The following is a 288,358-nucleotide window of genomic DNA, read 5'->3' on the forward strand; positions in this document are numbered from 1 at the left end:
ACATCCCATTGGGTGTGCAATTCTGATACCATTAGATTTTTGAGTCTGAGAAATAAACCCTTTATTTGAGAGTCCATAGTTTCCATCATAGTGAATACACCCTCCGTATTTAAATTACGTGATGCCCTATCGTCAAATACATCCATTTTTTTATATGAATAAATGGCTACAGGGAGAAATGAACAACTGTAAATTATAACAGTGGTATTCTAAACAATGAAACAAAGGAAATTATTATAAAAAAATATCTGCTACAATAATAACTTTGACTAGTACACCAAAAATGAATAAACAAAATGATTGTGCAGGTAGAAACACAGCCAGTTATCAGCACTATTTTATTCCAATAAACGTGTTTACAGTTTTACACTATGTGGGTGTTTTCCATTTATCCCCCATGGTCATCATGATGGAGTGATCCTCATTACTAGCTATGAAACTACCCTTATTATCATAAGAAGGGAGAAGGATTGGGTTTTCTCTCTTGGGCTTGCATACAACGCGTTTGACTCTTATGCAGCGTACACACGGTCGGACTTTTCGACCGGACTGGTCCGGTGTACTCAGGGGTCTCACTTGTGCAGGGCAGTCAAGTATAAAGGAGATGACTATATAAAGAAAAAAGCAGCACTACAGATTCTATATGCATTATTCTCCAACAATGACAAGTGTGAAAAAGTGCAATATCATCAAATAATATAAAGTGCAAAAGTGCAATATAAAAAATCAAATGGTATGGAATACAAACAACGAATTCATAAAACATATAAAGGGCAAAGAAACTATATATACCGGTATATTCATCCACTAAAGGTGCACAAATACAAGATAAAGTGCATATATAAATTTATGGGTCAATAAATATTCATATTTCCACGTATCAATCAACAAAATAAATATATATAGTCCATCAGTGAGCCAAAATTCCCATCACAGAATATCCACAGTGTGTGGTCCTCCAAATATCAAAATTGGTACAAGGAAAGGAAGACTCCACCACGACTAGTAGTAGTTACTTAGCTCCTCTTACCAGAACAGTTGGGCCATAGATTATAATGGCCAAAAACGCATGAGGTGTAACTTACAAGCTTGGCTTCCACTGGAGGGAAATGATCGCCACTCGACAGTCAATGGTGGTATGATACCAGGGAACAAAAAACACATATCTCCATCATGAAGTCCTTTTAAAAGTAGTACCTTTTATTATAAAAATGTTGGAGCTCCGACTAACAAGCTTTCCCATACAGCAGGATTAGAGCAGCAGGCTGATAGTTAACATAGAACAAACGCCAGCACCGATCGGTAAGTGGTGCGTGTGGACTCTGTAGATGGCCACGCCCTACACGTTTCGCCAGCAGTGACATCTTTGGAGGATGGGCCCTACCAAATATAATAAAAATAAAGGAGAGGACCAACTTGCGGTTCTCTCTGCATTAAAAATTGCTTATTTGGGACCCTGAATTTTGGAGGTTCAGAGTGATACAGGCAGTCCCCGGGTTACAAACACGATAGGGCCTGTAGGTTTGTTCTTAAGTTGAATCTGTTTGTAAGTCGGAACAGGTAAATTTTTTAAGTGTAGCTCCAGCCAAAAAAGCTATTTTTAAGTTTTGTAGATGGCATAGGGAAGGATTATCACCCCTGTAACATTTGTTTTGCTGCCTGTGCCCCTATTCAGAAGATTTCACCTCACTTTCTGTGCCAATGACAATTGGATTTTGAAAAATTTGGGTTGTTGTGGAAACATGGACTGGTGATAAAGCATCAGTGGAGAAACCTTTTTCCCATATTAACTCTTACAGGAGAGAATTTCCCTTCCTAGGGGTAGATTTCATCTCACTTCCTGTTGTCTCCCTCCGTTTGTAAGTAGGAGTCGTTTGTAAGTCGGATGTTTGTAAGTAGGGGACTGCCTGTATTTGGGAGGGAAAGAACCTCCACCCTTGATTATGGGGACTGCGATCCTGAGGGGGTTAAGCGGCCTCCAGGAAGCAGTACTTAAGACAGGAAGCCACTAGTACTGGGTGTGGAGTAGTAGTAGTTTGGGAAAGGAGACCTGTCTGAGTGCAGCACGTGTGCTGGAAGCTGCAAAAAAACTGAGGCTGGATTTTGCTAACTTTTGGTAAACCCCTTACATGAACTTTGCATGTCTTATATTTTATATGCTTAAGACAAGCAGACTTTGGTGTTGTGTTGACGTAGTCAAGTCAGTTTCCTTTGCTGCTGGAAGCTCTGTTTTTAATTGCTTGAAAGTTTAAAAAAAAAGTAAGTGCTTTGGGGGTGCTAAGAGACAAGGTGCTTTGGGGGTGGGGGCAGAGCCTTCTTTTTTTTAGATTCAGCTGTCAGCGGGGAACCCAACTGATGACTCCTCGGTTGTTAAGGACACGGCGGCTAGATGCTCCTTAACATCCATGATGTTTACTGGTTGTTAAGGAGCGGGTGGTTGCCCGCATGCCTAACAACCGGTACACATTTCACAAATACTGCATTCCTGGACCACTACTAAATTTCCGCATGCATTTAATTATTTATTTCCTTCTGTGAATGGATTTTAACGCCTGTTCATGTGTTTTCAGCGTTTTGCGGTAAATATCGCACAAATGGTCTAGTGAATTGACAGTTTCCGGATCACATGAGATATTTAGAAAAATGTTTCCTGACACCTAAATATCTCATGCGAGATCATTCTGTGAATGGAGCCAAGTATGTCTTATAGTTTTATGCAAATTTATGTATATATATTTTTTTAAAGGAATACACAACTGAATTAAATGTTTTTTTTTTTTATTGTATATTTTTAGTAAACACCTGGATTTCAGCCCTAATGTGGGCAAGCTCATTATTAAAGAGACCCTGTCGCCAACTTAACAAAGCACAGATAAAAAGCACAAAAATGCTTGTTCCCAGCAGCAGTCTCAAAACTTTTGGTTGTCTACAAAAGGGGGGCTTTATATGTAAATTACATACATAAAATGTATTAAATACATATATAATCTTATGAAACTATTGCAACTCCCTTCTTATTGGCCTGTCTTTACACAGGCTATTGCCTCTTCAGTCTGTCGTGACTGCTGCTGCGAGATTCATCTGCCACCCGTCTCTGCCTGTCTCTCCACTGACTTCTGCTTACCCGTCAAAGAAAATTCAAAACATTAACAACATACAAAACCATTCACAACTCTGCTCCAAGCTGTATCACCAACCTAGTCTAAAAATATCACCAAACTGTTCTCGCCGCTCCTTCCAGGACCCCCTACTCTTTAGCCCCCTCATCATCTCCTCCCATGCTCACCACCAGGATTCTTCAGAGCCTCTCCCATCCTCTGGAACTCCTTACCCCAATCTGTCCAGCTATCTCTTTCTCTGTCCACCTTTAGGCGATCCCTGAAAATTCATCTCTTCAAAGAAGTCTGCCCAGGTTATACCAACTTTACCTTCTCCATCAACTCACAACTATTACCTTTAATATCATTTGCCCCTCCCTTCCAGATTGTAATCTCTCAAAAGCAGGATCCTTCTAACCCTCTTGTTATGAATTGTATTGTATTGAACTTATTCTCTCTGGAGAGGAGACGCTTGAGAGGGGATATGATAGCGATCCACAAATATCTTACTGGTGACCTTAGCATAGGGAAATACCTTTTTAGTGAAAGGGAGTTTAAAAAGACACGTGGCCATTCATTGAAATTAGCAGAGAAGCGGTTTAACCATAATCACCGTAGGGGGTTCTTTACTGTTAGAGCAGTAAGGATGTGAAATTCTCTTCCACAAGCAGTGGCATCAGCAGGAAGCATTGATAGTTTCAAAAAACTAAAAAAATTAGATGGGCATCTTATGCCCCATACAGACGGTCCGACTTTCCGACGTAAAATGTGCGATCGGAGCTTTTTGTCGGAAATTCAGACCGTGTGTAGGCTCCATCGTACAGTTTCCATCAGAATTTCCGAAATTTTGAGATCTGGTTCTCAAATTTTCCGACATCAAAATCCGTTGTCAGAAATTCAGATCGTGTGTACACAATTCCGATGCACAAAGTTCCACGCATGCTCGGAATCAAGCAGAAGAGTCGCACTGACTGTTGAACTTCATTTTTCTCAGCTCGTCCTTTGTGTTGTATGTCACTGCGTTCTTGACGTTTGCAATTTCCGACCAACTTTATGTATATGCAAGGCAAGTTTGAGCCAACATCCGTCGGAAAAAATCCATGGATTTCGTTGTCAGAATGTCCGATCAATGTCCGATCGTGTGTACGGGGCATTAATGGTCACAACATACAGGGATATACGTTTTACTATTGAAATAAACACATTCACACACACCCACACAGGTTGAACTGTGGATGGACTGGTGTCTTTTTCCAGCCTTACCAACTAAGTAACTATGTATTGCAACTGTACTGTCTTCTCTTTATTTTGTAAAGCTCTGCGCAAACTGCTGGCGTTATATAAGTCTATTATAATAGTTTGTTGAATTTAATGTTCTGGCAACAGGGTTTCTTCAATCATTCAGAATTCAGTTTTCATTGATCTGGCTCTATCAAACTGAAATCTGGTTGGCTGATACAGGTTACTCTCCTTTGCACATTACCATTTCTCTCGGAGCTGCTTTATTTAAAAAAGACCACTACTGTACTATTTGTGCACCAAACAAACAGTGAGCTTTAAATACCAAATAAAAGACAACATAATATTTTTCAAATATTTCTCGCAAATGATAACGATGATTCTGTTGTGCCAAAGGCTTGATGGCCAACGCTGTCTCTCACTGCGAATATATTTCCATAGCACAGGAATCTGAATGAATCTGAGAAATACACGTTCATGCAATGCATTTTAACATCAGTGTTCATGTGTTTATACAGACCCCCTACTCGGAAATCCTGGTTCCAATCTGTCTGCTTCGCTCATCTCCTAAGAGGGGTTAACAGTGAAAAGACTCATCCCCATTCTGTGCCAATCACCTGAGTGTGAGAGATACAGAGAGAGAGAGAGGAAGAGGGAGAGCCGGCGAGCAAAAACATCTCTCCAGCAAGCTGGCCTCATCTCCCAGCTGTGGGCACAGAATCTGACGGAGCGAAACGGAGACGGGGAAAGCCCCGAGCAACAGGATGAAGCGGTACCAAGAACATCATCTGCAGCAGGTAGGTAACAGGCTTCTTGTGACTACAGACATAAACCTAGAAGGACTCTGTATTCCTCTAATTCCATTCACTGCTCTGTCTACCCAACACTGTTTCTTTACGATTCTCAATAGCATACAGCAGGCAAGGTACCTGTTATACACAGGAATGCAAATCTTTAGCATAGGAAATAATGGAATGGCTTTATTGTGAATGAAACGACAATCTGGAGAAAGCAGAGCGAGTATTGTAATTGGATTATTTGGGAAGTTGATCTAGAGGCAGACATTACGGTGGAGAAAAAAAGAAATGAAACGCAAATGTTGTTCTTTGATATAGTGGGAGCAAGTCCTATTTATCTGTGCTTTGTGGGTTTTTTTTTGCTAGAGCGGAGATACAAGTGGGTCTTGATGTGTGTAGAAAAAAAAAAAAAAATGATTTTCTCAGTGTAGGGGACTTCTTATGGATTAACCCCTTCCATGCATGGCACATGAAAGAGTATAATGTCTATAGAGTCGGGGATTTTTGGCCTTTTCACTATATATATATATATATATATATATATATATATATATATACACATATTTTCTTTTTTTCATATAGGTATACCCTACCTATGCATATATAGTTACATAGTAAGTGAGGTTGAAAAAGACACAAGTCCATCAAGTCCAACCTATGTGTAAAACTATCTATCCATCTATCTATCTATCTATCTATCTATCTATCTATCTATCTATCTATCTATCTATCTATCTATCTATCTATCTATCTATCTATCTATCAATGAGTGAACAATGAAAATACCTAACTGGCTATGTCAGAAGCATTATTAAAGCAGACTTCACACCTATGTGTTGTGGTAACGCAGGCACGTTTAAACATGTACCACAATGCACATAATCAGGGCGTTATTCATTCTGAATGGCACCCTAACACACAAAAGCAACACATCTCTAATGCATCTGAGTTGTAGTGTACCACAACTGCTTGTAATGCATTACCTTACGTTATGGCGGGCTGCGTCAGAAAAACAAATTTTATGTGTGTTGTGGTGCATTGACAGGCCATTCAAACAACTAGGATGCAATGCGCGTTAATGTGTGGCATTATGACACCACAATAGAATGGTTAGGTGGGAAGGGGGCCTAAGGCAATTGGCTTAATTTACTCACATCCGGCAACCAGCACTGTCATTTATAGAGATAAGAATATTCTGAACAGTACAGTATAAATCTAAATAGTACAGGGCACCAACAACCCCCCCTTCCCGACATGTGTGCCCTATTTTGCTTCGCAAAATTCCCCTCCTGAAAACATTTCGACCGTCTGACAATTTTAAACACATCTGATCGATTTTTAAGATATTTGAAGGTGGAGGTTATCTGGAAAGCTATAGCTACAACAATTTTTGTAGCACAATCACACCACTGCGAGCAGCAATTATTTGCTACATAAGTGGAATAATGGGCTTCCTATGGTGTAAGTTACACAAGTGGCATGTAGCCAATGGTAGTGATTAATCGTGCACATTATGGGCATTGTGCAATCATGTGTGCTTAATTGCTACTCCGTGCTATTTGTGTAGTTTCCATCATAGGAAGCCATTTTTTCCATCACTGCCAATTCTAACCTCTCCCAAACGACAAAACTTTTTAAAATGGGAGGGAGGATGGAGACTTTTCTCTAAACAATCTGCAGACTGAGGCATATGTTATCCAAGGCAGAACAACATCATTCTCAGTCCCCTTCCTACATACCTAAACTATTCGAACTCAGCAACCTGCATAATTGGGCTTTCACCCAGACTCACATTCACCTTACACTGAATACAACTATGTCCCCAAATGAACGTAAGCCTTGTACACGTGGGCCGAATGTCGGCCAGTTCAATAGAAACCGGCCAGCATTCGGCCTGTGTGCACGGCAGCTGGTTCGACAGAAGCCGGTCGTTCGGCTGGCTTCTGTCGAAGGCTCATGAACAACAGAGATCTGCCTCCCGAAAACTGGCTGCAGTTTTCTTACGGGGGGCTGTCCCCCTGTCAGAACACAATGGCTCAGCAAGGGAGATCACTGTACTAACATTGGATTTTTTTAGTACAGCGACTCCAACCAAAAATGATGCCTTCTGTGTTGAGAACAAGGCTACTACAGCATTGGGAGCTGCTGGTCTAGCGTTATTGTCCTTCTATAGCAGGGGTATCCAGACTTTCTAAACAAAGGGCCAGTTTATTGCCCTTCAGACTTGAGGGGGGGGGGGGCAGACTGTGGCCAGCAGGCGTGGAAATTTTCCTGCTATCAATGGGAGTAAACATCACCACATTTGGTATTAGGGGAGGAATAATGTGCCATCCTTGGTATCATTCAGAGAAATAGTGCCCCATTGTTGGTGCCAGTGGGAGAAATGGTGCCCCATTGTTGATGTCAGTTGGCAGAATGGTGTCTCATGTCAGTGGAGGGAATAATGCCCCAAGGGCCAGATACAGGCAAGCAATGGGCTGCATTTAGCCCCTGGGCCACAGTTTGGAGACCATTATACTACAGGGTATCCAAGAGACACTGTATAACCTAGCAAGATCAAAAGGTAATTGAAGCTAAATGGGAAAACAAAGATTTAAACCCCTAGGCCCTGAAGCAGAAGCCTAGGGCCCAGGGGATGTCCAGGTGACCTAGTTATTATTATTGTTATTATTATTATACAGGATTTATATAGCGCCAACACTTTATGCAGCGCTTTGTTACAGTCTTTGATCTCCTGCAGTAAACCCAGATGGTAATGCAATAGGGGAAATTTACTAAAACTGGTGCACACAGAATCTGGTGCAGCTGTGCACAGTAACCAGTCAGCTCTAACTTCAGCTTGTCCAATTAAGCTTTGACAATAAAACCTAGAAGCTTATTGGTTACTATGGACAGCTGAACCAGATTAAGTGTGTAACAGTTTTAGTAAATTCCCCCAATGGGTCAAAGCTCTACACCTGCCTTTCACTTCACAAAGGATGACATACTTGTAGACAGTTGGGGGGAGATTTACTAAAAGTGTGCAAAATCTGGTGCAGTTGTGCATAGAAACCAGTCAGCTTCTATGTTTTACTGGCAAAGTTTAATTGAACAAGCCAAAGTTAGAAGTCGATTGGTTACTATGCACAGCTGCACCAGCTTCTGAGTGCTCCAGTTTTAGTAAATCTCTACCTCGGTGTCTATTGAGCCCATTCCAGTAGAGACAAATCAAATGATGGCTACTCTACTTACTGCACACTGTGAGTTCACTGTATGCAATGAAATCAGGCTACAGGAGAGAAACCTATGTACACTGTGTCAGACTGAAACAAGGCTGGAGTTTTACTGTAGTGTATAAGGCTACACATTGCTATACTTTTCTTAGCTAGGTTAGGACCAGTAAAAGAAGAAAATGTTCAGTTTAAAATAGCAGAGGGTTGATTTGTATTTCAAACGTTGTGTGCCTACAGATGCCAATGATGAAAAACCACCCCTGCATATACAGCCACCTTTATAAGAGCACAAAATCTGCACTATCCCAATAAAAGAACCTGCTATGACATTTTACGCTGGTACAGTTGACCTTATCATAACTGGCATATAAATAATGAAACAATTCCTGCAGGCCAGCCATACAAGGGTAAGGTTTACTATGAAAGCAACATGATTAGGGGTTCACATGCAACCAATAACGAAAATAACAATGGGCTGAAGGACATAATATATTCCTGTGAGTGATACATCCTTCAGCTCATTGTTTTCATATCACTATAAATGAAACAAAATGTATTGAGCTATCAACAAGCAAAATGTATGATCTTTTTGTTTATCAGTCACGTTTGAAAGTATATCCTGATATCATTCCTCCAATAAATCTTTGACAGTTCTACTTTTCTCCTAACCTCTTCACTGAATGAAGGAAAGTATGATCTAAATGCTTGTATGACCTCCTTTGTAGGTCTACAGTATGGGCATCTTCAGAGAGGTAGGTATAGAAGTTAAAAGGAGAAACAAGTGCATTGACCTGTATGGTAGCCATGTGTTTGACCTCCTTCTAAAACACATCACCTGCTTCAAGCTGCTTTTGAAGTGTCACTGACTTGTATGGGGAGAGAAGGAGCTTAGATATAAACATAAGCCCTTGTACACAGGTCCTTCAACTAAGCTGTGTTATGTGCCTCCTCACCTTTTATCTTTGCATCCAAAACCCCTCCTGGCCCTTAGCTCCTCCGTCAGAGCTGCCAAACAAATTTAAGAACATCTGCAACCAGCAGCTCCATTAATACCTTGAAATGACACAAAGTTGTGTTACTGGCAAATTATTTTCATCATATGGTTTTTTTATTTATTTTTTTTTGTCAGTAAAGATTGTTTTCATGATTCGGATGATTGTTCCTATAGCTCCCTGCCCTAGTCAGGGTAAATTGAGTTTTTGGTTCTGCTGTAATCAGTGGAACAATCTATCTTCTAGGTCTGGCCAGATTTTCCTAAGCTTGGTAGTTGATTGTTCCTGTCTGAGTTATGAACAGGGCTTTTTTTCAGCAGGAACTATTGGGAACTCAGTTCCACCACCTCTGGCTCAGGTTTTCTGCTCCCTGCTCACCACTATCACTTGGTAACACTGAAGTCCAGCTTCTGCGTTTACAAGTGATAGCTTATCTCCCAGTAGCTCCCACAGGTCAGATCTCCTGCGCAGATCCCACTGAGTGCCGGACAGGCACAAGGAAGATACAGAATGGGTGCCCAGGGTTCAGTGCAGTCATGGGCAGGAGAGGGTGCGTGGTAGGCTACACCCTCTGTGGTCTCCATTTTTCCCCTGGTGACCAGTTGTTGATGCTCCTACTGCATGATCTCCCTTGCAAGTGACTGTAGTATAGTATAGTATACTGGGAGGTACTACAGCCGGATAGGTGCTTCAGCTTAATATTGCAACAAAGGTAAGAAATATGACAGATGGTGGAGCTTTTAAGGAGGGGGGAGAAGATGAGGGCAGTGGAGGGAGGGGTTGTATGCACTATTTGATGCCATTTGGCAGGTATGTGTGTGTGGCGGGCATGGTTGAGTTCCTGCACCTATTCTCTGAGAAAAAAAGCCCTGGTTATGAATATGTATTGGACATCAGCCAATCCCTGGGAAGGGGCACCCAGAAGGTGCTGGGGATATGAAAAATGTTTAACAGGGCTGCTTTGAGTGTTATTATCCTGGGACTATTGCCCCTTGAAAGGCAGCCAATGTATATTACTGAGAAGGATGCTATTGGACCTCAGCATGTGCTGGGCTCAGGGCCTGGAAGAGATTCGACTAAAGCAGGGTTCTCCAAACTTTATAAACAAAGGACCAGTTTACTGTCCCTCGAACTTTAGGGGGGCTGTGTGGCAGGCGCAGCACTATGAAGTGCCTTATGCGCTGTGGCATTAGAAGAATTTTATTTCTGACCTTTTAGTCCAAATAAGACTATCTCTTACTCTATAATTCCTCTAGCGCCATTCTATGGAAGCAGTAGGTTTAAAGAGCACACCATACTTCTATGATATCTTCTTTATTAACTTCAGCTTTTCTTCATATATAACACTGACAATTTAGCAGCAGGTAGTGCATGTACAAACATGTGTTGTATAAAGTATAACAAAATGGCGAATCAACTGTTCAATCTTGTCATTTTACATAAAATGGTAGATGTATTTCTTTCTTCAGTATCTGTACTTTCACTTTAAAGTTCCTTAGACACTTTATGATCTCTCTGAGAGGTATATCTGAGGCTTAAGAAATAGTTTTACTTGTTTGATATTGCAATTTGCAGTTTGCACACTTGTTTGCTTGTTTGAACGTTTGCTATAATGTTTGAACGTTTGTTTGAAAATTTGTTTGCTTGGTTTGTTTGGTTTGGTGGAACTACAAGTGAACACATAACTAGTTCAATATACAGGCATACCCCACTTTTAAGTACACATTTGGGTTTATTTACTAAAGCTGGAAAGTGCAAAATCGGGTCACTTCTGCATAGAAACCAATGAGCTTTCAGGTTTTATTACCAAAGCATAATTGAACAAGCTGGGGTTAGAAGCTCATTGGTTTCTATGAAGAAGTGACCCTGATTTTGCACTTTCCAGCTTTAGTAAATAAACCCCATTGTGTACTTAAAAGTGGGGTATGCCTGTACAGTTCTAATCACATTATTTAACAATAGTAACATATATGACTGTATTAAATACCTATTTTGGCCACTTGCTTCCATAAAACTGAACTCTGGCTGGATCTGCAATCTGTTCAGGTCCACTCTCTCTGATATAATGAGATCTAGCAATGTGCTGGGTAATTTCCAGACAAAATAATAGGTGTAAGGCTGGCAGTGATTGGCCAAAACTCTTGCTCAGTGTGAGATTGGCTGTGATTGGCCAAATCTCCTGAGAGTCACAAAGGCTTAATTCTATGCTTTCTGGTTTGCTTCTGTGAACACAATATACAACTGTTTATATGACATCCATATATAAAGTCACAGTAAATGTGCTTTTTATCTCTCACATGTGAGCATATAAACTATATTAAGGTTATTAGCAGGTCTAGCTGTATATGCATGTAAGTCACATTAGCAACCTAGGACAGGTCTTAGCTGGCCAGCTACAGGCCGGACTGTGGCCAGTGGGAGAACAAAATGTCCTGGCATCAGTGGGAGCAAACAATGCCCCATCATTGGTATTAGGAGGAGTAATAGTGTCCCATTGTTGGTATCAGTGGGAGATATAGTGTCCCATCATTGGTGTCCATGGGAGGAATAGTGACCCATCATTGGTGTCAGTGGGAGTAATAGTGCCCCATCATTGGTGTCACTGTGAAGAATAGTGACCCATTGTTGGAGTCAGTGGGAGGAATTGTGTCCCAACATTGGGGTCAGTGAAAGGAATATTGCTCCATCATTGGTGTCAGTGGGAGGAATAGTACCCCCTCATTGGTGTCAGTGGGAAGAATAGTACCCCGCTGTCGGGGCAGGAACTATGGCTCACTGTTGCTGACAGTGGGGGGAATATTGCCCCAAGGGCCAGATAAAAGTAAGCAAAGGGCTGCATCCAGCCCCTGAGACGCAGTTTGGAGACCACTGGACTAAAGGATATTTGCTGGAGAATATCACATGTGAATGGCCCTTTTTCTTCCTCATTGGAAAGGGCTGAATGGAGTCTGGGTAGCAGACAGCTGTCCTTGGACTTTCTGAGTAAGACTTTGATTATGGATGCCATGTTTGCATGTGCTTGGGGATGTAAGTGCCAGATGTTGCTGCAAGGACTATGACTTCTCTTATAGAGTTCCAGATTAGCTGCCCATTCCCTCTTATCTCCAGCAAAGACTGTTACAAGAGAATTTTGTCTAAAGATTGTCCTCCTGCAAATTTCTGGAATAAAAGTTTGGAATATCCTGCACTCTATCCCTTTCTCCTGTTTGCTACAATAAATCTACAAAAAAAAGACATCCCCTAGACCAGTGATGGCACACCTTGTCACCCCAGATGTTTTGGAACTACATTTCCCATGATGCTCATGCACTCTGCAGTGTAGGTGAGCATCATGGGAAATGTAGTTCCAAAACATCTGCGGTGCCACTGTCCTAGACTGAGCTTGTGTTGTTGGTGCACTGCACATGGAACTGTGTCTGGGTCTAACAGCCTCTGAACTTGCAAAGGAGACCTGGAGTAATCTACAGCGACCCCTACATTCCTTTCAAAAAAGTTTCAGTGGCCTGTCTTTATACCAATGCAGGACATGCACTGTATGCAACAATTTGTAACAGAGAATTGACTTATGATCGATTTAGGCTGATCTTTTGGACATAAATAAACACAGGTGATCAATGTTGAATTGATCCCCATGTTGTCTATTAAAACGGATCAGTTTGGGAAAAGTATGATCTCTTTTGCAATTTTTGGTTTTAAGATTGATTCATCATTATTCAAAACAAATATTTTAAGCTAATAATCAGTTGAAGGATAGTTGAAAATTAAGTGCCAGTTTGTTTGTTCTGAAATTTCATAAAAATTCAGGTAACCAGTAGCTGCATTTAGCATACATATTTTAACCAAATCAATTAAGTTTTACCCTTTTATATAAACTCAACTATGTTTATCAGAACCAAGTTACATGATTTTTACTGCTAAAAAAGTTATAATCAAATTTAGAATAAATTATTTTAACCAATTCAATTAATTTGTTGAAGTAGTTGTTCTCTGATTAGATCTGCATGTGCATGGTCACCATTTGATGAAAATCTCCTTTAGATTTACTAACAGCTGTGGTGTATGAGAGTAGGACCCTGTCATAGTCCAAACTAGGGACAAGGTTAGTTTCTTCTTAGTTCCCAACTACAGGTCCCCACTTCCTGTCCAGTTGGGAGATAGGTATGAAGGACAGATGGAGTTCAAGAAATCGGAGTGTGAAGCGAAGATGTAGAGCGTAAGGCCGGCCATAGATGGTTCAAATCTTGGCCGGATCAGCAGGAACTGGCCGAGATTCAAACCATGTATAGGCAGGCTGAGTGTACCAAGTTGATTGTACCTAACTTGATCGATCAACCAGCCTGCCAGATTAAACGAACATGTGTAACTATAAAATTCACACATGAATAATCCATAGGGTTATATCTTACAAATGGGGGCCCGAAGAGCCTGAAAACCAAAAATTTTATAGACTACTATGTGGCCAGTTGCATGTAAATTTAAAGTTCCAACAAGAAGCAAATGTAACCTTGTTATTCTGATGGTGTGCATGGTGGCCTTTACCTGTGGAAAAAGTGTAAACACTGGCTCAGGCAGGGAACAAGTGGTGGCCAGGAGAAGGAGAGCCTGACCTCTGTCTGGAACACATGCCATAAAAACCTGTTCCGTTTTTGCATTCGAGCAGGGTGGGTGGACCTGATGGAACCACAGAATTAGGGTCCAGGCCAGGTCTGATGGACCTGGCCTGGAACCACAGAATTGGGGCCACCAGCAATTTTGTTTTATAGTATTTGTGCAGTCCCCTTGCCACAGGCCTTTCAGCCGTGAAGATAGAGCAATAGATCAGGAAAACGTTTCCCAACTCCAACTCAGGCTGTTGGATATTTACTAGCATTTCCTAATTGCAATGTGATAACGTCATCCAGCTCTGCTTGACGTGTTTTGTCGTCAAGACTTTGTCAAAGGGCTTGGGTTACATTATAGAAAGAATCAGTATCGTATAATTCTCAAGAGTATGTCTTTTATGATTTTAATTTTTTTATTGTGGTGTGATGGTGATTATTTGTATATTAATTTATTGAGAATATATTAGATTTTCAACACTAGTGAGTGCTGCACTTTATTTATGTTTGTTTATTTTATGCACATATAGGGCTCTGTTTTAACAGACATTGTTCAGACAGATTAGTACATGTGCAGCCTCTTTTAGATTTTGGTGATGCTGCTCATACTTCTCACACCAAACTGTTCATGATTTGTGTACACACTCCAATCTTTCCTATGTTGATTAAAATGCTGACCTCTTGCTACATGAGATACCTTTCTATCTGTGCTGTGTAACATCAGAATTGTGAGTTAGGAGGGGAATCATAGTGTTCTGGCCAGTTAAAGCTTCCAGATAGGAGATCATCTGGTCCATGTTTCTTGGAGAGAAATGTGAGTTTGCTTTCTATGAGACACATACTATGTTGCTTCTGGATGTCAGCTGTGCTCTGTGTTGTACATCAGACTGTGGGGTTATAATTGTCACTAAAATATAAGCTACAAGTGGTGGAAATGAGGTTGCTAAGCAGAGCAGCTGGGCTTAATTTCTGTAAAGTGTGAGAAGTGTCACAGCTCAACATTGTCTTCCAGCAGAGCTGCTATTCCCTTGAGTCAGTATGGGATGTGCAGTACTACAGTGTGCTACAACCTGCAGGAGGGTGGGGGGGATCAACCAGCTTCATTTCTGTGGCCTGATCTGGTTTTGTTTCCTGGTATAAGATGGTGATCGGTGGGCTTCATGGTGTACTTTTACCACTGTTGGGAGAGATAGAGCTCTGCCAAGACCACTTTACCTGTAGCCACTGTGCCAAACAATATGGGGGAGCTGATGGTGGAGATTTGGGGTTCTATTGAAACCCTTTACAAGGTGAGGTTTGGATGTGTCCTCCTCAGGTCCACTTAAAGGAGAAGTCCAGCCTGAGCTTTTTAGGCTGGGCTCCTCCTCTGGGAGTGTAATTCGTTTTGCACTCCTGTGACCCATTTTCAGCGGAGAATGGTCTGAAGTCCGCTCTCTGTTGACGTCACCAGTCCCAAGTCTGGATCCGCCAGCTGCCTTGATAGATGGCAGTCTCAGTGTCCCTCCACAGCTCAGCGCTCCAAAGAGCGCGGGGGGGCAGAGCAGGAGAGCTGCTGACTGACAGTCAGCAGCTCTCCTCTCAGGGATCTGTGAAAACCGAGCCATCCATGATGCAAATCTCGTGTTCCCAAAGGTGCTCTATTGGATTACGATCTGTTCACTGTGGAGGCCATTGGAGTACAGTGAACTCATTGTCATGTTCAAGAAACCAGTTTGAATTGATTTGAGCTTTGTGACATGGTGCATTATCCTGCTGGAAGTAGCCATCAGACGATGGGTACACTGAAGTCATAAGGGGATAGACATGGTCAGCAACAATACTCAGGTAGGCCGTGGCATTTAAACAATGCTCCATTGGTGCTAAGGGGCCCAAAGTGTTCCAAGAAAATATCCCCCACACCATTACACCACCACCTTTAGCCTGAACTGTAGATGCAAGGCAGGATGGATCCATGCTTTCATGATGTTTATGACAAATCCTGACCCTACCATCTGAGAACCCAAAAACTGCAGATTCTGTGGGTGGGTCTGTTGTCTGGAGCTCGGTGGGTGGAGTCGTGATGTCAGTAGACTCCCCGCCCACCTCTACCTAGCCCTTGTCAATATGCATTTTCTCCTGTGTATTTCTTACACTGAACTTTTGCAATGATCTCTAACATCCAGTGAAAAGACAGGAAAGTAACCACATGACTTCAGCATGCCAAATCATGCTGAGGTGTGGAACAGTCAATCTTTGCAGAGCTGCTGAAGAAAGGAGTGGGGGTGGGAATTAAAAAATAATGCATGTCTTAGGCTAGTGCATGAGATATGTAAATCACCTGTCACTCACAGCAAGGGAGAGGATTTGACAAAGTTTTTCTCTGTTTGTCAAGTTTTATCTCACTGAACAATAAAAGAGGATTGCTCAGAGCTGGATTAACTCTTTGTGGCAAGACTGGGCTCAAATGATAGGAAATCTTATACTCTAGATTATGACATAAAAAAAAAAAAAAAAAAATTTGGGGTTTACATCCAATTTAAATCCCCTTTCTTCCCTATTTTGATGCTTGGTTTGAACTTCAAATCATCTTCATGTCTAAGGCTGGGTTCACACTGGTGCGACACGACAGCCGTCCTACTTTGGATCCGACTTTGCCCTGCGACATGAAGCCGGCATGTGTCCGACTTTCAATGAACGGGGATCCGACTTGGATCCCCGCCAATGCCGGCACTGTGTTTGGTATGAATCTTTAGGGGGGAACTCCGCGCCAAATTTTAAATAAAAAACCGGCATGGGTTCCCCCTCCAGAGGCATACCAGGCCCTTGGGTCTGGTATGGACCTTGAGGGGAACCCCCTACGCCGAAAAAACGGCGTGGGGGGTCGCCCCCAATCCATACCAGACCCTTATCCGAGCACGCAGCCCGGCCGGACAGGAATGGGGGTGGGGACGAGCGAGCGCCCCCCCCCCTCCTGAACCGTACCAGGCCGCATGCCCTCAACATGGGGGGTGGTGCCTTGGGGGAGGGGGGCGCGCTGCGGCCCCCCCACCCCAAAGCACCTTGTCCCCATGTCGATGAGGACAAGGGCCTCTTCCCGACAACCCTGGCCGTTGGTTGTCGGGGTCTGCGGGCGGGGGGCTTATCGGAATCCGGGAGCCCCCTTTAATAAGGGAGCCCCCAGATCCCGGCCCCCCACCCTATGTGAATGAGTATGGGGTACAGCGTACCCCTACCCATTCACCTAGGAAAAAAGTGTCAATTTAAAAAAAAACACTACACAGATTTTTAAAGCATTTTATTAGACAGCTCCGGGGGTCTTCTTCCGACTTCGGGGGTCTCTCCGGTTCTTCTCCACGCTCTCCGGATCTTCTGCCGGGCTCCTCCGCTCTCTTCTGCTCTTTTGCCGCTCTTTTGCTAAAGCGGAGGAGCCTGGTCTTCAATCTTCTGCCTTCTGCCCTCTTCTCCTGATGTTGACACGACGCTCTCCCCGGCTAGAATGCTCTCTGTGCGCTCTGCTCTGACTTATATAGGCGGTGACCCCGCCCCCTTATGCCGTCACAGTCCCTGGGCATGCTGGGACTGTGACGTTTAGGGGGCGTGGTCATCACCCGATGACCACGCCCCCTTATGCCGTCACAGTCCCAGCATGCCCAGGGACTGTGACGGCATAAGGGGGCGGGGTCACCGCCTATATAAGTCAGAGCAGAGCGCACAGAGAGCATTCTAGCCGGGGAGAGCGTCGTGTCAACATCAGGAGAAGAGGGCAGAAGGCAGAAGATTGAAGACCAGGCTCCTCCGCTTTAGCAAAAGAGCGGCAAAAGAGCAGAAGAGAGCGGAGGAGCCCGGCAGAAGATCCGGAGAGCGTGGAGAAGAACCGGAGAGACCCCCGAAGTCGGAAGAAGACCCCCGGAGCTGTCTAATAAAATGCTTTAAAAATCTGTGTAGTGTTTTTTTTTAAATTGACACTTTTTTCCTAGGTGAATGGGTAGGGGTACGCTGTACCCCATACTCATTCACATAGGGTGGGGGGCCGGGATCTGGGGGCTCCCTTATTAAAGGGGGCTCCCGGATTCCGATAAGCCCCCCGCCCGCAGACCCCGACAACCAACGGCCAGGGTTGTCGGGAAGAGGCCCTTGTCCTCATCAACATGGGGACAAGGTGCTTTGGGGTGGGGGGGCCGCAGCGCGCCCCCTCCCCCAAAGCACCAACCCCCCATGTTGAGGGCATGCGGCCTGGTACGGTTCAGGAGGGGGGGGGCGCTCGCTCGTCCCCACCCCCATTCCTGTCCGGCCGGGCTGCTTGCTCGGATAAGGGTCTGGTATGGATTGGGGGGGACCCCCACGCCGCTTTTATCGGCGTAGGGGGTTCCCCTCAAGATCCATACCAGACCCAAAGGCCTGGTATGCCCTTGGAGGGGGAACCCATGCCGGTTTTTTATTTAAAATTTGGCGCGGAGTTCCCCCTCAAGAACATCTGAGCACAAGTCGCGTGCCAAAGTCGGATCATGCAAGACGGCAATCCGACTTTGATCCGACTTCAATGATAGTCAATAGGCTGAAGTAGGATCAAAGTCGGACCAAAGTAGTACAGGGAGCATTTCTAAAGTCGGAACGACTTGTGTCGGACCAGTTAGGACGGCTCCCATAGGGAAACATTAAATTTCACACGTCATGCGACATGAGCTCCCAATGTCGGAGCGTTTGTCGGACCAGTGTGAACCCAGCCTAAATGCCTAAATGCACTGAGTTGCTGCCATGTGAATGGCTGATTAGCAATTTGTGTTACCAAGAAATTGAACAGATGTACCTAATAAAGTGGACGATGAGTGTAGATAATAACTTGCAAAACCCTTCTCCCACAATTTGCATTGCCTTTCTTATGTTTGCACACATCAGCTGCTACACAGCCAAAAAGATGCTGCCTGCAATCACACCTGCCCAACCTCCCTATTGTCACATTTGTAATGCCCATTCTCCTCATATATCTGTAGCAGCATCCTGTCTCCTCCTCACTGTCCTCAGCACAATGACAACCACCACCAGACCTATCATGTCCCCAACTGACCCAATGACAGTAATCCACACCGATCTAGACATGCAGTGACCCCCCACTCAGGACTGACAGTCACTTGCAAACCTCAAGTTTTATATCACAGTATTCATACAACATGTATCATTTTAATGAACTGATTCACAGGACCACACTTCATTTTGTTTTAGATAGCGTGTAACAAATATTCTATCATGTAAAGTATGAGTTTAATATCAAATAAAGGAAACACAGTTGAAAACTTGAAGTGCTACGGGTGTTCTATTAATAAATAGGCCATCATCTCCTTATAAAAATAGCACAGTTTTGTATAAATATCACAGATTTCGTTCCATTCCTTAATAACTCCTTTGCCTAAAAGGACACACTTTTGCTAGTCAGGTAAAATTGTAATCATTATCTACACCAGGTAAGCTTTCAAATCATCCTGACAGTTGGAATGCCTGTACTTCCTAATATGTACTAATATGGAAATAAAAGCAAGGAGCACAGGGTGATTAACATAAGTCATACCTGCACCTTTTATTGTTTGCAGGATGTTTATACTCATGGACTTTAAATTGGTAGTCACAAGTAGACCCTAGATGAAAAAGAGAGCACTCAATTGCATAAAAATCCGAATTTATTTTAACGTCGTATAATAAAACATATTGCAACACATATTGAAATACATTACAAAATTGTGTGGTGTTGTCCCACCTAGGTGAGACCTATATGAACACTTGAGAAACCCTGTAGGTATGCCCATAGATATGATAGACTCTAAAGCCGGTATGTGCAGAAGGCCTTACATATCGCGGGGCCCCACAGGAAATCAATGCACCGAGGGATCACTACGCGTTTTGCATATAGCTTCCTCGGGAGGTCCTATTGATCCTAAGAAACACAATATGTATTACAGTATGTCAATACACGTGTCCTTGGTTCTTTTTCTTTGCTAATATTTTGAATGTGGTGCCACATTCTAAGTCATGTCTCAACCACTTTTCAGGATGTTTATACTCAGTAAAGAGGGTACAACTCTTCCTGGGCCCATATGGTTTGGAGGGTCCATGGAGGCTTGCTATCCATCAAATTTTCTTTCTGACTGTCCAGTCACTTGCATGTGTTTCAAATCTTTATCGATGCATATACTCTTTAAAGTGGAATCTAACTCACCTAAACAAACTCACCTTATTTTGTCCCTTCCCCCTCCCACTTTCACAAATGCAAAAAGTATTCTATTTTTCACTGTTTTGCTTATTTCTGTGCTGCAAAGCAGCACTTCCTGCCAGGCCAGGCCCCGCTGCCTTCAAGGATTGCTACGTCACAGCTATCCCAGGAGGCAGTGTGTTACTAAGCTGCAAGAATCTGCGCATGCACAAAATTGCCACAGGCCACTACAGTGCCCATCCACTACAAGCTGGTGGCATTTGGGCGCATACATGGTAATCCGTCACATGTGTGCTTTCCAAACACTAATCTTTAAAAAAAAAAAAAAAAAAAATATATATATATATATATATATATATATATATATATATGTATATATATTTCCCATAAATGAAATTTTCCTGCCAGCTTGATTGGACCTCCCAAAATAAATACTTGAGACTTAGGGGTCTGGTATGTTATTTCAGGGGACTTTTGGGGAGTCCCCATGCCATTTTTTACAAAAACAAAGAAGCTAGCAGGGAAATGTAAATTACTGACCAATGTTTTTTTTCCTTTTCTTTCTATGATGTCATCTTTGCGATTGCACATACTACAGCAAGAATGACAAAAAATAAATAAAATAGTGGCAACCTCCTGAAAATTCATGCCAGAACCCTTGCCCATAGAGTCTTTCTTTTCAAATATTTTATTGGTAATTTCACATACAACTGCTACATTAAGTTCAATACATAGTATCGTAAGAACATATGACAGTGTACATAAAAGTAATGTAGAAGAACATGAGCATACAGAAAACTGGATAATATAACAGCAGGAGTATTCCTAGTCTAGCAACATGCTGAATCAGTATGATTAGATATACGAAAGACTAAAGGGAGCTACGTTCCCAGTTTTACTACAATAAAGTGATGACCATTCCCCAAGAACAGTGGCGGGGAGGCCACCAGAACCATTGCATGTAACAGAGTACATTACCAATATTTAAATTTAGAGGGTAGGGTGGGGTAGAAGAGTGAAAAGAGGAAAAGTAGTAGTAAGGAGGGAAGCTAGGGGAAGAAGATGTGGGTAGGAGAAAGAGAGTGGGGGGAAGTATGGGCCAGCCCACGCGGGTACAGGAACTATTCCAGAGGCTCCAGGTGATGTTAAGTCTCACCTAAAGTAACACCAGGCTTTCGTCAATATCTGCTGGTAAAAAATGTTCAACCCAGGGTTGCCAGGTTCTAGTATGTTGAGGGACTTTATCTAGGATTCTTGCTTCAATTTTGCTATGTATCATTGCTTGGGTAATCCTATTCTTCATTTCAACTATGTTAAGAGTAGGTGATTTCCAAGCCTTAGCGATCGTCTGTTTGGCTGCGGTAAATAAGTGTAGGAGGAGACAGAGTTGTGTTTTAGTGTAATCTTGTGGAAAAAGGTTAAGGAGGGCCACTGTAGGGCTGGGAGGTAAGGTAATTTGGTGGAGGGTGGATGCCATCTGGAATACCGTTGCCCAAAAGCACTGTACCAGGGGGCATGTCCACCAAATATGTAGATGCGTGCCCCTTTCTCCACACCCCCTAAAGCAGCTTGGAGAGGACTCAGGTAGAATTTTAGCGATTCTAGCTGGAACAAGATACCAGCGCATTAACACTTTATAATTTGCTTCTGAAGCCACAACATTTTGGGATGAGTTTTTTGTGTTAGACCATATGGTCGTCCAGTCATCCAGTTCAAGGGTGACATTGAGGTCGCTTAACCAGCGCTGTGCATAGGTGGGGAGATCTGGGGGCGGCAATGTAAGGTGGGAGTATAGGCGGGTAATGATACCTGGGGCGTGCGGGTCCGAGTCGCACATATGCTCAAACTCAGTCAGAGTGTCTAGTCCAGAGTTAGATTTTATAATTGTTTGCACAAAGTGTTTAATTTGAAGGTAGCGGAAACATTCTCTGTGAGGGAGTTGTGCTTGTTCCTGGATATTTAAGAATGTTTTTACAGAGTCTCCGCTAACTAAATCGCATATGCGAGTCAGACCCGCCCGGACCCAGGCATGGAATAAGGTTGGCTCTGTACAAGCTGGGTAGAATTGGGGGTGGCCTAGATAAGATAGAAGTGGGGAGTGTGGAGAAATTAGTTTAAAGGGGGTTTTCAATCTGTCCCATAATTTAAGCGTGTGTAGAGTTAGTGGATTAGTTATGGGTCTACGTGCTGATGTAGGGAGCCATAGTAAATTAGCTACATTAATGGGATGTAGGTCTATGGCCTCAAGGGCAAACCAAAGTGGTGTCTCTGTTTTAGCGTGGTATAATATTGATTGGGCTAGGCGGGCTGCATGGTAATAGTGTGAAAAGTTGGGAATGCCCAGGCCACCACAGAGCTTGTTGCGAAGGAGAACCGGTTTCGCCACTCTGGGTCTAATAGGACCCCAAATGTATTTGAAAACTTTGTTTTGTATAATCCTATGATAGTAGGGTGGAACTGTAATAGGGAGCACTCTGTACAAGTACAAAAGTTTTGGCAATAGAGACATTTTTACAGCTGCGATGCGTCCTAACCAGGAGACGCATAGTGGCAGCCAGGAATTAAGTAGTGAAGATAATTGAGAGAGCATTGGGAGATAATTAGATTGGAACAGGTTGGATGGGTCTTTAGTTAATTTGATCCCTAAATATGGAATAGATGAGGAGGACCAGTGGAAGGGAAAATTTCTACGTAATGTTTCAAGATCAGCTTGTGGCAGAGACACATCAAGGGCCCTGGATTTTGATTGGTTGACTTCAAGCCCGGATATGCGGGAGAATTTATCTAAGGTGTTCATAAGGTTTGGTAACGTAGTATGGGGTGACGTAATGAACATTAGTGCATCATCAGCAAAGAGGCACAATTTATGGGAAACTGATGCTACTTCCAAGCCTCGAATATCAGGGTTAGATCTAATCAGGGCTGCTAGAGGTTCGATAGTGAGTGCGAAAAGCAGGGGAGATAAGGGGCAGCCCTGTCTAGTCCCCCGTGCGATTGGGAAGGGATCTGACCTAAATCCGGAATAGTGCACATATGCTTGTGGGTGGTTGTAGAGGGCGTTGATCCAACCTAAAAAATTTGGGCCAAAGCCCCAACGCTGGAGGATATAAAATAGGTAGGGCCAGGAGACTGTGTCAAAAGCTTTCCGTATATCTAGGGAGAGGAGATGCATAGGGATCTTACGGGAGCGGGCCAGGTGTTGTAGAAAAATTACACGTCTGATGTTGTCACTCGCTTGTCGTTTGGGTATAAAGCCAACCTGGTCTTTGTGTATTAAACCTCCAATGATGGGATTGAGGCGTAGGGCAAGGATTTTGGCTAAGATTTTGATATCAACATTGAGAAGTGAAATTGGCCTATAGTTGGACCATAGTGTACTGTCAGTATTTGGTTTGGGGATCATTGAGATTAGGGCTGTCAATGTGTCTCTGCCAAAAGAGTGTTGTTTTAGTACAGTGTTAAAAGTATTGGTGAGAAGGGGAGATAGTTCTGCAGCAAATTTTTTATAATAGAGACTGGGAAGGCCATCCGGGCCCGGGCGCTTATGAGGTTTGAGGGTTTTGATGGCTGCTAAAACTTCATCTGTCGTGATCGTACTCTCCATAAGCTCGCGACTGGCTTCAGATAGGGTTGGGATAGATAAATTATGAAACAGCTTCTCCGCTTGACGCAATGGAAACTCTGTTTTAGAATCATAGAGATTTGCTAGCTGTTTACGGAACTCCGAGAGAACCTTAACAGGATTGCTAGTGATTGTGTCTTTAGCCAGTCTGAGTCTAATAGGAATACGAGTACGGTCTGGTCTGCGTAGACGTAAAGCCAGGTAGGTATCCGGTTTGTTCGCTTTAGTGTAGATCGTGTGGCTAGTCCTACGGATAGCCTTATCAGCCGTCTCAGCCAGAAGTAAATCTAGCTCTATTTTAATTTTTTCTAACGTTAATTTGTGCGTTTCGGTAGGGTTGGATTGGAATAAAAGGAAACTATCGTGGTAATCTGATTCAAGTTGACGTAATTTGTGTTTCTTGTCTCTATTAAGGTGCGACGCTACTGAGATGCATGTGCCTCGTATCACGGGTTTATGTGCTTCCCAGAGCAGGATGGGGGAGATGTCAGGGGTGGCGTTGTGTGTAAGATAGTCCTTAAGGGCTACCTGGATATCCAGACAGTATGATGGGTTGGTCAATAGAGATTCATTCATACACCATGATCTGTTGGTTGCTTGTGGAATTAAGGATGACAGACTGTGGTGTTAACAGCACAATGATCTGTCCATGTAATTGGTTGGATGTGTGAGTGGAGGAGGAGTGGGGCAGATGCTATGGAAATGAATATATGGTCAATCCTAGAAAAAGATTTATGTGGGTGTGAGTAAAATGTGTAATTTTTCTTAGCGGGGTTGAATTCTCTCCAAGTGTCCAAGAGGGAGGCCATCTGTATTAGTTTATGGAATTGTGTAGAAGGTGTGTAATGTTCTGGGGCATAGGGTGATTTATCTATGTGTGGCTGCAGTACTGAGTTAGAGTCACCGCATAGAAACAAGGTTCCCCTGCAATGTGTTTTCACGACTTGTAATAAATGTGAAAAAAAGGGGTTTGGGTTTGTGTTGGGGGCGTAATAGGAGACGAAGGTTGTGGTTACATCTTGCAATAGTCCCACGAGAATGAGATAGCGACCTTCAGGATCTTTTATCTCAGACAGGGGGGTAAATGGCATGGTGTGGTGGAAAGCTACCAAGACTCCTCTATGTTTTGTGCTTGCTGAAGCAGTAAATACTTGTGGGTATCTAGAGCTAAAGAAGCTCGGGGTTTGGCGTGTGGAAAAATGGGTTTCCTGGAGGGCTACGACTTTAGTCTTTAAGGATGCGAAGGTTAGAAATGCTTTTACTCGCTTATGTGGTGAGTTTAGTCCCTTAACGTTTAGCGTAAGAATTTCAAGTGGGGCCATTATAGGGTGTTTGTGAAGCCAATGACAAAGAATACAGGGCCCGCGCGAGCTGACCAGCACAAAGAAGGTTAGAGAGTACAAGTGTAGAATCAAAGGGGGGGAGGAAAGAAGGGAGGGAGAGGGAGAGCATAGGGTGTCGGGCGATGTACTGAGTGCTCCCCCTAATAGGGGGGCAGCAAGTCAGCAGTGCCCGACCAATGTGTGCACCGGCTCTGCAACCGAAAGTCCGGTCAAAGAGCGAGTGCACCGTAGAGAGGGTGAGCATTGACTGCTCCCCGCCGCAAATGGGGATAGTAAGAACAATTTAAAGTTAAGTAAGGTGGATAACAAACAATAAAAACAAAAAGAGGAAAAAAAAATGCAAGTCATTTCCTATTGCCCCCAGGTAATGTAGATAACAGTAAAATATCAAAATAAAAGTGGAGGATGGGAAATGTAAGAACGAAAGGTACAATTCACTTCAGTAGCTGATAGGTACATGTGTACGTTCTCGGTGAATGTCGTTCCCATGAGGGGTCAATATCTTGGGATTACAGGAAAGGATAGGGGGGGAAAGAAGGGGAGGGGAAAAGGGGGGGAGGGGAGGGATGTGGATGGGAGGAGAGGGGGGGAAGGGAAGAAAGGGGGGAAAGAGGGGTAGGGGGGAAAAAAGGGGGGGGGGGCATGGGATACTTACTAAGAAGGTGTACCTGATAATTGTGGTTTTTTAACCAAAGTGCAAAAGCTGTATAACCGTTTCATTGTCAATACTTGAATTCGAAACTGGCAAAGTAGCGGGGTTCACCTGGCTCACCATCAGTAGGCCAGGCCAAGCACACGCTAGGTATGTACATTACGCAAGTGTGTATTTGAGAACGGCTTGACAATAATATCAAATAAAAAACTTTTAAAACATTAAGAGAAAGTAGAACAAAACAACTGAACCTGAGGAGGCCTTAAGTGGCCTATGAGCCCTGAAGAGGAAATATTTTCTGAGTGTAGAGTGTCCATATTCGGTAGAGGTCTTCCGACAGGTCTCGGTCGCAAGGAGGGTCTCTTGAAATGAGGTGAAGTCAATCACTGCAAGTGCAACCGAGTACCTGTGTGCTCAAAAAAGAGGGGTAGATAAGAGAAAAAAGTTAGTTCCTTTGTCTTCAGCGTGGGGCTCGGGATTTCGGGCTGAGATAGGAGTGTTCGGATGATCTGGCTGGGGTTCCTTTCCGGATGGATGGCGGCCCTGGGTTATTCCGTCTAGGGGTCGTGGTGTATGGTTGAGAAGCGGATCTGGCTGGTGTGCGAGGAAGGGACGTATCGAAATGGTTGGTCTGGGGAGACAGGTGAAGTGATTCCAGCAGTCTTTGGAGCGATTCTGGGGTGGTGCAGGTATGTTGCTGTCCTTGATAGGAGAATTGTAATGCGAATGGGAACCGCCACGTGTACTTAAGTTGGTGTTGTATAAGTACCTGCAGTTGAGGCTTCATAGCACGACGTTTAGCAATCGTGAGGGGTGCTAAGTCAGAGAACAATTGGTACGTGTGACTTTGAAATTGAAGGGTGTTGTTGTTACGGGCGGCTGCCAGGAGCTGTTCTTTCGTGCGGAAGAAATGCAGCTTGATAATAATGTCCCTTGGTGGTCCGTCTGTCTGGCGCTTGGTGAGAGCTCTGTGGATTCTGTCGAACTCAAGGCGCTCGATAGGTATGGAGGGCTCCAGCTCTTGGAATAGTGCTGTAGTGAAAGATTGCAAGTCATCAATTGTTTCTGGAATGCCTCTGAGGCGTAAGTTTGATCTGCGGGAGCGGTTTTCCGCATCCTCGAGGCGGGATAAAAGCATGGAGTTCTCCTCTCTGAGGGCAATTTGCTCTTGTGCCTGCTCTTGTAGGGTTAATTCCATGTCGTCGACCCTTGTTTGAAGGTCTGCTGTGCGTTGCCCTATCTCGCGTATCTCGCGTATCTCGCGTGTCAGGCTATTGGTAATCTGATCTGATGTTACTTTAAGGGCCTTGTGAAGCATAGTCTCCATAAGTTTCATAAAGGCAGTTTGTGACATACCTGTAGTTGGAACGGATGGGGAACCGCCGAGGCTCTCCTGTATGTCAGTCTCATCTTCACTGTCTGGCATGTCTGGCGTTTCGCTTCTCGGCCTTTTGGCTAAGATCAAGTGTAGTATCTGTTCTTATCAGTTTCCAGGAGGTGGCGCTTGCTTCCGTCCCTGATCTATGGCGAAATAGAGATGGGATTGCGGTTGCTATGCAAAACCTGCTGGAGTGAAGGTGACCTGGAGCGGTTTGTAGCCGAAAGGGAAGCCTTCTGATGGGGATGGAGAACCACGGGGTCTGAACCAGAGGGTCGGGACCCTGGCCTTCTGGCCTGGATTGGGGCGGATCTAGCTCCAGACAGTTATTTGGGAGAGAACGCTTACTCCTGCCTTGCAAGGGGGGGAGGGAGTGGCAAGTACTTCCCGAATGTAATTAGGAGGAGTGATGGGAGCGACGGCAGAGCCTGATGGTAAAGGGCTCTTTCCGGCTTCCTGATCTCCATATCCTTCCTGTCTGTGGTGGGGTCTGCTGTGGTCTGGGCTGGGTGGTCAGGGCTTTTTCGAAAAGCCAGTGGTGAATGTGCCCCTGAAGTGGCAGTTCAGGGGTGCCGTATAGTCACGGTGTGAAAGCACTTGATTTTATGGCACCATGGTCACTTCACCACAACACACGTTTTTCGCACCTGCCTCTTGGGCCGGGCCTTTTGGCCAGGACCAGGGGAAATTTTTATGCCTGGCCGGAGGGCCGGCCATTGTATAGCACAATGGCCACTTTCACTCTCCCATCTCACTATCTTCCCCACTCTTTCTTTTACCCCTGTTTGTCACCTTTTCGTCTTTTTTTGGTTGTCTTTGTATACACGTTTTGTCACTGTGTGGCGAGTAGGGTGTGGGTCCTCGGGCCTACTCTGAAAGTCTTGGGAGGGGGTGGACATAGGCCTTTTGGCTTGGTTCGCTCTCTCCTTTGAGGGGTCTCTCTTCGGGAGAGCCCCACTGTACTTGGGTTGGTCTGCTTCGGCAGTCCTTCCAGTTGTGGGGGTCCGCCTGGTTTCGGCCGGATGGACCCTTTGTCTGAGTACCTCAGTCCCTGTCTGGAGCCTAACGCCCCGGGGGATCAGGGTAAGGTCCTTCCCTAGTGGAGGACTCTGTACACCCGTTGCACGTTTTTTGTGTTTCACTCTCTATGTGTGGGCACTTTTTTTTTGGCACCGGGTGGAAGTTTTTGAGGTGTGTTTTGCACGCCACTGGCTTTTCGATAGAGTCTGGCATGTCTGGCGTGTGACGTCCATCATAGGAGCCGGTCCAGGAGGCAGGACTTGGTGTACTGGTCCCCATGCACTGGTAAGGCTGCACTAATGGACATTGGTGAGGCTGCACTGATAGGCACTGATCAGGCTGCACTAATGGGCACTGGTGACTCTGCATTAATGGGCACTGATCAGGCTACACTGATGGGCACTGATGAGGCTGAGCTGATGGGCTCTGGTGAGGCTGCATTAATGGGCATTGATGAGGCTGAGCTGATAGGCACTGGTGAAGCTGCATTGATGGGCACTGGTGAGGCTGCATTGATGGGCACTGATCAGGCTGCATTGATTGACACTGGTGAGGCTGCATTGATAGGCACTGATCAGGCTGCACTGATGGGCACTGGTGAGGCTGCATTGATGGGCACTGATGAGGCTGAGCTGATGGGAACTAATGAAGCTGCATTGATGGGCACTGGTGAGTCTGCATTGATAGGCACTAAACAGGCTGCAATAATGGGCACTGGTGAGGCTGCATTGATGGGCACTGATGAGGCTGCACTGATGGGCACTAATGAGTCTACGCTGATAGGCACTGATGAGGCTACACTGATGGGCACTGATGAGGCTGCGCTGATGGGCACTGATGAGGCTGCGCTGATGGGCACCGATGAGGCTGTGCTGATGGGCACTGGTGAGTATAATACACTCTTCAAATGTGCTTTAAAATGCATGGTTTTCCCTTTTATGAACAAGAAAACAATGATGGTATGCTGTTGGGCTGGTATAATAATGGGGCTGGTATGAAATTATTTCCAGGGCTGCTTTTTATTCCCAGACCGGCCCTGGTCCCTCTATAAATTGCTGATCACCACCATTATCAGTATAGCATTATAGCTGCATAAATTTCAGTATATATAGACCAAAGTTTGTATAAGCTATAACTTTCACACAAACCAATTAATATACACTTAGGCCTCATGTACACTGCAGCTGGTAAATGGACGTTTAGGAGCAGTTGGGCATTTTTTCAGCAGCCCCTGAACTCTCCTCAATGTTATCTTATGGGTACATGTACACTCAGGTGTATATAGTAGTTTAGAAGCAATCGAGGTTAAAAGCATTTTTCTGAAAGCAAAAAATTGCGTTCAGTTTAGTGACATTTGAAACTGCAAATGTTTGTAATAGCGTGCAAATGCGTCTAAACGCTGCAACTCGCGTTTATAAACGTTTTCTTTTATAGGCGTTTTCAATGGGGAAAAAGTCTTTCCAGAGCCCTTGTTGTTGGCTGCAAGGAGAGAGATAGAGATAGAGATTGCATGCATTGTGGGCATTTGGGATGGTCTACTGAGGTTATCTGTGAAAAACGCTTCTAAACGCAAACACTAGTAAACGCCGCAAAATGCACATAAATGCGGCATGTAAAAGTGGCAAAATGGACATTTTAACTGTCGGTTATTAGCTGTTAAGTTCCAGCGTTCAGAAGAGGTTTTCTAACATCCTGTGTTCATGAAGCCTTACTATTTTTTTTTTTACCAAAGACATGTAGCAGAATACATTTTGGTCTAAATTTATGAATAAGTGTTATTTTTGTTTATTGGATATGTTTTATTACAGAAAGTAGAAAATATTGTTTCTTTTTTTTTCTCAAAAATTTCAGTAAAAAATAAAAAGACCTTTTAGGGTCTAGTATGGATTTTATGGGGGTACCCAATGCAAAAATAGAACAATAACCCCTTGTGGCTTTGTGCAGATGCTATTACTAGACAACATGATTCCATAAAGGAGCCACTGTTCAAGTGAAAGGAGCAGGGTGGGTGAAAGGGGTCCTGATTACAGGACCACAGTCAACCTCAGCACCAATTTCTTTCCATGCAAAAACATTGTCTAAATACCAAAGTTTTGTAGGCCTTTTCTTGTGTAATTTGAAATAGCAACTTGAAAAAAGGTAAATATACAGCAAACAGTTTGTTTTTGCTTTTTCCTGATCTTTTTGGTGTGTTAAATTGCTGATCACGTGTGGGAACGTGATCAGTGGGACGGGTGGGAAACATCTTTGTTTGCATAACAAAGTAATTTCACACCTTTTTTTTTTTTTTTAACAAACAGTAGTCAAGTGACTAGCAGGTCAGTCAAGAACAGTATTTTCTCCTACCCCATTGACTCCAATTCATTTCATCCATATTACCATATTGTATCTGTGACATTTTGGCAAACCAAAAACTGTCAATTTTGCTTTTTTCTACTGTGGTCTTACTTTCCATACAAGGGAATAGAGAACACTGAATACCAATCTTCAAAGCATTGAACTTATGGGCAGAGAATATAGGGTGTTGGGTAGAGCAGATAGTAAAGATCTTGGAAGGAGCAGGGCTCTAGGAATAGATGTTCTATATTGAAAGTGCTGGGGGGAGAGAAGAAGGTGCAATAAAAATTAGCTCTTTAAAAGTACACTTATTACTTAACCAGTTGAGTACTAGCTTGAATACTTTACCCGTTCAGCTTTCAGTGATGTGATAGTTTGGCAAATACTTGTTCATGCAACACTGCACCCAAATGAGTTTTATACCATTTATACCCTTTTTCGAGGTACAGCTCTGTTTGGTGTGGTTTTACTGCTTTAAGACCAACCGCAGTACTGTCACTGTGGCTGGGCGGCACAGGCAGGCTGGATTACGTATATGTTCTGGGTTAGGGGCAGACAGCTCACCATTCCCATGACTGCTGTGTCCACCAGATCCTGGTACTCTGTGTGAAAAAAATTACATAACTTTCATTTGTTGCATGACCGCCCAATTGCCAGTTAAAGTAGCACAGTGGTGAATAGCAAAAACTGACCTGGTCATGAAGGGGGTAAAACCTTCAGGAGGTCAAGTGGTTAATAACACTTTTAACTTCTAATAACACAGCCCCGTAAGGATTTACCCCCTTCCTGACCAGAGCACTTTTTGCGATACGGCACTGCGTCGATTTAACTGACAACTGCACGTACGTTGCACCCAAACAAAATTGACTTCCTTTTTTTCCCACAAATAGAGCTTTCTTTTGGTGGTATTTGATCACTTCTGCGGTTTTTATTTTTTGTGCTATATTAAATATCCCAAAAAAGTATATAAAAAAACAAATTTCTTCCTCAGTTTAGGCCGATATGTATTCTTCTACATATTTTTGGTAAAAAAAAAGTGCAATAAGCGTAAATTGATTGGTTTGCGTAAAAGTTATAGTGTCTACAAAATAGGGGATAGATTTATGACATTTTTATTAATAATTTTTTTATTAGTAATGGCAGCGATCTGCAATTTTTATCGTGAAAGCGACATTGCGGCGGACACATCGGACACTTTTGACACTATCTTGGGACCAGTGGCATTTATACAGCGATCCGTGCTATAAAAATGCGCTGATTACTATGTAAATGACACTGCCAGAGAAGGGGTTAAAAACTAGGAGGCGATCAAGGGGTTAACTGTGTTCCCTCACTGTGTTCTGACTGTAGGGGGGATGGGCTCACTAGAACATGACAGAGATGACTGCTCCCGATCACTGGGAGCAGTAGATCCCTGTCATGTTGCTAGGCAGAACAGGAAATTGCCTTGTTTACATAGGCATCTCCCCGTTCTGCCTCTCCCTGTCACGATCGCGGGACACCGGCGGACATCGAGTCCGCGGGACCCGCGGGCATGCTCACCCGTGATTTAAAGGGGACGTACAGGTACGCCCATTTGCACAGCCGTGCCATTGAGCCGACGTACATCATTGTGCGCTGGTCGGCAAGTGGTTAAAATGTGTTTTACTCTATAAAAGGTGGCCAGTGGCACTTTAAGACCCTTCATTTTCAATCTGCTGATCCTTCTTCCTGCTGTATTTACAACTGTTCAGTCCATTCACAACGGGGTAGAAGCACTTTCTCCATTTTGAATAGGCTGAATGTTTGTAAATATGTCTAGTGTTTACAATTGTAATGCCCATGTGAATGAGCCCCAATACCTCATTCACACAGACAGCTTTATTTATTAACGCAATACAGTTTTATCATTTATATTTAGTTGGAATTGTGTAAGTTATGTTGTGTTTGTGTCTGCTAATAATGGTTTTAGTGTTTTTTTAGCAAAAATATAATTTTGGGTGTCCTGCCATGATTTCTAATGGCAGCCCTGAATGCAGTACATGCAGAGCGCACAGCTTATCAGCTAGTAAAATCAAAAGGTATTTTTTGCATTTCTCAGGTATACCAAAACTCTTTCAATGGTATGTTTAACAGACCAAAATGTAGCAAATAAAAGACATTCATTGTTATGCCCCATACACACGGTCGGATTTTCCGACGGAAAATGTGTGATAGGACCTTGTTGTCGGAAATTCCGACCGTGTGTAGGCTCCATCACACATTTTCCATCTGATTTTCCGACACACAATGTTTGAGAGCAGGATATAAAATTTTCCGACAACAAAATCCGTTGTCGGAAATTCCGATCGTGTGTACACAAATCCGACAGACAAAGTGCCACGCCTGCTCAGAATAAATAAAGAGATGAAAGCTATTGGCCACTGCCCCGTTTATAGTCCCGACGTACGTGTTTTACGTCACCGCGTTTAGAATGATGGGATTTTCCGACAACTTTGTGTGACCGTGTGTATGCAAGACAAGTTTGAGCCAACATCCGTCGGAAAAAATCCTAGGATTTTGTTGTCGGAATGTCCGAGCAAAGTCCGACCGTGTGTACAGGGCATTAGGGTTTATATACCCATTTAAACAGATTGAAAATGTTTGCAATTGAGTAAGGCCTGGACGACAATAGCAAAATGTTCTTTCAACACTACCACCCTCGAGGCCGCTTATAAAGTGCTCCTGCAGTGGTACTAGGTCCCGGCTAGGCTTGCTCATGCTTAGCCTGGCAGCAGTGACAGATGTTTTCAGAATTGTGGGGATGTCCTACATATATGGTGGTCTTGCCCACATTTGATTGACTTCTGGTCCAGGGTCTCTGGCCTATTGCAGACGTTATTTCATGTGGCAGTCCGAAAGGATAACTGGTTGGTTCTCTTACATTGCCCTATACCGGGCCTCTTCGCACCCCAAGAGAAATTGGCCTCATACCTTTTAATTTCTGCCAAGCAAACCATTGTCCACGTCTGGAAGACTCCATTGGTTGCTTTCCAGGGGGCAAAAACTAGAATGACCGCTCTGATGGTTAATGAGCAGATGTCCAGTATATTGAAGGATCTGCATGCAAAATGTTTGAAAATCTGGGAACCGTGCACAAGTTACTCCATCCCGTCCCTGCCCCCGACTATCTCTGGTCAACTTTAAACCTTGTTTGTACAAGTCCTGCGTCTGTGCTACTCACCCTTTCTTGGGGCAGCTCTCCTCTTCTCTCTTCTTTCTTGCTCTTTTCTTCTCTTTCTGTTTCTTACCTTTTCCCTTCATACCCGATATGAAGGCTATTCATGTAGATTGCTGTCCTCCAGATAACAGAGTAATATAGCCTGTGATATCTGCCTAATTCTTAACCTGGTCCTCTATGGTCCTGGTAACAGTTTTTGGGTAATGTTACTTGTTAACGTGTTCATACTCTGTTCCTTTACGTGCCTGTCCAATGTCGCCCGCTGCGTGGGCAAACCATGGCTTGTTGTGATTCTTGAAACTTCAATAAAAATATTGAAACAGAAAATGTTTGCAATTTTTCCTTAATTTTTTTCTATCCTATTACCTTCTGCCTCTTTATTACCTCTCTTGAAGCATAACACAAGAGGCTTTATTCCTAATTAAGCTTTACATTCCCGTGAGCATATAAGATGGACATGATGACGTCTACGTTAGACGGAATTTGCTCTGAACACCATCGTTTATATTCCATTGCAGTTCTGAAGAGTCGCAGAGCGTATCTTTGTCTCTGAACCTCAGCTATCTAAAGTTAAATATTTATTACTTTCTATTTTTCTTAATAACCCAAGGCAGCACATTTGTGTATTGTTTTCGATGACCTGAAATTTGCAGGAAATAATGGCATCATTGCTCTCAGTTACCACAGCAACCACCAAGTGATTTTCAATAGTAAACGGAGGATAATATACAACAACAGTTTGTAAGCCTTGTCTTGTTTATGTCAAGACGGATAATCCATAGTACTGATAAAGGCTTGAGTAAATAACTATATTTGCAAATTGTTGCAAAGAGGTTTCACAAATGTAAAGCTGTCTTCTTACAATTGTAGATCAGCCTGCTGAAGATCTCTCCTGTTTAACCACTTCAGCTCTGGGCGATTTTACCCCCTTCATGGCCAGGGCATTTTTTGCTATTTAGCATTGCGCCACTTTAACTGGTAAGTGCATGGTCATGCAGCCCTGTACTCAAATTACATTTATATCATTTTTTTAATACAAATAGAGCTTTCTTTTGTGTTATTTGATCACTACTGCATTTTTTATCTTTTATTATATAAATGAAAAACAACCAAAAATTTTGAAAAAAGAAAATATATATATATATATATATTTATTGTTACGTTCTATAAAACATATACAAAAAAAATCTAGTTTCTTCATAAATTTAGGCTAAAATGTATTCTCCCAAAATTCTAGGTAAAAAAAAAAAATCCCAATAGGTGTATATGGATTGCTTTGTGTGAAAGTTATAGCATCTAAAATGTATGGTATATATACTGTATATATACACTGGAATATATATATATATATATATATTTATATATTATACTAGTAATGGCAGTGGTCAGTGATTTATAGTGAGACTGTGATAGTGCAGCAGGCAAACTGACACTAACTGACACTGGGCAGGAACTGACTAACTGACTAACTGACACTGACATCATACTAATACGGTGATCAGTGATAATACTATACACTGTCACTGTACTAATGACACTTGCTGGGAATGGGTTAACATCTCAGGGTAATCAAGGGGGTTAAGTGTGTGCCTAACAAGTGTTAATGTGTGTATTATGTGCTGCACAAAAAATCTTTATTCATCTCCCCTCATTGGCCAGGACCTGCTGACAAAATCTAATCACAGCGATGTGATTGATGGGGGGGGGGGCTGTGTGTGCACTCGTCCTGTACTGGGAAGAGGCCAGCGTCGTGCAGGTACGTCACTGTGCCTGTAGGAGCCACCTGTCCGCAGTACAATGTGGGTGGGCGGTCCTAAATAGGTTATCTGTGGGCAACCCTGTCTGACACAAATTTAGCTGTCACAGTAAAGTTTGCCATATTTGGCTCAAATTTTGACTGATTCCTGTTGAATTTGAAGCTGTGGGGGGCCCTGCAAGCACCAACTGACTCGACAGAAGTCAATTTAAAAATTGACTGAGCCGAGTGGAAAATTATCGGCCAAAGAGACTGCATCCCGTTATATGTTGTAAATGTTTGTCTGTACTATTGTATTCAGACAGCCACAGGTCTGGCAGTGGAGATTCCTCCATCCAAGCTGTTAGCATATATGGGGAATAGACTGGAAAATCGAGCCATGCGTTGCTACCTTAGAGCCCCATTCACACTTGAGCTAAGTGAATTTAGTCATTTAGTAATATTAAAGGAGAAGTCCAGCCTGAGCTCGTTTGGCTGGGCTTCTCCTACGGGTCACAAGAGTGCAATTAATTTTGCACTCCTGTGACATATTTCCAGCAGAAAGCGGGCTGAAGTCCGCTCTCTGCTGACGTCACAGAAATCAGTCCAGGCACCGCGTGATCCCGACTCTGGAAGTCTGGATCCGCCAGGTGCCTGGACTGATAGCCGTCTCAGCCCCTCAGCGAGCTGCTGACACAGCCGCTCCCCGCCCTTCCACAGCTCAGCGCTCCAAAGAGCGTGGAGGAGAGATGCTGATTGACAGGCAGCAGCTCTCTACTCAGAGCAAAACCTTGTCCCCTACTTGAAGCTTCAGGTCTCCTCTTCTCTTTCTGTCAAAAAATCTTTTATTGTCCCGAGCTTTGGAAATGATGTCTTGCAATACTTTGTTATTTGACTGAAGGGCATTTATTCTTTCTTGGACTGCAGGGACCGGGGAATCAGGCAAGATGTCGGGTATGAAGACTGGGAAGTACCCATAATTCGCAAAAAACGGGGCTTATCCCGTAGCCGAATGAACCGCATTATTGTATGCAAATTTAGCCAGGGGGAACAGTGATGCCCAGTCATCTTGGGCAAAGGATGAGAAGCACCGAAGAGTCCAGAGTCTGATGTGTTCACTCTGTTTGCCCATTCGTCTGCGGGTGATAGGCTGACGAGAAACAAGTTTCGATCCTTAGCATCCTGCAAAGATCTTTCCAGAACCTAGACATGAACTGTACTCCCTGATCGGAAGTGATGCTGCTGGGTACCCCATGAAGCCTAACCACTTCCTTGATGAAGTTATGGGTGGTTTCTGTTGCTGAGGGGGTTCCTAACATAGGAATGAAATGGGCTATCTTCGTTAATCTGTCCACGATCACGAAGATGATAGTGAACCTTTCAGATGGAGGGAGTTCAACAATAAAATCCATATTGATCATTTCCCAGGGTCTCTTGGGAATAGGCAGAGGTCTTAACAGACCCCAAGATTTGGTCTTGTTTTTTTTTTGTTTCGGATGCAGACTACACAAGTACTAACATAATCCTTGCACTCAGACCTTAAACCTGGCCACCAAAAGGAACGTTGCACTAGTTCTACTGTCTTAGTTATCCCAAAATGTCCCGCCAAGGGATGATCATGACACAGGCTAAGGATCTTGGGGTGCAGACTTGGGGGTACAAACACCTTTTGGTTGTGCAGAAATAACCCCTCTTGTTCCTGGAGGCAGACACCTGTTGGCAGAACATCCCTTGTGGATGCTTGTTTAAGCTGAGATATAAGATCTACTTGTAGTAGCAAGAAACTTTGGTCCGGCAGGATTGTGTCTGCTGGGTGGTGTTCCTCTCCTCCCTCTGGATACATGCAAGATAGCGCATCAGGCTTGACATTCTTGGTATCCGGTCTCTAGGTGATATGGAAGGAGAAGTGGGAGAAGAATAGTGCCCACCTGGCTTAACAAGGTCTTAGTCGTTTGGCTGTCCTGAGATACTCGAGATTCTTGTTGTCGGTAAAGATCAAAATGGGGTGAGCTGCTCCCTCCAGCAAGTAATGCCATTCCTCCAGGGCTGTCTTTATGGCCAGTAACTCCCGATTTCCCACGTCGTAATTCCTTTCTGCAGGGCTGAGTTTCCTAGAGAAGAAAGCAATGGGATGTAACAGGGACTTCGTTCCTTGGTGCTGTGACAGGATGGAACCCACGGCATTCTCCGAAGCATCCACCTCAAGGACTTATAGCTATGCAGGGTCTGGGTGTTGCAGGATAGGTGCTGTAGTAAACAGAGTCTTTACCTGATCGAATGCTGCTTGTGCTGCAGGTGTCCACTGGAAATGGGCATTCTGTTTTGTCAGCTGGGTAACAGGAGAAATGATAGCAGAAAAGTTCTTAATAAACTTGCGGTAAAAGTTGGCAAATCCTATAAACCTCTGTGTGCTCTTTCTGTCTGTAGGAATGGGCCATTCGAGGATAGATTTGACCTTCTGGGGATCCATGGAAATACCTGAAGTGGAAATGATAAGACCCAGAATTGAATCGTCTTTTTCAAATTCACACTTCTCGGCCTTTGCGTATAGTCCATGATCTCTTAATCGTCCGAGAACCTTTCTGATGTGTCCATGGTATGTTGTGATGGAGGTAGAGAAGATGAGGATATCGTCTAGATATACAATCAGGAAAAGATCAAGAAAGTCCCTGAAAATATCATTGATGAAATGCTGAAATGTTGCTGGAGCATTGCACAACTCAAAAGGCATAACGAGGTATTCATAATGTCGGAATCTGCTCCTCCTCCCCCTCCCCCTCCTATCCCTTCCTGGGCAGAACTGCTGATTCAGCTACAAAGCAGCTCCAGCCCAGAATGTGATTGTCACCTGCCCAGTGCTGACACCCCGGGGGCCACTGCTGCAGGATGACCGCCATAGTGGTGCAGCTGCAGAAGAAGATGAGTCCTCGGATCAGATCCCAGAAGTTCTTCGAGACGTTCCTGCGAGTTCTGATAACGCTGAGCGCGGGAATGGCCATCGCCCTCTCCTCCATCTCCATCTGCGATGGGAATTGGCTCTCGGCCCCCGGGCGGCACCTCTTCGGGGTGTGGGACACCTGCAGACCCAACCAGGATCCACCGTGCTCCGAGGAGGCGCTCAGCCTAAGCAACGTGATGGTGGTGGTGCGCACCTCCGTGTGCCTGGCGGTGGTCCTGGCCATCTTCGGAATGGAGCTGATGATGGTGTCCCAGCTGTGTGATGATGGCCATTGCCGCAAGAGGTGGGCTGTAGGTTGTGCCATGCTGCTGGCCACGTTCCTCCTGTCTACCGTGGGGACCATGACCTACGTCTTCCTGCTGAGGGACGTCGCCATCTACGCAACCTTCACACTGACCTTCTGGGCCCAGTTCCTGGCCGTCTTCCTCTTCTTCCTCAACGCCATCAGTGGACTTTACCTGAATCGCTTGACAGCATGACTTCTGTACGGGATAGAGGCGCCTCCTCCTCTGGGGCCCAGCAAAGCTCTGCAGATAAGAGGTGACTCCTCCTCCTCCTCCTCCTCTGGGGCCCAGCCCCAGCAGAACTGATAATTATTATAAGTGACTCCTCCTCTGAGGCCCAGCGGAGCTCTGCAGATGAGAGGTGACTCCTCCTCCTCTGGGGCCCAGCAAAGCTCTGCAGATAAGAGGTGACTCCTCCTCCTCCTCTGGGGCCCAGCCCCAGCAGAACTGATAATTATTATAAGTGACTCCTCCTCTGAGGCCCAGCGGAGCTCTGCAGATGAGAGGTGACTCCTCCTCCTCTGGGGCCCAGCGGAGCTCTCCAGACAAGAGGTGACTCCTCCTCCGGGGCCCAGCCCCAGCAGAACTGATAATTATAATACGTGACTCCTTCTCTGAGGCCCAGCGGAGCTCTGCAGATGAGAGGTGACTCCTCCTCCTCTGCGGCCCAGCGGAGCTCTGCAGATGAGAGGTGACTCCTCCTCCTCTGGGGCCCAGCGGAGCTCTCCAGACAAGCGGTGACTCCTCCTCCTCTGGGGCCCAGCCCCAGCAGAACTGATAATTATAATAAGTGACTCCTTCTCTGAGGCCCAGAGGAACTCTGCAGATAAAGGATAACCACTTCTGGGGCCCCTACAACCCCTGGGGGGAGGGACAGCACATTCTTCCTATGCACTGAGGAGCAGACGGAATGAACACGATGCACAATGGAGACTGAAATGTGATTTATGTCCCCTTAGTGGACGCCCGTTCTGCTCCACCCACACCACTCCTCCCAATCCACTCTGCTCCGCCCCCACCACTCCTTCCCATCCACTCTGCTCCGCCCACACCACTCCTCCCAATCCACTGTGCTCCGCCCACACCACTCCTCCCAATCCACTCTGCTCCGCCCACACCACTCCTACCAATCCACTCTGCTCCGCCCACACCACTCCTCCCAATCCACTGTGCTCCGCCCACACCACTCCTCCCAATCCACTCTGCTCCGCCCACACCACTCCTACCAATCCACTCTGCTCCGCCCACACCACTCCTACCAATCCACTGCTCCGCCCACACCACTCCTCCCCATCCACTCTGCTCCGCCCACACCACTCCTCCCCATCCACTCTGCTCCGCCCACGAGGCTCTGCGCCCAGCAAAGGACGGACATCTCTGGACTGGAAGTGGTTCCTTATTTATCCCCGATGTTGTTCCGTTCTAACACTCCCAGGAATACGCCGTGCCTGGCTCTATGACTGCACTTTTCTGGGACCGCACAGATTTCTGGTTGGTGGATCTCCAGCTGGAAACCCTTTTGAGAAACTGAAGGACAAAGTCGCTAACTTTGGATTGCTATGTGTGATGTCCTGAGAGGGATATGAGGACGGCTCTCACTGACCTCCTGAAAATGCTGGCTGCCTGGCTGTCATGATGATCCTCTGGATTCAGTATTGTCCCTGACCCAGAACTAATGTGCACTTTTCACTTTCTAATTTGAGGGCTGATTACAGCGACCCATTAAGTATGGAGGCCACCGACAGCCAGGCAAAGAGCATTTTCAGAGGATGACTAATAAAACTCGAATTCCTCTCAGTTCAGTTGAATTGAAATAAATCTCATTAAATTCAGAAAAAAAAAAAAAAAAAAAACATAATGTCGGAATCTAGTGTGGAAGGCCGTCTTCCATTCATCCCCTTCGCGGATCCCCACTAGATTATAGGTGCCTCATAAGTCAAGCTTTGTAAATATAGTAGAGGTTTTGAAGCGTTGAAATAGTTCCGGGACCAGGGGTAAAGGATATCTGTTTTTGATGGTAATTTTATTTAATTCCCGGTAATCAACACAGGAACGCAGGGTATGATCCTTTTTTTCTACAAAGAAGATTCTAGCACCCGCGGGGGGCGTGGAAGGTCCGATGAAGCCCTCCTCCAGGTTTTCATCAATGTACTGACGTAATGTTTTGAGTTCCACTTCAGAAAGAGGGAAAATGCGCCCGAAAGGTATTTCAGTTCCTGTTCAATTGGGCAGTCATACGGGCTGTGAGGTGGCAGGATGTCTGCTTTCTGTTTGTCGAAGACCTCCAGGAATTCATGATACGCTGCAGGGATGAGCTGTGACACAGGAGAATTAGTATGTACTCCCAGGATGGGAGCAGGTCCCATAGGAATGGAGTGAAGGCAGGATTGCTGGCAGTAGGTGGATGGAAAAGTCATTTCCCCTGATGTCCAGTTTATCCGTGGATTGTGGGCTTGTAACCAGGGGATTCCCAAGATAATGGGAAACAGAGGAGATGGAATAATGTCCAGATGTATCCCAGTGACCAATATTGGATACAGCCATCAGCGGGCAAGTCTCATGCCCAGACCTGAGAGGGGATCCTTCGGCCAGATCGATGGCTAACTAGTGTGTCTTTACTTGCAAAGGGATTTGGTGATTTAGGGCAAAGTCTTTATCCATGAAGCAGCTCCAGAGTCAATTATAGCTGGTACCTGGATGTTCCTTCCGGGAACTGAAGTGACAGGAACAAGGTGACATGAGCAGATCCCTTTCCCGCAGAATAGTTGGCCAGGTACGTAGAGGGAATGGTCTTGGTCCTTGTGGGCCTTACAGGGCAGTTTTGAAGATAATGACCCGCTACCCCACAATATAGACACAAGTTATTTTGGCATCTTCGTAGCTTTTCTTCACGAGTAAGTGAAGAACGCAAAAGTCCTAGTTGCAGAGGCTTTGCCTGAAGATTTGTGGGCTTAGTGGTTCCGCCAGCTCTCTCTGTTCTCCTTTCCCTGAATCTACGATCAAGTTGAATGGCAAGGCAAATAAGGCTATGGAGGGAACTGGGGACCCCCACTCGAGCAAGTTAGTCTTTGAACCCTTCAGACAGGCCAAGGTGGAATTGATGCCATAGGGCTGTGTCGTTCCAACCTGTATCAGTGGCTCACAGACAGAATTCAGCAACATAGTCCTCAGCGGGTCGGTGACCTTGCCGTAGTGTATGGAGAGTAGACTCTGCAGTAGCTGAATGTTGGTTGTCATCGCTGAGCCATCGCCTCAAAGAATGAAGAGAGAGAGTCCAAGATTGCACTGTTCTGTTTCATGAGCTGATGGGCCCAAGACTGTGATTCCCCGAGAAGCAAGGATATGGCAAAACCCACCTTGGTGGTTTCAAGTGAGAAAGTTCTTGGTTGCAGGGCAAAGTAAAGTTCACAAGAGTTCTTAAATGCCCAGGACTTGTGCCGGTTGCTTGAAAATCGCTCTGGTGCAGGAACTCAGGGTTCCAGTGGTAGCATAGATCCTGTGGATTTGGGAGCAGTCTGTTCAGATGTGAAATGGCCAGGTGCAGTAGCAGGTGCTGAAGTTGCTGAGGTGAGGGCCGTGGATTGGATGCGATTCTCCAGCTGGTGGTAGCTTTCTTGCAAGGTACGGATTGCCTGGGTAAGAGAGGCAAGTTGCTGACATAGTGTCTTCAGAGGCAAAGCCCCTCTCTCGATCTCCGACATCTGGCTTAGTGGTACTGTCATGTTCCTGGTGGAGATCGAGCTGTAGAGAGGGCTTCTCTTTCACCTCCTGTCCAATGCCCCTGATAGAGATGACAGGGGGTGAAGGACACAGAGTGGCACGAGGGCCGGTTTAGCAGGTGACACCAGCTGAGGCTTGACAGGAACCCGATGTCCGTAGATCACTGCACAGGTACTGGAAACTGGAGCAGGTACAGTAACGTGAGGCTGAAACGGAGACAGGATACAGGCCAGGTTCGGTACACAGTCGGGCAGCGAGGTACAGGAGCATGAGACAGGAGCGGAGTCAAACACAAGCCAAGGTCACAGGTAGGCAGGCGGAAGTTCAAAGGCAGGTACAGGGGAAGCCGGATCAAACACAGGTAACTTGAACAGATCATGGCACAGGTAAACAGGAACAAGCTGAAAGACCACTCAGCAATATGTGTGTGTCATTGCTTGGTTTAAATAGGCTGACTGGCGCCAGTGCATGCACGTGTGTGCGCACACGACTGCTCGCACCCGCATGCGCTCACGCATGCGCCAATACATGCCTCTTCTTGTGCATACACTGGCATGCCCCCTCCTGCGCGCCAATGCGCGCTTGTCCACCGGGCTTCTCTTACACATGGTTGGTGAATAAAAGAGGCACATCTAAGTATGCAGGCATGTTTTATCCTGAGCTAGATTAACACCAAACCCGGACCTAGATAAACTATTATATATAAGCAAAACAACACAAATATTTTCACCTCAAGAAAATCTTCTAAATTACTACTTCTCTGAGGAATTAAAAACCTCTGTATTACAGTACTCTGTAATTACCCTAATTAGCTGTAAATGATTCACGGACCACATCAGCATTGATAAAAGGGCCGGTCCTATCTTTAGATGTCCAGAGCACCCCAAACCCCAATTACATCAGATGTCCAGAGCCCCCCCACCATCAGAACTCAAGAGTCCCCTCACCCTCCCTTACATCATAGTGCACCACCCTTACTATGTGCTGCTGCCGGGAAGAAGCTGAGGGTGGAGCTGGTAAGCAGAAAGTGCAGGGTGCAGGGTCTGGATAAGAATTTCCAAGACTCCTGTGCATATAAGGCGGAAGTGATGACAGCTTGGGGGCGGACTGCCGGAACATTTCCTCCAGCCCTGTGAGCACCTCCAGCGGCTGAGGTTTGCTATCATTGGGGGGACAGGGACACTGCAGATATGGATTTGACTAGATATTCACTTTGTGAGTTGTTATAACATTTTAATCAACTGCCTATTGCTGTACTACATGGTGCTCCACTTTCTTTACTGGGATCACACATATAGGAGCAGTGCATTCTTGTTCAAATCATATGCGGCTCTTTACAGTGCGATTTGCTCCCATTCATTTTGTGTGGACGCAAATCGCGCTGCAAAGTATCAGCTTCGGCATCGGAAGCATTTTCATGAGTACCAGTACTTGTGAAAATACTCGGTATTTGCACATTCCTATTTAGAACATTTACTGTAAACTTCCCGCAGGTACATAAATTAATGTGACAGTCACACAATCTCTCACAGGTGGCTTTATACACAGTCCTAGTACATTCTAGCTCAGACTGCCCAGTTCATACCTCTTAGATCAGAAAAATCCTTTCAGCAAAGTCCATGAATCATCTTTGGTACCCCAACTGTATACCCCATAAGGTGGGAGAAGCCCCCCTCAAAAGTAGAGCTACATGTGGCTGCAGTTCTCCTTGTACTTTCCTATCCAAGACCTAAGGACCCATCTACGTTACCTCCCCTTGTATTTATGGCCCACCACAAGGGGGCAGAGCCATAAACAACCGAGAGTTGGCAACCTTAACCCCTTCCTAACTTCCGGGCAGTCTAATAACACCAGAACTCGCTAATTACATTCTTTATTAGAAAAACAAGTGCACGTTAACAACATGAGGTAGTGACCACCCCAAACGTAGGCACTTCTTCATCTTCTGTATTCAATTTTATACCCCAACAGGTTGTAAGTTCTTCCACCTTCTGTATCCTCTCATACCCTAATAGACAATTTTCCAGCTTCTACTTTCTGCATTATAATTTAACAGATTGTAAGCTCTGCTATCTTCATTATCATAGTTGCCAATATTGTGAAAACATTTTTAGGGACACTTTTTTGGCTGTAGGCGGAGTCTTGTTATAATTAGGGGGCGGGGCATGCATTTGTGGACGTGTCACAGGGGAAAAGGAAAAATGCGGCGCACGAAACGAGTTGTCAAGAAAAATGGGCGTGGTTTAGGCGAAATAGTGGGCATGTCTTAAATGGGCGTGGCTCAAAGGGGGTGTGGTTAGAGTCTGAGATGAATAAGGGATGGAGAAGGAAAGGGGGGGAGAGGGATGGAGGGACAGCAGCCCCAGATTCTACACAAAAATGGAAATATGTGTATTCTAGAAAGTTTAACAATCAGCAGATAAAGATACTCCAAACACCTGGTGTTAGCACTTCAATCATCCCGGCACCATGGTTGTTATGGTGTCAGGATGATTGAAGTGCATTATTTCTATTATTACAATGTAATATCAAATGAAATCATTCAACTCACCATAATGCTGAATCAGTGGGATCCCTGAGCGTGTCACCTGCCACGTCGCCTGCCACCAGCAGAGTCCTTCCTTGCATCAGGTGCCCCAGCAGAGTCCGTCCTTGCATCAGGTGCCCCCAGCAGAGCCCCCCCTTATATCAGATATCTCCAGCTGTGCCCCCCTTACATCAGATGTCCCCAGCGGAGCCCCCCTTACATCAGATGTCCCCAGCAGAGCCCCCCTTACATCAGGTGTCCCCAGCGGAGCCCCCCCTCACATCAGGAGTCCCCAGCGGACCCCCCCTCACATCAGGAGTCCCCAGAGGACCCCCCTTACATCAGGAGCCCCCAGCGGAGCCCCCCTCACACGAGGAGTCCCTAGTGGACCCCCCTCACATCAGGAGTCCTCAGTGGAGCCCCCTCCTCACATCAGGAGTCCCCAGTGGAGCCCCCTCCTCACATCAGGAGTCCCCAGCGGAACCCCCCCTCACATCAGGAGTCCACAGCGGAGCCCCCCTCAAATCAGGAGTCCCCAGCGGAGCCCCCCCTCACACCAGGAGTCCCCAGCGGACCCCCCTTACATCAGGAGTCCCCAGCGGACCCCGCTCACATCAGGAGTCCCCAGCAGACCCCCCTCACACCAAGAGTCCCCAGCAGAGCCCCCCTCACATCAGGAGTCCCCAGCGGAGCCCCCCTCACATCAGGAGTCCCCAGCGGACCCCCCTTTAAATCAGGGGTCCCCAGCGGAGCCCCCCTCACACCAGGAGTCCCCAGCGGAGCCCCGCCCACACAAGGAGTCCCCAGCGGAGCCCCCCTCACATCAGGAGTCCCCAGCGGACCCCCCTTTACATCAGGAGTCCCCAGCGGACCCCCCCTTTACATCAGGAGTCCCCAGCGGGACCCCCCTTTACATCAGGAGTCCCCAGCGGAGCCCCCCTCACATCAGGAGTCCCCAGCGGAGCTCCCCTTCACATCAGGAGTCCCCAGCGGAGCCCCCCTCACATCAGGAGTCCCCAGCGGAGCCCTTCTCACACCAGGAGTCCCCAGCGGACCCCCCCTTACATCAGGAGTCCCCAGCGGACCCCGCTCACATCAGGAGTCCCCAGCGGACCCCGCTCACATCAGGAGTCCCCAGCAGAGCCCCGCTCACATCAGGAGTCCCCAGCGGACCCCCTCACATGAGGAGTCCCCAGTGGACCCCCCTTACATCAGGAGTCCCCAGCGGACCCCCCTTTACATCAGGAGTCCCCAGCGGAGCCCCCCTCACATCAGGAGTCCCCAGCGGAGCCCCCTTCACATCAGGAGTCCCCAGCGGAGCCCCCCTCACATCAGGAGTCCCCAGCGGAGCCCCCCCCTCACACCAGGAGTCCCCAGTGGACCCCCCTTACATCAGGAGTCCCCAGCGGACCCCCCCTCACATCAGGAGTCCCCAGCGGACCCCCCTCACTTTAGGAGTCCCCAGCGGAGCCCCCCCTCACATCAGGAGTCCCCAGCAGACCCCCCTTTACATCAGGAGTCCCCAGCGGAGCCCCTTCACATCAGGAGTCCCCAGCGGACCCCCCTTACATCAGGAGTCCCCAGTGGACCCCCCTCACATTAGGAGTCCCCAGCGGAGCCCCCTCTCACATCAGGAGTCCCCAGCGGAGCCCCCCCTCACATCAGGAGTCCCCAGCAGACCCCCCCTCACATCAGGAGTCCCCAGAGGACCCCCCTTACATCAGGAGTCCCCAGCGGAGCCCTCCCCTCACACCAGGAGTCCCTAGTGGAGCCCCCCTCACATCAGGAGTCCCCAGCGGAGCCCCCTTCACATCAGGAGTCCCCAGCGGACCCCCCTCACATCAGGAGTCCCCAGCGGAGCCCCCCTCACACCAGGAGTCCCCAGTGGACCCCCCTTACATCAGGAGTCCCCAGCGGACCCCCCCTCACATCAGGAGTCCCCAGCGGACCCCCCTCACATCAGGAGTCCCCAGTGGAGCACCCCTCACATCAGGAGTCCCCGGCGGACCCCCCCTCACATCAGGAGTCCCCAGCGGAGCCCCCCTCACATCAGGAGTCCCCAGCGGACCCCCCTTTACATCAGGAGTCCCCAGCGGACCCCCCCTCACATCAGGAGTCCCCAGCGGAGCCCCTCTCACATCAGGAGTCCCCAGCGGACCCCCCTCACATCAGGAGTCCCCAGCGGAGCCCCCCTCACACCAGGAGTCCCCAGCAGAGCCCCCCCTCACATCAGGAGTCCCCAGCGGAGCCCCCTCACATCAGGAGTCCCCAGCGGAGCCCCCTCCTCACATCAGGAGTCCCCAGCGGAGACCCCTCACATCAGGAGTCCCCAGCGGAGCCCCCTCACATCAGAAGTTCTCAGTGGAGCCCCCCTCACACCAAGAGTCCCCAGCAGACCCCCTTACATCAGGAGTCCCCAGCGGACCCCCCTTACATCAGGAGTCCCCAGTGGACCCCCCTCACATTAGGAGTCCCCAGCGGAGCCCCCTCTCACATCAGGAGTCCCCAGCGGAGCCCCCCCTCATATCAGGAGTCCCCAGCGGACCCTCCCTCACATCAGGAGTCCCCAGAGGACCCCCCTTACATCAGGAGTCCCCAGCGGAGCCCTCCCCTCACACCAGGAGTCCCTAGTGGACCCCCCTCACATCAGGAGTCCTCAGTGGACCCCCCTCACATCAGGAGTCCCCAGCGGACCCCCCTCACATCAGGAGTCCCCAGCGGACCCTCTCTTACATCAGGAGTCCCCAGCAGACCCCCTTACATCAGGAGTCCCCAGTGGAGCCCCCCTCACATCAGGAGTCCCCAGCGGACCCCCTCACATGAGGAGTCCCCAGTGGACCCCCCCTTACATCAGGAGTCCCCAGCGGAGCCTGGTCTAACAGAACCCAGCTCCATCTCTCCCTGTACCTCATCCAAAAGACACCCGGGATCTCTCTGTGCAGCTGACACACGGGGCAGAGGGGCGGAGGGGCGGCGGTGACGGCGGCGGCAGATGATTACATCCTTGTGTTTAGTGGAGAGCGGGGAGGGGCCGCCAATCCCTGCAGCCAATAGGCACACTGAAGAGAGAAGCCGATTGGCTGCCCCTCTCCTCTGCACTGAACACAAGGGGAAATACACTCGTACACTCGTGGTGGCGGCGGCGGCCATGTTTGTGTAGCTGCTGACGTTTTTTAGCAAAAACATTCCCGATTTTCTCGGGACAAACTCAAAACCCCAGGAAAATTATCGGGACAAGCTTAAATCGGGACGAGGGTCCCAAATTAGGAATTGTCCTGAGAAAATCAGGACTGTTGGCAACTATGCATTATAACCCCTGATACCTACATAGATTTTGAGGTCTTCTACCTTCCATATTCTGTTATAGCCTAATAGATTGTAAGCTTTTCCATCTTCTGTATCCTCCTCACAGAAGAGCCCGCTAAGCACTGGGACCTGGGCAAAGAAGTGACAGGGTGCTTATAAATCTACCCAATCAGTTCTACAAGTAGACCCCTGGACACCTACTGGGCCCGAATCTTACATGTTGCATTGCTTTCAAATAATCATGCTTCTTGTAAAGAGGGATATTCTCTGTGACAATTACAGGGAAATGGGAAATTACAGTTTCTATAAATATAACTTTAACAAAGGAAACACCATGGTTTAGTCATCTCCTATTGTGTACATATGTGTTGCTGGCTTGTTAGCAATTAATTAAAGCTTTAATATTTTTAGCAGATGAATAACAGAATAAAATGAGTTAAAATTAGAACGCATACTTAATAAGGAATAGATTTCAGGTTTATTTTCCCATTTACTGAAGAGGTTTTTGACTTAAAGCAGATCTCCCATTCCTTTTTAAAAAATAAAAAAATGCAAATACTGTAGCTGCTTAATGATAAGACACCTATCTATCAGTGGCTTTAGCGATGTACTCCCCTGGATCGGTTGTTCGCCAGGCTTCAAGTCTCCAGTGCAGCCCTGTTGAGTGTAGCATGAAAAAAGAGTATAGCCTCAGATAGGTCAATAAATATAAAAATCAAAAATCAATGCCATCATCCCGATTGGATAAACGTGAAAGGACAAGAAGGTGGAGGCGTGGAAGCAGCTGCTGTTACTTGCCTACCCACGCGGACACACCATGAATTGAAAGTTGGGACTATCTCGGCATTTGTTAATGACACAAAAGTAAAGAGAGGGATATGTAAAAAATATATAAACTTTAATAATTACAAACATTGCAAATCATTGTTACAAAATTGTGCATATATGAATCATACTAAAATCAGTTACATACACCACATTGGACATAAACATTGACGGAAAAACCGTAAAGTTTCTTGTACAGAGGGGTATGTAGAATTGTTTCCTCAACCGGTTTCGCGGTTAGAACCGCTTCTTCAGGAGGGATAAGTCTAAAATTAATCATTTTGAGTTTAAATAAGGTTAAAGATTACACGGCAGAAGGGGATAATGGGCACAATACAAAAATAATAACAAAGTAGAAAACTGGCTCACCAACTTATTCAGTGGAAAAAATGGAGTAGGGGAGTGCTCACCCGGGTGAAATGATTGGAAAAGGAAAAACAGAGGCGTGATAGAGAATGAGAAATGGAATGAGAGAAAAGAAAAGGGGGGGAGGGGGAAGTAGGGAAAGAGGAGGGGAGGGAAAGATCACAGGAGGGAAGGGGGGGAAAGGGAAGGGAGAAGGAAAGAAAAGGGAGGAGGGAAAGGGAAGGATAGGAAAGAGGAGGGAGGGAGGGAGAAAAGGGGAGGGCAGGGGAGGAAAGGCAGGAGGGAAGGGAAAAGGGGGGAGGAAAGACCAGAGATGGAAGGGGGGGAGAGAGGACAAAAGGAAATTGAAGATGGAGGGGAGGGGGGGAGAAAGGGGTGACAGAAGGGAGAGAGAGGGAGAAAAAGTAGAAAGAAAAGAAAATAGGGGGGAAGAGGAGGGAATGTAGCAGATTAACCCAAATCGTCCAGTGATGAATATGTGATAATATGAAAACAAACAAAGCTGTAAGCACTCACTACATAATAGGCCAGTCAATAAAAATGCAAGGGCTGTCTGTATCAAGGTGTCACATAAAATTGGTGAACCATTAAGGGTGATCCCCAAGAGTGGAGATATAATGTTTACCCAGGATATGATGTTCAGCCAAAAGATGCCAGTTGTTAGTTAGAATGTTACGAAGTACATTGTGGTGTGCTGAATATGTAGTGATGAACCTAACAGGATCATGTGAAGAGGGAGAACGGGAAATTGACAACAATCGGTAGACATATTGGTTTATACCATAGATTTGACAATTCTGTTATTCAATTTGTAATCCTTGAGGTGGTGCAGCCCAACCCCAGGGGAGGTGACTGGGGCCGTACGGTCCTTCAGAGGGAATGATTATGAATAGAACGGCTTAATGCCACGCATCCCCCCGGCCTCAATGAAACGATATCTTACAAACCATTTTTGTGACATCGCAGTCCATCTTTCCCCCCTTCCCCTTTCCCCTTCCCCCCCTTCTTCCCCCCCCCTCCCTACCCCCCCTCTCTTCCTCCCCCCCTCTCTTCCTCCCCATTCTATTTCCCCCTAGTCCCCCCTTCCTTCCCTCCCCTCCCATTCCTTCCCCCTTCCCCTCCACTCCCCCCTTTCTCCCCCCCCCCCCACCCCCCCCTTTTCCCCTTCCTTTCCAACTGGGTTCTGTATCATGTTTATGTATCATCCATAGACTGTTTCTTCTTTATGTATGATCCTGTGTGTTTATGAGGACAGGTGACAGTTCTGGGGTCATGACTCCCAGAAATGTATATACCATTATTATGTAGTTATTGTGTTATGCTTATTTTTAAGTTCAGTTTACCATTCTGTATATTGTTGCTGTTCAGAAAACTTGCTCCTTTTTACCTCAGTGGTTCTGGAATCTGTGGTATCCCCTGTTCTCTCTCCCCCGGTGGACATGTGTTTACCCTGGCAGGTTTCACCTGCTTGCACTGCACAGTCTTGGATCACTTCGATCCTTTTGACGGCAGCGCGCACTTGCGCAGTATCACGGTTCCGTGCACCTGCGCAGTGCGGGTAAACAGACCTGGTTACGTCAGACGCCGCTCACGGCGGCGTGTTCTGACGTCCGGGTTGGGGAGCTCACTTAACGGCCCCACTCGTGACCTCTGAGTGAGCCTGTTTGGACAGCCTTTGGCACCCCTCTCTCTGCATCTCCTACTTCTCTCTCTTTTCTCAGCCCCTTTATTCCCATCAACTACCGACCTTGTGAGAACTGATCCCTTATCTTCTGTATATTATAGACCTGTTTGCCATTGGGGGTTTAATTACTGCTTATGGTCCTGCTTCATTGCACTTCCAAACCTGATTACTAAGCCTCTCCGTTCTTGGGGATCACCCTTAATGGTTCACTAATTTTATGTGACATCTTGATACAGACAGCCCTTGCATTTTTATTGACTGGCCTATTATGTGGTGAGTGCTTACAGCTTTGTTTGTTTTTATATTATCACATCTTTATCACTGGACGATTTGGGTTAATCTGCTACATTCCCTCCTCTTCCCCCCTATTTTCTTTTCTTTCTCTCCCTCTCTCTCCCTTCTGTCACCCCTTGCTCCCCCCCCCTCCCCCCCATCTTCAATTTCCTTTGTCCTCCCCCCCCTTCCATCTCTGGTCTTTCCTCCCCCCTTTCCCCTTCCCTCCTGCCTTTCCTCCCCTGCCCTCCCCTTTTCCCCCTCCCTCCCTCCTCTTTCCTATCCTTCCCTTTCCTTTCCTTCTCCCTTCTCTTTCCCCCCCTTCCCTCCTGTGATCTTTCCCTCCCCTTCTCTTTCCCTACTTCCCCCTCCCCCCTTCCCCCCTCTTCTCTTCTCTCATTCCATTTCTCATTCTCTATCACGCCTCTGTTTTTCCTTTTCCAATCATTTCACCCGGGTGAGCACTCCCCTACTCCTTTTGTTTATTTGTACTTACATTTTGGTTATTACCTATTTAATCAGAACCTGTCCACAATTCCCCGTGTCCGCCGTGGGGGGATTTGTATGGGGTCCCATTTTTTCCACTGAATACGTTGGTGAGCCAGTTTTCTACTTTGTTATTATTTTTGTATTGTGCTCATTATCTCCTTCTGCTGTGTAATCTTTAACCTTATTTAAACTCAAAATTATTAATTTTAGACATCTATCCCGAAGAAGCAGTTCTAACCACGAAACCAGTTGAGGAAACAATTCTACATACCCCTCTGTACAAGAAACTTTACGTTTTTTCCGTCAATGTTTATGTCCAATGTGGTGTATGTAACTGATTTTAGTATGTTTCATATATGCACTATTTTGTAACAATGATTTGCAATGTTTGTAATTATTAAAGTTTATATATTTTTTACATATCCCTCTCTTTACTTTTGTGTCATTAACAAATGCCGAGATAGTCCCAATTTTCAATTCACGGGGTGTCCGCGTGGGTAGGCAAGTAACAGCAGCTGCTTCCACGCCTCCACCTTCTTGTCCTTTCCTGTTAAGTGTAGGAAACTGGCTGTGACTTCTTACAGCTTTGCAGCCAGTTCCCCGCTGCGCATACGCAAGCCTTGCTGCCCTGTGTGAATGGTCCTGCAGCCTCCTGGGATCTGTGATGTGTACCAGAAGGTAGCACACCAGCTGAACAAAAAAAAAAAAAAAATGGGGACGTTTATTTACTAAAGGCAAATATACTGCACACTGCAAGTAGTTGCTTAACCACTTGACCACTGGGCACTTAAACCCCCTTAATAACCAGACCAATTTTCAGCTTTTGGTGCTCTCACATTTTGAATGACAATTTCTCAGTCATGCAACACTGTACCCATATGAAATTTATGTCCTTTTTTTCACACAAATAGAGCTTTCTTTTGGTGGTATTTAATCACCGCTGGGTTCTTTATTTTTTGCGCTATAAAAGAAAAAAGACCGAAAAATCTGTAAAAAAAATACATTTTTCTTCATTTCTGTTATAAAATTTTGCAAATTAGTAATTTTTCTTCATATATTTTGGCCAAAATTTATACCGCTACATATCTTTGGTAAAAATAACCCAAATCGGTGGATATTATTTGGTCTGTGTGAAAGTTATAGCGTCCAAAAGCTATGGTGCGAATATCTGAAAATTGATCACACCTGAAGTACTGACGGCCTATCTAATTTCTTGAGACCCTAACATGCCAAAAAAGTACAAATACCCCCCAAATGACCCCTTTTTGGAAATAAGACATTCCAAGGTATTTAGAAAGATGCATGGTGAGTTTTTTGAAGTTGTCATTTTTTCCCACAATTCTTTGCAAAATCAAGTTTTTTTTTTTACTTTTTTTTTTTTTCACAAAATTGTCTAATTAGCAGGTTATTTCTCACACACCGCATATGCATACCACAAATTACACCCCTCTCGCCTCCCGTAAGAAAGATCAAGCAGTGGAACAGCCGCTATGATCATTCTTATGGTGTAGGGAATCGCTGGCTGAAAAAGCTGATATCTGAATGATGCCTGTAGCTGCAGGCATCATTCAGATATCCCCGCACAAAATCAAGGACGTATGACAGCCGGCGGGCGGGAAGTGGTTAAAATGCTTTTTTTTTTTTAACACAAAGTTGTCCATTTATACAATATTTCTAACCCATAGCATGTACATACCAAAAATGACACCCCAAAATAGATTCTCCTACTCCTTCTGAGTACGGCGATACCACATGTGTGAGACTTCCACAGCCTGGCCACATACAGAGGCCGAGTATGGCTCAGCATGGCAGGGTATGGCTGGGTATGGCGGGGTATTGCAGAGTATGGCGGGGTATTGCAGAGTATGGCGTGGTATTGCAGAGTATGGGGGGTATTGCAGAGTATGGCAGGGTATTGCAGGGTATCGACGAGTATGACTGGGTATGGCAGGGTATCACCGAGTATTGCAGAGTATTGCGGGGTATGGCAGAGTATTGCGGGGTATTGCAGAGTACTGCGGGGTATTGCAGAGTAGTGCGGGGTATTGCAGAGTAGTGCGGGGTATTGCGGGGTATTGCAGAGTATTGCGGGGTATTGCAGTGCACTGCGGGGTATTGCGGGGTATTGCAGAGTACTGCGGGGTATTGCAGAGTACTGCGGAGTATTGCAGAGTATTTGGGGGTATTGCAGAGTACTGCGGGGTATTGCAGAGTACTGCGGAGTATTGCAGAGTATTTGGGGGGTATTGCAGAGTACTGCGGGGTATTGCAGAGTACTGCGGGGTATTGGGTATTGCAGAGTACTGCGGGGTATTGCAGTGTACTGCGGGGTATTGCACGGTATTGCGGGGTATTGCAGAGTACTGCGGGGTTTTGCAGAGTACTGCGGGGTATTGCAGAGTACTGCGGGGTATTGCCGAGTATTGCGGGGTATTGCAGAGTATTGCGGGGGTATTGCAGAGTATTGTGGGGCATTGCAGAGTGGTGCAGGGCATTGCGGAGTGGTGCAGGGCATTGCAGAGCATTAGGGATGGCTGAGCATGGATGGATGGATGGCTGGATGTCACTGTGCAGCGCTGTGGGCACTACACATCCAGCCCACAGCGCTGCAGCCATCCATCCATCCCCCTCTCCGCTCACAGTGTACCGATCGGTACACAGGAGGGTAGAAGAGAAACCGGCGTCATCAGATGACACCGGTTTGCTTACATGTGATCGCTCCGTCATTTGACGGAGCGATCACATGGTAAACGGCCGCGATCATCGGCCATTTACCGGGATCCGTGATGCGGACCCGGCGGTCACGGATGTGTTCGGGTGCGCGCCCCAGGGGGGCGCGCGATAGGGGAATTCTGGGAGGACGTCATAGTATGTCCTCCCAGAGTTAAGCAACCGCCCTGCAGCCGTCATTCGGCTATGGGCCGGTTGTTAAGTGGTTAAGATGTGGAAGCTCTGAAATAAGGGGAAGCTCTGCTGATTTCTATCGTCCAGTCATGCGCAAGCAAAAATGCTGTTCTTTTATTTTCCTTGCATGTGAATGGGTAATCTTTCCAAAGTGAAGCTTTACCTTATTTACTAAGCTCTGGAGCAAGTGCACTTGCAGTCAGTGCTGGGACAAGGTCACCTTGAGCCCAGGGTGAACATGCCACATTGCGCCCTCCCCCATGATGTATGAGCATTATGTGTCAGCGAAAATCCAATTCCCCCCCCCAAAAAAACTCACTCCCTAAGCATAAATTCCCCCTCCTCCCGGTACAAATCTGCCCCCCCCCCCCAAAAAAACCCCTCCTAGCACAAATCCTCTACCTCTCATATTTCCCCTCCAAGCACAAATCCTCTCCCCCCCTCTCCAAATTCCCCTCTTTCAGCACAAATTCCCCTCCCCCAATTCTACGTCCTAGCCCACACATTTCTCCTCCTAGCACAAATACCCCCCCAATCACCCCTACTAGCACAAATCCCCCCATCCCAAAAAAATGTTTTCCCCTGTACCATATTATTTTTATATCACAAACCTCCAAATCCCCCCTCCTAGCACAAATCCTCTTCTCCATCCCCCCTCCCAACACAAATCCCCCCAAATCACCACTCCTAGTACCCCTCCCCAAATTTGCCCTCCTAGAACAGTTCTTACCTCGTGCTGCCCCCCAAATTTCCCTTCTCAACACAAATCCCCTCCCAATCTCATTGTGGTGCCCCCTCCCCATCTCACATGATACCACAGTGCCCAGGGCAGCTGCCCCACCTGCCCACCATTGAAAGATGGGGGATGGGGCATTAAAAATTTCCCCATCCAAACACCTATGGGAGAGTGGCAGAAGAGGGACGTAGTAACTGTCAAAAAAAGTTTAAATGTAAATACTTACCCATGATTGGTTGGAAGAGTGGCAGTTGAAAAAAAACATTCCTCTTGCACGAGCAGGCACCTATAAAAGAAAATAGGATGCGTCATTTGCTGGCAGTTGGCGAGGATATCCAGAAGAAAGCTCATCCCACCCAACCACCCCCCTGTCGTGGGTCTTTTTATGAGGTTTGTCCCTTTCTCTGAAAGGGGATTGTTAAGTTTATGTGAAATGGTTAGCTTGAGCTTAACTAGCTGAGCTATTTGGTTACGGATAACATTTTATCTTTATTTTTATGTTATGAGTGTTATTTGATTATTGATTTATCTGAGGTAATATAATTAATTCATTATTTAATACCTATAATAAAGGGCCACTGCCTATTCAATCCACAGGGTTTTTTTGGTCATGTGTGATTATTTATTATTGATAATAAGTTCTGCCTACAATCCCATTGTCCCCGCCATGCTTGCAGTGCACAGTAGTATATTTGCCTTTAGTAAATCAACCCCTGTGTGTCTATATCCAACTTTAGCTCCAGATTGCATGGAATTTCTGTGACACAGACCTTTCATTGACTGCAATGCTTTTTTTCCTGTAGCTGCTATAAAATCGTTAGTATGGCCTGAGCCTTAATGGCACCCCAACGTACATATTATTTTATTATTATTATTATTATACAGTATTTATATAGCGCCAACAGTTTACGTAGCGCTTTACAACTTGAGGGTAGACAGTACAAATACAATACAATTTGATACAGTAGAAATCAGAGGGCCCTGCTCCTTAGAGCTTACAATCTAAGAGGGAAGGTCAAGAGATACAAGAGGTAATAACTATGGGTGATATGCTGATTGAGAAGATAAATGTAGAGTTGTTAAGTGGGGGCCAGATAGGCTTCTCTGAAGAGATGAGTTTTCAGGGATCGTCTGAAAGTGGATAAAGTAGGAGAAAATCTGACGGATTGGGGTAGAGCATTCCAGAGGATGGGGGAGGCTCTGGAGAAGTCCTGAAGGCGAGCATGGGATGAGGTGACAAGGGAGTTTGAGAGCAGGAGGTCTTGGGAGGAGCGAAGAGAACGATTAGGTTGGTATTTTGTGACTAGGTTAGAGATGTAGCTGGGGGCCAGGTTGTGGATGGCTTTGTAAGTTATAGTTAGTATCTTGAATTTAATTCGGTGACTGAGTGGCAGCCAATGGAGGGATTGGCAGAGGGGTGTGGCAGACGCTGAGCGGTTTGTGTGGTGGATGAGCCTGGCAGCAGCGTTCATGACGGACTGAAGTGGGGATAGCCTATTTAGAGGTAAACCAATGAGGAGGGAGTTGCAGTAGTCGAGGCGGGAGATGACCAGGGAGTGGATTAGAAGCTTTGTGGTGTCATTGGTTAGGAAGGGGCGTATCTTGGAGATGTTGTGAAGATTGAGGCGGCAAGTTTTGGATAGTGATAGAATGTGGGGTCGAAAGGTTAGTTTGGAGTCCAGGATTACACCTAGGACCTTGGATTGGGGAGATGAGTTGATAGTTGAGCCGTTGATCTTGACAGGGAAAACAGGGGAAGTGGCACCTGAGGGAGGAAATATCATGAGCTCGGTTTTGGATAGGTTGAGTTTGAGAAAGTGATGTGACATCCAGGCTGATATGTCTGCTAGTAAGTTGGCAATGCGTGAGGAGACAGATGGAGAGAGTTGGGGAGTGGAGAGATAGATTTGGGTGTCATCAGCGTAGAGATGATATTTAAAGCCGTGGGAGACAATCAACTGACCCAAGGAGGTAGTGTAGATTGAGAAAAGGAGAGGTCCAAGAACAGAACCTTGGGGGACCCCAACGGAAAAAGGAAGAGGAGAGGAGGAAGTAGAGTTGTAGGTGACACTGAAGGAGCGGTGGGATAGGTAGGATGAGAACCAGCGAAGAGTACAGTCACGGAGACAAAGGAGTGGAGTTTTTTGAGGAGGAGGGGGTGGTCCGCTGTGTAAAGGCAGCAGAGCGATCCAGGAGAAGTAGTACAGAATAGTGTCCATTGGCTTTAGCCATTAGCATAGGCGTGCGCACAGGGTGTGCCAGGTGTGCCTGGGCACACCCTAATCACCCTGTTTGGTGCAGATTCTCCCTGTTTAAACCCCTGATATGAATAAAAATAAAATAATAATACTAATAAAACCTACTGACACCATCCACTGCCTTACTGACACCAATCTCTGCCTTACTGGCACCCGCCACTGCTCTACTGACACCCTCAGTATGTATACACATGCACACATATATGTATTTGCGCTTTGAGGTGCACACCCTAATGCAATAGGCTGTGCACACCTATGGCCATTAGTAGGTCATTTGAGAGTTTAAGGAGAGCAGTTTCCATGGAGTGTTGAGGGCGAAAACCGGACTGAAGGGGATCAAGAAGTTTATTCATGGTCAGATGGTCGCTTAGTCGGTTGTAGACCAGTCTTTCAAGAAGTTTGGAGGAGAAGGAGAGTAAGGAGATGGGACGTAAGTTGTTGAGATTGGTGGGATCCAGTGAGGGCTTTTTTAGTATGGGGGTGACTAGCGCATGTTTTAGAGAGTTTGGGAAGATGCCACAAGAGAGGGAGAGGTTGAAAATGTGAGTTAGAGAGCGTAGAATCGAGTCAGAGGGTAATGCAGTAAAGATGTGAATGCGCTGTGCCTTGTGATGTAAATAGGGCGCGGGTGCCTTATTTCATGAGTTGTTGGCCCATTCAAAGAAAATCAACTGTCTTAATGCAAAAAAAAAACAGTTCTTGCAGGGCCACTCATGTTTCATAAATCATCAGGTTCAGCTGGAGTCAGCCGCAATTCAGACTGTCTATGGCTAGGCTTAGGGGGAGTTGACAAGGCCGCATGGAGAAAGGAAATGTAACCCCTTTATGCCAGCATGAGCTGGCGCTTTAAATGGGCCATTGGGTTGACCGCTAGGTGTAGATCCCCATGCTGACATCATTGGGAGCTAATAGACAGCTAGGTCATAGTTCTGGGTGCGCCAGTGATGTGCACCCCCATATGTGGCAGCTGTGTGTTAAGGCCCACCTGCCCAGCTCCTGCAAAATATGGATATTGCTGTGGTAAAGGATTAATGTAGAATACTGAAAGGATAAATATATAGATCAAAAATCAAGTAGATGGATAGATAGGTAATTATGACCCTGGGCGTAGGCAGGGTATCTGAGCACACTGTGTGGAAGCAGAAAATATACGGTACATTCTGTATAAATATACACTCACACATAAACACGTGTTAAATCAGCTGTTGGAGTATGTCTATGTTTCCTTGGAAACAGAGGCGAGGACTGCACACTTGTAGCACAACCTGCTGTTAAAAGGGCAGCCCAGCAATCTGTGACAGGAAATCAGCAGAGGAAATTTTCCATTTTCTGTAGTGGCACACAAATGACACCAGCCAGCAAGCAGAATGACAGAAATTACCCTGCACAATGTTATTTTACCTCAGAAAAAGTAGAAGCTCCAAGCCAGTGAAGCAAAAATCTTCCTGTTGGTTTGTTATTAAAAACCTGATTAAACCGATATATACCGGTATATAGAAACAAAGCGTGTATGAGGAAACGTTTGTGACATTATGGGGGTTATTCACTAAATGCAAATCCACTTTGCACTGCAAGTACAAACTACAAGTGCAAAGTGCATTTGAAATTGCACTGAAAGTGCACTTGGAAGTGCAGTCACTGTAGATCCGAGGGGGACATGCAAGGAAAATAAAAAACAGCATTTTAGCTTGCACATGATTGGATAATAAAATCAGCAGAGCTTCCCCTCATTTCAGATCTACCCCTCAGATTTACAGTGACTGCACTTCCAAGTGCACTTTCAGTGCAATTTCAAGTGCACTTTGTACTTGTTGTTTGCACTTGTAGTGCAAAGTGGATTTACCTTTTGTAAATAACCCCCAATGTGTGCGTTCTATTGTAGTGAGAAGGAAGGTGCATGCAGCTTTATAGTAAATGAACCATGGACAGCCCCCGGCACTCAAGCCTGCTAGTCAGTGGAGGTTTAAACAGAGATGTAGCTTTGAATAATAAACCCTGTGTGAGTATACATATAACATATAACCCAGTACGTAGTATACATATAACGCATGCACAGTAGGGACCCGGGCGTGAAGCCGTAACGCTTCACTACCAGGCTCCCTTGCTGGTAATGGCATCGGCAGCACCTGACAGCTGATGGAAACATCAGCTGCGGTGCCAACATCGCTGGACTCCAGGACAGGTAAGTGTCCTATTATTAAAAGTCAGCAGCTGAACTATGTGCAGATGCTGGCTTTTAATTTTTGCAGGGGTGGGTGGACCTCTTCTTTAAGTTGCATATATATGAATGGTTATCTTTGGAAAACATGGTGTATGACTTGTCATGAGACTTTGATGTCCAGAGTTGAATGACAAGTCACGCAAGTGTGAATGGGGTGTCACCATTAAATCGGGATTCCACTCGCAAATTTTCTTTTTTTTTTTACAAACACTGTAGCTGCTGACTTTTAATAAAGGACACTTACCTGTCCAGGGAGCCCGTGATGTCGCCACACAAAAGGATATGCCGGATGGATCGGAAGTACAGTCTGTACTTCATTAAAAGGTGCTATAGAATAAAAAAAAAAATAATAATAATAATATCCAAAAACGAGGGGGTAGAGAGGTGGTCTTTCGTTTAAGACAATCTCTCAAGAGGGCTTACTGCAGACTACTAATAAAAGTGGAGGCAATGCACATAAAAGTAGTAGGTGTGCTTTTTAATAATGGACATTGTGCTTGTCCTCTCTGCTCTCGGGATCATGCTACCCTTACTTCCTGTGCTTTAACTGAACCTGATCTACTCTAAAAATGTTTAAAGTAACAGTGCTTATAGTGTATCTAAACTCCAAAACAAACATTTAATATGTTGCAGCTTACCGATCCCTTAAATACAGTGGCTGCATTGGTTTTCTTTTTGTTCCTGTTTAAACCATATTGCACTGCTTAAACCTTTTTGTTTCCAAGCAGATTGAATTTTTTTTTTTCTGTTTTAAAAGGTTTTTAGCTGGAGTTGGGCTTTAACTTGTGTGTCTCTTAAAGTCCTTTTAAAACGACATGTCTATCTGAGACATCTCTGCCCCAAAGGGTAACAACGCTGCTGAGGGATTTCCCTGCAGAACGAACAGCATTGTCACCCTGTTACAGAAAGTGTAAGAATAACTTCTACTGTCAGGAAAAAGTAAGAAAGTATGTCTTTGCAGATGACACCAAGCTATTCAGTGGAATAACGACCTTACAAGATATCTCCAACTTACAAGCCAATCTCAATGCACTATTTTTAATTGGGCAACTAAGTGGCAAATGAGGTTTAATGTTGATCAATGTAAAGGTATGCACTTGGGGGCTCAGAATATGCATGCATCATACATACTAGGGGGAGTATAACTGGGAGAATCCATAGTGGAAAAGGATCTGGGGGTTTTGGTAGATCATAAGCTTAATAATCACATGAAATTCCAAGCTGCAGTTTACAAAGCGAGCAAAGTCCTTTCTTGTATTAGGAGAGGTATGGACTCCGGAGAGAGAGATATCATTTTGCCCCTGTACAAATCATTAGTAAGACCTCATTTGGAATATGCAGTTCAGTTTTGGGCACCAGTTCTCAAAAAGGATATCGGGGAACTGGAGAAAGTGCAGAGAAGGGCAACCAAACTGATAAGAGGCATGGGGGAGCTGAGCTATGAGGAAATATTAGAGGAACTGAATTTATTTTCTCTTGAGCAGATGAGATTAAGGGGAGATATGATCAACATGTACAAATACATAAGTGGTCCATATAGTGAACTTGGTGTTGAGTTATTCACTTTAAGGTCATCACAGAGGACAAGGGGGCACTCTTTACATCTAGCGGAAAAAAGATTTCATCTCCAAATACAGAAAGGTTTCTTCACAGTAAGAGCTGTGAAAATGTGGAATAGACTCCCACCAGAGGTGGTTCTGGCCAGTTCAGTAGATTTCTTTAAAAAAGGCCTGGTTTCTTTCCTAAATGTACATAATATAACTGGGTACTGACATTTATAGGTAAAGTTGATCCAGGGAATATCTGATTGCCTCTTGGGGGATCAGGAAGGAAATTTTCCCCCTGCTGTAGTAAATTGGATCATCCTTAGCTGGGGTTTTTCGCTTTCCTCTGGATCAACTGTGGGTGAAGGATTGTGTATATGGGATTGTATTATTATTTTTTGTATTTTTTATTTATTGGTTGAACTAGATGGACTAACTATGTAACTATGTAGCAGGTGCTTATAGCGTGGCAGTGGGTCAGAGAGAACAGGCCACACAACTTCTTTAGGTGTTATTTTATATTCAGCAGCTATAACAATTCTGTTTTCTTCTCTGGAATTCCCCTGTGAACAATAAGGCTTGGATATTGTCAATCACCAATGAAGAACAAGAATGCAGGGTTTACAGCGCCTTGAAAAAGTATTCATACCCCCTTAAAATTTTCCACATTTTGTCATGTTACAATCAAAAAAGTAAATGTATTTTATTGGGATTTTATGTGATAGACCAACAAAAAGTGGCACATAATTCTGAAGTGGAAGGAAAATGATAAATGGTTTTCCAAATTGTTTACAAATAAATATGTAAAAAGTGTGGCGTGCATTTGTATTCAGCCCCCCTGAGTAAATACTTTGTAGAAACCTTTTGCTGCAATTACAGCTGCGAGTCTTTTTGGGGATGTCTCTACCAGCTTTGCATATCTAGAGAGTGACATTTTTGCCCATTCTTCTTTGCAAAATAGCTCAAGCTCTGTCAGATTGGATGGGGAGCATCTGTGAACAGCAATTTTCAATTGTATTTAGGTCTGGACTTTGACTGGGCCATGCTAACACATGAATGTGCTTTGATCTAAACCAGGGGTTTCCAAACTTTGGCCCTCCAGTTGTTCAGGATTTACCATCTTGCCTAGTCGTGTCTGTGAATGTCAGAGTTTTACAATGCCTCATGGGATGTGTAGTTCCGCAACAGCTGGAGGGCCGTAGTTTGGAGATCGCTGATCTAAACCATTCCTTTGTAGCTCTGACTGTAAGTTTAGGGTCGTTGTCCTGCTGGAAGGTGAACCTCCACCCCACTCTCAAGTCTTTTGCAGACTCTAACAGGTTTTCTTCTAAGATTGCCCTGTATTTGGCTCCATCCATATTCCCATCAACTCTGAACAGCTTCCCTGTCCCTGCTGAAGAAAAGCATCCACACAACATGATGCTGCCATCACCGTGTTTCACAGTGTGTTCAGGGTGATGTGCAGTGTTAGTTTTCTGCCACACATAGCGTTTTGCTCATCTGACCAGAGCACCTTCTTCCATATGTTTGCTGTGTCCCCCACGTGGCTTCTCACAAACTGCAAACAATACTTCTTATGGCTTTCTTTCAACAATGGCTTTCTTCTTGCCAGATTTGTGGCGTGCACGACAGGGGCGTGCAGTGAGGTCAGTGGCTGGTGAGGCACTGGCTAGTATCAGAGCCAGATACACACAGGTTACACATACCTCCCAACTTTCTCAAATGGGAACGAGGGACACCTTTTAGCAAATGTATGTAGGAATAGGACACACCCCCTGCCATGCCCCCCTTAAAGGTGAATTATACAAAAAAAAAATTATTGAATAAACCGACAAGTGATTTTTTACCACTGCTGTTCCTTTATATTGGCTATTGGAATTTACATATGCAGCAATTTAGAAATTGGAAGAAAGGTTTAGCACTGGGAAACATTTTTTGATAGATAAGTAGTGCATTTTATATAAAACTATGCAGATCAGACCAAAATGAGGGACAAATGAGGAGGAAAGAAGGACTTTTTTCCGAATGAGGGACAGTCCCTCAAAATCAGGGTCAGTTGGGAAATATGAGGTTACATACGCCGTGATCGTTAGAGCGAGAGCAATAATTCTAGCACTAGACCTCCTCTATAACTCTAAACATGTAACCTGTAAAAATTTGTACAGCGTAGAGATTTTTTAGTACTGAAGTTTGGCGCCATTCCACAAGTGTGCGCAATTTTAAAGCGTGACATATTAGGTATCTATTTACTCAGCATAACATCATCTTTCACATTATACATAAAAATCGGGCTAAGTTTTTCCTTTAAAAAAAAAAAAAAAAAAACGCGTTGGAAAAATTGCTTTGCAAATACTGTGTGACATAAAACCACCATTTTATTCTCTATGGTTTTTGCAAAAAAAAAAAAAAAAAATATATATATATATATATATATATATATATATATATATATATATAAAAAATGTTTGGAGGTTCTGAGTAATTTTCTAGCAAAAAAATGATGATTTTTACATGTAGGAGAGAAGTGTCAGAATTGGCCTGGGTGGCAAGGGGTTAATTACCATAAGTAAGTAATATACAAATAATTATTATATATTGTTTTTAAAGTAATTTAATTTATTTTGAAAAACTGTACTCAAGCAGGTGGCTTAACAGACAAATTACTGATGTTTGAAGTTATAACTTCCAACCAGTAATTTCACAGTAAATAGATAAGTAATAAATTATTATGCTATAACATATAGCATATAAATATATGATTTAGCTTGATTAAAACAATACCTTTTCAGCAGTAGATTCTCATTCTCCCTCTTAACTGTGAGAAAAACATGGGATTATGGGTAAATCTTATACCCATAAACCCATGTGTTTTCCTTCTGGTTAGGAGGGCTGGGTTGGAAGGGAGCATGTATCTTTTAGACACATGCCCCCTTCTATGACACTGCCTCCCCTGACTGCATGTCCCTGGTGTACGACTAATAGTTGTCCTGTGGACAGATTCTCCTACCTGAGCTGTGGATCTCTGCAGCTCCTCCAGAATTACCATGGACCTCTTGGCTGTTTCTCTGATTAATGCTCTCTTTGCCCGGCCTGTCAGTTTAGGTGGACGGTCATGTCTTGGTAGGTTTTCAGTTGTGCCATACTCTTTCCATTTCCGGATGATGGATTGAAAAGTGCTCCGTGAGATGTTCAAAGTTTGGGATATTTTTTTTTAACCTAACCCTGCTTTAAACTTCTCCACAACTTTATCCCTGACCTGTCTGTTGTGTTCCTTGGCCTTCATGATGCTGTTTGTTCACTAAGGTTCTCTAACAAACCTCTGAGGGCTTCACAGAACAGTTGTATTTATACTGAGATTAAATTATACACAGGTGGTCTATTTACTAATTAGGTGACTTCTTAAGGCAATTGGTTCCACTAGATTTTTGTTAGGGGTATCAAAGTAAAGGGGGCTGAATACAAATACACACCACACTTTTCAGATATTTATTTGTAAAACATTTTGAAAACCATTTATCATTTTTCTTCTACTTCACAATTATGTGCCACTTTGTGTTGGTCTAGCACATAAAATCCCAATAAAATACATTTAAGTTTTTGGCTGTAACATGACAAAATGTGGAACATTTCAAGGGTTATAAATAATTTTTCAGGGCACTGTATATACAGATTGTACAAGGCTTGGACCAGCTGCTATGTAGTGTACTGTCACCATTCCAGAATACTTGTTCTTGTGGTTTGAGGCTCCTTTTTGTTCTATTTTCTCTCTGGAAAAGCTCATAAGGACTTGCAATCTCCTTCCTAATCAAGAACCTATCCCTAGCTAAAAAACCTACCTCTCCCTGAAAAAACAGAAAAAAATTCCCATGCAGTGGAGCTGTGCTCACACTGCATGGGTTAAGTGCTTGTTTTGCCTAGGGGCACGCACTGAAAGGCTATACTTATCCGATCCGTTGATCCTCAAGAAAACAACGCTCCCCCACATTCAGCAGTGGACTGTTTCTGCCATCCTCACGTCCAGAGCCGGTCTATGGGCCTGATGACGTCAGGAACGGTCCATAGACAAGAACACTAGCATGCGGCATGGCAGGAGAGGCAGGGATCGGTCTTGCACTTGGAGTATTGGTGGATTTTATAAGTTAATCTCTGCTCTCCTCACCCCTAGAGAAAAATGAGCAGTTAACCCGTACAATATGGGTGCAGCCTCACTACGTGGGAACATTTTCTTCCCACAGAGTTCTTCTTTAAAATAAAATAAAATATCAATACCCATGGGACTTTTGGGAGGTACTCCAGCACATCGAATGAGGTATACAAATAATCAACTTTATTGAATATATAAAACCACATATAAAAGGAGATTATATGCTTACTTTGAACCAGGTACTGATTTACAAAATCAAATATATATTTAAATGGATTCTTCATACACATGTCAGTCATGAAGCTTGCAAATAACAGATAGATAAATTGCATCACAATCTCGACATGTTTCGTGAACCATAATTCACCCAGGAGTCGTTGTTACTGACAAGATCTCTATGGATTAAATGCAACAAAATGAGATATACAGTACAAGGTCTGAACATAGTAAATAAACATTCCCTTGGACTCCATACAGTGTGAACTTACAAATTAGCTTGGTTAAAAAACAATTTAATAAGACCCTTATTATTATTATTATACAGGATTTATATAACACCAACAGTTTACGCAACGCTTTACAGTGTAGAGGGGGATTGCAGATTCTGGATGGCAGCCACCTTGAGATGTCTGTCCCCGGGGCTCTGGAAACAGGGAGAAAAAGAGCCTATCGGCGTCACGAGGTCATGGGGAACAAGCATGGTTCAACCCAAAAAGTGAGCAGATACCATATATCCTATAACAACTGATAAAAACGTGCATGGTACCCCTTAAAATGAATTACAATATAAGAATAACCAAGGGCACCACAAATGTGTGAACCAAATATCTAAGTGGGACCCAAGAAATAATGGAAAGTAAATGAAGAGTGCAGAGCTAAATATATAAAGAAAGTAATGGTGAGGATGAATTTACAATCAGATCATGTTATACTAGATTGCCCTCCATAGAAAAGTTCATAAGGACCTGCAATGTCCCTCCTTATCAGGAACCTATTTCTAGCTAAAAACTATCTCTGAACTTCAAACATTGTGGGGGCCCCCAGTGATAAGGGAAGGGGCTATAAATAGGCTCTCTGCATCAAAGATGGTCACCCAAATCTCAAGAGAATTCTGTATTCAATGGAATTCTCCCAAGATAGCACCAGGAGCCCATACAGAAAATGCATTAGTATAATGCCAGGCTACCTTACCACCAGTAGTAGGCAGAGGTCATGTGACTGCTTTGTTTACCCCGTAAGACAACCAGGAACTGGATTTTCTCCAAGCCATGTTAACCGGAGAAGTGCTCCTCAGGTTAAAACCCCTACTGCTGTCTCATGCCTACAATTCGGTTAACATCACTGTGCTATGTGGTACAGTCTGACTGTCCCACACTGCCTCCCCTTCCTCTTTCAGTTCATTCACACTAGTGTGTTGCGGTAATGCATGGTAAAATGCATGCTACCACACGTAGTGGCAATGCAGCATGAGAGCATTGCCATTGATTTTAACCACTTACATGATTTACTGCTACAGGGTGGCTCTTCTGTGCAGGAACACGTAAGTACTTGTATACTATATATAAGTAATTCTGCACTTCCACCTACAGGTGGCGTGTGCACACTGGCGGCAGGCTGCATCTACTGTGATTATTCACAGCAGTATAGCCGCGGTGCCCCATTGATTTCAATGGTCAGGAGCGATGAAGGAGCGGTATACACACCGATCCAAAGATGCTGCTAGCAGAACTTTTTTTACCGTTCTGCTAGCGCACCCCTCCAGTGTGAAAGCCCTCGGGGCTTTCACACTGGAGACAAAGCAGTGGCACTTTCAGGTTGGTTTGCAGGCGCTATTTTTAGCGCCATCGCCCTAGATGTGTAACCCCTTCCCAGCCAGTGTGATTAGTACAGCTGATCGCTGCCATTACTAGTATAAAAAAAAATCAAAATTCCTGTATATATTCCATAGTTTTTAGACGCTATAACTTTTTTTAAAGGGGAAAATAAAAAATATTGTTTTCTTTTCAAAATTGTCAGTGTTTTTTTGTTTATAGCGCAAAAAAACAAAAAAACAAAAAAAAAAAAAACACAGTGGTGATCAAATACCACCAAAAGAAAACTCTATTCGTCGGGAAAAAAAGACATCAATTTAATTTATGTACATCATTGCATGACCACAAAATTGTCAGTTAAGGTAACGCAGTGCCATATCACAAAAAATGGCCTGGTCATGAAGAGGGGCAAATCTTCCAGAGGTCAAGTGGGCATCCCAAGAACCAACAGGATGCACATGTGCTGTATGGATCCTAGAAGATTATTATCATAGGTATTTATATAGCAACAACATTTTAAGCAGCGCTTTTCACATAGAGTATCCATTCACATCAGTCCTTGCTCTTAAGGAGCCTGCAATCTAAGGTCCCTATCTCACATTCATACACATACTAGGGTCGGTTTAGACAGGAGCCATTTAACCTACCAGCATGTCTTTGTAGTGTTGGAGGAAACCGGAGTACTCAGAGGAAAACCTACACAAGCACAGGGAGAACATGTAAACTCCAGGCAGGGATTTAAACTGACAACTAGTGCTGCTAGAATTGCTAACCACTTAAGGCCCGTACACACAATAGAAAATCGGAAGTAAAATTTCGTTCGACGACAGCCGATTCCAGTTTTTCATCAGACAAAAGCTGGATGTGCAGATTTTCGTTTTAATCAGTAGGGTTTCCTACAAAAAAAATCATAAGAGCAAGACTATGCATGCTCAGAAAAAATACATACAAAACTAGTCAACACATTACGTCACTTCTGACATTGTATTCTGTCGTACAAGGATTTTCGTATGGTGAGCAGGGATGAGCCGAACACCCCCCGGTTCGGTTCGCACCAGAACCTGCGAACGGACCAAAAATTTGCACGAACGTTAGAACCCCATTGACGTCTGTGGGATTTGAACGTTCAAAATCAAAAGTGCTCATTTTAAAGGCTAATTTGCATGGTTTGTCCTAAAAAGGGTTTGGGGACCTGGGTCCTTCCCCAGGGGACATGTATCAATGCAAAAAAAAGTTTTAAAAACGGCCGTTTTTTCGGGAGCAGTGATTTTAATGATGCTTAACGTAAAAAAAAAAAAAAAAAAAAGTGAAATATTCCTTTATCCACCTCAATACTGGGCACTTTCACCCCCTTCCTTCCCAGACAAATTTTCAACTTTCAGTGCTCTCTCACTTTGAATGACAATAATTCAGTCATGCTACACTGTACCCAAATTAATTTTTTATCATTTTGTTCACACAAATAGAGCTTTCTTTTGGTGATATTTATTCACCACTTCATTTTTTATTTTTTGTGATATAAGCGAAAAAAGAGCGAATATTTTGAAAAAAAAACTAAATTTTCTACTTTCTCTTTTAAAAGAAACCAAAAAAATTAAATTTTGTCGAAAATTTAGGCAAAAATGTATTCTACCACATGTCTTTGGTAAAAAAAATCCTAATAATTGTATGATCATTGGTTTGTGTGAAAGTTATAGAGTCTACAAGCCATGCTACGCATTATTGAAAATGTATCAATCCTAATGCACTGATGGCCTAATGCACTGATCTCATTTCTTGAGGCCCTAAAATGTCAGGACAGTGCAATAACCCCCCCAAATGACCCCTTTTTGGAAAGAAGACAGTCTGAGGTATTTAGTAAGAGGCATAGTGAATTTTTTGAAGTTGAAATTTTTTCCCCACAATGCTTTGGAAAATTAAGAAATATATATATATTTTTTTTCTTCACTAAATTGTCATATTTACAAGTTATTTCTCACACACGGTGCAGGCATAATTGCAATTACATCCCAAAATACATTCTGCTATTCGTCCTGAGTATGGCGATACCCCATGTGTGAGACTTTTCCACACCCTGGCCACATACAGAGGCCCAACATCCATATAGCACCATCAGGCGTTCTAAAGGCATAAGTTACACATTTCATTTCCTGAGTACCTATCACATTTTTGAAGGCCCTGGAGCACCAGGACAATGGAATTACCCACAAAATGACCCCATTTTGGAAAGAAAACAACCCAATGTATATTCTATGAGGCATAATGAGTCTTTTGAACATGTCATTTCTTTCCACAAGTTTTTGGAAAATGTGGAAAGAAAATGAAAACCTATTTTTTTCTCACAAAGTTGTCAATTTAGAAGATCTTTCTAACACATAGCATGCAGATAGCCAAAATGACACCCCAAAATACACTCTGCTACTCGTCCTGAGTATGGCGATACCCCATGTGTGAGACTTTTCCACAGCCTGGCCATATACAGAGGCCCAACATCCATATAGCACCATCAGGCGTTCTAAAGGCATAAATTACACATTTCATTTCCTGAGTACCTATCACATTTTTGAAGGCCCTGGAGCACCAGGACAATGGAATTACCCACAAAATGACCCCATTTTGGAAAGAAAACAACCCAATGTATATTCTATGAGGCATAATGAGTCTTTTGAACATGTCATTTCTTTCCACAAGTTTTTGGAAAATGTGGAAAGAAAATGAAAACCTATTTTTTTCTCACAAAGTTGTCAATTTAGAAGATCTTTCTAACACATAGCATGGACATAGCCAAAATGACACCCCAAAATACATTCTGATATCCATCCTGAGTATGGCAATACCCCATGTGTGAGACTTTTCCACAGCCTGGCCACATACAGAGGCCCAACATCCATATAGCACCATCAGTCGTTCTAAAGGCATAAATTACACATTTCATTTCCTGAGTACCTATCACATTTTTGAAGGCCCTGGAGCACCAGGACAATGGAATTAGCCTGGCCACATACAGAGGCCCAACATGCAAGTAGCACCTCCAGGCTTCTAACACATAGCATGTACACACCAAGAATTACACCCCAAAATACATTCTGCTGAGCAAAAGGTAAAAAAAAAAAAGCTCACCTGTGGTTTTAGCAGGCAGGAATACCATTCCAGAGCAGCCAAAGCATTTGTCCAGACAGCCAAAGGAAATGTCCAGGAATTGTCCAGGCAGCAGACAGATATGGAAAAGTATGAACATGGTTCAGTACAGTCCAAGGTTTAGCAGGCAGTTCAGGTAACAGGCATAGGCATGGCCAGTCCAGGTGGCAGGCAAAGGCATGGCAAGGTCATGTGGCAGGCAAAGGCATGGCAAGGTCATGTGGCAGGCAAAGGCACGGCCTGTTCAGGTGGCAGACAGAGGCATGACCAGTTCAGGTGGCAGCAGGCAGCACTTTGTACATTGGGCCTTGGTCAGGTAAGACCTGAGGACAGGGGTAGAGGCTTCTTCCCACCCAAATCTCTATGAAGCCTCAGAGTCTCCAGACCCTAATCCGAGAAAACTAAAAACCCGGAGAAAAATGTTTTCTCCACTCGGAAAACCTTTTGTGGAGCCCCTCACATATGTGAGACCCCTGTGCTGTACAGTGGCAGGGCAAATGATCAGTTCAGGAGGCAGGCAAAAAGCATGGTCAATTAACAGTCCGGGTCAATTCACGTTGAAGGCAGAAAGATGTTTGGCAGAGGCATAGTCGTTAACAGTCCGGGTCAATTCACGTTGAAGGCAGAAACATGTTTGGCAGAGGCATAGTCGTTAACAGTCCGGGTCATTCACAGAAATGGCAGATAGTGGAAAAAAATCATCTTCACTTTACTAATAGTGTAGTGAAGTATGATAGCTCCGATAGCACGTTCCAATACAGAGGCCTGGCTGGGAGGGACATTGGGGACAGTAGTATCGGGTGTCACGGCAAATTCCTCTACTTGCACACACACAACATTTTTTGGGGGTTTGCGACCTGTTTGGGTAAGAGGGAGGATTTTGGGAAAGTGCCTTTCATGGAGTCTGGCTAATGAATCGGAGCAAATTAGTTGAGGGGCTTGGCCTTGGGGATAGAGAAGGGCTGTGACAACGTCTTCTTGGAATTTTAGATAGGTTAGGGAACTTTGGGTGCACTTAGAAAAAATTATATATGAATTAAATAGGGCAAGTTGCATCAAATAAATGGCGACTTTCTTGTACCAAAATAGTAATCTCCTGGTGGCCAAGTAGGGCTGCATCATCTGGTCGTTCATATCCACCCCCCCCCCCCATGTATAGGTTGTACTCATGCACACATTTTGGCTTCTGTATGGGGCCTCTTCTTCTCTGAAGTTCCACCAAGGTGTCATTATGTATTGTGGAAAGGATGTAGACATCTCTTTTTTTATCTCTCCACTTCACCGCTAGTACCTCTTCAGTCCGCATACTGGCCATTTCACTCTGCTTCAATTTCTTGGCGACCAATCTTTGTGGGAAGCCTTTGCGGTTGGTCCGTGCTGTCCCACAGGCCACAGTGTTCTTTAGGTACAAATGGCAGAAAAGTGGGAGACTAGTGTTTAAATTGTCTACATATAGGTGGTAACCTTTCCCAAGTAATGGTTGGATCAGCTTCCAGACAATTTTGCCACTTGTTCCCATGTAGGTAGGGCATCCAGGGGGGTTTAGCTGTCTGTCTTTTCCCTCATAAATTATAAAGTCATATGTGTAACCCGTGGCCCTGTCACACGCCTTATAAAATTTTACCCCACGTCTGGCTCTTTTACTGGGGAGGTATTGTTTTATTCCGAGTCTGCCGGTGAAGTGTACTAGGGATTCATCTACACATATATTTCTATCAGGGGTAAACATCTCCTTGAAGCTGTCGCAAAAAAAATTGATTGGGGGCCGAATTTTGAATAATTTATCGTAACTGGGATGATTTCGAGGGAGCATTGGGCTTTGTTATTGAAGTGTAAAAATCTCATGATCATCTCATAACGGGTTCTGGGCATCAATGGCGAATAGACCGGCATGTGGTGGATAGGTTGGGTAGGCCAGTTAGGCCAGTAGGAATGGAGTTTATTTTTTTTTTGTCAGCCCCATGTTGAGGGCTGAAATTCTTCCACGGTGAGGGGTTTCCAAACAAAAGGATGGGCATATGAAGAACTTGGATTGTTGGCTATATGTTGGCTGGCATATAGATTACATTGCTCCACAATGTAGGTTAGGAGATCACTGGTAAAAAATAAATGAAAATAATAAAGTGGGGTTACATTTTCTGTCTGCATCTGAGGGCCTGGCTGGGCTGTAAAAAGGGGTATTACAGGTTCTACTGACGTATCGGGCAGCCATGTTGGATAGAGTAGAACATCTGGGAGGCTAGTATGGGCACTGCCTCGTTGATCGGATCCGTTGCTAGCATCTGGCCTATCTTCTTGGAAGGTTGCAGAACTGCTGGTGGATGCCTGCCTATCTCGGAGTGCTGCGCTGCTGGTGGATGCCTGCTGGTGGATGCCCTAGAGTGCTGCGCTACTGGTGGATGCCTGCATATCATCCTGGAGTGTTGCGCTGCTGGTGGATGCCTGCTGGTGGATGCCCTGGAGTGCTGCGCTGCTGGTGAATGTCTCCTCCTGCTCATTTCTCCTGATTCTCCTTGTTAGGATTCTATCTTCCTCTGTTTCCAACTCGGATCCACTGCTTTCCACTGGCTCATAGTCGCTATCCGAGTCTAACGGAGAGAATTTCCCGCTACTCTCGTGGACATACTCTGGAGTATTTGGAGAGCCTCCTCTGCGCTGTAAGATCTTTTCGTCATGTTGGTGGGCAGATGTGTCAGATGGTGGGCGGCAGATGTGTCAGATGGCGGGCGGCAGATGTGCCAGATGGTGGGTGGCTAGATGTGCCTGATGTTGGCGGGCAGATGTGCCTGATCATGGGCAGATGGCGGGTGGCAGATGTGCCAGATGGCGGGTGGCAGATGTGCCAGATGGCAGGCGGCAGATGTGCCAGATGTTGGCAGGTGGCAGATGTGCCAGATGTTGGCGGGCGGCAGATGTGTCAGATGGCGGGCGGCAAATGTGTCAGATGGCGGGCGGCAGATGTGCCTGATGGTGGGCAGCAGATATGCCTGATGGTGGGCGCCAGATATGTCTGATGTTGGCAGGCAGATGTGCCTGATGATTGGCAGGCAGATGTTCCTGATGATGGTGGGCGGCTGATGTGTCAGCTGTTGACGGGCTGTTGTGTCAGCTGTTGACGGGTTGATGTGCCAGCTGATGACGGGCTGATGTGTCAGCTGATGACAGGCTGATGTCAGTTGTTGACGGGCTGATGTGTCAGCTGTTGACGGGCTGATGTGCCAGCTGTTGACAGGCTGATGTGCCTGATCGTGGGCAGATGGCGGATGGCAGATGTGACAGATGGCCGGCGGCAGATGTGCCAGATGTTGGTGGAAGATGCGCCAGATGTTGGCGGGCGGCAGATGTGTCAGATGGCGGGTGGCAGATGTGCCTGATGGCGGGCGGCAGCTGTGCCTGATGATTGACGGGCAGATGTGCCTCATGATTGGCGGGCAGATGTGCCTGATGATGGGTGGGCAGATGTGCCTGATGACTGGCGGGCAGATGTGCCTGATGACTGGCGGGCAGATGTGCCTGATGATTGGCGGGCAGATGTGCCTGATGACTGGCGGGCAGATGTGCCTGATGATGACAGGCAGATGTGCCTGATGATGACGGGCTGATGTGCCCGCTGTTGGTGGACAGATGTGCCAGTTGTTCACTGACAGGTGTTTTCACTGTTTTGGGGACACTGTGTTTTGGGGGCACTTGCTGGGTGATCAGTGGGTAAACAGCAGACAAACAGCTATAAAACTCACTGATCTCCCGGCCGCAGCACAGATCTCTCTTCCTCTCCTCACTGACAGGCTCTGTGTGAGGAGAGGAAAAGATGAGAGCAGTTACAACCGCTCTCTATTTACATTACATGATGACTGTGATTGGACACAGTCATCATGTGATCAGGAGGGCCAATCACAGGGCCCTCCTGTGTTATAATACTCCACTGTCTCTAGGGGGCACAGGCAGATCGGGATTGCGCCGCTGCGCGGGCAGGTGACGGCGCGATCTCCTGTCAAATGCCACCCCTCCCCCATGTTTACTATACGACGGCTGTGATTACACACAGCCATCGTGTGGAACAGGAGGGCAAATCACATTGTCCTCCTGCCGTTACGAGATGCGGCGTGTCCGGGTGACACGCGCGCATCGGGACACGCACCTACTGAAGGACGTTAGGGAATGTCCAGTCAAAAGGAGGGAGCTCCCACCCGGCCGTTTATGTGCAGTGGCCGGGTGGGAAGTGGTTAAATATCATACCTGGGGGGTGTCTATAGTATGCCTGTAAAGTGGCGTGTGTTTCCCGTGCTTAGAACAGTCCCTGCACAAAATGACATTTTTAAAGGAATAAAAGTCATTTAAAACTGCTTGCGGCTTTAATGTAATGTCGGGTCCTGACAATATGGATGAAAATCAGTGAGAGAAACGGCATGGGTACCCCCCAGTCCATTACCAGGCCCTTTGGGTCTTGTATGGATATTAAGGGGAACCCCGCACCCAAATTAAAAAAGGAAAGGTGAGAGGCCCCCAGGCCCTATATACTCTGAACAGCAGTATACAGGCGGTGCAAACAAGACAGGGACTGTAGGTTTGTTGTTAAGTAGAATCTGTTTGTAATTTTGAACTGGTACATTTTTAACGTGTTTAGCTCCAGCCAAAAAATCTATTTCAAGCTTTTTGGAAAACAAAGGGAAGGGTTATCACCCCTGTGACATTTGTTTTGCTGTCTGTGCTCCTCTTCAGAAGATTTCACCTCACTTTTTGTCCCAATGCCAAATGTTTTTTGAAAATTTGGGGTTTTTAGTGAAACAAGGATTGGTGATAAAGCATCAGTGTAAAGGAGAAAAGTTTTTCCCATATTAACTCTTACAGGAGAGAATTTCCCTTTCTAGGGGTAGATTTGATCTCACTTCCTGGTGTCTCCTTCCGTTTGCAAGTAGGAGTCGTTTGTAAGTTGGATGTTTGAAAGTAGGGGCCTGCCCTATATACTCAGCAGAAATTTGGGCCTTGGGTGTTGTTGTGGCCACAACACTGTAAGCCCTCACAGGGCCCTGCTGTGAAATATTAGATCAAGAATTGTAATTACATGCCCTTGTTGAACAGGGGCAGAAAAATTGGGCCTTTGGTGGTGGTGCTGGTGCTGGTGCCACAACACTGTAAGTCCTCACAGTTACTCTTGGTGGGTGCAGAAACGGGCCCTGCTGTGAAATATTAGATCAAGAATTCTAATTACATATCCCTGTTGAACAGGGGCTGAAAAATTAGGCCTTAGGCACTGGTGCTGGTGCAACAACACTGCAACCCCTCACAGATACTCTAGCTGGAGAGCAGGAACTAGCCCTGCTGCAAAGAATTGCATCAAAAATTGTAATTACACGCCCCTGTTAAACAGGGGCTGAAAAATTGGGCCTTAGGCACTGGTGCTGGTGCCACAACACTGCAACCCCTCACAGATACTCTAGTTGGAGTGCAGGAACTAGCCCTGCTGCAAAGAATTGCATCAAAAATTGTGATTACACGCCCCTGTTAAACAGGGCCTGAAAAATTGGGCCTTAGGCACTGGTGGCAGCGCCCAGAACCAAAAATGTTCTATCAGCATGATCATTGAGGAGGAAGAGGATAATTACTCAGCATAACAGGATAGTCACTCAGCATCAGCATAGGCAGTCTTTGAAGGGATCTGACATTTCAAAAAAATTATTCGGTTACATCAGCATCAGGTACTTGGTAGCCTTATGGTGATCCAAGACTGATTCATTTTTATGAAGGTCAGTCGATCGACCGAGTCAGTGGACAGACGCACTGTGAAAGCTCTGGCCAGTGATCCATCCTCAAGACCCAGTAACCCAGAGGATTTTCGGTGGGAAAGGTGTCCAAGTCAGATCTTGCCCCTAGGTATTCCTGCACCATGTAAAACAGACGCTGGCGATGGTTGCTGGAACCGATCATACCTTGGGACTGCAGACTAAAAAACTGTCTGAACGCATCGGTCAGACGGCCACCTTCTCCACTGCTCCTTCTTTGACTGGCCAAAGCCTCAGCAACACGTTGTCCAGAAACAGGAGTTTGTAACCTCCCAGTCTCTGGGAACGCTTGCACAGACCTTTCTGCAAGGCCTCCCGAAGATGTTTCATCCTCTGCTCCCTCTGCGACGGCAAGATAAGGTCCGCAACCTTACCCTTGTAACGTGGATACAGGATGGTTGCCAGCCAGTATTGTTCCTTCTCCTTGATACCACGAATACCAGGATCCTCCCGCAGGCTTTGCAGGATCGGGGAGGCCATGCAGCATAGGTTTGCTGAGGCATTCGGTCCGGAGTCCTCTGGGTCACTAAGGACGACATGATCCGCAGCCACCTCCTCCCAGCCACGTACAAGTCCATGTGTTTCTTGGGACTGTAAATGATCCCTTAAAGACTGCTGCTGATGCTGAGTGCCAGGCTCCACCTCCATACTGACACAATCCTCCTCCTCCTCTTCCTGTGTGATCGGTGGGCACGCAGGAACACTGACTGGATAAAGGGGGCCTTGAGAGCTAAGGAAGTCCTCCTCTTCCTGCCTCTGTTCTGCCTCAAGTGCCCTGTCCATTATTCCACGCGGCGTGTGCTCCAACAGGTGGACAAGGGGGACAGTGTCACTGATGCATGCACTGCTCACTATCCTCATGGCCTTCTCAAATGGTGACAGGACAGTGCATGCATCCCTGATCATGGCCTACTGGCGTGGGGAAAAAAACAAGCTCCCCTGACCCTTTCCTGGTGCCATAGTCGCACAGGTACTCATTGATGGCCCTCTGCTGCGTGTGCAGCCGCTGCAGCATGGCCAATGTTGAGTTCCATCTTGTGGGCATGTCACAGATTAGGCGGTTCTTGGGCAGGTTAAATTCCTTTTGGAGGTCTGCCAGCCAAGCACTGGCATTATATGACCGGTGGAAATGCACACAGACTTTCCTGGCCTGCCTCAGAACATCCTGTAAGCCTGGGTACCTGCTCAAGAACAGCTGCACCCCCAAGTTAAGGACGTGAGCCAAACAGGGCACATGGGTCATTTGTCCCTGTCGGGGGGCGGAGAGGAGGTTGGTGCCATTGTCGCAAACAACCATTCCTGCCTTAAGTTGGCGTGGCATCAACCCCTCTGAACCTGCCCCTGCAGAGCTGACAGAACCTCTGCCCCAGTGTGGCTCCTGTCCCCCAAGCACACCAGCTCAAGCACCGCATGGCATCTTTTGGCCTGCGTACTTGCGTAGCCCCTTGAACGCCTACGGAGCATCGCTGGTTCCGAGGACAAAGCACAGGAAGAGGCCATAGAGGAAGAAGAAGAGGAGGGGGTGGAGGAGAGAGGTGTGTCAGAATCAAGAGTAGTGGCATTTTGGAGACGTGGTGGCAGAACAACCTCCAACACTACTGCACCTTGTTCTGCATCCTTCCCAGCTGCCAGAAGAGTCACCCATTGCTCCGTGAAACTTAGGTAACGTCCCTGTCCATGCCTGCTGGACCATGAGTCAGTGGTAATATGCACCTTACCGCTGACCGCCCTGTCCAGCGAGGCCAAGACATTGCCTTCCACATGTCGGTAGAGAGCCGGAATCGCCTTCTGTGAGAAAAAGTGGTGTTTGGGAACCTGCCACTGAGGAACCGCACATTCCACAAACTCACGGAAGGGGGCAGAGTCTACCAACTGAAAAGGCAGCAATTGAAGTGCTAGCAATTTTGCCAAGCTAGCATTCAACCGATGGGCATGTGGATGGCTGGGAGTGAACTTCTTTTTGCGGTGCAGCAGCTGGGGCAATTTGCCTGGTACAATCTGACGTCAGTGTACCGATAGCAGATTGCCCGTAAGTACTTGGCTGTGACACACCTAATTCTACACCTTCATTCCTCTCAGTGCAGGTCTCAGAGAGGACTGAAGGTATAGTGGGGTTGGAGATCCCAGCTGATGAGGAGTAAAGAGAGGTCCTCTTTGTTTTTTGGTGTGGGTCTTTTAGGTACGCTTGCCAACGAACTGCATGGCAGGTCAACATATGTCTGGTCAAGCATGTGGTGCCCAAGCGGGAAATGTTTTGGCCACGCGAGATAAGCTTGAGACATATGTTGCAAATAGCAGCGGTGCCATCTCATGCACTCATCTCAAAAAAGGCCCACATCAAAGAACTTATGGAATAATGCACAGAGACAGCAGCGCCCTGCACATGTGGAGCTCTGAGGTGTGATGCAGTCAGTGTGCTGCCCTTAGGCTGGCCCTTGGAGGGCATTCTGCCTCGTTGGTGATGTGCCTTCTCCTCCTCTCTCCTATCAGGCACCCACATTGAGCCAGTGACCTCATCATCCCCTCCCTCCTCATCACTGGAGCAAACCTGGCAGTATGCAGCAGGGGGAACATGACTGCCAGACTGCTGTCCTTCTTGGGCACCCCCTCTGTCCGTGCTCACGTTACTGCCTTCATCTAGCTCAGTATCATCATCAGAGCCTTCTAAACGCTGGGCATCCTCCTGGAGCATGTACCCAACACTGTGGTCAAACAGTTCAAGGGACTCCTCAGGAGGACATGGTGGGGCTAGGGAAGGAGTCACTGATGCCATTGAGCCGAGGGAAGAGGCCGCTTTGGCAGCTGCTTTGCCAGACAAAGTACCCTGAGCATGGGTGAGAGAGGATGGGGAGGATGAGGACGGCTTGGTCATCCACTCAACCAAGTCTTCCGCATGTTGCGGCTCAATACGGCCAGCTGCCGAAAAAAAGGCCAAGCGTGTCCCACGGCCACCTGCTAATGAGGTTGCACCGTGTCCACTACCAGTACTGTTGCCTCTAGACACAAAGCCTGCTTGCCCTCTTTTATTGGCTTGTGACTGTCTGCCTCTCCTTGTTGGCCTGCAGTGAGATGTAGCTGCACTAAGCTGGGATATATATATACATACTGATATTACAGCTAGCAAAATCAACTGCCTGCCTGTAGTATTATTAGTATGAGAACACCACCAATTTTCTACAGGTAACTTTAGCTGAACACTGTGCAGAGGTCGCACTACACTAACATGTAAATAATGTAGCTGCCTGCGGTAGTGATAGGATCAGGAAAACAACACCAACCTTCTACAGGTAGCTTTAGCTAAACACTGTGCAGAGGTCGCACTATACTAACTTGTAGCTTTAGCTAAACACTGTGCAGAGTCGCACTACACTAATGGGTAAATAATGTAGCTGCCTGCAGTAGTGATAGGATTAGGAAAACAACACCAACCTTCTACAGGTAGCTTTAGCTGAACACTGTGCAGAGGTCGCACTACAGTAACTTGTAGCTTTAGCTGAACACTGTGCAGAGGTTGCACTACACTAACTTGTAGCTTTAGCTGAACACTGTGCAGAGGTCGCACTACGCTGCCTGCGGTAGTGATAGGATCAGGAAAACACCACCAACCTTCTACAGGTAGCTTTCGCTGAACACTGTGCAGAGGTCGCAATAAACTAATGTGTAAATAATGTAGCTGCCTGCGGTAGTGATAGGATCAGGAAAACAACACCAACCTTCTACAGGTAGCTTTAGCTGAACACTGTACAGAGGTCGCACTACAGTAACTTGTAGCTTTAGCTGAACACTGTGCAGAGGTCGCACTACACTAACTTGTAGTTTTAGCTGAACACTGTGCAGAGGTCACACTACACTAACTTGTAGCTTTAGCTGAACACTATGCAGAGGTCGCACTACACTAACGTGTAAATAATGTAGCTGCCTGCGGTAGTGATAGGATCAGGAAAACAACACCAACCTTCTACAGGTAGCTTTAGCTGAACACTGTGCAGAGGTCGCACTACAGTAACTTGTAGCTTTAATTGAACACTGTGCAGAGGTCGCACTACACTAACTTGTAGCTTTAGCTGAACACTGTGCAGAGGTCGCACTACACTAACGTGTAAATAATGTAGCTGCCTGCGGTAGTGATAGGATCAGGAAAACACCACCAACCTTCTACAGGTAGCTTTAGCTGAACACTGTGCAGAGGTCGCACTACACTAACGTGTAAATAATGTAGCTGCCTGCGGTAGTATTAGGATTAGGAAAACAACACCAACCTTCTACAGGTAGCTTTAGCTGAACACTGTGCAAAGGTCGCACTACACTAACGTGTAAATAATGTAGCTGCCTGCGGTAGTGATAGGATCAGGAAAACAACACCAACCTTCTACAGGTAGCTTTAGCTGAACACTGTGCAGAGGTCGCACTACACTAACGTGTAAAAAATGTAGCTGCCTGCAGTAGTGATAGGATCAGGAAAACACCACCAACCTTCTACAGGTAGCTTTAGCTGAACACTGTGCAGAGGTCACACTGCACCAACGTGTAAATAATGTAACTGCCTGCGGTAGTGATAGGATCAAGAAAACAACACCAACCTTCTACAGGTAGCTTTAGCTGAACACTGTGCAGAGGTTGCACTACAGTAACTTGTAGCTTTAGCTGAACACTGTGCAGAGGTCACACTACACTAACTTGTAGCTTTAGCTGAACACTGTGCAGAGGTCGCACTACACTAACATGTAAATAATGTAGCTGCCTGCAGTAGTGATAGGATCAGGAAAACAACACCAACCTTCTACAGGTAGCTTTAGCTGAACACTGTGCAGAGGTCGCACTACACTAACTTGTAGCTTTAGCTAAACACTGTGCAGAGTCGCACTACACTAATGGGTAAATAATGTAGCTGCCTGCGGTAGTGATAGGATCAGGAAAACAACACCAACCTTCTACAGGTAGCTTTAGCTGAACACTGTGCAGAGGTCGCACTACAGTAACTTGTAGCTTTAACTGAACACTGTGCAGAGGTCGCACTACACTAACTTGTAGCTTTAGCTGAACACTGTGCAGAGGTCGCACTACACTAACGTGTAAATAATGTAGCTGCCTGCCGTAGTGATAGGATCAGGAAAACACCACCAACCTTCTACAGGTAGCTTTAGCTGAACACTGTGCAGAGGTTGCACTACACTAACGTGTAAATAATGTAGCTGCCTGCGGTAGTGATAGGATCAGGAAAACAACACCAACCTTCTACAGGTAGCTTTAGCTGAACACTGTGCAGAGGTCGCACTACACTAACGTGTAAAAAATGTAGCTGCCTGCAGAAGTGATAGGATCAGGAAAACAACACCAACCTTCTACAGGTAGCTTTAGCTGAACACTGTGCAGAGTTCGCACTACACTAACATGTAAATAATGTAGCTGCCTGCGGTAGTGATAGGATCAGGAAAACAACACCAACCTTCTACAGGTAGCTTTAGCTGAACACTGTACAGAGGTCGTACTACAGTAACTTGTAGCTTTAGCTGAACACTGTGCAGAGGTCGCACTACACTAACTTGTAGCTTTAGCTAAACACTGTGCAGAGTCGCACTACACTAATGTGTAAATAATGTAGCTGCCTGCGGTAGTGATAGGATCAGGAAAACAACACCAACCTTCTACAGGTAGCTTTAGCTGAACACTGTGCAGAGGTCGTACTACAGTAACTTGTAGCTTTAGCTGAACACTGTGCAGAGGTCGCACTACACTAACTTGTAGCTTTAGCTGAACACTGTGCAGAGGTCGCACTACACTAACTTGTAGCTTTAGCTGAACACTGTGCAGAGGTCGCACTACACTAACTTGTAGCTTTAGCTGAACACTGTGCAGAGGTTGCACTACACTAACTTGTAGCTTTAGCTGAACACTGTGCAGAGGTCGCACTACACTAACGTATAGCTTTAGCTTAACACTGTGAGAGGTCGCACTACACTAACTTGTAGCTTTAGCTGAACACTGTGCAGAGGTCGCACTACACTAACTTATAGCTTTAGCTGAAAACTGTGCAGAGGTCGCACTACACTAACGTGTAAATAATGTAGCTGCCTGCGGTAGTGATAGGATCAGGAAAACAACACCAACCTTCTACAGGTAGCTGTAGCTGAACACTGTGCAGAGGTCGCACTACACTAACTTGTAGCTTTAGCTGAACACTGTGCAGAGGTCGCACTACACTAACTTGTAGCTTTAGCTGAACACTGTGCAGAGGTCTCAGTACACTAACTTGTAGCTTTAGCTAAACACTGTGCAGAGGTCGCACTACACTAAAAAATAATGTAGCTGCCTGCAGTAGTGATACGATCAGAATCTTCTTCAGGTAGCTTTAGCTGAACACTGTGCAGAGTTCGCACTACACTAACTGTAAATACTGTAGCTAATAGGACTAATAGGATCAGAAGAACACCAGCAATTTTCTACAAATACTGTAACACCTGCCTGCCTGTTAGTAGGAAGATAATAACAGGAACGGATCTAGCTAAACTGAATACAGTGTATATATATATATATATATATATATATATATATATATATATATATATATATATATATATATATACACACACAACACCTGGGATGCATATATATACACAATACACTGTAAGTGCAGCTAACTGACTTACTGTCCTGCCTAATCTATCTAACTTAAATCAAATGACACTGTCTCTCTGTCTCTCCACGCCGGAACACACTACACAGGGCCGACGTGCAGGCGGCCTTATATAGTGTGGGGCGTGTACTAAACCCCTGAGCCATAATTGGCCAAAGCCACCCTGGCTTTGGCCAATTACAGCTCTCTGTACAGACGGCGCTGTGATTGGCCAGGCATGCAGGTCATAGTGCATGCTTGGCCAATCATCAGGCAAACAACCACCCCCCCGGGAGGCACAGCAATAACAACCGCCCCCTCTCCCGCGAGTCTGTCGGTTAGTCTGGCACTCACCTGGATAGATAGATCCAGATAAATGGGGGGTGTCATCCAGAGTGGCGGGGTGTGGGCAGCGGCTCCAGGCTAGCAGGTGCGGGGTCCAGGCAGCAGTTCCAGGCTAGCATGTGCGGGCCCAGGCAGTAGCTCCAGGCTAGCGGGTGCAGGCTCCGTGCAGCGGCTCCAGGCTAGCGGGTGCGTGGTCCGGGCAGCAGGTCCAGGCTAATGGGTACGGGCCCGGGCAGCGGCTCCAGGCTAGCGGGTGCGGGGCCTGGGTAGCAGCTCCAGGCTAGCGGGGTCAGGGCAGCGGCTCCAGGCTAGCAAGGTCCGGGCAACGGCTTCAGGCTAATGGGTGCGGGGTCCGGGCAGCAGATCCAGGGTGACAGGCTTCCTCTCTGGCTCCAGCGGCTTCCTCCCTGGCTCCACATCAAGCGCCCAATAGGATCGCCTGACGTTTTGGCCAATCGGGAAACAGGTCTCACACCTGCTTCCTGATTGGCAGAGAGAAGATTTAGTGTGAAAATAGCGAAAATGAATTTGCTATCATGGTCTCTGTGGACAGCTTTACCCCGGATGTCTGCATATTTAATTGTGCCTGTTTTAATCATCAACCATGTGAGTTGAAAAATGTTGTACCTTCATTAAATGTAACCATATTGCTACACTTAGAGGCGCCTCTCTTCTCTTTTAAACTCAGTTGTGACATGACACTACTTGTATATCAGGACATCGCTTGTATATCAAGTCAAACTTTATTTAAAAAAATTGCTTGTATTGCAAAATGCTCTCAAACCAAGGTTTTACTCTACTGGAACATTTTTTTACTTAATGCAGCGAATACATTAAGGTAACAAATGTTTTCCCTTTAGAACCCCTTTAAGGTCTTGAATGAGAATGATGACTACTGACAAGTTAACCAAATGGCTCAATACATGATGTTTACCCGAATCCCTATATCGTATGGTTTACGTACAGCATGATAAACTACAGACTACAGCATCTGTGAGAGCTGACAGCACATTTATCATTCATTTTTATTGCTCCCTATCCGAGAAGGTGGCAAGCAGTTGGACAAATGTTAGGCTCTGTATTCAACCATCTTATGCCCTCCTGTTTTCAACTGCACAAAGCCTTAGAGAGGGCTCATGACTTGCTCTTGGTATTATGTTATTCTTGGTTCAAAGATATCCTTTATTCAAGCACAGGTTTGTTTTTCATGAAATAATTTCTGACAATAAAAAAATGACTTGTCTTACTCATAAATATAGCAAAGCGACTAAACACATTCATAACTCTGATCTACAGCCCATCACTCCTGACCTATTGATGACCCCCAGTGATCGTGATGATGCAGAGCTGGACATAGAATACCCCGAAGACAGAGGGAACTGGTCTGGAAAGTTAGACTTCCTGCTATCGTGTATTGGATACTGTGTTGGCTTGGGAAATGTCTGGAGATTTCCATACAGAGCATACACCAATGGAGGAGGTAATTTTCACATTCACTTGCTGTGCCTTTATATGTTTGTTCAAGAACCAGTACGAGGGGCAAAATTCTAAGAGCACAGTTCCCATAGGAACCAATCAGAACTCACTTTACCAAAGTCAGATCAGTACAATATGGACTCTGATTGGCTCTATGCTATTTCTTGTGCAGTAAATATTGTTTTTGTGTTGATAACCAAATAACTTACAATGGTAAAAAAGTAGTAAAACATCTTTATTTTAAGGCCTCTATCACATGGGCACAGAGGCTCATACAGCATAAATGAGGCATTTGTTTATATACAGTATATAGAGGCAGGCTGTGTTAATGAATGGATACATAGCAGCTGTATGGACTCCAGCGTACAGCTTGGTTTGACAGGCATGCAGAGGCATAAGCCCGACCCTAAACGCCACCAGTGTGTGTTCATGACCTCACACCCTCTTGTAGACTGGGTCTAGGCCCAAGGTACCGATAAGGAAGAGACCACACACAGTTTTTGATTGTAATAATTATCTTGAATATTGTATGTACGGTAGGTGAACGGTAATACACAATGACTAAATCTTGTAGGCAAAGAGAGGAGGCAATATTACAGTTGGTTTTTATACAGTGTTACCAGGCTTTATTACCAAAGAAGAGCTTCTGTTGGAGGGGTTGGGGTTTGTGGTCTACCGGGACGGCAATGTAATACTGCTGGGAAGAGCCCCATTTTGCTATTCTGGATACCCAGATGTTTACTCTAGGCAGGTGTTGTCCCTGTTATGGCCCTACTTGACAGGAACCTCTCCAAGTGCTACACATTTTCCATCACTAGCAAAGTCTCTGTTCCTGATCTACCCCTCGCTCTAGGCATGCCCAAATGATGCGGGTACTATTATATAAGGTACTGCACCAATATGGTGCCTAAAATCTCGAAAGATTACAGCAACCAATCGGACAACTGACTTCTCTGAGAGTCTGACAGGGTCCATGAGGGGACATTTACCTATCAGACTCCACTCCATCTGTAATAATGGCAAAGTGTCATCTACAGGACAGAGGGAAACCTGCACTTGCCTGGAGTTTAGACTGCCACTGCGTATCCACTCATTAACGCAGGCTGCCTGCAGCTCAGGTGGTTCCACATGCAAAGACAAATGTTTCATTTTGCACTGTACAGGCCTATGCGCCAATGTGAATGAGGCCTAAGTGTAAATATAAGCATTTCAATGAAGGGGTGTACCTGGTAAGCAAGAGTTTAGATAGGTGATATGTGTGAAGTAACATCCACACGAATTGTAGGACCTAAAGATTCCCAACAGAACATTGCTTAAAGTATCACACTGCCTCTGCCAGTCTGCCGTCTTCCCATACTGCATCCTGGTGCCATCTCTTCCCCAGAGAAAGCGATGCACATGTCCCCAGCCATCCACATGATGTAAAAGAAAATGTGATTCCTCAGACCAGGTACCTTCTTCCATTGCTCTGTGGTCCAGTTCTAATGCTCACGTGACCATTGTAGGTGCTTTTGGTAGTGGACACAGATCAGCAGGGGCATCTTTGGACTGCTGCTATGTTTTAACGGGATCCCGTGCTTCTGCACTTTTGTTTTTATGTTCAGGTCACTGATAAGGTCATCTTTCTGTTCTCTCCTCCACAAAACTAAATTTATTAGAGTCACAGCACTGTTTACAAGCTGGCCAGTCAAAACTATAGAATTTGAGTCTATTGCCGGGTACACATGGGAAGTTTTATTTTCAATCAACCCAGCAGGCCGAATGAAAACTTACAGATCCCCCTGCACAAAGTGATCAGTTGCTGCCAGCACTGATCAGATGCTGGTTTTCCAGCATGCCCATCTGACAGAAGCCGGTCACGAGCCTGGCTTCTGCTTTACGAAGAGCTGTACAAATGGGTCAAAAGTCGGCCAGTTCCTACTGAACCAACTGCTTATGGACGATTTTTGGCCCATGTGTACCCAGCTTTAAAAAGGTTGCAAATTAGGAAATAGGTAAATGGTCTACACATGTATATTATAGACCCATACTGGTTCTTTGTTAGAGAAAAACTTTCTTATCCACCTCTCAATATTTTTACAGCTGTATTTTAAAGAATATCTTCAACCAAAAATGTTTTCTACTGTATGAAGGAGTGGGTAACAGTAAGAACCTCTCAGAGACTCAACTGACTTCTTGTCCCGGTGACACTTTTTTTATCTCTAAGAAGTGAGGGAAAATCTGCAATCCCTCACTTCCTGCCTGGTAAATCTGTGTCACAAAAACAGATGGTGAAGGGAAAACCCTCCATTGGAGAGCCAGATAGCAAAACTTGACTGGGGTCCAAAAATATAATTGAATAAAAATGGCTATACATACACTTTAACTGAAAAGATTACAGCTGGGATGTCAGTGGTTGTGATGTGTAACCAGGGCTTTTTTTCTCGGAGAATAGGTGCAGTAACTCCCCGTCTGAGTCACCCCTTGTCTCTGCCCCCTACCCACCTCTGACCACCGTCCCTTGATTCCACCCCCTACCCACCTACCAGTACTGCCCCGTTTAGAGAATACAGAACCAAGTATCATTTTGTGGTGCTAAATCATTTGTATGGAACATGGTAATGATAAAAAGAAAAGCAGTAAAATAGATCCCCTGCAGCCAGCAATAATAGAATCCCAGCAATAGATCCCCAAACAACAATAGACTCCTCCAGCAACAATGGACTCCACCCCAACAACAATAGATTATCCGCAGCAACAGTGAACCACCCACAACAAAATATCACACCCAGTAACAAAATATCCACCCAAGCAACATTAGACCCCCCCAGCATCAACAACAGATCTCCCAGCAGCCAGCATCAATGGATCCTCCAGCAGTCAGTAAAAATAGACCTCTCCCTCAACAGTAGATCCCTTCCAGCGACATAAGACCCCCCAGCAACAATATATTCCCCATCAGCAACAATAGACCCTCACACAAAATCAGATCCCCACCATCCCCACCCGGCAGCCAAGATCAATAGACCCTCCAGTACACCCCATGCCCCATGCTATTACATACATTTAGGGCTGGAGGTGCCGGAACTGCGTTCCCCCCGCGTTCCCGCTGAAAAAAATCCCTGTGTGTAACACCAAAATCTGTATTTTACGTCTGCTTTTACTGCAGTTTTTTGAAAAAAGCTTTTTTTTTCAGTTTATCCCTTCCAGATAATACTATTTTCTAAAAAGTTTGACAGTTTGGATAGACAGTTACAAATTATGTCGATCAAGGCCATTCTCAGGTGATGCAACAGCAGAAATTGTTGCTGTTGCTATGGAGAGAGAAATGAAGAATAGAAAAGAGTTCCCATGATTGCTGGCATCTAGTCACAACACCTATTGTGTTCAGAATTTACAGAGATTAGATAAAGTTATTTTCATTCAGTTACCACTTGCATTAACAATTAATTGCACCCCGCATGTTTGCTAAAGTGCAGCGCTTTTTTCTGCATGTTGGGAAAGTGCGCGGTTTTGCATGTTCCCGACATACAAATATGTGAAACTAAAGAGGTGCACTGGCTTTAAGAAATCCAGTAAACACTAACCAGAATGGTTGGGAATCCTCCTGAATACAGAGAAGATTCGTAAGATTTGAGCTAGATCATCACTCCTTTTAAATCCAGCCCAAACAATACTATTCCTAAACTGAGCTATCATGGCTGTTTCTACATAGTTAAACATTTGAATACAAGCTATTTACAAAAGTGTAAAATACAGCTTTTTTTTTTAAAGAATATTTTAATAGATACTATCAGTGGCGACTGGTGCTCCATTTTTTTTTGGGGGGGGGGGAGCTATTGTCACACAACTGGGTGGGTGCACTGCGCCCCAAGCCCACCCTTTTTGAAGCCAATTAGAGCCTCAGGCTCTAATCTTGTGCTTAAAAAAAAACAAAAAAAAAAAAACGAATTGAAATCTATGCGTCCGGCGCCCTGCATCTAGATTATGGGCCGGGCGCATGGATTAGAGGGGGTCTCCCCTAATGGAGCGGCCACCACTGGATGCTTTATGTCATTTTCCGGATCCAGCCTTTTCATCCAACAAGATTGAGAGATACTCCCTTTTCTATAGGCCCTGCATATGATCCAAGACAAATTGCTCTTGGGAACATTTAATTGCCTAGGTTAGCAATCCTGTCCCAGTAGTTAGTGTTTCCTTAATAATCCGCCAGCATCGCTGTCTGACCCTCATCCACATGAAAAAACATACTGCTGAGCCTGAAGCCCAGTATGATTGTTCATATGGTCTCCCTTGGACATCTAAGGATACCTTAAGTGTATGTCTAGTCAAAACTTATTTTCTTAGTTTTGAATAGAGAATGGAAGGATTAGAACCCCTGTCAATTTTTTTTACTGCTAACTGGGGCTCTGTTAGAGAGTTTTACTCTCACTATTTGTACTACTGTCAACATTTTACCAGACAGGAAGTAAGGAAAACTGTCCAATAGAAACATACAGTATAATTAAAATTATTTTCATATACATAAAATACTTTTCTTTAGTAGAGTAGGGGAAGGCTAGCACCCATGTCAGATATTTTTGTCTGTGTCCCTGTTACAGATATTCCCTCACTTGGTCTGATGAAACGGTTGTCAGCAGAACAGGAAGTGAGGGTAAATCTCCGTAACGGTGCCTTAGATGGCAGTAAAAACACGGCAGTTCAAATCCTTCTCCACTAGAGAAAAAAAGGTTTTGGTTTAAAATACATTTTATATAATGAAAGTTAACAGAAAATTAAGGCATTCTTTTATTAAAGCAGAACTAAATCCTCCTATTGTTTTCAGCCAAGGAAGCTGTCATCTTAGCTTCTTTGATTTTCAACAGGCCATGATGATGCACATGTGAACAGTTATGACACCAGCCATTTGATGGTTTGACAGTTTGGTTGAGAGCACAACCAATGTGACAGTTACATTCCCAGCAAATAAGATATCCAAGTGAAATCAACAAATAGAGCCTATATACAGTGCATCCGTAAAGTATTCATTGCGTTTCACTTTTTCCACATCTTGTTTTGTTACAGCCTTATTCCAAAATGGATTAAATGAATTATTTTCCTCAAAATTCTGACAACGTGAAAGAAGTTTGTTTGAAATCTTTGCAAATTTATTAAAAGTAAAACATGAAAAAAAAATCACATCTACATAAGTATTTACAGCTTTTGCCACGACACTAAAAATTGAGCTCAGGTGCGTTATGTTTCCACTGATCATTCTTGAGACGTTTCTACAACTTGATTGGAGTTCACCTGTGGTAAGTTCAGTTGATTGGACATGATTTGAAAAGGCACATACCTGTCTATATAAGGTCTCACAGTTAACAGTGCACCCAGAGTACAAACTAAGCCATGAAGCCCAAGGAATTGTCTGTAGACCTCTGAGACAGGAGTGTATCGAGGGACAAATCTGGGGAAGGGTAGAGAAAAATGTCTGCAGCATTGACTGTCCCAATGAGCACAGTGCCTCCAACATCCGTAAATAGAAGAAGTTTGGAACCACAAGGACTCTGCCTAGAGCGGGCCACCTGGCCAAACTGAGCAATTAGGGGAGAAGGGCCTTAGTCAGGGAGATGACCAAGAACCCAATAGTCACTCTGACAGAGCTCCAGCGTTTCTCTGTTGAGAGAGGAGAACCTTCCAGAAGAACAACCATCTATGCAGCACTCCACCAATCAGGCCTGTATGGTAGAATGGCCAGACGGAAGCCACCCCTTAGTAAAAGGCACATGACAGCCCACCTGGAGTTTGCCAAAAGACACCTGAAGGACTCTCAGATCATAAGAAACAAAATTTGGTCTGATGAAACAAAGATTGAACTCTTTGGCCTGAATGGCAAGCGTCATGTCTGGAGGAATCCAGGAAACACTCATCACCTGGCCAACATCATCCCTACAGTGAAACATGGTGGTGGCAGCATCATGCTGTGGGGATGTTTTTAAACAGCAGGAACTGGGAGAATAATCAGGATCGAGAGAAAGATGAATGCAGCAATTTACAGAGACATCCTTGATGAAAACCTGCTCCAGAGCACTCTGCACCTTAGACTTGGGCGAAGGTTCATCTTCCAACAGGACAACAACCCTAAGCACACAGCCAAAATAACAAGGGAATGGCTACGGGACAACTCTGTGAATGTCCTTGAATGGCCCTGCCAGAGCCCAGACTTGAACCCGACATCTCTGGAGAGATCTGAAAAAGGCTGTGCACTGAGGCTCTCCATCCAACCTAATGGAGCTTGAGAGGTCCTGCAAAGAAGAATATGAGAAACTGCCCAAAAATAGGTGTGCCAAGCTTGTAGCATCATACTCAAAAATACTTGAGGCTGTAATAGGTGCCAAAGGTGCTTCAACAAAGTATTGAGCAAAGGTTGTAAATTATTATGCACATGTGATTTTTTGCCTTTTTTTATTTTTAATAAATTTGCAAAGATTTAAAACAAACTTCCTCACGTTGTCATTATGGGGTATTGTTTGTAGAATTTTGAGGAAAATAATACATTTAATCCATTTTGGAATAAGGCTGTAACATAACAAAATGTGGAAAATGTAAAGCGCTGTGAATACTTTCCGGATGCACTGTAAGAAAAGACAAAGAAGATAAAATGTAGGCAATTTCAGCATTTCGGGGGCATAAGTAATTTAAACATACATCCATTGCGACTATTGGCACTCCTCCTCTGACATAGAACACTTTCCAGGAGTATATTTAGTAAGGATGGCTACTATAGGAAGCTATTTTATTTGTTATCTAAGAGGAAAAAAAACTCTTGTGCATGAGTATAATGGCCCAACTTAGGTGAAAGTGATAGTCCACTTAACCAGGGGTATTGCTTCAGGCTTTTCTGCCCTCTAGAACAAGGGGTGTCCTTGACAAGTCTGAAAAATGGAAAGAAAAGAGGGCGCACCAACCGTGCATTATCCCACGCAAATTTATTGAAGGTATAGAATATTAAAAACTACTCACAAACATGAGATGTTAGTAAGCTCAAAACAGCCAATCTTCCATGACTTAAAAGTCCTTGAATATACAGTCGCCAGACCCTGGGGGGAGCACACTGGGGCCCCAGCTGGCTGACGCATTTAGAAGTTCTGAGGAAGAAGCCAAGGCTCTGAGGAAGAAGGTCAAACCTTTGAAACGCTTCAACCAGCTGGGGCCCCAGCTTGGTCCTCCCCCCCCAGGGTCTGGAAACTGTTTATTTCAGTACTTTTAATCATCAGAAGATTGGCTGTTTTGAGCTTACTAACATCTCATGTTTGTGAGTAGTTTTTAATATTTTATACCTTGAATAAATTTACGTGGGATAATGCACTAGGCTGGGGTGCCCCAATTTTTTTAAATTTTAGATTTGTTATCCAAGTCTTGATGAAGGGGGATTTTTTGGCCCCCCGAAATGCAATGGATACTTTCTATCTTTCTGTTGTCTCAAATTTATTAACAGTAAATAATTATGGACTCTCAATGATTATGGCTGACTTTATTTTGTTGTTGATTTCCCTTGGCTATTGTATTTAGGCAGTCACAGCATCTGTAGCAGCCTGAATATAATGGGCGGTTCAGTCACTGTTCAGAAGATTATTTTCCACCAGCCTCAGTTGATATTTAAAATTACTTTGTATTGAACCGGGGGTGGGTGGGAATCGGGTTGCTTGAAGGGCCATGAATGGCTAGAATTTTGGATAATTTAGCAGAAAATGCAAGCCATCTATGGCTAGCATTTTTGCAGTACTTGCTCTTTGACTCTACAGGCTAATCTGATTAGATATCATTTGACAGACAGCAGACGCTACTACCCTTTCTTCTCACACATCTGAAGCTATCTGCCAAAATATTATTTTTCTGTCTTCAGCATTTGCCCTTTGATACTGCTATCTAGCTTCACACAGTCCAACATGGGTAAAGGATTTGTATTTTATTACTGCTGTGACCTGACCTTATAAAAGCATATGTGCAAAACTGAGCTTTTTTAAAAACATATTTTTCATAAAAAGCAGAGAAGAGAAAATAGAGCAGTTTATCATCTCGATCAAATGGATTTTTCCAGTGTAGGTTACAATGTGAAAAACAGTTTAGTTAGTTGTTATGGAAGAACAGCTGTGTTACCTTTGTTGCAATTTTTACAAGAAAAGCATTGGTGGCTTTCATATATAAAAGTCACCAAAACCTTCACTAAAAAGGGCATCTGTAGACACTCAGACATATAACATTTTATACATTTTAGGTGCCTACACTGCTGAACGATAGAAGGCAAGGGCTACATAGGTCAGTACATAAAATTAGGGCATTATCTCATAAAAGTGTCAAATTTGGGTGCTGCATAGTTTGTTTCAACAAAGACCCCTCTCTCTTTTCCTAGTGTGTTGTGTACCTGTGATTGATTTTTATTTGCTAGTGGTTAGAAATTCTGCCTAGCAGCACTAGGATTGTCGGTTTGAATCCCAGCCACAGCTACATGTACCTGCATGGGTTTTCTCCAGGTACTACGGTTGCTTTCCACACTCCAAAGACATGCTGGTAGGCTAATTGGCTCCTGTCTAAATTGGCCCTACTATGTGTATGTATGAATGAGAGCTAGGAACCCTAGATTGTAAGCTCCTTGATAGTTAGGAACTGATGTGAATTTACAATATATGTAAAGTACTGCGTAAATTAAGGGTGTTATATAAATACCTGAAATAAAATAAAATATTAGGCTACAGTCATTTCTCTCCAGGAAGTCTTGGCTTTGCCTCCTGAAACAAGATGATTTGTTAACAACTCTCTGATCTAAAGATGGAAAGCTCATGAAAACGTAAAGGGTCAGTACAGCCAAAAGTGATGCTTCAGCTATGAGTAGATGCTGGAGAATTAAATCACCTGACAATTTCATACAGCTGAAGCTGGCCATACATGGTTAGATTTTCGCTCGAACTATCACAGAAAAAATATTTATCAGAACAATCTTTCTTGCCATCATTGAATCAACTAATTTGAAAGCCATTAAAAGTTAGGTAGAGATTTTGGACCATGTTTCATGTTATACTCATATTAGGCTGTAACTTGAAGTATAGTCAAATAAATAATTCCACAAACCTCCTTTTCCTTTTCCAAATCATGGAGTGCTTGTTCTGGATGAAACATCTCTTTCATATTTCTTTAAATTTACAGCAAAAAGACTGTGCACATCCTCACTGGTAATCCCTTTTCCTTCACCCCTTGTAGACCAGCTGCATCTCTCCAGTACAGGTCTGTACCTCCATATGGACCTGAGGCTGGCATAAACATTGATAGAGCATGTGCATTGCGATGCATTAATGCATCGTAATGCATCAATTGTGGGTGCAATGCTCTGAAGGCTTCAGTGCACAAAGTGGTCATGCCACACTGGTCATAAGATTATTGCTGCAGTATTTACATTTTTTTTTGTTTTTTGTTTTTGCAAATGGTGGACTTAGCCTTTAAAATTTCATCCAGACCTGTTAACTGAATGTAACCCCAGATGTGTTAAACAAGTTTCATTAAAATATGTGCAATTTTTTCACTAAGGAAAAACACATTCACAGAAATGAATTTGTAAGGAAAACATTTGATTTTACTCCTTGGAAATTTTGTCATTACTACAATTGTAATTGAACATTGATTTGACTCAACTAATCATTTGAAAATTGAATGAATGTTCCAAAAACAAACATTTTTGATCAAAATTCTACTGTTGTATATGCCAGCCTAACTTGCCAAAGTAATAGGACTTTTTAAGCTATAACTGCACAAGACTCAGAGCAGTACTAGGTTTATGGCAGGATCATCAGGTATTTAACATATAACCATATAACAGAGCACATGGTATAATTATTAGAACAAAAGAGAGTAAATAAGAGAAGTTTAATGCTAGGATTTGCATGCTATTTAACGTTAATAAAGTGAATTTCTGACTTTAGGATGATTGCCATATTTATTGAATTTATAGTACCACACTGAATGATATTCTCAGTGTCAGTTAAAATTAGAATTTTGGATATTGCCAATGTATCATAAAGGAAGATCAATACTGCACAGTGCACAGTTTTATATATGTACAGAAATGTGTAATGTTTTTATGTATAGGTTAATGTTACTTGCTTGGCATGGTAATAATAAACAAATCTATTTACATTTTTTTCTGTGAACTTTACTGTAATAAAATGTATTCTATTTCAGGGGCTTTTCTTATTCCATACTTCATCATGTTAGCTATCTGTGGAATTCCCCTCTTCTTTATGGAGCTGTCTCTGGGTCAGTTCTCTAGCCTGGGGCCCTTAGCAGTGTGGAAAATAAGTCCACTCTTTAAAGGTGAGTCAGACACCGAGATTATTAGAGATAAGGTAATATGTGCAGATACCACATTAAAGTGGAACTAGACTTACCTCAACACCAGAAATGTGACTTTAGTGAGCTTGCTTGTGGGTGCTGACATCTTCTACTAGTCTTCTTCTGGGTTTGGAATATTCAGCCATCTTTGGTGAGCCAAGCCAGGATGATGTAACTCTCATGCATGGGCATGGGTGTTCAATCATCCCGGCATTGAGGCGTGCCAAGAATGTACACCATGCATGGGCATGGGAGTTTAATCATCCCGGCATAGTAGTGTGCCAAGAATGTACACTGGGCTGGGCATGCACAGCTTAGGGTACATTTTAAAGAAGCATGCAATCAAGGAGGCAAAAAGATTTTACTAAAGAAGGGACATTTATTTTTAAGCCAAAGTTCCATTTTAATAACATATGATTTTCAGGTATACACAGATGTCAAAAATTAGTACTTATTTTATATACCTGGCTGAGATCTGCTTTGGCTACAGTAAACTAGCAATGTAAGCAAACTTTCATTTTGCTATTAATCACGTACAGAGACTGGATACAAAAACATTGTTCTTGTCATAGTTATTATACATATAGCTCATATATTTTTAATGTTGCTGTTGTTATTATAATTCTCCTTTAGAGAATTATTGTGGCCTTATGCACAGCTATTTATGATGACATGCGTACAAGCAATCTCAAACAAGCAATTGATCATCACTTAAATTATGAATCAATGTAATATACATGTTATTGTTTTGCACTTTACAATCAACTAAAAAAATATCAATCGAAAATAAAATCTATTGGTCATCAACCTAAATGATCTGTTTGTGACAATTGGTTTTCTGACAATCAGCACATGAATAGACTGGTGCAAGACAAACAGAATTGACTTGTCAGGCTCTAGTAGACTTCAACAAAACAGTGGCCATCTGCACACCGATGTGAGCCTGTAGATTAAGTCCCAAAAAGGATGAATAAAACGTGTTTAGAGAGTGCTAAAGCCAAAAATAGCCAGGTGACTGGTAGTCTTAGAAGAAGGACAGCAATATCAACCCCTAACTTTCTCTCAGTACAGTTTTTCCTTGACAGGCGGATTACAAAGGTATTACTTTGACAATGGTTTCCCTACAATCAGTTTACACATAAAGCATTATCTCTATTGTAGCAAATAAAAATGATACAAATCAGTCCCATTGTAACGTAATGATTACAGATCAGAATAGCTGTGTTCTACTTCATTTACTGTAACTCTGCCATGTTTTCCTTTGTCTTCTGTAGGTGTTGGGATGGGCATGCTTCTTATTGTGGCCCTAGTAGCCATCTACTACAACATGATAATTGCCTATGTGTTATTCTACCTCTTCGCCTCTCTGACCACCAGCTTACCCTGGAAGCATTGTGGCAACTGGTGGAACACTGAGCTCTGCCTGGACCACCATGTGATTCGGTCCAGCAACTCTGCACTACCAATAAACATCAGCAGCACTGTTAGCCCCAGCGAGGAGTACTGGAGGTGAGTGTTGGTCACCTACCCTGTCTTGTGTTACCTGTATGGCTATCAAGGACATAAATTACAGTGTATCTAGGCCTAAAAACAAAAATGGAATATATATCACTTTACCAGTCCTTAGAAGTGGTGGCTGAATTTGTTTTCATTTTTCAAACTAAGAACATTATCAGTAAGTACAGAAATTACCTGTGTGAACTGAAAAGAGGGTTTTTTTTGTAAACTACTAGTCCCATGACTCCACCATGCAGTGACAGCTCATGCACTGTGGGCGCACAGGCGCCGCCCCCCAACCATGCGCCCGGCCCCTTTCAGGACGCTGGACGCATGGATTCCTATGGCGGGGGTGGTATTTTTTGAAGCACTTGATTAGAGCCAGAGGCTCTAACAGGCTTCAAAATAGGGTGGGTTCGGGGTGCAGAGATTGCACCCAATTGTGTAACCATAGCGAATTAATTTTCGCTATTTTCACACTAATCTTCCTCCTGGCCAATCAGGAGGCAGGACGTCAGATCTGCTTTCTGATTGGCCAAAGCGCCAGGCCACCCTATTGGATGCCTGGAGCTTAGGAAGAAGAGCGAGGAGACTCAAGCTGGAGCGGAGGTCGCTGCCGCTCTGAGAGGTAAATCCCCTCGGCTGCATCCCCCAACACCCCCGCGCACGGAGGGGGGTGCCAGAGCCGCGATCCACACGGGGGGTGTGCCAGAGCCACGATCCACGCATGGGGGATGCAGCCGGAGCCGCAAACCCCGCGAGTGGGGGGGAAATTGGTGGACAAAGTGGCTGCATTTGATGGGCACAGTTGGCTGCATTTGATGGGCACAAGTGGCTGCATTTGATGGGCACAATGGCTGCATTTGATGGGCACAGGTGGCTGCAGTTGATGGGCAGAAGTGGCTGAATTTGATGGGCACAGGTGGCTAAATTTGATGGGCACAAGTGGCTGCATTTGATGGGCACAGTGGCTGCATTTGATGGGCACAATGGCTGCATTTGATGGGCAAGTGGCTGCGCTTGATGAGCAAGTGGCTGCATTTGATGGGCAAGTGGCTGCATATGATGGGCACAGTGGCTCCATTTGATGGGCAAGTGGCTGCATTTGATGGGCACAATGGCTGCATTTGATGGGCACAAGTGGCTGCATTTGATGGGCACAACTGGCTGCATTTGATGGGCAAGTGGCTGCGTATGATGGGCACACAATGGGCACACAATGGATGTGTTTGATGGGCACAAGTGTCTGCGTTTGATGGGCACAAGTGGCTGCATTTGATGGGCACAATGGCTCCATTTGATGGGCACAAGTGGCTGCATTTGATGGGCAAGTGGCTGTGTTTGATGGGCACAATGGCTGCATTTGATGGGCACAATGGATGCGTTTGATGGGCACAATGGCTGTGTTTGATGGGCGCAAATGGCTGCATTTAATGGGCACAAGTGGCTGCATTTGATGAGCACAACTGGCTGCATTTGACGGGCAAGTGGCTGCGCATGATGGGCACACAATGGGCACACAATGGATGTGTTTGATGGGCACAAGTGGCTGCATTTGATGGGCACAAGTGGCTGCATTTGATTGGCACAGTGGCTGCATTTGATGGGCATAAGTGGCTGCATTTGATGGGCACAACTGGCTGCATTTGATGGGCAAGTGGCTGCGCATAATGGGCACACAATGGATGTGTTTCATGGGCACAAGTGGCTGCATTTGATGGGCACAGTGGCTGCATTTGATGGGCATAAGTGGCTGCATTTGATGGGCACAACTGGCTGCATTTGATGGACAAGTGGCTGCGTATGATGGGCACACAATGGGCACACAATGGATGTGTTTGATGGGCACAAGTGGCTGCATTTGATGGGCACAAGTGGCTGCATTTGATGGGCACAGTGGCTGCATTTGATGGGCATAAGTGGCTGCATTTGATGGGCAAGTGGCTGTGTTTGATGGGCACAATGGCTGCATTTGATGGGCACAATGGATGCGTTTGATGGGCACAATGGCTGTATTTGATGGGCACAAATGTCTGCATTTAATGGGCACAAGTGGCTGCATTTGATGGGCACAACTGGCTGCATTTGGTGAGCAAGTGGCTGCGCATGATGGGCACACAATGGGCACACAATGGATGTGTTTGATGGGCACAAGTGGCTGCATTTGATGGGCACAAGTGGCTGCATTTGATGGGCAAGTGGCTGTGTTTGATGGGCACAATGGCTGCATTTGATGGGCACAATGGATGCGTTTGATGGGCACAATGGCTGTGTTTGATGGGCACAAATGGCTGCATTTAATGGGCACAGTGGCTGCTTTTTATGGGCAAAAGTGGCTGCATTTGATGGGCAAGTGGCTGCGTATGATGGGCGCAGTGGTTGCGTTTGATGGGCACTAGCATCTGCGTTTGATGGGCACCAGCTGCTGCGTTTGATGGGCACAATGGATGTGTTTGATGGGCACAAGTGGCTGCGTTTGATGGGCACAAGTGGCTGCGTTTGATGGGCACAATGGCTGCATATGATGGGCACAGAGACTGCATATGATGGGCACAATGGCTGCATTTGATGGGCACAGTGAGGCTGCAATTGATAGGGGGGTGTCAGTATTTTTCAGTTTGTTTGTGCCCCCCCCAAAAATTTTGAGCACCATGCAATGAAGATGGGCAAAGGTGGAAGGTAGAAATGTTTGCAGTCCAGCCTGGTGACAACCCAGGCTGCCCTTATAGATACAGTGGAGTGAGTGAGCATAACCAAAAAAAGACAGGATTTTTGTTATCTGCAGGTGAAAATAAAATCCTTTGTAGTGTAAAAGTCCTGAACCTTATGGAGATATGTTATAACGTGATGGGCTGTTTTCAGTCCTTGGAGGCTGCTCACCAGCCACCGTGGAGTCCTTAAAAATGCCTCACCAGCTTTTATAGTCCTTTGACAGAATTTATTTTGCACCAGTTAATGCATTTGCAGGGTTCAGCACTCCCCTTCATCAGAGCTAAAAACACAGATCATGCAGTTGCCTGGATTGTAAAAACTAGGAGAAAATAAAGGAAAACAGGCTAAAAAAATAAATATTTCAGCCACCATATCTAAGGACCGGTAAGCTACAAGTTATGTTTTTTGGTTTAGATACGTTTTAACGAATCAGAAGAGATAATTTTTAACTCGGGTTAAAGGAAAATACTTACATTTACAAATTACAATCAATAATATCTAATTATCCATTTGTATTGTGATTCCTTTGGTCAATGCTTCCACTGAAGTCGCTACGTTCTTCACATCCAAGGGAGTTCTGGAATTGGGGATCCAGGACAGATTCGATGGAACCTGTGTCTATGTCTTCTCCTAGCCTGGACTATTGTCTATCTATGCATTCTAAAGGGAGTGAAGTCTTCTGGCAAGGTACAAATCATCCAAGTAGTAGAATATTATTTAAAGAATATATTTAAATGTGGTATCTGTACGGGGTGTTATTGGTTAGTTTTTTCTTCACAAAAATTATTAATGCAGCTTTGTAATCATCATTATTACATCAGTAAATGTATTTGTTTAAATGAAAACAGTCTAGGTATCTGAATTCGACTTAGCCACTTGCAGCCCACTGAACAGTCTGTATAGCAGAGCCCAGAGAACAGGAGGGAGAATCGGCGCACGGAAGTAAGCAGGTGTGCTAGCAAGGAGCATGCTCATAGGACAAAACAGTAGACTGACAAAGAGATAAGTTCATTAGTCTGCCCCTTCTCAGGGTGGGGGAGGGACAAGATCTATAAGATTTCTTGAACTGCAGCAGAGAAAAATCGGATCTGAGCAGAATGGAGGGTGGGGCAAAGTAAGGATAAGTATTTGCTGCTGGGTGTTAAAGCAAACCTGTTGTTTTTCCCAGAAAGTGGGCATAGTTACAGGGTGGTTTAATAGCGACATGTCTGCAGGGAATTAACTGTTTCCGCCCGGCCACTATACATAAATGTCCGCACCCTTACGTCCTCCTGCTTGCGCACCTTTTTTGCTCCTTCTATCATATTAGTAATAGTAATCAGGGGCTATCATTCATGAAGCCTTTGTTTACTACTGGGGTCACTGTAAATGTTCCCTGTATCATATGATCACTGTGACCAATCACAGCGATAACGGTAGTAAACAATGAATGCGGCCAAGCAGTCAAAAATGATTGCTTATACAGTCATCATAACTAAAAGCAATCACACTGTAAAACAAAAAAAGGCTCGCCCCCTCCAGGAGCAGTATAGTGTCACTGTGGTAACACTGCACTACTCTGATAGTACAGTATATTAAAAAAAAGTTTTTTGTTTTTTTTTACATACTGTCCTTAGAGCAAGTGCAGCATCATTATGGCTCCTTTCCCCGCTGCTAGGCCAGTTAGAGAGCACAGCGCACTTTGCGCAGGCGCAGTAGGAAACCAACAAGGCTTCACTGATGGTTTCCCTTACTGGCTATGGCAGCGGAAGCACCCGAGAGCCGATGGAAACACCAGCTGGGGTGCCGACATCGCTGGATTCCAGGACAGGTAAGTGTTCTATTTTTAAAAGTCAGCAGCTGCAGTATGTATTTTTTTGTGTGGGGACGCATCTCTGTTTTAAGGTAAAAAATCTTTAGGCTATAGAACCACTTTAACACTACCTTGGGATGTTTACTCTCTAAAATGTAGTCAATTTGTGGGCGTTTCCACTGCACTGTTGCTTCAGGGCCTTCAAAAATGTGATTTGTAGTCTGGAAATTAGATGCATAATTTATGCCCATAGAAAGCCTGAAGGTGCTCCTTGGATGCTGGGCCTCTCTATGCGGTTGACTGTGAAAAAGTCACATTCATGTGGTATTCCCATACTTGGAAGGAGTAAGAGAATGTGTTTTGGGGTGTAATTCTAAGTATGCCTATGGTTTTTGTTAGAAATATCTTATTACTGAAAAATTTATGTGAAAAAGTTTTCATTTGCTTTCCACATTTCCAAAAACTTGTGACCATGCCTCTTAGAAAGTACCTTGGAATGTATACTTTCTTAAATGTGGTAATTTTGTGGGTGTTTTAACTGTCCTGGTGCTCCAGAGCCTCCAAAAACATGATAGATAGTAAGGAAATTAGACGTGTAATTTATGCTCCTTGAAAATCTAAGGGTGCTCCCTAGATTTTGGGCCCCTCTATGTGGTTAGGCTGTGAAAAAGTCTCATATATGTTATATTCCCATACTCAGGAGGTGTAGCAGAATGTGTTTAGGGGTGTAAGTGTAAGTATATCTTTGCTGTGTGTGCGAGAAATAACTTGTTAAAATTACAACTTTGTGAAAAGAAAAACACATTTTAATTAATGTCTTAATTTTCAAAAAAATTGTGACAAAAAATTACAACATCAAAAAACTCATAATGCCTCTTACTAAAATACCTTGGACTATCTACTTTCCAAAAATAGTAATTTTTGGGGTATTTGTACTATGCTGGAATTTCAGGGCTTGAAGAAATCAGCTGTCAGTACAGTCAGTACATTAGGATTAATCAGTTTTCAAATATACAGTCAGGTCCATAAATATTGAGACATCAACACAATTCTAATCTTTTTAGCTCTATATACCACCACAATGGATTTGAAATGAAACTAACAAGATGTGCTTTAACTGCAGACTTTCAGCTTTAATTTGAGGGTATTTATATCCAAATCAGATGAACGATGTAGGAATTACAACAGTTTGTATATGTGCCTCCCACTTTTTAAGGGACCAAAAGTAATGGGACAGATTAACAATCATCCATCAAACTTTCACTTTTAATACTTGGTTGCAAATCCTTTGCAGTCAATTACAACCTGAAGTCTGGAAAGCATAGACATCACCAGACGCTGGGTTTCATCCCTGGTGATGCTCTTGTTCTTGGGGCTTTTTCCCATCAGTTTGTCTTCAGCAAGTGAAATGCATGCTCAATCGGATTCAGGTCAGGTGACTGACTTGGCCATTGCATAACATTCCACTTCTTTCCATTAAAAAACTCTTTGGTTGCTTTTGCAGTATGCTTCGGGTCATTGTCCATCTGCACTGTGAAGTGCCGTTTAATGAGTTCTGAAGCATTTTGCTGAGTATGAGCAGATAATATTGCCCGAAACACTTCAGAATTCATCCTGCTGCTTTTGTCAGCAGTCACATCATCAATAAATACAAAAGAACCAGTTCCATTGGCAGCCATACGTGCCCACGCCTTGACTCTGCCACCACCACGCTTCAGTGATGAGGTGGTATGCTTTGGATCATGAGCAGTTGCTTTCCTTCTTCATACTCTTCTCTTCCCATCACTCCTTCAAGTATACCCCTAGGTGAATGGGGCTGCACTGCAACCACCCTGCAATTGTGTGCATTGCATGCAGTTGCAGCATAGTGATGATGCATTTAGGGGTTAAAACAGGCGGTCAGGAGGCAACATATTGCCTCTTTACCGGCTGTCAAATGCCTCTGAAAAGCGATCTGAGCATGGATCGCTTTTCAGAGGAACATAATTTTTTTTGCTGGTACTATGAACAAGCAAGAAAAAAAAATCGTTTCTGATTGTACACATATAGGGGGTCAGGATTAAACATGCATACATAAAAATGTGCATACATACTTGTAAACACACACACACACACATACACATATATAAACACACACACATAATACATATATATATATATATATATATATATATATATATATATATATATATATATATATATATATATATATATATATATATATATATATATGCACATATGCACACACATATAAACACATGCACACACACCTACATACATACATACATGTACATGCACACACATACATGCACACATGCACACATACATACATCCATGCACATGCATGCATGCACACACATACATGCACATACACACATACATGCACATGCACACACATATATGCACATACACATACATACATACAGATAGCTTTTTAAAAAAAAGCATTGCTTTTAAAAACCTTACCTTTTCCTGCCGGGTACTGCACTGTAGGGGGAGACAAATAGCACAGCACACACTGTGCTTTCACTTTAGGTCAAATCAGTGTGACGAGCTCCCTGCAGTTCAGATTACAGTTCAGATCGGGGAGCTCGGTCCCAGCCGCCCTTGCCGCTCTTCCTATCGAGGTATACAGGGTGCCTTCAAAGGCCCCCTGCAGCATAAGGTCTGGTCGCCATGGTGACCTCAGCGACCCCTATACTTCCGCCACTGCCTTAATGCAACCTATGCATTGAGATAAAAAAACTTCTTGCAGTGACCGGCCACCCAACCCTTTTACTTATCTGAGCCCTTTCATTTACTCGGCGGAGACGCGTTCTCCCTCTCTGGGCGGGGTCCCCCCCAATGATCCGGCATTCGTGTCTATGGACGCAAATGCTGGACCCCCCGGGAGAGCGCTTCTCCTAGGGCAGGGATATGCAATTAGGGAACCTCCAGCTGTTGCAAAACTACAAGTCCCATCATGCCTCTGTCTCTGGATGTCATGCTTGTGGCTGTCAGAATCTTGCTATGCCTCATGGGATTTGTAGTTCTGCAACAGCTGGAAGTCCGCTAATTGCATATCCCTGTCCTAGGGGGTTATCTGATAAGAGGAGAAGCGCAAGAGAGGCCGAGGGACCCCAGAAGTCGAGGATCGGGGCCACTCTGTACAAAATGAGCTGCACAGTGGAGGTAAGTATGACATGTTTGTTGTTTTTTTAAAAAAAGATGAAGCCTTACAATCACTTTAAGGTAAAATTGGCTGAAATGTGGTAAAGAAACAGTACAGGCAGGTGTTTTACAACAACAATTTGTTAAAAAAAAGATGATACAGTAAGTAGTGTAAAATTTGCCAGCAGTTGTAAATTTTAAAATAGCAAGGCAAGGCCTAAATTTACTAGAGACGATTGGGGTTTATTTACTAAGGACAAATAGACTGTTTACTTTGCAAGGGAATTACTGTATCTCCAGAGCTTAGTGAATGAGGTGACATTCTGATGACTTTATCTAATTGTATGCAAGCAAAAATGCTTTGCACGTGGTTGGGTATTTTTTGCCAAGTGAAATTTCACCACATTCGCTAAGCTCTGGGGGAAATCGCTTGCACATTGCAACTGCACTTGCAAAGTAAGCAGTCTACTTGCCTTTAGTAAATCAATCACAAAGAGTACATGCAGGGACTTTACTACAAGAATTAAGATACGTCAGAAGATGCAGCTGTGTAAACTGGCCAGCAGCAAGGCAAATTTAATCAGCAATAATAGGTACTTAGAAAGAAAAAGTACAGACAGTTTTTTTACTACAAGAATTAGGAAACCATAGATGATACAGTAGTGTAAAATTGGGCAGCAACGTGACAATTTTAATAGGTAAGAGTAAGCCCAAATTTACAAGAGTCAAAGAGCACAGTCTGGGGTTTCACTTCAAAATGTAGGATACTGCAGAGGAATCAGCAGTGTAAAATTTGCCAGCAGCAGGACAGTTTTAATCAGGGGAAATAGGCCTATGCCTAGGCCTAGCTGTATGTTTAACTATTTTATGTCCTTGCACATTTTATTTCAAATGATGCAGTACCATGCTGTAAACAAAAGGCAGATCCAAGAACAGAAGATCAGTAACAAATGAATGTTGCACTTTAAGCACTCCAAACCTAACAATATTTAAAAAAAAAACACAAAAAAACACAAATATACCCCCAAAATAAATGAAAATCTCAAAATACCACCACTTAAACAAAAGCTCATTGCCCTCCAATCAGCCACAGACTAGAATTAAAGATAAATACACCCCAATAAAAAGAATAACATATAAAAAAGGAAGCAAATGGGGTGATTGCTCAAAGAGCTAGTAGTCAGAATTAAAGTACAGTTTCCTAAATGACCTGAATCTCTCAGCTTTTACTGTCAGCTTTCACTACAACAGCTTCCAATTCACTGACACTATGGCTGTTCTGTGCCCCTCATTTATTGCTGTATAATGTAGGGGCTGGCTTAACCAAAAACCTTCTCACTGGCCGTGACCCATGATAAATGCTTTGTGACCCCCGCTCAGGCTATCGTGGTCTGATGAATTGGATGCTGCTGACTAGAGAGGGTGCAGGCTGGGGAAAGGCTTGTCCAGACTCAAAGTACACTGTAGAAGTAGGAAAAGATAGCCCGGCCGCCTCACACCTCGCCTGGCCACAGTGGTTAGCAGGTAAAAGCAGCCTTAGCGCGATTCACCCAAGCCATGCCCCCAACATGTTTTGCCCCGCCCATGTCTGCATTGGGTCCTGCATAACCTTTTAATCCATATCCATGTATTGGAACTTACAAAGGGCAAACCTCCCACTAAGGCTCTATTCACACTAATGCATTTTTGATGCATTTTGCATTTTACAGAAATGCATGGGAATTTTTTTAACATGGGTTCCTATGGAACATGTTCACATTAATGAATTTTTGTGCCGCTGTGTTTTTGGAAAGGGTCAGGGACTTTTTTTCATGCAAAATGCAGCGTTTTGCATATAATAGAATTCAATGGACCCACATCCAAAAGCCAAGTACTGCGTTTTTACCGGTTTTTGCCGCGTTTTTTGCCACGTTTTGCGTTTTTTTTCTTTCTTTTTTTTTTTACACTGTATACAGTATAAAAAACACTGTAAAAAAAAACAAACAAAAAAAAAAACGCAAAAACGCGGCAAAAACACAGCAAAATTGCGGCGAAACCGCATGTTCAAAAATGCAGCAAGCACCGCAAAAAGCACTGCAGAAACGCTCAAAAGCAACATGCATAGATGTGAATCGAGCCTGAGGCTTGATTCACACCTAGGCATTTTTAGTGCTTTTTGCATTTTGCAGATTTGCTATACAGAACGTGTTCCATAGGTAACCATGTTAAATGGGCTGTAGTGCAAATCTGCAAAATGCAAAAAGCACTAAAAATGCATAGGTGTGAAACCAGCCTAAGGCTCGATTCACACATATGCATGTTGCTTTTGAGCGTTTTTGGAGTTTTTTTTTGTCATGCTTGCCACGTTTTTGAGCAGCGTTTTTGTAGCGTTTTTACAGCGTTTATGCCGCGTTTTTGTGGCGTTTTGCGTTTTTTTTTTTTTTTTACAGTTTTTTTTTTGACTGTATACAGTCTAAAAAAAAAAAAAAAAAAAAAACGCTGTAAAAACGCTGCAAAAACGGTGCACTTGCGTTTTTGATGCTGGTCCATTGAATTCTATTACATGCAAAACGCTGCATTTTGCATGAAAAAAAGTCCCTGACCCTTTCCAAAAATGCAAAGGTACAAAAAGGCATTGATGTGAACATGTTCCATAGGAACCCATGTTAAAAAATTCCCATGCATTTCTGCAAAATGCAAAATGCATCAAAAAACGCGCTAGTGTGAATGGAGCCTAAGACATATAACTAAGTTTGAATTGTTATGTTTTTGAAGTGACTGTTTCTGGATTAAGGCCTGATTCACACCTATGCAGGTTGCAGCTTGCATATTGCAGGTGCATTTTGCATTTTTCAATACATGCTTTTCATCTGTTAATGTCTATGGAACCAAAAACCAGAAAAAGTCCCTGGCCCTTCCCATAAAATGCACAGATGTGAACTACATTCATAGGAAACCATGTTAAATGGACTGTAGTGTGAAAATGCGTTACAAAATGGTTAGGTGTGAACCAGGCCAAAAAAAGTGTTTTGTTTTTTTATAGGGATTCCTATAGATATGTAGGATACCTGGTCCCCCACTGCTCACTATGGTTCCATCCAGCTTCCTCTATGTCACCTATGTGTGATGTAGGAGCTAGTGGACGAAACCACACTATCCCAAGAGCGACTGGGCATCTCACACTTGGAAGCGCTTTGGATGCACAGTTTTTTCAGCCAACTTATCTCTTCAAAAGAGAGAAGATTAGTGTGTGGGCGACGGGATATGTATTAGTCATTTTCCTAATCTAGCAACAGAATTTCTTTTTATGCACAACTCCAAATGTTTTATGGCTACACGAATCTCTGTTGTTTGGATACCAGTAGAGCAATCTCATACGTTACCTCATACGTTATACGTTAGTATGAATATCTTTTACACTACTAGTTTTATATACAGTGGGGACGGAAAGTATTCAGACCCCCTCAAATTTTTCACTCTTTGTTATATTGCAGCCATTTGCTAAAATCATTTAAGTTCATTTTTTTTTCCTCATTAATGTACACACAGCACCCCATATTGACAGAAAAACACAGAATTGTTGACATTTTTGCAGTTTTATTAAAAAAGAAAAATTGAAATATCACATGGTCCTAAGTATTCAGACCCTTTGCTCAGTATTTAGTAGAAGCACCCTTTTGATCTAATACAGCCATGAGTCTTTTTGGGAAAGATGCAACAAGTTTTTCACACCTGGATTTGGGGATCCTCTGCCATTCCTCCTTGCAGATCCTCTCCAGTTCTGTCAGGTTCGATGGTAAACGTTGGTGGACAGACATTTTTAGGTCTTTCCAGAGATGCTCAATTGGGTTTAAGTCAGGGCTCTGGCTGGGCCATTTAAGAACAATCATGGAGTTGTTGTGAAGCCACTCCTTCGTTATTTTAGCTGTGTGCTTAGGGTCATTGTCCTGTTGTAAGGTAAACCTTTGGCCCAGTCTGAGGTACTGAGCACTCTGGAGAAGGTTTTTGTCCAGGATATCCCTGTACTTGGCCGCATTTATCCTTCCCTCGATCGCAACCAGTCGTCCTGTCCCTGCAGCTGAAAAACACCCCCACAGCATGATGCCGCCACCACCATGCTTCACTGTTGGGACTGTATTGGACAGGTGATGAGCAGTGCCTGGTTTTCTCCACACATACCGCTTAGAATTAGGGCCAAAAAGTTCTATCTCATCAGACCAGAGAATCTTATTTCTCACCATCTTGGAGTCCTTCGGGTGTTTTTTAGCAAACTCCATGCAGGCTTTCATGTGTCTTGCACTAAGGAGAGGCTTCCGTCGGGCCACTCTGTCATAAAGCCCCGACTGGTGGAGGGCTGCAGTGATGGTTGACTTTCTACGACTTTCTCCCATCTCCCGACTGCATCTCTGGAGCTCAGCCACAGTGATCTTTGGGTTCTTCTTTACCTCTCTCACCAAGGCTCTTCTCCCCCGATAGCTCAGTTTGGTCAGACAGCCAGCTCTAGGAAGGGTTCTGGTAGTCCCAAACTTCTTCCATGTAAGGATTATGGAGGCCACTGTGCTCTTAGGAACCTAAAGTGCAGGAGAATTTTTTTTTTGTAACCTTGGCCAGATCTGTGCCTTGCCACAATTCTGTCTCTGAGCTCTTCAGGCAGTTCCTTTGACCTCATGATTCTTATTTGCTCTGACATGCACTGTGAGCTGTAAGGTCTTATATAGACAGGTGTGTGGCTTTCCTAATCAAGTCCAATCAGTATAATCAAACACAGCTGGACTCAAATGAAGGTGTAGAACCATCTCAAGGATAATCAGAAGAAATGGACAGCACCTGCGTTAAATATAAAAAGGGTCTGAATACTTAGGACCATGTGATATTTCAGTTTTTCTTTTTTAATAAATCTACAAAAATGTCAACAATTCTGTGTTTTTCTGTCAATATGGGGTGCTGTGTGTACATTACTATGGAAAAAAATGAACTTAAATGATTTTAGCAAATGGCTGCAATATAACAAAGAGTGAAAAATTTCAGAGGGTCTGAATACTTTCCGTCCCCACTGTTATATATATATATAACGTAATTTGTGCTAAAACTGACCCTTCTATGACACCCAGTATTGGGGTTATAATCTTAGGCTAACAGAACATAACTCTGAAGAGAGTTATAATATTAAATAATTATGTTTAATGTTGATAGTAGACACAGTGAGTACACAAGTAAGTAAAGTTTCACTGCTTTCTTCAGAATGTACTGTATTTTACACCATATGAAATGTTAATGAGGTATTTATGTATATATGTAGTTCATCTGTAAATGGGTTAAGTTAACACTTTTTCTTTGTGCATTTAGGTAGTGTATTTCACAGCAACTTTCCCTTACGTAATACTCATTATGCTGCTAATTCGAGGTGTTACATTGGAAGGAGCCTGGATCGGGATTAAGTTCTACCTGACACCGCAGTTTGATCATTTACTGTCATCGAAGGTAAATGACAGACAGTTCCAGGCATGTTAATTTAGAAAGACAGTACAAAGAGTAAAGATGATGTGCATTTTGTATGTACGGTAACTTGAAGGATCAATTAATCTGTAAACTGTAGTCAGGTCAGGTCTCTGATTTGCTGGATGCCATTGTACACATACCCCACCTTCATTATTGCTATCTCAAAAGAATTAATCCATTCACATCATTATTATAGATCTTACGAATAACATTGTAACCATTAACACTTCTCAACCATCTCTATTCAGGACAAAGTGTCAGTGTCTCCTGATAGCTCATCTTTCCAGCAAATTATACTCACAGATCCACATTCCCTTGCTGCCTCCATACTGCTTTGAAAGCCTTGAATCTATAGCAGTAAGGGATTGAGGATTCCATGTATTGGGTAGCATCCATCCTCCATGTACAGTGTGCAGTCTTGAGTGTCCAATCACAAGGGGGTATTGACATCACCCACCCAGGTAAGTTCTGATACCGTCAAACACAACTACTCAAACAGGATTTGGCGCCAGTTGGGGACAGGAATAGGATAACAAAATGTCCACAGCTGCTGGGAAAAAAAGCCTTCAGAGATGGGTAAAAGACATGCAATCCACAAGTAGATCCCCAGAAAAATGCTTAGGGCTGATGGTGAACCTGGAACTGGCTCTTGAAGTGTACACTGTCATTAATGTGAATCCACCAAGAATTATTCATGAATCACAATAACGTTTATTAAAAAGCTTAAAATCTTAAAAAGTCCTACAACAGAACAATATATCCATAAGCAACATTCTTGAATATGAAGGCAACGATAAGAGCAAGCTCCTATGTATGTGTAGCGCTACCCCTGTATGAGCCGCTGGTGAATATGGGTATCTCCCACCCTGCACAACCAGGCACATGAATTTTCCACTCAAACTGGAGACAAGAAGCAGTCCTTGCAGCTTTGTTTTTTTTTCATTATTTAGGGGGATTAAACTTGGGTAGGGTAAGGGTTCTTATTGGATGCCCACTTGATCAGTAGAGAAGTCTTCAGGGACATAAACTATATACATCCAGTATATACACTTCTCCTCTTCTACCTCCGGCACAGGCTTTCTTGTAGAACTACACCTCCCAGGACCAGCTAGCACTGACAGTTTGATCCAATACAATCTCAGTTAGATTCAAGTAAATGCCCTTGCAGGCAGGGACTGTGGGCCCCTTTAGTAGTGTAGCAAAAAGAGAGGTCTTTGGTGCTAGCTGACCTATTTCTGTGGCTCCCAGTACCAACTCTTCAGGCACTGAATCCCTCCTGGCTACTTCTCCACAGTCCTCCCAGACTGACTCTGCATCCACCGCAGACTGTTTCCATCCAGTCCCTTCAGGCATGCCTCTCAGTCATCTGACTGCAACACTCACTAGCCCTCTTGGCTGTCTTTCTCCCTGGATATTTGCCCGGCAGTATTCTCCCACTGTCCCCTCCTTGCTCCCGTGCCTCCTGGTTAGGATCCCTCCATGTGTCATGAGAAGGGGTCCTTTCCACACCCAAGTCCAGACCTGAGTTCACCCCTCGAAGACTGGGGGGCTACTCTCTCTTGTCAAAGATTTTATTGGTTTTAACATGAGATATAGATACATACAGGAATGAGGGAAACCATCTCAAAATGCACATACACTGTAGCAGGTGGGCAACCAATCAAAACAATATCAAGAATCCAGGTAAACAAAGAAAAACAAAGATGGATGCTGGGTAGGATCGGCAGCTAATTAACGTAATATAAATGTAGCACAGCCCCCTTGGGGACTGCTTGGATTTACCTGCTCATCTGCATCGCCATGACCCTGTGAACATTCCAACCCACCTGACACTCTGTCTGCCTTCTGTGGGACAAAGATCTTATCCTGATGCCACAGGAACCCCTCCTGATTTCTTAGAGAAGATGCCTCTGGTTCTGTGCATTGGACAGAGACTTGTTCAATTGATGACCTTGAGTCATATTGGATTAACAAAAAATTCTGGTTGGACAAGATTGTGTCAGGTATTATTTCTTCTGGGGTGTCAGGAAACATTCGTGACAGGGCATAGGCTTTCCCATTCCTTGACACTGGCCGGTAGGTAAGATGAAGGTTGATTCTAGAGAAAAACAATGCCCATCGAGCCTGTCTGGGTTTTAAGCGTTTGGCTGTTCTAAGGTACTCCAGATTCTTGTGGTCAGTGAAAATCACAATGGGGTGTGCGGCACCCTCCAGGAGGTATCTCCATTCTTTCAGAACTATCTTTATGGTCAAGAGCCCCCTGTTCCCCACGTCATAGTTCCTTTCTGGCTGACTCATCTTACGTGATGAAAAGGCTACACTATGAAGTAATGCCTTAGATCTCTGGCACTGTGAGAGAATTGTCCCTGTGGCTACTTCTGAGGCATCAACCTCCAAAACGTAAGGTAGAGCGGGGTTAGGGTGCTGAAGAACTGGAGCTGAAATGAACAAAGATTTCAGTTTGTCGAAGGCTGCCTGGGCCTTAGAAGACCATGGGAACCAGGTATGCTGGTGGGTTACTTAAGTAATGGGTGAAATGATAGCAGAAAAGTTCTTTATGAATCTTCTGTAAAAGTTTGCAAAGCCTACAGACCTTTCGATCCCTTTTTTATCTACTGGAGCTGGCCATTCCAGGATAGCTTTTACTTTTTGTGGATCCATGGCAATTCCCTCTGTAGAAAAGATGAGCCCCAATAACTGGATTGACATCATTTTTAAAGTCGCACTTCTCAGCTTTTACATATAGTCCATGCTTTTGCAAGGTAGACAGTACTTTTCCCACATGTGATCTGTGGAGCTCCAGAGTAACAAAGAAAATGAGAATGTCGTCAAGTTAGACAATGATAAAGTTATCCAGGAATTCTCGAAAAATTTCATTTAGCAGATGCTGGAATGTGGCTGACGCATTACAGAGCCCGAATGGCATCACCAAGTGATCGAAGTGCCCGAACCATGTTCTAAATGCCGTTTTCCACTCGTCACCTTTACGAATGCGGATCAGATTATAGGCACCTCATAGATCTAACTTAGTGAAGATTCGGGCATTACAGGACCTTTGAAAGTGTTCTGGAATAAGAGGGAGCGGGTAACGTTTATTAATTAATGTTTATTAATGGTGATTTTGTTAAGCTCCCTGTAATCAACACATAGTCTTATCTTTCTTTTCCACAAAGAAGATACCAGCGCCAGCAGGAGAAGAAGGCGAATGAACCCCTTTTCTAAGTTCTCATTAAGGTATAGCCGTAATGTCTCAAGCTCCTTTTCAGAGAGAGGGAATATGTGGCCAAAGGGTATCTCGGAACCTAGGAGTAGTTCAATTGGACAATTATATGGCCAGTGGTGAGGAAGGACATTGGCATTTTTCTTTTCGAAGACATCCAAGAACTCTCGGTATACAGATGGCACATTCTGGTGACCATTGGGTATTGGTTGGACAGCCAAGCAACTAGCAGAATCCCTGTGCATGGGAGTGAAGCAATGCTGTCAGCAGTAGGAAGAAGGAAACAAGACTTCCAGTTAATTTGCATATTGTGCGCCTGAAGCCATGGAATTCCTAAGATGACCGGGAACAGGTTCAGTTAAGGTAAGGAGAGGTGCAGGCTCTTGGGTAACAGGCCCATAACTGGGCATGGAGCCATCAGCTAGGTGAACTGTCAGATGTTGCTTGGGAATGCCCAGTTTTGCTGCCAAGGCAAAGTCCAGAAAACAGCTACAGGCCCCAGAGTCAATTATTGACAGAAGCCGAACTTCCTCTTCCTGCAATGAGACAGGAAGCACAAGGTGAGATGGGGAAGATCCTGCCACCTGTAAATATACTGGAATACGTGAAGAAGACTTACTGGGTTTTATGGGGCAATTACTTAAGAAATGTCCAGCTCCCCCATAGTAAAGGCAAAGGTTAGCTTGCCGATGACGGAGTCTCTCTTAAGGAGTCAGAGCTGAGCGGACTAAGCCAATCTGCATGGGCTCAACTTCAGACGTCGATGAGATGTTAGGCACGGCTGCTGGAGAAGCAGAAACCTTGGGCAACATCCAGGTGGGTCTGAAGGCTTGGGCTCTTTCGGAACGTCGCTACCGTAGGCGTCTATCAAGTTGAATAGCAAGCTGAAAGAGCCCTTCCAGATTTGTGCAGCAGATAGTGGTCTCTCTCCCACCTTCTGTCTGAACGAGATCATTCCCTGTCACTGGGGTGGCAGCACTCACCATCCGAGGCTTCAGGCTAATCGGGTGACCGGTAACGTTCCTCACACTGACAGGGATTACCCCCACTTATCAATGGAGCCCTAGTGGGTATGATCTCCGGTACCAGTTCTATTCCAACATCCTCCTCTGCTGAATCAGCTTCCACCACTACATAAGGACCTGGCTGGTCCCATAACAACTTAACAGTGGCTTTCAAGCAGGCCCTCTTGCCCGGCTGTAAGACCTCTTCGTGAGCATCCAATCGCCACAGCTTTCCTACTCTTTCCACGAGGGCCTTCTTCTCCTGCAACACTCGCTGGAAGGCCTGTCGCAGCTGAGGGTGAATCTTCCCTACTGGAGCGCTCCCTTCAAAGCCAGTGGTGTGAGTAGCCTCCTCACAAGATTGGTGTTGGTGCCTATCAGCAAAGAATTTCGGCCTGCCCCAGGAGGTCAGGGCAGACAACAGCCAATGTGTCAAAAGTCTCTGAATTCCCAGCCAAGGAAGTATCAAAAGTTATCTTGATGGGTATGTATCCATCATATGGGCATTTCTGGGTCCCTATGCCCCAAATCTCTAAATCTTCAAGTTTACACAAAGGGATATGCTTAAAATATTTTTTATAAAAATCTCAGTACATCAACGCCACTTGGGCTCCCGTATCCAGTAAAGCTTGGGTATAGATGCCTTCTACTTGCACCGAGACTATAGGAGAAGGCCCCACTAGGTTCTTTGGCAGATTTCCCGCAGGTGACTCTATAGTTTGTGCCCCAATCAGTCTTTTTGGAAGTAGTGGAGTTGATCTAACTACTCGCTCAGTGAGGTGTGCATTGATTTCCTGCCTCTGGATCTCCTTCTTGAGGGTTTAGTTTCTTTAGCTTTCCTTGGCAAGGAAGGGGAGGGGTAACAACTGGCTTGTGCCCCCTTTTCTCCTTAAGTCTTTCCTTTGGTGAAGAAGCGGGGAAAGCAGCAGGTGGCTTACGCCCCCTTTCCTTCTTAGATTTCTTTTTTGTCTTGGAGCTCCGTCTTTACTCAGGACTCTCAACTAGCTCCTTCAATGAGGTCCCCTGAAGTTTCCCACCGGCTTTGGGAAGAGTAACTTGTGTAAGGCCTTCAGAACGTTCACAAGTAATTGGGAGCTAATGCCAGCCTTGGGACACTCAGCCCAAAAGTGTCCAGCCTCCCCACATCAGTAACATCTCTTCTCTCATCCTTGGGAGAATTTCGGCTCCCCTTGGCGAGTCTCTTGTTCTTGAACCTTGGCTTGGGTCTCCATCACTCGCATCAAGGCATGATACATCTGGGTTTGAGCTTGAGCTACCTGGGCCATCAGTTCGGTTGGCCCCGGTTCACTTACTGGCTTATTAGTGTCAGGAATGGCCAGCCCCGCCGGTTCAGATTCCGTTTCACTATCTTCATCCGAGAATCGAATTTCCGTATGAACAGCTTGGGCCACCACTTTCTCCCTGTTTCCAGCAGTAGAACCCACTTCCCTCGTTCTTTGACTTTTCTTCTCTAATAGAGCCTTTTCTTCTCTCACTTCTCTTATCAATTCAGGGTATGTAGGCACCACTTTGGTTCTCTTCAGTAACAACTTTAGTACAATCGTGTGATTTGGCCTAGCCCCTTGCAGGACCTAGACGAGCTTGATCAGCATCCTTGAGGATGGTGCAGCATCCTGTCAACTCGAGATTAGGGATGAGCTTGATGTTCGGGTCGAACATAAGTTCTACTTGAACATCGTGTGTTCGCCCGTTCACAGAACAGCGAACATTATGGGGCGTTCGTGCCAAATTCCAGCGCTGCGGAATGCCCCATAATGGACTGCGAGATCGCAGTGCATTGCTGTATGATGATTGGCCAAAGCATGCACCTGACCTGCATGCTTTGGCCAATCACAGCGCCCTCTGCTAAGAGAGCCAGTCATGGCTCAGGGGGACTAAGTCCACTCCCCATACTATATAAGGCTGCTTACACGGCGGCTGTGTGTAGTGTTGTTGGTGTGAACAAAGAGATAGCTTGATTTAGATTAAACAGGCAGGTTATTCAGTTAGTGGCAGTGTGTTTGAGATATATATATAAATAAATATATATATATATATATATATATATATATATATATATATATATACATATATATATATATATACATACATATACAGTCAGTCTAGTATATATACTACACTGCATCCAGTGTACTATACTATATACTACACTGCATCCACTGTAGCCTATATCTACAGTGCATTCTGTGGTGTACTGTTTCTAATACACTTCAGGCGGTGTATTAATATATATATATATATATATATATATATATATATATATATATTTATATATATATATATATATATATACTCTGCATCCAGTGTAGCCTATATCCACAGTGCATTCCGTGGTGTACTGTTTCTAATACACAGTCTTGTGTGTGTATGTATATATATATATATATATATATATATATATATATATATATATATATATATATATATATATATATACTCTGCATCCAATATAGCCTAGATCTACAGTGCATTCTGTGGTGTACTGTTTCTAACACAATTCAGGCGGTGTATTAATATATATATATATACAAACATATATATATATATATATATATATATATATATATATATATATATACAGTCTCATATATATATATAAAATATATATATACTGTGCATCCAGTGTAGCCTATATCTACAGTGCATTCCGTGGTGTACTGTTTCTAATACACTTCAGGCAGTGTATTAATATATAGATATATACAGTCTCGTATATATATATATATATATATATATATATATATATATATACACAGTCTCATATATATATATATATATATATATATATATATATATATATATATATATATATATATATATATATATATATATATACTCTGCATCCAGTGTAGCCTATATCTACAGTGCATTCCATGGTGTACTGTTTCTAATACACTTCAGGCAGTGTGCACAGTATCTAATACAGTGTGTACAGTGTCTACTATACTTCTGGTGGTGTACACAGTACACAATACAATGCAGCCGTTGTACAGTTTCTAATACAGTGCAGGCGGGGTACACAGTATCTGATATAGTGTGTACAGTTTCTACTACACTTCCGGTGGTGTACACAGTACACAATACAGTGCAGCCGTAGTACAGTTGCTAATACATTGCAGGCGGTGTACACAGTATCTAATACAGTGTGTACAGTTTCTACTACACTTCTGGTGGTCTACACAGTACCAATACAGTGCAGCCATTGTACAATTTCTAATACAGTGCAGGCGGTGTACACAGTATCTAATACAGTGTGTACAGTTTCTATTACATTTCTGGTGGTGTACACAGTATCTAATACAGTGTAGTGTGGTGTTGCAAAACAAAATTTACATCATGTCCGGAAGGCCACCAAGGAGAGGCAGACGCCCACAGGCTACTAAAAGAGGGCAAGCAGCCTCTGTGTCTACAGTCAACAGTGCTGGTCATGGACATGGTGCATCATCTGCAAGTGGCCGTGGGGCACCCTTGTTCTTTTTTTCTGCTGCTGGCCATGTCATTGAGCCAGAACATGCAGAAGAGTTGGAGTGGATAACAAAGCCATCCTCATCCCCCTCATCCTCTGTCACCCAGGCTCAGAGTAGTTTGCCTTCCAACGCAGCTGCTAAAGCAGCCTACTCCACCGCCTCCTTGTCCACAGTCACTCCTTCCGTAGCCCCACCATCATGCACAGAGGAGTCCCCAGAATTATTCGACCACAGTGTCGGGTACATGCTGCTGGAGGATGCCCAGTGATTTTAAAGCTCCGATGTTGGTTCCCAGGTTGAGGAAGGGAGTAACGTGAATCTAGAGAGAGGGGGTGCCCAAGAAGGACAAGAAACTGGCAGTCATGTTCTCCAGCTGCAGCATACTGCCAAGTTTGCTCCAGTGACGAGGAGGGAGGGGATGATGAGGTCACTGACTGTACTTGGGTGCCTGAGAGAAGAGAGGAGGAGGAAGCACAACTCCAACGAAGCAGGATGTCCTCTAGGGGGCAGCTTAAGGGCAGCAACTCTATTGCATCACACCACAGAGCTCCACAGGTGCAGGGCGCTGCTGACTCCCCGCTAACTTTTAAAAGTTCCTTGGTGTGGGTCTTTTTTGACACGTGTGCAGCAGATCGCACCATTGCTGTTTGCAACCTATGTCTGAAGTGGATCAAGTGTGGCAAGAACAGCAGCCGATTGGGCACCAAATGCTTGACCAGTCATATGATGACTTGCCAGGCAGTCCATTGGCAACAGCGCTTGAAAGACCCACATCAAAAAAAAAGGCGGACTTCTCCTTGTTCCTCATCTGGGATTTCCAACCCTACTATACCTCCAGTCCTCTCAAAAATCTGCACCAGAGGAATGAAGGTATAGCAATAGGTATCCCAAGTACTTGCAGCCAATCTGCTAGCAGTACACCACCATTTAGCAGGTAAATTTCCGTACCGCAATTTCTGAACTGTTAAAAGAAATTCGGTCCCAGCCATCCACATGCTTAGCGTCTAAATGGTAGCTTGGCCAGATTGCTAGCACTGCAACTGATGCCTTGCCCCCTTTTGTGAATTTGTGGAATGTGCATCAGTGGCAGGTTTCAAACGTAATTTCTTTTCACAGAAGGCCATTCTGGCTCTCTAACGGCATGTGGAAGGCAATGCTTGGCCTTGTTGGACAGGGCAGTAAGCAGTAAGGTGCATATTACCGCTGACTCATGGTCCAGCAGGCATGGGCAGAGACGTTACCTTTCCTTCACGGTGCACTGGGTAACTCTGCTGGCAGCTGGGAAGGATGCAGGACAGGGTTCAGTGTTGTTGGAGCTTGTTCTGCCACCATGCCTCCAAAATGCTAGTGGTAATTCTGGCACAGCTCTCTCCTCCACCCCCTCCTCTTCTTCTTTCTCAATAGCCTCTTCTGCAGATTTGTCCTCTGAACCAGCAGTGCTCCATAAGCGTTCAAGGGGCTACGCAAGCAGCCAGGCTAAAATATGCCATGCAGTGCTTGAGTTGGTCTGCTTAGGGGACAGGAGCCACACTGGGGCAGAGATTCTGTCAGCTCCGCAGGGGCAGGCTCATATTCTGTTAATGTTTACTGGAATGCTTCAGATAAGATATAGTTATACAAGAGGGGTAGTGGTTCAACTGAGCTTTGGATATCAGCACCAGATCAGTAGATGATTCCCCGAGTAAAACAGTTAAGACAGTTGGCAACAACAGGATACTATATATATATATGTACAATGGAATATCACTTGACCATAACCTGAAAGGATAAACAAAGTTAAGCATAGATTCTGACAATACTTTTAGAAAGAGAAACCCAGCCCGCACTGTTCAACCTTTTTCCTAATGAGAGATGAAGCTAAACAAGGATGGTATAAGGGCCCTTTAAGCAGCAATGACAGAATGTCCCCGTTGCTAATCTGATGGTCTTCACCGGCAGTCGGAGCTCATTAACTGTATATAATAAGGTGTAGTAACAGAGTGGTAGTATATCTTGTGCTTACTGCAGCTAAAGATGCCTATGTACAGTGTTCGAATAGAAGTGCATTGAAGTGTTCCCAAAATAAAGCTGTCTGTACACAGTGTCCCAGTAAAACAACCAAGGAAAGACTTGCAAAGGTGGGCAATTGCCCTCTCACCAACGACCAGGCCGATCAAGTGCCTTCCAGACAGCAACTCCTGAGTAGATGTCCTGGATGCAGACTCATTTGTGATGATCGCCCGAATCCGGAACACGAATCGTGGGTTGCTGTATGGTGCTGGTTAGATGTCCGATGAACAGCAGGCAACACTGAACCCCTTCTCGGTCGGGCAGGAATGTTGTACACCCGCGTGGTAGGTCACGATCTCACTCTCCCTGCACAGAGAGATCCATCACACATAAGGCCCAGGAAGAAGAGAGGCTGGGGCGGGTCTCCGGTTTCTTTTATAGACCTTTCCAGCAATCTCCCTGATGGTAGCAAAGATCCCTGGGATATGTAGTCCGGGCCATGCAGGGGAATAGCCATCTGTTGGAACTACTAATCCCACAATCCCTTTGGTTGGGCTCACAAATGTGATGTCAGTTTAGTAACACTGGGCACTAGAAGGATAATATAAGTTATTCCTTGCCCTATCTGTAATAGGGCAAGGAATAACTGTTTGTTGGAACTGTAATCCATATTGCTACATAAATATCACGTTAGGTATGCACTGAGGGTGCTGACAAAGGTTGTTGCAATCAAACAAGATAACAAGCTGTATCTGTGGAAAAGATGATGACCCGTATGGGTATCATGGGTGGGAAAGAAGGACAGGAAAGAGGGGAAAGAGAAGAAGAGGGAGAGAGGGCGAGTATGGAAAAAATTGGAAATGGGTGGTAGGAGAAGGACCTCCAACGATTAATCATGCCCAGGGGATAGAGTAAGCAGTGTACAGATTCAGGCGCAAGAGGGAGAAAGTTCCCAGGAACGGTAGCGCGGTTCTAGTACAGGAGATAGTGAAGCGGGACAAAAGACAGATGCATTCGCCAAGGCATTATTAAAGTGTTGTCAAAGTCAGGGGGTAAGCAATGTCTAACCCATGGTTGCCATATTTTCTCGAATTTGCGGATTTTATAATTTTCTATGGCTATCATTTTAGCATGGATATGGGCCCTATTCATTTTGTGTTTAGCTTCAGCCACAATCAAAGTCGGGGATTTCCATGCTTTGGCAATAGTTTGTTTGGCAGCTGTGGTAAGCTGCAGAAGTAGTTGGAACTGACTGTGGGTCAGCTCAGCTGGTTTTAGGTTTAAGAGCCCTTTCACACTGCCAGCGCCCGGGCGTCGGCGGTAAAGAGCTGCTAGTTTTAGCGGCGATTTACTGTTGTTTTTGCAGCACCTTTTGGGTGCTAGCGGGGTGCTTTTAACCTTTTAAAAGGGTTAAAAGCGCCCGCAAATCTCTGCTGCCGACACAGGCGCTTCGGCAGGGTCGCTTTAGGAGCGGTGTATACACTGCTCCTAAAGCTCCTCAAAGAAGCTGCTAGCAGGACTTTTTTTGACATCCTGCCAGCAGCTTCTTGCCAGTGTGGGAGCACTCGGGATTTCACACTGGGATTGTAGATGAGGCTTTTTTCAGGCGCTTTACAGGCGATATTTTTATCACTAAAGCGCCTGAAAAATGGAAGCTTGGTCCGCAGGGCGAAGCCATAACATGTTGGCTACAGAGAAGGGATCACACTCAATAGATTCAACAGCCACCCATAGTGGTGTTTCCTTGACTGCATGGTACTTAGGGAGATGCGCAAGTTGTGCTGCATAATAGTAGGTTGAGAAGTTTAGTAGCCCTAAACCGCCAATGAGTTTGGGGAGATAGAGAGTGGACTTGGGAATACGAGGTTTGATAGTGCCCCAAACGTAGGCCATTACTCTATGCTGCAAGAGACACAGGAAATAAGATGGGATAGGGATGGGTAATACTCTAAAGAGATATAGGAATTTAGGTTGGAGTTCTGAGGGTGATAGTTGTTTAGGGTAAGATGTTTAGCGCAGTCAATTTTTAGAGATTGACATAGAGGCCTGAGATATGGGCAAAGAGATCAAGGAGAGAAAGGTTGGGGCGGAGGTGTGGGGAGAGGATAAAAAAATGAGTATGTCATCTGCAAAGAGGCATACTTTGTGGTGGCCACCAAGTTCTAGCTACTTGATATCAGGGTCCGATCGGATCAGCTGAGTCAGTGGTTCGATGAGTAGAGCAAAAAGCAGCGGGGGGGGGGACAGCCCTGGCGGGTGCCTCTCCTAATGTCAAACATTGCAGACTTATATCCAGCATACTTGAGGAATGCTCTCAGATTATCATATAAGGAGGAGACCCAAGTCAGGAAGTGACTCCCAAAGCCCCAGCATTGAAGGGTATAGTTTGGATAAGGTTATGTAACCGAGTGAAACACTTTCTTGATATCAAGAGATAGGAAGCATGATGGGTCTAGTTTTGGTGGCATGGGAAAGTAATAGGGCACGTCTGACATTGTCACTGGCTTCATGTATTGGGATGAACTTGGTCGCAATGTATTAATTCACCTATAATGGTGTTCAGTCGGGTTGCAAGGATTTTGGCTAGAAGCTTGATATTGAGGTTCAGGAGAGAAATAGGGCGGTAATTTGCCCAAGAGGAAGAGTCAGGGTTTGGGTAACATTGATATTATGGCAGTGTTTCAGATCTGAATGAGTGTCCTTTCAGCAAAGAGTTAAAAGTTAACGTGGGAATTAAGATGGGCGAGGATTGTCTATAGAAAGAGGTGGAGAACCTATCTGGTCCCAGTGTTTTATGTAATTTCAGTGCTTTAATGCCCAAAGTTTCTTCTGAGTCTGAGATAGGACACTCAAGTTGATCACGATGTGTTTCGCTGAGGTCAGAGAGGGAAATGAGTGAGAAAAGGGCATCGGCAGAAGTGGGGTCTAAATCCTGAGAAGGCGAATAAAGTTTGGCAAGGTTAGAGCGGAACACTTATGCCCCGTACACACGGTCGGATTTTCCGATAGAAAATGACCGATCGGAGCGTGTTGTCGGAAATTCCGACCGTGTGTGGGCTCCATCGGACATTTTCCATCGGATTTTCCGACACACAAAGTTGGAGAGCAGAAGATAAAATTTTCCAACAACAAAATCCGATCACGTCAATTCCGACCGTGTGTGGCCTGTTCTGACGCACAAAGTGCCACGCATGCTCAGAAGAAATTCCAAGACGGAACAGCTCGTTCTGGTAAACTTAGCTTTCGCAATGGATACAGCACTTTCGTCACGCTGCAATGTTAAAAATGGTTTAATACAGCGCACTCTCTTCTTCTTTATAATGTGACAAGAATTAAGTAGTTTTGCTGCTCATATTCACACACACTTCTCACAAACTTATTTTGTTACTATTTATCGTGATTCCCTCAATATATTTTGATTTCTGACATCTGACAACATATTTTTGTATATTTTTTATAAATTTTTTGGCTTTAATGTAGATTCTTTTTTTGTGTTTGTATTTTATTTTTATTTTTTTTTTCGATTTTGATTTGTACTCCCGAAAATGTTTGTGTGTGTTTTTTGTGACAAGTTCCCACAACACCATTGATATGTTGTTCTATTTAATCTGTAGGAGATTGTTTGGTGTTGTTGTCTCTTAATTTCACATTTTATGTTAGAAATGTACCTGAATTGTCACCAACAAACTGTCCTTTTTGGATGAAAACACACACAGGAGAGTATATTTACCTAAAAAATTTTATTAAGGGGTCACAACTAAACAAAGAGGGAGGCAACGCTGGAGAAACTGCAGAAGTGGGTGAAGCCTTGGACCCCCAGGGCAGACATCAACAATTTTTAAGCAAAATTGGTGGCCTGAGGAGTCCTTATCTAAGGGAGGGCAGTCTGGTCCAGAAGTCCCAGAGATCCGGAAAGCAGCAGATGACATCTGTGTCCCCAGGCTGTGGTCATACGAGAGACTGCATCTTCTGTCAGACCAGACTGAACCCAGGGCCATCACTCTTTGGTCTTCTTTCCATGCCTCCTTCCACGCGGTGGCTGTGGTGGTGGAGTTGTGGCAGCAGGAGGAGGAGGAGGAGGATGGTCCAACTCAACCACGTCGGTCTTGGGTGTTAGTTCCCCACTCACCCCCTTACGTAGGACTTTATAAAGCAGGTCCTCACAGAGCCTGCGTTGAACCTCCTGCATGCCCTGCAATTTTGTGGCAGCCATGCAGGCAAAGGCCTCTTCAGGAGCTGGTAAGGCTCTGAGGGACGCCGAAGCCTCCTGGACCAGCCTGAATGCTGAATCCTGCACGGGACTCGGAGTGGCCTTCCTGGCTCGTTTATATGGCAGGCGGAGGGGAGGGACCTGAGACTCAGTCAGGCTGCGACTGGTCCCAGGCTTCTCTTGGCTGACACTTAGCCCCGCCTCCTCCTGGCTGCCACTAATCCCCGCCTCCTCCCGGCTGCCACTAATCCCCGCCTCCTCCTGACTGCCACATTCCACAGCCTCCTCCTGGCTGAGGTCTTCCTGTGTATGAAAAAGGGACATAGTTTTATTATTTTTTCAATCAATCACACACAATTTTCACCTCCTGACTGTTGCAAATTGAATGTTAACAAATATAACAGACTATCATTCTGAGCCCAGCATTTTTCATTCTTGTCCCAATTTTGGGTGCCCACTACTGTCTATTGATATGTAAAACACTTTTTTTAATCAGCAATTAGTGATCAATAATAACATCTAGTAAACATCATTTATTTATTGACCATAAATCTGTAGAAGAATGCTATACCTGACTCCAGCTGGGCTCCTGCACTTCTTCCTGGCTGGAAGGCCCAGGTTGGACATCAGAAGCCTCAGCTGGGATGGAAGGAAGAGTGGAAGAAAGGGTAGAGAGGGATTCCCTGACTTCAGTGTGGTCTGACAGAAATCGCAGTCTCTCATAGTACCACAGCCTGGGGACATAAACGTCATCTGCTGCAGCTCCGGATCTCTGGGAATCTGTGACCTTCTTGCGCTCCCTAAGATACGTGCTCCTCAGGCCACCAATTTTGGCTTTTAAATAAGGGATGGTTGCTGTGGGGACCACCGGCTTCACCAACTCCAGCAGTTTCTCCAGCGCTGCCTGCCTCTTCTGTTTGTGATTATAGTGGGGGTGTCTCACTTGCCACAGACAGGGCAGCTCCCTGTATTTGTCTATGAACAGGGGGAGGAAATTGTGGTCGTTGAAGCCATCCATTTTCTCTGCAAGACACAACACAAGACAAACCCTAATGTCAGGCAAAACTCCCCTAATCTTGTTACAATATAGGCTTCCATTTCAAAGCAGTATAGGCGCAAGTTTAGATCTTGCCTTCGTTATCACAGTCGGCGTCTCCAATGCTCCTTCCTCCGCTCACAGATCGTACGTAATACGCACGCGTGTTACGCTTTATACACACTGCGCATGCGTATAACTCCGCCCGCCCCTGATGTTCTTTCTAGTCTATTCCCCGCCCCTTTTCATTCGGCGCAGTGGGGGAAGAGCACATGGCGGATAGACAGCAGGTGTGTGCTAATTGTAGCAACGAGGAGGAGGAGGAAAGGCCGGAGCCTGAAACGTCCCGATCCAGAAGGAGATTTAAGGACTCAAATATGTCCTTTGGGGATATGTTGGAGATGGTGGACATCCTGAAGAAGGCCGACTATGATGGAAAGTATGGGCCTTACCCCAACCCCAATATCCGAAAGGCCAAGATCATGGCGAAAGTGGTCAGGAGTCTGCACCGGAATTTCGGGGTACGACGATCGAAAGATCAGCTCAGGAAGCGGTGGTCGGACCTGAAATTACATGAGCAATACAGAAAGATCCGGAGAGTGCTGCAAAAAAGTAAGTAGTTGTGCTGTGTTCCTATTCTTTTTGTGTTTATTACGTTCGTGCTGCTCCATGTGCTTTTAGGAACTGTTGTACAGTTTAAAATGGCAACTTTCATGTTCATGGGCACATTATTCGTTCGGATCAAACATTTTTCGTTCCAACTATAAAATACCATTGTTTAGCCCATATGCATTTGGCCACCATTTTGACGCCCTATACTTGTCTTCAAAGAATTGGGTTGTGTAGATGGCTTTGTTACTAGAATGAAATGCAAACTAGATTCTGTGTAAGGAGAGGACACTGAGCAGCTGTTTTCACATCTGGACACTGGAGCACTAGTGTGGGACACAAGAACACCATTTTTATTAGGGGGCCACACAGGTGCTCCAGTGTATACTATAGGAGGGTCTCCATCTGTGAAGCTTGTACAAAACAGGTAAAGTATTGCAGCTTGACAAAGGACACTAAAAAAGCTACATCTTGGAACTCTGCTAAAATTGACAATTGTACCCCACTTCCAAGCAATGTTTCCTATTTCTAGTTCTGACATTAAATATCTGTGTGCTAAGTATACCATTTTTGTTGTACTTAGGGGAGAAAAGACTCGGAGGACACCCCTCATCTGAGGAGACCAGAGCCCCCCCCCCTCTGGAAGAAGGGGAAATCCCCCCAACACAAGCTGAGCAGGAGGAAGAAGACGTGGTGGAACTAGTCACCACAACAGGTGAGTGTCTGCAACCACAGGCTCAGGTAAGAGATGGATGGCGGCATTTTTTTTAAACCAAATTTATTTTGGGGTTCCTCTCTTTTTAGGTGATCGTGATGTTGTGGATCCAGATCCTTTCACATCCGAAAGTGCCCAGATCCTAATCGGGGAGATCATGGGGTGTAATTTACAATTGGAAATCATCAAGCAAAACATCAATGATGTTATTCCAAAATATAAAAACATCATTGATGTTTTGGGGCGAGTTTAAAACCCCTCCAAATCACTTTCTTCTTTTGTGTGCTACAATGTGCTAAATGTTTTTATGATTTTTCCCAAAGCCAAATTTGGAGGATGCACACAGTGTGTCAACATGTGCTATCTGCCATCACGGGAGATCAATGGACGCGTTTTGGGGGTGCAACCCCTTCCTCAATAATAAAGTAGCGGTGAGGAAGGGGTTTCTCCCCCAAAACACATCCCTTGATCCCCCGTGATGGCAGCTAGCACATGTTGACATTGGTAAATTGGTGTGCATCTTCCAAATTTGGCTTTTCCTGGGGTGATTTCCCCCCATCTGAACGCAATATCAAACACAGTTCCTAAATACTCATGTCTGATATTGCCTTCAAATTCGACCAAATGTGACGTTTGTAAGTTCAAGATTTGTGTCTTTTCTTGTTGGTTTTACACAGGCCTGTTTTCTATAAAATGGACATTTTGATTTTGGATAATGCCACCACAAAAATTGTTATACAACAAACATGTTGGTTTGTTTGAAAAACCTTTGGTAAATGCACATGTGATTGTGCAGGTATTAAAAAGATTGTTAATCAAGAATGTGTGGATTATTGTCTCAACGCCACAACACTTTTGGGGTGATGTAATTGTTGTTTTATGAGAAAATGGGGGTTATTTCCTAAGGGCAAATCCACTTTGCACTACAAGTGCAGTTTCAGTGCAGTTGCAAGTGCACTTGTAGTGAAATGTGTTTTTGCATTTAGTAAATAACAGCCAACAGTGCTTTGTATAAGGTTACACAATCACGCCATTTTCTGCACTCAAAACATTTCTGTCAGGGTCAGCTAAAACAAACACAAGCAGTAAATGTCCACAAAGAATTTTAATTTTTTTTTTATTCTAAAAAGGCTTCACAGATTGTCTGGCATATTGATAGCCCCCCTACCCGCAAAGAACTCCAGGTAGCGTAACCGGACATCACGGGCACTCAGGGAGGGCAAGCCAGGACGGCCACTTTCAAGTGCCGTCAGTGTGGTTTGATGTATGATTCCGGCCTCAGGCCCAACTGAGCCAGCATAGTTGGCCGAATGTTCCCTTAAAAAGTTATGGAGAACACAGCACGCAAGTATAATATGGTTCAGTTTATACTCCGCCATATGGATGGGTGTCATAAATAGGCGGAACAGGCTGGCCAGCCGGTAATTAAAAACCCTCTGTTCCGGGGTGAGGGTCCTCATTGGGAATGGCCGCTTCAGGTGGTCCCCCAGCACAAACGCTTCATCAGCAACGAACACAAATGGGAGTCCTTCAACATTGTCCTCTGGAGCTGGCAAGTCCAAGCTGCCATTCTGGAGACGCCTGTAGAACTCCGTCTGGGCGATGACTCCACCATCGGACATCCGGCCATTCTTCCCCATGTCCACATACAAGAAGTTGTAATTAGCCGACACCACCGCCAACATCACTATACTATTGAACCCCTTGTAATTATAATAGTACGACCCCGAGTTGGGTGGTGGGACGATGTGGACATGTTTCCCATCAATTGCCCCTCCGCAGTTAGGAAAGTCCCACCGCTGGGCAAAGTGGGAGGCCACAGTCTGCCATTCCTGTGGCGTGGAAGGAAACTGTTGAGGAAAAAACAATAAACATTACTATTTTTTCACAGAAACATGGCAAGCAGATTAGACACAAACATTATGGGGCAACCTCCAGATAGCATTTAGTAAGGGGAATTTAACAAGGCCAAAGTATAAGGTACACCTATCATATTCCCCCTCCCCCCCTCTCATGGGCCATTTCTAACATTATAGGGGGTGTGTGGAAATCTTGGACAGGTAACCCTCTTCACTTCATTGAGAGATGAATGCCTAAATAATGGGTATTACTTGGAACAGCCCCTCCTTAGTTACACTATTGGCAGCCCACTGGACAGGTAAGAAGTGTCATAATACAAAGATATAAATACACACTGTACACATTTGAGCACATTTGGACATTCTGCTATTACCTGTCAAGATAATAATAGAATACACAAACTTTAAACAGTACCATTTGAAAGTATACAGGCAGGCCCTTGCACTACATGCTTTGGGGAATTCATCCATAAATCTGACCAGTAAAGAGGTGGGTATAGTGTGTATGGGTTTGGCAAAGTCAGCAGATAGATGATTGAGGATAGATAGAGAATTGGGATCAGCTGACTTAGCAGTTGGGGGAGGGTTACTAAAAATTATTTGGGGACACCACAAAAAAAAGCCTCTGCCACTCTGCCTGAATTTAAATAAAAAATAACATTTCCAAACATTTTAGGGGGTGTTTGGGGTAAAGCACTACTATGGAGCTGATAAAATACATTGTTAAGTGACTACATGAGGTGAATATAGGGCCAGGAGACACCATGCTGGGGAGGTTAGTGAAGGGCAAATATGTATGAAGGACCTAAAATAATAATTACATAAAAATCCAGCATGCATGAGGACAAAGGGGACATTCACAGCATATTACAATCATGGTAATTAGGGAACGAGGAGAGAAATACAATATATTAGCAATAAGTATAAAATTGATGCGCTTTAAATAAATAGTGCACAATATGCTGCTGCGACTAAGCTTAAATCCAGGAATAAAAAATGCATACATGTGAATAAAATAAATACATAATTATGGTGCTAATACATGTGTTAAAATTGCCAAAAAAAAAAAAAAAAATTTGCCAAAAAAAAAAAAAAAAAATGCCAAAAAAAAAAAAAAAAAAATCTTCAAATTGGTGATGTGACGGTTAGTATAAATAAAATAATAATGACACTCTGAGTACAATGTCCAGGCAGAGATAAATAGTGGGAGAAAGTAAAAATAATTAAACAGTTCCTTCCCTTAATCCAGATTGATTGACTCACTGGGTTAGATCGTTTGTATCAGGATATTTAGTTTTTCTTGCATCCCACTTCAACAATTATACTGCTGGTGATTCGGCTCTCAGGATAAAGGTTTTATGCAAAGCAAGCAAAGAAAAAATAGATCATTGTGCAGTGAACTTACTAGATAGTACATAAGCAAAACAGAGACAAGAGATACACTCACAAACTCCCGGTCTATTAGAAGCATTCAAATAAGCAGATTGCAGTCAGCCGCTGTGGACGAGGTTTCCCATAGAGAAACAGCTGCTGTTAACCTTCAGGTGTATTGCAGCACTGAACGTCCTAAGCTCCTCCCACGCGTTACATCACTGACACGTGACTTTTTCAAGGATTGAAAAAAAGTCACGTGTCAGTGATGTAACGCGTGGGAGGAGCTTAGGACGTTCAGTGCTGCAATACACCTGAAGGTTAACAGCAGCTGTTTCTCTATGGGAAACCTCGTCCACAGCGGCTGACTGCAATCTGCTTATTTGAATGCTTCTAATAGACCGGGAGTTTGTGAGTGTATCTCTTGTCTCTGTTTTGCTTATGTACTATCTAGTAAGTTCACTGCACAATGATCTATTTTTTCTTTGCTTGCTTTGCATAAAACCTTTATCCTGAGAGCCGAATCACCAGCAGTATAATTGTTGAAGTGGGATGCAAGAAAAACTAAATATCCTGATACAAACGATCTAACCCAGTGAGTCAATCAATCTGGATTAAGGGAAGGAACTGTTTAATTATTTTTACTTTCTCCCACTATTTATCTCTGCCTGGACATTGTACTCAGAGTGTCATTATTATTTTATTTATACTAACCGTCACATCACCAATTTGAAGATTTTTTTTTTTTTTTTTTTTTTTTTTTTTTGGCATTTTTTTTTTTTTTGGCAAATTTTTTTTTTTTTTTTTGGCAATTTTAACACATGTATTAGCACCATAATTATGTATTTATTTTATTCACATGTATGCATTTTTTATTCCTGGATTTAAGCTTAGTCGCAGCAGCATATTGTGCACTATTTATTTAAAGCGCATCAATTTTATACTTAGTACTATTTGTTTGGTTATCTGATCACCCTATATTGATAGCAGCTTTAATTTACTGATTTTTTTATAGCACTAACTATATTGGTATATATATATATTTTTAAGCACAATTTATTTATATCACACATATCTATCCACATCAGCGCTTGGTTTTTATTCATTTTTTTAGCAATATATTAGCAAACATTCAATACAATAAAATGTGATATAAAAGGATAAAAATCTTACCTTCATATACTCCTTCTGCAGGACCTGGATGATGGCAGAACAGGTCTCTGGGATAATGATCCCCAGAGCCTGGGGGGAGATGCCTGTCGAGAACTTCAAGTCCTGCAGGCTTCTCCCTGTGGCCAAATACCGCAGGGTAGCGACCAACCTCTGCTCCGGAGTGATGGCTTGCCTCATGCAGGTATCCTGCCTGCTGATATAGGGGGTCAGGGAAGCCAACAGATGGTGAAACACGGGGTCCGTCATCCTGAGAAAGTTCCTGAAATCATCAGGATTATTCTCACGGATCTCACGGAGCAAAGGCATATGAGAGAACTGGTCACGCTGAAGCAACCAATTCTTGGTCCATGAACTCCTCCCCACCCTGTTCATGGACTGGACTTGTGTCAAGGTCAGGACCACAACACCAAGCCCCCGCACAGCACGAACTCTACGAGGAGTACGCATACGAAACATGGCTAGAAAACGGTCGGCTGCTCAGAACGAAGTAACAGAACGCACTGAAGAACAGCAAGGCCTGTGAAGAGCGACCTGAAAAACAGTAACGAAGGAACAAGAATACAATGACTACCTAAAGTCACGCGGAACTTGCTTGCACGCACTGAAGAGCAGATACAAACCCACAAGCACAAACTGAACGGCAGAAAACGATCTGAAAACCATGAGTCTGAAAAAGCGCAAATCGTCTCTCACCAAACTTTTACTAACATGAGATTAGCAAAAGGAGCCCAAAGGGTGCCGCGCTTGGTTCTGAACCGGCCTTTTCTAGTCTCGTCGTACGTGGTGTACGTGACCGCGTGGTTGGCGATCAGAAATTCCGACAACTTTGTGCGACCGTGTGTAGACAAAAAAAGTTTGAGCCAACATCCATCGGAAAAAATCCTAGGATTTTGTTGTCGGAATGTCCGAACAAAGTCCGACCGTGTGTACGCCCTATTACAGTATTTTGACTGGGTTGCTTGTGTAAGCTTCATGGACTGTTTTTAGGTGTATAGATGTGGTGGGTTTGTTTACCACTCATAAAGTGCGTGCCAGTAGGGTGCCAGGTTTATTGGCTTTGAGATAAAATGTATGTTGTCGTTTGTGTAGAAGTTTATCTGCTGAATCAGTGAGGAACAGGTCAAAGTCCAAGCGAGCTTTATCTAGATTGGACTTTGTGGTGGGATTAGGAGTGGACTGGAATGCAGCGTGACATGCGTTAAAATTTGCTTCTAGTTTCTGGTATAGGTTTTTGCACTGTCGTTTAAGAGATGCTGCCTGTTGGATTAGTCTGCCTCAAATTACAGGTTTATGAGCTTCCCATAGTGTAAGTGCAGAAAGATCATTAGAAACATTATCAGCAAGATAGTCCTTAAGAGCCACTTTGATGTCTAAATCGTGAGAGGGATGGGTTAGGATTGAATTAATAATACACCAAGATGTATCACGTGTTCTTGGGTTTGGGGAGGCTACAGTAGTGTAAACCGCGCTGTGGTCGGTCCAGGAGAAGGGAGTGATAACTGAAGAGACAATTTCAGGGGTCATGCCTGTCGCGAGAAAGATATGGTCGATGCGGGAAATGCGGGTGTTTAGTAAGTAGGTGTTGGAATGTCAGCTTGACTGGGCTAGTAGATGGGGCAGGTGGAGACTTGTCTAGGAAGGGAAAGAGAACCTGGTTCGAATCTTCACAAAAAATGACTGTTCCAAATTTGTGGTCATTAACCACATGGAAACGATGAGAGAGGAAAGCAGTTGGTCGTTTATTTAGAGCATATGACACAATTGTGATCGCAGAGTCTGATATGTGGCCCATTACAATCAAATATCGGCCTTTAGGGTCTTTGATTTGGGATGTCAGGGCGAATGGTGTGGAGTGGTGAAAAGTAATAAGGGTTCCCCATTGTTTGGTTGTAGCTGAAGCTGTATAAAATTGAGGATAAGAGGAGCTGAGAAATTTCGGGGTAGATTTGTCTGTGAAATGGGTTTCTTGTAGGCTAAGTATGTGTACTTTGGCCGCAGAGAAAGAGCGAAGTGCCTTGGTGCGTTTATGAGGTGCATTGAAACCTTGAAAACTCAAGGTGAGAAGATTCAAGGGGGCCATGGTTGTTGCATAATGAATGGAGTGATGAAAGTGGCAAATCTTGAGAAGAGAGCCGCGGTTACCGTAAGGAGAGAGAAAGGTGGGAGAAGTGAGGTTGAGCAGAAAGAATATAGGGGAATTGAACAACCCTATTTACTACGAACATTATAACTGAGTAACAGCATAACAATAGGGTAAAGGAGCGTGCTAGGGGAGTGACAAGTGATCCCCTAGAGGCTTGAAGACTAACGTCAGATATCCACATAATAGGAATGGGGATCTGAAGGCAGCAAAATGAGGGAGCAAGAAATTCCTGTGGGGGAACATAACCGGAACAATAAACTTTAACTTCAGTATAAACATGTAGCATCACTCTCTAAACAACTGGGTCTGCTCCTAGTCTGAAGAGAGAGGCATTGGTGGTTAAATCATTGTATGGGAGAATGTCAGAGATGACAAAGTTAGGGGTGATATAGTTGTGCTAGTGAGGGACCCAGTTTTTAAAGAAAGTTACAGTGGAAGCACAGAAACTGGGAAAAATTTGCATATCGTGCAGTGAGGACTAGTTTTGTCAACATAATACAAACTCATATTTAAGATGGTCCGTAAGCCTAGGATGAAGAAAAATAAATACATTTGTTTCACACTAGAAACCCGAGAGAGACGTTCAGTTCAAATTGTGTAGTAGAGGTGAAAAAACTTCCTGGAAAGGAGCGTCGTTCTCAGGCTGCGGGGCAATCAAGAGCACAGTTAGGTAGTCTGCAGCGTACATGTTGCGTTCACTATGTCTGGCCTACGTGGGTACATATGTATATATGCTATATAGCCACGACCAGATCTAGCCCAGATCTAGCCATAGGCAAGGGTATTACGTGAGAGCCAAGGATCAAAAGAAACAGGAGACCCGATAAACCCTAGAAGACAGTTGTAAAGCTAATGTAATGAAGAAAAAAAAAAAAAGGAGAACAATATTGAGGCTATTCCGACCTCCAGAGAAAAATGGAGGTCGGGGGAAGTGATGTGACAAATAGCCTTTGCAGGCTGGAACTCAATCCGAGTCGTCGGTGACTGGTGCAGGGGAAATGAAGCGTCCACGTTTGTATTGATTCCGGTGACCATTATTCCTTTCGGCGATTTTTGTGGGGTGCATGAGGCCAATCGCCTGCGGGAGGAGTCTATATTTGGTGGATGCTCCAGTAATTCCAGGTCTTGCAGGGCTGTCTGGAGTTCATCAGCTATTCAACAGACATAATTGGTCTCAAGATGCGTAAAACAAACTGAAAAGGGGAACCCCCATTGATATGTGGTCTAGTGACGTTGTAGAATCTGGAGATGTGGTTTTAGAGCGTTTCCCTTCAAGATCGTAAGTCGGGAAAGATCTGCGAATAGCTGATATGAGTGACCTTGAAAGGATCTGTATCTTTACCTCTGGCAGCAGCAAGTAGTTGTTCCTTGGTGCGGTAGTAATGGAATTTGGTTATTATGTTGCGAGGTGGGCCATCTGCTTTGTGAGGGGAAAGGGCCCTGTGGACCCTGTCCATCTCCATTCTTTCAACTGGGATGGCAGGTTGTAATTCCTGAAACAGGGCTAGCATGGTAGCCTGGAGGTCAATTAGTCTCAGGGATACCACTGATACGTAGATTATAGCGCCGGGCCCTATTCTTATAATCTTCCAGACGTGTCTGTAATGCTAAGTTTTCCTCCTTGAGATTCTCAATCTCAGCCATGTAATCCTGTGTGTAATTCTCAAGCTCATCTACCCTCACTTCTAGCTCTGCTGTTCTTTGGCACAATTCCCAGATCTCACTGGTTAATTTATCTGTGATGTGGTCAGATGTCTGTTTATTGGCTTTTTGGAGCATTTGTTCAAATTGTTTGAACATACCTGAGTGGAATGCAGCCTGTGCATTGCCTGTGTCCAAGTCTGACTCACCCAGTGTATCCAGGGATGGCTGAGAGCTGCGGTGGTTTAGCAGAGCATGGAGTGCTGGGATGAGAGGATGATGTCAATGCCCTCTTAGTGGAGGGCCGGAACAGAGCATCCTTGATGTTTTTGGATTGGAACTTCGGTTTGGAGCCTCCGAGAACCATGCTTGTATAAGCAAGAGCCCCTCTGGTGCGTTGTGTGACAACAGATGAGGTTTAGCGAGCCAAAGCATCGTTGTGTCCAGTGCTTTAGTTCCTCCTGAAGCAGAGCTCTAAGCTGGCATAACCGCCCAATAAGGCTTCGTGCATGCATGGGGGGCTACTCTCAAAGGCCTTTGACAGCCTAACACTCCATTTCCATCTTCCCCCTGAACTGCACTCTGTCCCAGCTGGGCTGAGTATTTGAGGAGGCCTGTCCCCTGGCAACCCATTTGTTGGGGATTGGTCATGGCCCTCAGAATACTCCAGCCAGCTCCTTCTAGACCCCTCCCAACTGCTTCTGGAATCTTCTTCAAGTTTCCAGCAAACAGGGAGAAGTCACCAGAGATGCTGCTGCTGAGGCATCCAGCCCACTGTGAGTCACTTATAACCCTGACCCAGAAAAACACACAGGCTTGGCTGCCAGCCAAGCCTGAATTTACACTAACAAAAAATTCCTAAGATTAGCACTCTAGCAATGCTAGGGGGTTTTACACTCCCCCCTCTAATGTACAGCCTGTCCCCATTGCTGGGAATTTACAAAAAGGGTGCTCCTGGGCCCAGGAGCAAGGGCATCCCATAAAAATACAGTTTTGGAAGGGGGAAAGTGAACAAACTGGGACGGGGCTATGGTACAAATAAATAGCAGTAGAAAAATATACATTATTTGAGAAGCCATATATAGTATATATACCGTACACCACACTATATACATCCTGGCTACAGGTCCCTGCAGCTAACATACACAGTATCACAAAAACTGCACACAAATGGCCAGAGCACCTCCCCCTCAAGGGAAGCCCTCTGCCCGCTGGAAAATGTTGTCCAACGATGGCAGGGTGAGCATCCGCTCACAACGAAACCTGCAAAACAGAACACAATGTACAAAATCCTACCACTAACAACTGACTGACTGTACACATTTTCTGTCAACAGAAGGTTATGATCCACTAACAGGAGATAAACAAATGAGCACACACATTTTTCTACTTGTTTTCATTCTGGCAACAGGGGATTAGAGAACCTGCTGGCAGAAACAGAATGAAATTTTACTTTAGAGTCCCTGTTAAGAGGAGCCCCTCCTTGGTCATCAGGCTCTTGACAAAAAAAAAAAATAGGTAAGTGTCCAGACCTCGGCTTCACTCAAGTTCATCACAAGGGACAGTCCATCTGGCATGGGTCATGGTGGCAGGCCAGCCTAGTCTGCAAAGAAACAGAAAAGCAACATAGGCAGCAATTCCCCAGCTGTCAATGCGTCAATCTCCACTTGTGAGCTGCACGTTACAGCAATCCTTTAGGCATAGATATTGGGATCAGGCAGTATTCTCATACTGCCATCAGCTTTTCTGATAGAGATAGAGTGGCTCCTAGCAGGCTGTGCGGCTTTCACGACCACCAGTCCGTCTTTGTGGATTGCTCTCCCCAGCCTCCATTCCTTCCGAATCTCCTGTTCCAGGTCCAGGCCTCCCACTCTCTCTTGGAGTCCTCGATGATGTCCATGTTGTCAGGAGGGACAAAGGGATAGTCCAGACCCCACTTCAGATCTGTTCTGTGCTGAACCTCCCGCTGGAACCTGGAAAACCTGGACAGTTCTATGGGTTTCCCTTTTCCTGGCAGGACACAAGCGTTGGGGGAGCTCTTGACCCACTGCTTGAATTCAGCTGCTCTGGTCTGGGTGGTGGAGGGTCTTTTAAAGAAGATCTTTCTGGCAACGACAAGGGTTCCTGCATCTCCTCCGGTTCCCCCAGCAGAATCTGGTACATCTAACCCCTCGTACTGGATCTCTTAGATGGCCAGGGAGCCTCCCAACTCCCATTCCTCCTGAGCTAGAGTGTGATGACCAATCCGCTATCTCTTCTTCCAGGAAGCCAAATTCTGCCTGCAGTCTGGGGGAACCCCAGTCTATGGCCCTTTCTCCACTTTCCCCTTCTGGCTCACTTGAGGGCACATCTCCCTCCTGCACTGGCTCCTTCCAGGTGGGGTCAGCAGAGCACATAGGCGCAGCCGACACTTCAGGGACAATGTCTGGTTCCTGCTGGGCAGTACTTACACTTACTGGGTCCCGACCGAGCTGCAGGCCACGGCAGATCTCCAAGTCTCTTCCCCAATGTCACTGTTTTTTTTAGGGGAGTCACAAGGCTCCAACTCAACCCTGCATTGCTCGGATGATCCAAGGCCCGCACCGGCTTTTCCGGGACTTCCTTGACTGTAATTGGCACAGTCCTGATTGCAGGTCCATGCGGTAATACTGTGGGCCCTGCTCGCTGGATACTAGCCGGATACTAAGCAGCACGTCGCAATGCCCTCACCGGACCCAGACACTGACCACCGCAGTCGGTACCTGGCATTCAGAACACAATAGGCATAGTCACTTCATCCCCTCGATCATCTTGAGATTGATTCTCCCACAATGCTCCAACTGGACACCGCTGTCCACCAGTGTCCACTCCTGCAGATCAGGCCACCATGTCAGCGCTGTAAAAACATAAGCACACTCCGCCATCTTGCTCCTCTCTGCTAGCAGGGTACGCTGGATCTCCTCCGGGGCGTAGCTCCACCCCCAAGATTCCAGACAAGCTGGCGCCTGCAGAGCTGATAAGCAGGCCTTTTCCCATGCTTGCTGCTGTAACCTTTTGTTAGCTGTACTGAAGTTTGCAGGCCTACTGATGCTTGCAGAACTTGCCTGGACAAGCCGCTCAGCACCAACTATGCCTGAGCAACTGGGAGCAGGTGGCCACTGACTTGTCCTGTGGTGGCCTGGGGTAACAGTATAGTCTATGGCACATATCTTACTGTAATGAGCAGGATTGGGACAGTCCCTCCCGCAGGCACCCGCTGGCTTACCCCTATCACCATGGGCAACAAGAGATATCTCGAGGCACACTTCACTGTAGAAAGCAGGAGTTTGAAACACAAAGTCACTATGTGGAGCATTAGCAGATCACTAGACATATTTGTAATCCATCGGCGTGATCGCCCGCTGTGGTTGCCACGGGTGACAGCACATGGTAAAGTTATGGAATAGCAGGTTTAATTTCAAGTGTCCATCACAGCCGCGGTTGGGGCAACTGGGTAAGCAGGGCAGCAATAACTTGAAAGGCAGCTCCCGCTGGTTTCTATGGACATCGGCACTTTATTTTTGAAGTTACAGTCACAAACAGGCAGAGCACATAAGTCCTTCCCTGGTTGAACCCCTCTGGTGGTCTTTTGGAACAAGGCACAGTTCCCTGGCTCGATGAAAACTCTGGTGCTAGGAGCAATGGCTGGCAGGTTGACTGTGAGCAGATATCCCGGATGATGACCCCAAATGTAGCTTTATGACCATAGGAGCTGCTGGTGAGTATCTTCCACCCTGCACATCCAGGCACATGAAAAGGGTTCTTATGGGATGCCCAATTGATCAGTAGAGAAATCTTCAGGGACACAAACTATTTAAAACATCCAGTATACATACACTTCTCCTCTTCTACCTCAAACGCAGACTTGCTTGTGGAACTACACCTCCCAGGACCAGCTATCACTGACAGTTTGATCCAACACAATCTCAGTTAGATCCAAGTGAAGGCCCTTTGCAGGCAGGGACCGTGGGCCCCTTTAGTAGTGTAGCAAAAAAGTCTTTGGTGCTCGCTGTCCTATTCATGTGGCTACTGCTCACTCACTCTGGAGACAAGAAGCAGTCCTTGCAGCTTTGTTTTGTTTTTTTATTTAAGGGGATTAAACTTGGATGGGGTAAGGGTTCTTATGGGATACCCACTTGATCAGTAGAGAAATCTTCAGAGACACAAACTATATACATCCAGTATATACACTTCTTCTCTTCTACCTCCAGCACAGACTTGCTTGGATCAATCTCAGTTAGATCCAAGTGAATGCCCTTTGCAGGCAGGGACCTTGGGCCCCTTTAGTAGTGTAGCAAAAGAGGGCTTTTTGGTGCTCACTGTTCTATTCCTGTGGCTACTGCTCCCAGTACCACCTTTTCAGGCACTGCCAGCCCACCTGGCTGCAGCTGCCCCTTTCACTAGCCCTCCTGGCTACTTCTCCACAGTCCTTCCAGACTGACTCTGGATCCATCCCAGACTGCTTGCACCCAGTCCCTTCAGGCATGCCTCTCAGTCCTCTGAATGCAACACTCAGCAGCCCTCTTGGCTGTCTTCCTCCCTGGAGATTAGCCCAGCAGTGTTCTCCCACTGTCCTCTCCTTGCTCCCGTGCCTTCCCGCTCAAGATCCCTCTGTGTGTCATAAAAAGGAATCCCTTCCAGTTTCCAGAGATGATGCTGCTGAGTCATCCAGCCCTCCGTGAGTCACTTAAAACCCTGACCCAGAAAAACACATTTACCTACACTAACAAAAAAACCTAACATTAGCACTCTAGCAAGGCTAGGGGTGCTACATATGAAACTGCTGAAATGCTAACATTAATATGTAGTACGGCTGTAGTGGTGGTGTGTGTGTGATACCTATGGCTCTTACAGATGATGAGAAGAGCTTGTGTCCGGCAGCTCAACTCTTGACACCCGCCCAGAGAAAAAACATCCAACATAGCTTACTTGGTGTCATAAGTGTGCGCAGCCTTAGGGTGTGCATTCCAAAGCTGAAACATGCATGTGTGTATGTAATTTACACACACACCCACACACACACTCTTATAAATAAATGTAAAAAACATTTAAAATGTATTACAACATTGTTACAAGAGTGTTAATAGGGCAGTAGACATGTCAGTAGGGCAGAGGTTGGTGTCAGTAGTTTTTTATTTTATTTTCGTATTTTTAAAAAAAAAAATTTAGGAACCTCATTGGGGAGCTTTGGTAAAATATCAGCAGGGAGAATCTGCGCTGCATGGGATGATTAAGGTGTGCCCAGGCACACCCGGCACACCCCCTGCGCATGCCTGTGCTTGGTGTGGACCTGAGCAGTGAGGATACAGCAAGGGAGCATGGATGGGTGAATTTGGTGAACTTTGACAAAGAGGTTTGACTCCCATTGTTTCTAGCTTAGTTCCTTCTTATCTTGGGGTTTTACTACTTCTACTACAATGAGGGTGTTCCCACGGTGCCTGCTGTATGCTAGGTCTGTTGTGACTGCCATCGGAATCTGTAGCTTCCACTAACACCTGCAACATTAGTTTTGGATGAACTGATCCATAAATAACCCTGATGAGCTGATAATAGAGTTAAACAAACTATCTGAATCTGAATAATGAGTTTCCAAAGAATTATATTAATTTATAATTCATTAATTCATGCAAAAAAATGTATGATTTGCACAGGTCCATAGACATCAACAATTAGCCAACCAGGTTAAATTGCTAAGTAGCTAGAATCATATTGTTATCATGTTGTGTATTGAGTACAGCAGTTTTATATTGTACCTAGTGATTAGATAATAAAGCAGGTTCACAAATGGCAGATCAGACTAAGGTTAAACAGGGCCTAAGTTCAACATGAGAGATCTGCCCTGTCCTCCTTTCTTAGGGAAGTATGGCCCTTTCCTTTTGTGGCCATACATCTCAGGAGTGCAGTTCTTTCCGATGTCAGCTGCAAACGGGTCACAGGGGTGTAGTTCGTTCCGCTGTCAGTTATAAATGGGTTAGAGGCACCTAGAACAAACTGCACTCCTGTGAATCGTTTTCAGCTGACAGCGGGCTAAAGAAAACTGTCGGCTGATGTCACTCAGCCAATCCAGACTGGGGAAAGATCCCGACTTTACAGTCGGAATCCACCCACATGCCTGGATTGGCAGCTGGCTCAACCTGTCAGCTGCGGGGCTGCTCCCTCCCGGAGAGCAGAGAGCCACTGACTGACAGTTACAGTTCTCAGCTCAGAGCGGAGAACAGATTGATCAGTGGTGTTTTATCGCTCAGTTCAAACTGTAGAGGCGGACAGATGCAGCATCAGATTGGTGTAAGGTTTGTTTTTTTAAAACATTAAACTTCTCTTTTAAGGAAAATCCTTTTTTCAGAGGTAAAGTTGAAAATTAAGGCAAATATAATGAATAAGGTTCCAAACAAGTATGCAAACATTTTCATGTATGTCTGTAAATCTTTTAGGTACCTCCTTTATAAAATAGCTGTCTTGAACTAGGATCACGATCCCTTAAAGTGGCTGTACATCCTGTACAACCACTTTTACCTACAGGTAAGCGTATATTAAGGCTTACCTGTAGGTGCTGGAAATATCTCCTAAACCTCCACGGTTTAGGAGATATTTACAATATAAAGCCGTGCACTGATGTCTACGGCGCATGCGCCCTTTAGAAAGGGCAGATCGTGCCGTTTCTAAAGGGGGCCATGCCGTGACTGACGGCTCCCGCGCGCATGCACGGAAGTGACGTCACGCGACTCCGGCCAGGCACAGAGCTGGAGTTTGCAGCCCCAGGAAGAAAGAGGGGTGAAGATGGACGCTCACTGCTAGTGGGGACAGCGGTGACATCGCAGGCTTCGGTTTCAGGTAAGTGACACATAATAGGCCACTATGCGATGCACAGTAGCTCATTATGCTTTACCTTTGCAGGGAAATAGAGAGGAAGTAAAACCCATCAAGGTTTACTTCCTCTTTAAAGTGGACCTAGCATCTTAAATATTTTTTCATGTTATGTGTATGCATATCAATTCATGTGTAAGGTAACATTTACAGGTTCTACCCCCAACGGAGACCACAGTATTCCCCTGACAATGCCATCTTCCGATTTTCTCTCCAATAGGACAGTTCCCTCATTCTTCGGGCACAATCCATGGTCAGCATTTAGTTCCTCAACTGAGATATGGGCTTAGAGATATCAAAATCATGTAAATCATGGTGCCTGTGCACTTCTTGGCTGTGTGCACAAATGTCTACGGCCTCATGCACTCTGAGCTTTTATTCCCTTGGCACCAAATCCCACAGCTTTTGTGTGTCCAGAAGGCACATCTGTGCTATCCAGCGGAGTTCCGCCTAAAATAAAAAATTAAAGTCAGCAGCTACAAATACTGCAGCTGCTGACTTTTAAAATAAGGACACTTACCTGTCCAGGGGGCCGCGATGTCCTCACCCGAAGCCGACCCGTCCCTCAGCTCCGAGTGGAGGTGCTGGCATTGCTAGTAAGGGAATCAGGAAGTAAAGCCTTGCGGCTTCACAGTCTGGTTCCCTACTGCGCATGCGCGAGTCATGCTGCACATTCTGAGTGGTCCCTGCTGTCTTCTGGGACTTGTGTGTCTCCCAGAAAACAGCGGGGGGGGGGGGGGGTGGAGGAGGGGCCGGACGTGGCAAAGATCGACATGGATACTGCGGCGATCTTTCGGCGGAAGTGGGAGCCAATACCTGTATTAGACAGGTATCTGTTCCTCCCTCACCACTAAAAGGTGCCAAATGTGACACCAGAGGGGGGGGGGGGGATCCCGGACAGCGGAAGTTCAATTTTTGTGCTGTGATTTGATGCACAGGGGTTTAATGCCCAGTGTGCATGCAGCCTAAAACAAAGACCCCCTGCAGAAGCCTCTTACCTTGTACAGTAAAACCTTGGATTGCGAGCATAATTCTTTCCGGAAACAAGCTTGTAATCCAAAGCACTCGTATATCAAAGCGAATTTCCCCATAAGAAATATTGTAAAACTCAGATGATTCGTTACACAACCATTTATTCATAAGTCCTTCAGTTTATTGTCCATATAAAAAGATTATAGCAATGCGATTGTGTAACCATGAAATGTCTATCCACAAATGGCAGCCTCCACAAGGGGATTATAAACAAAATCCAGCAGGAGCTACAGAGTATAAAAGAAGAGAGGCGCGTCTAAGTGTAGCAATATGGTTACATTTAATGAAGGTACAACATTTAGCAACTCAGATGGTTGATGATTAAAAGAGGCACGTCTAAGTATGCAGGCATCTGGGGTAAAGCTGTCCACATAGACCGTCCTCCACACCGCCGGTGTTCTGCCGAGAAGATTCCGCTCGGCGGATAAGGACCCCCCTCTACTGCGCAGGCGCTGCGCCTGCGCAGTAGGATCCGGCGGAAATAGCCAAAGGTGAATAGCTGAAAATCAGCTGTACACGGCACCTGTAAGAGGGCCCCTCGTAGGCTCGCTTCGCTCGCCACGCTTCGGGCACAGCCTCGCTGTGCTCGGCTCTTTTTGATTCCCCCTCTAGGTCCACTTGGATGGTGGGGAAGGAACCTGGACCTAGGGCGCTGGCGCCGTGTACAGCTGATTGAAGAGTTTGAGCTTCAGCTATCTCCGGCGGCTGACAGTAGTTCGTACTGCGCAGGCGCTGTGCCTGCGCAGTACAGGGGGGGTCCTTATCCGCCGAGGGAACTTTCTTGGCAAGACACTGGCTCTCACTGCTGTCAGTTTGCAATCATGACCGGGAAGCCTACCCTGCAGTAGAGCAATCTGAAAGCGAGGCTTGAACCGCTCATGGAGCGCAATGTGGAAGGGATGACGTTGATGGTGGTAAGGAGGATAGTCTATGTGGACAGCTTTACCCCAGATGCCTGCATACTTAGATGTGCCTGTTTAAATCATCAACAATGTGAGTTGCTAAATGTTGCACCTTCATTAAATGTAACCATATTGCTACACTTAGAGGCGCCGTTCTTCTCTTTAATTTTCTCAGCTGTGATGTGTCGCTACTTGTATATCAAGATTTAGCTTGCATACCAAGTCAAAATTTATTAAAAAATTTTGCTTGTCTTGCAAAACGCTCTCATGCCAAGTTACTCTCAAAGCAAGGTTTTACTGTAACTTGTTTCAATGTTATGGTATTTCAGTTTGATCACTGGGAGAAAAGAAACAGAGAAAATGCTCCCTCCTACCTGTATCAGACTGATGACATCATTTAAGCCTAGGCAAAATCACTTGACTTGAACGTGATGTATTTTTAGTGCCAAAAAGTATATATTTTTTCCATTATAGGTTTTCTGTATATTGTTATGTATCAGGAATCAAGAATGTATTCACACATTCTTGTAAGGCAACTGAAATGTCCACCTTAAATAAGGTTTTCATCCTCTGTTTGTTTTTTCCAATTATAGGTATGGATTGAAGCTGCACTTCAGATCTTTTATTCACTTGGAGTTGGATTTGGAGGTCTGTTAACTTTTGCATCGTACAACACTTTCCATCAAAACATTTACAGGTAAATAATGCTTTTCTATTCCCATAGCTGGCCAGCCTGCACATCATACATTTCAGATGTAAAAAACAGGGCAAGTAAAGTACTACTTGCTCCATGTTAACTATACCAGAATGTGTCGTGACAGTAAATTATTTTTAAGCAAATTCTCTAAGGGTGTCTGTAATGTATACAGCTATGCTGATAATGAGCCATTGTGGATTTTCACTGAATGAATCACCTGCACTTGGAAAATCATAAATAGTTACATAGTTAGTCAGGTTGAAAAAAGACACAAATCCATCCAGTTCAACCTTAAAAACAACAAATAAATAAAATAAAAAATATCGTACAATCCAATACACCCAATTTTATACCCATAGTTGATCCAGAGGAAGGCAAAAAACCCCAGCAGAGCATGCTCCAATTTGCTACAGCAGGGGAAAAAAATCCTTCCTGATCCCCCAAGAGGCAATCGGATTTTCCCTGGATCAACTTACCTGGATCAACTTAAATGTTATACCCAGTTATATTATGCACATTTAGGAAAGTATCCAGGCCTTTCTTAAATAAATCTACTGAGCTGGCCAGAACCACTTCTGGAGGGAGTCTAATCCACATTTTCACAGCTCTTACTGTGAAGAAACCTTTCCATATCTGGAGATGAAATCTCTTTTCCTCTAGACGTAAAGAGTGCCCCCGTGTCCTCTGGGTTGACCGTAAAGAGAATAACACCAAGTTCACTATATGGACCCCTTATATATTTGAACATGTTGATCATATCCCCCCTTATTCTTCTCTTCTCAACAGTGAATAAATTGAGTGAATAAATTCAGTTCCTCTAATCTTTCCTCATAGCTGAGCTCCTCCATGCCTCTTATCAGTTTGGTTGCTCTTCTCTGCACTTTCTCCAGTTCCCTGAAATCCTTCTTGAGAACTGGTGCCCAAAACTGGACTGCATATTCCAGATGAGGCCTTACTAATGATTTGAACAGGGGCAAACTTATATCTCTCTCTCTGAAGTTCATACCTCTCTTAATACAAGAAAGGACTTTGCTCGCTTTGGAAACCACAGCTTGGCATTGCATGCTATTATTGAGCTTATGATCTACCAAAACCCCCAGATCCTTCTCCACCAGTTGTCCTCCCCCTATCATGTATGATGCATGCATATTCTTAGCCCCCAAGTGCAACTTTACATTTCTCAACATTAAACCTCATCTGCCACATAGTCGCCCAATTAGACAGTGCATTGAGGTTGGCTTGTAAATTGGAGACATCCTGTAAGGACGTTATTCCACTGCATAGCTTGGTGTCATCTGCAAAGACAGAAATGTTACTTTTGATTCCAGGCCCTATATCATTTATAAAGATATTAAAAAGTAAGGGTCCCAGCACTGAACCTTGGGGTACACCACTGATAACCTTAGACCATTCAGAGTAAGAATCATTAACCACTACTCTCTGAATTCTGCCTTTTAGCCAGTTTTCTATTCATTTACAAACTGATATTTCCAAGCCTGTAGACTTTACCTTACACATGAGCCGTGTGTGGGGAACTGTGTCGAACGCTTTTGCAAAATCCAAGTATTCCACGTCCACAGTCACCCCTCTGTCCAAAGTTTTACTTACCTCTTCATAAAAAGAAATCAGGTTTGTCTGACAACTTCTGTCTTTCATGAATTCATGCTGTCCATTGCTTAACTACTTGCTTACTGGGCACTTAAACCCCCCTCCTGCCCAGACCAATTTTCAGCTTTCAGTGCTCTCACACTTTGAATGACAATTACTCAGTCATGCAACACTGTACCCAAACAATTTTTTTGTCCTTTTTTTCTTACAAATAGAGCTTTCATTTGGTGGTATTTGATCACCTCTGGGTTTTTTAATTTTTGCGCTATAAATGAAAAAAGACCGAAAATTTTGAAAAAAAATGCTTTTTTCTTCGTTTCTGTGATAAAATTTTGCAAATTAGCAATTTTTATTCATAAATGTTGGCCACAATTTATACTGCTACATATCTTTGGTAAAAATAACCCAAATTAGTGGATATTATGTGGTCTGTGTGAAATTTATAGAGTCTACAAGCTATGGTACAAATCATAAAAAAATGATCACATCTGATCACACCTGATGTACTGAGGCCCATCTCCTTTCTTGAGACCATAACAAGCCAGGAAAGTACAAATGCCCCCCAAATGACCCCTTTTTGGAAAGTAGACATTCCAGGGTATTTAGTAAGAGGCATGGTGAGTTATTTGAAGTTGTCATTTTTTCCCACAATTCTTTGCAAATTAAGGTTTTTTTTTATTTTTTATATTTTTTTCAGAAAATTGTCATTGTAATAGCTTATTTCTCTCACATGGAATGTGCATACCACAAATGACACCACAAAATACATTCGGCTACTCCTCCTGAGTATTACAATACCACATGTGTGGGACTTTTTCACTAACTGGCCACATACAGAGGCCCAACATGCAGGGAGCATCATCAGGTGTTCAAGGAGCATACATTACCCATCTAACTTGTTGACTACCTATTACATTTTGAAGGCCCTAGAGCACCAGGACAATGGAAACGCCCACAAAATGACCCCATTTTGGAAAGCTAACACCCCAACGTATAATCTATGAGGCATAATGAGTCTTTTGAACGGTTCATTTTTTTCCAGAAGTTTTTGGAAAATGTGGAAAAATATGAAAACGCATTTTTTTTTTACACAAAGTTGTCCGTTTATAAGATATTTCCAACACATAGCATTTACATAGCAAAAATAACACCCCGAAATACATTCTGCTACTCCTCCTGAGTAAAACGATACCACATGTGTGAGACTTTTACACAGCCTGACCACATACAGAGGCCTAACATTGAAGTAGCACCTTCAGGTGTTCTAGGAGCATAAATTACACATCTCATTTCTCACCCACCTATTACACTTTTGAAGGCCCTGGAGCACCAGGACAATGGAAACGCCCACAAAATGACCCCATTTTGGAAAGCTAACACCCCAACGTATAATCTATGAGGCATAATGAGTCTTTTGAACGGTTCATTTTTTTCCAGAAGTTTTTGGAAAATGTGGAAAAATATGAAAACGCATTTTTTTTACACAAAGTTGTCCGTTTATAAGATATTTCCAACACATAGCATTTACATAGCAAAAATAACACCCGGAAATACATTCTGCTACTCCTCCTGAGTAAAACGATACCACATGTGTGAGACTTTTACACAGCCTGACCACATACAGAGGCCTAACATTGAAGTAGCACCTTCAGGTGTTCTAGGAGCATAAATTACACATCTCATTTCTCACCCACCTATTACACTTTTGAAGGCCCTGGAGCACCAGGACAATGGAAACGCCCACAAAATGACCCCATTTTGGAAAGCTAACACCCCAACGTATAATCTATGAGGCATAATGAGTCTTTTGAACGGTTAATTTTTTTCCAGAAGTTTTTGGAAAATGTGGAAAAAAATGAAAATGCATTTTTTTTTACACAAAGTTGTCCGTTTATAGGATATTTCCAACACATAGCATTTACATAGCAAAAATGACACCCCAAAATACATTGTGGCACTCCTTCTGAGTATGGCAATACCACATGTGTGAGACCTTTACACAGCCTGGCCACATACAGAGATCCAACATGCAAGGAACACCATCAGGTGTTCCAGGGACACATAGCATGCATATACCAAGAATTACACCCCAAAATACATTATGCTGAGCAAAGAGAAACAAAAGATTACCTGTGGTTTTAGTAGTATAGTTGTCCCCAGGAGGATAGCACTGGTCCAGGCAGCAGGCAGGGACTTGGTCAGCAACAGCGAACACAATTTTTCAGGCAGCAGGCAGAAATACTGTCCATAGTCAGTACAGGCAGCAGGCAGGGATACTGTCCATAGGTCAGTGCAGTGCAGGGTCAGTGCAGGCAGAGATTGTCAGCAGTGCCAAAATATTGGTCTTGGTAGTAGGCAGGAACAAGGTCCATGTGCTGTGGTCAGTGCGACAAACAGAGGCATGACAGCAGTAACTCCTACAGGCAGCAGGCAGAAGTAGGGCCTCGTTCAGGACAGAATGGGGACAGGGGTAGAGGCTTCTCCCACCCAAATCTCTTTGAAGCCTCCGAGTCTCCAGACCCTAATCTAGGAATGAGAAAACAAAGAAAATTGTTTTCTTCATCCAGAAAAACTATTCTGGAGCCCCTCACATATGTGAGACCCCTGTGTTGAATCCCACTAGTCCAGTTGCAGGGTACAAGATCAGTCCAAGAGGCAGGCAAGAGGCATGGTCAAACAGTCCAAGGTCAGTTCCAGGTCAGGCAAAGGTATGTACAGAATCGTTAGGCAGAAGCATGGTCGAATAACAGTCCAGGGTCAGTTCCATATCAGGCAGAGGTATGTACAGAATCGTTAGGCAGAAGCATGGTCGAAAAAACAGTCCAGGGTCAGTTCCAGATGAGGCAGCGGTATGTACAAAATCGGCAGGCAGAAGCGTGGTCAAATAACAAGCCAGGGTCAGTTACAGAGCAGGCAGTGGCATAAGGGGTGTGAAGGCAGGAACTGAGGATTACGGTTACCATACTTCACTAATAATTTAGTGAAGTATGGTAACCGCGGAAGCATTCACCTATACAGAGGCCTGGTTCGGAAGGACATTCTGCACAATAATAAGATGTGTCTCTTCTGACTCCTGCTCTGGTACACACCTTACATCTTTTTTGGCGTCTTTGGCCTGTTGGTCTGGGAGGGAGTTTATCTGGAAAGTGGCGCTCGGAGAGTCGACTAACAACATCTGATCGGATGTTTACTGGTGGGCCGTTCGGGAATATAAGGGCAGTGTAAATTTCCTCCAGGTAGCCAAGGAAGCGTTGGGGGTTTTGGGTGGATTTGCGGTAAATGATATAGGAGTTGTATATGGCCAATTGAAAAAAATAAATCGCTACTTTTTTGTACCAGTGGTATGTCCTTCTTGAGGCAAGATATGGTTCCAACATTTGATCGTTAAAGTCGACTCCCCCCATAAACAAATTGTATTGATGGATGCATGTGGGTTTCTGGATGGGGCCATTCCTTCTGGGGATTTCCACATAGGTGTTGTTGTGGATGGAAGACAACATATACACATCCCTTCTGTCCCTCCACTTCACTGCCAGAATCTCTTTGTTACGCAGACATGCCGTTTCTCCTTTTCTCAACTTCTTATTAACAAGACTTTGAGGAAAGCCCTTCCGATTTTTTTTCACGGTGCCACATGCTGGCGTCTTCTTCTGATGAAGGTTGTGGAACAGGGGCAGAGAAGTGTAGAAGTTATCTACATACAGGTGGTATCCTTTGTCGAGTAGGGGGTATATGAGGTCCCAAACAACTTTCCCGCTGGTTCCCAAGTAGTCCGGGCAATTAGGAGGCTGCAGCTGGGTGTCCTTCCCTTCGTACACCCTGAAGGAATATGTGTACCCTGTGGCTCGGTCACATAGTTTGTACACCTTCACCCCATAGCGGGCCCTTTTGCTGGGGATATATTGCTTAATTTTAAGCCTGCCGCTAAATTTCACAAGGGACTCATCTACACATATTTGTTGGTCCGGGGTGAACAGCTGGGGGAATACTTCGGAAAAATAATTTAATATTGGGCGAATTTTGTAAAGCCTGTCAAAATTTGGATCAGTTCGGGGAGGGCACTGGGTATTGTCGCTGAAATGTAGGAACCTCATTATCATCAGATACCTGGTTCTGGGCATTACCGCGGAGAAGAGCGGCATGTGGTGGAGGGGGTGGGTTGACCAATAGGAACGGAATTCGTTTTTTTGAGTGAGCCCCATATTCAATGTGAGGCCCAAAAAAACCTTGAACTCCTCCACTGTCAGGTCTCTCCACTCATAGGGACGGGCATAATATGATGTGGGATTTTGCAAAATAAATTGCTGTGCATACAGGTTGGACTGGGCCACAATTGACGCCAACATGTCCTCCGTAAAAATTAAATTAAAAAAATTAATTGGGGTGAAATTCCCTGTATCCACCTGGACTCCTGGCTGGGCCGTGAAAGGGGGAACGCTAGCTTCTCCTGAATTGGGAGGAAGCCACAAGGGGTTCTGAAGTGCAAAGGGAAGGCTGGCATGGGACCTAACCCTTTGGGGCTGGGGTGACACCCCACTGGTACTTGGCCTTTCTTGCCGAGGCACTGCGGTGCTAGTGGATGGCACTGCAGTGCTAGTGGATGCCACTGCGATGCTGGCGGATGCCACTGCGGTGCTGGCGGATGCCACTGCGGTGCTGGCGGATGCCACTGCGGTGCTGGCGGATGCCACTGCCTCCTCACTAGAACGCCTTCGTTTGGCGGGCCGAGTTTCTTCCTCCGAGTCTGTAAGTGTTTCACTACTGAGGACTGGCTCGTAATTTACGTCAGAATCCGAATTGGAGAGGGAATCTGAATTGGAGAGGGAATCTGAAAAATAGAGCTCCGCGTTGCTCTCGTCGGCCGTAGAAAGAATTTGGTATGCCTCCTCGGCGGAAAAGCTTTTTTTGGACATGGCTGCTGGTGGTTTATGAGATTGCACAGCTGTGTGCTAAGCCTGCACTGATGAGGTGGCACTAATTGATGGCACAGATGTGCACTGATGAGGCGGCACAGGTGGGCACTGATCGCACAGATAGGCACTGATGAGGCGGCACAGATGGGCACTGATGGGCACTGATGAGGCGGCACAAATGGGCACTGAGGCAGCAGATGAGCACTGAGGAAGCAGCACAGATGTGCACAGATTTACACTAATGAGGCGGCACAGGTGGGCACAGATATGCACTGATGTGGCACAGGTGAGGTGGCACAGATGGGCACTGATGAAGCGGCACAGATGGGCACTGATGAAGCGGCACAGATGGGCACTGATAAGGCAGCACAGATGTGCACTGAAGCGACAGATGGGCACTGATTGGTACAGATGGGCACTGATGAGGTGGCACAGATGGGCACTGAAGAGATGGCACAGATGGGCACTGAGGAGATGGCACAGATGAGCACTGATGAGTTGGTACAGATGCGCACTGATTGCACAGATGCGCACTGCACAGACGGGCACTGATGGGCACTGATGGGCACAGACGGGCACTGATGGGCACAGACGGGCACTGATGGGCACAGACGGGCACAGATGGGCACTGATGATGCACTGATGGCACAAGTGGGCACTGATGTGCACAGGTGGGCACAGATGGCACTATATTGGTGTCACTGTGGGCACTGTTGGGCACTTTTTGGGCACACTAGTAGTTTTACTACTCACAGAATCTCTCTCTCCTCACACGCTGTCTCTGTGTGAGGAGAGAGATAGCCGGCAATGAGAGATGATCTCAATTGTTTACCTTTTAGATCATCTCTCATTGGAGGCGGCGATCGCGCTGTAAACGGCTGCTGTGATTGGCCGTTTACAGCGATCTGTGATTGGCTGTGTCCAAGGGACACGGCCAACACAGATTTTCCCCGAGGCGCGCTCATGAAAGCGTGCTGGGAATGAGGAAAGGGGACGACGTCAATGGACGTCGTCCCGGTTTTTCAGATCCGCGCTGTTGACGTCATTTTACAATGGCCCGGATCTGAAGCAGTTAAAATGTTTTTTTCCAGCAAGAACTCGTCTATGTGGTCTTTTATTAAACGCTCCAGTATCTTCCTGACTATAGAAGTTAAACTAACAGGTCTATAGTTACTTGGTAAAGACTTTGATCCCTTTTTAAATATAGGCACCACGTTCGCCCTGCGCCAATACAGTGGTACTATTCCCGTCATTAATGAGTCCCTAAAAATTAGATACAATGGCTTTGAAATTACAGAGCTCAATTCTTTTAGGATGGTTGATGCCATCAGGTCCAGGTGCTTTATCTACCTTTATTCTGTCTAAATATTTCTGGACCATATCACTTTTTAACCATGCTCAGGCCTGACATTTTTACTATTAATATATTTGAAGAATTTTTTGGGGTTTGTCCTACTATGTTTTGCAATCTGTCGTTCGTTTTGAATTTTTGCATCCTTGATTTCCTTTTTACATATCCTGGTAAATTCTTTGTAACATTTAAACGACACTAGTGTTCCTTCATTTTTATATTTTTTAAAAGCTCTTTTGTTATTGTTTATAGCTTTTTTTAACTTTGGCCGTGAGCCACATAGGTTTTGTTTTTAGCTTTTTAAACTTATTGCCCATGGGAATATACTTTGCAGTGAGGTCCTAAACAGTCTTTTTAAAGAATTCTCATTTCTGTTCTGTGTTTATCAATGCAAATATTCCCTCCCAGTCTAAATCCTGGAGAGCAGCCCTCATCCTTGGAAAATTTGCTCTCTTCGAGTTAAGTGTTTTTATCTTTCCCATATGTATTTCTTGTTTACAGCTAACATCAAATGAAATCATGTTATGATCACTGCTGCCCAGGTGTTCCTTTATCTGGACATTAGTAATAAGCTCTGCATGGTTTGATGCAGAGCGTATTACTCCAACAGAGCTTCATTTCAAATGTATTTGGGTTCTTGAAGTAATGTTTAAATGTAATTCTGGCTTAGGGTATAAAAAAAAAATTCAGCAAAAAAAACAAAAACCTTAACCGGTTGGTTTATGTTTTATCCAAACTTTGCATCCTTCTGTTTAAAATAAAAGTTAATTGTTTTGTTAGGGTTTTTTTTCTCAGGTTTTTGAATTTTTCTAAGACAAGTTTAGAGATGGCCTTTCTCTGTATTCCTTCAGTTATTCGTTTTTGAGCAGCTGTTGTCATTTTATATTGCAGGGACACATTTATTGTGACTCTTGGAAATGCTATAACCAGCATTATAGCAGGATTTGCCATCTTCTCCGTACTGGGTTACATGTCGCAGGAGCTGGGAGTTCCCGTTGATCAAGTGGCTAAAGCAGGTCAGAACAGAATATTAGATTACCTTTTGTTCATTTTACAGCCATATTCTGAAATGTAGTCTTTTATTTAAAGGTAATACAGGCATACCCCACTTTTAAGTACACAATGGGGTTTATTTATTAAAGCTGGAAAGTGCAAATTCAGGCTCACTTCTGCATAGAAACCAATGAGCTTCTAACCCCAGCTTGTTCAATTAAGCTTTGGTAATAAGACCTGGAAGCTCATTGGTTTCTATGCAGAAGTGAGCCTGATTTTGCACTTTCCAGCTTTAGTAAATAAACCCCATTGTGTACTTAAAAGTGGGGTTTGCCTGTACTGTGTGTATTCTTTCAATTGCACCCCCCTCCCCCCCTTACCAATCCTTGGATATGGTGGCTGTATCAGTTTTCTTTTTTTTTTCAGCCTAAGTACATGTTTTTGCAGGTACAGATGATCCTGTCAAAATGTACACATTGCCTATAACTATCATTACTAATTCCTTATGATATCATTTAGGTGTGTTTTAAAATAACTACACTGTCACATGTATGATGATGTTATCCAAGTTCGCTTTTGTAACAGAGATAATCTGGAAATTCATTAGGAGTGCCAAATGCTTGCATTGTACAAATCTGGAGGGTTCTTGCATATGGCCAAATTCTTTAAAGAGTAACTTCACTTTTGATGAGAAAAAAAAATTCCTCTCTGGGTGATCTATGTGCATTGCAATGGTTTTACCAACTTTTTTGCAGATACCTATTCTGAAGAAATAGCTGTTTTTTTTATCTGTGTCCATATACAGAGTGACTCTGTATGGGAGTGGTTTTATAATTATCAATCATCTGCTGCACCCTCCAGGGCTCTAATGAGGAAATTGGCAGGGTCTGCATCCCTTTAAACATGATTTCCAATTTTGTTGCAGAGGATGCCACAAATCTGACTTATATCTTAGCGTAGACTCATGGGAAAATTAGTGAGCCAATCACCCAAGCAGGAAATTACATTTTCAGGGGGTGGTCTGTACACAGCCTGTGTACAGAATGCCTTCAGGTAACCATATTGCATTGCATTTTACAAAAAAATGACAGCGCCGCTGCAGATTGAAAATGAAAGGTAATTTTTAAAAACATTCATTTACAATATTGCTTGTGTAGCAATTGTATATGCTATATTATTTATTTTTGTGGCCTAATTTTTTTTCCCATGAAAGTGGAGTTACCTTTTAAAGATCAGGCCACCCAAAAAAGAGCTTGAACCAGACACAGTCTACACATTAGTTTATACACGTTGTGGATAATTGATAGAGAGCTAAGCAGCTCATTTATTGCCTCCTGATGCTAAATGGTTTCCTACAATTATCCCATATAATCCCATGACCTTCATGAGAGTCCTGTAAATCACAAAATATAAAGGGTACAAGAATAGTTTCTTATAGGTGGGTGTAGCGTGGTGTGGCGGCAGTAACACGCACTCAGTCCAATTGAAAGAACTTGTATTGAAGTCAAAGTAAAACTGTTTACAACAAGCCTGGCAGAAGGAAACCCAACCGGAATCACAGATGACAGCAGCGTGTAGCAGTGCAGGTCTCAGTCGAGCTGACAGACATCTGTCTTGAAGGGAGGATCGTGGTCTAGCCAGTCCAAGCCCAAGTGGGGAGGTTTCCAAGAAGAGTAGTTAGCAGATCCCTAAGCTTTCCTTACATGTCTGGAACTTTTCCCTGATGCTAATACTGTCCCAGACAGATGGGTGACCTGCCCCTACATTATCCACACACTAAATGCACGCCAAACCCAGGAGCCAGGGTCTTAAATAGACTCTGCCTGACCCTAAATGGCCACTTGGGTCACATGGGCTGTCAGCATCCAACCAGATCGCTGCCTCCATGACCCAGGAAACCATAGAGATTCCTCCTGACTTCCTCTCACTCTGCACTGCTGCTGTGGTTGAGCGCCACCTGCAGTGGAGAAAATAGACTGCACCTGCCTACATGCTGGGATCTTAGAAATGACACTTGGGGGGAAAAAAGGAAATGTTGAATACCTCTACATACACTTCTTTTCATTGACTCTTTGATACTTAAGGCTGGTGAGTCTGGGAGAGCAGAGATTTTATTTCCTCTAGTAATTAGTAGGGTTGTATAGGGTATTTATGCATATTTTTTAAAATTATTTTTTAAAATGTATTTTATTATTTATGTATTATCCTTAGGGCAGAGTATTTTATTTGTATTTAATTTTATTCAGGTAAATAATAAATATTAGCCAAAGCACACATTAAATGCAGATTTAATTTATCATCTCTCTGCTCTCTTCTGGTCGATCTGAGCAGAGTGCTATTAACTTGCAAATAATTCTGGAAACTGGGTGCTCTGTGAGAATGGACCACCTATGGGAATATGGGGCTCCTTCTACTCTATTTACCAGGTTTAGCCAGCAGATGGAGCTATAAAATCTATTGTATGCAAGTTTTCTGCAGTTCTTGACGTCCGTGCTGTACAGATAGCGTAAATTGATCACCTGCTGTTTAGTCCTATTCAGAGCACACAGCTGAATGAGTCATAAGAGTAGGGTTGCCACCTGTCCAGGATTCACCCGGACAGTCTGGGCTTTGAATCATGTGTCCAGGTTTCAGTCCACCTGAAACCTGGACGAATTCTTCAGACAGGAATTCTTCAGATCAGCAAGGTGCACTATGTGTGCCACATTACTATTCTCTTTAGAGTGCCCAAAGGTGTCCCAGGTCTGTTACAATCCTATAGTGTATATTAACCACTTCAATACCAGGCACTTTCCCCCTTCCTGCCCAGGACAATTTTTAGCTTTCAGCGCTGTCATATTTTGAATGACAATTCTGCGATCATGCAACACTGTACCCAAACTACATTTTTATAATTTTCTTCCCACAAATGGAGCTTTCTTTTGGTGGTATTTAATTACCTCTGCGGTTTTTAATTTTTGCGTTATAAATGAAAAAAAGATGGACAATTTAGAAAAAAAAAATCTGATGGGCACGGATAGGTGGCTCTGATAGGCAGCACTGACGACACTGATAGGCGACACTGATGGGCACTGATAGGCAGCATTGATTGGCACTTGATTGGCATTGATTGGCATTGATTGGCACTTTGATGGGGCACTGACAGGCATTACTGATGGGGCACTGATTGGCACTTTGATGGAGCACTGACAGGCATTACTGATGGGGCACTGATTGGCACTTTTTTGGGCACTGATTGGCACTGTTGTGGGAACTTATTGGTACTCTTATGGGCACTGACAGGCGTTTATAGAGGAAGACAGGCTGGCAGGTGATGGGCACTGATTGGTAGCTAATAGGCACATTTTGATGGGGGCTGTGCTGATAATCAATGTGCTGATTATCAGCACAGACCCCCCATCTGACAGGGTGAGGCGCCGATCGGCTCTCCCTGTCAGCGTGAACCAAGGAAAGCACTTCCTGGTTCACACGATGATCAGCTGTGATTGGTCACAGCTGATCACGTAGTAAGAAGCCTCTGTCAAAGGCTTCATACAACGATCGGAGTTGCGGTGTGTCAGACTGACACACAGCACCTCCGATCGCCGCGCGTCCCCACAGGCTTGCGATGCCTCTGTTATCCTGATCACGTCATAAGAGGTCCGGTCAGAATAACACAACCACTTTGCCACTGTCATTTTTTTATACGGTGGGCGGCAAGTGCTTAAAAAAGAATAATTTTGCTGTGCGCCACTAAAAGTGTTTGGGTTTGGCTTGAAGAAAAAGTGGCAACCCTACATAGGAAAGACAAACACTTTTCTCTCGCTTTCCACTTCAAACAGATCTGGAGTGTCAGTTAGAGAGAGACAGTGAACAGCTACTGCTGGGTTGTATTTTTAGCCCAGAATGCTTGTTATCAGTGTCATGGTAATGGGTTATAATAAACATCTACTTTAAAATGAACAGTTACAAAAAAGTGACATAAAAGATCAATTTATTATTTTGTAAAAATATATTACACAATTATTTCAAATTTGCTAAATGTCATGGTTTCCTTTTTTACCAGATTCCCCCCTTAAATAAAGGGAGATTGTAATTTGTGGTACTGGGCAGCACAGTCTCAGAAATAATACTTTCTTCAGATGCCCTGATAAATGAGCACAATTGTGTTTCTTTAATAGTATAGCAGAATCTAGGATCGTATGCTTCTTTGCCTGTGGACAGCGCCGGGGAACAGTACATCAAACATTTCACTGTTTATTAGCTTTGCTTTATTAGCTGCGGCCATTCACCTGACAAATTCATGTTGCTTCTTTTCATGTACAGACAAATACATTTCTGTTGACTGCAAATGTATATAATTAAAACGAAACTATCTATTATTGTGTAGGCTTGGAATATCTAACATTCAATTGCAGCCACCAAAGAACGAAGCAGAGAATATTGTTGCTTTGAAGCAGGATAATGCATTTCCTGGCTTCCAGCAAATGATAAATCTTCACAGTACTACTTTGTCGCTACAATAAAGTAAAGAACTTTTACAAAACACAGATGCGCTTTATTTTTATAAATGTTGGACCATTTAAATGGGTTCAAATCATTCACAGTTCCCATCAGTGGCGGCTAGAGGGTTTTTTTTAAGGGGGGTGGCAAACAATGCAGCCACCCCCCCCCCCCCCTCCGTTCGGTTCACCCGCTTCCTGATTGGTCGGGAAGAGAATCAGTGTGACAATAGCGAATATTTATTCGCTATTGTCAAACAACTGGTGGGCTCCATGCTGTCAACCCATGCTGGATGGCTTTATAGGACATTGTTCTACTTTTGCTGCTGTTATCTACCATCCAGCTCCATATATATATTTTTTGGCCTCTTACTCTTCAATTAGTGAATGTGAGCAAGCCACCTCTGTTGCTTTATTCTTGACAGCCATTGATCTTCTGTGGGGCTTGAGGTCTGGGTTGGGCTGAGACCCATACCACACGGGTCTCAGCCCAACCCAGACCTCAAGCCCCACAGAAGATCACTGGCTGTCAAGCAGAAGGCAACAGAGGCAACTTGCTTGCATTCACTAATGGAAGAGTAACAGACCACAAAATATATATATATATTATAAGGAGCTGGATGGTAGATAACCGCAGCACCACTGAACCATTACCTGTCAGTCTGAACATCCAGTCATGTCCATATCTTTGATTGCTTCCACTTCCTTATCCCCTGATAAAGACTTCACATAAGTTGAAATGCGTTGGGTTGACTTGGTGGATATGCAATTTATTTTAATAATTTCATGTATCCCTGCAGTATATGTATATTGTAGGAATGGAATAAGATCAGGACGTGAAGGCCCCTTTCACATTGAGGTGGTGGGTGCGTCGGTGGTAAAGCAACGCTATTTTTAGTGGCGCTTTAACGTCAATTTCGCGGTGCTATTTGGCCACTAGCGGGGTGCTTTTACCCCCCACTAGCGGCCAAGAAAGGGTTAAAAACCAGCCGCGAAAGAGATAAAACCACCGCAAAGTGCTGCTGCAGGAGCACTATGTCGGCGGCATAGCCGCGCTGCCCCATTGATTTAAATGGGCAGGAGCGGTGAAGGAGCGGTGTATACACCGCTTCTTCACCTCTCCAAAGATGCTGTTAGCAGGACTTTCTTTAGCATCCTGCCAGCGCTCCAGTCCAGTGTGAAAGCCCTCGGGGCTTTCACATTGGAGAGACAGCAGCGGCTCTTTCAGGGCGCTTTGCAGGCACTATTTTTAGCGCTGTTAGCGCCTGCAAAGCGCCCCAGTGTGAAAGGGGTCGAAGTGTCTAGACCAGCCAATTTTAAACCTGTTGTTCAATAAAAGTTTTTTTTTACTTTGTATATACCAATTTGTATTTGTGTGATTTCTATTGCTGCAACAAAGTCCCATGGGAAATATCTTTTGTCTAGTGTATCAGAGATGGAGCAGCTTTCTTCCCATGATATAATTGCTACTTTCTGCTTTTATGTAGTATGGAAGAGATAGCAACAATGAAAGTCCTTGCAGAATCCTACATCAGCAAACTGTCAAATTCCTGGACCCCTTTGTTTTCAATTCATGGACTCCTATGTCCAGGGCAGGACTTAGGGTGGTGGGGGCCCCTGGACTTGAGTCACTTTCGGGCTCTACCCTGCTATATATATGCACAGCTCTATAAAACAGAAATAGAAAAGGACAAGGTGCGCCAGACTCAGTGCAGTATTAAAGAACTTCTGTTTAATTGGACAAGAAAAAACAGCCAAATAGCTACTCACAAAAGTAGATAATATATAAGCGTATAAGTGGGGAATACTGTACTGGTATTCGTCCTGGGTCCACGATTAATAAAAGCAATAAAAATGGATAAAATGATAATTACCGTATTTATCTGCGTATAACACGCACCCCAAGTTTAGGAGGGAATTTTAAGGAAAAAAACTTTTAGGAGGGATGTTTAAGGGAAAAAAATTACATTTAAATGCCCATCAATGCAGCCTTATCAGTGTCCATCTGCAGCCTTGTCAGTGTCATTGCAGCCTTGTCCAGTGTCAGTGTGGCCTTGCCCCAGTGTCATTTGCAGACGTGTCAGTGTAGCCTTGATCCAGTGTCATTGCTGCCTTGTCATTGCAGCCTTTCAGTTTAAAAATGGCGCCGCCAAGATACAGAACCGGCTTTTGGCCGCTCTCGGCGGCTCTCGGCGGCTTTCGGCCGCTCTCGGCGGCTCTCGGCGGCTTTCGGCGGCTCTTGGCCGCTCTCGACGGCTCTCGGCTGCTCTCATCGGTTTTCGGCCGCTCTCGTCGGCTCTTGGCAGCTTTCGGTGGTTTTCGGACGCTCTCGGCGGTTTTCGACCGCTTTCGGCCGCCCTCACCAGCTTTTACCTTCTCTCCCTTCTGCTGGATTTCAGCTGCTGCAGGGAGAGAAACATAGTGGGGGGGGATCAGTTTTAGCAATTGCCCTGATACATAACACTGAAAAATGCCCCTTTCCCCCTCATGGCTGCCAGCTTTGGCTTCTCTTCCTCTCCCTTCCACCAGATGCAAACATCTGTGGGCATAAAGGGCATCCTTTCAGGATGGAGAGCGGGATGAGGGGGCGATAAAGGGAGCGGTAAATATATAATATTTACCGACCCCTTCCTTAAAGAAGTGAACACAGTAAATACTCAAGTATAGTAAACTGCGTTTATGTCTTCAGTTTATGAATGAACAGGAAGCTTCTGTACAGAGTGCTTCCTGTTCGTTCATTTGCAGTGTATCTAAGGCTGCAGAGTAATTCCTTTCTCTAAAAAAATACTTAAAAGAATTAAGGGCTTATTGACATTTTTCTGGCCCATACAGTGTGCATGAGCAGTTTGTTTGTGTGGCTGGAGCCGTCTGTTACTCAATGGAGAAGCAGCGTCTGTAAGAACACAGATGCTGGTCTTAATTTGACAGTTGTACAGGTATGGGTTAGTGGCCCTGGCTGCACACTGCCTGTGTTTGGGGACATACATCTGCACCTACACACCTGTGAAATTAGAACCTGCGGCGGTGTTCGTACAGCTGCTATGTCCCTATAACGTAACATTTGCTTGCACAAAGCTCCAGCCACATAAAAGAAAAACCTTGATTCGCACTGTACAGACCATAGTGCCTATTTGAATGAGCTCCAAGATCTTATTCCCAAACAGAACTTTATTTAGTAATTCAATACAGTTTTATTTTTTAGATTTAGCAGGAATTTTGTAAGTTATGCTGTGTTTGTGTTTGAAAATAATGATTTTAGTTTATTTTTAGCGAAAATATAATTGGGGGTCATGGTGGGGCCCTGTTAGGTAGGGGTGATTTCTAACAGAAGCCCTGGCCTCACCAAAAAACTAACTTCTGCAGAAAAAAGTAAAATGTATAGGGCGTATGCAGTCATTGCAGATATGGTTCTAGGATACAGTATGTCTTTTATAGTGCCCCCTTGGAAGTGCCCTGAGAGCCAGTACTGGCTTCCTGACACTGGAGGAGAGGCTTCACCATACAAGGTTGGCTGCCTCTGTGATCTATAGAAGGTCAGTTACTGCCATAGGGAGGACTGATTCATTATTTCCTAATTTATTATTTCCAAGTATCTTATGGTGCCAGCAGTAAAGAGGTTGATGTGTTGTATATTTTATAGTGCAGCCATAGGTGTAGCCTATTACATTAGGGTGTGCACCCCAAAGCTCAAACACACATGCCTTTCTCTGCAGCCTCAGCTTCATGGGACAGTGAATGAATGAAAAGAACTCTGTGCTGAGCAGCTTCCTGTTTATTCACAAACTGAATCATGGTAAACACCGTTTGCTATGCTTCAGTTATTAATGAACACAGTGAGTGAGTGTGTTCACTGTGTTCATTTAGAAAAGGAAGGGGCCGGTAAATTACATATTGATCAGTCTTTTCCCTGGCACCTTATCCCGGAACACACACCCCCCCCCCCCCCCAGCAACCAAGGGGAAAGGAGAGAAGAGGAGGAAAGCCATTAGCACTGTGGGGGGATGGGAAGCCCGGGCAGTAAGGGGCACACCTGGCAGACCCCCTGCACATGCCTAGGAGTACAGCTTAGTACTTTAAAGTATCATTAAACCCATCATTAAACTTTTCAGCTGAGAATAAAACAATAAATAAAAGTATTAAGCTTTACTAGTACGCAGATCTCATTGCTTTTTTTTTTTTTTTTACATAAAGCAACCCAAATAGGTTAATTATCTGGCGCATAGGTGTGCGCAGGGGGTGTGCCACCCTAATCACTATGTATGGTGCAGATTCCTCCTAGTGCCCCGCTCCCCTCATGTTGGACCCCCCGCCCCGCAGTGCTGCTGGCTTCCTTCCTCTGCCCCCAGCTGCTGCTAGGAATGTTTCAATTTGTAGAGCAGGGGAAGGGGCTAGTAAATATGTCATTTACCAGCCCCTTCCTTTTTTAAATGAACACAGTGAACACACTAACTCACTGTGTTTATTCATAACTGATGCATAGTAAACTGTTTACTATGATTCAGTCTGTGAATGAACAGGAAGCCGCTTAGCACAGAGCACTTCCCATTAATTCACTGTCCCATGCAGCTGGGGCTGCAGAGAAAGGCATGTGTGTTTGAGCTTTGGGGTGCACACCCTAATCCAAAAGGCTGCGCACACCTATGCGTCAGAGCCATAGGCTTGTGCACGGGGTGTGCCAGGTGTGCCTGGGCATCTTATCACCCCCTGTGGTGCAGATTCCCCCTGTTTAGACTCCTGATATTTCCCCAAACCCCCCTAAATGGACTCCTATATTGAAAAAAAACTAATAAAAAAAAAGAAATTCTAAAAAATAAAAAATAAAATAATTAAAAAAAAAACGACTGGCACCGCTCACTGCCCTACTGACACAGTGCATTGCTCTATCGACACTGTCATTATTTACAGTATACAGGCATATGTGTTTGAGCTTTGGGGTGCACACCCTAATGCCATAGGCTGTGCACACCTATGATCTGGGGGATATGTTACCTGCAGATTACACAAATAATAGTGCCTACCCATGATAACATTATTATTACCTCTGTTATAATGCTGGTAATAAGGTTGCCTCCTCCTCCATAGTTATAAATATAAATTCTATAGTAATCTTAGTTTTAATGTTTATTCCAAGATTTTTTTTTAATTTTCCTGCAGTCAGATCATTCCTGCTCATCTGATTGCCCTTGAACATCTATGGTCTGCTTCAGAGTATATTCATTCATTTCCCATGGAAAATCCCACTACATTTTATATGTTTTTGTGCCTTTAATATCTCAGAGAATCAGACTTGGATTAGGTTAATTCTTTCTACTTTTAGACTTTGCAGTTGAAGCTGCCTGCAGGGAGTACATCGATCCTCAGTACTGTAGAGAGGAATCATTATGCAATTAATGTCATTTAGCTCATTTTTTAAAACCGTCAATTCAGATATGGGGGTAGGCATGCTGTCTCTTGGAAGCTACACGCAGTTCTCTAAAGCCGCTGGGTAAAGAATTGGCAATCCATTAAAACTTAAAAAGAAATTTAATGATATCGATGTTCTTTTACCAAGGCAGAAAACTGAGTTGTTTTTTTTTTTTTTTGGGGGGGGGGGGGGTGTTTAGGGTGAAACCAACATAGACTTTAAAGAAAGGAGAAATGAAAATTCTACTTTCTTTTTCAAAAATCTTGTTTCATTTGCTTTATGCATGCCACTGCCCAGTTGCCTCTGCGGCGATAGAGCAATTTTTTTTAGACAGGCAGCAGTGCTTGCTGCCCTCTGAAAAGCAATCTGTGGTGGATTGGAGTTCAGAAGGCGGTATAGCTGCAGTTTGCAGGCGTTCATGAGGTGATCCTGCTGCCTCCTGAATGTCCAACCCAAGGTGGATTTTGTAGTAAAAAAATCGTACTGCAACTGCAAGCCAAGCGTTTGGTGTGCTCTCCCTGGACTTATTGGGTGATTTTGCCTGATAAACTCTGCAGCCCGATTTACAAATGCAGTGACCACAAAGTGATTGCAAAGTTTTATGGCCATGGCATGTGTAAAGCCTTGTCAGGCTGTAATGTTAGCATTATGGTGTTACACATGGGGCCCCCCTGGCCGCCTATTTATAAAAGGGCCCTTTGAGCTCATTCACCCCCCTTTTATCCCATCTGCGCTCATCTCCCTTTACTAACTATGCACAATCATAAACTTTGCACTCCTCTCCTGCATATACTACCTGCTGTCAAAAACTTCCATGCTGTCTCCTGCACATTCTAGACACCATCATACATTCTGCACTCCTCTTCTGCATATACTGGCCACCATTGCACACTCCTCTATTGCACATACCCACTGTCATACTCTCCTCACTCATTTCCCACACATGTCCATTTGTCACCATACACTCCACACTCCTTTCCTAGAAATAACATCATATACTCCATACTCTTCTTCCTGCACATACTACCCACTGTCATCAATTCCACACTCTTCTCCCTGCACGTATGGACTGCCACCATACACTCTGCACACCTCTCCTCCTTTCCTACACATACCATCCCACACTTTACACTCCTTTCATGCACATACCATCATACACTCCACAGTTTTTTTCCTGCACATACACACTGTCGTCATGCACACCACACTCCTCTCCTGCACATACTACTTGCCTTCTCACCCTTTGCACTCCTCTTCTGCTCATACTATCTGTTGTCATACACTCTGCACTCCTCTCCTGCACATACTATCTGTTGTCATACACTCTGCACTCCTCTCCTGCATAAACTGGCCACTTTTACACCCTCCACACTCCTTCTCAGCAAATCCTACCTATCATCAAACCCGCTGAACTCATTCCCTGCATAAAACATATTACACTTTGCACTCGTTTCCTACACATACAGTCATACACTCCACACTCCTTTCCTGTACATAACAGAATACCCTCTACTTAATTGAATGCCCCACACATAATGTACATTCTACAATGGCTTGTTTAATGCACAGCAAAAAAAAAGCAAGCGAAAAGTTGCATAGCCAGCCATAGTTGCAGAAGCAAGTCGACCATAATCTTGATTTTTGCAACATATTTCCAGTTGTCAGTTGACAGAAAATGTCTGAATCTAAAGCAATTAGCATTCAGAAATGGTCTATATAGGGTGACTTGCATTCCCCGTAAAAAATGCTAGGGTTACCTATGACTGAAATCATTTCAGGCGTTTGAAATCGTGTTCTAGTTATTGATTTTTTTTTAAACTGGAGAGTGCAAAATCTGGTGCAGCTATGCATGGTAGCCAATCTACTCCTAACTGTAGCTCGTTAATTTAAGCTTTGACAAAAAACTTGGAAGCTGATTGGTTTCTGTGCAGAGCTACACCAGATTTTGCACTCTCCAGTTTTAGTAAATCAACCCCAGTGAGTTTTAGACATGATTGAGAGGGTGTTATCTATAAGATGGTGAGACTTAAAGTAGAACTATAGGCAAAACTTTTTTTATTCATTTTGAATAGAGCAAAGGAGGGTTATAACCCCTGTCGGATTTTTTTTTACATCTGTGACCCATTGTGGAGATTTTCCTTCACTTCCTGTCCCTTAGCCAAACAGGATGTGAGAACAGATCCCTGCAAATTAATGGAATCTCCAGGTCACCAGGACTAGTGTCCAGATTGGAAAATTACCCCTCTATTACTTTTCTGGGGACAACCTAAAATTTGTGATTTTCTTTTACTTTCACTTTCAATGATAACAGTAAGCAGGACAATATAGAAGGTGAATCTTCCTAAATGGGGTACAGGCAGCAATAAAAACTGACATGGGTTCTAATTTCTCTCCACTCCATCCCAAAAAAAATGCCTTTAGTTACACTTTAAAGCGGTTGTATAGTCAATTTTTTAACTTTTACCTACAGGTAAGCCTATAATAAGGCTTACCTGTAGGTAAAAAAAATATCTCCTAATTCCCCTTGCTATGAGCCGCTGACTGCAGCGGCGCATGCGCACAGGGGATTCTCGGCTGAAGGCCCGGCAGATGCCGGACCTTGCTGGAAAGAAATCTCCCGCGTGCAAGCGCGGGAGTGGCGACATCACGCCTCCAGCCACTCACAGCGCTGGAGCCGCGATACCCGGAAGACACGCCGAGGCAACATGTCAGCTACCTCGGCGTGGACCAGGTAAGATACCGACGCCTCGTTCTAAAGTAAGTATTTCATATTGAGCTAGTATTTCATAATGAGCTAGCTCATTATGCCTTTTGCCTTACAGGGGTATTAAAAAAAAAAGTGTCAGCGGGTATACAACCGCTTTAACAGCTAGGGGTATATGTCTTGGCACCCAGGGCAAGGTTGCATGGAGTATTGCTGTTAATTCTTGCTCTACATCTACCCAACATTTATAAGGTGCATGTATGCACCACTCAAGTACCCTTGAGAGATGGATGGCTTGGTGGTATTTGATAGGTTCGGGAAAAACCTATGACAACTCTATCTTCTGGAAGGAGCAGGAGCTTGTGTGAGACCTGATTGGATATATAGGCCCACATAAATTTTATAAATTATTTGCATACATAATGGAGAAATGAGCTCACGTATTAAATGCGGGGAAGGACATTCATTTATAAGATGCTCGTTTTCCCGAGACTTGCGTGAGCATCCTTTGTCCAGTTACATACAAACAATAAGCGCTCAAGTGAAAAAAATGTCTAAAATCTTGCTGCAATCTTGTAGATCTGATGAAAAAGGTCAGCCCTTAAACCTGATAAGTGGTTATGCATGTTAGAGACAGCGGCTGCATGCTCCCTAGAAGGATCCACTACAAGAATTTCTTCTTGGCCGTAAAGGTTGAGCAGGTGTCTTCCTGCGTGTCATTTTATGTGATATAGAAGGTCTATAAAGAAATGTTTGTGAATACCACATTTTACTATTTGTAATAAAGGTTATATGAAGATGTCACATGATGCTCGTGCGCATTGTATATTTTTTGTCCAGCATTTTAGATCTTGTCTTGTGTTAGTAAGAAGTGGTTGGGAAGTTTTCCTTAAAGATATCTTTTAGCATTGTAGTAATAAAATATATTTGAGGATATAAAAGGAAGGTGTTAGCTATGCGTGCTATGTCAGTTTATTGGTTGAGTCACACAAGATGGTTAGATGTTGCACCACTTATCAGCCACGGGGAGGCATCTGGTGTGGCTAGCCTTAGAAAAATCAGTTTGTGTGTAGAATTCATTATAATTTCTTTGATTTAGTTTTTGTAGCTTGGTAAATACGACATTTAGCAGATTTGATTATTTCTATTCATTTGATATAGGGTTTAAAATGGTTGGTATACTGATTTTTTTTTTTTTTTTTTTTAGTCCTTTCATTTGTCAACTCCAGTTGGATCCAAGGTCAAATGAATGGGAACTGATTATGAATTGCCATAGTTGCCAACATTGTGAAAACATTTTTAGGGACACTTTTTTGGCTGTAGGCGGAGTCTTGTTATAATTAGGGTGCGGGGCATGCGTTTGTGGGCGTGGCACAGGGAAAAAGTAAAATAGTGGGCGTGTCCTAAATGGGTGTGGCTCAAAGGGGGTGTGGTTAGAGTCTGAGATAAATGAGGGATGGAGAAGGAAAGGGGGGGAGAGGAATGAAGGGACAGCAGCCAAATATCCTACACAACAATGGAAATATGTGTATTCTAGAAAGTTTAACCGGTTCCCGACCGGCGCACGCCGATGTACGTCGGCAGAATGACACAGCTGGGCAAATGGGCATACCTGTACGTCCATTTGAATTCCCCGCCATGTCATTGCGTGCAAGCCGCCGGCCGGGAGCTCCGTGAGTCAGGTCGCGGGTCCCGCGGACTCGATCACAGCAGGGATACCCGCGATCGCCTCACGGAGAGGACGAACGGGGAGATGCTGATGTAAACAGCATCTCCACGTTCTGCCTAGTGACAGTGTCACTGATCACAGCTCCCTATCATCGGGAGCTGTGATCAGGGTAATGACACAGCTAGCCCATCCCCCCTACAGTTAGTAATTACTCCCCTAGGACACACTTAACCCCTCCCCGCCCCCTAGTGGTTAACCCCTTCACTGCCAGTGTCATTTACACAGTAATCAGTGCATTTTTAATCGCACTGATCGCTGTATAAATGACAATGGTCCCAAAAATGTGTCAAAAATGTCCGACATGTCCGCCATAACGTCACAGTCACAATAAAAATTTCTGATTGCCGCCATTACTAGTAAAAAAAAAAATTATTAATAAAAATGTCATAAAACTATCCCCTATTTAGTAAACGCTATAACTTTTGCGCAAACCAATCAATAAACGCTTATTGCGATTTTTTTTTAACCAAAAATATGTAGAAGAATACGATCGGCCTAAACTGAGCAAAAAATGTTTTTTATATATTTTTGGGGGATATTTATTATAGCAAAATGTAAAAAATAATGCGTTTTTTTCAAAATTGTCGCTCTTATTTTGTTTATAGTGCAAAAAATAAAAATCACAGAGGCGATCAAATACCACCAAAAGTAAGCTCTATTTGTGGGAAAAAAAAGGACGTCAATTTTGTTTGGGAGCCACGTCGCACGACCGCGCAATTGTCAGTTAAAGCGAGGCAGTGCCGAATCGCAAAAAACGCTCTGGTAAGGAAGGGGGTAAAATCTTCCAGGGCTGAAGCAGTTAACAATCAACAGATAAAGATACTCCAAACACCTGGTGTTAGCACTTCAATCATCCCGGCACCATGGTTGTTATGGCGTCAGGATGATTGAAGTGCATTATTTCCCCCCTCACATCAGGAGTCCCCAGCGGAGCCCCCCCTCACATCAGTAGTCCCCAGCGGAGCCCCCCCTCACATCAGGAGTCCCCCGAGGAGCCCCCTCACATCAGGAGTCCCCAGCGGAGCCCCCTCTCACATCAGGAGTCCCCAGCGGAGCCCCCCCACATCAGGAGTCCCCAGCGGAGCCCCCCTCACATCAGGAGTCCCCCGAGGAGCTCCCTCACATCAGGAGTCCCCAGCGGAGCCCCCCCACATCAGGAGTCCCCAGCGGAGCCCCACTCACATCAGGAGTCCCCAGCGGAGCCCCCCCTCACATCAGTAGTCCCCCGAGGAGCCCCCTCACATCAGGAGTCCCCAGCGGAGCCCCCTCTCACATCAGGAGTCCCCAGCGGAGCCCCCCCACATCAGGAGTCCCCAGCGGAGCCCCCCTCACATCAGGAGTCCCCCGAGGAGCTCCCTCACATCAGGAGTCCCCAGCGGAGCCCCCCCACATCAGGAGTCCCCAGCGGAGCCCCACTCACATCAGGAGTCCCCCGAGGAGCCCCCTCACATCAGGAGTCCCCAGCGGAGCCCCCCTCACATCAGGAGTCCCCAGCGGAGCCCCCCCACATCAGGAGTCCCCAGCGGAGCCCCCCTCACATCAGGAGTCCCCCGAGGAGCTCCCTCACATCAGGAGTCCCCAGCGGAGCCCCCCCACATCAGGAGTCCCCAGCGGAGCCCCACTCACATCAGGAGTCCCCAGCGGAGCCCCCCTCACATCAGGAGTCCCCAGCGGAGCCCCCCCTCACACCAGGAGTCCCTCGAGGAGCCCCCCTCACATCAGGAGTCCCCAGCGGAGCCCCCCCACATCAGGAGTCCCCAGCGGAGCCCCGCTCACATCAGGAGTCCCCAGCGGAGTCCCCCCCACATCAGGAGTCCCCAGCGGAGCCCTCCCTCACATCAGGAGTCCCCAGCGGAGCCCCCCCTCACATCAGGAGTCCCCAGCGGAGCCCCCCCTCACATCAGGAGTCCCCAGCGGACTCCCCCTCACATCAGGAGTCCCCAGCGGACCCCCCTCACATCAGGAGTCCCCAGAGGACCCCCCCTCACAGGAGTCACCAGCGGAGCCCCCTCTCACACCAGGAGTCACCAGCGGACCCCCCCTCACATCAGGAGTCCCCAGAAGACCCCCCCTCACATCAGGAGTCCCCAGCGGACCCTCCCCTCACACCAGGAGTCCCCAGCGGACCCCCCTCACATCAGGAGTCCCAAGTGGAGCCCCCCTTTACATCAGGAGTCCCCAGCGGAGCCCCCCTTTACATCAGGAGTCCCCAGCGGAGCCCCCCCTCACATCAGGAGTCCCCAGCGGAGCCTCCCTCACATCAGGAGTCCCCAGTGGACCCCCCCTCACATCACGAGTCCCCAGCGGACCCCCCCTCACATAAGGAGTCCCCAGCGGACCCCCCCTCACATCAGGAGTCCCCAGTGGAACCCCCCTCACACCAGGAGTCCACAGCGGACCCCCCCTCACATCAGGAGTCCCCAGTGGACCCTCCCCTCACACCAGGAGTCCCCAGCGGACCCCCCTCACATCAGGAGTCCCCAGCGGAGCCCCCCTTTACATCAGGAGTCCCTAGCGGAGCCCCCCTTTACATCAGGAGTCCCCAGCGGAGCCCCGCCTCACATCAGGAGTCCCCAGCAGAGCCCCCCTCACATCAGGAGTCCCCAGCGGAGCCCCACTCACACCAGGAGTCCCCAGCGGAGCCCCCCTTACATCAGGAGTCCCCAGCGGACCCCCCCTTACATCAGGAGTCCTCAGCGGAGCCCCCTCACATCAGGAGTCCCCAGCAGAGCCCCCCCTCACATCAGGAGTTCCCAGTGGAGCCCCCCCTTCACATCAGGAGTCCCCAGCGAAGCCCCCCTCACACCATGAGTCCCCAGAGGACCCTCCCTTTACATCAGGAGTCCCCAGTGGAGCCCCCCTCACACCAGGAGTCCCCAGCGGACCCCAGGTCACATCAGGAGTCCCCAGCGGAGCCCCCTCACACCAGGAGTCACCAGCGGACCCCCCTCACATCAGGAGTCCCCAGCGGAGTCCCCCCTCACATCAGGAGTCCCCAGCGGAGCCCCCTCACACCAGGAGTCCCCCGAGGAGCCCCCCTCACATCAGGAGTCCCCAGCGGACCCCCCCTCACATCAGGAGTCCCCAGCGGACCCCCCCTCACATCAGGAGTCCCCAGCGGAGCCCCCCCTCACACCAGGAGTCACCAGCGGACCCCCCCTCACATCAGGAGTCCCCAGCGGACCCCCCCTCACATCAGGAGTCCCCAGCGGACCCTCCCCTCACACCAGGAGTCCCCAGCGGACCCCCCTCACATCAGGAGTCCCAAGTGGAGCCCCCCTTTACATCAGGAGTCCCCACCGGAGCCCCCCTTTACATCCGGAGTCCCCAGCGGAGCCCTCCTTAAAATCAGGAGTCCCCAGCGGAGCCCCCCCTCACATCAGGAGTCCCCAGCGGACCCCCCCTCACATATGGAGTCCCCAGCGGACCCCCCCTCACATCAGGAGTCCCCAGTGGACCCCCCCTCACATCACGAGTCCCCAGCGGACCCCCCCTCACATATGGAGTCCCCAGCGGACCCCCCCTCACATCAGGAGTCCCCAGTGGAGCCCCCCTCACACCAGGAGTCCCCAGCGGACCCCCTCTCACATCAGGAGTCCCCAGCGGACCTCCCCTCACATCAGGAGTCCCCAGCGGACCCTCCCCTCACACCAGGAGTCCCCAGCGGACCCCCCCTCACATCAGGAGTCCCCAGCAGAGCCCCCCTTTACATCAGGAGTCCCCAGCGGAGCCCCCCTTTACATCAGGAGTCCCCAGCGGAGCCCCGCCTCACATCAGGAGTCCCCAGCGGAGCCCCCCTCACATCAGGAGTCCCCAGCGGAGCCCCCTCACATCAGGAGTCCCCAGTGGAGCCCCACTCACATCAGGAGTCCCCAGCGGAGCCCCCCCTCACATCAGGAGTCCCCCGAGGAGCTCCCTCACATCAGGAGTCCCAAGTGGAGCCCCCCTTTACATCAGAAGTCCCCAGCGGAGCCCCCCTTTACATCAGGAGTCCCCAGCGGAGCCCCCCCTCACATCAGGAGTCCCCAGCGGACCCCCCCTCACATCAGGAGTCCCCAGTGGAACCCCCCTCACACCAGGAGTCCCCAGCGGACCCCCCCTCACATCAGGAGTCCCCAGTGGACCCTCCCCTCACACCAGGAGTCCCCAGCGGACCCCCCCTCACATCAGGAGTCCCCAGCGGAGCCCCCCTTTACATCAGGAGTCCCTAGCGGAGCCCCCCTTTACATCAGGAGTCCCCAGCGGAGCCCCGCCTCACATCAGGAGTCCCCAGCAGAGCCCCCCTCACATGAGGAGTCCCCAGCGGAGCCCCCTCTCACATCAGGAGTCCCCAGCGGAGCCCCCCCTCACATCAGGAGTCCCCCGAGGAGCTCCCTCACATCAGGAGTCCCCAGCGGAGCCCCCCCACATCAGGAGTCCCCAGTGGAGCCCCACTCACATCAGGAGTCCCCAGCGGAGCCCCCCTCACATCAGGAGCCCCCAGCGGAGCCCCCCCTCACACCAGGAGTCCCTCGAGGAGCCCCCCTCACATCCGGAGTCCCCAGCGGAGCCCCCCTTAAAATCAGGAGTCCCCAGTGGAGCCCCCCCTCACACCAGGAGTCCCCAGCGAACCCCCTCTCACATCAGGAGTCCCCAGCGGACCTCCCCTCACATCAGGAGTCCCCAGCGGACCCTCCCCTCACACCAGGAGTCCCCAGCGGACCCCCCCTCACATCAGGAGTCCCCAGCAGAGCCCCCCTTTACATCAGGAGTCCCCAGCGGAGCCCCCCTTTACATCAGGAGTCCCCAGCGGAGCCCCGCCTCACATCAGGAGTCCCCAGCGGAGCCCCCCTCACATCAGGAGTCCCCAGCGGAGCCCCCCTCACATCAGGATTCCCCAGTGGACCCCCCCTCACATCAGGAGTCCCCAGCGGAGCCCCCCTCACATCAGGAGTCCCCAGCGGAGCCCCCCCTCACATCAGGAGTCCCCAGCGGACCCCCCCTCACATCAGGAGTCCCCAGAGGACCCCCCTCACAGGAGTCCCCAGCGGAGCCCCCCTCACACCAGGAGTTACCAGCGGACCCCCCCTCACATCAGGAGTCCCCAGAAGACCCCCCCTCACATCAGGAGTCCCCAGCGGACCCTCCCCTCACACCAGGAGTCCCCAGCGGACCCCCCTCACATCAGGAGTCCCAAGTGGAGCCCCCCTTTACATCAGGAGTCCCCAGCGGAGCCCCCCTTTACATCAGGAGTCCCCAGCGGAGCCCCCCCTCACATCAGGAGTCCCCAGCGGACCCCCCCTCACATCAGGAGTCCCCAGTGGAACCCCCCTCACACCAGGAGTCCCCAGCGGACCCCCCCTCACATCAGGAGTCCCCAGTGGACCCTCCCCTCACACCAGGAGTCCCCAGCGGACCCCCCCTCACATCAGGAGTCCCCAGCGGAGCCCCCCTTTACATCAGGAGTCCCTAGCGGAGCCCCCCTTTACATCAGGAGTCCCCAGCGGAGCCCCGCCTCACATCAGGAGTCCCCAGCAGAGCCCCCCTCACATGAGGAGTCCCCAGCGGAGCCCCCTCTCACATCAGGAGTCCCCAGCGGAGCCCCACTCACACCAGGAGTCCCCAGCGGAGCCCCCCTTACATCAGGAGTCCCCAGCGGACCCCCCCTTACATCAGGAGTCCCCAGCGGAGCCCCCTCACATCAGGAGTCCCCAGCGGAGCCCCCCTCACATCAGGAGTCCCCAGCGGAGCCCCCCCTTCACATCAGGAGTCCCCAGCGAAGCCCCCCTTACACCATGAGTCCCCAGAGGACCCTCCCTTTACATCAGGAGTCCCCAGTGGAGCCCCCCCTCACACCAGGAGTCCCCAGCGGACCCCAACTCACATCAGTCCCCAGCGGAGCCCCCCTCACACCAGGAGTCACCAGCGGACCCCCCCTCACATCAGGAGTCCCCAGCGGAGTCCCCCCTCACATCAGGAGTCCCCAGCGGAGCCCCCCTCACATCAGGAGTCCCCAGCGGAGCCCCCCCTCACACCAGGAGTCCCCTGAGGAGCCCCCCTCACATCAGGAGTCCCCAGCGGACCCCCCCTCACATCAGGAGTCCCCAGCGGACCCCCCCTCACATCAGGAGTCCCCAGCGGAGCCCCCCCTAACACCAGGAGTCACCAGCGGACCGCCCCTCACATCAGGAGTCCCCAGCGGACCCCCCCTCACATCAGGAGTCCCCAGCGGACCCTCCCCTCACACCAGGAGTCCCCAGCGGACCCCCCTCACATCAGGAGTCCCAAGTGGAGCCCCCCTTTACATCAGGAGTCCCCACCGGAGCCCCCCTTTACATCCGGAGTCCCCAGCGGAGCCCCCCTTAAAATCAGGAGTCCCCAGCGGAGCCCCCCCTCACATCAGGAGTCCCCAGCGGACCCCCCCTCACATATGGAGTCCCCAGTGGACCCCCCCTCACATCAGGAGTCCCCAGTGGACCCCCCCTCACATCACGAGTCCCCAGCGGACCCCCCCTCACATATGGAGTCCCCAGCGGACCCCCCCTCACATCAGGAGTCCCCAGCGGACCCCCTCTCACATCAGGAGTCCCCAGCGGACCTCCCCTCACATCAGGAGTCCCCAGCGGACCCTCCCCTCACACCAGGAGTCCCCAGCGGACCCCCCTCACATCAGGAGTCCCCAGCAGAGCCCCCCTTTACATCAGGAGTCCCCAGCGGAGCCCCCCTTTACATCAGGAGTCCCCAGCGGAGCCCCGCCTCACATCAAGAGTCCCCAGCGGAGCCCCCCTCACATCAGGAGTCCCCAGCGGAGCCCCCCTCACATCAGGATTCCCCAGTGGACCCCCCCTCACATCAGGAGTCCCCAGCGGACCCCCCCTCACATCAGGAGTCCCCAGCGGACCCCCCTCACATCAGGAGCCCCAGCGGAGCCCCCCTCACACCAGGAGTCCCCAGCGGACCCCCCCTCACATCAGGAGTCCCCAGCGGAGCCCCCCTCACACCAGGAGTCCCCAGCAGAGCCCCCCTCACACCAGGAGTCCCCAGCGGACCCCCCTTACATCAGGAGTCCCCAGTGGAGCCCCCCTCACATCAGGAGTCCCCAGTGGAGCCCCCCTCACATCAGGAGTCCCCAGCGGAGCCCCCCCTTCACATCAGGACTCCCCAGCGGAGCCCCCCTCACACCATGAGTCCCCAGAGGACCCCCTTTACATCAGGAGTCCCCAGCGGAGCCCCACTCACATCAGGATTCCCTAGCGGCCCCCCTCAAATCAGGAGTCCCCAGCGGAGCCCCCCTCACATCAGGAGTCCCCAGCGGACCCCCCCTTACATCAGGAGTCCCCAGCGGACCCCCCCTTACATCAGGAGTCCCCAGCAGACCCCCCCTCACATCAGGAGTCCGCAGCAGAGCCCCCCTCACATCAGGAGTCCCCAGTGGAGCCCCCCTCACACCAGGAGTCCCCAGCGGAGCCCCCCTCACACCAGGAGTCCCCAGCGGACCCCCCTTACATCAGGAGTCCCCAGTGGAGCCCCCCTCACATTAGGAGTCCCCAGTGGAGCCCCCCTCACATCAGGAGTCCCCAGCGGAGCCCCCCCTTCACATCAGGAGTCCCCAGCGGAGCCCCCCTCACACCATGAGTCCCCAGAGGACCCCCCTTTACATCAGGAGTCCCCAGCGGAGCCCCGCTCACACCCTGAGTCCCCAGAGGACCCCCCTTTACATCAGGAGTCCCCAGCGGAGCCCCCCTCACACCAGGAGTCCCCAGTGGACCCCCCCTCACATCAGGAGTCCCCAGCGGACCCCCTCACACCAGGAGTCCACAGCGGACCCCCCCTAACATCAGGAGTCCCCAGCGGACCCCCCCTCACACCAAGAGTCCCCAGCGGAGCCCCCCCTTCACATCAGGAGTCCCCAGCGGAGCCCCCTCACATCAGTAGTCCCCAGCGGAGCCCCCCCTCACCCCAGGAGTCCCCAGCGGAGCCCCCTCACATCAGGAGTCCCCAGCGGACCCCCTTACATCAGGAGTCCCCAGCGGACCCCCCTCACATCAGGAGTCTCCAGTGGAGCCCCCCCACACACCAGGAGTCCCCAGCGGACCCCCCCTCACATCAGGAGTCCCCAGCGGACCCCCCTCACATCAGGAGTCCCCAGCGGACCCCCCTCACATCAGGAGTCCCCAGCGGAGCCCCCCCTCACATCATGAGTCCCCAGCGGACCCCCCTCACATCAGGAGTCCCCAGTGGAGCCCCCTTACATCAGGAGTCCCCAGCGGGCCCCCCTCACATCAGGAGTCCCCAGTGGACCCCCCTCACATCAGGAGTCCCCAGCGGACCCCCCTCACATCAGGAGTCCCCAGCGGGGCCCCCCCTCACATCATGAGTCCCCAGCGGACCCCCCTCACATCAGGAGTCCCCAGTGGAGCCCCCCTTACATCAGGAGTCCCCAGCGGGCCCCCCTCACATCAGGAGTCCCCAGTGGACCCCCCTCACATCAGGAGTCCCCAGCGGACCCCCCTCACATCAGGATTCCTCAGCAGACCCCCCTTACATCAGGAGTCCCCAGCAGAGCCCCCCTCACATCAGGAGTCCCCAGCGGACCCCCCCTTACATCAGGAGTCCCCAGCGGACCCCCCCTTACATCAGGAGTCCCCAGCAGTCCCCCCCTCACATCAGGAGTCCGCAGCAGAGCCCCCCTCACATCAGGAGTCCCCAGCGGAGCTCCCCCTTCACATCAGGAGTCCCCAGCAGAGCCCCCTTACATCAGGAGTCCCCAGCGGACCCCCCTCACATCATGAGTCCCCAGAGGACCCCCCTTACATCAGGAGTCCCCAACACAGCCCCCCTCACACCAAGAGTCCCCAGCAGACCCCCCTCACATCAGGAGTCCCCAGTGGACCCCCCTCACACCAGGAGTCCCCAGCTTACCCCCCTCACATCAGGAGTCCCCACCAGAGCCCCCCTTTACATCAGGAGTCCCCAGCGGAGCCCCCTTTACATCAGGAGTCTCCAGCGGAGCCCCCCCCCACATCAGGAGTCCCCAGCAGACCCCCCCTTCCATCAGGAGTCCCCAGCGGACCCCCCCACATCAGGAGTCCCCAGCGGACCCCCCTCACATCAGGAGTCTCCAGCGGAGCCCCCCTCACACCAGGAGTCCCCAGCGGACCCCCCCTCACATCAGGAGTCCCCAGCGGACCCCCCTCACATCAGGAGTCCCCAGCGGAGCCCCCCCTCACATCAGGAGTCCCCAGCGGATCCCCCTCACATCAGGAGTCCCCAGTGGAGCCCCCCTCACACCAGGAGTCCCCAGCAGGCCCCCCTTAGATCAGGAGTCCCCAGCGGACCCCCCCTTACATCAGGAGTCCCCAGCGGACCCCCCCTTACATCAGGAGTCCCCAGAGGACCCCCCTCACATCAGGAGTCCCCAGCGGACCCCCCCTTACATCAGAAGTCCCCAGCAAACCCCCCTTACATCAGGAGTCCCCAGCGGAGCTCCCCCTTCACATCAGGAGTCCCCAGCAGAGCCCCCTTACATCAGGAGTCCCCAGCGGACCCCCCTCACATCATGAGTCCCCAGAGGACCCCCCTTACATCAGGAGTCCCCAACACAGCCCCCCTCACACCAAGAGTCCCCAGCAGACCCCCCTCACATCAGGAGTCCCCAGTGGACCCCCCTCACACCAGGAGTCCCCAGCTTACCCCCCTCACATCAGGAGTCCCCACCAGAGCCCCCCTTTACATCAGGAGTCCCCAGCGGAGCCCCCTTTACATCAGGAGTCTCCAGCGGAGCCCCCCCCCACATCAGGAGTCCCCAGCAGACCCCCCCTTCCATCAGGAGTCCCCAGCGGACCCCCCCACATCAGGAGTCCCCAGCGGACCCCCCTCACATCAGGAGTCTCCAGCGGAGCCCCCCTCACACCAGGAGTCCCCAGCGGACCCCCCCTCACATCAGGAGTCCCCAGCGGACCCCCCTCACATCAGGAGTCCCCAGCGGAGCCCCCCCTCACATCAGGAGTCCCCAGCGGATCCCCCTCACATCAGGAGTCCCCAGTGGAGCCCCCCTCACACCAGGAGTCCCCAGCAGGCCCCCCTTAGATCAGGAGTCCCCAGCGGACCCCCCCTTACATCAGGAGTCCCCAGCGGACCCCCCCTTACATCAGGAGTCCCCAGAGGACCCCCCTCACATCAGGAGTCCCCAGCGGACCCCCCCTTACATCAGAAGTCCCCAGCAAACCCCCCTTACATCAGGAGTCCCCAACAGACCCCCCTCACATCAGGAGTCCCCAGCGGACCCCCCTTACATCAGGAGTCCTCAGCGGAGCCCCCCTCACATCAGGATTCCCTAGCGGCCCCCCCCCTCAAAGCAGGAGTCCCCAGCGGAGCCCCCCTCACATCAGGAGTCCTCAGCGGAGCCCCCCCTCACATCAGGAGTCCCCAGCGGAGCCCCCCTCACATCAGGAGTCCCCAGCGGACCCCCCTCACATCAGGAGTCCCCAGTGGAGCCCCCCTCACACCAGGAGTCCCCAGCGGACCCCCCTCACATCAGGAGTCCCCAGCGGACCCACCCTTACATCAGGAGTCCCCAGCGGACCCCCCCTTACATCAGGAGTCCCCAGCGGACCCCCCTCACATCAGGAGTCCCCAGCGGACCCCCCCTTACATCAGGAGTCCCCAGCGGACCCCCCTTACATCAGGAGTCCCCAGCAGACCCCCCTCACATCAGGAGTCCCCAGCAGACCCCCCCTTACATCAGGAGTCCCCAGCGGAGCCCCCTCACATCAGGATTCCCTAGCGGCCCCCCCTCAAATCAGGAGTCCCCAGCGGAGCCCCCCCTCACATCAGGAGTCCCCAGCGGACCCCCTCACATCAGGAGTCCCCAGTGGAGCCCCCCTCACACCAGAAGTCCCAGCAGACCCCCTTCACATCAGGAGTCCCCAGCGGACCCCCCCTTACATCAGGAGTCCCCAGCGGACCCCCCTTACATCAGGAGTCCCCAGCGGACCCCCCTTACATCAGGAGTCCCCAGCGGACCCCCCTTACATCAGGAGTCCCCAGCGGACCCCCCCTTACTTCAGGAGTCCCCAGCAGACCCCCCTCACATCAGGAGTCCCCAGCGGACCCCCCGTTACATCAGGAGTCCCCAGCGGAGCCCCCCTCACATCAGGATTCCCTAGCGGCCCCCCTCAAATCAGGAGTCCCCAGCTGAGCCCCCCTCACATCAGGAGTCCCCAGCGGACCCCCCCTTACATCAGGAGTCCCCAGCGAACCCCCCCTTACATCAGGAGTCCCCAGCGGACCCCGCCCTTACATCAGGAGTCCCCAGCGGAGCCCCCTCACATCAGGAGTCCCCAGCGGACCCCCCTTACATCAGGAGTCCCCAGCGGACCCCCCCTCACATCAGGAGTCCCCAGCAGGGCCCCCCTCACATCAGAAGTGCCCAGTGGAGCTCCCCTTCACATAAGGAGTCCCCAGCGGAGCCCCCCTCACACCAGGAGTCCCCAGCAGAGCCCCCCTCACACCAGGAGTCCCCAGCGGACCCCCCTTACATCAGGAGTCCCCAGCGGAGTCCCCCTCACATCAGGAGTCCCCAGCAGAGCCTCCCTCACATCAGGAGTCCCCAGCGGAGCGCCCCTCCACATCAGGAGTCCCCAGCAGAGCCCCCTTTACACCAGGAGTCCCCAGCGGACCCCCCTCACACCAGGAGTCCCCAGCGTACCCCCTTCACATCAGGAGTCCCCAGCGGACCCCCCCTCACATCAGGCATCCCCAGCTGACCCTCCCCTCACATCAGGAGCCCCCAGCGGAGCCCCCCTTTATATCAGGAGTCCCCAGCGGAGCCCGCCTTTACATCAGGAGTCCCCAGCGGACCCCCCTCACATCAGGAGTCCCCAGCGGACCCCCCCTTACATCAGGAGTCCCCAGCGTACCCCCCTTAGATCAGGAGTCCCCAGCGGAGCCCCCCTCACATCAGGAGTCCCCAGCGGAGCCCCCCTCACATCAGGAGTCCCCAGCGGAGCCTGGTCTAACAGAACCCAGCTCCATCTCTCCCTGTACCTCATCCAAAAGACACCCGGAATGATCTCTCTGTGCAGCTGACACACAGGGCGGAGGGGTGGCGGTAGATGATTACATATTCCTTGTGTTCAGTGGAGAGCGGGGAGGGGCCGCCAATCCCTGCAGCCAATAGGCACACTGAAGAGAGAAGCCGATTGGCTGCCCCTCTCCTCTGCACTGAACACAAGGGGGAATAACACCCGTGGTGGCGGCGGCAGCCATGTTTGTGTAGCCGCTGCCGTTTTTTAGCAAAAACATTCCCGATTTTCTCGGGACAAACACGAGAACCCCGGGAAAATTATCGGGACAATCTTAAATCGGGACGTGGGTCCCAAATTCGGGATTGTCCCAGAAAAATCGGGACGGTTGGCAACTATGAATTTCAATTCCATTGATTGATTTATTTCTCTGTTGAAATGTGTGAGAAGAATTCTAGACCTGACTTAATGATCAGATAATAACCGACATATCAATATAAAATCCATGTGTGTGTAGCTAGCAAACGAGGGATATTAGATGGATGCTTTTTGCTCTGCATTTGACATAACTGGATGGAGGGTATTTAAATTACTCTTGTTTCCGTGTAATCTAATGGCATGCTTTCAGACAAGAGTGCTGAAAGTTGATACACACATGAACTTAACACAGCATTACAAATGCTTGGGAAATGCTGAGCTATAAACAGCAGTTTTAGTTTGTGTGGTCCTCACATGTGGGCAGGAAGCACCCAAGCATTTAAAAGTGTCAGGACCATGGAGAGTACAAATGGATACCGTCACCACGTTTCCCTTATTGTGCTAATCCATCCAACCAAACCACTGAAAAGCAAACCCTTTACACTTGTCAAGAATGTACAGTGTTTAGTCAGCTGCACTGCAAAAATGGTCATCATGGGATGATGTCAGAACAAAGATATTTATACTTCTGGGCGGCAATGCTCTTATTGATGAGATCAAACAAATGCTTTTAGCAATTCATCTAATGAATCACAACAGTAGCTAGACATAAAAAAATCCTTTAGCAGATAAGGTGATTCACATAGGTGTCTTTGAACTGTGTAGTTAGAGATTTGCTTTTATTGTATGACTGGGGAAGGACATTTGGTTATAAAAATCCTCTTGTGACAGCGGCTGATATAAGGGGTTCAGTATACAGCCGTGGCCAAAAGTTTTGAAAATGACACAAATATACATTTTCACAATGTCTGCTGCCTTCGTTTTTATTATGCCAATTTGCATATACTCCATAATGTTATGAGGAGTGATCAGATACATTGCAATTAATTACAATGTCCCTCTTTGCCATGAAAATGAACTTAATCCCATAAAAAACATTTTCACTGCATTTGTGAAGAAGGCTTCAGGTGCCCAAGAACGTCCAGCAAGTACCAGGACACTTGATTCAGCTGCGGGATTGGGGCACCACCAGTGCAGAGCTTGCTCAGGAATGGCAGCAGGCAGGTGTGAGTGGATCTGCATTCACAGTGAGGTGAAGGGCAGGAAAATCATCAGGAAAAAACATCAGAGACAGACTGATATTCTGCAAAAGGTACAGGGATTGGACTGCTGAGGACTGGGGTAAAGTAATTTTCTCTGATGAATCCCCGTTTTGATTGGTTGGGACATCCGGAAAAACCTTGTCCGGACAAGAAAAGGTGAGCGCTACCATCAGTCCTGTGTCATGCCAATAGTAAAGCATTCTGAGACCACAGCCATGAACACAGCAATGAGTAAAGAATGCTACAAAAACATCCTCCGAGACCAACTTCTCCCAACCATCCAAGAACCGATTGGTGAGGAACAATGCCTTTTCCAACATGATGGAGCGCCTTGCCTTAAGGCAAAAGTTATAACTAAGTGGCTTGGGGACAAAACATCTAAATTTTGGGTCCATGGCCAGGAAACTCCCCAGGCTTTAATCTCATTAAGAACTTCTGGACAATCCTCAAGAGACGGGTGAACAAAGAAATCCCCACAAATTCTGACAAACTCCAAGCATTGATTATGGAAGAATGGGCTGCCATCAGTCAGGATGTGGACCAGAAGTTGATTGACAGGATGCCAGTGCAAATTGCAGAGGTCTTGAAAAAGAATGATCAACACTGCAAATATTGACTCTTTGCATAAACTTAATATAATTGTCAACAAAAGCCTTTGACACTTATTAAATGCTTGTATTATACTTCAGTATACCATAGTAACGTCTGTCAAAAAGGTCTAAAAACACTGAAGCAGCAGACTTTGTGAAAATTAATATTTGTGTCATTCTCAAAACTTTTGGCCACAGCTGTATCGTGGAGTGCTGTGGAGAGTGTTGGAGATTTATTTTGTGAACTTAAAGCACTATTAAACCCAAAATCAAGAATTTATTATATTGCAGCTTACTGGTTCTTAGATGTGATGGCTACATTTGTTTTCTTTTTTATTCTATTTTCATCTGGTGGTCCAGCCAATATGTCTGATGTTTTTCAAAAGAACAAGCTTTACATGAGAAAGGGATTAAACAAATCAATTACAATGGATAAGGGTGTTTACAATGATCAGTTTTTATTTATTCATGTAAAACCTTTATCCCAAAAGGAAAAAAAAAAATATTTGCTGTAACTGATTATAAAGTGTTAGCTGGAGTTTGGCTTGTTAGTGTATTTAAATCTGCTGGTACATTTAACACTCCCCTCCCTCCAGAGTGGAGGTAAGGCTATACAAATGGAATTTGTTAGTGCAAAGTCTATCTGACTGCATATTTATTTATTTGACTTAAATTGTGCCTTAAATAGGCCAATACAGTGATTCCCTGATGATGAACAGATAAGACCTACTCAGTATGCTTTCTTTATTTTTATAATGGTCGCCTTAAGGCTGTAGTGTTACACTGACTTTGACTGCTGTAACCGTCTACATCCCACACGGGATGGCAGTTGTACATATTCTGCTAGCCAGATGGTGCCTTTCTTTTTCATCCTGAATCCGCTAGGACTGGATTTTTGGCAGCTTTTTTTACATCCGTTCTGCTAATTCTTCTGCCTTTGCTCCAATTATTTGGGGTTTCACATATCTTTTATGATTGGAGAGCTGCCAGGAATTTATTATCTTTATAATTGGTGAAACTTTCCTGAACCATTGAGGAGAATGAATTTGTACTGCTTACAATGAAAAATATAATGTATACCTCCCAACAGGTTTCCCAACGCCCGATTACTATTTTTACTGACAAAACATAAATACTGTAATTTATTGACAGAGCACATTTTATACTGCCAGTCTCCTATTATAAATTATGACAATTGATGATTGTGCAGTATAAACAATATGTAAACACTGATAATACTCTGCCTGTAATCTGCCTGACTCTACAATTAAAGCCTCAAAACAGAGTCACATGGGGGGGGGGGGATTTACTAAAACTGGAGCACACGGAATCTGGTGCAGCTGTGCATGGGAGCCAATCAGCTTCTAACTTCAGCTTGCTCAATTAATCTTTGACAATAAAACCTGGACGCTGATTAGCTCCCATGCACAGCTGCACCAGATTCTGTGTGCTCCAGTTTTAGTAAATCCCCCCCATAGTGTGATCATGACTAGAATTAGGAACGGCCTGGGACACCTTGAGGTAAACCAGAAAAGTAAGTTCTTCGGCATGGGTAGCACAATGCAGCGAACAGTAACCATGGCCACATTTTGCAAAATGGTAAAGGGGATCAATAAACAGAATCTGAGGCTAGTCGACATATACCCTGCACACATATAGTTTAGTTCTTGTACCCATCAAAATGTCCTAATTACTGCAGCACAACGGACAGCCTCACGGATACAAATAAACCTCAGGACAAAGGAGCATTTTTTTAAACATTAAAGTGGTTGTAAAGACACAAGGTTTTAATGCATGATGGTAAAAAAAACTTCTCTGTGCAGCAGCCCACCTTAATACTTATCTGAGCCCCCTCTCGATCCAGCGATGTCCACGAGCGCCTTGCCTCTCCGGGGACTAGCACTCCTGATTGGTTATTGGCAATTGGCTACTGTCAATCACAGCCAGTGAGCCATTAAGGAGACGGAGGGGACGGGGCTGAACCATGGCTTCGTGTGTGAATGGACACGGAGCAGTGGCTCGGCTCGGGTGCTTCCATAGCAAGCTGTTTGCAGTGGTGGCACCGACAGGAGGGAGGTTCCAGGAGCGCCAGCATGGGACCCCAGAAGAGGAGGATCTGGGCCACTCTGTGCAAAACCATTTCACAGAGCAAGTAAGTATAAGATGTTTATTATTTTAATAAAAAATAAACCTTAACAATCACTTTAAACATTTCCATTACATGTGCTTTTCTGTACACAAAAAAGGATATAATTTCATCTGACTGAGACTACCTAAAAGACGAAATTAATTAAAACCAGCAACTGTTGAGACAATGAACACCATGGCCAGGACTATGTGTTGCACAACATACAGTAATGTTTAAAGTGCAGGGGTCAGGAGTAAGTAACATACAAAACAAGAATGCATCAGTCAGGATGAACCCTCTGTTCACATTAGAGACCCCAAAAGTCCCTTCTTATATCAGAGTCCTAAGAACCCCCCCTTACATCAGCAGTCCCCAGCATTTCCCTATATAACAGGGTTCCCAGAGTCCCTTCTTACATCAAAGTCCCCACTGTTTCCCATTTACATGAGAGTTCCCCTTACATCAGAGCCCCCTTACATCAGAGTTCCCCCTTAAATCAAGGTTCCCAGAGTTACCCCCTTAAATTTGGGTTCCCAGAACTTCCCTTACACCATAGCCCCCAGAGTTTGCCTTTACATCAGAGCCCCCTTTAGATCAGAGTCCACAGAGTCCCCCCTTACAGTGCAAAGGGGAACTCTGCAGACTCGGATGTGAGGAGGAAATCTAGGGACTCTGATTTAGGGGGGTGCTGGGAACGCTCATGTAGTGGAGAACACTGCATACCCCGATATAAAGAGACCACTGTGGAGTCTGGTATAAAGGTGAACGCTGATCTAAAATCGCCTCTGTTCACCAGAGTCCCCCATTACTTCAGAGTTGCCAGCGTTCTCCCTTAAATCCCGGAGTCCCCCTCACATCAAAGTCTGTAGAGATTCCACCTACATCAGAGTCCCCAGAGTTCATCTTTACATCACAGTCCCCCTTTACATAAGAGTCCCTAGAACTCCTCCTTGCATTGTAAGGGGGAACACTGCTGTAACTAGGATCTCTGTTGGCTCTGGTGGTGACCACAGACTCCTCACATCACAGGGTTCTTTTACCTTACATGACCCCCTATGCCCCCTCAGTATGTACGTGTGTGTGAGCATTTCCTTCCTGTCTCCATGAGACTACAAATCCCAGCATAGCAGGCTCCCAATTCTCCATTTCTCAGCTCCCCAGTGCCCGCACACAGCAGGACTGCACAAGAAGATATCACCCTTCCCCATCCCCCTGCCCCCTCCTTGGCGCAAACCACCAGCACTGTGCCCCTCCCAACCCTTAGCGTCCCAGTGGGTCCCCCCTACCTCAGAGCTGGATTTAGTCTCCAAGTTTGTTCTCAACTAGGCTGAAGCTTGGAGGTGGAGCATTAGGAGGTGAAGCAGCAAGTCTGGAGGCGGATGTTTCATCCTCCTCCTCTGAATGCTGGGAACTGTGCATGCACCACACATAATTGGTTGCTAGGACTACAGGGAGAAGCCAGACATATTGTTAGATACAGTTTTGTCCCTTTTATGGACAGGAAAAAGCAGGGTAATGTTTACAAACTTTCTGTAAAATTACAGACGGTTGGCAATCCTGCCTCCCAATGATAGAAAAGTCAAAATAGATCATCAGTACTTCAAGCAGAATACTAGTATATATATTAAAGTTTCCCTCGTGCTACTCGAGGGTATCTAGTGAATGTGCCTAATAACAGAATTAAAATGATATTAAAACTATAAAACTTGCAGCAAAACCTATTAGTGTTCACAATACACAAATTAAATATAAATATATATATAAAGTGATCTCGCGCAAGGAGAAAATAAAAAATCACTATAAAAGCACTGTAACTTTCCCACTGAAGGATTAATAAAGTGCAAAGATAAAGTGCCACAAAAATAGTGTCTCCACTTGAAGCGATAATGAAGTGCAGAAATACAGTGCAAAAATAAAAAGCACAAAAATGGTGTCTCCACTAGGAGTGATTGCAAAAATGTGTTGCAAAAATAAAATCCTTAAAATGTGCAATAAATGTGCAAATATAATAAAAATCCTGAACCAGGTGATGGTGTACCAATAGCAAAAAGAAGGACCAATATCGTCCTATAGGAGAAAAAAGTACTAAGTTCATAAAATGTTCACAAAATGGTGCACCCAATACATAAATTGTAAAGTGGACAAAGGGATGATGTAATAATATCCATAAGTAACTCCACGGCCTGCCTCTTCAAATTCTAGTCTCGCAGAACTCTCACCTTAATATTATGAAGACAATCGCCTCCAATAGTGTAGTATGTTAAGGGCTAAAAACTGTTTATTAGGTGCCAAATAGGTGGACTCTTACATAAAACATATGAAAACAAAGCAGAGAACAGAAAACGGCGTTGTTCAGCACCCTCTTACGTCACCTCCAGTATGCGCCTGATTTCGGCCACTCCCTACGCATTACGCCACGTCACGTGGTTTAATCTGGGGAACCGGACTGGTCGTACAGGAGTCATTTAAATATTGTGTAACCATTGGCCGTTAGAGCATTTCTGGTTACATGATTCTTTGTTCCTCTATGCTCTTTGCCCTTTCGATAATAGAAGAAAAACAGTTATAAGGACATTTAACCATGAGTATTAACATTCACCAATAGAGGAAGTAGCCTAAGGCTAGCCATACATGGATTGAAAATCAGCCGGTTCAGCAGGTACCGGACAAATTTCGATCCATGTATGGTCAGGCTGGTTGTACAGAAGTTGATCTCCTGATCAACTTCTTGTATTTTCAGCCTGTTAGGTTTTTCCCAAGTGATCAGTGATGCCAACTTTAGCGCCGTCAGAACACAGCGGGAATGATTTCCCCATCTACATCAAGTGTGTGGATGGGGTAATTAGGTCATTTATTTTTCAACCCGCTGGTTGAACGAAACAAAATTACTATTGTATGGCCAGCCTAACACTATAGAAAGAACATTCGACCAGCAGGGGAAATGCTCAAATACAGATTCCTGTTTGAATAGCTAAATAAATGGGTGTTTGGTGTTCCCCTTACTCATTCACATGGAGGAAGGAGCGGCATGAAGGAGCGGCATCTTGGAGAGCCCCTTGTTTTTAAAGGATGCTTCCATATTCTGATAAGTCCCCTGCCCACAAACCTCAAAAACAACTGGACCAGGGTTGTCCGGAAGAGACCCTTGTTCTTATCAACAAGGGGACAGGCTGCTTTGCCACGCCCCCCTCGGTAAAGTACCACTCCATGTTGAGAGCATATGGCATTTCCCCCCCTTGCTTTTTGTATGGGATTTCCCCCTTAAAATCCATACCAGACTTGGGGTCTTGTATGGAATTTGGAGGCGACTTCCCACCCTTTTTTGGGGTCTTGTATGGAATTTGGAGGCGACTCCTCACCCTTTTTTTTGTTTTTCATGGGGTCTTCCTTAAAATTCATACCAAACATAAAGAATATTTTGGGGGGGGGGGATCCCATGCTATTTATTTACACTATTCCTGCTGTTTGTTTGCATTTACCCGTCAGTTGGGAATCTCCAATGTGCTGAGCAGGTATACAGTGTGAGTCACTGATTGTTAGGATGCGGGCAGGGGACTGCTCCATAACAACAAGGAGGAATCTGTCCCATTTACAGGGGTAATTAATTATACCATTGCTAAATGTTTCACTTCACACTGCAGCAGAACACCCTTTCTCTCAGCCATATACACAAGATTTTCCATAGACTGTACACAGTGCTAAGGTCTACCTCATTATTTTTTTCCCCTGCAGGTCGAATATTCTTATGGCTATTTTTTTCTTGGGATTCAATGTAACGGAATGGTACATTCGCTGGGCAAAAGGCAACAAAGCAACTATTACACACATATTACAAACCTTGCTAGTATTATTTGTTCATTTGCAAAGCAACATTTTTATAAATAGGCCTCTTAAAGTGTGTGTAATCCCTAGCAACAACCTTCTCTTATTTGCTTCCTTTTGGTCTGTTAAATTGATCATTGAGAGTATTTACTTATCTGTTCTATAAGTGTAAAAAATACTTGTTGACCCTAATAGAAATCACGCCTGATGATAACTTTCTGTGCTGTCCACCTTTGGTGAATGTTGTGAACATTCTTTAAACTAAAATTTTCTAATAAAATTCTATCAGTGTGGCCAGCTTTAGAGTGTGCACTACTGTATAGGCAAACCCTTTGGTGACATTTGCACATCTCCATTACTCTGTCAGTAGTAGTTGGTATCCCATCCACTTCCTATCTCTTGCTCTTACCAAGCTGTCTCCAAAAACACTTTGTATACACCACGTATAATTCTCTCATAGTACCACACATAAATCTTACCTAGTGCTGACCCTTCCCCAAGGCTAGATCTGTCCCATGCTCCATTAGACTCCTTCATACTCACTCATCTCTTAAGGGTAACTAACTCTGCTCTATCTCACCACAATTAAACTGGGCAATAGCCCTGAACTACCTAAGTTACCTGACCCAAACAATGCTCACTAGTTAAAGAACATCCACCCTATTATAGGAACTTGGACTAGATCCACTTCGAAAAGGTTTATGCATCGTCAATTGACTCCTGCTTGTAATTTTGCTTCGCTTCACCAATTGTCATTGTATAATTACTGTTCGAGCTACCGGTATGTTGTTCTTTTTTTCTATTTAACAACCCCATAGTGCCGACCGTATGTACATATGCGGCCTCGGCTTTAAGGGGTTATTCCGGGGTGATGCCTGCAGCTGCAGGCATCATCTGGTACTGTTTTCTAGAGCGGGCAGTCAGCTCTTCATGGATAACAACTGACGTGGCTAAAACCTGCTCAGCCGTTATCCCGGAGGAGCGAGAGGGGACGTCCCTCGCTTCCGCCACTCTTCCCGGGCCTCCCATCCCCCTGGGAGACTTGAGACACGATCTGGCACTTCTGCTGGCTAGAGTGAGACTGGAAGGTAGCTGAAAATGGCTTACTTCCAGTCTCCTTTGTGTAAACATGGAAACAACGTCACTTCCGGTTTACTCAGCTGCCAATGGCGCAGTTTTAAAAAAAAAAATACAGTATTCATAATCGCTGTTTTTGGCGATCTGAATACTTTGAAGTGCAAAGGAGAGATTTGGGGTCTTTTACACCCCTGATCTCCCTATAAAGAGTACCTATCACCACCTATTACTGATATGTTTACAATCCTTGTGACAGCAATAAAGGTGATCACATTTTTTTTTTAAAGTGACAATGTAAAAAAATAAAAATAAATAAAAGCAATAAGAAAAAAAAATATTTTCTAAAGCGCCCCCATCCCCGCGAGCTCGCGCAGCAAAGAAAACACACACATAAGTTGTGCCCACATATGTAAAAGATATTCAAATCACACAAGTGAGGTATCGCCACGATCGTCAGAGTGAGAGCAATAATTCTAGCACTAGACCTCCTCTGTAGCTCTAACCTGGTAACCGTTATTTTTTTTTTAAATCGCCGCCCATGGAGATTTTTAGGTGCCGTAGTTTGTCGCCATTCCACGAGTGTGTGCAATTTCAAAGCATGACTTGTTGGGTATCTATCTACTCGGTGTAACATCATCATTCACATTATACAAAAAAATTGGGCTAACTTTACTTTTTAGGCTTTTTTTAATTCATGAAAGTGTCTTTTTTCATTAAAAAAAATGTGTTTGAAAGACCGCTGCGCAAATACAGTGTGACATAAAATATTGCTATATTTTATTCTCTAGATTCCCTGCTAAAAAATTATATATAACGTTTGGGGGTTCTAAGTAATTTTCTAACAAAAAATATGGATTTTAACGTGCAAGCAACAAATGTCAGAAATAGACTTAGTCGTTAAAGGGTTAAATAAAAAACCTTTATGTGGAAAAAAAATAAATAAATAGGAGTTGGTAGACAGCGTAAAACCTTCCTTTGTCATGCGTATTCAGTGCTTGTCCAACCAAACCTCCTCCCAGTGTTCTGTGACTACATCATAAGTTGTGAGCCTCTGCCACAATTCCTTCTCCCAGGCTATATCTTTTGAAATAGGAAACAGGACAGCCAGATCACATGATCTGAATATTAGCAATAGTCGTGGACTAATTTAATTAAAGCACAGGACACGCAGCTGTATAACACTGAAGGGAAATACTGTCATTTTATAGAAGACAAGTATTGAGTGTAATCATATTAATAATTGCCATTCTCAATTCAGATTTATTGGTGCATTTAACCACTTCAGCTCTGGAAGGTTTTACCCCCTTCCTGACCAGGCCATTTTTTGCAATATGGCACTGCGTTGTTTTAACTGACGATTGCGCGGTCGTACCACATTGAACCCAAATAAAATTGATATCTTTTTTTTCCCACAAATAGAGCTTTCTTTTGGTGGTATTTGATCACCTCTATGGTTTCTATTTTTTGCGCTATAAACAAAAAAACAGACAATTTTGAAAAAAAAAAAAACAATATTTTTTACTTTCTGCTATAATACATATCCAATAAAAAATGTAAAAAATCTAATTTCTTCATTAATTTAGGCCAATATGTATTCTGCTACATGTTTTTGGTAAAAAAAATCCCAATAAGCGTATATTGATTGGTTTGCACAAAAGTTATCATGCCTACAAACTATGGCGGACATTGTGGTGGACTAATCGGACACTTATGCCGCGTACACACGAGCGGACTTTTCAGCATCAAAGGTCCGACGGTCTTTCCGACGGACTTTCGACAGAGTTACTATGGACTTTCGAATGACCAGACTTTCCCACACACAAACGGACTAAAATCCGTACGAAAGTCCGTTGGTTTGAACGTGATGACGTGCGAAGGGACTAGAATAAGGAAGTTCATAGCCAGTAGCCAATAGCTGCCCTTGCGTTGTTTTTTGTCCATCGGACTAGTATACAGACGAATGGATTTTTTGACCGGACTCGAGTCCGTCAGAAAGATTTGAAACATGTTCTAAATCTAAAGTCCATCTGATTTTTCGACAGCAAAGGTCCGATGAAGCCCACACACGATCGAATTGCCCGGCGGATTCGTTCCATCGGACCTTTGCTGTCAAAGTCTGCTCGTGTGTACACGGCATAAGTGACTCTTTTTGGGACCAGTGACACCATCACAGTGATCAGTGCTAAAAAAAAATGCACAGTCACTGTATAAATGACACTGGCAGGGAAGGGGTTAACATCAGGGGCGATCAAAGGGTTAAGTGTGCTCGTAGGGAGTGCTTTCTAACTGTGGGGGGAATGGATGCACTAGAGGAAAATCTAGATCTATGTTTCTGCTTAGCAGAAACACAAGATCTCCATTTTCCTCTGTGACAGAACAGAGGTCTGCCTTGTTTACATAAGCAGACCCCCATTCTGCCTCTCCTCCGAATGATCGGCAAGTTCCGGCGGCCGTCGCGGCCGCCAAACCCACTGATTGGCTCCTGCTGTGTCCGATCACAGCGGGAGTGGGGCTCCAGTAGTGTGTGCGCACACCAGGTCTTGTGTACAAAATCACGTACAGGTACGTGATTTTGTGCAGCCAGGTCGCCCTGCCGCAGTATATATGCGGTGGGTGGTCCAGAAGCGATTAAAGTCATTCTGAAGGCTAGAAATTTTGTTTTACCTTAATGCATTCACAACCCGTGCATCTGCCCCATAGCAAGCAGCTTGCTATGGTGGCAGACACAGAAGAGGAGGAGCCCAGTGCATCGGTGGGGGACTCCAGAACAGGAAGGTAGGAATAGTATGCTTATTATTTTAGAATTTAAAAAAAAAATGATACTAAAGTCTTGATTTTTGTTGTTTAAAAATAACAAACATGTTATACTTACCTGCTCTGTTGTAGTGGTTTTGCACAGAGCAGCCCAGATCCTCCTCTTCTCAGGTTCCTCGCTGGCGCTCCTGGCCCCTCCCTCCTGCCCCCACAGCAAGCAGCTTGCTATGGGGGCACCCAAGCTGAGCCGCCACTCTGTGTGTCCATTCAGACACGGAGCCATGGCTCGGCCCCACCCCTCTCTCCTCATTGGCTCTCTAACTTTGATTGACAGCAGCAGGAACCAATGGTGCCAGCTGTGTGTCTCAGCTAATCAGGAGGGAGAGTCCCGTACAGCCAAGCCTCTCGTACAACATCGCTGGATCGAGATGGGCTCAGGTAAGTATTAGGGGGGCTGATGGGGGCTGCTGCACACGGAACTTTTTTTCTCCTAATGCATAGAATGCATTAAGATAAAAAATCTTCTCCCTTTAGAACCACTTTAACTTTTAAAACTGCTTTAAGCTAATTTTATAGCATGTGCCTTCAAATTCTGATTTGTACATGACCTTGAATTATTTTAATTTCTTTTGCGGGTTGTTCTTCAACAGTTTATTCTCTTTTTTTTCTAAAATGCATTTTTGTCATGCTTAAAGGCTTCCAATTGTGTTGCATTTAAGTTGTGTTTGGCAAATGCCCAAACTACTAATTAGTCAAATAACAGATTAAACCAACTAAACTATGCAGAGCCAACAAATATGATGACATCTACAGACTTCTGTTACCAGTAACAAAGATTATTTGACAGCTGAGCTGAGATAACTATCATTTATTAGAGAGAGTTAAGAATCTGGTCCAAGAATTTCTATCCCTAAAATGCCAGAATAAATGTTCTCCATTCATTCGACAAGAAAGACTGTTATTACAAGCCAGAATATTGGTTCAAACTGGAAAAACTGTTAACGCCACTATATATATATATATATATATATATATATATATATATATATATATATATTGCAATTGCTTTTATCTATTTTATTGGTAATGGTTCATCAATTAAAGAGAACAGGACTACAGGAGCTGCCATTACTACTTGTGTTTTTAAACTATATCAACTTGATAAAAAAATAATGTTCTTTAGCAAGGAACATACATTCCACCATAAATAATTATGCTACCAACATTAATGTGTGCTGTAAATTGCCTCTGGCATTGTTTCGGTTTCTTCTTGCTGGAGGCTGCCATTCTGCTGAAGCCCAGAGCCTCTGAGCAGCCGTAAATCTTTAGGGTGTCAGCAGATCAGCCTATACATTTTCGGCATAGTGCCCAAAAATAGAGAGCAAATGAGCATGTGCAGAGCAGGATGAGACAGTGTGTTACTGGATTGTAAACAGTATAGGCCCTTATTTTTAATGTTTTCCATACCTTACCTGCAAAAGGTGCTAGCCTGTGATGATGTAGCTGGACTTATTTTTCTGAATAAACTTCCACTTTAGAGTTACCAGCCCCATCCTTTCATAACTGATTCTCAAAGATTCATAAAGCTCACAACAGAAACTCTAAATGTAGGTTTCAGTTGGTTTCTAACAGCTCAAAAAACACCTGAAATTTGCTTAGAGTGCTGGCAGCCTGCCAAGATTTTGCTACAATAGAAAGTAAGTGGACAAGAGCTGAGATGTCAATCTCTCTGTTGATGAATTTCTTCACAATGCTTATAGCTAGAGAGGTGATTGAGGGCTTTTACTGCTTGTGCAAAATACTGTATGTCAACACTTTTCTGGGCACAGGTTCACTTTAAAGATGTCCCCTCTGAAGCCTTTATCTTATATGATGTGATATTAACAAATACAATAAGACTAATGTGTCTTTAGTTTGGGATAGAAGGTAGGAGGGTCAGAGCTCCTGACATGTTTATTGCTGCCAACATTGTTTCCAGTACAGGGAAGTCGTGGAAAATCTGCCCAACAAGGACACAGACACTATCAAAAACTATAAAAATTCCAACCTTTCTCTCTCAATTCAAACTAAAAAACACATGCCGTATAATGAATGTGCAAACATGACTATATATGATCTACTTGCTATGTATTTTGCAGGTCCTGGACTGGCCTTTGTAGTGTATCCACAAGCCATGACGATGCTTCCTCTGTCTCCTTTCTGGTCATTCCTTTTTTTCTTCATGCTTTTGACTCTAGGATTAGACAGCCAGGTAAGCAGTTCACCTTAAAAACTTAAACTGATCTTACAAAACACTGGTTTGTATGAATATTGGTGCTGGGCAATAAAAGCAAAGTCAAAGGAATTCTCTTTTGGGTCATACTTATAAAGCCCAGGGTATTGAAGCACATCGGCCGTATTGATTTTTTTTTAGCCAACATTTATAAGTAAGCTGTTGGCAGAAGTTTAACTTGGGGAATGTTGACTAAAGTCTCATATTGTGATTCTTTGTTTTCACATTGATCTAGCATTTGTAAGGTTAAATTGGTTTTATTTTTTACTTTCTTAGTTTAAGAGCTGCCTGCATGACTTTTAGCATCCTTTGTATTATTGTCTAAACCAGATGGCCCCACATCCTCAAGGGGAAAATGTTCCTTGTCTGAATCGCTCCATGTGTAATCTAAAATAACCTGCTGCTTGTCAGGTTTAACCTGGTGGGGAAATAAATAAATGTTTTAATTTTCTAAGTTGTGTGGAAAAAAATGATATATAGAATCTGATTGGTTGCTATGGGCAACAGCAACAGTTCAGATAGAACTTGTCCAATACACTTTTTATAAATTCCCCCTAGTATGCTTAGGTCTGTTCAGTCTGTGATTCAGTCTCCACAAAGCTGGTGCAGTTGCCTAGACTTTGCCACCACACATGGTAAATATCAAAGCCTAGGTCCAGCTTTGCATATTAAATTACATATAATAAATTAATTTTATTTATATATATATATATATATATATATATATATATATATATATATATATATATATATATATATATTATTCTTAAAGTGAACCTGTTCCTTGCCTTTTGCAACACCTTCACCTAAATAAAGTCTCCCCACTACTGCCTATACTTACCTGGAGCATATAACATCGCTATATCTAATGACAAACATTAGCATGCAAAGACAACTGCACTCAGTTTAGGAAAGACTCTTTTATCTTTCAGTACGTCTGCCCCATCCACAAAACTAGGTCCATAAAGACATAGCTTGACAAGTTTGGTGTAGAGAAACTTAAGTGACCTGCACAGAGCACTTAACTCAACCTCTCTTTACACCATTGGGATGAACTAGAACGCAGACTTTAAGAAAGGTCTTCTTATCCAACATTAGTACATGACCTTACAAATGCTGATTTGGGCAAATATTATATTATATATACATACATACAATATATTTATTGCATAATAGTTGTACATCTTATGATGTTTACTTATTTAGTGCCTGCTCATCACATGACCTGTTACTACATTAGTGAATGCTGTAGATTTTTTTTCTCCTGTTTTCATTCAGGATATTATTTGTGTCCTTCGCAGTTTGCATTCATGGAGACCATTGTGACGGCCATTACAGATGAGTTCCCTTATTACCTCAGACCAAAGAAAGCTTTTTTCTCCTTTATCATCTGTGTTGTGCTGTTTCTGCTGGGGTTAATCCTTACGACTGATGTAAGTAATTTCTCCAGATTCTGATTTTTCCAAGGACCACTAAACCTAGTTCCACATATAAAGCACCCATAGACATGAAATGATTGGGCTGGGTCAGGTGACATGCTCATGTCTCTGAGTAAACTGTAGACCATTGGTCAGCAACTAGTGGTCCATGGACCACTGATGGTCCATGAGATAATTTTGGTGGTCCCCAGGGGTTCTGCCACAAATCAACATTGTGGCAGATATGTACCACCCAATGTTGTTTCCGGTGTTGTTCTCAATGTGCGCTAATAATCAATATTTTCGTCGCGCATTGATACCCGATGCCTCCTCTGTAGTTCTGGCTCCTGTGAACTCAGAGGGAGGCGCCGGGAGTATTGCAGAGAGTGGTGAGTTGCAGGGCTGATTACAGATTATGGGAGGGAGCATGGAACTTGAGCACATGGCTGGATAAAGAGGTGAGATCCAATGATGAGTCTGTGTAAGGCAGCAGTGTGATGCAGAGTGTGCTTTTTTCCTGGTGTTGTTACTAGCTTTACAGCCCGTTTTTTATAATGCCTGTGGGCGTGAGGCCTAACAAATATTTTAGATTTATAAAACAGCATTGTAGCATGAATAAGGTTGATATAACTTTTTGGCAAAATATAATTTTATTGAAAATTTTGGTGTAAAAAAGTACATAGAGTATAAATTAGTAGATAGGGGTGCATAGCACAGGTAGGGAGATAGGGTTTACAATGGCTACGGACTGAGGTGATAGAATTGGTCATTACCATACAAACTGGTAAGTAACAATAAAGTACAAGCATTTTCTGAAAACTGAAAGCAGAAGGTTAACGCCAAGCCAGTAGACAAGAATCAATGAAAATAACATGTAGCTTTTAGAAAATCGAACTGATATATAATTTAGTACTGGGTATTGTTGGCCTGTACATTACACGCTATTTTTTAATGAAAACAGTGCAATTATGTCATGGCTATTTCTTGCCTGTAATACAATGTCCTGTGTTTTAATGCTCCAGGGTGGAATGTATTGGCTGGTCCTTTTGGATGACTACAGTGCAGGATTTGGCCTCCTGGTGATAGTAATCACATTCTGCCTCGCAGTTTCAAGAGTATACGGTAGGTCATATTGCCTATAATTACCAAAATGGCACTCCGTGCTAGTGATTTGAGCAGCAAGTTAAGGGAGAGATAAGACTAAAAATGTGCATCATTTGTTTACTTACGGTACTTTTTCACTTTTTTTGTGTCTTTTGTTGTTTTCAGTCCTGGAGATTTGTCTAAATAATCTGAAGCTGACAACTTCATTTTAGGTGATTGTCAGTGGTTTAGTCACTGGCACCTTATAATATTTTGGGTCTCTAATAAAGCAGTCCTATTTATCAGATCTTGGCTATAGCCTCTGTCAGTTTTGCTTCATGGTTGATAGCAGGGGCGTTACTAGGTCTACAAAAGATCTGGGGCTAGTGCCCATAGCAGCGTAGTAAAGAAAGTCATACGCTTGGGTGGGCATACACATGTATATAATATACGTGTGTGTGTGTGTGTGTGTATATATCCCCAGATAGCCCCCTTACATCAGGGTCCCCAGAGAGCCCCCCTTACATTAGGGTCCCCACAGAGCCTCCCCCTTAAATCAGGGTCCCAAGAGAGCCTCCCCCTTAAATCAGGGTCCCAAGAGAGCCTCCCCCTTAAATCAGGGTCCCAAGAGAGCCTCCCCCTTAAATCAGGGTCCCCAGAGAGCCCCCCCCCTTAAATTAGGGTTCCCAGAGAGCTTGTAACTTACATCAGGGTCCCCAGAGAGCCTCCCCTCCCCTTGGGGACCCCTGCAGAGACTCGGGGCTTTGGGCCCCAGATTCGGGGCTATAGTCCCAAGAGCCACCCCCTAGCGACGCCACTGGTTGACAGTATGACCTTAGAATTACGCCTGCAACTCCCATTCATTGCTGAGTGCAGCAGGTGGAATTTGATCATGCCATGAATACTCAATGGTGGCTAAAATCTATAGGGAGGATTTCCCAGCAAAGGTACCCTAAGAAAAACAAGCTGTCGGGGTACTGAACCTTGAACATCCACCCAAAATTTACTGTAGCGACATCTTAAATAGTAACTCCAAGCAGATAAAAAAGACTACTATTTAATACAGATACATATTCCTATAATAATTATAATGCATTTTGAAATACAGCAAGCATATGTATGTGAATATATTGACACATATAAACTTCTTGCACTCCTGTGCACAGCAGGACTAAGACTTAGGAAAAGGATGGACACAACTGTTAGTCCTGTTTTGCTGCATTACACAGCGCCTTCAAGGTAAAACTGTTGAGCCTGACAGGATGAGAGAGCAAAGTGGTAATTCTCCTTCATTGTTCAGTCAGCATGTTGGGGTGTATCAGCGACCCAGCTGTTTTGATTAATTGTTATGGAATAAAGGAAAATTGTGGCTGCATTATTATCTGATAGAATGTCTGGAACACAAGCCTAGCTGAACAGAATTATACATTTGTGGTACAGGTGGTGGGAGGGGTATATAATAACCCATTTCCTTGCAGGCATGCTTTAATTCTTAGTTTTAAAATGTGATGAATCACTCTAAGGTCCTTATACACATAATTTGTCAGATCAGTCCACTTTAGATATAAGTTTCTGATATTCTATTGCTAATCCTGCAGCCAATAAGGTACTTTATATAATGCTGATGCACACTGGTCAGTCTGTATGATATCTATAAACTTTAAAGACCTGTGTCGATGACATCAGATTTAGACACTTTAGAATTCATTGCCATGTGTATTTGGCCTGCAATTGACCTGCCCCGGGTGAGTTTTGCATTCTTATGACTTTTATGGGAATTTAAAACCCATTTAAAGCAAACAAAAGCCTGCTGATACAGACCTTAAGCGGTAGTAAACCGCCCCCCCCCCCCCAAAAAAAAAAAAATTGTGTTAAGCCATAATGTGCTAGTATGCACTGCATGCCAGCACATTTTGACAGGCTTACCGGCAAACAGAACCCTTCAGCGCAGTGCTGTCATGGCCCCCCTGGCGCTTCCATGTTCACCCGGTCTTTCTTCCGGGTTCGCTTAAATGGGCCACTTAAATGGCCGCGATAACGTCACTCCTGCGCACACGCGCTGGAGCTCCGGCCACGGCGCGGTGGTCTGCAGTCTTTGGCATACTGTATTCCCTGGAATGCAGAGCATCATTGCGCATGTGCGGGTGATGTCATCGGCTATTGCCCATGTGAATATCTCCTAAACTGTGTTTACAGATAAGCCAGATTGTAAGCTTGCCTGTAGGTACAAGTGAAGAGAGGGCCTTTACTAACACTTTAAATTGGCTGCTTGCTTGTCTAAAACATCCTACTTTACAATTACTTGTCTATAGACTGGTAGGGACAGTGAGCATTAAATTGCTGTAAATGAAACTTTTTTATGTTCCTTTTATCTAGGAATAAAGAGTTTTTGCCGGGATATTCAAATGATGCTTGGATTCAAACCGGGTATTTATTTTAAAGCTTGCTGGGCATTTTTATCACCAGTTACATTAATGGTGAGTAGACTGGACATAATCAATATTTTTTTTTGTTTAACCTAAAATTAGCATTGTGGCATATTTCATCAAAAAAATCACAGAATATGTAAATACACACAGTCCTGAACTATATGCACTGCCAGACTCTGTAATGCCAAAACAATTTCGTCCAGTCAGTGTATAGCAGTGTACATGCAATGCAAGATGGCCATACACTGTTTTACACTGATGGTCATATCAGATTCCTCTATCTTCACAATCGAGGTGGATGGAGAAATGCCCCCTGCTGGGTCATTGTATTCTGACAGTGGCACCCGCTGCAGTCAGAATACACTGATCAGCAGCAGCAGCTACTTATCTGCAGCTGTTTATCAACAGAAAATTTTTCAACATGTCCCTTAAGCCTTGTACACACAATCAGATTTTCCGCAGACAAAGCGTCAGACTTGCACGTGCCTGGATTTTGTCTTGCGTACAAACAGTACACAATTGTCGGCCAACAAACACGAACATAGTGACGATCCTAGATGAGGAGAAAGGAGAAGTCTGCATTCTTTTTTATGATGTGGGTCTTTCAGGTGCTGTTGCCAACAGACTGCATGGCAGGTTGTCATATGTCTAGTCAAGCATGTGGTGCCCAAGCAGCTGGTGGTCTGGTGTTCTGGCCCACACCAATGAATTTTTGGAAGTCAGCGAGGAGTCAGCAGCGCCCTGCACCTGTGGAGCTCTGTGGTGTGATGCAATAGGGTTGCCCTTAAGCTGGTCCCTGGAGGATATCCTGCCTCGTTGGAGTTGTGCCTCCTCCTCCTCCTCACTTTCCTCCTCTGTTCTCTCAGGCACCCAAGTACAGTCAGTGACCTCATCATCCCCTCCCTCCTCGATACTGGAGCAAACTTGGCAGTATGCTGCAGCTGGGGGAACATGACTGCCAGTTTCTTATCCTTCTATGGCACCCCCTCTCTCTAAGCTCACGTTTCTCCCTTCTTCAACCTGGAAACCAACATCGGAGCCTTCAAATTGCTGCGCATCCTCCAGCATGTAATCGACACTATGGTCGAATAATTCTGGTGACTCCTCTGTGCATGATGGTGGGGCTATGGAAGGAGTAGCTGTGAACAAGGAGTCGGTGGAATAGGCTGCTTTGGCAGCTGCGATGGAAGGAAAACTAGTATGGGCCTGAGTGACAGAGGATGAGGAGGGCTTAGTTATACACTCCAACAAATCTTCTGCATGTTGTGGCTCAATAACACGGCCAGCAGTGGAAAAGAAGGACAAGCATTCCCCGCATGCAGAGGATGCACCATGTCAGCGACCTTCACTTTTCATTGTAGACACAGAGGCAGCTTGCCCTCTTTTAGTGGCCTGTGAGCGTCTGCCTCTCCTTTCGGATATGATGGGGATTTTCTGGTGGGATTTTTATTAGAGAGTGTGAGGTGGAAATATGGTGCTTGGGTGCAATACTTTTGTGCTTGGTGCACTCTAAACCATGTTATTATTGTTTTTTATTTTTGGGGGGGGGATTTTTATAACTTTTTATTATAGAGTGTGGGATGGGAATATGGTGCTTGGGTGCAATACTTTTATGCTTGGTGCTATTATAGTTTTTTTTAAATAAAGAAAATAAGGGTGCAGCAATTGTGGAGATTTTTTTTACAGCTGCTATAAAAAAAACTAAAATAAAATAAATGTAAAAAAAATTAAGAAAGGCCAAAAAAAAAAACAGTGGTGATGCAGAAGGGAGGCCACCTGCAACTCAGAAGAAGGAACAGCAATTATGGAGAATTTTTTTTTGCTGCTGCAAGACTTTTGCTGCTGCAAAAAACTGTCTCTGTGTTTTTATTACTTTTTGACACTTTTTTTGGTCTATGGGTAGTACACCATACTCATTCACATGAGAGAGGCTGGGATATGGAGGCCCCCTTGTTAAAGGGGCTTCCAGATTCTGATAAGCCCCCTACCCGCAGACCCCCAGAACCACAGCCCAGGGTTGTGGGGATAAGGGCTTTGTTTCCATCAACATGATGCTTGCTCATTCCCCCCCTGTTCTGGCCTTCTAGGCTGCATGCTCGGATAAGGGTCTGGTATGGATTTTGGGGGGAAACCCCATGCTGTTTTTAAAAAAAAATTGGTGTGGGGTTCCCCTTAAAATCCATACCAGACCTGAAAGGCCTGGTGTTGATTTGGTTTGGGTTTTTGTTGTTTTTTTTCACTTTTTTATTGCTGGCAATGTTGGTAATGTTTTTTTATTCCGCTCGCCCAACTCTGTCCCCCTGGCACAGTGTATCACTCTTACTTGTAACCAGGTATCATGTGATTACTATGACTGGTCATAGCAATCACATGATAACAGTGTAAACAATCTGTCATGACCGGCTTTCCATTCATGAACAGCTTGCTTACTGTTGTGATCTGTAATTGACATACAGCAATCACATGGTACCTGGTTAACTATACCATGTGATTAGCTTAGCTAATCATAGATCACAAAAGCAAGCTGTTTATGAATGAAAAACACATTCATAACAGCTAAAGCTAAAAAAATAAAAATAAAATCCCTGCTCACTCCCCCCATGGATACCAGGATGATGCCTGCAGAGGAGGCATCTGGGGTCCTACAGACCCCAGATCTCTCCATAAAGAGTAACTGTCAAAAAACCTTCTGGAGCTCAAGTGGTTAAAAGATGGTTACTCTAGATAAAAGTATAAGTTATATTATCTAATTTTTCTTGTTTGAAATTACACTAAAATTATGATTCTGGTACAAAACATTGCAAAGTTATTAACAAATGAAATTCAGCATTTTTCTATTTTTTTTTAAGTGGCATTAAAAAAACAATTAACAAAACAAATAAACATAAAAACTTGTTTAAATATTAGGGACTAAAAAATAGAAATAAGCCAAAAAAATCAACAGGAAAAGAATAGCTAAAAGGGGAAGGGCAAGATGGAGTTAGTTGGTGCTGATTAGGGTACACTAAGCATTGATGATTAGAGTTTTTTCACACACTGAGTTACAAATTTTTGCACACCACTACACATGTATAGTGTCAACAGGGCTCGGTTCACATATGCGGATTGGATGCATTTTGAATCGCATCCAATTGGCATGACATGTGAAACAGCATAGTTTTCCATTGAAGCTGTTCACATATCTGCGGTGCATCCAAAGAGCAAATTTAGAAAGAATTCTGTCTGTTTTCTGAGCACTGCGGTTTAGTTTAGATGCAAATTCCAGGCTCAGTGCCTTTTAAGGGAACGCTTCTGAATCACACATGTCATCTTTTTTGAACACGAATTGGGAAAAAAAAACAGCGTGGGGGTCCCCCCAATCATGAAGGGCCTGGTATGGATTTTTGGGGAACCCCATGCCAAAATGTAAAAAAGAACAGCGTGGTCCCCCCCTGAATCCATACCAGATCATTAGGTCTGGTATGGATTTTGAGGGGAACCCAATGCCACAATTTAACAAAAAATGGTGTGGGGGTGCCCCAAAAATCCATATCAGACCCTTATCTGAGCATGCAGGCCAGGAAAGGGGGGACAAGCGAGTTCCACCCCTTCTGAACCATACCAGGCCATATGCCCTCAACATGGGGGGTGCTTTGGGGTAGATGGGTTCCTCCCCCCAAAGCACCTTGTCCTCATGTTGATGGGAAGAAGTGCCTCTTCCCCACAATCCTGGCTGGTGGTTTTGGGGGTCTGTGGGCAGAGGATTATTGGAATCTGGAAGCCCCCAGATCCTGCCCCCCTTCCTATGTGAATGAGTATGGGGTACATTGTACAAGTGCTTGGTGTAGATTCATCATCAATCACGATGACTGCCGGCAGCTCCGACAAGAAAGAAAAAAAAAAAAGAGGTTGGCATCCGACACTGGCTCCAGCCCTCTGACCTGCCTCCTAATGCTAAATAAACTAAGGGGCCAGGTCACCTGGTGACATCACTTTACCATCACTTTACCCGCCCCTTAACCACTTCAGCCCCGGAAGATTTGGCTGCTCAATGACCAAGCTATTTTTCACTAACTGACAACTGCGCGGTCGTGCGACGCTGTACCCAAACAAAATTGATGTCCTTTTTCCCCCACAAATAGAGCTTTCTTTTGGTGGTATTTGATCACCTCTGCGTTTTTTATTTTTTGCACTATAAACAAAAGAAGAGCGACAATTTTGAAAAAAACACTATATCTTTTACTTTTTGCTATAATAAATATCCCACATTTTTTTTCCAAAAAAATAATTTTTTCCTCAGTTTGGGCCGATATGTATTGTTCTACATATTTTTGGTAAAAAAAAAAAAAAATTGCAATAAGCGTATATTAATGGTTTTGCACAAAACTTATAGCGTCTACAAAATAGGGGATAGATTCAAGGCATTTTTATTAATTTTTTTTTTTTACTAGCAATGGCTGGCGATCAAGGGGTTAACTGTGTTCCTTCACTGTGTTCTAACTGTAGGGGGGATGAGACTATCTAGGAGGAGAGAAAGATCAGTGTTCATACTTAGTATGAACTCATAATCTGTCTCTACTCCCCTGAAAGAACTGGGATTTGTGTGTTTACACACTCAGATACCAGTTCTCGCTCTGTCACGAGCAATCGCGGGTGCCAGGCAGCCATCGCGCCTGCTGGGCACTCGCATCGGCTCCAGGCACACTCTGCGGGCGCATGCGCGCCCCTAGTGGCCAAAAGGAGAAGCAACATAAGGTAACGTTGATTTGCCCAGCCAAGCTAATCTGCAACAGTAAAACTGCGGCGGCTGATCCGGAAGCGGTTAATTTATCTAGCATCGGGAGGCGGCAGAGCTGTCAGACGATGGGAGCCAGCATCAGGTGTAGAGCTCTGTTTTTTTCGGGGGGGGGGGGGGGGGGTCGGCAGCAGCAGCATTCATCGAGATTGAAGCTGGATTTACTCCTTCAGGGGACTTTGTTTTTGTTTTTTTTAGTAAAGGACTTGTCAAACTGTCTCTCTGTTTTTATTTATTTTTGACACTTTTTTTGGTGAATGAGTAGGAGTCCATTGTACCCCATACTCATTCAAATGGGGGTGGGCGGGATCTGGAGACTTAAAGATTCTGATAAGCCCCCCCTCCTGCAGACCCCCACAACCACCGCCAGCACCATGACAACCACAGAACAGGCAGAGGCTAAGATGCAGTTTCCTTGGCTATAAAGGATAGGAAGGTTTAGTTATACGGACATTACATAGAGATTGAAGATCAGCCTTTTTGATCTGCAGATGAATGGAACAGAATTACAAAATTAACAATGTTCTGTTGTATTTATCCCACACATTTATAAACAATGTGTCAGAATTTTTTTTTAATACCAGCAGCTATACCAGCTGCTGTATTTTCACAGCAACTCCCAACTGTCAAAATGACAGTTGCTGGCAAATGCAAGAGGGGGATGCAGCAGTGATACAGAAGAACAGGGCACACTACACATGTCCTTTGCACTTCCATTAGGTCTTTTTGGCCATGCCTAGCACCCCCATTGTCCACAACTGGTTAATCAAACATACAAATGTTGTTTTCTGCAATGTTTCCATTTACTTTCTGCTGATTAGTATATGCACAGTATATTCTTTGTTGCATGCCCCTGCTGATTACTGTCGCAGTTGCCAGTGTGCTTTTGTCAGCTCTTAAATGACTGTTGTCATGGGTGACTACATGTGCTCTACAATGGCAACTGCATATCTAAATAGAGGATAAGATGGCACCATCCTTAGTAGACAGGAGGATAGGAGGGTTTTGTTTTGCTTTAAGGGCATAAAAAATTACCAACAGATGCTTACAAGGTAATAATTGCCAGTAAAGCTGTGATAACCATATAGCACATAAAGAAGGGGGTGGGGGGGCTCCTTGGATGGCAGAAGGCTTAATGGTCAGTGCCTGTACACATGTTAAATAGAATCACTCCCAAGCCCACACCCCATAACCCAATTAGGCAATAACCTAACCATCTCGTAAACTGTTGGCGCTATATAAATCCTGTATAATAATAATAATAACATGCAAGATCTACTCAGCCCCCAGCAGCCAAGGCTCATATATATAGTATAGTGCCAAAACAACCCTTGATTTATAGGCTTTTCAGTAAGAATGCAATCATCCTTGGCATGCCAAAGACATATTATAACTGTGTACATACATACCCATGCAAGGCTTAACACCTACACAAAATGCACACACGTCATACTTACACCCACTCCTATATTTCAGTGACTGGGGTGACCATCGATCCCCTGTTTTAATACTGTAAAATAAGATATAATCATCAGAAACAAGCAATGTGTTGAAAGACCAATGAAGCAGACATGTTGAGGAAATCCCTGGGATTGCATAAGTAACAGCTTGCAGTATCCCCAGGGTTACTCAGACCCCCCCCCCCCCCCCCCTCTGCACACCCATTGCAGTCCCTCTCTTTAAATACATTCTGCTGTGGACAATTGATTAATTGCATCATTTACACATCATAATTCTCAACAAGGCAGAAAGCCTTTAAAATATAGTGTCTTAAATAATCTGCACTGTGCATCTGTTTTATCCTTTTATTTATTGCAGAGAAGTGACAGCACTGGTAAGGTAATATTAGGTGACTGTGTTTGTGATGACCTTATTTTAGCTTACTGGGTGCATATCTTTTCGCATACCAATTTTTGAAAATTATACAGTGGTTTTCTGCCTTGGGCCTATTGTATGTGCCACAAGATGGGGAAATAGGATTTGTCTAGGTGCATAGTGTATTTACTATTCTAATGTATCCTGCAAGATTTGTCAAAATATAACCACAGCAGTCGATCATGTTGGAGTTAATATGAGGCCCTGGGTCCCATATCTCCATTGATATGGGACCCTTGGCAGTAAAGGTTCAGTCCATCCTAAATGAATATTTCAATTATGCATCATGGCTTTACTTATCCCATCGCTTCTTACATCTCTTTGAGACTCTAGCAATGCGATCTTCTTTCAAATATTCTTGAGTCTCTTTTAATTCATCTCTATTCTTGGTAGAGTAAAATAAATGACTTACAGTATGAGTTATAGCTAAGCTAAAATGCATAAAGAGAGTAAATGACCACAGAAGGTTGGTCGATGTCTGAACTCAGGCCAGGAGACCTTTTAAAAACGATTGACCAAGGAAACTAGTGGGTACTTTAGCCCACAGTTGTCCAACCATAGCTGAAATATAAGTTTCGAGTGGATTGACAATTTAAAGATCAGTAATTTTATTGCAAAAAAAAAGAGTAGATCAGGAGTAAAGTGTTAAAATAAACTTGATATGACTCCAGATTATCTGAGAGAATCAGACACCAACTCCTTGAAAAAAAAGCATGACTACTTTCATTTGGTAGGCAGAATCCCCTATTCTGTCCCCAGATTATGGACACTTATGCCGCGTACACACGGTCGGACTTTTCGTCTACAAAAGTCCGACAGCCTGTCCGACATACTTCCGACGTACCTTCGGCGGACTTGCGGCAGACTTTCTTACGAACGGACTTGCCTACACACGACCACACAAAAGTCCGACGGATTCGTACGTGATGACGTACACCTGACTAAAATAAGGAAGTTCATAGCCAGTAGCCAATAGCTGCCCTAGCATGGGTTTTTGTCCGTCGGACTAGCACACAGACGAGCGGATTTCGGGGTCCGTCGTACTTACGACGTAAAGATTTGAAGCATGTTTCAAATCTAAAGTCCGTCGGATTTGAGGCTAAAAAAGTCAGTTGAAAGTCCGGAGAAGCCCACACACGATCGGATTACCAGCCAGCTTTAGTCCGTCAGCGTCCGTTGGACTTTTGTAGACGAAAAGTCCGACCGTGTGTACGCGGCATTACAGAATTTCAGCTTCCTATGATGCAGAGTTGTGTGGCAGTATGCCATGCAAAAGTGATTCTCTGTTGGAGAACAACACCCTAAGGATGATATGAGTGATTTATGATGACAGCCAAAGTTGAGCTTCCAAGAAATATCTGTTATTTTACTAGGCTGCAACTTTAATTCAAAATAACCTGCAGAGCAGTTTTGGAGGGATGAAGGAATTGTCAGGTGGATTGTATGCAATATTGGTTGGTTTATGGCCATTCAGAATGAGCGAATTTGGAAGTGTTTATTTACCTGAAATTAGATGAAATGCAGAAGATTTTTTGAAAATGTGTTGGATTTGATTGGGAAGGCAAAGCTGAATTGAGAAGGTTTTTTAGTGTTTTTTTTTAAAGTGTATTGGGCTTTAAATGGTTCCTGAGGGTAACAAATTTGCATTTCAACTATCCTGGATCAGTTCTTTTTAACAGCACAAAGTAAAAAAAGCAAAATGACTTGTAAAGCAACTGAATAACACTCTAATTAAAACAAAAAGTAAAAAACAATTCTTGCCTACACAGCTCAATAGGCAAACATCATGGGTTCCACTTCAGTAAAATATCACAGAAGGTGACATCAGAATTTTGACAAAACCACTCTGCTTCTCTCTAGTGGCCAAAGAAGTAAAATGTGACATTGTTGATGTTAGTATGAGTCATTTTACCACCCCAAGAAGTTAGACTTTTTATTTCAGGAATACAATATAAAATTACATGGTGTTGAATGAAGCTGGGAACCTGTAAAATACCTCTGCGCTGAAGACTTTGAGAAATATAAAATGTGCTTCTACCAGTCAGCATTTTCGAAAACTAAAATGCAAACTTTGGTTTATTCATCCTTTAATGATAATAAATAATATCACAGTAATAACTGATGATGTCACAATATTTCAAGTCAGAAACATTGCCTTTACAACATTGTGAAATGATTGTTTATATTCACCCAGGGCCTCCTGGCTTACAGCATAGTGAAGTATCAGCCCTCCCAGTATGGCAACTACAAGTTCCCTTTCTGGTCAGAAGCATTAGGAATTCTCATGGGTCTTCTCTCTTGCATGATGGTGCCCATTGGGATGCTGGTTGCTATATTAAAAGAAGAAGGGACACTCTGGGAGGTAAGTCATACATTCCGAAATACATAATAATTTTTTATTTATTTTTTTTGTTCTAAATATCTTGAGCAAACCTCTTTGAATCCAAGCCAAGTTAAAACAAAAACAAATTGTATAATATATATTATATGTCTTATTGCTGAGTTGGGGTAAGAAAATATTTTAATTAAAATAATTTATGGTCTTTGGAATGTTTTCAGAAATACACTCACAATTGGATTAAGTTTAACAAAAATCGTAATAATAATAGAAAAACTTTTAATGTCTAATGTATGTATTTAAATGCATATGTACATGGGGCAGCCATATTTGCTACTATTCAGGCTGCTGCAACATCAGCTTATTAGTGCTCCACAGCCAACTTTTTTATATCTCTCTTCATGCCGTCTCTCTGTCTACTAGAACAAGAGACCCTCTGTGTTAGCTGATCATGTAATTTTGAGCAGTTGAGGAATAGTTTAAATATCCAAACACAGTTCTGAAATTAGACTCACTTCTCATTTTAAACCCTTAGACCCCTTTCACACTGGGGGGCTTTGCAGGCGCTACAGCGCTAAAAATAGCGCCTGCAAAGCACCCTGAAAGAGCTGCTGCTGTCTCTCCAGTGTGAAAGCCCCGAGGGCTTTCACACTGGAGCAGTGCGCTGGCAGGACGCTAAAAAAAGTCCTGCTAGCAGCATCTTTGGAGCGGTGAAGGAGCGGTATATACACTGCTCCTTCACCACTCCTGCCTATTGAAATCAATGGGGCAGCGTGGTTATACCGCCGTCATAGTGCTGCTGCAGCAGCGCTTTGCTGTGGTTTTAACCCTTTCACGGCTGGTTTTAACCCTTTCTCGTCTGCTAGCAGGGGTAACAGCGCCCCGCTAGCGGCCAAATAGGGCCGCAAAATTCACGGTACCGCCGGCGGACCCACCGCCCCCGTGTGAAAGGGGCCTTAGAAATACAGACCTAAAAGGTATGCAGATGTCAGGTTACAGCTTTGCTGGGCCCATGCTTGTTCTAAGTATGTGAATCATTCAGGAGTCCACCATGGATTACAAAGACACATTCAAAACAGTGAGTGGCACATCTCTATCTGAACAGTAGTATCTTAGGGAATAGCAAAATTGCTGTTTAAGTGTGGAGCTGGATTCAAATCCTGCTTCAGACAGTGGCTGTATATTTTCCCTATGCTTGTGTGGGTCTGCACCGGATACTGCAGTCTCAATCCTAAAATATACTGTTGGTTTAACTGGCTTCTTTTCAAGTCCCCTCTAATTTATGTGTACCTCACCCCCTAACGATCCACTGGTAAATTTGGTCCTATTTTTCCCTTTAGAACACACACAAAGCCAGGCACACAGCATTTTCTTCCTTCTTCCTCTGGCTCAGAAAACAGTTTAGGAATTCTTTTTAGTGTTTTTTATTGGAACATGAACTGGGATAGGGAGCATGGGATACCCCGATGAACTGCTACTGAAAAAACTTGAGGACTTCTCAACTTTTGGCTGCCCTCCAAACACTGCTGGTTGCACTTCTGGCTGAAATGCTGAACAAGTTGCTGGCTACACTGCATCCACTAAATGTCCCACATAATTTCTAATGCTGTTGATGACTTGTATTCTCTCAGGAGGTTAATAGCTACATACTGTCACCTCTCCTCAGAATTAGGGGTAATTTACTCATTTAGCCACAGGATCACAGGTTGCCTCTGGCCAATATCCACAGGCTCTTCCTACCTCACACCACTTCAGGACCATTGGACTTCTTCCCACCAAGTTCCACCTGGCTCACTCCAGTGTCTTCACAAGGGTTTCTCAAGCACTCCTGGCCCAGGGACAGAGCCCCTGTACTGGGGTCTCCTCCTGCAGGACTGGACCCTGAAACACTGCACCTCGTTCCTCAGGCTTCCTACTATTTATGGGCTCTCTCTCTCCACCTTCTGGGCACACCTCCTTAGGGATTGGCTGGAGTCCCATACATATTCAGGCTTTTCTGCTTCCCTGCTTATCTGCTTCCCTGTCTTTCATACTTTTTTTAACTATACTTTTAGAAGCCTCTAGAAGACAAGGGAAAGTAACAGAAAAGCAGCCTGTAAAACACTGAGCAGCCCTAAGCAATCGACCCCTGCTCTACAGATTACTGAAGAGCCAAAACTAAACTTGCCCAGCAGCCTACTCTATTCTAGGAGGGTGCTACATATGTATAAATGTAGTAGAGGTGAGCTCCTTCAAGGCACTGAAGTAGGTGTACCTAAGTACTGTACAATGTATCAGTACAAAATAAATGCTAAAGCACTTATACTACATTAAGTCTACATTCACAATTAGCGATTAGGGACATACAGCAGATTCCTACAGCAAATATCAATGGATTCTTGCACCTGGGATTACATGTGTATGCAAACAAATGTGACCGGGAAGCCTGTTCAAAACATGGGCAGGCTGACAGAAGCCATGGCTGTTGGCATCGTAACAAACATCCAGTGATTACCTGACGTTAGGAATGGATGAGCAACCCTGAGTGTAGAAGGATTGCGTCAAGGGTTGGACATACCTACCGTACATCAGCCTCCCTATGCCCACATTTATGGTCAAACCCAGAAACACAGAATGCCAAGCTGTTCTGATAGGCAAAGACTTGGTGCCTGTGTTTTATGCATACAGCTTTTTCTGGTTTAATAGCAGAGTCACTTTAAATGGCTATTTTTCAATTGAAAGCTCAATGTTCACCCTGTACCAGCTTTGTAGTATCCAGTGTTTGTGTGCCATAGCAGAAAGATTAGTTGGTGAATCAACTTGTGGTTCAACATTGACCTAATAAGGCCATGTGGCCATATTAGATCAATGATGTTACACCCATCCCTATCCCTTAGTGTATGAGCACACGTGGGGGGCAGGGAATGCCCGAGTCACAGCTGATTAGATCAGCAGTGACAGCATCCTTCTGGGTTTGGATCAAACCCAAGCTCATCTCTCATACTGGTCACTGGAAGTTCAACATGGCATCTCATGGCAAAGAACTCTCTGAGGATCTGAAAAAAAGAATTGTTGCTCTACATAAAGATGGCCTAGGCTATAAGAAGATTGGCAAGACCCTGAAACTGAGCTGTAGCACGGTGGCCAAGACCATACAGCGGTTTAACAGGACATGTTCCACTCAGAACAGGCCTCACTGTGGTCGACCAAAGAAGTTGAGTGTACATGCTCAAAGTCATATCCAGAGGTTGTCTTTGGGAAATAGACATATGAGTGCTGCCTGCATTGCTGTAGAGGTTGAAGGGGTGGGGGTCAGCCTGTCATTGCTCAGACCATACGACACACACTGCATCAAATTGGTCTGCATGGCTGTCATCCCGGAAGGAAGCCTCTTCTAAAGATGATGCACAAGAAAGCCCGCAAACAGTTTGCTGAAGACAAGCAGACTAAGGACATGGATTACTGGAACCATGTCCTGTGGTCTGATGAGATCCAGATAAACTTATTTGGTTCAGATGGTGTCAAGCATGTGTGGCAGCAACCAGGTGAGAAGTACAAAGACAAGTGAGTCTTGCCTAGAGTCAAGCATGTTGATCGGAGTGTCATGGTCTGTGGTTTCATGAGTGCTGCCGGCACTGGGGAGCTACAGTTCATTGAGGGAACCATGAATGCCAAAATGTACTGTGACATATTGAAGCACAGCATGATCCCCTTCCTTTCGGAGACTGGGCCGCAGGGCAGTATTCCAACATGATAACAACTCCAAACACACCTCCAAGACGACCACTGCCTTGCTAAAAAAGTTGAGGTTAAAGGTGATGGACTGGCCAAGCATGTCTCCATACCTAAACCCTATTTAGCATCTGTGAGGCATCCTCAAATGGAAGGTGGAGGAGCGCAAGGTCTCTAACATCCACCAGCTCCGTGATGTTGTCATGGAGGAGTGGAAGAGGACTCCAGTGGCAACCTGTGAAGCTCTGGTGAACTCCATGCCCAAGAGGGTTAAGGCAGTGCTGGAAAATAATGGTGGCCACACAAAATATTGACACTTTGGGCCCAATTTGGACATTTTCACTTACGGGTGTACTCACTTTTGTTGCCAGTGGTTTAGACATTAATGGCTGTGTGTTGCGTTATTTTGAGGGGACAGAAAATGTGCACTGTTATACAAACTGTACACTCACTACTCACATTGTAGCAAAGTGTAATTTTTTCAATGTTGTCACATGAAAAGAGAATAAAATATTTACAAAAATGTGAGGGGTGTACTCACTTTTGTGAGATACTGTGTGTGTGTGTATATATATATATATATATATATATATATATATATATATATATATATATATATATATATTGTGTAGCAAGGTCAAATGAGAACCTCCAGGGCCAGAGATAGCTGACATCCTTCTGTATATGGTGGGTTGTAAAGCATGGTGGGTGCAAGGTAGTTAAAGTTATTGGGCGCCAGACACTTCTTGAATGAAAAAGCATTTATTTCTCTTAACAAACTTTTGGGAGAGAGAGGGTTAGGGCCAGGACACCCTTAGGTAGTTGCCAGTTCAATTGGCAGACTTCAGTAGGGGGACAGCCATGCAGGAAAAGGCATTCAGCAAGACACCACATCTGCATGTGCAGGAATGTTATCTCCTATGGCAGCAGTCTTTAACAGTTCCTAACACAAAGCGTAACAGTTCCCTTCACTTCCACTACAATCACTTGTAGTTCTTTAGCCCACTGAGCTCCGGGTCTTTCACTAGACCCACTGATTCACTGCCACTGAATCCCTTGAGCTCCTCCAATCTTCACGGTGGTATCTTCCTCAAGCGTCACCCCCGCCTCTCTGCTGGGTCCCTAGCTTGGCACTCAAGATACCGCTCAAGCTTCACCCCACTGGCCTGCTAGGTCCCTGGCTTGACACACAAGGCTGCTCTGCAAGCATCACCTCCGCTGGCTGGGTCCCTGGCTTGATACCCAGTGAATTGGTGAGAATACTGCTCCGTTACTTGCTTCAGTTACTCACTCTGGTCCCTGGTAATAAGCTGATTGGTCCCTTAGTGACAACAGCTTCCCTTCTACCTCCGACCACGACAGGTTCTCCGGCCGGCAGAACCGTCACTTTTGATTGGACTGCAAGCCACAGTCCCAACCCTGCGTTGCTCTCTTGCTTCTGGATAGGCCTTCAGACAGCCTAGCAGCCAGATGTGCCCAGGATAGGCCTAATCTCCAGCTTAGCAGCCCGGGCAGTACAACACACATCCACCCAGACAGAGTCGAGGTGGCACAGAACACAGATCACCTGACCTCACCCGAATATGTAGGCTCTACCAGCAGGCCAAGGGATCCAAGAAAACCCCTGCCCATTGGCTGAGACACCCCACATACCCATAACCTGACCTTGTGTTGCCCTTCTCATATCTAGTACCACCAAGTACCCAACCACCTAGTGGTAGAAGAGGAAAGGGCAACAAGGCCAAACTTAGGAAGAAATCAATAGATGTCTAACAATCAACCAGGATAACTATTCCTGGCAAGTAAATTTGTGAGGAGCAACCCTGCCTAAACTCCAGGGTGCTACATATATACAGGGCTCAAAATTTTAAGTCTTGAGCTACTAGCCAGGCCTCAAGGGTTACTCGTCACCAGTTGCCCCACCCAACCCCTACCCTGCCCTGCCCCTAATTTCGCCCCTAAACACGCCCTCATAAATTATCTAATGAAATGACACTTAAATGTTTTATGCAGAATTAAGTTACAAAAATAAATATTAACAACAGCTTAATCAATGCCCCTCAGCACCTCTTCACCAGTGCCCATCAATGCAGCCTCACCTGTGCCCATCAATGCAGCCTCACCTGTGCCCACCATTGCAGCCTCACCTGTGCCCACCATTGCAGCCTTACCTGTGCCCACCATTGCAGCCTCACTGTGTCCACCATTGCAGCTACACTGTGCCCCCCATTGCAGCCACACTGTGCCCACCATTGCAGCTTCACTGTGCCCACCATTGCAGCACAGTGGTGCCCACCATTGCACCCACACTGTGCCCACCATTGCGGCCACACTGTGCTCACTATTGCAGCCACACTGTGCCCACCATTGCAGCCTCACCCGGGCAGAGGAAGAGAGAGGGCGGCCGGATCATGACTGGAGGAAGAGCAGAGCCGCAGGATCACAGAGCAGGATAGCACTCTGGAACAGCTTACATTACAATTGCCTCTGCTCTGCTCGCCGTCACACACAGCTTCGCCTACTCCTAACCCAGCACCTGTGATAGACAGAAAGCATCCCAGCATTGGACCCGTGTTCTGTCTATCACTGGTAGGAGTAGGCGGGGCTGTGTGTGACGGCGAGCAGAGCGGAGGCAATTGTAATGTAAGCTTTTACAGTGTGCTAACCGTGCTCTGTGATCCCACGGCTCTCCTCTTCCTCCATGCTCTCTTCCCCCGGGGCGATCGCTGGGAAAACGGCTCCTGTTCAACCCCTCCCGCCGGTGATGCTCGCCCCACAGCTCCCAGGCAGCCCAGCTTCTCGCCAGCCCTCATTTTCCACACGTAAATGTGAGTAGGCGAGTGGAAAATTTGAGGGCTGCATATATATAAACTTGGTAGAAAGTTGTTCAGCTAAAAGTTATAGCAAAAGACTTGGCTTCAAAGAGATCGCTTCAAAAACAGCTGGATCTTTCCTAATGCACAGAATAAAACTGAATATTAATATTGATAAAAATAACACTGTAGAATGTTTGTCCGTGGAGTAATTGATTGCCTGTGGGGATCATAAAGGAATTTTTTCCCATATTAGAGCAAATTTAAAGCTGAAATTTAGATAGCTATAAAAGACACAAATTAATGCAGCACTGTATTCATGAATACATCATTAACATCTTGTGAACCGGCAACTAAAGATATAAGTTTGGTTCGCTCCCCTATGGTTTCGGGAGGAAATACTGGTATGACCTCTGGGAGCTGAGCTCCTGTGCATTTTTGAAAGTGCAAAGTCTTGTGATTGTGCTTTGATTGGACAAAGCTGATTAAAGATAAAAGGTACAGAGCCAATTAGAGTTGCTCTGGACCATGTGATAGATGTGACTAATTACAGCACCACAAAATGTAAACACAGGCCGCAGCTAGCAGCAGTGTATCACTTACTGGCCAGTGATCAGAAAGTACTGTTTGCTGTCACATACGATTGATGTGTAAAAGGAAAGAAAGCCTTCTGACCACCAGCCACCACCATTGCAATACAGTAACAGCAATAATAAAATACAAATCATAAATGACAAAAAACTAAAAATCAAAAATTAAGATATACAATATAAAATCAATATTAATTAATGCATATAAAACACTTTAAATATAAAAAAAATATATTTTATATAAAAAATATTTATAAAAAAAACACCTACCAAAATCTTCTCCATCCTAAAAGGCACTAATAAAGCAGTTTATGTCGAGTTCAATAATCAAACCCTCATTTGCCAGTGTGCATAAGTTATAAATTCATTTGGGTTTCCTCTTGAAACAGACTGAAGGATGATCTGGTAATGAGATGCCAGAAGTTGCGATGTATTGTGAATGATGCCAGTCATGAGGCTGGTTGACATATATTTCCGGTGAGTTTTTCCTTGAAGGGAGAGGGATCTCACAAGCACATACGGTGTTTGGTGGACAGTTTAGGAAGAAACGCACTGTTTTTTATGATTGTAAAGCGCCGTGTAAACTAATCGTGTATTATTATAATAATAATAATAATAATAATAATAATAATAATGTTTATGGACTTTGGTGATCAATTGTGACACAGTGCTACTATGATGTTGAGGGGTACCTTTACGTTGCACACCTTTATTTCATAAGTTAATAATTTTTATTCATTAATAAGGTGACAGCAGTGAATATTGGTGGTTTTATGTATTTATGTACATTTTAATTTTTGTTTGATACACAAACATTTTTCCACAAATTATCAAACTCTGTAGAACCGCGGTCTTTTGGAGATTTTCAATAAATAATTCAAAAATAAAATACAGCCCTCTAATGCCATTCACCCATCTACAGTATATTCCAGCCCCATCCTGTTTTTGATTTGATCTGTCTATTAACATTTCACCTTCTTTTTCTTAAACATCTGTACATTAAACCCTTATCTCCATCCTCCATGGCCTGTATATACAGTATAATGTACCTAGTTTGACATTATCAAGTGCCATTATTAACTCCCTCTGTACCAGCATGTGTATTAATTTCCAAAAATTGTGGAAAAAAAAATCTTCTTGGGGTATCTACTTTCCAAAATGGGACCATTTTAGGGGTTTTCCTACTGTTCTGGCATTTTTATTTGCTATGTTTTAAAATTAAAAGTGAGGGAAACTGTTTTTTTTTTCAAATTTGTTGTTTTTTGTTTTTTGTTTTTATAATAAACAAATAAAACCTAGTGGTTATTAATGCCACCCAAAGAAAGTTCTGCCACCAAAGATATAAAATTAATTTCAGTGCTGAAAAATGGCATTGGCAGTAAGGGAGTGAAACATGCCAGTACTAAAATTGTTTATATTACTTTTAAATGCAAGAAATGTGAATACCTTAATCTGAGCTTTTTTCAGTCCTTGTACAGCAGAGCAAAGACTGGGGGAGAGAGGCAGCACAAACAACTAGCCAGCTGTGCTGCAATTCTCATATGCTATTAAGCAGCATAGGGATAGGAGAAAAGAGCAGAGTGACAGAGAGATGAGCCCATCAGTCTTCTGCTTCTCTTTTCACTGTTCAGTCATAGCCTGGCGGCCAAGACAAGTCCAGCGTTACTTTACTGAAGCTAGATAAAATAAGTTCTGGTGATGTGTGGCAGAGATAAATGGAAATACAAATCCCTTTGGCAGGTAAAATTTCTCCCTTAAGTTTATTTGATCTGTGTGCTTGTCTGTCGGTGTTTTTGCCTCTCTTTTTATCAATTGTGAATTCAAGAGTCTAGGAAGTTGTATTTATTTAATTTATGTTTTCAGCCTGGCTAAGTACAAAACCACTGTTTGAACCATTATAAATATACAGATGGACCACGGGGCTGTAACATTTCCAAACCAATTATTCTATGTCAGACACAGTTGTGGAGAAATGTCAATGCACTGCATTATTGTGTCAGTAAAATGTTATTAGTAAACCTCTTTTCATTACATAGCTGTCAGTTGCCATCACTGCCTGTATGTGGCCTTGGCAGTGAATAAGAGCCCTTTACATTTTAATTTTCACAGAAGAAATCAATAGCACAAGCATTAGAAAAGAACACTAAAATTAGAATTGCCCAAAATAAAATCTCTTACTATTGCCACTTTTTGGCCCTTGTTTGAAAGTGCTACCGAAGACTACCACATACAAATAGTATAAAGAAAGTGTTCTGCAAACCTGAAAGTTTCCTTGATGCTCTTAACTTGATGGGTTGTAATTTTGGTATGTGTTGCTTTAAAGTAGAACTAAAGGCAGAAGCAAAAATGGCATTTATGATGCAGTCTGTTGTTACCATTTACTAAAGTGGTTGTAATCCCTTACATATACCTATTAAAGCGACAAGCCTCGGGTGAAACAAATCCTCCTACGTAAGTTGTAGGCTGTTTAATTGCATCCCTCTCTCCTCTACAGCCTTATAAAACACCTATTTTACACAGCATCTCTCAGCAGCAGAAAAAAGGGGAGGATATTCTGACATCCCACACATTGCAGAGCTAGAGCACAGAGCCTGGTGAAATCTGATAGCTAACTGGAGGGAAGAGACACACTCCCTCTAACAGGCTCATGGAGCTGAGTCTATGGGTTACCTGCTGCTTGTTGGGGGCAAGGGGGGGGGGACTCCTGGGAGGCTAAGGTGTCAGCTTAGAGTTTTAGTAGAGACTCATGCAGATAGAAGAGGAATCAGAGAGGAAGCAGACTAATTCCTTTGGATTCAGGCTGGTATACACTATAGAGGGATGTGCTCTGTGCACTTTTCATGTCTGTGGTTGTCAACCCCATTCGTGAAATCTGACCTGGGCACATATATCTGAAGTGTTTACTTATTTCTCTCCAAAGCTCTGAGAGCCATATCTTTCTGCTGCTCCATTCCTCTGTTATCAGCAGAGTCATTTCTAACACGTTCCTCCGACACATGAGATAACAACAGCTGGAAATTTGTGTCGGGGAGGGAGCTTAGAGACTGATAAGCAGAGAGCTTGTCTATTCACAGTACAGCTCAGCAAGTTCCTTCGTTCCTCTACCTATGTGGAGGGGGGGTGTGCCATTCCTCCAATCAGCTCTCACACAGTGTATGCCCAGACTCCCCTCCCACTGCTGGGAGAGGAAACAAGATTTGTAACACAATTTGCACTTTCTAAAGAATGTAGAAAGGGAAAGGCAGCAGGTATACGTGTAAAACTTATGTAGGGAGATTTGTTTTTTTCTCTGTGTATCATCTGAGGCTAAAAGGAGCTGGTGGTGGAACTCTGTGTTTGTGGAGAAATAACCTGCAGACTGCAGTGACCATTTGTTTGAGATACACTCAAGGAGGAGGAAAAGGACATGTGTTGATCTAGCACACATAGGGTGTGGATTGGAGAAGGATTCCTACAAGTCATTATATTATCTGCATTAGAACTTTTTCCTTTCTTTGATGCACTTACCCTTATAGAGACTATTTGCCTAGCATCCGAAGTTACATCAGTCATCTATGTGTACTATTTTTTTTTTTATGTCATTATTTTTGCATCATTTTGCACATTGAGAATTTGTATTGTTACAAGCACTTTATTATTAGCACTTTATATTGTAATATTATCAGCACTTTATGCTGTAAGATTAGTTCAGAATATGCCAGATTCAGACCTGCAAATGGGCCTGATGCCAATTACATGCAAGAACCCCAGCAGGGGTTCCGGGTGTTTAGCTGTAGGAAGCAGTCCCATTGAAAATGATGGGAGGCTGCCAGCTCCCACAGCTAATTGCGGCCCCTCACATGTAATCACTCATGCAGAGATCACCTGTGAGTCACAGTCTGTGTCCAGGGCCAAACACTCACAGGTGATTGAAGCACAAGAGGTTAGTTGGGGGAGCCAAGGGCTTCCCATTTGGGAGATTTACCTTCACTTTTGTCCCATTGTCAACACAGGAAATGAGAAGAAATCCCTCCAAAGTGACAGAATCCTTGGTTGTCACTTGGGTCAGCAGAACTAGTGTCCTAACTGGAAGGTTTCCCCTTTATTCTGGTTCTGATGACAACCCAAAATGTAAGATTTTCTTTCACTTACACTCTGTGAAAACAGTAAACAGGGCAAAAAGAGAGGAAAAATCTCCCCAATGTAGACAAAGACAGTGATAAAAACCTGGCGGGAGCTCTAATCCCTCTCCGCTCTGTCCAAAACATAAAAAGTTTTGCCCTTAGGCCCCTTTCACACTGACGGACTATCCATTGCTCTCTTTGGAGCAGCATCAGATTCTATCCTGTCCGCTAAAAACAGACAGATGGGGATCGGTTCCCACTCTGTCCGACGGACTGGATGGGATAACAGACGGATGAAAACGAACAGGTGGGCTGTTTCCCTCCAACAGCCCCATAGAGAACAGCGGGCTGTGTCCATGTCTGCTCTGCATCAGCCAGCGGATACGGACCTGCCATCCACCTGCTCAGTGGGGATCAGTGGAGAGATCCCCTGGTGAGCAGGCGGACTCCACCAGTGTGAAGGGGATCCAAGTTATACTTATATATTATTGCATTGTAACAATAACACATTTTTGATTTTATTTTGAAATGTTATTGGAAGATGATGAACATTGACCAATTCGGCAAATGCTTTATTTTTTGCACACATGTAAAAATATGCATTATAATAGTAGTGAAACAGGCTCTGATGGCTCTCTCCAACCTGGAGAAATTAGACACTATTATTCAGAATTTTAAGTCTACTCGACGCTTCATTGCTAGATGGTGTTGCTTTATGGAAATGTCCTTCTCCCCCGAAGTGCTCTCCTCTCACATGCAATACTTTCATTACACTGACTGGTACCTGCGTGCCGAGCTTACCAACTCCTTGGGCAAACTCAGTGTCTGACACATCCCATTCCTTGGCCCCTTTCAGTCCCCCCTCCCCACTATCTTGGAGACCCCCTGACCTATACAATACATCAAGCAGCCTCTAGGGTTTTTTCTTTTTCTTTATGGCTTAGCTTTTTGCAGCCCAGGTTATTTATCTCATCATTAGTTAACCTGCTTCCACTCCTAAGGTTTTAGTAACAGATTTTTTTTTTTGCAAAAGTATTAAATAAATGCATATTTTCAGGAAAAAATATATTAAAATTAATTTTGTGCAAACACCAGTGTTAATTTTGAGGTCAAATTTCGATTTAGTTTTAGTCATAGTGTTTTTTTTTTTTTTTTTATATATTCTTTCTTTTATTGTATAGAAATATCATTCATGATACAAAAAAAAGAGCATTCAACAGTTTACTTACTTCTTTAAATATACTTAACATTATCCTTATCCCCCCCCCCCACCCCACCCCGCTCACACCCTGTATCAAACTCCAAAGGTTATTGTTCCTGGCATTATCATCTTTTTCAGATGTAACCCCCTTCTGTTTATTGACTTTCAACCTCAACATATCTCCACGTCTTTTTAAACCCTTTCCAACTTTCCCATTTATCTTTTCGATCTGCCACTTCTTCGTCTTCATCCCCCCTGTCATCTAAACTCTCTAGATAGTAAATTTCGTTTATACCGTATATCCAATCCCGAATTTTGGGGCTGTCAACTTCCTGCCATTTTTTTGGTATCAGACTTTTCGCTACATTTAACAGAATGGGAATTACAGATGTTTTATATTGTTTAACAGGGCTATCTACTCCATGGAACAAACATATCCAAGGGTCTTCCAGTATTTCTTTATTAGTAATTTCCTTTATAAGTTGTATTACCTCCTTCCAATATTTTTTGATAGTGGGACAATCCCACCATAAGTGGGCCATTGTTCCTGTTGCCTTACACCCTCTCCAACACTCTGAGGAAATCTGCAGTTGGAATTTACTTGTTTTATCTGGTGTCACGTACCACCTTGTTAGGCACTTATAGTTCATCTCAACCATCTTTATACCTATGGCGGAACTATGTGTTATTTTCATGATCTTATCGATAGTGTCTTTATTACATCGTGAAAGACTTATTCGATCTGAAGAGAAAGTCTTTATTACATCATGACCCCAATTCTTTTTCCCAGTTTTTGATGTATGGCAGAACCTCCAGATCTTCTCTGGCTGATAATACTTTGTATATACGGGCAATATTATTCTTTGATTTTTCTCTCATACATAGCCGCTCCAGCGGCCTGTAATCTTACCCATATCTTATTGAATTATATACCCATTTGTTTTGTACATGGATCGTGTCCCATATTTTTAGTGTGTTACGTGTAATTTCGTGCGTGTTTACTCCCAAAACCCTATACTGTGGGGGATTCCATATTATACACCTTAGTTTTGTGCTACTCATTGCATTTTCTAAATTACCCACCTCTTTTCATTTGCCTCTTTTGCCCATTCCACCACCTGCGCAAGTGCCACTGCAATATAGTACTTTATGAGGTCTGGTCCTGCTAGACCCCCTTGTTTTTTCCCCCTCCTGAGTATCGCGAATGCTATTCTTGGTTTCTTATTTTGCCATATACACTTCGATAATAGACTTTTTAAAGTTTTAAAACATGTTTGTGAGAGTGTTAGAGGCAGCATTTGAAACTTATATAAAATTTCCGGAACCACCACCATCTTGATCATATTAAGACGCCCTATCCAGGAAAGAGGTCGTGTGGAAATTTTTTTTTTATTTCTTTCTTGATTTCATCTAACAAAGGGATATAATTTATTAATAAAAAAAAATAAAAATATAATTTAATTCCTAAGTACTTTATATCCTTTCTCCATGGGAAATGGAATTCTTTTTGCAGTTTCGCTTCTTCCTGTCTGCTTATATTTATATTTAGAATTTCAGACTTACCAAGGTTTATTTTGAGATTTGAGATTTCTCTGTACTGTTTCAATATCCTTAGCAAGTTTGGAATCGTAATCCTTGGGTTTGAGATATAGAACAGCACGTCATCAGCATATGCTGCCAATTTGTGCTCTTCCTCCCCTATCTTAATCCCATTTATATCTGGGTTATTTCAGATTGAGGCCAGCAGGGGTTCCAGAGTCAACACAAACAGGAGGGGTGACAACGGACATCCCTGCCTGGTTCCATTTTTCATTTCAAAAGGGGGGGACGCTGCACCAATAACCTTTACCAAGGCAGAGGGGTGTTTGTACAGTACTTCAATCCATTGGATCATTCTTGGGCCTAAGCCCATGACTTCCAACGTTTTTATCATGAGTTCCCAGTCTACCCTGTCGAATGCTTTTTCGGCATCTATCGACAGGAATAGACCTGGGGACCCACTCATAGTCTTTTGACTAAAATGCCATTGTAAATCACCAGTACATTTTAGTCGACTAAAATTGAATGCGTTTAGTTAAATTTGAATGCATTAATTCTTTAGAAATGCCAAACATTATATACTGGAGTAAAAATCTAATAGCGTGTTTATTATTTATGGTATTAAGGTTTGAATACGCACTATAGACACAGATTTGGCTGTTGTGATATATTACGTTTTTATAAAAAAGTTTAATAAACAAATAAAACAATTGCTTTTTGACAAGCAGAAGTACAAGTTGAAAATATAAAAAAAACCCAAAAACTGTCAACTCTATTCACTGTACTGTCATTGCACAAATTACCTGAATATATTAACAACATTAAATATTAAGAAAAAAAAAGAAAAGCCTTTTTCTTAATTTTTTTTTTCTTTAAGCAGCTTAGTAGGTATTTTGACATCAAATTTCAATTTAGTTTTAGTTATAGTCTTTGACTAAAATGCCATTTTAGTTTTAGTCATATTTTAGTTATCTGAATTGTTTTAGTCATATTATAGTCGACTAAAATAGTATTAATTTAGTCAATGAAAATATTTTAACACTGGCAAACACAAACAATATAATATCCTTTTTTGTAACATATAAAAGACGAGTTTGTGTAGAGTAAATAGTTTTCAAACATGTCAAGTCTTAGAATTTTGTGCGCCTGTGATATTGCGAAAAACAATGGTACCCAAAAATCTCTATAGGCAATGCTTTCAAAACCTTTACTGCTCATCAATTAAGAGTTAACCATGAATTCTGGTGCTAGAATTATTACTCTCATGAGCAGGAGACAGATACTCTTTATGGTGACATTGGGGGTCTCCATAGACCCCGGTGTCTTCCCTGCAATGCATCTAACAGCAGAGAGCAGTCAGCCACTGCATCAGCCACTGAATGATGGCTCTGAAACCCGAAGCAACAAAATCATTGTTGTTTCTGGTTTCATTCTGTGCAGAAGAAATTGAGGAATGGACGTTCTGCCATTTTGTAGCCCCCCAATGCAGGGGCCACCCTGGGGATGCCAGCACAGCCTGTGCTGTAAAAGTGATCAGCGGCTATGCAACCACCAATCAGTTTCACTTTACAACCGGGAGACGGCTGGGGAAAATGGGCACAAGCTGATGGCTGCTATTGCAACCATCATCTTGTGCTTAACCTCTCACTCTTTAGACATGTGTAGTACGTCCAAAGAGCCTAACTAGTTAAAATGTTAAGTGGTCCAATGGCAGTCCTCATATTTGTTTTATGAGAGACTTAGTCCCAAACTTCTCAATTGGTGGCTTACTTGTAAATCTGTTTAGCCACTCTTGTGATTCGTACACCCATGCCATAATGTAATATCAAAGAAGAGCAATACCACTTTTTAGAGGCTACACTGTTGCAGCTTCCTAATCTGCCTTCAACCTAAAGTAATGACTAAGCGCTAACATTTACGTGAAATGCGTCTACCACTTTGTCCCCTGCTCCATCTGTCAACCACTGGTCATTTGAAGCTTCAATAAAAGGATTTTTGGAAGTGCAGCCGTCTGGAATAATTTCCTTGTGTTCAGCCTAAAGCTGGCCATACACCTGTAGACTTGTTTTGTTTCTAAATGTATTGCTTTAAGAACTATTATCTGAGCATGCTGCCCTGAACCATACCAAACCACATGCCCTCAACATGGGGGAGATGGGTGCTTTGGGGCAGGGGGGAACTGTGACGTCTCAAGGGGCGGGCTCTCCGAGTGATGTCATTGGATGGCCACGTCCCATGCCTATATAAAAGACACCGGACAGCAGGGAACATAACAATGGAGGAAGACAGCTTTGCGGCAAAACCAGCTTCTTTTTTGTTTTTTTAGCGGGTAACCGGCAGTGGCAAGGAAGAAGACGACGGTGACACTGGGAGATGACAGCTCGGGGAGAAAACGGTGGCGGAAGAAGCCGACACTGAGAGAGACGGCAGCTCAGAGCTATTTTACTAATAAAGGAATTGTCAAAAACGGGCTCTTGCTTTTTGTAACGCTTCACTGCTTTTTAGGTGGATGGGTAGGGGTACAATATACTTGATACCCATTCACATAGGATGGGGGGCTGGGATCTGGGGGTCCCCTTGTTTAAGGGGGCTTCCAGATTCTGATAAGCCCCCCGTCCGCAGACCCCGACAACCCTAGGGTTGTCAGGAAGAGGCCCTTGCCCTCATCAACATGGGGGCAAGGTGCTTTGGGGTGGGGAGGCGCCAAGCCCCCACTGCCTCAAAGCATCCATCCCCCCCGGGTTGAGGGCATGCGGCCTGGTATGGTTCAGGGGGTGGGGGCACTCGCTCGTCCCCTCCTTTACCTGACCTGCCGGGTGACATGCTCGGATAATGGTCTGGTATGGATTCTGGGGGGGACCCCACAGCGTTTTTCATTTTAAAATTTTGACATCTGGGGCCCCTCCATATTCATACTAGACCTGAAGGGCCTGCTATGGACCTGGGGGGGAACCCTTCGCCGTTTTTTTTCGCCGGCAATTTTTTATTTACATTCAGCTTTCCGCTGACAGCTGATGACTCATCGGTTGCTAAGGATGTGGCGGCCGGCTTTCCGGCCCCCTGTTTAACAACCAGCTATATACAGTGGTAAAATAAGAACCGCAAAATGCAAAACACATAAAAAATGCACCACTTGCGTTTCTGGTGCAGCTCCATTGAAGTCTATTAGCCGCAAATCGCGGGAAAATAGTCCCCGACCCTTTCCAAAAACACACCAGCTGCAAAACTCATAGATGTGAACTAGTACAATAGAAAACCATGTTAAATGGACTGTAGCGTGTTTCGGCAAACTGCAAAATGCACTAAAAAACTCCTAGGTGTGAATGTAGGATCAAACGACATTTGCCAAGGTATCGAATGTACTGATTATTTTCATACTTTCTTCTGAAAATCTACTAGCGTATGGCCAGCTTTAGTCTGGTTTTAGGTGTACAAGCGTTTATTGGAAATTATTACAATTATGGCTTTTATGAAATATTAATAATATTATTTAAAAAATATTATTAAATGCATAACTTGGCTTCTGCTCAGATCATCTTCGTTTACCTGCAGGTCAGCTTTAATAATAATGTGAGTTAAATTTTGCCAGGTGCTCGTTGGTCATTTTTTATTACAAGCTTTGTTTTAGCAACTATACAATGACAGTTTCACCCCTGACTCCCAGGCTTTTATTAAAGGCTTTTTGCTGTCTGTTCAGTTATTGTAAAGCAAGTACCATCAACAGATTGCACAAGCTCTCTGTTGCCTGGGCAACCACACACAAAGCACGTCTCCAACCACCGTTTTCTTATTTCATGAATCATATTGTGATGCTGAGGAGAGAAGCAGTGAAGCACAAGTATGTGACACTTTCTCAGTTTTCAGGGATGTTATAGGAAACACATGACTTGCCATGCTTCAGAGCCTGCTGTTAGGTTCTGAGTCATGATGTTAACTATTTGTTGAAGCCCTGAATGTTCTTAATTAGTAGCATAGAAAAAGCAATGGTGTGCAGTAACCCATAACATCCTGCGGGGTTCCACTCAAATTTTTAACTTAATCTTACCCACTTCAGTTAATTGCATAGATGTTCAAATGCTGCACGAAAATTTTTTTTATCGCTGTAATTACCTTTATATTGTACTTTATTGTGGCACTTCCTGTCACTGGGAGTAGTAGTGTTTATTGCCTTTCCCCGCCGCCGCACTGTCTCCTGGGAGCTTAGTGTCAGGCTTCCCAAGATTCAATGCAGAAACAATGATCATGCGCGTGAACAAGATGTGAATGAACAACATTCACCGCATCCCAGAAATCAATGCTTGCGGGCTTCACATGCCCACAAGCAAGATGGAAACAGCCAGCATCACATTTTTTAAGTTATTCTTTAGTACGAAAACAGACAGAGGCGGAAATATTACACCCAAACTGTGAGTATTATTTTGGGATTAGCAAAGTGTCTCAATGACCTAAAAAAAAAAAAAATTGGTTGCCGAACTCCCGCTAACTACAATGCTTTTTAGTAATATTTATTTTATATTTAAGGTTTCTAAATGGACTTTTGATATATTTTTGTATTATTTGCTTGAAATCTTTTTTTTACAAATATATACAGGTGCATAGGTGCATAGAATATCATCAAATCGTGAATTTATTTCAGTAATTCAATTAAAAAAGTGAAACTCTATATTTTATATAGATGCGTTACACCAGGGGTCATCAACCTTTTTCCACTGAAGGGCTGGATTCAATGTATGTAAATGCATGGAGGGCCGCATTCACCTGCTAAAAAAATGAAAATAATATTACACAGCCCCCGCACCTCTGGACCCCTTTACATTACACAGCCCCCCTGCATATTATACAGCCCCCTGCATATTATACAACCCCCTGCCTGCACATCATACAGCCCCCCTGCATATTACACAGCCCCCCTGCATGTTACACATCCCCCAGCTTTTTTTTAAATTATATTTATTTTATTTTTTAATTTTTACACTGTCCCTTTGAATAAAAAATCTGACCACTTTTATTGCTGTCAGAAGGAATGTAAACATCCCTTGTGACAGTAATAGGCAGAGACAGGTAATCTTTATGGATGGATCTGGGGTCTATTAGACCCCCAATCCTTCCTTTGCACATAAAAGCATTCAAATTGCAAAGTTTGTTGTCTTGAATACTTAATTTTTTAAAATTTTGAATACTTCATTTTTTTAAATTTGGTGCCTTTAAAGTGGTTGTACACCCTGTACAACCACTTTTACCTTCAGGTAAGCCTATATTAAGGCTTACCTGCAGGTGCTTGAAATATCTCCTAAATCTCCACGGTTTAGGAGATATTTAGAAAAAAGCCGAGCGCTGATGACTACGACGCATGCGCCGATGTCTACGGTGCATGCACACTTTAGAAAGGGCACATTGTGACGTTTCTAATAGGGGTCATGCCATGACTGGCGGCTCCCGCGCGCATGCGGGGGAGTGACGTCACGCAACTCCTGCCACTCACAGAGCCAGAGTTCACGGCCCCAGAAGGAAGAGGGGTGAAGATGGACGCTCGCTGCTAGTGGGGACATCGCAGGCTTCAGTTTCAAGTAAGTGACACATAATGGTCTACTATGCGATGCATAGTAGCCCATTATGCTTTACCTTTGCAGGGAAATAAAGAGGAAGTAAAACCCACCAGGGTTTACTTCCTCTTTAAGTCTTCTGTAAACCGAAAGTGATGTTATGACGTCGTTTCCCGGGTTACTAGATCCGAGGCCCAATCAAAGCTGATTCTGGCTTCGTCCGGATCTCCGGCCAGCCAACGGACGTGCCGACTGGTCGCTCGGGCCTCCCGGTGGTGGGAGGGGGGACGTCCCCTCCCACTGCTTGGGATAATAGTCGAGCGGCTTCTTAGCCGCATCGGGTGTTATCCCAATAAAGCCAACCGTCTTAAAAATGGTATCAGGGTGATGCGTACAGCTGCAGGTTCAACCCCTTCCAGCCGAGGCCACACATTTGCATAAGGTCAGCGTGAAGGGATTAAAATGTCCGCGGGGCCGGGTGCATGTGAATTCATCAGGTGTACTGATGGACCATACATTTAGCTGCGGCGAGCCACAGGTTTCCGACCCCTGCGTTACACACAGAGTGATATATTTCAAGCATTTCTTTGTTTTAATGTTGATGATTATGGCTTACAGCTAGTGAAAACCCCAAATTCAGTATCTCAGGAAATTAGAATATTACATAAGACCAATAAAAAAAGGATTTTTAATACAGAAATTTTGGCTTGCTGAAAAGTATGTTCAATACTTGGTCAGGGCTCATTAATGCATCAATGCAGCATGGAGATGATCAGCCTGTGGCACTGCATAGGTGTTATGGAATCACAGGTTTCTTTGATAGTGGCCTTCAGCTCATCTGCATTGTTAGGTCTGGTGTCTCTCATCTTCCTTTGGACTGTGTTGGAAAACACAGTGGACCAACTCCAGCAGATGACATGGCTCCCCAAAACGTCACGGGCTGTGGAATATTTTGCATTTCATGAAATTAAGGTCCCAGAGTCTGGAGGAAGAGTGGGGAGGCACAAAATCCAAGTTGCATGAGGTCCAGTGTGAAGTTTCCACAGCCAGTGATGATTTGGAGATGATTTGGAGAGCCATATCATTTGCTGGTGTTGTTCCACTGTATTTTAAGTCCAAAGTCAGCGCAGCCCTTTACTAGGAAATTCCAGAGCACTTCATGCTTCCCTCTGCCAACCAGCTTTATGGAGATGCTGATTTTATTTTCCAGCAGGACTTGGTACCTGCCCCCAGTACCAATACCTGGTTTCATGATCATGGTATCATTGTGCTTGATTGGGCAGCAAACTCCCCTGACCTAAACCCCATAGACAATCTGTAGGGTATTGTCAAGAGGAAGGTGAGAGACACCAGACCCAACAATGCAGACGAGCTGAAGGCCACCATCAAAGAAACCTGGGCTTCCATAATAGTTTAGCAGTGCCACGGTGTCAGGAAGATCCTGTCAGTAATCGGCGTCCCAGGCTCATTGGTGCACGACCGCGGGCGCCATTGCGCACGTGCGCATGCGCATCCATGTTGGCACCAGGTGGGCTATTTAAACCTGCCTGTCACTCTCAGTCCCCGCTGTCTGCTCTACAGCGTTCTGTGTGCCAAAACCTAATCTGATCTGAGACTACCTGTTACTTGACCCAGCTATCTGTTTGTGACCATCCCAGCTATCTGCCTGCATCTGACCCCCGGCTTACTTAGACCATTCTCCTGTTTGATCCCTGGTACCTTTGCTGTCTGCCTGATATCGATCACTGGCCTGTGCGACGATCCTTCTGCCTGATTCCTGATACCTGCCTACCTGCCTGCTGTTGTTCCTGGTTCCAGTCCAGCATTCCAGTTTCCAGCCTGCTACCTGCTGTTGTTCCTGGTTCCAGTCCAGCGTTCCAGCTTCCAGCCTGCTACCTGCTGTTGTTCCTGGTTCCAGTCCAGCATTCCAGCTTCCAGCCTGCTACCTGCTGAGAGAAATTATGACGTAGGAGATAGAGAGTTGTTAGTAATAAAGTCTGCATTAGAAGAATGGCGCTACCTGTTGGAAGGAGCCGCCCATCCAGTCCTAATTTTTACAGATCATAAGAACCTGGAGTATCTGAGATCTGCAAAGAGACTGAAGCCACGACAAGCCAGGTGGGCCCTCTTCTTCTCCAGGTTCTCCTTTCATGTCACTTATCGCCCTGGTTCCAAAAACACTAAACCTGATGCCCTATCTAGGATGTTCCACAAACCCCAAGAAAATTCACCATCCTGTCCCCGGGGAATTTTCTTCTGCTTCAGGGAAACCTGCTCTCACAAATTAAGCAAGCTTCCACAAGACTGGGACCTTCTGTTGGGCCAGAACTACAGATCAGAGATGGGTTGCTTTGGCACGAAAACAAGATTTACATACCCGAAAGCCTACGAGTGTCCATATTGGAGCTTTTTCACGATCATGCACTGGCTGGGCATTTCGGTATAACCAAGACCACCGATCTGGTACAGCGTACCTTTTGGTGGCCTCAGGTACGTGAGGATTGCAAAAGATTTGTGGAATCCTGTACAACCTGCATTAGGAACAAAGGTTACAAAACTAAGGCATGGGGGCTACTAAGACCTCTGCCTGTCCCAGACAGGCCATGGAAGATGTTATCCATAGATTTTATTGTCGAGCTACCTCCGGCGGGGGGCTATACCACCATATTTGTGATTGTAGATCGAATTTTCAATCAATTTCCAGGTCGAAGTACGGATCCCCCTGATCCGGTTCTGGTAGATGGCGAAGAGGAATTCGAGGTAGAGTCTATCTTGGACTACAGGAGGAGAGATAATCAGGATCAATTCCTGATTAAAGGAAGGGGTTTGGACCCGAAGAAAATTCTTGGGAGCCCGAGGGTAATATCCACGCTGAGAGTCTGTTGCAATCCTTCAAAAGGTCCCATCCCGAAAAATTTGCCCAAAAGGGCATCCGGAGGCTGCCCCTTGGGGGGGGCAATGTCAGGAAGATCCTGCCAGTAATCGGCGTCCCAGGCTCATTGGTGCGTGACCACAGGCGCCATTGCACACATCCCTGTTGGCGTCAGGCGTCAGGCGGGCTATTTAAACCTGCCTGTCACACTAAGTCCCCGCTGTCTGCTCTACAGCGTTCTGTGTGCCAAAACCTGATCTGATCTGAGACTACCTGTTACTTGACCCGGCTATCTGTTTGTGACCATCCCAGCTATCTGCCTGCATCTGACCCCCGGCTTGCTTAGACCATTCTTCTGTTTTATCCCTGGTACCTTTGCTGTCCGCCTGATATCGATCACTGGCCTGTCCGATGATCCTTCTGCCTGATCCCTGATACCTGCCTACCTGCCTGCTGTTGTTCCTGGATCCAGTCTAGCATTCCAGTTTCCAGCCTGCTACCTGCTGTTGTTCCTGGTTCCAGTCCAGCGTTCCAGCTTCCAGCCTGCTACCTGCTGTTGTTCCTGGTTTCATTCCAGAGTTCCAGCTTCCAGCCTGCTACCTGCTGTTGTTCCTGGTTCCAGCCCAGCATTCCAGTTTCAAGCCTGCTACCTGCTGTTGTTCCTGGTTCCAGTCCAGCATTCCAGCTGCCAGCCTGCTACCTGCTGTTGTTCCTGGTTCCAGTCCAGCTTCCAGCCTGCTACCTGCTGTTGTTCCTGGTTCCAGTCCAGCATCCCAGTCTCCAGCCTGCTTACCTGCTGTTGTTCCTGGTTCCAGTCAGCATTCCAGTCTCCAGCCTACTTGCCTGCTGCATTCCTGGTTCCAGTCCAGCACTCCAGTCTTCTGCCTGCTTACCTGCTGTTGTTCCTGGCTCCAGCCTTCTCTTCAGTTCCAGTTTCCTGGGTCCTGACTACTCCTGGACTTCTGGGCAGACTGTTGATCCTGCCAGGCACTCATACCACTCCTCACTCCTGTGCCCTCTGTCCCCATTCCAGAGGGCCGTGAGTGGGAGCCATAGGGGAGGCCTCTCTCTGCACTTCGGACTCAAAACCTACCAGGTACGTGACACACAGGCTGATCACTTCCATGCCACACCGCATTACATAGTTACATAGTAGGTGAGGTTGAAAAAAGACACACGTCCATCAAGTTCAACCTATGTGCGTGATTATATGTCAGTATTACATTGTATATCCCTGTATGTTGTGGTCGTCCCAGTGCTTATCTAACAGTTTTTTGAAATGATTGATGCTCCCTGCTGAAACCACCGCCTGTGGAAGGGAATTCCACATCCTTGCCACTCTTACAGTAAAGAACCCTCTACGCAGTTTAAGGTTTAACAACCTTAAACAGTCAAACAGCATGGTGACGTCAGCATGTATCCTCCTCCAGACGCGATTCGTCACAGGTTGACGGTTTCAATGGGGGAACGATTGAAAACCTGTGACGAAACGCGTCTGGAGAAGGATACGTGCTGACGTCACCACACTGTTTGACTAGGAGGACGGAGTTTTCTGTACAGATGGCCGGCTCTATATTTAGTGCCTTTTAAATTCTTCTAATATGTAAGTGCAATACTTCTTTTGTTAATAAATCGTTCCAAACGTTATTACGCTATGGATGTTTTTCTTTCTTATACCCTGATTGAGCTATCATGAATAACGGATGTCCACGATCGTAGTTGATTGCGGTATTTAGACGAATCATCTGGTACGTCAGTTCGGACGTTTCCTACTAAGCAAAGGCCATGGCTGGGCTATAACCAACTGCATGCTTTTGCTTGCCATCTGGTAAGCAAGTTTTTTATTAGGTGGCGGCACTTAAGTTTGATCAAACTCACCTGGATGTCTTTTATGGACTTTATTAATGTATACATCTTTATATACAAGTCATTGCTGGTTTAATTTTATATAGCGCAGCTTTTCTTTTTCTATATACTTAAAGAATTTTTTGCTCTCCTCCGCTATGTGTCTTTCATGTTCTAACTTAGCCGCCCTAATTGCACCCTTACATTTCTTGTTGCATTCTTTGTAAGGTTTGAATGCTGATGATGATCCCTCAGCCTTGTATTTTTTGAAGGTCTTCTCCTTTGCTTTTATATGCACCCAGGACTTTTGTTCGCTCTTTTAAATTTTTTTCCCAATGGGATGCACTGGCTAATGCCCTTATTTAATATGCTCTTAAAGCAAACCCATCTCTCCTCCGTGTTTTTTGTTCCTAAGTAGGGATGAGCCGAACACCCCCCTGTTCGGTTCGCACCAGAACATGCGAACAGGAAAAAAGTTTGTTCGAACACGCGAACACCTTTAAAGTCTATGGGACACGAACATGAATAATCAAAAGTGCTAATTTTAAAGGCTTATATGCAAGTTATTGTCATAAAAAGTGTTTGGGGACCCGGGTCCTGCCCCAGGGGACATGGATCAATGCAAAAAAAAGTTTTAAAAATGGCCGTTTTTTCGGGAGCAGTGATTTTAATAATGCTTAAAGTCAAACAATAAAAGTGTAATATCCCTTTAAATTTCGTACCTGGGGGATGTCTATAGTATGCCTGTAAAGGGGCGCATGTTTCCCGTGTTTAGAACAGTCTGACAGCAAAATGACATTTCAAAGGAAAAAAAGTAATTTAAAATTACTCGCAGCTATTGCATTGCCGGTCCGACAATACACATAGAAGTTCATTGATAAAAACGGCATGGGAATTCCCCACAGGGGAACCCCGAACCAAAATAAAAAAAAAAATGACGTGGGGGGTCCCCCTAAATTCCATACTAGACCTATACCAGCCCCCCTGTGTGAAATGGTAAGGGGGTACAAAAGTACCCCTACCATTTCACTAAAAAACTCAACAATTTTTAACATCAAAGATGTTAAAAATGACAAGAGACAGTTTTTGACAATTCCTTTATTTAAATGCTGGAAGGGGAAATGAAGCAGCACAGCGTTCTCCTGCTCCTCCCCTCAGGCACACAGAGGCATATCACTCTGCAGTTCAGTGGAGTGGGCAGCGCCGGATCGGAGGAGGAGGCACACACACACATTGCATAGTGCAGCGGCCGCCACTGCTCTTTATTTCGCTGACACAGCCAGCCAAGCTCTGAGCCAAAAGCGGCCCCTCGGCACTAAGTGCAGACAGCCTACCGGGAATTTTCCCGGTATCCCGGTAGGCCAGTCCGGCACTGAACCTGATATTCCACAAAATCAGCAATGGTATTAGAAAACAGTAACTGCAATGGTAATCAACTCTGCGATAACTCCTCTGTAAACAGTAGGCTATATTCACTTTAGAGTGCACTCTATATTAATGGCAGAGATAAAACTTAACACTCCCTAAAGAGATACATCTTACTGTGGACAATAGGCAAAGTTCTTGTGAAGCAGATATCTGAGTGAGCAGTCTTTAACCCTAGGTTTTCAGCCAACTATCATTGGGGCCCAGTCTTTACAGTGGTACACATGTGTACAGTCCCAGTAAAGTCTGCATGCAGTAAATAATGCAATTAGTTAGATGACCAGTCCCTATGTGCTCAGTCTCTGCTAGCAGCAACAGCTTAATGACAGCAGTGTCCTCTCACCAGTTCCAGCGATACAGCAACAGGAGTCTAGTAAAAGCAGCGCACTCTACAAGGAGAGCCCAATTCAATTGAAGGATCCACTCATAGGTGCCCAGGCTCACCGTGTCCATTCACACCATCTTTTTGCAGATACAGCAACAGGCGACCCACTGTTCAGATGTCAGCTCACTTCTGGATTTGCCTGGAGTGTCTCCAGTCCTCAGCACATGGCTGCAGGCTTGTAGCAGTATGATATGCACACAGAAGTAGTAGTCTCCTCACAGCAAAGAGGACATTGTTCAGTATTCAGCCTGTGAAAATATAGCTCTCTCCTTATTCCTGGCTGGCATTGGGAATTGCAGTCCAAATGTCCATAAACTGCCATGGTAAACTTTTTTTTCTGAACTTCATCTCTCATGATTCAGTGCTGCCAACCATCAAGTCTCTTGAGCTCCTTCTGTCAGCTCTCTCTGGTAAATGAAGGCGAGGTAGTGTTACCTCATTCAACTGAAGTCCAGTGGAGACACAGAAAGCACTGCAACCCAGTGTCCTAAATTACTCTCTGTCTCCAGCCAAGCTACATACACATATTATTACACTAGTTAATTGTCATAAACATTAAGGCTACTTTCACACTGAGCGATGTCTGTGGTAAAGCGCGGCTATTTTTAGCGGCCCTTTACCGTTATTTTAGCGGGGAGCTTTTAACCCCCGCTAGCAGACAAAAAAGGGTTAAAACTGCCCGCAAAGCGCTTTGCCGGCGGTTTGGCGGCGCTGTCCCATTGATTTCAATGGCCAGGGGCGCTTTAAGAGCGGTGTGTACACCGCTCCTACAGCGCTGCAAAGATGCTGCTTGCAGAACTTTTTGTGAAAGCACTCGGGCTTTCACACTTGAGAGACAGGAGAGGCTCTTTACATGCGCTATGCAGGCGCTATTTTTAGCACTGTAGCACCTGTAAAGTGCCTCAGTGTGAAAGTAGCCTTACAGACATACAATTTCCACTGAATAGATAAGATAGAGGTGGTATCTTGTTCTTTGACGCATGCACAGAGCATCAGTGTATTTTAAATATATACTGTTAATCAGATCTAAAAGCTTTGCAAATATTTGAACACTATTTATTGTTTACATGACAGATTTTTCCTATTCACTGTCTCTTCTTGATGAAGCTTATTATGAAAGGTGTTGAAGCCAAGATACAATTTCTATCCTATCTATTCCGTGGAACCTGTATATACAGTATGTTAATAGTTTAGTTCAACCGACCAGTGTAATGAGATGTGTACACAATGCAATAAGGATATGTAAGATGGTATTTTAATAGCCAATTGATTTTTCTATGCAACTGCTGACATGGTGGCAAAATGCCTTAAAGTTTCTGTTGATAACTACAGTATTTATTTTGAAAAATATTCTTTAATATAAAGACGTTTTTTATTCAAATTTCTGTTTTAGTTTAGGCACCTTGAAATTCCCATTTGTTTGTATCTCTTTGTAAGAGGAAATCAGTCCTCCTTTTATATATCTACCCGTGGCACAGGTTACCAGTTTATATGATGTGGTGATATGGACTTTGTTGAGATGACATTGGCAGTGATCTATAGAAACAATCATAAGGCGTGTCTACATTTGTGCAAGTTTGACTGCCTGAATTGTGTTGTGATGAAGCACATACACCCTACTGATGACCTCATCTGTGAAAATTTTGACTGCTTATGGTGCATGATGGTTGAACAGGTCATCCACCATATGGGCTGTGGATGTGAACACATTTTTTTGAGATAATGCTATTTTCTACACTGTGGAGTAGAACCCCTGCCTTTGAAATACTTTAATGCTAAAGCAATACGCCCCTTTCGTGGTGATTTATAACTACAATTATAAGAAACTTTCATCAACTATTCCCCCATTATCTGTTGCAGGACACCTTTGAACATCATATGGGGGAGAGGACACTCAAGTTTACAAATTATGGATTTTATCTAAGAGTTTTAGGAATAATTCAAATATAGGTTCTGTGTTCAAGATTATAGCATTATGGTGTATACCTTTATCAGTCATTATTTATTAACCCATTGAAAAGCTAGCTGTAAAGGTCCCCATTAGTTGACAAGGGGGAAGATAGTTTCTTTGAAATTCTTTGGCATAGTGACATTTGATGGGAGGGATCAGTTAATGAACAGTGGGTTGGTTACATTAATATATAGTGGTTTCAGGTTGGAAAGCTCACAGCTGAAGTCACAGAAATAGGTGTGCATTTGGATAGACATTCTATGAACAACCTGTTGGCAGGTGCAACCCAACATGGGCACAGCATGATCCCACTGGGCACCACAGGCTGACCAAAGCTCAGGCTCCAATGTTTGTGTGGACCACACTCCTGTTGGAAGTATATCAACTTACAGTTTATCCATCATACAACATACTTGCCCACTGTCTTCCCAGCAGAACTGGGTTCTTTCTGGATAATCCGTAGAGGAAGGAGACACCAGTGTCATCATTTTTCAAACCTTTACTTGATAACTTAATTAAGAAATAATAAAATGTCATGACTCATAGTAAGACAACATTCTGGAACATATCAGAGGCTTTTCACCAGTGTTTTTTCAACACTTTCCCTAAGTAATGGTCACACCTCTTCCGTCCTAATCCTTACCGGCCGAGATTCAAAACCTTAATGGACAGGCTGAATGTAGCAGCTAAAGCCACCAGCGATAATCACTGTCTTCTCCAAGTTGGGAATTGCAGGAAAGAAATTTGCACCATGTATGGTCTGCTTTAGAGGCTCTGACCAGTCCCAAGGCCGATGCAGCCATAAGCCAACACCTCTCTTCTTGCAGACTCCTACTCCATCCCTATGCCCACATTCACTACTTTTATTTAGTACTTTTTTATTATTTTTACAGGGGCAACACCTAGAGGCCTAGTTAGAGAATGCTTTGCCACCCTCCAACAGACCTTCATTTAATAGTCCTACCACCATTTTCTTGTATCAGCAGCTGTGTTGTCTGAATTTAACTGCAGTGTACAGTATTAGGTGCCAGGGTTAGACTAAGGCTCCATTCACACAAATGCATTTTTCGATGCATTTTGCAGAAATGTATGGGAATTTTTTAACATGGGTTCCTATGGAACATGTTCACATCAATGCATTTTTGTGCCTCTGCATTTTTGGAAAGGGTCGGGGATTTTTTCATGCAAAATGCAGCGTTTTGCATGTAAGGCTCAATTCACACCTATGCATGTTGCTTTTGAGCGTTTTTTTAGTTTTTTTTGTCATGCTTGCCACGTTTTTGAGCAGCGTTTTTGTAGCGTTTTTACAGCGTTTTTGCCGCGTTTGCACTTGCGTTTTTCATGCTGGTCCATTGAATTCTGTTACATGCAAAACGCTGCATTTTGCATGAAAAAAGTCCCTGACCCTTTCCAAAAATGCAGAGGTACAAAAAGGCATTGATGTGAACATGTTCCATAGGAACCCATGTTAAAAAATTCCCCTGTATTTCTGCAAAATGCATCAAAAAACGCATTAGTGTGAATGGAGCCTAATAGAATTCAATAGACCTGCATCCAAAAACGCAAGTACCGCGTTTTTAACGCGTTTTTGCCGCGTTTTGCATTTTTGTTTTCTTTCTTTTTTCTAACTCTGTATACAGTATAAAAAAAAACACTGTAAAAAAAAAAAACGCAAAACGCGTCAAAAATGCGTCAAAAATGCGTCAAAAACGTATGTTCAAAAACGGGGCAAGCACTGCAAAAAAGCACTGCAGAAACCCTCAAAAGCAACATGCATAGGTGTGAATCAGGCCTTACTGCACTCAGTAATCAGCACTTAGGCCTGATTAACACCTATGCATGTTGCAGATGATGCATATTCCAGGTGCATTTTGCGTTTTTCAATACACGTTTCTGATCCATTGAAGTCTATGGAACCAAAAACAAAACCTGCTGGTCCCTGGCCCTTTCCATAACATGCATAGATGTGAATGTGACCCATAGGAAACCATGTTAAATGGATTGTAGTGTGTTTCTGTAAAACTAACACTTACTGGCCGAGATTCGAACCATTAATGGAAAGGCTGAATGTAGCAGCTATAGCCACCAGCGATAATCACTGTCTTCTCCAAGGTGGGGATGGCTTCTGCCTCTCGCCTCAGTGGTTGCAGGAAAGAAATTTGCACCATGTATGGTCTGCTTTAGAGGCTCTGACCAGTCCCACGGCTGATGCAGCCAGAAGCCAACACCTCTCTTCTTGCTGACTCCTACTTCATCCCTATGCCCACACTCACTACATTTTTTTTAGTACTTTTTTATTATTTTTACAGAGGCAACACCTAGAGGCCTAGTTAGAGAATGCTATGCCACCCTCCTACAAACCTTAATTTCATAGTCCTACCACCATTTTCTTGTATCAGCAGCTAAAAAATGCACTAAAAAAATGCATAGGTGTGAACCAGGCCTAAGTGTCAGACCTGGTTTAAGACTGGATTCACACCTATGCATTTTTAGTGCTTTTTGCATTTTGCAGATTTGCACTACAGAACGTGTTCCATAGGAAACCATGTTAAATGGACGGTAGTGCAAATCTGCAAAATGCAAAAAGCACTAAAACTGCATAGGTGTAAATCCAGCCTACGAACACTTGTGATGATTTGTGTGGCTGTTGTCAGCATAGAGCACTGCACTGGAAGAGCTGAAAACAGAAAAAAATATTCTCTATTTGTCTCATTTGTGTATTCCTTCCAAATCTGTGCAAACATTCAGCATGAAACAACTGCACGTTACCTTTTCTGTCATAAAGAACCGTCACTGCTGTTCTATCTCCTTGTATAGTGTGACTGGTATTGTATCCCCATCCCAACCATAGTCTTCTATGGCAGCATGTAGCAAAAAGACCTGCTGGGTCCCTTTACACAGCTCTTTTAGCTTTTATTATGTTATGTCATCAGACATCAGTCATGTAATACTGATTTGTTCAGCATATTTGTATGCACCTCCAAGACGACCACTGCCTTGGTAAAGAAGCTGAGGGTAAAGAAGATGGACTGGCCAAGCATGTCTCCAGACCTAAACCCTATTGAGCATCTGTGGGGCATCCTCAAACGGAAGGTGGAAGAGCGCAAGGTCTCTAACATTCACCAGCTCTGTGATGTCGTCATGGAGGAGTGGAAGAGGACTCCAATGGCAACCTGTGAAGCTCTGGTGAACTCCATGCCCAAGAGGGTTAAGGCAGTGCTGGAAAATAATGGTGGCCACACAAAATATTGACACTTTGGGTTCAATTTGGACATTTTCACTTAGGGGTATACTCACTTTTTTTTGCCAATGGTTTAGACATTAATGGCTGTGTGTTGTGTTATTTTGAGGGGACAGCAAATTTACACTGTTATACAAGCTGTACACTCACTACTTTACATTGTAGCAAAGTGTCATTTCTTCAGTGTTGTCACATGAAAATATATAATAAAATATTTACAAAAATGTGAGGGGTGTACTCACTTTTGTGAGCTACTGTATATAGCAGAATGTCATGGGCACTGGAGAGGGTATTAACCCTTTCTTTGCAGGGGAGCCTTATTTTAACCACTTCCGGACTGCCGCATGACTATATACGTCCTCACTTTGAGGCGTATATCGTCGTTATTGCAGCAGCTAACTGCCATAACCCCAGTATCGCCGTGTTCGGCTGGCGGTCCGCTACAAGATAAAAGTGGTCTCTGTGGCGGATTTGAAATGTCACTTCCACCCATAGCTCTTAAAGGGCCATTTTTGTTTTCATTTTTTTAAATGACAAATTCTTTTTTTTTTTTTTTATTGTATTTTAGTGTAAATATGAGATGTGAGGTCTTTTTGACCCCAGATCTAATATTTAAGAGGTCCTATCATGTTTTTTTTCTATTACAAGGGATGTTTACATCCCTTGTAATAGGAATAAAAGTGACACCATTTTTTTTTTTTTTTAAACGGTGTTCCATTCCACGAGCGGGCGCAATTTTGAAGCGTGACGTGTTGGGTATCAATTTACTCGGCGTAACATTATCTTTCACAATATAAAAAAAAATTGGGCTAACTTTATTGTTGTCTTTTTTTTTAATTAAAAAAAAGTGTATTTTTTTTTTAAAAAGTGCGATTGTAAGATCGCTGCGCAAATATGGTGTGACAGAAAGTATTACACTGACCGCCATTTTATTTTGGGGGTTCTAAGTAATTTTCTAGCAAAAAAAACAGTTTTTAACTTGTAAACAACACATCTAAAAAAGAGGCCCGGTCCTGAAGTGGTTAATACTTTTTTAACCAGCAATAGAGTTGCTTTAGGCTGGATTTACACTGCAACACGCGTCCCCATTCACTGTTTCAGGTCCGATTTCAGCTGGAATTTTTGGCTGAATTCGGATCTGAAATGGACCAAAAGATGCACAGGACTCCAGTGAAATTCGCACCGGAGCCACTGCGGAGATGTGTGAACCGCCTCCAGTCACAATCTCCTGCTATGCGAATTGGATGCGGAGAAACTCACATCCAATTTGCAACAGTGTGAACCCAGCCTTAAGCTTGAGTGTTTAATTTGGTATTTTTTTTTATTATTATTATTCATTTTATTATTATTAAAATGCTTTACCTCAGACTGCTATTGTTGTGATCTGGTTCTCTCTGAAAAATGAATGCTACAGGATAAGGACTGTATATACAGCATTATATTTAATAGCACATTTGCTAGATTTAGCAGTAAGTGGAGCTAATGAGCTTGTGAAAAGACATGGCCTATTTTCTAACGAGCTGTCAGAGAAACAGAAAGCAGAGGGGGAGAAGGTTGGGTATTCTTATAGGAAACTGGCCTTTCGAATAGTCAGCCTCAATGATCTGGAAAAAAAGTACACAAATTAGGATAAAATGAAAAGCAAATCTGGGTTGTGCTGCTTGCACATGATAAACATAAAAATAGTCTAATATTGTTTTTTTTTTTTTTTTTACCATTACTTGTTGTATATAATTGTTATGAATATAAAGGCCATACACAGTTTGCTTCTACTAAGCAGGTGTTATTTAAACAATTAAAGAGAGTATGTCCTAATAATAATGATTAAAATTACTAAAGGTGCACATTCCTGTAGCAGTATGTACAATAAAATGCTGGACTCCCTTATACTAAAAGCTTCAGCATTTTCTGCTACTACTGGGGTTTGACCCCTCTAGCTACACCCTTTAGATTCCTATGGGTCAGTAAGGCTGCTTCTCATTGGAAAGAAAAGGCCAGTAAGAATGTGTGAGGGGGAGGTAGCAGTATGCTGTGAAACTACCCAGAAGTGTTTCAGCTGCAGGTGTGTCTTCACTTTTTTGGCATTTTTAAAGACAGGGTCTCTTTAATAACTATAGTTTTTTTTTATTTTATTTCAGATACACTTTCAATAATTCAAGAACACATGGTCACTGTCTACTGGGAACATTGTGGGTGTTTAGTCTAGATAAAGTAAATACTCTACTGTACTCAGAGAATCTGCTGTATGAGCAAATATGAATGGCCCTATGTATATATAGAGTATAATTGTGAACCTATAACTAGAAACAATTATATTGCAATCTTAACACACAGTAATAAAATAATTTACCTACGAAAATGTATGTCACAAAGGTATATCATACTTATCAGGCTTATCTAAAACCATGAAAAAGATTATACCTCCCTGTGTCTGGCCTGCTTAATCTTCTGCAGGTACTTGCTTTAGGAGGCCCAGTAATGGACCATAATTCCACTAATAACTACTGCTGCATAGATATATATATATATATATATATATATATATGTGTGTGTGTGTGTATATATAATATACAGTATACAGTATTTACACTCTATATATCATTTCTTTTTGGTTTTTGATTGTGTGGGGAAGGATTAAAACCCCTGCAAAGTGCTGTTGGTGTCCCTGCTTGGTAGCTTAATCCTCATAATTTCTCCTGGTGGCCACTGTGAACCCCAAAGTTGTACAGTTTCACTAGAACAAGAGGTAAAAGTATTTTTTTAATAAAACCGCCTGTTTCAATGACAACTGTAAAGTAGGGTAAATTTTCTCACATTGTAAAGTTTGCCTATACAAGAAGTGAGCTCTCTCCACACAGGCACACAGCAAAAAAACAAACAAAAAAAACTGAAAAGGGTTTTAACCGTTTCCTACCATATACAAAACTAAAAATCATATTTTGTCTATACTACACATGAAAGAAAATGGAGGTTTGCTGACATTTTTACATTATTCATGAATTTTTATTTTCATCAACCACAGAGAATACGGCAAGCCAGCCGACCTGCCTTGGATTGGGGTCCATCAATGGAAGAAAACAGGACAGGCATGTATGTTAATACCCTTGCAGGCAGCCAGTCCCCAAAACCTTTGATGGTTCACATGCGGAAATATGGAGGAATCACAAGTTATGAAAATAAAGCCATTGAGGTGGACAAAGAAATAGAGGAGGAGTCCATGATGTGATGTTAAAGAAGGAAGCAGATAGAACTGTGAAGAATACGTAGACCTCCTTTCCTCCCAGGGGCTTTTACATGCTTCCTTGACACAAAGCCAAGCTGTTCTTGATCTTGTGTCCAACCCAGCCCCTCTAAATGGAGGCTCTAGATTAAGAAATGGTATCAGTTGCTAGTTCTATGTGTGGGACTATGTGCAGAACTGTCATTGTAATTGTTTTGTTAAGGTAATGTCACTGAGACCCTGTCTTGTCCATGTGCTTGGATAAATCCATACTTCCTTGTGTATTTTCCAAGAGTTTGTTTCTACAGGTGGTATTTGAGCTGAAGGTTTTGCAAGCCATAAACTGCTTTAAAATTAACATATTTAAAGATCTTCACCCAAAAGTGAAAAGGGTAGTCAAATATGTAACTGCCTGAGATAAAGGGGGTTATTTACTAAAACTGGAGAGTTCAAAGTCTGATGCAACTCTGCATTGAAATCAATCAGCTTCCAGGTTTTATTGCCAAAGCTTGATTGAATTTTAATTTAGAAGCTAATTGGTTACTATGCACAGCTGCACCAGATTCTGAGTGCTCCAGGTTTAGGAAATCTCCCACAGTGTTTAGTTAGCTGTAAACTAACTGTAAACTGGGGGATCTCTTCTGATCTTAAAAAGTCATTATGGTGCATGTCCTCTTGAAGGAGGAAGTCTGCTCTTAGGGAAAGGACAGAATCTCTGTTGGGTTTTTGTTGCTGCAACTTTGTTGAGAGGAGTCCTGTCACTTTCTGCGTGGTGCTGAGACAGGAAGTAAAGATAAATCTGCACATTTGGAACATAGCAATTAAAATCTGGCAGGGGTTTTATCACTCACTTAGTCCATCCAAAACTAAAATAAAACTTTTTTTACTCTTGCTTCGCCTTAAAATCAGTGACAGAATATGGTTTCATAACAAGCAATATCGTCTTGCCTTAGTTCCTGGTTTAATTCTGCCACCCTTATGTGGGCCAATAGATATATATTAATGTTTAATTATGTATATGTACAATTAATAATTAAATGGATAACTTTGTGAAAACAAATTTGAAACACTCAAAATGGTGGCAAACTGTTGACGGGCTCTCCTAGGATGCATATCTTGCCATAGAATTCTGATAGCAACCCAGAAGACTGCAGACAGTTAGGCTAGTCACCAACCATCTTAAGCAGAATGATCAGTCTTGAATTGGACCTTTAATCGCTTTGGCTATGTGTCCCTCTAAGAAGAATAGGAAACTGGTGGGGCACAGATAGGTTTCTAGGGAACAGAAACAGCAGGGAATAAAAAAGTTCAAAGTCTAGAATATGAGCTAGATAATAACAGTTTTGCATACTCTACATTTTTTCTCTTTTGGGTGAAGTTCTGTTGGGGTGATTTGCTAAATAAGTAGAACATGTTTACTTTGCAAATTGCATTTTCTCTAAGCTTATTGAATGAACTGAAGCCAAATAAAGGTTCACTTTGAAAAAAAATACCCAATTGTGTGCATGGATAATTTAAAACCAGGATTTTTGCACACACGTGACTGGATGATTGAGTCAGAGCAGCTTCCTATTTATTCACTATGTGAATAAGGTAGTCGAAAATTTGGTTTGCACAGTTAACAAATTTTGCACCTTTAGTAAATCAACCCATATGGTGGCTCCACAGGTGCAGTTTAGTTTTGTCACCATAAGTAAAAGGACTCTGCTTATACATGGTTATCCTGTTTTTGTGTATAGGTATGTTACACTTTGGTTGTTAAAGTAACAATCTCTTGAGTCTGTATATATTAGGTTCATGTGAATGTATTATAAGGGTTTAGGAGTTAAGGGCTTTTTATTGAAACAATACACTATACATAATTTAAAGGATGTGTACTAAAGTAGTAGTATTTACTATATACATTTTCTGTCAATCGCATCCATTAATTTCTGTATCTGAATTGTGCTTGCTGAGGAGCAAGTCAACTGTATGGTTTCTGTACATGGGCATATGCACACTTGCATTAGATGCAATCAGCTTGCAAATGTGATCAGTTTGAGATGCTTCTAAATTAATTGACAGGTGGATTTGTCCTTCTGACCTACTTTTGACCTTCTTCTAAGCTGCATCAATCTGCTTTTGCATTCCCGTAGACTTGTATGTGGAAAAATTCAGTACTGACTCAAGGAAAAGCCCTAAACTAGCAGATTTTCCTCAAAGAATTAGAGGTAGGGAGGTATCTGCATGATCTATATTGTATTGCTGGAGCATCAGGACCCTCAAGATGATTGGTCAATCTACTACAGTCATATGTATATGGTAATATTCTCCTCTGAAGAGGGAAAGATCGAGCACCAGCTTGAAAGGAGAACTTCAGGTGTGTAATAAAAGTCTCCTTTGAAACACCTACAATGGCCAAAGATGTTCACTATTGCACTCTAGCCGGGTCTTAATATCAATGTACTTCCTATTAAGAGCAGTTACACAAAAAAAACATACTGCTGAGCATGGCAGGTTCCAAATTAATAATGGACCCCAAGAGGCCTTTCTTGGTGTTATTTTAAGCTGCAGACATGCATTGCCTGAACAATATGCAGCATATATAGAGGGTATCCACTAGGCAGAAGGGCAACAACTCCAGTGGTCTAATTCACCCTTTGTTGGAGCTACTGTAGGAATGTATGGAGAATGGATTACAACCTCGTGAGACTTGTCACAGTAATACTATAGTTGGTGGTGGTGTCCCTACTAGGCGCTAACACCACGTACATCAAAATAAAACTCTTTACTATTTACCAAAATGGGAAAATACAATTAAAGCTGAACCCCCACCTTATCTTTGGTCTTGTACAGATGTACAGGCTCCTCTTCTGTACTGAAATTGCTTACTTCAATTTTACTGCACACTGTTTCTCTAATTGCACATTAGAGGCTGCATCAAGTCAGATAAAACTTGAATAATTTTCTGGCTGGAGGACATTCAGCAACATCTAGCACATTCCTTCTCATCCTGCATGTCCTTGGCCCACCCCTTAAAATGAATTAGATTTAAGTTCTTTCAGTCATGGAGGCTCAGTGTCACTCATGAGCATAACCTAGGGTGGCCTGCAATAAATGCACTCTGCCTAGAAACTCCCACACCTTCAAACTGAGATCCACCCATCCAGACATTTTGATATTTGTATAACTCCTCTCAAGATCCAACCCACTGCTTTAATCAGGGCTGAGGGCTCTTGAGAGGAGTACTGAGGCAGGGTGCTGAAATTTAAAACAAAAATTAATTTCATTAGCTTGTTGATGGGGCCGGGAGTGGGGGGAGATGTGCAGGAGGCAAAATATATACAGATACTGTAGCTGAAATAGCAATTTGGATGGGCTGAATTTTTGATCTAAACAACAATCCCTGGATGGATTACAAAAGTACTAAAAAAGTTATTTAGTTGTTCCTTCATATCCTATTTAACATCAATTTTTCAATACAGTAGTAGGTCTTAGTTTGAAACTTTTCATTTTGAGAATGTTTGTTTGAATTTCTAATTATTAGTGGGGTCAAATCGATTTTGACCACAGTGATGAGAAAATTTGAAGGAGCAAGATGGAAAATATCCTCAAACTAACACATTTCTAACAATGTATGTGGTTTACGTTAGGGCCATACACGGAGTGAATTTCTTTCCTGCAACCACAGCCTGCCTTAGACATTCTAGTGTTATTCTATCTAGACCTTCATGTTCAGCAGCAGCACCAAGACTTTGCATTATTCAAGATTTGTGTGGTTGTCCACTAAAACATTCCATTACAACAGACCTGGAGGTTAAGTGGTATTTAAGAGGTTCTATTCAAAGCTGCCCAAGAGGAAACATATGCAAAGCCATAAATACAAAATCTTGTGTACATGAAATCAGTGTGTCTTACTCATAATTACCATTCATACCAATCAAGGAGTCTTAATTAAAGCGGAGTTCCACACAAAAATGGAACTTCCGTTTTTCGGAACCCTCCCCCCCTCCGGTGTCACATTTGGCACCTTTCAGGGGGGTGCAGATACCTGTCTAAGACAGGTATTTGCACCCACTTCCGGCAGAGACTCCCATGGGAGTCTACGCCACTTCCCGTCCCCACCGCGCTATCTCCTGGGAACACACAGCTCCCAGGAGAGAGCGGGGACCACTTGGGACGTGCAGCGCGACTCGCGCATGCGCAGTAGGGAACCAGGAAGTGAAGCCGCAACACTTCACTTCCTGATTTCCTCACCTAGGATGGCGGCGGCAGCTGCCGAGAACGAGCGGGTTCTCGGCGTCCCCTGCCGACATCGCTGGACCCTGGAACAGGTAAGTGGCCATGTATTAAAAGTCAGCAGCTGCAGTATTTTTAGCTGCTGGCTTTTAATATTTTTTTTTTTGGAGGTGTGGGTGGACCCCCGCTTTGAAATCAGTGGCTTAATCATTATAAAAGTAGGTATACAATCCAAAACATCAGTAGCATATTTGTTTTGCACAGTATGAGGTTCCTTTGGGAGAAAAAAACTCAATTTGCCCAAAGCAGCCCTCATTCTGTGCCCCAAGTTCTACTAGCTTCAGGGCAGTAGCATTCAATATTACTGTCCTTTAACCTAGAATACCTTCAAGGGTTTGGGGCATGGAAGCAAATGTAGGCTGAAGCGCCTTCAATAACAAGCAAGCACCTTCATAACTGAGTCACAAGATTTTTAATTGGTTTAAAATGTTTCATTTTGCAGGAAGCCAGAGCGCTTAAGTCATATTTGGCTAGCCCGTCAACTTTTATGAAGATCAGTTATTCCCTTTTAATCTAATAAAGATTATTTACAGAGAATATGGTGGTTTTGTACATTTATTATATTATTTAGGTAGGGACTAAAACAATTTTTAGTGAGATGAATATGAAGCATTGTATATAAATAATATTGCATTATCCAAAAAAACAACAGGTGATTCTTTTGGTTTTTACATGTTTTCCAGTTTCTCCTAAGCTCCTTTATTTAAAATAATATATTTTTGTTTACAAATCTCAATAGCTGAAGTTGAAATTGATGTACATGAATGAGTCAGAGGAGTGACTTCTGCCCCACTCTACTTTTAGCTTGTTCCAGGGTTTTTAAAAAGACATAAATTGGTACATAAGGGAGCTGGAATTTAGAGAAAAAAAAAAGGTGAACTTAGCCTTTAAGGAGCTGTAAAGGCTTTTAAAGCTTTGCCTATGGAGAATTTGGGTACTGTCGTTTTTTGAAGTTTCACAGGAGCCTGCAATTTTAAGGCGTGCCATATTTGGCATATATATACTTAAAACAACCTAATCTTTTATTAACAAAAAATGTGTATTAAATTGTATTTGTATGCACAAAAATTATTAAGTGTTTTTTTTCTGATAATATAGATTTTATAAACTAAAGTAGTATAAATATCATGTGATATAAAACCACCATATTATTTTACAGGGTCTCTGCTTTTAGAAACTATATGTTTGGGAATTTTAAGTAATCTTCAGGCCTAAAATGTGCATTTTTAACATGTGTGCAAATAATGAAAAAAAAAATGGCTCTGGCAGCAACATTTTTACAGTTATTGTACGGCAAGTGTGTTTACATTCAGCACCACAAGTCTCACTGTCCTAGCTGTACCTGCACAATAAAACTCCATAGACCTATAAGGGGTCATCTAACTTCTTCTCCGACCTTGGGACACAGCCCCATAGAAATCTATGGGCCTGTATTGCGCAGGGGCAGCCAGGAGGGTGAGACTTGTGGCCCTGGCTGTAAACAAACAGCAGAGGCTACAGCCATCTAATCAAGGTAATCCTGCATCTGTATGCATTTGAAGGGGGAGGGTGGGTTATTTTAGAGCAAGGGGACAAAAATGATAAATACATTTTGTCTTTAGGTGTACTTATCCTTGAAACACCCAGCAGGTGTTTCTAAGCTATTAGAAACCAACTTAAACCTGATTTTAGAGTCTTTGTTGTGATCTTTGAGGATCTTTGAGAAGGAATAACTCTACAATAGAAGCAGCTAGAAAGGCCAGGGATAGTTTGTTTTAAAGTTTGGATTTTTTTGGAACTATTTTAGGGTAAATAATTAGGCCTTAGGTGTGATATTTTTTCATTTTGTGGGTAAAAGATTGAAATAAATGCAGTCAAATCGAATTATGCCAACATTTTGTGTTTCAAAATGAATGGTAACAAAATACATCCTTTCTCTGAAAACAACCAGGACAATTTTAAGAAGCCAAAAGCAGGTCCACTTAGAAGTATACAAAGTGGCAGCTTTTCTCTTCTATATCAGGGGAGTTTACGATCCCCTTGATGTTAATGTTAATTAAAATCCTGAAAACTGGAACTTGTTTTCTGTGTGTTGGAAATAGAGTGTTGTACTGCTGCATAACTGTGTCAGAATCATTCAGATTATGCCAAAATTGTACTCTGTGTATTGGTACCGTAGGATGCAACTTAACTTTGCAGGTGAACTTTTTTGTTGCTATATGCATATATTTTCCAAGATGTGTTCAGAATATTAATAATTTTTTGCAGAAATGATAAAAAAGATAAAGTGTAGTTTTAATTGCAAAATAAAAATCCCATAGCAAGCCTTCCCATCAGTACATACATAATTATTAATTGATCCTATTGAATGGCAAAGGAATTAGCTAATTTTTCCTTTGCAATCACTTATTATATTTGTTTGGTATATATACTATATTTAAAGAAGTGTTCATTATTTCAAAAAATGTATGACTTCTGTTTGGCAACCTTTAAATTGCATTAGTTTTTTGTTTACACTTTTTAACTCATCCACATGTTTGTTAGCTTTTTTTTAGTTAAGAAAGTAAAGGAATGTAAAACACATAATAGCAAACTTTAGAAGAGAGAAATATTAAAATATTATAATTACTTTTGTATTATTTAATAGTTATCTAAAATATGAACCAATATGTCAATTTATGAAATAATTAAAATAATTGTATCAAATGTAAAAATCACAGGTGTTTTTATGTGTTTTTTTCATGTGCACACTGTGCATACTGAATTATATGGAAAAGTGGCATAATAGGAAATATTGTATGAGTCAAAAAAATAATTATTCCCTGTCATCAAAAATAATGTATAAATAACAGATATCCCCATAAAGAACTTAGTAGACATGATTTCTCCTGCCACCCAAACCTTTGAATGGTGCTCAAACAGAGAGAAATGTTAATTCAAAGACTCTACAAAAACCAACACTTCCATGAGTATCAGAATGTAGTAAAGCATGGAAAAACACGGTGCTGCATTCACTGAAGACACTTACTAATTTAGTATAGGGACATCTGAAACCTATGTTATAAATAAGAAAGAACTAAAAGGCATAGTATAATTTTAAAGTTTGCTAATGATTTTTCTCAAGAATAATGTATCTTTAATCCATTGTTTTACAAAATAGTTTTGCAAAAGATATATATAATATTTTTAATATAATATTTATAATAAGCAGAGTACTTTGCAATATATAACTACCACTATGTAAATTGCTTTTTAACCGGTTCCCACCTGCAGTCTGGGAATTAAAGTTTTTTTCAGCAAGATGCCCTATGTTGAGAATGTGTTAACAAAGTCCCCCCCCCCCCTTTGAGAGCCACCAGCCAAAACTGTCCAGCTGGTGACTCTAAATTTTGGCTGTCACTGATAGTTCCAGTCCATAAAAACAGTCAGGAACCAGTTTGGGTTGTTTCTCTCTCTTTCTAAAAAAAATAAAATGAAACATCGATCTATCTATAATAAATATATCTATATATATATAGATATATAGATCTATAATATAGATAGATAGATATTTTTTTTTCAACAATTTTTGTGCTTTTGCAAGTCTATAATAAAAAAAAAAAAAAAAAAACAGGGGTAGGTGTTTTTTTGAATTTGTATTAAAACAATGTATCAAATAAAAGAAATAATGCACTTACTGTATATGTGGATTGATTGAAATTAAATGACCAAAGAGCAGCACTCACAATATTGTACACAGCAACATCCAAAGTCATTATAGAAAAAGTGTTGCGCTGTCTTATAAAGAGCCATTATAAATGTAAAAACCAAAATGAATTGTAATAAAATAAATCACAAAAATATATACCAAATATATATAAAAATATATGAAACACCAAAGTCCATAAAGTGATAATGTGCAAAGTCCTTAAATTCGGTGCAACACCCAGTGCTTAGAAAAATGAGGCAAAAATATCTTCTTACCAGATCCAAAGACCTATCTATCAAGGTCTATATTTGCATCTGTGAGCTTTTTTACCCCTCACATTAGGTGCATGTCATCTTATCTAATCAAGCCTCCTCGTGGGCAACCGTTGGTAAAAAAACGTGCCAGAGATAGTAACCACAGGATATCCACAGCTGATCCAACCATTAATCATATGAGAAAGGGAAAACTCATTGCGCATGTTTTTTACCAACGGTTCCCCACGAGGAGGCAGGATAAGATAAGATGACCTGCACCCAATGTGAGGGGTAAAAAAAGCACACAGATGTGAATATAGACCTTGATATTTCATTGGATCTGGTAAGAAGATATTTTTGTCTCATTTGTCTAAGCACTGGGTGTTGCACTGAATTCAAGGACTTTGCACATTATTACTTTATGGATTTTGGTGTTTCATATATTTTTATATATATTTTGTATATATTTTTGTGATTTATTTTATTACAATTCATTTTGGTTTTCACATTTATAATGGTTTTTTCTTTTCCAATAATTTGTATTGAAAAAAAATATTTAGGTAAACAATGAGATACAAAAAATAAAAAAGGTGAGAGTCCTAAGATTTTTGGGTAACTCACTCCATAAGTCAGAAAATAGCGCCATCTTAACATTTTTTGGAATATTCAAACCGGTCACTAAATATACCAGGTTGAATATTCTTGTCCAGTACCGCTTTACTTTTGGGCATGTCCACCAAATGTGGAGCATGCTTCCTTCCTGGCCGCAACCCCTGAAACAGAGAGGAGATGCATCCGGGTAGATTTTTGCCAACCTTGTGGGTACAAGGTACCACCTTATAATTATAATACCTTATAATTAGCCTCCACTAGGGTAGTATTTAAAATTCCCTTGTGCACCATGGTTGACCGCCAGAACCAGATGTCCTCATCTATAGGCTCCCCCAGATCTGACTCCCAAGCTAGTTGGTAAGAGAGTTTAGAACCCTGATCTGCAAACAGAGTGTACAGCTCTGATATACTACCGCACGTCCCAGGGCCACTCAAACATTTATTTTCATAATAAGTTTGTGTTGTAATGTCATCCTGATCTTGACACGTCATCTGTAAAAAGTGAATAATTTGGCGGAGTCGAAATGCCTCGGATGGGGGCATTCTCCAGATAATATGGGGGTTTTCTAATTCCTTTATGCTCTATAAAATGAGCTATCCTGTAAAGGCATTTGTTAATCCACCATGTGAACTGTTGCAGATATTGCCCAGGGGAAAATTGCGGATTTCTGAAAATGGGGGCCACTGGGGAGTGGGGTAACTTCAGAGGATATATTTTACACACCCTGTCCCAGAGACTCAAAGAATGTGAGAGGGAAGGACTGAGAATGGCCCTATGTTCTTTAGAGGGAATCCAGAGCAGAAGGTCAATAGGGAGCGAAGTGCTAGCTTGGGCCTCTAATTTTACCTAATTAGGTTGGTATGTCATAGAAAAGATTTGGTAAAGCTGCACCAGTTGGGCTGCTCTATAATAACGCAAGAAGTGGGGGACTCCCAGACCCCCCACCATTTTGAGGCAAACAAAGAAGAACGAGCCACTCTGCAACCCCCCGGACTCCAAATAAATTTAAAGATTATTGATTGCAGTTTTTTTAAAAAGTCAAGTTAATCAATGCATACTGACACTCATAAATTAGGTCTAGACATCTAGGCTTCAATTACCTCTGGTCATGAAAGAGTTAAGGGGCAGGTACTTAATAGGATGTTTTTTTAACAATACAATTTCTTCAGTGACATGCATTCTGTTAAAGCAAACCTGTCAACCATTACCAAATTTTAAAAGTAAACATTCTCTCAAAAGTACATACCACCAGGTTTCTGTTATTAACATTTCCAGAACAGCTTCCCCTGTGTTATTTTATTGTTTTCTATGGGCCTGATTTCCCTGGCTGCAAAGCTAAGTCCACCCGCCAACCCCTTGTCCAGAGAGAATGGCCTTATTGACCTTTGAGGTGCCCTTTTTAGACACAGGGGTGATAGTTGGAAGGGTTGAAGCTGGCCATAGATTGGTCATTTTGTGTCGTTCAGCCTTCAAAAATTGAACGGATATCTCCTTCCACCCCTGCTGAGACGTTGCATTCTGACAGTGGAGCTCACCGCTTTCAGAATACACCGATCAGCGGCTTCAGCCGTTTATCGAACAAGGATGGCCACACATAGACCGAAAGAAACCGGCCAAATTTTGATCCATCTATAGCCAGCTTTAGACCTTATTACAGGGAGTCCTTATTACAAGTAGTCCCTTAAAGAAAGGCACACAAAAGTGGACATTTCCAGAGCAGCTTCCCCTGTGTTATTTCATTGTTTTCTATGGGCCTGATTTCCCTGGCTGCAAAGCTAAGTCCACCCGCCAACCCCTTGTCCAGAGAGAATGGCCTTATTGACCTTTGAGATGCCCTTTTTAGACACAGGGGTGGTAGTTGGAAGGGCTGAAGCTGGCCATAGATTGGTCAATTTGTGTCGTTCAGCCTTCAAAAATCGAACGGATATCTCCTTCCACCCCTGCTGAGACGTTGCATTCTGACAGTGGAGCTCACCGCTTTCAGAATACACCGATCAGTGGCTTCAGCCGTTTATCGAACAAGGATGGCCACACATGGACCGAAAAGAAACCGGCCAGATTTTGATCCATCTATAGCCAGCTTTAGACCTTATTACAGGGAGTCCTTATTACAAGTATTCCCTTAAAGAAAGGCACACAAAAGTGGATATTCTAGAAATAAAGACAATACCTGGCAACTTGCAGTGTCTATCTAAGGCTGACAAGTTCAGTAGTAAATTAAATATTAGAAACTGGCTTAACTGATATGTTGTATAAGTTGATCTATAAACTAGGACAGCCACTATATTATTAATTTATAGCATTTATGTTGCAGAATGTGTGTATTTGGCAGGTATAGTTACATATAATTTAATAATACTGCAATAATTTTAATATCAATTATCTTGATTAGTATTTAATTGATGAATTATCAGATGTGGGCACAAAACCAATAACAAGGAAGCACTGTCCTATGTACCCCATACCATACAGGTGCATCACCAGTTGTCGTTTATTCAGCTAAAAAAATGATTGAAATGTGACAGGTGCACTTAAAAAGGCACACTTTGTGGAAATGCTTCTTTGAAACAGAAATTCCAGATGTATTAAGTTATTTGATTATTTCTTTTCTAATGTTAAATTTATGTAAACAAATTGTAACAACATTGAATAAATGCTCGTATTTCTTCCTATATTTCCTTGTAATTTACTATGGCATAATGATGTTGTAGATGTCTCTATTGTATTTTTTTTTATGATTATATGTTTTTAACCCTTTATATATTTTTTGTTTTATGTATGTTTATGGGGGCAGCTATGGTATTCCTTGGACAATCCTTATTAATGGTAAGGCTCGGATGGCCAAGTTGTTTCTTAAATTTTTTTATCTTTTCCCCTAAGAGAAACTGGGGGATATTTTTTGCCTACCTCCCGGAATATGTATCAACATGTACACTTGGGCAGATTTTTTTAATGTATGTTTATGATAAGATAAGATCTTTTGTGGCTGGATCTTGTTTGCATGCCTGATTGCCATTTTATGTCTACATTTTTTAGCTGTAGGAAGGATATAAAGCTGGCCATATACTGATCGAATTTCAGCCGATTCATGCTCAATGGGTCAAAGTTCTTTGCATGTGTGGCCCTGTCAGCACCACTGAGCTTGACAAGAGTCCATTTATCAATCCACTTTGGTTGAAGAAGTGGGCTGAAAAATTCTCAGTTGAAAAGTGCATTTATACAGTCAGATGTAGGAGTTCCATCAGAATTGGTGACCCGTCAGACAGAGGCGTATCTAGTGAAAATGGCGCCTATGGCAAGCACTGAAACTGCGCCCCTGTCAAAACATTTAAAAACACATCTTTCAGATAACCTTAACAAAAAAACACCTAACAAGGCAAAATTTCAAAATATAAAATTGTAGTATATTAGTGATGGTGACACCCCCTATTGTAAGTGGAGTTATTTTATTTCTTGAGGGGGTGTTACCATCACTTATATATTGCAACTTGTTTTTTTAAAAATCTTTTGAGGGGGTGTCAATGTCACTAATATGTTGCAATTTTATATTTTGATATTGTTATTTGTTGGAAAGATATCAAGTTGTATATTTGGTTTACAGGACACCACATATACAGTATATGGTATTTAGAGGGAGGGCTCCACCGTCACTTAAAGTGGAAGTAAACTTCCTTTACTGCCTTTTACATATAGATAAGTCTATAATAAGGCTTACCTATAGGTACAGTAAATATCTCCTAAACATGTACAGTTTAGAAGATATTTACATTACATGGAGCCAGTGACATCACTGGCGCATGCTCTTCGAAGAAGACCAGAACCCTGTGCCATAAATGGTGGCTCCCGCGCGCATGCACAGGAGTGACTTCAGGCCTTCAGGCCAGTCACAGAGCCTGCAAACCTGGAAGCGAGATGAGTAAAAATGAGAGCACCTTCTGCGCTGACTTCTGGGTGCGGAAGGGTTTGTTTTAAGGTAAGTTTACCTGTGATCCATACTAGCAGATTATACCTTTACTTTGCATGGTAAAAAAAAAGCCCAGCAGTATACAACCGCTTTAAATTATGCAATTACATTTAAATTGAAACACTAAGGTGAAGAAGGAAGCACAGCATTTTATTTTATTGTAATATTTACAGTGTTTATACTGGTTATGGCAAGAGGGGAAAAAAGGGAGGGGGGGAGAGAAGATGGAAGAGGGGGAAGAGAGAGAACTGGGGGGGGGGGGGGGGAGGGAAGGGAGGAGAGAGAGAGAGAGGGGGGGGGGCAGGGGGGAGGGAGAGAGAAGAGGAATACAGAATACATCAGAAAGTACAGAGAAAATAAAGAGAGGAGCATTGTAGTAACTGTCTCTTCCTGTGCACATTCTCCACATTACCTTCACCTGACTGCATTCTTCTGCTTCTCTTACTCATTTCTCCTCCCTCTCTGTCCCCTCCCCAGTCCCCACAGCAGCTCCTCTCTTTCTCAATCTCCAGGCTCCAGCATGGCTCCAGTACTCTGTACTTCTTAATCAAAGGGGGTGGCTTGAGAAAGGGGTGGGTTACAGCAGCGCCCCTTGGCTCAGTAAGCAGCAGGAGGTGGAGCAGCTCCTGCTGTTAACTCTTTCATGTCCTGTGGCAGCCGTTCCTATAATATGAGGCTGCTGGTTCCTTTCTGCTGCTTCAATGACAGAACAGGAGGGGGGAAGCTGCAGGTCGCTCCTATATATACACAGAGCCACTGGAAGAGAAGAGCTGCAGTGTCAGGACTGTGAATATGGAGAGGAGGGAGAGCACAGCGCAGCTCCCGGCTCCTTCCCCTCTCCTGCACAGCAGCTTATTTTGCAATGAACCTAGGGGGACATCACTGCCTAAACTCCTCTCTCCCTTTGTGCACTGCAGCCATGATTATCGTGCATGTCGGAGAAGAAGCAGGGAGGAGGTGGGCGGAGCTAAGCAGTGGCGCTCTGAATGCTGATCTCTGCCTCTCTCCTCCGTGACGTCACTGGTTGTTAGACGCCAGGCGGGCCATGCCTAGCAACCAGTTTGGGCAGTGAGCCAGGGGCCATTGGTGAACGACCTAAAGCACTCTCTGCTGGCCAGGATTCCACCCCAGGCTGACAGTGAGTAACAGTGGTGATATCAGGGCCATTTTAAGAAGAGATCTCTGCAAGTGCCTTGCTGCCCAGCCACTCAGGAGCACCCCCTTCATATGGCGCCCATGGCACTTGCCATATCTGCCATACCCTGGATACGCCACTGCCGTCAGATTAGGTAACGGAAGGGACAATCCGTCAGCTGCGCGAATGCGTTCCACAGCTACCAGGTTTGCCAATCTGACAGAACACCTGCAGTCAGAAGAAGGCAGCGGACATCTTACTACACCCAGCTTCCTCTTGAATTTCAGAGTAATTTTAGCAATAAAGTGAGCATATACAGTGGGGACGGAAAGTATTCAGACCCCCTTAAATTTTTCACTCTTTGTTATATTGCAGCCATTTGCTAAAATTATTTAAGTTAATTTTTTTCCTCATTAATGTACACACAGCACCCCATATTGACAGAAAACACAGAATTGTTGACATTTTTGCAAATTTATTAAAAAAGAAAAACTGAAATATCACATGGTCCTAAGTATTCAGACCCTGAATAGTAGAAGCACCTTTTTGATCTAATACAGCCATGAGTTTTTTTGGGAAAGATGCAACAAGTTTTTCACACCTGGATTTGGGGATCCTCTGCCATTCCTCCTTGCAGATCCTCTCCAGTTCTGTCAGGTTGGATGGTAAAGGTTGGTGGACAGCCATTTTTAGGTCTCTCCAGAGATGCTCAGTTGGGTTTAAGTCAGGGCTCTGGCTGGGCCATTCAAGAACAGTCACAGAGTTGTTGTGAAGCCACTCCTTCGTTATTTTAGCTGTGTGCTTAGGGTCATTGTCTTGTTGGAAGGTAAACCTTTGGCCTAGTCTGAGGTCCAGAGCACTCTGGAGAAGGTTTTCGTCCAGGATATCCCTGTACTTGGCCGCATTCATCTTTCCCTCGATTGCAACCAGTCGTCCTGTCCCTGCAGCTGAAAAACACCCCCACAGCATGATGCTGCCACCACCATGCTTCACTGTTGGGACTGTATTGGACAGGTGATGAGCAGTGCCTGGTTTCTTCCACACATACCACTTAGAATTAAGGCCAAAAAGTTCTATCTTGGTCTCATCATACCAAAGAATCTTATTTTTCACCATCTTGGAGTCCTTCAGGTGTTTTTTAGCAAACTCCATGCAGGCTTTCATGTGTCTTGCACTGAGGAGAGGCTTCCGTCGGGCCACTCTGCCATAAAGCCCCGACTGATAGAGGGCTGCAGTGATGGTTGACTTTACACAACTTTCTCCTATCTCCCGACTGCATCTCTGGAGCTCAGCCACAATGATCTTTGGGTTCTTCTTTACCTCTCTCACCAAGGCTCTTCTCCCCCGATAGCTTAGTTTGACCAAACGTCCAGCTCTAGGAAGGGTTCTGATCGTCCCAAAGAGTCTTCCATTGAAGGATTATGGAGGCCACTGTGCTCTTAGGAACCTAAAGTGCAGGAGTATTTTTTTTGTAACCTTGGCCAGATCTATGCCTTGCCACAATTCTGTCTCTGAGCTCTTCAGACAGTTTCTTTGACCTCATGATTCTCATTTGCTCTGACATGCACTGTGAGCTGTAAGGTCTTATACAGACAGGTGTGTGGCTTTCCTAATCAAGTCCAATCAGTATAATCAAACACAGCTGGACTCAAATGAAGGTGTAGAACCATCTCAACGATGATCAGAAGAAATGGACAGCACCTGAGTTAAATATATGAGTGTCACAGCAAAGGGTCTGAATACTTTGGACCATGTGATATTTCAGTTTTTCTTTTTTAATAAATCTGCAAAAATGTCAGCAATTCTGTGTTTTTCTGTCAATATGGGGTGCTGTGTGTACATTAATGAGGAAAAAAATGAACTTAAATGATTTTAGCAAATGGCTGCAATATAACAAAGAGTGAAAAATTTAAGGGGGTCTGAATACTTTCCGTCCCCACTGTATAAATTAATATAGTATATTGACATCTGTGATGCTGTTTGGATGTTTAATTTTGAAAGGCTAAAGGTTTAGCGCTGAGCAGTGTGGGGTGTACCAATATGGTCTCCGCCACCTTCCTACTGCTGTCGTCCAGCTTCTTTCAAAATGTAACATCAAAACAGCATCACAGATGTCAACATACTATATTTATTTATATATGCTCACTTTATTGCTAAAATTACTTTTGAAATTCAAGATGTAGCTGGGTGTAGTAAGATGTCTGCTGCCGCCTTCTTCAGGCTGCAGGTATTCAGTCAGACTAGCAAACCTGGTAGCGGTGGAATGCATGCGCAGCTGACGGAATGTCACTTCTGTTACCTGATCTGACGGCTCGCCGATTCTGACAGAACACAGGTACTGTTTAGGTATTCTGACATTTGCAGATGCTGCACCATTTCGTTTTATTATAAGAGTCCGGAGCTATCAGAAAATCTATAGTCTGTGTGTTTTTTAAACTTCTTTTCGAAGCTTAAGTAAAAATAGGAAATATGATAAAAAGTGAAAAATAACAAAAGCAAACTAGCCACCTGAAGTTAAAAGGGGGGGAGAGCAGGACCTGTCAGTGAAAAGTTTAAAGACAGACTGACACTTGGGGGCTCATTGACCTTAAAGGGGGACATGGCCATATTAAGACAATGCCCTTGTGCCAAATATGGCCATTTGTCATATTAGATGTCACCAGCATCCCATCTTCTTTGTTATGTACAGTTGCAGGGTGGGGAAATCCCCAGTTGCATCTTACCCCCTTGGCGTCTAAGGGTAAAACAAATCTTAATGCCTAAGCCCAATTTTGCAACTTTGACATGTGTTAGTAAAACTGTGCATGTGTTTTTTTTTTTTTTTATCCTACCTAAAACACTGACATTGACATTAACTGACATTAATACTAATTTAAAAAAAAAATCCTGTCCAAAAAAATATTGACACTGACCTTTGACCTTTACCTTCCACGCTGATCTTGACCCAAACACCAATATCAAACCTTGATTTAGGTATTTAAAAACAATATACATTATTATTATTATTTTTTTTTTTTCTACACACACATTTTTTTTCTGTCTCTGCAAGGACAGAGAAAGACACAATGTATCTGTCTCATCTATTAACAGAGACAGAAAACAGGGACGGGCTTCACAGTGACTGATCACTTTGATAGCCAATCAGAGGCTATCACAGTGATCAGGTGAACCGGAATTGAATGTTCTGGGTCCCGATCATTAGAACAGGGCTCTCGGTGAGACCCTGGTTTCTGTGCTGCGAGCGCACTCCCAGCACAATGGGAGATATGCAAATCGCCGACCCCATGGAAAAAAGCCCAGTCCAGTGAGGCTGCATATTTGTGTACACTCGGCAGGAAGGGGATAATAGAGCTTTTTTTTTTTTTTTTTTTTTTTTGACAGCACAAGGGACTGAACTTACTGTATATTGAAAGAGAGGTGTTTCTTGTGCTAGTGGCTGCTCTCTTTGTTTAAATCCTCGTTCCTCTTTCTTTCCCATGTACCCCTACAGCAGTAATCTTTCAGTGCTATTAAAGTGATATTAAAAGTTAAACATTTTCAAAACTAAAAACATGTCATACTTACCTGCAATGCAGGGGCGTTGCTAGGTGGCAAAAAGACCAGAGGCTTCAGCCCGAAGTCCAAGGCCGGAAACGGGGGGGGTACATGTGACGCAGGCCTTTTTTTTTATTTTTTTGGCTGGGCCGTGACCTACCTGACCTACATACACTGCCCTACCTACACTGACCTACCTACACTGATGGTAGTGACCTACCTACACTTACCTATCTACACTGACAGTAGTGACCTACCTACACTGACCTACCTGCACTGAGCTACATACACTGACCTACATACACTGATGGTAGTGACCTACCTACACTGACCTACATACACTGACGGTAGTGACCTACCTACACTGACCTACCTACACTGACGGTAGTGACCTACCTACACTGACCTACCTACACTGACCTACATACCCTGATGGCAGTGACCTTCCTACACTGACCTACATACACTGATGGCAGTGACCTTCCTACACTGACCTACCTACGCTGACCTAACTACACTGACGTTAGTGACCTACCTACACTGACCTACATACACTGATGATAATGAACTACCTACACTGACCTACATACACTGACCTACCTACACTGACCTACATACACTGACCTACCTACACTGACCTACATACACTGACCTACCTAGACTGACCTACCTACACTGACCTACATACACTGACCTACCTACACTGACCTACATACACTGACCTACCTAGACTGACCTACCTACACTGACCTACATACACTGACCTACCTACACTGACCTACATACACTGACCTACCTACACTGACCTACATACACTGACCTACCTTCACTGACCTACATACACTGACCTACCTTCACTGACCTACCTACACTGACCTACATACACTGACATTTACATACACTGTCTGACCTACCTCAGCTGTGGTGTGCGGTGTCACAGTAGCCAGGCAGTCAGTCAGAGGAGGAGGACCCGAGGAGGAGAGGAGAGTGGCCCACCCGAGCGCAGAGCGAGGATGTGGCACGGCGGCCGTATTGTAATTCCCGCCTTCTGGAGCCTGCAGCGCCTATGATGGACCTCACATGTCCCGCGGTACCAGCATTGGACCAGGGGGATGTCCATCATAGGCGTTGCAGGCTCCAGAAGGCGGGACCTGCTATGGCACTCGGCGCTCGGGATCAGATCAGTCCGGGCGCTCGCCGCTTAGGGCTTTCAATTGTGAGCTGCATGCCTGAGGCTCAGGGCTTTTTGGGGGCACATTCGGGGCTTCAGCCATGTCTAGCCACCCTATCCCGACGCCCCTGCTGCAATGGTTTCGCACAGGGCAGCCTTGATCCTTCTGTTTTCTAGTCTGCCACAGATGCTCCTTGCCCCCCCTCTCCGCCGAGTTCCCCCATAGAAAGCCACTTGGGGGCACTCCTGAGCCAGAATGTTTGCGTCTATTCTGACACATCCTGGCTCGGCTCCACCCCTGCTCTCTTCTCACAGGTTTTGACTGAGAGCCAATGGCTCCTGTTGCTCTCCGCCAAGCCTTTGAGAGCCAGGAGAGTGGAGAAGAGCACTGGACTGAGATCGGGTTCAGGTGAGTATTTGGAGGGCTGCTGGGGGAACTGCACTTAAAAGTTTTTTTCAACTTAACCTCCTCACGCCTGTGCTATAACTGAAAGACGGCTACAGTGCAGGCCTCAATTGCTGGGAGGGCGTCCATGTACGTCCTTCTGTGCATGAGCTGCCTGTGCGCCCCCTGCGGGGCACGCTCTGTGATCAGCAAGTCAGTGAGAATTGGCTAATCACAATCCTGGCCCCTTACCATGTGATCAGCTGTCAGCCAAAGACATCTGATTGCATGATGTAAACAGAAGATCGTGGTCTGCTTTTTTTTCCCCTCATGCTGACAGCTTCTGTCAGAGGGACATTGGTCCCGCACACGGACACCCATTGCTGCTAAGCAGTGGCCACCAGTGCCACCTGCCAGTGCCCACCAGTGCCACCTACCAGTGCATATCAGTGCTGCCTATCAGGGCCACCTACCAGTGCCCACCAGTGCCAGCTATCAATGTCCACCAGTGCCACCTATCAGTGCCCATCAGTGCCTCATCATTAGTGCCACCTATTAATGTCACCTACCAGTGCCTATCAGTGCCATCAGTGCCACCTATCAGTGCCCGCCAGTGCTGTCTTATCAGTGCCTATCAGGGCAGCCAATCACTGCCAATCAGTGCAGCCTCATCAGCACACATCAATGAAGGACAAAAATTACCTGTTTGCAAAATGTTATAACAAACTATGAAACAGGTTTTTTTTTTCTTCTCAAAATTTTCGGTCTTTTTTCTTTTTTTTTTAGCCAAATGTTTGTGTGAAAATGATAAAAATGTCATATGGGTACAGCGTTGTATGACCCCGTAATTATCATTCAAGGAGTGAAAGCTAGGGGTGAGCTGAACACCCCCCGGTTCGGTTCACAGCAGAGCATGTGAACAGGCCAAAAATTTGTGCAAACACCATTAAAGTCTATGGGACACGAACGTGAAAAATCAAAAGTGCTCATTTTAAAGGCTTGTATGCAAGTTTTTGCTATAAAATGTGCTCGGGGACCTGGGTCCTGCCCCAGGGGACATGTATCATTGCAAAAAAAGTTTTAAAAACGGCAGTTTTTTCAGGAGCAGTGATTTTAATAATGTTTAAAGTGAAGCAATAAAAATGAAATATTCCTTTAAATATTGTGCCTGGGGGGTCTCCTTAGTCTGCCTGTAAAATAGCGCATCTTTCCCATGTTTATAACAGTACCACAGCAAAATTACATTTCTAAAGGAAAAAATGTAATTTAAAACTGATCGTGGCTGTAATGTATTGTCGGATCCCGACAATATAGATAAAAATCAATAAAAAAAACAGCGTGAGTCCGCCCCCAGTCCATTACCAGGCCCTTAGGGTCTGGTATGAATATAAAGGGGAACCCCGGGTCCCCCCCCCAAATCCATACCAGGCCCTTCAGGTCTGGTATGGACTTTAAGGGGAACCTGACGCCAAATTTAAAAAAAAATGGCGTGGGGGTCCACTCCCAAAATCCATACCAGACCCTTACTTGAGCATGCAACCTGGCAGGCCGCATGAAAAAAGGGGGACAAGAGGGCGGCTCCCCTCCTGAACCGTACCAAGCCACATGCCCTCAACATGGGGAGGGTGCTTTGGGGTCCCCCCATGTTGATGGGGACAAGGACCTCTTCCCCACAACCCCTGCCCGGTGGTTGTGGGGGTCTTCAGGCGGGGGGCCTATCAGAGTCTGGAAGCCCCCTTTAACAAGGGGGCCCCCAGATCCCACCCCCCCATGTGAATGGATATCGGGTTCATTGTACCCTTACTCATTCACTAAATAAAGTGCAGTAATAAACAGTAAAAATGATAGCAGACAGTTTTGGACAAGTTCATTTTTTTAAAAATAAAATAAAAAAAGATGTCCATTCATCTTCAATCACATCCTCCCACGTTCCCGAAAAAAACCCAAAACAAAACGCAAAAACTCCGCCTCCATGGGAGGCGTCCCCGCGCTTGCTGTCTTTTTGCTTTGACAGCTGTTATATAGCTGAGGGCGGGGCCACCTGGAGACATAAACAGGTGACCCGCCCCTTCTGATATCATGTGACGTCAGAGGGGGCGGGGTCAGCTATATAACAGCTGTCACCGTGAAAAAGCTAGTCGTGGGGACGCCTCCCATTTTCCGTTTTTGTTTTTTTTGTTTTCTCTGGAACGTTGGACACTGTGATTGAAGATGAATGGACATCGCGGGACACTTTATTTTTTTTTATTTTTTAATAAAAGACTTGTCCAAAACTGTCTCCTGTCATTTCTACTTTTATGACATTTTTTGGTGAATGAGTAGGGTTACAATGTACCCGATACCCATTAGCATAGGGGGGACCGGGATCTGGGAGCCCCCTTGTTAAAGTGGGCTTCCAGATTTCGATAAGCCCCCTGCCCGCAAACCCCCACAACCACCAGGCAAGGGTTGTGGGGAAGAGGCCCTTGTCCCCATCAACTTACGTTCGACGCAAACATCGGGCTCATCCCTAGTGACAGGAAAGCTGAAAATTGGCCTGGGCAGGAAGGGGGTTTAAAGTGCCCTGTAAGCAAGTGGCTAATGCATAGAATGCATTAAAGTGAAAAAAGCCTTTTACCTTTACAACCACTTTAATGTGAGCCGCTGAATGTGTCATAGGCACTTATCAAGCATTGAGGGAATAATAGACCACTAATATCTCTATAAAAAGTACCTGTCACCTGTCCAAAGCTATCACATGGGGCTTGCTAGCCCCTTTTGTAATAGCAATATAGGTAAATGGAAAAGAAAATATAAAAAAGTACAAAATAAATAGAAAATAATTAAAAATAATTTCAAAACACCCAGTCCAGCCGTGCATGCAATTGCAAGTGTGCACATAGGTCCCATATGCATAACAGTGATTGCACCACACATATGAGGCATTACTGTGAACATCAAAGCGAGGGCCAACACTATGACATACATAATTTGCAACCGCCACCATTTTATTCTCCTGGGCTTCAACTTTCTCAAAATATATAGTATGTGGGAGTTTTAAGTAATTTTCTAGCAAAAAATATTGATTTTAACATGTTTCTAATACATTTAAAAATTGGCAGCAAGCAATTGACAGCAAGTGGTTAATAATATTACAAAAAAAAACCATACCTGTGCGCACTTTAAACAGCCAATCAGGCAGGGGGAGGTTTTCCTAACACCTAAATGAAACAATATCAGTGACACATTTTTATGGGGGCGTTTGAACATAGAATGTATCTTCTTTATGGCTCCTTAACATTATCTGTTCCTCAGGCAGAAAGAACTTCCTTTGAACATTTTATTTTTATCTTCCAAGGAAAGTAGAAAAAGCACAGGTGTATGGCCTCTCTGTATGTAGCTGGCTTCACATTATACTCGTATTGATCGTTCTGTTTTTATAACTAATCTATAGAATTCCATTTCATTCACTGAAGGATTTTGATCTTCATGGTGACTGGGGTCAATGGCAGAATATAAATGTTACTTATGTAGCTCAGCAGGTGCGTCTATAGTTGAACAATGTTCAGAACAATCGCCTAATGTAAAAATAACCTCCATACAGCTCATATGCAATATATTACATAGAAGTTTGTGTAATCTAAATATTTTATGCTGCTCTAGGAACTCTTACCATTCCAACATCCTATCACAATTCTGTATAATAAATAGTACACACAACCCCCCCAAAAAATAATTAATAACACCACATTTTGTACATCTCTGAACCAACACATACACATTTCACCATGTTCTGTCTCCATGCAAGTCAGTTGTGGCTGGTGCTCAATATTATGGGTGGGGGGGGAGCGGCAAACAAACCTGCCCCCTTTACTCGCACAACCCCCCCCCCCCCGCAGGAGATGCACAAGAAGGTGGCGATCAGACGGTGGGCCATGAACGGAGGTGGTGAGGGCTCCTGGAAGCTGCCCCTGGCCCCCTCACTCACACTAGCACCCCTCCACCCGGACGGGTCAGATGGGAGGGCGGCTATCCATGTCCTTACCTTAAGAGTTGGTGCTGAATCCGGGGTAGGGGTCCTGGAAGCTGCCCCTCCGTCTGCTGCAGCTTGCCGAGGGAAAGATCGGGCCTTTGCTTCTCCTCCCGGCCGAAAAGGAAGTAGGTCCTGAGACCTGATTGACAAGGAGTCCTGAGACTCCCTGGCCAATCAAGTTTCAGGACCCGCTTCCTGATTGGCTGGGAGGAGAATTAGGAATATATTAGCGAATATTAATTTGCTAATGTCACACAAATGGGTGGTCTCAGGGCGCAGTGCTCTGCGCCCTGAGCCCACCCTATTTTGAAGCCAATTAGAGCCTCAGGCTCTAATTACGTGCTTCAAAAAATAAAAAACCCCATTGAAATCCATGCGTCCGTCACCCTGCATGTAGATGAGGGGCCGGGTGCAAGGATTAGGGGGGCGCCACTGATGCAACTACAGAAAAATACCTGTTGATCCTGTCAGACATCCAGTAACCTTGTACCTGTCTGTGTTTCTCTGCAGCACCAAAGTCCCAAGCAGTGTTATTAGTTCTGCCCAGTTGACTATACCTTTTCGGCCGGACTGGTCCGACGGTCTTTCCGACGGACTTTTGATGGACTTCCGACGGACTGTCCAACGAATGGACTTGCCTACACACGATCACACTAAAGTCCGACGGGTTCGATCGTGATGACGTACGACCGGACTAAAATAAGGAAGTTCATAGCCAGTAGCCAATAGCTGCCCTAGCGTCAGTTTTTGTCTGTCGGACTAGCATACAGACGAGCGGATTTTTCGACCGGACTCAAGTCCGTCGGAAAGATTTGAAGCATGTTCCAAATCTAAAGTCTGTCAGATTTTCGACAAAAAAAGTCTGCTGCAGGTCCAATGGAGCCCACATACAGTCGAATTGTCTGACGGATTCGTTTGAAAAGTCTGCCCGTGTGTACGCGGTCTTAGGGGTTGATTTACTAAAGGCAAACAGACTGTGCACTTTAGAAGTGCAGTGGCACTCTGCAAGTACAGTTTCTCCAGAGCTGAATAAATTAATTGAAGTTTCACTTTCCAAAGAACACCCGATATCATGCAAGGAAAATAACAAAACATTGTTTTTTTGCTTGCACATGATTAGATGATGGACATCAGCAGAGCTTCCCTTCATTGACTAAGCTCTGGGGCAACTGTACTTGCAGAGTGCACGGTCTATTTGCCTTCAGTAAATAAACTTGATACTGTCCTAAGCTGATAACGCTGCTGCTCCATAGATACAGAAGGGAGTGTTGTCACCCTGTTACTGCCAGGCTCACCAAATGAAAATAAAGGAAAGAACAAGCTGAAAAGATAACTAGTGCAACCAAACTCCAATTTTTATATTTTTTTGTTCTTGGGCTTAGATATACTTTAACTGCTTGCTTTCCAGAAGGTTTTACCCCCTTCATGACCAGAGCATTGCTTGCTATTCAGTACTAGGCTACTTTAAAGCGTTACTAAACCCAGGACCCTGAATTCACTATATCTGATCATCCACAGTACACAGAACATGAAAATACAATTATTTTAGTAAATAGAAATGGCTAAATACCTTTTCTCATCAGCAGTACATAGCAGTCTTATGACTTCTATCAATGTCTGGTCAAAGCTTGTAGGAGGAGTTTTCATTCTATTCTGACTGTCCTATGAGGCTGCAGGACTGTGCTGGCCCTGTGTACCCTCCCAAGAATGAAAAAGAAAACTCTCTAGCAATACACACCAAACTGAGCATGTGCAGAGTACCCCCAAGGCTTTGTACTGTCAGGAGATGGATTGGGGACAGTAAAAGAAGGAGAGAATCAGAGAAGGCAGGATCAAATAGCCTTTTTACACAATGCGCAGGATTAACCCCTTAGGTTCCACAGTGAGTATAACAAGCATGCTTTACTGCATATACAGACTGATTTTACTGTTGTGGGTTCAGTGTCACTTTAACTGGTAATTGCATGGTCATGCATCACTGTACGTAAGTGAAATTTATATAATTTTTTTACACAAATAGAACTTTATTTTGGTGTTATTTGAGCACCACTTTTTTTTTATTATATAAATAAAAAAGGAGCACACGTTTTGAAAAACAAAATGATTTTTTTTCTACTTTCTGTCATAAAACAAGTCCAAAAAAAAAAAAAAATCTAATTTCTTCATAAATTTAGGGCAAACTGTATCCTGCAGCATGTCTTTGGTAAAAAAAAAATTATAAAAATCCCAATAAGTGTATATTAACTGGTTTGTGAAAAATGATAGTGTCTACAAATTATTGTATATATACTGGAATTAACACAGCTATGCATATATGCATATACTGGTAATGGCAATGATCAGCGACTTATAGTGTGACAAGGTGGCAGGCAATCTGACATTAACAGACACTATCTGGGAGGGTCATTATCTGACACTGACGTCACTAGTGACGCTATTACAGGCATAATATATATATAGTGAATAATACAGTGATCAGTAATAATACTGTACATTGACACTGTACTAATGACACTGGCTGGGAAGGGGTTGACATCTAGGGGCAATCAAGGTGTTAACTGTGTTTCTAACAATGTATAACATGTGTTGCTTTCACTTTACTATCTGGCTGTTTTTTTTCTCCCTGCTTTTCAGGGAGAAGAAACAGCCAGATGCTGTTCATAGTACCCAGAGTTCTGTGTTTTTGTAAACACAGAACTCTGTGTGTGATTGGACACAGCCAATCAGCTGATTTCAGCCAAAATCATTGGCTGAAATCAGCTGCCAAACTCGTGCTGTGTCCAATCACAGCACAGGTCAGCAAGTTGACAAAATAGTCAGATGGGGCTGCTGGAATAGCACTAATAGGGAGTGAATGGATTCCCCTATACATTGGCAGATCATGTGCAGTAAAGGTGGCAATGCAACAACCAGAGGATCGGTTACTATTGTGTTGACACAGAATAAATAGAAGTGAAACTATATGACAGAATCAAGCATTACACATTTTATATTTTAACATTAATAAAGCAGAACTTCACTTAACAGGTCATTTATACTTGCTTCGACTTTAACACACATTGAAGTGCCTAATGCTTCAACATGCTTTTTTATGTGCTTTTGATGCTTCTGTCATGTTTTTTTGAAGCTTTAATGAATCTTGGCAAAAGCCCTGTGTGTGCTCATTTTCGATTTGTTTTAAAAGGGCCCAGTAGAACCCTGGCTCAGTAGTACCCCCACTCAGCAAATCTCCAGCTCATTAGTACCCCTGTTCAGCAGATTCCCAGCTTATTAGTACCCTCGTTCAGCAGATCCCCAGCTTATTAGTATCCTTATTCAGCAGATGCCCTGCTCCGTAGTACCCCCAGCTCTGCTGATGCCCCACTCAGTAGTACCCCCAGCTCTGCTGATGCCCCACTCAGTAGTACCCCCAGCTCTTCTGATGCCCCACTCAGTAGTACCCCCAGCTCTTCTGATGCCCCACTCAGTAGTACCCCCAGCTCTGCTGATACCCCACTCAGTAGTACCCCCAGCTCTTCTGATGCCCCACTCAGTAGTACCCCCAGCTCTTCTGATGCCCCACTCAGTAGTACCCCCAGCTTTGCTGATGCCCCACTCAGTAGTACCCCCAGCTCTGCTGATGCCCCACTCAGTAGTACCCCCAGCTCTTCTGATGCCCCACTCAGTAGTACCCCCAGCTCTGCTGATGCCACACTCAGTAGTACCCCCAGCTCTGCTGATGCCACACTCAGTAGTACCCCCATCAGAGGCGGCTTTAGGCTTTGTGAGGCCTTAGGCAAAACTTAGAAATGAGGCCCCATTCACGCTCATAATGGGAAAAAAATTCAAGCAATAAAAATGGCTGCAGAAAGATGCACGAATCTAGCACACAGTTCATCTGCACCACTTCCAGGGCACCCTCCTCACTCCATATGCAGCCAATAAAACATCTGGGACTCAGCAAGGTGACAACCCTTTGTTGAGAGAGAGAGAGGAGGGGAGAAAGAGAGAGAGAGAGGAGAGGAGGGGAGAGAGAGAGAGGAGGGGAGAGAGAGGGGACTGAGGGAGAGGGGGTGAGGGAGAGAGAGATCCCTAGCTCTGTCCCTGTCTACAGCCCCTTATGTTCCCCATGTCCCAGTCTGCAGTCCCTGTCTGTAGGTGTGATGCTCGGTATGGTACCTTCCATGTCAGTAGGATATCCATGACATCCAGCAGCAGGCAGGGTCTGTTCTGCTCCTTCTAGAGGATCTGTTTGGTGTAAGATGGAGTGGTCCCTGGCCACCTGCACCTTCTACCCGTCTTCATTTTCTGGCCCCAGTCAGCCTGTTCTGGGAGGTCTTCAGAGCTCTTCTCCTTTCAAGGCTATCGGTGCTTGCTGCTCATCTTCCTTGCCAGGTCTGCACTGGGACAAAAAAATAGGCCCAGCATTTTAGACTGAGCAGCCCATGATACTGGTCACTTCATCGCTCTCCATCCTGGCAGATCCCCTGCAGCAGCTGGCGGGAGAAAGGAGGGGTGGACCTAGCAGAGCTTCAGAGAGTGAGGGGGGCCAGAAAAGAGCACAGGGGTGATGAAGAGCACTGAGGGGAGTGGAGAGAACTGGGGAAGTGGAGAGCAGGGGGTAGCGGAGAGCACTGATGGGGTTGGAGAGCACATGGGTGGGGGGAAAGAGCAGGGGGGAGTGGAGAGCACAGGGGTGCGGAGTGGGGAGCACTGGGGGAGCCAAAAAGAACAGGGGTGGAGTGCACAGGGTGACAGAGAGCACTGTGGGGGGGCAGAAAGAACAGAGGTGGAGAGAACGGGGGGCTGGAGAGCACTCTGGGGGAGCTGGAGATCACTGAGGGGGGGCGGAAAGCACAAGGGTGGGGGCTGGAGAGTGATGGGGGAGCTTGAGCATCGGGGGGCAGAATGAACAGGGGTGGAGAGCACGAGGGCTGGAGAGCACAGGGGGAGGCTGGGGAGAGCTGGAGAGCACTGGGAGGGCCAGAAAGACAGGGATGGAGAGCATGGGGGGACAAAGAGCAGGGGGGAGCAGAGAGTACTGAGGGGGGGCGGAGAGCAATGGGGAGAGCTAGAGAGCACTGGAGGTGCCAGAAAGAACAGGGCTGGAGAGCACTGGGGGGACTAAGAGCAGGGGGGAACAAAGAGCCCTGGGGGGGTGGAGAGCACAAGGGTGGGGGCTGGGGAGTGATGGGGAGAGCACTGGGGGGGAGTGGAGAGCAGAGGGTGGGGGCTGGAGAGTGATGGACAGAGCTGGAGAGCACTGGGGGCCAGAAAGAACAGGGGTGGGGAGCACTGGGGGGAGACGGAATACACTGGGGGCGGAGAGCATGGGGGAGGAGCCAGGGTGCACAAGAAGGGGCTGGAGAGCACAGGGGGAGGAAGCAAAGGAAGTTGGATAGGAGGAGCGGCGGGGCGGCTGCATATAGAGGATTTGAGCTTTCCATATTCCTCCATGCAGCCATTGAATGCTTGATTCTCCTCCTCTCCCTCCTCCAAGCATTCAGTGGCTGCATGGAGGAATATGGAAAGCTCAAGTCCTCTATATGCAGCCGCTCCTCCCATCCAGGCACAGGGAGGGGCGCTGCATGGGCACTTACTTTGTCATCGGCCATGGGGGTCAGCCGGGCAGCATAAAAAGACTGGAGCTCCTTCTGCGTCCTTCCTCTTCACAGTCATGGGGACTGCTGATTAGAATAGATGGCTGGGCAGGTGTGGAGAGGCTGCAGGAACAGTCCTAGCTGCCTTAGGGCACCACATGGACATGCTTCACGCACGTCTTATGGAGATGGCACCTGGAGCCGGGTGCCGTCATCCAGACACTGCCACCAACTAGAGGCCTCTGCTGTCCTGCACCTACTGCCAGTGGACGCGGCATGATGAGGCCGCGCAGTGTCCCAGCGGCGGTAGGGTGAGCCGCCGGCGCCATAATCAGTGCTTGATCACAGGCAAATTAGGCGGCCGCGAGGCCCCTGTGAGTGCGAGGCCTTAGGCGACCGCCTAATTTGCCTAATTAGAGAGCCGCCTCTGACCCCCATCTTTGCTGATCCCTCACTCACTATTAACCCCCATCTCTACTAATTCTCTGGTTTACTGATCTTCCTCTTTCTCTGATCCCTGCTCACCTTCAGTTATATTTCTCCAACGCTTCTCACTACATGTGACATCTGCTAGTTTCTCCTACTCCCCCAGCTCTGCTGATCCTCTGCCTCTCAGTCCTCTCTCTCCAGTCCCCACTCACCTTCTGCTATAGCGTTCCTGTTGCACGCCATGTGTGCCGTCGGCTAGTTGCTCCGCTCTAATCCAGATCCTGCTCACCTTCCTGCTGCTCCACGCTGCACACCAGATGAGATGTCTGCACCAGACACTTCCAGAATTTATACACAAGAACCAGGAGTGACTAGTGATGACGTCTTTCCTGTTCACTTGTAGGGATGAGCCAAACAGCCCCCCTGTTCGGTTTGCACCAGAACACGTGAACAGGAAAAAAGTTCGTCTGAACACGCGAACACTGTTAAAGTCTATGGAACACGAACATGAATAATCAAAAGTGCCAATTTTAAAGGCTTATATGCAAGTTATTGTCATAAAAAGTGTTTGGGGACCTGGGTCCTGCCCCAGGGGACATGTATCAATGCAAAAAAAAGTTTTAAAAACGGCCGTTTTTTCAGGAGCAGTGATTTTAATAATGCTTACAGTGAAACAATAAAAGTGTAATATCCCTTTAAATTTCGTAGCTGGGGGGTGTCTATAGTATGCCTGTAAAGGGGCGCATGTTTCCCGTGTTTAGAACAGTCTGACAGCAAAATTACATTTCTAAAGGAAAAAAAAGTAATTTAAAACTACTCGCGGCTATAATGAATTGTTGGTCCAGCAATACACATAAAAGTTCATTGATTAAAAACGGCATGGGATTCCCCCACAGGGGAACCCCAAACCAAAATTAAAAAAAAAAAAATGCGTGGGGGTCCCCCCAAATTCCATACCAGGCCCTTCAGGTCTGGTATGAATATTAAGGGGAACCCCGTGCCAAAATAAAAAAAAATGGTGTGGGGGTCCCCCTCAAAATCCATACCAGACCCTTCAGGTCTGGTATGGATATTAAGGGGAACCCCGCGCCAAAATTAAAAAAAAGGGCGTGGGGTCGCCCCAAAATTCCATACCAGACCCTTATCAGAGCACGCAACCTGGCAGGCTGCAGGAAAAGATGAGGGGATGAGAGAGTGCCCCCCTCCTGAACCAAACCAGGCCACATGCCCACAACATTGGGAGGGTGCTTTGGGGTAGCCCCCCCAAAGCACCTTGTCCCCATGTTGATGGAGAGAAGGGTCTCATCCACACAACCCTTGCCCGGTGGTTGTGGGGGTCTACGGACGGGGTGCTCATCGGAATCTGGAAACCCCCTTTAACGGGTGACCCCGCCCCCCTCTGACAACATGGGGAAAGCCATAGGGAAGTCCCCGTGCGTCAGGGGGGGCATTGATACACGTCCCCCGGGGCAGGACCCAGGTCCCCAAACACTTTTTATGACAATAACTTGCATATTAACCTTTAAAATTAGCACTTTTGATTTCTCCCATAGACTTTGAAAGGAAGGGTGTTCCGCGGCTTTCGAATTTGCCGTGAACACCCCAAATTGTTCGCTATTCGGCGAACGGGTGAACAGCCAATGTTCGAGTCGAACTCCTGTTCGACCCGAACATAAAGCCCATCCCTTGTCGAAATACATAAGACTCAAGATCCAAGGCTCTTGCTTTTTAAGGGGACCAAATTTTCTAAATAAAATACGGGGACACAAAACTGAACATGCCCACTTTTATTGGGAATGCCCACTTGTGCGGGGATGATAGCAGAATGCAAAGTGTGCCACACCAAATGAAAGAAAGATAAAAAAAATGAAAAGAGTTACCGCTCCAGGTGATAATCCCACGTTCACACCATCCTTACATAAGAGATAGAGGGTGCTGGCTCGGCATACATAGTCAATGAAGAAATACACATTTCACATAAGGGTGTGAAACGCATCAGCTATTTGTACCTCTGTTGATGTATGAATCACATTTTACATCAATAAAGGTATTGCATTGGAGTGCGGCTATTCAATCTTCTTCTTTCTTCATTGCACCACATCAAATGTTGAGTGTGGCCAAATTGTGCTAACAGTGGGAGAGGCTTAAGGGGGTGTGGTTTAATACCACCTGTGCCTACTTTGCTCAGGGTCAAGAGTGCAGGCCCAGGTGTGCACTACAGGTCATTATCACAAGCAAGAGCAAGGAAGCAAATGATCCTCCCGCAACAAAGTCTACGCAAGCTGGGAGGGGAGAGACTGGGTAATCCATGTGATATTGGCATGTGACTTCATCAAATAACTTGGACACAGCCGGGAGCAGACTCACCCCTCCCTTCCTCCTTTTTTTCCAGGCACAAAGAATTTTTGCTAAGTTTGATTTCTCTGCATAAACCATAGTGTGCACCACATACTGTACTAGCACATTATGTGGTGGTTTCGGCCGAGGGACCCAGCTTTGAAGGAACGGCACGGGTATGTGGTGCACGTTTAGGAGGTATTCATACCTACAGGTTAAAGCGGAACTTCAGTCATTTTGTCAACTTTCCATCTATTAAATCTTCTGCCCTTGTTGTTTTAACTTTGGATAGTAAAACATTTTTTTTTCTTCCAGTAAATACCTTATACAGTCCACTTCCTGTTTCTTGTCTGGGCATTAGCCTAGGCTTATGACATCATGCACAGCTCTCTCTCTCACTCTCGTGAGAGTTTGCCAGGAAGGGAGAGGGGATGAGTCATAAGAGGGCCAATGAAAGCTGCAGGGCTGCAGAGCTGGAGGTGTGCCTCTGTGTGTCTGCGGAAATCCAGGAAGTGAACAGGCAGCGGCTTCAGCTGCCCACAGTTAAAATGGTTGCAGCCAGGGAGGGAAATTTCTGCAGCATATTTGGCAAGTACAGAATCACAATATATATAAAATAATATGCAAAGTGGTTGGAGTGAAGCATCAGAATGGCAAAGATGTTTTTATTACAAATTATGTGAGCAGACTGCAGTTCCTCTTTAACCTTATTATAGGCGTACCTGTAAGTAAAAATAAATAAAAAGCGTTTACTACCACTTTAATGCTGGAAAGAAACCGGGGACACGTTATTTCAAAAGGAGATAAAACTGTGGGACTTTTTTCCCCAGGAACAGCCCTCTGAAATTGGGGGCTGTATCCGGAAACTGGGGATGATTGGTCACCTTAATTTATTTAGACAAAATTATTTGGAGCGTATTGTATTGGACTGGGGTACCTTTTCTAAAGGCAGTGAAGAGCAGTGCCTTGTCTCTTCTCCTCTTAACTTTATTGAAATGTCACAAAGTGACATTTCAACAATTGCCTTGCACGTTAACTCATCTGCGGTACATAGAAACACACACACACACAGACAGATGAGAGCAAACAAACGCTGCATGTTTCCGTACCGCACTGCTCCACACCTGAGGGCTCTGTTGTAGTGTGAACAGGACAAATAAAAAACAATTGTTTTCTGTGTGTGTCTTTTCAGAGACCTGTGTTTGTCAAGTGCACAAAAACGCAGGTCTCTAAACCACTAGGAGCAACATAAAAAGGAGCAAGAAGGACACACACAGCCCAGTTTACAATGCCTGGATTAGGACATTTTACACCAAGGCTGGGTTTACACTATTGCGAATTGGATGAGGGTTTCCTGCATCCAATTCACAATAGCATGAGATTTTGACCGGCTCTCTACGGAGCCATTTCACATATCTCCGCTGCGGATCTGGTGCAAAACCGTCTCTTGGTCCGTTTCAGGTCCGAATTCAGCAAAAATTTGAGCTGAAATTGGACCTGAAGCAGTGAACGGGGACGCATCGGACCCCTGCTGGGAGCCGCACTGGTATTAGGTGTAAACCCAGCCCGAAACTTGAAAATTATAGCTGCACTTTCAAAAAGGTAACAAAGACATTGGGATACATCACATAAATACGCAAGTTGCAGTTCGGTATCTAGAGATAAAGCTGTTTTCCCGTTTTGATAGTTGTTAATGAAAATGGCATATTCGTTTTATTCATGTTGTACTCTATGAACTCCTATGCTTCCACAAATAGATTTAGTACATAATCTTCCAACACAGTGTAATATTTCCTGCTAGTCCGTGTTTCTTGTGTCAAGGAGAAATGGCATTTTATTCTCCATTTTAATTTTAATTCATGTTTCTGAAATAGCATTTGTAGATTGGATGAGGGAGAACAGAAAGTGAGCATCAATATACATAGAAAAAATGTATTTTATTTTAATCAAAAATCTAATAGCTATTACCATCTAGACAAGTATGTCTGCATTTAAAGTGGACCTTTCTGTAACCCTAATGCTGCATGCACACGATCGGACATTCCGACAACAAAATCCTAGATTTATTTGCGATGGATGTTGGCTCAAACTTGTCTTGCATACACACGGTCACACAAATGTTGTCAGAATTTCCGAACAGCAAGAATGCGGTACGACAAGCTGAGAAGAATGAAGTTCAATAGCCAGTGCGGCTCTGCTGCTTGATTCCGAGCATGCGTAGAATTTTGCTTTGGAATTGTGTACACACGATAGGAATTTCCGACAACGGATTTTGTTGTCGGAAAATTTGAAAACCAGCTCTCAAGTTTTTGTTGTCGGAAATTCCGACAAACAAATGTCCGATGGAGCCTACACACGGTCGTAATTTCCAACGACAAGTTCACATCGAACATTTGTTGTCGGAAATTCCGACCGTGTGTACGCGGCATAAAAGTAATTGACTGCATCATGCTGACTGACAGCGCAGCTTAAAACTGAACACCAAGCAGATATAAAAGGTACAAATGAATACAGCTCTGTAATCATTAAAGTGCTATTAAACCCAAAAGCAAGCAGCTTACTATTCGTTTTCTTTTTAAGCTTTTCTTTCTTCTATTTTCATCTGATGATTCAGCAAACCTTCTTCAAAAGCACAAATTCTTCAGCAGAATGTATCAGTTTACATGAATGAGACAAACCATTTACCACTGACAAGGGTTTGTTAGTGTATTTAAATCTGCTCATACAGTATCTCACAAAAGTGAGTACACCCCACACATTTTTGTAAATATTTTATTATATCTTTTCATGTGACAACACTGAAGAAATGACACTTTGCTACAATGTAAAGTAGTGAGTGTACAGCTTGTATAATAGTGTACATTTTGCTGTCCCCTCAAAATAACTCAACACACAGCCATTAATGTCTAAACCGCTGGCAACAAAAGTGAGTACACCTCTAAGTGAAAATGTCCAAATTGAGCCCAATTAGCCATTTTCCCTCCCCGGTGTCATGTGACTTGTTAGTGTTACAAGGTCTCAGGTGTGAATGGGAAGCAGGTGTGCTAAATTTGGTGATATCGCTCTCACTCTCTCATACTGGTCACTGGAAGTTCAACATGGCATCTCATGGCAAAGAACTCTCTGAGGATCTGAAAAAAAGAATTGTTGCTCTACATAAACATGGCCTAGGCTATAAGAAGATTGACCCTGAAACTGAGCTGTAGCATGGTGGCCAAGACCATACAGCGGTTTAACAGGACATATTCCACTCAGAACAGGCCTCACTGTGATCGACCAAAGAAGTTGAGTGCACATGCTCAAAGTCATATCCAGAGGTTGTCTTTGGGAAATAGTTGTATGAGTGCTGCCAGCATTGCTGTAGAGGGTGAAGGGGTGGGGGTCAGCCTGTCAGTGCTCAGACCATATGCCACACACTGCATCAAATTGGTCTGCATGGCTGTCATCCCAGAAGGAAGCCTCTTCTAAAGACGATGCACAAGAAGGCCTGCAAACAGTTTGCTGAAGACAAGCAGACTAAGGACATGGATTACTGGAACCATGTCCTGTGGTCTGATGAGACCAAGATAAACTTATTTGGTTCAGATGGTGTCAAGTGTGTGGTTTGCATTGTGTTTGGAAATATACAGTTGTGATCGGAGCCTCATTGTTCTTGAGTAAACACAGCAATTTCACTTTCAGGCTACATTCGCACTTAACATAGTTGAAGCACACATTTTTGGCTGTTTTTTTCCGTGACACGCATAGGGCAGCCCATTGATTTCAATGGCCTGCACTACACATGGCAAAGTAGCTCATGGGACATTTTGGTGTGTTGCAGGTTACGTGGCAAAATGTGTGTTTGCTTATGCATTTGGTATGCCATTAACAATTATGCCACTGAAAACGCAACTAGTTAATTTTAGGTGTATAACAGTTGCCATACTCTATACAATCTGATTGCACAACCTCTGTACAATCTCCTTTCGATTTACCAAAACTATATCATAGGAGGACACACCATCTATCCAATTACTCTGTATCCAATCAGGCAGGCCCTTACACTACATAGTTGATAGTAGATTTAAAGGAGATTGAACAATCAGATTGTATAGTGTATGGTGAGCTTTACAGAACCCAGGACATACTTTTTTCAATACTACAACTCAGGCTGTTATCTGATCACTTAGCTCCTGCACAGTCTAGACATGTGCAAAACTGAAAAATTTGTTTAGTTTGTTTCAAATAGATTAGTTATGTTACTAATTTAATTTCATTATGGAATTAGTTTAGTTTCGGAATTCCTTTAGTTTTCGTTAAATTTCGTTTTGTTAAAATTTGTTTAATTCATAAATTTTCTAACGAATTCCAACTGGGGATTTGGCCGATCCCTCTGCTAAGAGAGCCATAATTGCATACCTCCCAACTGTCCCTGATTTCGAGCCACTGTCCCTGATTTGGAGCAAAGTTCCTCGGCCTCTCATTCCTCCTCATTTGTCCCTCATTTTGGTCTGATCTCTATAGTTGTATATAAAATGCACTATTTATCTTTCAAAAAGTGTTTCCCGGTACTAAATCTTTCATCCAATTACTAAATTGCTGCATTCGTACACTTCAAAATCCAATATAAAGGAATAGTAGTGGTAAAAATAAGAAAATGGTGGAATCAACTTGCGCTAATGAGCAATACGTAATAGGAAAATATATATGTACAAAAAGTGCAGCTGCAAATAAAACTCCAAATATCTATGAAGTAGTAAACATATAAATAAACTTAATTGCGCTAGCAGTGAAAAAATTGGAAAGTGCTTAGGAGACACAATGTGTATGTGAATCCCACCCAAAATAACAATAAGTGTATAGAATCCTTATTCAGAAATACAAAAAATATGTGTTAAAAAGTCAGTAATCATAGACCGAAAACACTTATAATCAGTCCATAATAAAATGAATTGTATTGGATAAAAAGAAAAAAGAAAAAAGTCCGCTTAATATGTTTCATCACCAAGCATTAAGGACTGATGAGCCGAAGTACTTCTTATCAGATGTACATTGATTGCAGAAAGAAGAGTAATAGGTGTGCGCTTACCCCAAATGTTGGACCTCCACTGTGGCAAGGTCTTATGGGCTTGCAGATTTCACCCTCTGCGGGGACAAGATGTTGATCTCCAGGTCTTGGCAGCGTATACCGCCGACTTCCGTGTGGTCTGGATAGCCCAACTGCTCCAACATCAGAGGGGGGACTCAGGAATGGAAGAGCCCATATACAAGAAAAAAAGTATAAGGAGAAGAAACTCCAATAGTGTGATAACGTTTAGGGTTTTATTGGTTAAAATAAACCACAAGTAAATATTAAAAGATTCCAGTAAAAAAGTAGTATCATAAAAAAGCCGGCATAATCAAAGGTAGAACGCCCGTGCAAATACACACTTCGGAACACGTGATGGCAAGCACTGCGAGGCCACGCCCTACATGTTTCGTCATACGTGACGTCTTCTACGGGGCACGGGCGACGCAATGAACCATCACCTTATATATCAGTAGACAAGATTGTAGCCACGCCCTCATCTCCGCCCATGTCCGTCATTCAACAGGGCATGTGTGGAGATTCGACGGGGCCGCCATTAAAGACCGCCCACAGGGCGGAACATACATAAAGAATGAGAACAAAAAACAAACCAGGAAGTGTGACCAAACCTCATTCTGGCGCCCGCCTGACGTACTAACAGGCATGCGCAAGAATAAACCAAGCCTCGATCTGGCTGACGATGAAAACACTCCTATAGAGGCAGACTAATCGGAAACCGGAAGAGTTCGAGCGTGTACCCCAGATGGATTCTAGAGACAGACGCCCGTGGTATACCCGAGACTTCCGGTCCTAAATGGATCAAAGCTCATTTTTAGAAAAAACGTTGATGTTACACTTAAAGTTAAAAAAGACCACTCCAACAGTACATAAAATATGCGTGGCGGCAATCCGCAAAGTTTTACAGTCCACTTAGTGCAATATTTAAATTTTTATTTTAATTTTATCCTAATGTACTGTATATTTAAAAAGGAGAATACCAAACAAATATTGTAAGGGGGTACAAATCCATTGATTGAGATTATATGTAAGCAAAATCAGAAGTTCAATAATAGATAAGAATGGGACCATTATATCTCTAGAATCTTACCCGCACCAAAATGGTTCAAATTTTAACTTGACAGCCAGAGCAGGACTCAGTCCATCCTTTTACAATTTCAAAAGTTAAAAAAACGGAAGAAAAAACAATGAATCTTAAGGGTATATAATAGAGCGATTCCAATGCCTATGGACGTTTCTTAATGGGGGGTTCTAATTACCTCATAGGGATAACTCCCATAGCAGGGAGCCTTTGTGACATTATATTATCCATTGTATCATGCGTTATCAATAAACGCATTGATCTCAATGTCAACATTAAGCCCTCGTGGTTTAAGACACCCCATCTTGAATATCCACCCCATTTCAAGCTTGGATATAGCTCTTCTCTTGGGTCCTCCTCTCCAGGGAACACTCAACCTATCGATACCCACAAATTGTGTGCCTCTAGGGTCTCTATCATGTACATTCAGGTAATGTTTGGATACTGGATGTCCTATAAATCCTCTCCTGATGTTGCTAATGTGTTCGTTTAACCTGACCTGAAGAGAGCGGACAGTACGTCCCACGTACTGAAACCCGCACGGACAGGTCAAAAGATACACTACATGGGTAGTAGAGCACGTAATGAATGATTTTATTGAGAAGGTTTGTGAGGTACTAGTCGCATGGAAATGCATTACTTTCCGGTCTTTGATGGCATTAACCGTACAAACCGCACATTTCCTACATCTATAATACCCTACTAAATTTTGAAAAAACATTGGTTTCCTTATTGGAGGATCGCACACACTAGGAGCCACTGATGCTCTAATTGACGGTAATCCCTTAAAAACCACCTGGGGTCTCTCCGGGAGTAAGGGGCCCAATATATTATCATTTTTGACTATGTGCCAATATTTATGTATCAATTTTCTTATTGTAAAATGTTGATGAGAATAATTGGTTACAAAAGGGCAAGTAAAGTCCTTCTTTGGGGTGTTCCCTGTCTCTGTATGATCTTTCAATAGGGATTCTCTATCTAGTCTCTCAACCTCCTCGACTCGCTCCCTTAAAAAAGACGCATCATAGCCCTTTTCAAGAAATCGCTCCGTGAGGACCTGGGACTGAATCCTAAAGTCGCCAATAGAGGAGCAGTTGCGTCTAATTCTTACATACTGGCTTTTCGGGACTGAGTCCAGCCAAGCTTTATGATGGCAACTATCTCGCGATATAAATGCGTTTCGATCTGTGGATTTAAAATATGTGGAAGTCACTATCGTATCTCCTTCCCCCCTTATCTCGAGATCCAAAAAATTAATCGAACTCAGACTAGATTCATAGTTGAAATGGATCCCTCTATCGTTCTCATTTAGACTTTCCATGAAATGACACAGGGAGTCATGGGTACCATTCCATAGGAGGAGGACGTCATCGATGTATCTTGCCCACAAGACCAATTCTGGTCTGCGTTGGGCATAGATGACGTCCTCCTCCCACTTACCCATGAATAAATTAGCCAGGCTGGGGGCAAATTTTGCCCCCATGGCTACTCCTTTTTTCTGCAAAAAGAAAAGATTCTTATGCCAGAAAAAATTGTGAGTTGTAGTATACTCCAATAGGTCCATAATGAACCTCTTTTGTTTTCTTGGCAATGTCACGTCTTTGTACAGATAGTGTTTAACTGAGGATATACCCCAGGCATGGGGGATCACCGTGTACAAAGACGTGACATCCGCCGTGACAAGCCAATATCCACTTTTGTACCCACAGTCCTTTAGTAGATTAATGGCATGCCTGCTGTCCTTGATATAGGCAGGTAGAGAGCGAACTAAGGGTTGCAGGAAGTTGTCAATATATTTGCCAGCCCTCGAGGTGATCGAATCAATACCGCTAATAATTGGGCGGCCGGGCGGGTGAACAGGGTCCTTATGGACCTTTGGGAGATAGTATATAATAGGTATCCGTGAAGATACCGGAACCAAAAATAGTTTTTCTTTTTTATTTATAACCCCTAATTTAAAGCCATTCTCCACAATGTTCTCAAGTTCCCTCTTATATTTACTCCTAGGGTCTGACTTTAAGGGAATGTATGTAGTGGTATCTCCTACTATTTTGTCCAGCTCCTGGAGGTAATCATTCTTACTCAGGACGACTATACCCCCCCCCCTTGTCAGCTGGTCTCACCACTAGGTCCTTTCTTTTACAGAGTTGGTCTAAACCTGATTCCAAATCCTTGCTCATTTTAATATTTTTACTTTTTATACCCTCCAAATCCTTTAAAAGGAGATCCCTAAACACTTTAATAGAGGCCGGTAGACCGCCTGGCGGGTTGAACAATGAAGCATTCGCCAAACCTGAATGTTTGACGTTTGTGGGGTTATTATTTAAAGTGTTAATGGGATTGGTCAACAAATATCGCTTAATGTTCAGTCTTCTGGTATACTTATGTATATCCATATATGTCTGGAACTTATTAAGCGGTTTCGGGGGTGCAAATTTGAGTCCTTTGTCTAAAATAGCAGTTTCATCGGGGGTCAAGGGGATACCACTGAGGTTAAAGATGCCTTGCCCGGTTATACCCGTTTTCTTTTTGCTCCTAATCTTCCTCCCCCCTCTGACTCCTCTCTTTCTTCTATTGGTCGTTGAAAGTTTTGTTCTCCTCTGGGAAAACCCCAATGTTGGGGTTGTGAGTACTCCTCCCGATGGAAACGTCGGGGGGTGTACTCATCCCTTTGTGTGTCCCTTTGGGGGGGGAAGGAAGGCTGATGCCAAGATGCCTGGTCATATCCCCTGTCTCTCCTTGGAGTGTAATATCCCTGGTTAGACCCTCCGTAGTTATCACTATCTCTAACATAATGCCCATCTAGTGGTTGAAAGCGATTATGTGTAGGTATAGGATATCTTGGAGACCGACTATCCACGTAAGGCCTACCCTGATAGTCATATTGGTTATCATAACGACCATCCTGGTATCCTCCTGTTTGTACCTGATGATATTGGTTCCCTTCTTTATACTGTCTCTTAAATTTTTGATTTTTTATTTTCTTTTTGGGAGCCTGAGTAGGAACTCTCACATTCCGGGCTGGAGATTGTACGTAAGAAACAGGGTTAGGTCTACCTGGGGAGCGATAGGACACCCTCCTAAGTGGTTTGGGGTATTGTTTTTGTAATGGTAAGGGTCTGTCTGGTTCCCTCGTCTGTCTGTCTTGACTAGAAGTTCCAGGGGCCGATACTTCCATATGACTGTTAGTCTCAGCTTCCTCCGTGGCAATTTTTATCTGCCATTGGAATACAGATCCATTTTGATAATCAGTAAAATCCCTGTTAAATTTTTTTCTTTTTTTATTCTTTTGTTCTATTTCCTCCTTCTCTAAAATTTTCCTTAAATTAGAGGATCGCTCTTTATACTCTTCACTTAAAATAAAAGGGGATAATTTCTCTTTAATAAGTTTGATCTCAGCGTCTAGTCTATTCAGCTTAGCTCTCTTCCTAGGAATCAAAAATTCTAAGAATTTTCCTCCCGCTTCATTGAAATATCTGTACCAATCTTGAAGGTCCAATTCTCCTTTCTGGGGGCTGACCTCCCATCTCAGGCTTCTTGGGACCATGGATACAGAAACATAATGTTCCAGGAAAAATATGTCCCATTGGGTGTGTACCTCGGAGATCATGAGATTTTTAAGTCTCATAAATAATCCACCGAGGTCACTCTCAGGTTCACAATTCCCCTCAAACACACCCTCCCTAGCAATAGTGTGCTTGGAGCGATAATCAAATACGTCCATATTGATTTGGTGACTAAGATTAGTCAATAAATTAAAAAAAGTGCAAAGAAAAAAACACTTAAATTGTTGTGAAAACAAACGCTCAGCTGCAAGTAGGTAGATATTAATTGTAACTAAGAAAATGGTGGAATCTCGAGATAAGGGGGGAAGGAGATACGATAGTGACTTCCACATATTTTAAATCCACAGATCGAAACGCATTTATATCGCGAGATAGTTGCCATCATAAAGCTTGGCTGGACTCAGTCCCGAAAAGCCAGTATGTAAGAATTAGACGCAACTGCTCCTCTATTGGCGACTTTAGGATTCAGTCCCAGGTCCTCACGGAGCGATTTCTTGAAAAGGGCTATGATGCGTCTTTTTTAAGGGAGCGAGTCGAGGAGGTTGAGAGACTAGATAGAGAATCCCTATTGAAAGATCATACAGAGACAGGGAACACCCCAAAGAAGGACTTTACTTGCCCTTTTGTAACCAATTATTCTCATCAACATTTTACAATAAGAAAATTGATACATAAATATTGGCACATAGTCAAAAATGATAATATATTGGGCCCCTTACTCCCGGAGAGACCCCAGGTGGTTTTTAAGGGATTACCGTCAATTAGAGCATCAGTGGCTCCTAGTGTGTGCGATCCTCCAATAAGGAAACCAATGTTTTTTCAAAATTTAGTAGGGTATTATAGATGTAGGAAATGTGCGGTTTGTACGGTTAATGCCATCAAAGACCGGAAAGTAATGCATTTCCATGCGACTAGTACCTCACAAACCTTCTCAATAAAATCATTCATTACGTGCTCTACTACCCATGTAGTGTATCTTTTGACCTGTCCGTGCGGGTTTCAGTACGTGGGACGTACTGTCCGCCCTCTTCAGGTCAGGTTAAACGAACACATTAGCAACATCAGGAGAGGATTTATAGGACATCCAGTATCCAAACATTACCTGAATGTACATGATAGAGACCCTAGAGGCACACAATTTGTGGGTATCGATAGGTTGAGTGTTCCCTGGAGAGGAGGACCCAAGAGAAGAGCTATATCCAAGCTTGAAATGGGGTGGATATTCAAGATGGGGTGTCTTAAACCACGAGGGCTTAATGTTGACATTGAGATCAATGCGTTTATTGATAACGCATGATACAATGGATAATATAATGTCACAAAGGCTCCCTGCTATGGGAGTTATCCCTATGAGGTAATTAGAACCCCCCATTAAGAAACGTCCATAGGCATTGGAATCGCTCTATTATATACCCTTAAGATTCATTGTTTTTTCTTCCGTTTTTTTAACTTTTGAAATTGTAAAAGGATGGACTGAGTCCTGCTCTGGCTGTCAAGTTAAAATTTGAACCATTTTGGTGCGGGTAAGATTCTAGAGATATAATGGTCCCATTCTTATCTATTATTGAACTTCTGATTTTGCTTACATATAATCTCAATCAATGGATTTGTACCCCCTTACAATATTTGTTTGGTATTCTCCTTTTTAAATATACAGTACATTAGGATAAAATTAAAATAAAAATTTAAATATTGCACTAAGTGGACTGTAAAACTTTGCGGATTGCCGCCACGCATATTTTATGTACTGTTGGAGTGGTCTTTTTTAACTTTAAGTGTAACATCAACGTTTTTTCTAAAAATGAGCTTTGATCCATTTAGGACCGGAAGTCTCGGGTATACCACGGGCGTCTGTCTCTAGAATCCATCTGGGGTACACGCTCGAACTCTTCCGGTTTCCGATTAGTCTGCCTCTATAGGAGTGTTTTCATCGTCAGCCAGATCGAGGCTTGGTTTATTCTTGCGCATGCCTGTTAGTACGTCAGGCGGGCGCCAGAATGAGGTTTGGTCACACTTCCTGGTTTGTTTTTTGTTCTCATTCTTTATGTATGTTCCGCCCTGTGGGCGGTCTTTAATGGCGGCCCCGTCGAATCTCCACACATGCCCTGTTGAATGACGGACATGGGCGGAGATGAGGGCGTGGCTACAATCTTGTCTACTGATATATAAGGTGATGGTTCATTGCGTCGCCCGTGCCCCGTAGAAGACGTCACGTATGACGAAACATGTAGGGCGTGGCCTCGCAGTGCTTGCCATCACGTGTTCCGAAGTGTGTATTTGCACGGGCGTTCTACCTTTGATTATGCCGGCTTTTTTATGATACTACTTTTTTACTGGAATCTTTTAATATTTACTTGTGGTTTATTTTAACCAATAAAACCCTAAACGTTATCACACTATTGGAGTTTCTTCTCCTTATACTTTTTTTCTTGTATATGGGCTCTTCCATTCCTGAGTCCCCCCTCTGATGTTGGAGCAGTTGGGCTATCCAGACCACACGGAAGTCGGCGGTATACGCTGCCAAGACCTGGAGATCAACATCTTGTCCCCGCAGAGGGTGAAATCTGCAAGCCCATAAGACCTTGCCACAGTGGAGGTCCAACATTTGGGGTAAGCGCACACCTATTACTCTTCTTTCTGCAATCAATGTACATCTGATAAGAAGTACTTCGGCTCATCAGTCCTTAATGCTTGGTGATGAAACATATTAAGCGGACTTTTTTCTTTTTTCTTTTTATCCAATACAATTCATTTTATTATGGACTGATTATAAGTGTTTTCGGTCTATGATTACTGACTTTTTAACACATATTTTTTGTATTTCTGAATAAGGATTCTATACACTTATTGTTATTTTGGGTGGGATTCACATACACATTGTGTCTCCTAAGCACTTTCCAATTTTTTCACTGCTAGCGCAATTAAGTTTATTTATATGTTTACTACTTCATAGATATTTGGAGTTTTATTTGCAGCTGCACTTTTTGTACATATATATTTTCCTATTACGTATTGCTCATTAGCGCAAGTTGATTCCACCATTTTCTTAGTTACAATTAATATCTACCTACTTGCAGCTGAGCGTTTGTTTTCACAACAATTTAAGTGTTTTTTTCTTTGCACTTTTTTTAATTTATTGACTAATCTTAGTCACCAAATCAATATGGACGTATTTGATTATCGCTCCAAGCACACTATTGCTAGGGAGGGTGTGTTTGAGGGGAATTGTGAACCTGAGAGTGACCTCGGTGGATTATTTATGAGACTTAAAAATCTCATGATCTCCGAGGTACACACCCAATGGGACATATTTTTCCTGGAACATTATGTTTCTGTATCCATGGTCCCAAGAAGCCTGAGATGGGAGGTCAGCCCCCAGAAAGGAGAATTGGACCTTCAAGATTGGTACAGATATTTCAATGAAGCGGGAGGAAAATTCTTAGAATTTTTGATTCCTAGGAAGAGAGCTAAGCTGAATAGACTAGACGCTGAGATCAAACTTATTAAAGAGAAATTATCCCCTTTTATTTTAAGTGAAGAGTATAAAGAGCGATCCTCTAATTTAAGGAAAATTTTAGAGAAGGAGGAAATAGAACAAAAGAATAAAAAAAGAAAAAAATTTAACAGGGATTTTACTGATTATCAAAATGGATCTGTATTCCAATGGCAGATAAAAATTGCCACGGAGGAAGCTGAGACTAACAGTCATATGGAAGTATCGGCCCCTGGAACTTCTAGTCAAGACAGACAGACGAGGGAACCAGACAGACCCTTACCATTACAAAAACAATACCCCAAACCACTTAGGAGGGTGTCCTATCGCTCCCCAGGTAGACCTAACCCTGTTTCTTACGTACAATCTCCAGCCCGGAATGTGAGAGTTCCTACTCAGGCTCCCAAAAAGAAAATAAAAAATCAAAAATTTAAGAGACAGTATAAAGAAGGGAACCAATATCATCAGGTACAAACAGGAGGATACCAGGATGGTCGTTATGATAACCAATATGACTATCAGGGTAGGCCTTACGTGGATAGTCGGTCTCCAAGATATCCTATACCTACACATAATCGCTTTCAACCACTAGATGGGCATTATGTTAGAGATAGTGATAACTACGGAGGGTCTAACCAGGGATATTACACTCCAAGGAGAGACAGGGGATATGACCAGGCATCTTGGCATCAGCCTTCCTTCCCCCCCCAAAGGGACACACAAAGGGATGAGTACACCCCCCGACGTTTCCATCGGGAGGAGTACTCACAACCCCAACATTGGGGTTTTCCCAGAGGAGAACAAAACTTTCAACGACCAATAGAAGAAAGAGAGGAGTCAGAGGGGGGAGGAAGATTAGGAGCAAAAAGAAAACGGGTATAACCGGGCAAGGCATCTTTAACCTCAGTGGTATCCCCTTGACCCCCGATGAAACTGCTATTTTAGACAAAGGACTCAAATTTGCACCCCCGAAACCGCTTAATAAGTTCCAGACATATATGGATATACATAAGTATACCAGAAGACTGAACATTAAGCGATATTTGTTGACCAATCCCATTAACACTTTAAATAATAACCCCACAAACGTCAAACATTCAGGTTTGGCGAATGCTTCATTGTTCAACCCGCCAGGCGGTCTACCGGCCTCTATTAAAGTGTTTAGGGATCTCCTTTTAAAGGATTTGGAGGGTATAAAAAGTAAAAATATTAAAATGAGCAAGGATTTGGAATCAGGTTTAGACCAACTCTGTAAAAGAAAGGACCTAGTGGTGAGACCAGCTGACAAGGGGGGGGGTATAGTCGTCCTGAGTAAGAATGATTACCTCCAGGAGCTGGACAAAATAGTAGGAGATACCACTACATACATTCCCTTAAAGTCAGACCCTAGGAGTAAATATAAGAGGGAACTTGAGAACATTGTGGAGAATGGCTTTAGATTAGGGGTTATAAATAAAAAAGAAAAACTATTTTTGGTTCCGGTATCTTCACGGATACCTATTATATACTATCTCCCAAAGGTCCATAAGGACCCTGTTCACCCACCCGGCCGCCCAATTATTAGCGGTATTGATTCGATCACCTCGAGGGCTGGCAAATATATTGACAACTTCCTGCAACCCTTAGTTCGCTCTCTACCTGCCTATATCAAGGACAGCAGGCATGCCATTAATCTACTAAAGGACTGTGGGTACAAAAGTGGATATTGGCTTGTCACGGCGGATGTCACGTCTTTGTACACGGTGATCCCCCATGCCTGGGGTATATCCTCAGTTAAACACTATCTGTACAAAGACGTGACATTGCCAAGAAAACAAAAGAGGTTCATTATGGACCTATTGGAGTATACTACAACTCACAATTTTTTCTGGCATAAGAATCTTTTCTTTTTGCAGAAAAAAGGAGTAGCCATGGGGGCAAAATTTGCCCCCAGCCTGGCTAATTTATTCATGGGTAAGTGGGAGGAGGACGTCATCTATGCCCAACGCAGACCAGAATTGGTCTTGTGGGCAAGATACATCGATGACGTCCTCCTCCTATGGAATGGTACCCATGACTCCCTGTGTCATTTCATGGAAAGTCTAAATGAGAACGATAGAGGGATCCATTTCAACTATGAATCTAGTCTGAGTTCGATTAATTTTTTGGATCTCGAGATAAGGGGGGAAGGAGATACGATAGTGACTTCCACATATTTTAAATCCACAGATCGAAACGCATTTATATCGCGAGATAGTTGCCATCATAAAGCTTGGCTGGACTCAGTCCCGAAAAGCCAGTATGTAAGAATTAGACGCAACTGCTCCTCTATTGGCGACTTTAGGATTCAGTCCCAGGTCCT

At 44.4% G+C, this 288,358-nt stretch overlaps 1 protein-coding gene, 1 long non-coding RNA gene and 2 pseudogenes across 2 annotated transcripts; all 4 read left to right on the plus strand.

Annotated features, from left to right (window-relative positions):
• Nucleotides 1-4,774: 4,774 nt before the first annotated feature.
• On the plus strand, nt 4,775-242,631 carry SLC6A7 (solute carrier family 6 member 7). Its single transcript, XM_073621084.1, has 14 exons — nt 4,775-5,134; nt 84,627-84,810; nt 94,998-95,129; nt 96,422-96,656; nt 99,905-100,043; nt 109,624-109,758; nt 143,644-143,747; nt 152,511-152,635; nt 192,965-193,077; nt 194,400-194,531; nt 195,539-195,638; nt 197,976-198,076; nt 206,872-207,039; nt 241,257-242,631. Exons 1-14 carry the CDS (start codon nt 5,102-5,104, stop codon nt 241,458-241,460), a joined length of 1,905 nt encoding a protein of 634 aa, XP_073477185.1. The 5' UTR covers nt 4,775-5,101; the 3' UTR covers nt 241,461-242,631.
• On the plus strand, nt 27,170-27,302 carry LOC141135809 (U2 spliceosomal RNA; annotated as a pseudogene).
• On the plus strand, nt 38,179-39,772 carry LOC141132535 (voltage-dependent calcium channel gamma-like subunit pseudogene; annotated as a pseudogene).
• Nucleotides 242,632-250,042: 7,411 nt separating the features above from the next.
• On the plus strand, nt 250,043-252,940 carry LOC141132537 (uncharacterized). Its single transcript, XR_012242923.1, has 2 exons — nt 250,043-251,605; nt 252,325-252,940. It is a non-coding gene; the product is annotated as an uncharacterized lncRNA (long non-coding RNA).
• The last annotated feature ends 35,418 nt before the right edge of the window (nt 252,941-288,358 follow it).

Source organism: Aquarana catesbeiana, linkage group LG03 (genome assembly GCF_042186555.1).
Source record: "Aquarana catesbeiana isolate 2022-GZ linkage group LG03, ASM4218655v1, whole genome shotgun sequence".
Classification (NCBI taxonomy): Eukaryota; Metazoa; Chordata; class Amphibia; order Anura; family Ranidae; genus Aquarana; species Aquarana catesbeiana.

Bases quoted from the DNA above. Each gene is read 5' to 3' on its own strand.
- SLC6A7 (XM_073621084.1), top strand. From the start codon at position 5,102: ATGAAGCGGTACCAAGAACATCATCTGCAGCAG. The intron at 109,759-143,643 runs GTAAATGACAGA...TTCCAATTATAG, and splicing joins ATCATTTACTGTCATCGAAG to GTATGGATTGAAGCTGCACT. The intron at 143,748-152,510 runs GTAAATAATGCT...TTTATATTGCAG, and splicing joins TTCCATCAAAACATTTACAG to GGACACATTTATTGTGACTC.